The following is a 288,358-nucleotide window of genomic DNA, read 5'->3' on the forward strand; positions in this document are numbered from 1 at the left end:
GGCAATTTTCGGCTTGGTGAAAAATGAAGAGGAAGTGTGTATGTAAAGGTTTCCCGATGCTATTCTAGCCAAATCCTCCACAATTTTTCAAGATGAATGCATCTCAAGATTCCTTGAAGATTCCCATTTACTTGTGAAAGTGTAAACAGACAAGCCTAATATTAGAACAAAATTTGTAGCCACCCAAATGAAGGAAAATATTACAAAAGAATTTGTAGCTACCCAAATGATAGAAAATTTCCTTAGTGCCACGTAAAAGGGAGAAAAAAATTGGAGAAGGTGGATCTTTTCCAGCACAAAACTTTAAAAACCCAAATTGCACAATAACAGAGATAGAGAAGAATACTATATTACTGAAGCAAATCCCCACACCAACATGTTCCTATGAAGGAAGTTTCGATGGGCTAATCTCGAACTGCTAAGACGGAGGCTATATGCTAGTAGAAACTAGGGAGTAGACTCACAGTGATGCTTGATGAACTATGTAGAGAAGAGGTTGGTTGTGTATCTATATAGGCATGTATACAGGGGCGGTCCTGACATGACTAGCGCATAGGTCTGCGGTGTAGACTAGACCCATAAAGATGTATTAGACACTACATAGCAGTGTTCCCACCTCCCACATCCATCTGGTCTCATCTTGGGCCCTGTTTAGGTCTCGCAATGTCTAGACAAGGTGCCCAAGAGTAAAGTCTATCTACTCCATATGTGGATTGTTATGAGATAATAGTCCAATATAGCATGTAGCCTATTTGGCAATGCGCCAAATCTAATCCAAGCCATATTTAGAAAATCTAACCTTATATACCACCTTTCCGTGTGACTATGGGGATGCCAGGTGCCCGGGCTGCTCAACAATGACTACTCCTCACAATGGGGGCTATATAAACATGACTACTCTTCACAATATGAGGGTGGAGCATTGATATCCAATAGTCCAAATATGTAGTAAATAAAAAATTGCACAAAAATACCAAGAAAATCAGACCCCATCCGTGAGCAAGAAGGTTATTGACAACCTTGCTTAAAGAACTTCAAGATATTTTTGCCTGAAAATACAATATGAAGGAAAGTCCATCAAAAGTGAAATTCCACTGAAAGTAGAAGTAGTGAAAGACACCATCCCGCTCGATGAAGGCATAAAACCATCCAAACAAGGAGCCTACAGATAAATCCCAATATATAGATAAATGATCAAAGAAAAGATAGACAAGCTCATTAACAATGCAAGATGTGTATGAAAATGAGCACATCGAGCGGTTGTCTGCTGATTTAATGATTGTTCTCAAAAAGAACAAAAAGCTGAGAGTGTGTGTTAACCTTAAAAAGGTTAATGTTGCTACAATTTACGATCACTATCACCTACCTGAGGTATACTTTGACCCTTCCCAAAGTTCACACCCTCTCCACATGCTCATTGAAGCAAATAACAAAATAGATAATATCACATCAACCAAACAATGATTCAAAGTGGACATGCACGATAAAACTCTGTTTTTTTAGGATTTTGCTTTTCATAATATGCTCATCTTGCTTTTCATAATACGCTCATCTTGCTTGTGCTCTAGCTCTCCTACTCTTGCAAAGAATTTCACCTCTTTCAATAGGATACAAACATGGTGACAAGAAGACTCACCTTTCCTACTCTTGCAAAGGATCTCACCTCTTTCAATAGTTGCAGACATGGTGACACGAAGACTCATGGAATTTGAGGTATCAAACTCACAACTAGACCCTACCCCCTAGCTATTAGCCATGGCTAGAAGAAAAGATGAGACTCATCAACTTAGCCCATCATCTGCAAGACAATTTGAAAGTAAAATAATAGGTAGTAGAACTTGCCAAGAATAGTAAGATACAAACCACTAGCAAGAAAGCTATAGCTATGAACAAAAGAAATAGTGATGAGAGCACTCCATCTACCATCATCTGAAGGCATCACAAATGCAGATGCATCCAAAGTAGATATAGCCTTAGAATTGAAGAAGGTAGACAAAGAGATTACTCTATCTCCATAAAAGGGAGCCAAACTTAGTGAAGGCAAATGATAACATGAGCAAGTCAAACTATAACTTGTTAAAAGAAGTAGAATTGGGGCGGAAAGAGAATTGGGCAGCCATTGTATCAAGAAACACATTGTGACTCAAGCCCATAAAATAGCTAGCATGGGAGGATATTCTAAGATGGGTGGTCACCTCTAAAAGAGATTGCACAACTTGGGAGCCATAGGAGTCTGAAATGGGAGAGAAACAAAGTAAATAGGAGGATCCCAAAAAATAAGAGCAGTAGAAGCCCATAAAAGCTCAACCCTCCAATCCCCATGCATAGATAATGCATCATACTCCTCCAAATCTAACCTTGCCTGGTGGAAAAAGTTAATTTGACTTGACAAAGAATATGATCACACACAAACCCAAGAAAACTAAAATACATGTAGAAAAAGAATAGCAAAATAATAATAATCACATGTAATAGAAACAAAGGCTATAGAGGCATTAGCTCAAAAGAAGGATTTGTTACACCTACAGAAAAGAATAACATAGTTAGAAAAAACAAAAGCAAGTCATGTGACAAAATAAAATGAGTTAGAGGCTATATTCCACATGCTTAAAGATATAAATAACAAACTCCACCAACAAATAAAATAAGCTGAAATGTAAATGACAGCTTCTACAAATAGAGCAACAAGAATAGTTGGCCATGCTATCAAAATGATCTAAATTGTGGAGCAGGTAGTAGAAGTAGACAAAAGATAATTGTTCTCACCACCAAGGGAAAACTACAAATCCATGAAGCATAGGATGAAGATGAAGAAATCAATATATTACATATGCCAATAGAGATTATGCTAGTATGGGAGCAAGAGATAACAAAAACACAAAGAGCATGTTGAAAAGAGAGCATACAACTCATCAAGGAGTTCATGGTTCTACCTTCTCCCATATGAAACCATTACTCATGCCTCCATGGCAAGAAAAATATGAACATGATAGGTGATTTGCAAAACCCAAAGGATCCGATGTACAACCATTAAGCAACCAACACATCCACCAAAATTAAGCAGTAGAAATTAGGTGGTGATGAGCAACCTCAAAAGTAGCAAACCATAAGTGATACCACAAGTGAAACCCAAACACTACAAGAGCTACAAACAAATACAAGCTTAAAATAAAAAATGAGAAGAGAAATTGGCACCTAAAATTATGTTAGACAACTGGAAGAAGGTAAAGGCAAAGGGGCAAAGAACTGGTGCTCAAATCCAAAACAACATTCAACAATATAACTCTATCACAAATGAGAGATCAATATTAGGTCTTAGGGTCAAAGAGAAACATCTAGAACTAATAAGAAATGAGAACACTATGAAACAAGAGGAAAATGAAGAAATAAAGCAAGAATATGATCACCTTGAAGACGAACATCAGAAACTGTTCAAAAAAGTAGATGACCTAACTGCTTAGAATATCTAGCTATTCAACAAGGTGGAAGGGCTACAAGGAACAAAGTCACCAGAGCCACCCATGCAGAGGCAAAGGGATGAAAAGACGACAAGGTAGTATATGAAGGCAAAATAGAGATAATTATAGCCCAAAAATTGTAGGAGATTTGAACAATTAAAAAAATGCGAGCTACACAAGAAGATGCAAGACGACAATGTGGAAGCTAAAACCAAAGAAGATACTTACATATCTGTAGAGAATTGGAACATCTCAAAAAATAGCTTAAAGAAAGACCAAGATAATTGCTAGAAGCAATCCATAAGGAGCTCATAAAGCACGCCGAACAATGGAATGAAAAAGCAAGTAGCACTAATTCAAGATTGATTTTACATAGGAATAATTTAAAATATGTAGCACAATGTCTAACTATTCTAGAGTAGAAGATTATGAAGATGATTTGCCAATTCCAATCAACAAAGAGGACCTATATAAATTTATTCAAGTGCTGTGGAAATAAAGAGAAAGAAGGGAAGCCTGGGAGCTGACCATTGCAATGGCACCCCCTCCACCCCTATCAACAACCATTCCTCCATCAAGACAAAAAAGTTGTTGAAGCAAAGCTACTCGGCAAGTGCTGATCCATGAGATCCACCTTTACATTCAAAAGTGCCTCCAATACATTAAGAAGGTGGTTGAACCTTCACCCACTCCATGATAAACTTCAGCATCAGGGGGGCTACTAGTCCAACCACATGCCTAACCATAACACCAACATGAGCATCTTCCGTGTAACTACTTCTTTAAACAATATCCTATTAGAATCTTAAATGTAATTGATAGAGTATAAGAAGCAAACCCCTATTGTTGCAGAGTATAAGAAACCTTTGTAGACTAAGAGAAGAGGGTGATATTGTGGGAGAGTTGAGAATAGTGAATAGAGAGTATGATAAATATCAATTAGTGAACCATTCAAAGACACTCTCTTTCTCTCATTCACTCCATGGTGCATACTAAATGACATGCATTAGCTCTATAACTATGTCTTACATATATTAATACAGTCACCTACATATGACTTAGTGTAAGCTTCTCTTATTTCATCTGCTTAATTTTTTTCAATTGTTTTATTGTTCCCATCCAACTAGCAATCTTGCTCATTGGGCATTGAAGCATTTTCAGATCCATCTTAAACAACATACAATTATCTTGTTGTTCTGGGCAACAAGACCCTCCACAAATCCATCATCCATTCCCACATAACCTCTCTAAGACCCACTTTGGTCAACCTCCAACTATATGGCTCATCCCAATCATATCTCTATGAAACTCTTAAGGATGCCATCAGTTGGTCTCTCCTCAGTCTCGTAAACCATCTTATCCTGTAGGATGCAGCCACTAATGACCATCTAGCTCCTGTAAGAACTTACTAAAAATTGGTGGCAATTGAGAGCTTTGGCACTATGGGCGAGACATCTAAGAGCAAATTCTCAAATAATAACATGAACTCAAGTGTCGAGTCCATCTAAAAAGAGGAGCGTGGAGAGTCAATTCTCAGTCAGCCACTTAACTTCACATGCTAAGTTCACAGTGTATCTTGGACCTTCCATACCTCTCCACCCATAGAACAGCTTCACCTTAGACCTGGATGATGTGTGATCACCCATTAGGAACCATTAGGGGGGGTATGTTAACCACTTCTTTGTAGGTTAATATGTTTTCACCCATGCGACCTACTGTAAGGCCTATGGTAAAAGAAGTGTTTCCAACTTACTTGCACATGAAAAGGGTACCTAATCTTTTATAAGATAGTGCTACATTTTATAAAGCGGCATTACCATGAGCTTAATGTCAAATAGGGGAGTCTAAGAACTTCTTGTGCATACTTGCTTAAGACTAGTAATAGTGGGCTGACCATTCTTAAGTTTAATGTCAAATAGGGGCATCTAAGAACTTCTTGTGCATACTTGCTTAATACTAGTAATAATGGCTGAACATGTGAACACTAGGTCAATTTCGGCTCGCTTAAGAATTAGTCACTTGTATATAAGTCAATTTTGACAATAAGCTAGTACACATTCATTACCTTGTAATATAATATTTGTGAGCTCTTCTCTCCTCTACTCTTGCTTGCTTGTATGCTATTGAATCTTGATGTTTGTAAATAGGTTTGATTGTAGGTTTCTCTCTGAGATTATCTTTTTCCCCATTCTACATTTTATGAGAGAGGACTATGGTGAAGGACATGGTCATCTTGCCTCCATCTAGGCATAGAGATCTCTACCTTTATCGTTATAGCCATGGAGCATACCAATGTGATAATGGAGTGAGGATGTGAGAGATAAACAAGCTAGCTCACCCACATCACAGAGTTACATTGTAGCTCAAATCAACTCAAAGGTAAGACCCAATTACACATGATTTAGCAAGGCTAAGGTAAGCTCTATCTTGAACAAGCTCTATAAAGGTTAAGAAGCTTATGCAAGAAGGGCTAGAAATAGACCCTTAGTGGCTGAAGCTCTCTTGCTATGGGTGAGAAGGGCCAGAAACATATCCTTATTGAAGTTGAAAGAGATGACAAGTGAATTGTGAAAGAAAGTGTTAAGGTGGAAGACCTTAGGTAAGCTCTTGAGCATTTCACAAGGCATACAATGTGGAAGACTTCTTCCTACAATTTGAAAAGGAAACAAGAACCCTTAGGTGGGAGCCTTAGGTAGGTTCCTAAGAATTTGAGACAAGACATACAATGTGGGAGAATACTTTATACAATTTGAAAAAACACAAAAAGAACCCTTCGCGATCAGCTTGGAACATCATCATGTGAAGTTATTTAGCAGCCCCACGAACATCATATGGGCTGACAGAAGTCAATGAGGTTAATTTAGCAAGAAATGGCGAGAGGATATGGGTTGTAAAGGCCAATGCCAGAGCTGCCAAGCAACACACTTTTAATGCTTCACGTTCATTTTCCTAGAGAAGTCTGGTCTAATATTACGACCTTCTAGGTGTTGTGTTAGATTTTACTAGTCTCTATTTGGTCTCTGTAAGGTCAACTTGTGCCTGTAGCTCAATTGGATAGAGCACCAAACTTCAAATCGAAGGGTTGATAGTTCGAATCTCTAAGATTATATACATTGGAAAGGATCTAGCCAGAAAAGAATAAAGAATTCATTGAATTTCTTCTCACTACGTTCCAAGATTATTGACATAAAAGGTGTACCTGAAATAGTAATGAAAGGTTTACCTCCTAAGGCAATCTCATAAAGTACTCATACAAACAATTTCAATTGTAGAAGAAGTAAAGCCTTTGAGGAAAAGGGCATATGAGAGATAGGTTTACCTCCTGAGATAGGTCATGCACACTATTTCAATTGTGGGGAACAAGAAAAGTCTTTGAGGTAAAGGGCATATAAGAGACAAGAACTCAAAAATTGTCAGAGGAAATTTACAAGCTTGTAAGCTAGGTTCATCTAGGAGATTGGACACATTGTGTGGGTTTCACCCATCATGATGGTGCTAAGAACAATGGAAAAGTCATATTTTATGTTAACCTCCAAAATGTTAATACAACCACAATTAAAGCATCACTATCCCTTAATGTTCATTGAATATGTGCTAGAGCAAGTTGCAAGCAAGGAAGCTTATAGCTTTTTTGATGGAGTTTTAGGGTATAACCACAGACTTTAAATATTAGGACAACATGGAATTTTTCATAGAGTGAGGCATACAATGAGGCACTTATGTATATAGGGTCCTACCATTTGGCTTTTCTAATTCCTTAGAAAGTTTTTAAAGGCACATCTTATAAGGAATCTGGCCATATTTCTAATTCCCTAGAAACTTTTTTAAGGCATGTCTTATAAGGAATTTTTAGATCTTTATACATGACCTTTGTGTCAATTATTACAAGTATAAAAATTGTTGGAGATATGTAGGGATTATACCAAATCTCGCTTAACCCTCTAAAATGCTAAATTTGGGTGAGACATAGAGTGATTTTGTGAAAACATTATATTGGAACACATGATTTCTATGGATGGCAGCAAGGTGTATGGCTTATTCTTGAGCTACCACCTTGACCTAACCTCAATGTGTGTGCTTGAGTTTCCACCCCTAACTTACTTCAACAAGGGTGTTCAATGCTTTATGAGACACGTTGGCCACTATATATGATTCATCATCCTTCCATACACCATTGACAAGTCCCTTGTTAATTGTCTTCACATTGTCTTTGGGTGGACAAAGGAAGCATCGACCTTTATAATTGGTTGCATACTAGCCTAATCTGATGCCTCTACCTTTATAATTGGATCCATACTAGCCTAATCTGATGCATGTACCTTTATAATGATTGCATACTAGCCTAATCTAATAAACATAACATGGATTTTCATATCACCTTTGCTAGGTAGCCAATTTTCCCCACAGAGAAAAATTATATCACAACAAAAAAGGGGTGAGGTGTTTAGCCACTGCCAAGGTGCTCTCTCTCACACCTGAGCATTTGATGGGTCAATGCAATGCCCATGACAAGTTTCTCTCTCTCACCCAAACCCTTGAACAAATGAATGGGCTAACCTAACGAAAATGGGAGAAGAGAGGAAGAGGGTAAAAGGAAATGAGCCTAATCTAAAATGAATAGGAAAGCAAAAGCAAAACCTTACACTCGCATCAACTCACCACACTCTCTCCTCCACACAAGGTTATCCTCTACTCAAGGAATGTCACCCTCAACCTCTAGGCTCACACCACCTAAGAAAAGCAAGACCTCATAAGAAGAAGATAACGCCACAAGGGCTCAACTGCAAGTCTCTCACATAGGGGGAGCTTATGTGCAAGCAAGTCATGCCCAAAACAACACATCCTTAGTTCCATTTGGAGCAAGTAGAAGACTCAACTCAACCCTAAGAAAACCCTAAAAGGAGACATCTCAACCTCTAAAATGAGAGAGAAAAGCACAAGACATAAATTACTCAATCAAAAGAACACAAGATGACTCCATAACTTGGGCTAGAGGGAAGTTGAGAACCTTCATCCATGCTCTCTATATATAGCAAAAAGTAGGGCCATCCCATATGCACAAGTGCCACATGGTTGTTGGAATTTTTCACAATTTATGAATTTATTTTATGTGCAAGTGGGACTGATCACCTCTAACTTGTCACATATTTTGAGCTTATATTGTGAATGTCAGTGTAGATCAATGGCAAGGTTAGTGTGCATAGATCCATTGGGCTTGCTTGGACGGAAATCTATTGACGCATGGCGCGTGGTAATTATTTATTCGACAATGGCAGTGATATTTTATGTGCACATTAGTGTGCAACATTTTGATATACATCAGTTCTATTTCATAAGTGAACCTTAGAGTGTTCACATTTTTGTATTTAGGCTTATGCAAGCCCAATGTGGAGATCCATATTTTTGTCTACATGTATTTTTTACTCTTGCTTTTTGTACAAGGAAATATATTTAAATACACCATGAAGAGAATGTGAGCCACTCTGATGGTGGGGGAGATTTAACCCATTCTTGTGTCATGTGCATAGCTTTCTTCTATTTTTGAGCTTGAGTATTTCTTTCAAGTTGATTTTTAATAGAGAGTCACCAACCATGAGCTTCCAATATTGGTATCCGATCCAGAGAACCAGGGAACAAAAAGAATTGTGATGCGTACTTTTCTTGTTTTTTAAAAAAAGGTATGTATTGGGCACTTAGACGGCCTAGGATTGTTGTCCTTTGCGGCGTGTGAAGGTAAGAGCCACCGGCACAAAACCCTAGGGTGACACTAGTTTTCAGAGCGCCACCTATCTCCTTGTCTACAATGCACATTACTACGGTAGACAGAGCACCGGTCCACCGGCAAACACACCGACTATAGACCGCCAAATACAAGCAAGCATAAGGGGCATCCAATACAGAGCCAACAACGTCAACAAGCATCGGCAACACCCCAAGCACTAGAAACAACAACCCTGATAACAAGCGTCGGCAACAAGCAGTGACGCGAATCCAACCCCGAGGGACGGACAGCACCAACGCCTCCACCTCCCCACACTTCCAACGTGGGTGTCTCCCAAGACAAATACAAAAGGGTAACTCTTCTCCCCTTTATACCCAATTTGTTTCCCCTATTTGACACTATATGGGAATAATAGAAGCCTGCGTGATGCTCTCTAAGGTGAGCCCCCGTGAGTGAGGAGAAGAAGAAACTAAGAGAGTAGAAGAGAAGAAGAAGGGGGGGAAAAAAAAAAGAGAGAAGAAGAAGGAGAGAGAAAAAGTAGAGAGGGAAAAAGAAGAAGAAGGAGAGAGAGAGAGAGAGAGAGAGAGAGAGAGAGAGAGAGAGAGAGAAAAAGAAGTATTTATTTTTTTAACATATATATATATATATCTTTTGAAGGGGTATATTTTTTTCCAATCCTTATTTTCGCTCCATCCCTGATTTCTACCAAGCATCTACAGCCATGGATTCTGATGATGGCACTCAACCACCCACCATTTCGAATGTTTCACCTCTTCCCGCTCCTACCTTGGAGGAGCGCATTCTTCTACTCAAGATGCAACTTGAAGAACAACGCAAACGCCAGCGCGCATGAGGAATCTCTTGATGTCATGCCTCCCAAAGATGATCGATGAGCAAGATTATCAAATCCATTTTCGACTTGCAATGGACTCACAAGGACTCCAAGATCAATCTTCATGCATTCACGTTCTCCGAATTTGATGGTAAAAAGGATGGTCGTCTAGTTCTTTCTTGGTTGACTATTTTTGATGATTATTTTGCTAGTGAACGATTCTCTGAGGAAGATAAAGTAAAGTGTGCTACTAATCATTTGAGTGATAGAGCTTCTTTGTGGTGAAACGCACTTCGCATGGGTGCTACCAAGCCTCTCACTTGGGATTAATTCCAAGACAAATTCAAGTTTGCTTTTCTTCCTCCACAATTCCACCTTAACAATCGTTGAGCATGAAATCTTCTCTGCATTACAGATCGTGATAGAGTTTCTTAGTACACGGAGAGATTTTGGCAATCACTTCTTATGCTTCGTATGCTCGAGGATGTTCCTAAAGAGTCACTCCAACAAAATTATGAAGATGGTCTTTCTCTAGCTAGTGGAACCATGGCCATGACAACATCTTTGGAAAACTATGGCAATGTTGCCACAACTTGGCACTCTAATTACACAGGTGAAATTATTCCAATATCTACTACTTCATGTGTTGAAGCACTTGTGGTTTCAGCTACAACAGCACTAGAACCAAAAAGAAAATACATTGAACTGGTTAGCCCCTATGGGAAAGTGCTATTTAGTGCTTTGATTGATGAGAAAGCCATGCACAACTTGATCTCTTTTTCTACTTGGTGCCAACTATAGGAAAACCCGAGCTTGAACCAAGGGAAGCTAGAGTGAGGAGTATCAAGAAGAAAAATACAAAAGTACTTGGTTTGTTAAAAATTGATACCTATTGTAAATAATGAGCAACTTGTTGGTGACTTCCTAGTCTTGCCTAAAGGCAACTTCAAAGGGCCAATCACCCTTGGTTACACTTGGTTGTTGACAGAAAGTACAAAAGGTAAAAGTGACTCTGCCAAAGAGATTGAACATATGGTAGAATATCCTAACTGCAAAACTCTAATCTTTATGCAACCTTTAGTGAAGTTGCTGGCTCTCAAGGATGATCACAAGGAGGGAGCTTTGCCATCAAATGGATTTAGTTGCTCAAACCCCTCTACACCATTGTCAATGGAAGATTCTTCAACCTCAACTTCTCCATCAACTACTCAAAAAAAAAAGAATCAAAGCGCTCATAAACGAAGACAAAACGTGTTGTAGAGTCCACATATGAACCTACTAGGAAGTAGACTTCTCAAGAAGTTCCAATAGTTTGTCCAACCATTGACTTATCTCCACCAAAATCAAAGCTTATAAGAAGTGGGAGATACAACATCAACAAATGGAGGAGAACAAGGCTACAAACTACTCCTCGTTGGATCCAAAAAGAGCTTTTACAAGCACAAGGCTGTTATAAAGGAAATTCTTGGATTTGGGTCCCTAAGCAAAAGCAAACTACCATCTTACCCCAGCCCAAGTATATCAAGGTTTCTTCATCAATGACCATAGCCAATGTGCCCAAATGTCCAAATCACACTTGGAAGAGAAGGCCTATCCGAACAGAGACTATGACAACTCCACCACCAGTAGCAATTGCTTCACTGAGAGTAGACAAGAGCAAGGAACTTATGAATGTGTCTACAACATCCCCACCTCTCCAAACTTGGCTACCTAAAAAGATTTTAAGGGTACAACATAGCTCATGAAGGGGGGAGTCAATCTATGCTTCAACATAAAAAATCCATAGACCTCCTTGCCAAGAGGCTTCTTCACCCATCAAAGCATTAACTCATGCTACTAAACTCCAACTCTTTAGTGCAACAGCCCCTCAAGAGTACATAGACATGACAATACATCATGAAGAGTACCTAAGCCAAATTCACTCTTATGAAAGCACATTGCCACCTCTTCAGTTAGATGTAAGCACTTCTCAAACACTCACATGTGTACCATCACCTAGGCCTTCTCAACATAGCATTTGGAAAGGATGGTTACATTAAGATACCATACTCCCAAACATTCCACCATGTTCACATCAAGAGGGAGCTTGTTGAAAAATTTGATACCATAAAAATCGGTATTGATCCAACATGTATAGCATTAATACTTTGTACATAGCTTTATTTATTTCTTTCATAATCATTAAAATATAAAAATAAAGTTAAAAAATAAAAATAAAGTAAGAGAAGAGAGTACTAATCAATGACAAGCAGGCATGTACTTCTTCATAGTCTGGGCTAATCAACATGTGTAGAGCTTTCCTTGAGAATTTTTATAGGTATATCATGATGCAACAATGAAGTCTTCTACAACGGCAGACACCTACACAAAAATCTTCATTCTTGACGAGTAGCTACAAATTCTTTCACCAAGATCAAGAGAAGAAGGATAAGCACTGACTTCGCGAGCTTCAAATTAAGCAGGTGTATTCGAAAAACTGGCTCTTGATAAATCTCTTTGGTAATTCTATACTTCAATTTTTCCCTTGGTGGAGAGCATATTTCCATTGCACGTGACTGGTTTCCTTTTCTCTTAATAGCTTCCAAGATGAGTATTAATGCTAAGATCTTTTTTTTAATCATCCTAGTCTTACGATTTTATACCTAAAGAAAAAAGTATGCCAAGTACTCCATTTTACATTGATTAAACCATCTTTAGCTATATTCTAGCTCTCTAGATAGTATGTGAGTAAAAAATATGGTTGTTGCATTATAAAAAAGCACCCCAAAAAAATAAAAAAACAAAACAAAAATAATGACCAAGAAGATATCCATCGCTATGTGGAATCCTAGTAGGTCTTTGGAAGGTAGCAATGGTACCATAAGACCGATGCCTTGATTTCTCATAGGGTGGAACCTTGTGTCTTTGCTTCACTAAGAAACCATTGTCGTCAGAGGCTCTTAGTGGTTCTTGATATCCTTTGGGGAGGCAGGAGTCACTAGGCCATTGCTTTGGTCTCCACGAGGTAGTAGCTTATCATTCTTTATTTCACAAATAAACATTAAAAAAAATAAACACTTTTGTTATGTAAGTAATCGTCTAATCGCATGCAGATTTACTTCCAGAGAGCTAACATATAGCTTTAGATAGTCTATATCTACATCATTGTGTTTAAGATTGTGGTCATAACCATAGGCATATTTTTTTAACTCAGTTCGTGAATCATAGACTTGTACCTACTTCTAAGTTAGATCCGCATCAATCTTCATCTTTGTAGCATCTTTGGGAAGCTTAACTAGTCTTATCCCTGATTTCATAATTGCTTGTTCAGCTATTTCCTTGTCAACTTCTCCTTGTTGCTCCAAGAACATATTACTTGTTAATATTGTTGCCATGTAGATTATCCCGAGCCTTGTATTTATTTCATCCTATGACCTCAAATCTTCTTCAATGACATCTTCCAAGGACGGAATCTACATTAGGAAGAGGGACATGTTAAGCGCTGTCAAAGACTTCTATGGTGGCAGTGTAGTCGGCCACCACATATTTTTCATATTAATTGGCCTAGGCACTAGAGAATTCATATTTCTCTTGTAATGGATTACTTTACATGTGTGATCGTATATGAAAGCCGCGCCATGGGATAATAAGGTTAGAGTTACTAGCTAGGACAAAGTGTTTGCACTAGTGTAGACAGTCTTGGATGCAATAGGACCTCATTTTTAACATTGGCCGACCAAGTGTGAACACTATGAGCCAAGTATAAAGGTCAAATTGTAACTCTATGAGCCAAGTATAAAGGTCAAATTGTAAGTCTAAATCCTCATTCTTGTATGCACTCTTGTATTCTCTCAAGTGAAGATAGTGCTCTATTTTTCTCTCAAACCTTGCCTATCTCTTGGCTTCAATGTTTGTGTGAGTGTGTGTGTGTGAGAGGGAGGAAGTGAGAAAGAGCAGTCGTGGTGGCTACACTTGAGGCCTGGTGGTTGCAACTTTGTTAAACTACTTCGGCGTGCTTCCATTGACGTAGCTACCACGAGGAGTCCGTGATTCAAGCAAACGAGATAGAGGTAAGTGAGAGTTGTCTCACTAATGCATTGCATGTTTCCCATGGCATATTGGGTTCGGGTTCGAGTTTAGGCTCCCCAAGGCATGAGAGAAGAGTCCCACATTGAGTGGCTGAAAGGCCGAACATAGATGGACCTATGTACTTTTTAGGTACTGTAGGGGTATTTACGCAAGTTTATATGTTCTTACAAGAGAATTATTGACATATACCTTCACAGTCCCCAATATTTATGCCTAAGTGTATGGCAATGAAGATCATTTACCATACACAAACCTATATTAGTTATTTTTCAGACTTCGGTCACAACGATCTGGCTGCAAAGTCAATGTTCCACATTGGGACAATCTAGATCTTTAGTCGATGTTTTGAAAACTCCAAAGAACCGAATACACAATTTTTTGTAGATTTTTTTTAACAATTTGTCTTAATGTTTTTAAGTTTTATGACATGATAGGGTTTCTTGACAAAGAATGATCCCTTCTAATATTAATGCCTAGATTAATTTAATCTTGGTATATATATATATATATATAATGATAATGTACACTAATTTCCTAATTAATCTAAGGCTAATGCTTATATTCACGATGAAATCTACTAAGTGGAGGGTGGTAGCGTAATAAGCTAGCTACTTCGGGGCATTTTGGACAAAAGTGGAACATTTTCAAGCTTCTTGAATCCATGTCCAATGTATCTCAAGCGAGTTAAAGTGTACCAATCACACATTGCCACACTACCACGGCCACATATCTGACTCGAGATATGTGGCGGCCACATAGATCAGGCAAGAATTGTCACGCCATATCTCAGGCGAGATACACGACACCATGACCAAGTAATCTAGTCATCAGCATCTCAACGTATCTCGAGCGAGATAGGTGGAGTTGCTGAATAGATTGCCTAGTCATGTTGCCATGCCAACTCAGTATGTATAATTATATATGAGGCAAGATATGAAAAATGAAAAAATGTACCTCGAGCAAGATATGATAAATGAGAAAATGTTTCTCGGGCGCACCAAGAAATTGAATTAATTTTTCTCATGCGAGAGAAGAAAAATGAATTAATATATCTTGGGCAAGATACAAAAATTGAATTAATATATCTTGGGCAAGATACAGAAAATAAAATAGTATATATCTCGGACGAGATACTGAAATAAATATTATACCTCGGGCGAGATACTTAAATGAAAAATGGAAAATGTGTCTCGAAATTCGAATAGTATACATCTCGAGTAAGATACTAAAAATGAAAAATGTTTGAGAGAATATCAATATTATGTATCTCGATCAAGAAACTAGAAATGAGAAAAAAAACTCACGCAACAAATGATCAAATAGAATGTGTCCCCTGACAAGATTTATATTCAAATATTATCTCAGGTGAGATAATATTTAAATATAAAGAAAAGCAAATAAAAATTTGTCAGTGGCCACGTATCTCGCTCAAGATATCTAGGCCCTAAAATTCCCAAATATTTTCTGCTTCCTCACAACTTTCATTATCTCTGTATCTTCTTGCCCAAGTCACCCATACTTTGCCGCACTCGTCAATCTCACCGGAGCTTTCGAACAGCTACTGTCACCTTCAGTTACAGTCACCGTATTCGCCCCCCGACGTGTGGAGGATCCCCCATGTGAAAGAGCAATCTTGTTGCCCAGGTGCCCCACCCTTTTGCCTTTACTTTTTCAGATTGAGAGATTGAAATAAAGAAATGCTAGAGAGAGAGAGAGAGAGAGACGTCATACACAGAGAGACGACTCATGAAAACATTTGAAAACGCAGGCCATGATAAACCTCCTGATGCGTGTAATCGAGTAGCTATCAATTGAAGAAGAGATAATGATTAGACTCATATTGCTAGTAAACAAATAGGGGTTTAGGGTGTTGTAGGCAGCACACCCAGGCATCGTTCTATTCTGATGAATAATGTTATGGCCACCTGTCCTAGCCCTTCGTAAGGTAAATTTTTAGCCATGGGGGTGGTTTTTTTATGATAACTTTGGCTATCTTGAAACTCACTCGAGTTTGAAGTCCAAATGCGCATGGCCCTCACTTTGCTAGAAACCAACCATTGATAGATAGGTTCAAACAACACATCTAGTATTACGCAATATGTTCTCCAAAATAGAGAGATTGAAATAAAGAAATAAAGAAAGAGATTGAGAGAGAGAAAGAAATGGCATATCTCATTCATCGAAACAGAAAATAAAATAGAAACAAAATAAAGTCATCTCACTTAGTTGATACGAAACTCTCCATGGAATCCCATCACGGAATACCAAGAAACATGGAACATGAGAGGAGTGAGGGGTGAGAGAGAGATAGATAATGGGAGAGGTTTTTAAGAGAAACATTGAGAGGGAGAGAATATTAAGCATGTATCAAAGACCAATGGACTTCATCTCACTTGGGTGATACAAAACTATCCATGGAATACCAAAAAACATGGAACATGAGAGGAGTAAACTATCCATGGAACATGAGGGTGAAACTTTGCAAGTGGGGGGGGTAGCAACCCCATGGACCCACTTGCAAAGTTCCTCCCACATCAGACACCATACGAGCTTGATGTTCCACCCAAACTCGCTCTTTTTTTGCATAGGACACCCCTTATGCACTATGCAAAAAAGGGCGGGTGGCAACACACCGTCACGTCCATTTGACATTCGATGGGGGTGAAACTTTGTGAGTGGGGGGTAGAAGCCCCAAGGACCCACTTGAAAAGCTTCACCCCCATCAAATATTGTATGGGCATGATGCCCCAACCAAACCCGCTCTTTTTTGGGCACTATACAAAAAAGAGCGGGTGGCAACACACTATCATCCACATCCGGCGTTCAATAGAGGTGAAACTTTGCGAGTGACGGGGTAGCAGCCACACAGATCCACTCGAAAAGTTTCACCCCCATCAGATGCTATACATGCGTGATGTCCCACCCAAACCCGCTCTTTTTTGCATAGGAGACTCTTTGGGCACTATGCAAAAACAGCGGGTGGCAACACACCGTCACGCTTATTTGGCATCTAATAGAGGTACAACTTTATGAGTGGGGGATATCAACCTCATGGACCCACTCGTAAATTTTGACCCTTATCGAACGCCGTATGACCATGATGTCCCACCCAAATGCACTCTTTTTCGCATAGGGGACCCCTTACGCACTATGCAAAAAAGAGCAGGTGACAACACACCGTCACATCCATCCGACATCTAATGAAGGTTAAATTTTACATGTGAGGCTATAACAGCCGCATGGATCCACTCAAAAAGTTTCACCCCCATCGGACATCGGGGGTGGGCATGATGTCCTACCCAAACTCGCTCTTTTTTGCATAGAGGACTCCTTGGGTACTGTGCAAAAAAGAGCGGGTGGCAACACACTGTCATGTCCATCCGACGTCCGATGGAGGTGAAACTTTGCAAGTGGGGTGGGGTAGCAGTCCCATGGACCCATTGGCAAAGTTTGACCCCCATCGGATGTTGTATGGGCGTGATCTCCCACCCAAACCCATTCTTTTTCGCATGGGGGACTCCTTAGACACTTTGCAAAAAAGAGCGAATGGCAACACATCGTCACGTCCATCCCATGTTCGATGGGGTAAAATTTTACAAGGGGGGTGCCCATCCAGCGTCCGATGGGGGTGCAACTTTGCAAGTCGGGGGGTTGCAAACCATGGACCCACTTGCAAAGTTTCACCCCCATCGGACACTGTATGGGTGTGATGTCCCACCCAAACTGCTAAAAGAAAGATACAAAATATATGGGGACAAATGAAAAGCCAATTCATATAATATATGGGTAGAAGATACAAACTAAGAGAAAGACACAAAATGAAGGGCCGTAGTAGATACAACAAAAGAGAGAGAGGAGACTCCAATATCAATCTGTAGACTCTCTAGCTCTGAGGGTCTCCATGATACTCACGTGCTCACGTTGGGCTGAGGTCCACCATGGGAGGCCTCCCTTCTTGCTGTTAAATCGCTGAAGCGTGAGTTTCATAACAAGAACTAGATGAAAGTATATAATCACCTCCTTGCTCCACTCATACTGCACAATTTCCTTATGCATTTGACCCTGCTCATAGTATAGTGACTTGTAACTATCATGCTGTGGGCATCAAATGAGAATCCACAATCATCAGGCATATCGCACTCAAGGGTGCACTTGGGCCTAGTGCATCGTAGAATGTAGTAATCCTCCTCCTCCTTATCGCCCTCCTTGGCAATGATTGTAAAAACATCACCCATCGTCAAAATATCTGTCAAACAATCATGATCTACCCCCTCAGGTAGTGTCCGAGGATCAAAAGTGGTGGGGGGTCATGCTCCTCAATCTAGCCTCAACACCTGCTCCAACCAAGGATCAACCCGCTCTCCCATCTCGTACAGTGAGTAGTCACCATCGATGCATGTCTCGCAAAAGCATGAACGGTGCCGTGTGAAGATGGTGAAGTCATCATAAGATGTGTTCCTGATGGAGTGTAGCCTAAGTGTGCCATCCACTATCGCACAGTCTAGAAAAGCACCATCAAGGACACTACTATCAACATACCAAAAGAACCTCCGGACAATCCTAGCATCTCGCTGAGGGAAGAAAGAGGCCTTATGCTCAAAGGTGAGGTGGCAATGCCATGCATGTATATGATGTACCATGCCATGTAAGTAAAGAAAGTCAACCACGTTGACTATACTAAGGTGGCAAGATGACATGGACATTCTTGATTACGTAGGAATGATATGTATGCATGTGATGTGGCATGCCATGTAGTCTATAGGGAGTCAACCTTGTTGACTAAGTTGAGGTGGCATGATAACAAGGCATAATGAGATGGCAAGATGCTTATGTGGAATTTCCTCCATATGATTTGACATGTACATATGGGACTAAGACTATGTTACCATAGCTCATTTGCTTGACAAATGACACTCTCTCTAGAAACACCAAGCCTAATAAGCATCCTTTGTTTTAGACTTTGGCCAAATAAAGAGGAAATTTTTGATTAAAATGGCTAGAAAATGGGCTTCCCTTACTCAAATTCACTTCTTTTTTTCTCTAAATTCATCAAGATAACTACTTTAATCCACAAGAAATTAAAGTACAATGAGGTCATATTAAATTTATATAATTAAATTATTAAACTTCTACAAGCCCTCTGATAGAATGAGTGAATTTTCTACAAAAGATCGAAAATAATTCAATCGTTAAAATTGTAAATTGACCATATGGCCATATTATAGACATATTATCTAACTTCTCACCATTGGAACTTCAATGATGAGCTTCACATTTGCCTAGATCTTAAATAGAAAATCACATGTTACTTTACAATATAAAGCGGAGAAAAAAATAGTTAAACACCTTTAAAAATTCCCAATAAATCAGGTTAAGCTCTATGCAATGTGTTCTTTTCATGCACTAATTGGGATGATCAGAAGTACTAAGTATTCTATGTTTGACATATACTGCAATAAAAAAAAGTTGGACAATGCTTTGTCTTTTGTTGCTCACACCTTTGTTTGTAAACATGTGAGCACATTCAGAGGAATTGTGGACAAGTTTTCATTCTGTAAACTTAAGATATTGAGAGTTGGTTATTGCAAGGTTGCTTGCAACAAAGCATCTCTCCTAGGGTGGTCTATAAACATGTGATGGATGGCACATCAATCACACATGGGTTGTGTGGTAGTAGCAACTATAGGTGCATTCCACACTAGGCAGTCAACAATCTCATGCGGTCTCTCCATGATGGGTTGTGTGGTATTAGGAAATATAAGTACATTCCACACTCGGCAATTAGAAACCTTATGTGGTCTCCACGATAATAAAAGTATTGCACTGTTTGCCTAACTGCTTCCTTAACAGCTTCTATCTTTTACTAAAATGATTTCTAATGCAAATGATGCATTCTAATAAGTCTAGATTAACCTATGTGGATGCTAAATGAACCATTTAAATCAATCTAAACACAAAAAAATAACAAATCTCTACTAAATCAACTCTTTTTTATGGGAATCTCCTACTAAAGAGTATGGGCAATGGGTTATGCATAGAGTTAGAGAGAAAATGATGGAAAAAACCAATGAACTTCTCTTCAGTAGTGGCACCAAAAATATTATTACTCACTTTGGCCTCTCTCTCGAAACACATTCACAAGAGATAACCTTATCAAGCTACAAATGTCGTGGGGATATTTTTAATGGCTAAGCTTGTAACCCTCAAGGTTTCTAAGCTCCACACCTCCTTGGGGAGTAGTTTTCATCACTATCTCCTACGAGCATTATCATACCGTTGAGTTGGACTATGGGATCCTCATCCCTTCTCTCATCTCACAACACTCATATAAGCTCATTGGCATGCATTAGAGAAGAAGATTATAGAGAGGATTAGCATAAGATCAAGACACAATTGCACAACGGGAGAGTATATTGCATTATGACTTATACACAAGGCCAAGTGTTCACACACACTCAAATTGTGGCCGACCAGGTGTCCAAGGCTTCTATTGCCTGTACAATGCTTAGTCTCATTTTACATGCATGAAGTACACTCATAAGTACTTTATTCTAACTTATGCCACACTCTGGCCCGAATGCTGGCTCTTTACCCTTCCTCGTCGTCCATGTTCCTTGTTTGAACGGAGAAGAATTGAAACTTGGTTGTGTGGTGAAGATGCTTCTATAATTAGTTCCTTTGGAAAGTGGGACTCATACACTGACTTATTCCTAAGGGTGTAGGAAAGGAGACATGTCCTAATTATTGCCTATAGTTGTTGGGTTGCTTATTGGTCATGGTAGTTAGCTTGGGATAATGGTCATGGTAGTTAGTTTGGGATAATCCCAGCTCAGGAATGTTGTGGCATCTGCTGATATGGTTTGACCACTTCCTAAGGAAGCATCCATCTAAGTTGTAGGTTCAAACACCGTTGCTTTATACATTGATTGTACATTCTTTCGGTGTCTCCGTCTTTGCTATTTGATGTTGAATTATAGTGGAAACTTCTATTAACTCCCAAATGGGTTAACACTGGATTGTGTGATTTTCAGTGGTAGTCATCCTACATTGGCTTTGAGGCATTGGCTAAGAACATGTTATGTAAATGTCCTTTATGGATCCCTCTAGTGTGAGATAGTCCCAAATGTTGGGTCTTTACTCTCTTTACTCTTCCTCATGTTCCATGTTTCTCATTCAAACAAAGCAAAATTAGAACTTGGTTGCATGGTGAAGATGCTTCTATAATTAGTTCCTTTTGGGAAAGTGGGACTCATGCTTACACTGTGTGTGTGTGTGTGTGTGTGTGCATATGTTGTGTGTTTTGAGGAACACTTATTCCTAATGGTACAAAAAAGGAGACATGTCTCGATTGCCTACAGTTCTTGGGATGCTTATTGGTCATGTAGTTGTCTTGGGATAATCCCAGCTTAGGATCTATTTGAAATGTTGTGGCATTTGCTGCACACATGGTTTGACCACTTCCTAAGGAAGCAAACCTTGAGGTTTGCTAACACTTTTCTGTACACCCAAAATCCTTGCCTATAGCCTCAATTGTATTCACATTATGTATAGGTCATGGGCCATTGATGTATTGAAGCCCACAGCCACAAACCTTGTATATATTTAGGAATTGGGCACCCACTTAAGTTCAGTTGAACCGAGCAAAGCCCTCTTGTATATATACAACTTTTGATAATATGAATAGGGGGAATTTAATCATTTCTCAAGATCAAAGCTTTCTTCTTCTCTTGAGATCTTGCCTTCTTGCTTGGTTTATTGTAGTATGCATGCTTGTGTGTGTTGATGGATTGTATTAAGTGTGCATGCTTCCTTGCTTGAGTGAGAGTGTGATGGAGCATGATTGTCAAAGAGGATGGTTCAAGCTTTCTAGCTTACTCTTAACCTTTTGGAAGCATTACTTAGTTGATTAGAGAGTAAAGGAAGGGCTTAAACAAGAGGGATTGACACATCTCTTGGCTTCTTTACCTCTCCAAAGAAACTTCCATATGGTCTAGCTACTAGCACTATGATTCCTTGCTAGAGAGTAAGAAGGTCCTTGACATGAACAAATGGCGAAGCTACTGATGGGGATCAAACTAGCCTTGGATGTGGTAAGGAAGTAGAGCTATGTTTCTACTTAAAATTCTTTTCACTCTATCTTACCCTTGGTGGATACAAATCCTTGATTGGTAAGGAAGTAGAGCGATTTTTCTACTTAAAAATCTTTTCACTCTATCTCACCCTTGGTGGATACAAATCCTTGATTATTGAGGAAATGTGTTGTCGTGTAGAATTGAAGTTGCATTGTGTAAATATTTATGTTATTGATGTAATTAGGAGTAGATTTATGTGATCTAAACCTCTTTTATATTTTATGTTGCTTAAATTTTTCAATTCTTTGTCTCATGGGAGTGGTGCAATGAAGAGGAAGCTCTTGCAGCTTTGATTAAGGTAAGATATCTCTCCACGTGGTTAATTTCATCATGATTATGAGCATTAGTCTTATAATAATTAGGATGTTAGTGTACATTAGCAATTTTTACATCAAGATATTAACCTTAGTAGTTATTATTTTTCATTAAATTGAGTTGATCATGACATTGGGTTGTTGCTAAGCAACCCTATCATGTCAAAAAATAAAAAATCTGTAAAAAAATTATGTATTATATTTGAGACCAAGATCTGAATCGTCGACTTGACATCGAGATCGCGCTGATTGTTGAGCATAAATAAAGGGGACTATCAAGGTACCTGTCAAATATTCTCTTGTAAGGGGGAATAAACTTGAGTAAAGACTCCTCGTACCTGAAAACCGGTGATATCTACCATTATAATACTTTTTGGATCGTCGATTGCGAATCTAGATCATCGATTCAATCCACATTCAATTGAGATCATTGATATTATCTGCTCAAGAGTCCAAACCGCTCGTCCGATTTTTAAATTGTTGACATTTCGATCGTTTATTTCTTCGATTTAGCATTGGGATCACTTTGAATTTAGATCACCTAAGTTGGGATCCTCTACATTTTAGATCGTATCTATTAATTCTCATATCTAATCCTTGACATCTAGATTGTCGAAATATCAAGATCATGCTTGTTCAGATTGTTTGACTTCTAGATCGTTCATTTGTCATCTGGATCATCCATCTTGACACTAGATTCCAGAGAGTGGGAAAACAAATTCACAATTACATTCTGCATGTTTTTTCTTTCTTTTTGAGTTTATTGTTTCTTGTCAAGAACCTTGAAAAAAGACTTTAAAAAAAAGGACCCTGAAAAACCTAAAAAGCATAAAATCATCATAAAAAAGAGTCTCAGCAAGTGATTCTAGTGCTTGATCAAGTACTCATGCATTTGCGGTTAGGCTAAATCATTACCTAGTCCTACTTAAACCTGACCTTTGAATACGATACTTTGTCTCACACACCGATGTTAGAGAGTGGCACTAGACAAGGAGTAGAATTGACCTTTTCTATTGTACCAGACACTAGTTCAAAACTAGTTTGAAAGCAAACCAATCGTCCTTCACAAATGGAAGAGACTAGATCAATATAGAGCTTCCATAAGTGAGAATGGAACCAGATGAGTGTCATGTATTCATAGGTGAATCATCAAGATGTAGTTATCCTAGGATAAACCCTCTCTCATAGCCAAGAAAATATCAAAGTTTACAATACAGTTAGATAACATGTAACCTGAGATTTGAAGGTCAAGACAACAGGGCCTTAAATGTACCAATAGCTCACAGAGCAACCGATATATGGATACTTGATGACGCATTCACACTTTGTATATCCTCGAAACAACAAAGAGAAGCATATTTTAGGGGATACCAGCTTATGGATACATGGGACCAACCTATACATAGGTATCTCTAAGAATGCAATCTAAATATATGGCCAGACAGCTCTTGAGCTAGTTGTAGAACCAATAGAGATAGGATTTAGAACCCACATAATCCAAAAAACTAGAAGAAACATGAATGCCATTTTGACATTAATAAGACGAACTCGGGAATCGAGGGAGAAAACAGAATATAGTTATTCTAAGATAAGACCCTCTCTCATATCCAAGCTAATATCGAAGTTTTTCTCAAAGTTTGATGGAATGGGGATCCCTACAGCAACATAGTTGACTTCAAACAAGTCTGTACTACAAAAAGAGTGATTAATCCTCAAATAAAGATAGATGCTTCTGGCTCAAGTTTACAGAATAACACTTTACTTTGGTTTCAATTACTAGAAGATTCTCGGAGAGAAACCATGGAAGACTTAGAGCTAGCATTCACAATTGGATTCTCTAAGATAGGTGTTAGTGACATAGCTATACCGATTCAAGTAGCTTGAACACAAGACTGTGAGAGAAACTGCATCAACCATCTCAAGAACTTGCATAACATGTGTCCTATTGAGAAAAAACCAAGCCAAACTAGGCTAATATCGTTGATCTTGGAAAGGGCTGAGTAAGCAACTAATAAACACATACCCATCAGTGTAGTGGGAAAGTACTTCAAAGAGGTGATGATATGAATGCCACCATTCCAATCAAATTGGAAGGCATGACCACAGCTGTAACCCTGGATGGTGGAGTGGGAATGAGCATAGCCACCAAAAACATGTGGCAAAGATGGGGAAGCAAGCCCGTGAAACCTTTAAAGGTCCTCGAACTAGCCGATGGTAAATTAGGAATGTCTATAGGAATCCTGAAGGAAGTGGAAGCAATGTCGTGTGGCCTTGCCTATAAGCATACCTTTGCTATTATTGACTTTGGAAGGCCCACAAATTTTGATGTGATTCTTGGACACCCATTTATGCATTAAATGATGTTAATCCATGACTTGGGAAGAGATGACATCCATCTCCCACCAAGAGGGTAATACCATCAAAGTGAACCTAAAGAACCATTCCTACAAGGACGTAACCATGACACTTATCAAAATAACTTAGGGACCAAAAAGAGGACTGGAGGCAAGTCCCTTCACATTATAAGAACTTCAAGATTGAGAACATAAAGGTGTGTGCATCTACATCAAAAAGAGAAAAATTGAAAGAAACATGGGTATCTTAGATGGATCATAACAAATTGACTTAGCACTATCAAGGGACGAGTCCAAAAAGGTTTGGATATCTACTAACTTAGTCCTTGAGAAGGTGACTGAACTAACATAGTTACTCAAAGAGTACAGAGATGTATTTGCATGCAGTTACTCAGATCTTAAGGGTGCCCCTCTAGAAGTCTACCAACATACGATCCCTTTGGTGGATGGTGCAAGGTTATTAAAAGCAAAAGCCATACACGTACAAAAAAACCTATTCCAAGACTATCAAAAAAGAAATCGACATACTTATTTCCATAGATTTCATATATGAGATCGAGTATACACATTGGGTTTCACCAGCAGTGATAGTACCAAAAACGAATGGCAAGATCCACGTATATGTAAACTTGAAGAAGGTAAATGTTGCCGACAATGAGGGAGAAGATGTGCTTGAAAGAGTAGCAGAGAAATAAGCTTATAGCTTCTTAGATGGATTCTAAGGATACAACTAAGTATCCATAGATCCCAAATACCAACAAAAGACCACCATCACTATGCAGAGGATGGAACTTTTGCTTATAAAGAATGAGACCAAATATAACGCTAAATATTGATTTTCTATATGGAGGCATCGGTTATGGCTCACCCAACCCCCCATACAAAACACATCTAACAAGAAGATTACCTGGTGAACCGTAACTATCATGAGAATCTTTCCATTGACCGAGCTCGTAACCCTTGAGGTCTCCAAGCTCCACAACTCCTTGAGAAGAAATTCCACCGCACCTTCCGCCACGAGCATTGTCACACCGCGGCGTTGCACTACGTGTACTCATCCCTCCTCTCACCTGACTTCACTCACACACTCACTAGCATGGATTAGAGAGCGATTAACAAGAGGATTAGCAAGAGCAAGACTATTGCACAATGGGAGAGTGTTTTGTATTATGAGAGATATTCACTTATATACATGGCCATAAGTGTTGACACTTACTTAAACGGTGGCCGAGCGAGTATTTCAAGCTCATAAGAGGTCTAATGCTATTACAATAACTACTCTCATAATATATCCATGATGTACATCACTTGGTACTTCATTCTTACACGCTCTTGAAGTGAAAATCGCCATAAGTATTCCATAGGACCATTACAAGCGCCCGCCCGAGTTGTGGATTTGGATACCATTGCTTCATATGTTGAACGTATGACCTTTTGGTGTATCTACCTTGACTCTTTGATGTTAGTAGCTCTTGTTAACCCTAGAAATGGGTTAACATTCCCTCCTTCCTGATGCCGATCACGTCCTCGTGATCGCGTTGAAGACCTTTATGTGGGAAAAACTAACAAGCTTTGTTGATAGCCTGTGATGTTGAGTGACGTTCAATGGTCCTTGTTCCTTTGGAAGGAATAAGAAAGGCTAGTTAGTAAATGAAAAGGTTAGAGATTAGCGAGAATTCCTAACGGGGTGGGGGTTTTTTAAGTGATTGCATTTTTATATTTTTGTGAGCATGTTTTTATGTGGGTTATATTTTTTGCTCACTTTGTTTTTTGGCAATTATAAGCAGAGTTACATGTGATTTCTATTAGTTGGGAATCTAAGAGATATTAATAATGAGTGAGAAGAGAAGGAAGGATCCAAAGAAACGTAGACAAAATCATCTGAACGAGATTGTGATTCTTAGTTCCTCATCTAATTCATTGAAGTGACATTCATCATTTGAAGAAATTGGCCTTCGATGATGTCCTTTTTTGTGGCAGGATTTTTGTCAAGTGTTGTTGAGTAGAACATGTTCCTGCATGCTTCTTCCCTTGTGATTTTTATGGTTTTATGTATATTTAAGTGTTCCATGAAGTAAATATATATAAAGTACATGAAATGAGTCAAATAGACTCTTATTGAGCTGCTTCTTGTTGAAGTAGTCAGTTGTTGGCGAGGCATAAAAGAATTACGTCGACTTGTGGAGGAAAATTTAGCTATCTTCACTAAGTATTAGAGGTCAATGTGTTTCGAATACTTGTGCTGGAGAGGTTTGCAATTTAAAGAAAAAATCCAAGCGATGGGTTGTACCATTGACCAGGCTTTTTTCCACCATGTTCCTGCCATCCAGAGATATACCTGAAAAGTTATCGATGATGAGGCTTTGGTACAAATGTTCTTCATTGCATAAGTATGGATATGTACTCATGGAGCAGCTGCTACATTAGCTTAACCAAAAGAATAGTAAGCTATAAGCTTAACAAAAATGTATTGGTTATTTAAGATCGTTGGGAGTTTCTTGTGAAATTATACCATTTTTAGGTAGGTCATACTGTGACTCCCTTTCATTTTTTATTTTTTTGTTACTGCCTTGCGAGCAACAGGTTCTTGTGACTACTCTCCTTTTTAAGAGAATAGGTTATTATGTCTTGCATAGCTTCTGCAATTATGCTTCTCATCTAGAGGGGTGAAAAGAGCATTATTAGTTTGTCCTTGATGCGCTCATAAGTCTCTGTTAGACGTGGAGATTGATTCTTGAATTTGTGGCTCAATTGTTATCGAGGCAGTAGGGACAACTTCTAGTTGGTTGCCATTGGTGTTGACTGAACACACAGGCTCTTGTGTATGTGTTGTATGCATGAGATGGGTTGAGTGGTTTGCTTGGTGTTACTTGGGTCTCCATTCTTGTCAAACTTTAGGTAAAGCTATTGGGATTGAAGGTGTTGGTGAAGCGTTCTTCCTGTTGTTCGATCTTGGCCACCATATAATGGGATTACCATCATAATATCCTTATTGTTGAAGCACGTTCACAAGCACCCATCTTTGATGAACATTAGGAGTTAATGGTTGATGCCTTTGAGGCTTCTTTCTTTGAGTAGGCTTGGGGCATTTCTTGATGCGCTTGGGAATCCAAGCATTGGTATTACCTTGGTAGTACCCTTAAGCTTGCAGTAATTCTTTTGGTACCCACACTTATTGAGTGGCGAGAGTTCTTTGAGGAACTCGCATAGGCTTTTGTGGACAACATTGTGGAGTACTTTTATTCTTCCTTGGCCTTTGGGTTTTGCATTGAGGAAGATGCTTTGATGATTGAGGGACCCAAATTGGGTTGGCTCCCTCATAGTAGCCTTGAGCTACAAGTAGCTACTTCTTCACCCACATTTTGATACCATTAAGATATCTTGACTTTGGCTGTTGTGGTGGAGTTTACTTTTTGGATAAAGTGGAAGGGTTGGGACCCTCCTCCTTGACATTGGTTGGCACTGAGATTGTGCGTTTGAGACTCATCGTCGGTGTTGTTGGCAATGAGGATTAACTCTCGTGGAGTGGTGGCTGTTGATGTTGAGGCTTTTGAGCATGCAACTTTCTCCTATGGTGAGGTTTGTTGATGAAGAGACGTTGGCTCTGGGGCTTTTTCCTTGAGTTTTTTCTTATAGAGATAGATGGTTGCTCTTGGGAAATTTCTTCAGAAATAGCTATTGATTGTGAGGTTTTGACATTGGACTTTGTTGGTGAGGATGGAGTTGAAGGAGTAGATGCTGTATCAGAGAGTCGATCATTGATGCAGATGGTAGACCTTTGTATAGAGGGCCTTCTGAGAAAGAGGCTTGTAGCTTTTTACTTTCAACATCATAGAAATCCATTAGCGTTGGATCCTTTTCTGTGCAGTATGGTATTGTCAACTTTGTGTCATTAATCATTATGATGAACCTATTGCTAGCAAAAGCATAGTGGTGCTTGGACAACAGCAGTCCATTTATGCCCCAAGATCACATCTGCTTCCAACACATACTCAACCACAAAAAAACTTGCAAGTAAGGGGGTCAGATTTTATATATATTGTATGTTTAAAGTACCCCAAACATGGTATGTTTATGTCTTTTGTGAAAGGAAGGATGAGCGTTGAGTATTGGTTGACCTAACAAATCCGATAACTCGAGGGTCGTGAGATTGTGTTCTGGTTATAGATAAAGCTGTACTTGGAGTGTGGTGATATTATTGTGAATTTCAAATCCAACCATAACCCTTGGGATATTTTGAGTAAGATATGTTAAAATTTCCAGTTCCTCCAAGGTCTCTTCCTCCCGTTAAGAGCAATTTCACAATGCCTGAAGTAGTGTTCAAGGTGACTGTTTACATGGATTCATCAATTGAATACAACGAGTCACATACCCAAATTCCATCACAAGGATAACATCATACTTAAGGGGATCTAGAGTAACATGGAATCTAAATTTCACATTTTCACTGATTGTTTAAGTAGTATAGCTAAAGCAACCTGGAACTTCAATGTTTTGTCCATTGATACATTTTGCAAGACCATTGTCTTTAAGGATGATTTTAGGTCGTCCTAATGATACCCAAGTGTCTATTGTCATGATGTTATGACTAGCTCAAGGAATAACCAATGCGTGTTTGCACTTAATATCATTGTCCCCACAGGGAAATCTAACCATACCCTGATAGAATCTTCGAGAGGAACCATGGATGTTTCAGTTTTTGTTTCAGCTTCAATTCTTGTTTTGGTTTCATATTCCCATTCACTCCCATCCTCTTATTGGCTCTTAGCTTTTTCAAGAGTTCCCAATGTGTACAATGGCACACTCAGTCCTTTGACAACTTTAACTGATGTTTGTTTAGAAACTTGTGAATCCTTGCAGTCCTATTCTATGTAGCTCTTAATATCTTGGTACAACTCATGGTTAGCCTTTAAAGGTGCAAGGGCAGAAGCTATGTTGGCCTCATCACGAGAGAAGAGCACTCCTCCAAATTAGAATTTGAGAGACTACTTAACTTTTGTAACGGATTCATTGAATTCCTCATGTGCTTTGTCAGTTGCAATATTCGTGCAATCTTCATCTGATGACTCTTCTTGGCTTGATGAGTTCATAGAGAGTACGTCCTCCTCTTGGAAGGAGAAGCGATACTCCTCCGATTTTTGTATTTGGTTACTTTTTTAGGTTTAACATTATGAGGCTCAATCACAACCGGTGATCCAGTATAAAACTCATGCTTAGCATGCTCTCCTAAGCTTGGGACCTGGTTGTGGTCCACAGGGTCCTGCTTGTACCCTAGGTGTACCCCTTGAGGTGGGTACTGCTGATAGGAAAACGGGCCGTGTTAGGTGATGGGCCTTTATAGATCCATTCTCTCTGGTGTAATGCCTCAGGCCTATGGGAAGATGAACTTGGTTCTTGGTTTGGCAAGGTTTTCGGGGCTCGATATGAATGCACCACCCCGAGACGGGTATGGCTCTCCAGTCCGATAGCTGGATCTGGGTTTGATGGCTCCCACCTTGGCCGACCTCTATTCTAAGGTCTAGAGGTGGAATGGCTGTACTTCCTTGAAGTTAATCCATATTTCTCACCATGGGCTGCGGTTCTATAGCCTGTGTTTCCCAAGATAAAATTGTGAAGCCTTAATGCAAGGCTTTGCTGAGAATGAGTTGGAGAGATAGGAGCAGGTTCTTGGATAGATGGTTCGTCCATGCACTGTGGTTTAGGCTCTCTTGCCTCTGGGTCTGGGGTTCCTTGTCCACTACTGGGGAGGTCCTCACTCTTGCTGGTACTATCAAAGACAAGCACTGTTTGACTCCACACGATATTTTATCGATGGGTCCGATCCAATTTGCGAAGGTACGTCTAAAGAGCTTACTTTGTCAAAGAGAGGGTTATTTCTCACCAATCTCCCTGAGCGTAGGTGCATGGGAATATAGATTCACTACTCTAAACTCCCAAAGAAAAGAATTTTTTTTGAAGGAACAGCCGTACGCTTATGAGCGAACAGGCGTATGCTTCTCAGTGATAGAAGAAACGGATGTTCGCTTCTCAACTAGCAAGTCAGTGCCATGGGATTTCCTTTCAAGGTTGGCACGGGCGTTCGCTTCAGGTCTAGGAAGAAACGGGCATGCGAGTTTATAAACCGGATTAAACGGGAGTGGCAAGGTGGAAAAGGAAACTTGAATGAGCATTCGCTATTGGCGAGAGAAGGAACGAGCATGGGATGAGATCGATTGGAACGGGCGTGGCAAGCCGGTGCCGCAAGCATTCACTTTAAGGTTGGCACAGGCATTCACTTTCGGCTCAAGAAGGAACGAGCATGCGGGAGTAAGAACAGACATACACTTGTGAGCAAATGGGCATGGCCCAGTCAGGTAGAGATTTTTTCAAATTGACTGGCTTGTTGCAAGTCTGACAGCCAGTCTGATAGTATAAAATTATCCTTATTTAATTGCACTTTAACATACAGGAGACCTAATTAAATGCAATTAAACTAATTTTAATGCTCCTGCAAAATTTAGGCAGAAAATCTCACAGATTTGGGTTGCAGGAAGAAGGAACGGGCGTTCCCTGAAGTTGCCACGGACTTCAACTCTCAAAGATGCTTAGGCAGATTGAAATTTCGCCTGGGAACTTCTCCACTCATCAACAGTTGATTCAGGCGCCTTCCCAGGGGCTTTTGATGTTTTTGTTGTTACAAAGAGCTAGAGCTAGTCTCTAGCTACTTAATGATAATTATAATGCATGGTTTAAGCTAATGGATTGAGATTAATTGAATGATTAAACAAAAGTGAAAACATGATGAAAAATGCAAAAATTAAAAATTGCTTGAATGTTGAGGGCAAATAAGAACACTTACTTGCTTCTTCCCCGCTCTCAGTGAGGGCTTTGAATGCTCCGATGCTCCACCAACAATCCAATCTTTTAGTAATCTCCGACAAAACATAAAATGAACAATGTTAAATAACCAACCGGTGGGTTTGCATCCCCACCGAGCGAAATCAAGCTCTAGCTAAGCTAATGAATCTAGTAGAGGACCCTAAGTCAAATGCACTCCCCGACAGCGACGCCAAAGATGTTAATGGTTTAACATGTTACCTCAAACACAAGAGAGAAGAAGAAGAGTGCTTGCAAGGGTCGAATCTGGTGACTTGCACTTGGCCATCCCTATTAGGATTAACGCCTCAATGTGAGGCCATTAAGACTCACTCTACACTCGTCCTTGTGTCACCCAAAGAGAGATCCAAATAAGCTAGGTAGGAGCAAGAGGGTAGAAGCTATGGAGAGCTCAACCACTATCTCATGCCAATCATATGCGATCAAGACAAGGTGGAGAGCAATGAGAAGGGAGTGAAGGAGAGAAAGGAGAGCAACACCATTCCTAATCACATACACCATTCCTAATCACATACACCAACAATCAAAAGCAAGCAAGCATCACAAGCAAGAAAAGTACCATAAACTCAAGAGAGTGAGAGAAAGAAAAACTCAATTGAGACAAATGAAATTGTTCCTTTTCATATTCCATAAAACGTCTTATATACATGAGCTCACTTTTTACAATGGCCGACCCCGCTGGGGGCCCAAAACTAGTCTTCCTAGTTAAACTAGCTCGCATAGGACAATCACTCTCTCTCTCACTCTCTCACACAAGCATAAATCACACAAGCATGAAAGAGGCACAATGCTAGAATGCTCACTCCTTCAATCTCTCTCAAGACACAAAGGGAGAGCTCTCAATAACACAAAAGGGATTGCATCTTTACATTATGAGAAAATGCCTTATATACAATTGCCCCTTATTCACACTTGGACGCCCAAAACTCACTTACTAAGCCTTGGGTGGCCAATATCTCATACTGTACAACTTTTATAGTGTCGTTTCATGACACTTATTAATGTCCTCAATTGAGAATCATGTTTGTTAATCCAAAATGAAATTAACATTCCCCCCTTCCTGATGCAGGTTCTGTCCTCGGAACCTGTTACCTAGGTCGGAAGACCTGGTCACCGAACTCATGTCGGTAAAAATTTCTCCTGGATTGGAGCTTCTTAAGTGTACATCAGAAAGCCGAATGGGATCTCCAAAATCCAGTATCCACCATGCCTTCAAAAGTGATGTGCATGCATCTTGGAAGACATCGAAGACGGTGGTAATAGAGTATGATCCCTCTATCTGCTGGGCCTTGGTTCATGTCGAATCTCAAGTTTTTTTTTGCCTCATAGCCATCATAATGCTCCTTTGGTTTGTCTATGAGTACCACCACTAACTTCAAAAATTTGATATTGGCTACAATGGTGGGGTCGAGAATGTTGCGCCATGCCCGGATCCATGTCAATATCTGCGTTTGAGATAGTGGTGCCCAAGGATAGAGGCAAAGTGGATCAAGAGTTGATGTGATTGAAGACGAGGCCACAAAAGGTTTAGGTAGCTATCAATAACGAGGCTTAATGTAAGTGTTTGAGATAGTGGTCCTAGTCTTGGTAGATGTGTCTATTAAATGCAGAGCCTGTGTATATTGCAAGTGTCATGGACTAAAGGTGTGTCCATGTAGAAGCTCCTTTCAATGAAAACTCCAACACACTGCAGTCCTTAACTCTTGTGGTACTCCTTTCTTCAACTCTTTTTCATGCACCTCGTGTGTGCGGCATCCTCGCACAAATGTTTTTTCTTAAGGCCCATAAAGAATTGGAAAGTAGTAAACGGGCTTGGCATGGGGTGAGACTTACCAACATACATTAGTTCCTTCAGCTTCCAAAGATACTGTCAATCTCATAGAAGGATGTGATGAAGGGCTTGTAGGAAAGTTAACGACCACATGACATCAAAGGATTTCCAGAACTCGATATCTGGCATGTCTTTCAAAGTGACCACTCGGTGGTTGTGAAAGTAATATTTAATCATGTCATATTGATCTATTTGTTGATGGTAGATATTGGGACCTTCATTAAGGTTGAAGACCAACCACCCATTGGTTCCTTGGTACCTCCTCAAGGATGAGGATGATGAGCTAGAAGAACTGGCATGTGGATACTATAGTAGGATAGGGGACCTTTGTGTAGAAGAGGTCACTAAAGTTCTTCATTTAAAGCCGCATCTCAGCAGTTGTGAGTAGTGTGGGACTATCAATGCATGGGAAGTTATAAAAGAGCCCTTTTCTTTCCATGCGCAAGAACTTACACCAAGACCAATGTTAAACACTTTGTAGGTTAACATAGTTTCACCCACCTGACCTATCATAAGACGATTTTCTATCTTTACCCGTTCTTGGACGAGCACTTATCTTTTGTAAGATAACATAGGAACATATAAAGCAGCCTTACCGTGTGCATAATGTCAAATAGGAAAAGTCTAAGGAATTCGTGCATATACGTGCTTAAGACTTGTAATAGAGACTAAACCATTTTTTAGTTTGGCCAGCCTAGTGTGAAAACTAATCACTTATATATGTGTCATTTTTTACAATAAGAAAATCCCTTGCAATAGAATACTTGTGAGCTCCTCTTTTCTTTTCTTGCTTGCTTGTATGCTATTGGATTCATGCATGCTACATGGATAGTTGCTTGTGAAGAATTTCGTTGTGTGACAACAAAGTGAGGACGTGACATGAATAAACTACCACCCACATCTGGAATCTGCATTAACGGCTCAAAGGCAAGGCCTAATGACACATGCTTCGACAAGGCTAAGGTAAGCTCTTGACTTGAACATCGATGTCAAGGACTAGCCTAGGGCTTAGTTTTGTCAATTCCAAGCTATGGAGATCACCAATATAACCCATGTTGATTAGAAGATCACACTCCAAAAATCATATGGTTTTAAAACCTTGGATGTGTTAGTTTTGTTACTTAATGATTTTTATTTGAAGTTTGTTTACATTAGGACATTCTATTTTCATTTCTTGAAAGGAAAAAATCTTGGTTTCATGGTGATGCTTTGTGCATGATTTTAGAGTCCACAAGCTTAGATTTCATTACATTAAGCTAAGGAATAATTTAGCAATTGTGATTAAGAGTAGAATCCACTCCAAAAATATGAGTATTAAGCTCCATTACATGTGGATTAGAGTAAGATAGCAAATTTTAGTTTGTGTAATTTTTTTTCCTTTGCATTGTTTAAATTGATAGCTTAGAAGCATGCAAAATCAACAAAAAACAATAATAAAACACTTACTTATATAATAACCATTAACTAAGATTAAGATCCTTAATCACTCTCCACGTCTAAAAAATCTCAAAAAACTCCAAAAGCTAGGCCAAACAAGCTCTCAAGTTGGGAGACGTCAGTCCAAGTCCCGTGAAAAAAGACGTAAGTCAAACACATGGTACTGCCTTAAGGATTTGTAAGGACATACCTCTTGTCATATAATTTATACCAGCTACAATTTACAAGGAAATTTTTTGTCCTTTGTAACTATTGCAATATCAAAAGTACAACTATTGTCCATTGCACACTAATCCAGTCTCATAAGCCTAGTACATAAAATATCGTGTCCTGAGTATATCTATTTTCTTTAAAAAAGTATGTGAGCCTAGTTCATATAAAAAATATGTGAGTTTATATGAGCTTTAGAGACATGAGTCTGGAGGCATGAGTCAACAAGCGTAAGTCAACACGTGAGCCTAGTGACATGAGTCTGGAGGCGTGAGTCAATAGACACAAGCCAGCACACATGAACCTAGAGACGTGAGTCTAGAAAAATAAAGCAAAACCAAAAAACCAAAAAAGAGACGTGAACCTAGAAAAATAGAGTAAAACGAAAAAACTTCAAAAAATTAATGTGAAAAAAAAGTATTTTTATAGCTTGAAGAGAACAGACATGTTTGAAGTCAGTTTCAAATCTACTTCAGAAAGCACTAAAGATAGTTTTACCAATTTAAACCCTTCATGAAAACCCAATTGAACTAATTGTTGGAAATGATGATACAGTGTTGTTGGCTCTCCGCTCAAGTTTCTTGACATATGGTCACACCCCTTATGTACGTTGACTCTTTTCTTGCTGAGACTGTGAAATCAAACTCAAGAAGCAACAGCAAAATACTGTGTTCATTAGAGAGCGTAAAACTTGATGGTCATCAACATAGAATAAAAATTTGTTTGCCAAAAGATAACAGTGAAACTACTTCATAGCATATACAATTGACAATCCTTCTCTCTCGGTGGTCGTATAATTCTTCCCTAACATGTTCAGCTACCTACTAGCATAATAACAAACTAGGAAATCCATGTTATTTTCTCTTGGTTGAGTTAACATGCATCCAATGCCATAAGCTGATGCACCAATGTGCACATGGAAGCTCTCAGAATTGGGGCTGAGACTGCTCCACTTCCTCTCATGGACCTGGAGCTGGTTGCTCAGGTTTCCTTGGGCACTGTACTTGACAGCTTTGACTCCAACCTCCTCTCTTCTTGAGGCTGCTGTGCCAGGTCTTTGGCAAGCGAGGTGACGGAATGAGGGCAGGGGGCCTGCAGGAGGAGACGGGGGGGAGGAGGGGCCACAAAAAGAGGAAGGCAAAGATGCACGGCCAAGGGCAGGGAGGCAGAGCTGGAGGTATAGGATTGGAGGCAACCAGCATGGGCGAAGAGAGGTTTTGGGGGTGGGGGTAGGGGGGATGTACAGCTTCACAGTCAGTAGCTCCGGCTCCACTTCAATCTGTCAATCTCTTTACTCCACTACTGCACAATATATCTGTTCAATGATAGCATGTGTGACCTCACGACCCATGAGGTTCAGGGCTTGCCTGCATCCCAACCTGGATTATTGTTGAAACCTTACCACATGGTTTTGTGATCACCCACACTACACGTGATCAAAGTACAACACTAGCACTTACCCTGAAGTTGGATTTCATACACCTCACCTAAATTTTTCCCTTCCCTCTTTTAACTACCTAACATCAAGTCTGATAGTTTACAATATGTGGTAGGGACAATTCATATGGAACAGAGTATAGTCAGAAAATACAACTTGCAGATTTAGATTCCAGTGCAGCTTCATAACTCAATAAATTACATCTTTTTAAGTTTCACATTTGGCACAAAAAAGGATTCATCTCGGACCCCACCAACTCTGCAGCAATCTCAAGGAGCTAAAGTTTGCTTTGCTCCTATTGAAGGGCTTGCAAAAGTGGCAAGGACTCACTCTCCAAGCCCTGTTGCCTAGATTAATGACTACCCCTCATTTCAAAGAATACCTTCTAGGAAAGCTTTGATCTCTGGTGTGACCAAATGTGAAGCTTAAAATAGACCACTATGGCTTACAATTTGGGCACATTACAAACACTAGAGTGATTCCTCCTCTAAAAATTTAATGCCTGTTTCCAACATCCTCCCATTGTTTAAAAAATCCAGAGCTGGTGATGCTAGAGGTGGCATTGCTAAATCATCAAATTCTGCAGTTAGAAGCCTTCTAATAGTTGACACACTCTCCTGGTTTACTTCGGCCACATTTCTAACTGCGTTAATTTTACTTTGAGAAACCAATGGTTTACTTATCTCAGGAGAATGAGATACTGGTGCTGACGATTTTTCCTTTGAGGACTTCTCAACTGCAGCCAAAGCATCACTAAACACATCTGATTCTCTTAAACCCTGTACTATGACCTGCAGAATGCCCCCCAAAAAAAAAAAAACATATACAAAATGCTTCTGAGTTGACAAAGCATAACAAATTGCAGGGGAAAATAAAGCATGGTATCACCTTCCCAGTCATCAACATACTCAAATACTGGACCATCCCAATTGATGCGAGTTTCCTACTGCAATTGATTCACTATTACTTACCATAGGAGCATATATTCGAGTCAAAAGACCTTTTCTCATCAATTTCAAATTCAGCTCCTTGTCAGTCCACACTACTCTGTCCTTATACCTGCCAATCAACATTTTTGTTAGTCTATTGCAATACTTAAGACCTGGCATCCCAACACAAAAAAAAGGTAATTTGACCTCTGGTAAAAAAAAATCAATTCAAATCAATAAAAGAGACAATCCCATAAAATTGCCAACTGTTAGGCTCATTAGCAAGTCAATCCAGAAAAGTGGTTGGATTTACCAGCGTTGCATTTCTTCCTCTGTGGCAGTTGAGGCAATGATAAAAGCCTGTTTAAAAACAATTCAATGCTTGAATAACTGTCCTTAAACATGCCACACAATATAAACTGAAATGCAGAACCAACGGGTGCATAGCCTAGCAGTGAGGACTTGTGAATCAGGGAGGGGAATCCCCACAGGGCCCCATTGCTATTGCAACTAGTTAAGGATCTACTCATAAAAATATATAAAATAAACACTGAAACACTTCAATCTCTCAAGAGTCAGAATACACTTCATACCATTCGTACGCGAACAGCCAAGGCCAAATAAGCATTTACTAGGCACTTCAAACTTACGTACCTTTTTTAAAAATTCTTTTTCTGACTAGCTTTAGGCCCAAGATCCTCCCGTAGTTACCATTTTTAGGTTCTTTTTTATCCGCCCATAGGTGATGCCGCCAAGGAAGCACCTAGTGGGATTTTGAACCCAGGACCTCCTGGTTCTAGACAAATACCATCACCACTTGAGCTATCATGTCATTGGTTCACGGCTAACCAATAGGCTAACCAAAAGCTGAGTCCCTTGGGAGGCCCCTTTCCCAGCATACAGTTCCACACATGAATTCACCACAAATGAACCACAATCCCAACTATATAGCCCAATAACCAGTTCACACTGCTATAAATACCTTCTTTGATATTTTCAACTATTTCAACCTCACGAATGAAAACTTGATCATAACTAACAATTTCATTATGGTCCTCATTGAGAAGAAATCTGGTTCGGTGATAAAATTATATAACTTATAAGACTTATGTTCGAAACCATACCCAATGAATGTGCAATTACTAAGTTTGTTATCTAGCTCCTTCCTTTCAAACATGGAGTTTTTTTCTCCCGCGATAAAATTGTATAACTTATAAGACTTATGTTCGAAACCATACCCAATGAATGTACATTTACTAAGTTTGTTATCTAGCTCCTTCCTTTCAAACGTGGAGTTTTTTTCTCCCGTGATAAAGATCGTTCTATTAGTTACCAAGAAAACAGCCAAAACTGGCTACATACAAACTCGTCCTCAAATTGGAAACGAGAGTCAAGATGCATAAAAGGGGGGGAGGATACTCTTCCCCTTTGGCTGGCCGCTCTAGGAGGAGAAGGCTATCTCATACAATGGGGGGAGGGAGAAACAACCACATAGGTGGTCTATAGTGGCAGGTGGGCTCACCAACACTGTCCGTGAGAAAGGGACCCTGATGCTAGATCCTCAGGAAATCCTCTCGGCACTTCCACATGCGGTCCCACTGACCACGGAAGTTATAAATGATATCAAGCCAAATGCTCCGGATAGACTCCGCCAATAGGTTGAGGGTGCCTTCGATGGCTTCGCTCCATTGAGCTCTCCATTTTTGCCATGCATGTGCATACTTGGCTCGTACCAAGAATGCCTACGCAGAAAAGGCAATGCCTTGGTATCCCTACAGGTGCCCGAACAATAACTTATGTCTAAGAGGATGAATCCTCATGCTGTTGGAGAGGAGCTATCGACAACTTCACGCCATGCAGGAATACCTTATATAGCCCATGAAAGATACAATGTTTATGGCAATGGTCAAAATGTATGTCAAATTCCATTGCCAGCTGAAAATGTACATGAACAACACATGCAACATGGGCTGCAATTTTCTGCTGGTGCAGGTATTCTGTGTATCTCTCATGCCACTCATGCCTTCGAGTGTGCTCGTGAGGGAGAAGCTATGGGTGAAAATACATCAATGTGTGTGGAACCAGCCATGCCTCATGCTTACAGGACACACGTATCTATGCCTTTTGTTCATAAAATGATGCCAGTCACAGGGCCTATCCCAATGGACAAACATGGGAAAAAACATGTTGAGATGCAGGCTAATGAATCAAAATCTCGTGACTTCAAAGCCGGAGACAAATCTGTGAAGTTTGACGCATATCATGGGGAATATGATGCATCAAAGGCACTTGCTTTTATTGCCCAGTTTGATATTGCTTTTAGTCATGAGGATTTCACTCAGAAATCCATGATCCGGCATGTAAGCATGTTCATGAAAGGCACTGCTGCCCATTGATGACTCACGGAGAAGCTCTCACCGAATCCTGTTAAATCATGGGAAGAGTTCAAAGAGAGGTTCTATGCCCAATTCTTGCCTCCCAATGCATTGAATGACATAACAATGAAGTGGGATTGGGTGAACAGAATGAGAGGGAAACAGTGAATGCATATGTGCAAAAGTTTTGGAAAGTGCTTTTGAAGGTGTCTCCATTGATCCATTTCACCGAGGCGGAAAGAAAGAGAAGGTTTCAATCGGGATCGTAACCCGTATACAAAGCGGGACTACAAATGTATCCTGTCACACCTTACACCAACTAATCGTAGCCACCACTGCAACCAAGCAATTGGAACTCAAGTTGAGTCGATCCAATAAGGCTAAACCCTCATTTCAAGGCAAAGAGAAGGCTGTCCAAAACCTGCAAAATAATGGACAGCCACCTAAAAAGGACCAAAACCAAGACAAAAAATGGTCCAAAGGTTGAAAATAAGTCTACCAAGAAGCGTCCCTTCAAAGTGAGAGACTATGGTCTCACTCTGGAGCAGAAAAAGAAATATATGAGCGAGGAAAAATGCTTTACTTGTGGTAGCATTGAGCATATTGCAAATGCATGCCTAAACAAGAAGAAGCGTGATAATGCGAATGCATCAAAGCCCAATATGCAGATGGTTCCGGATGTGCAGGGCAACACTTTACAGGATAGCAAAGATAGGGTTGTATGTAAAGCTTGGGAACAACTTAAAGATTAGCCTGCTTTGTTCATGTTTGATGATTGTGCAACTGAGAATTTCATATCTACACAGATGGCAGCCGCTTTGGGTATTCAAGTGGAGGACATAGGTCCTCATATTGAAGAAGGGGCTGCCTTTGTTGGTAGAGAAGTGCAGGTTATGCCTATTATTGGCAAGTTGCGCATACACATTCAAGGTTGTGGATCATGAGGACTTTCTTGTAGCGCCTTTGAATGGATGTGATGTATTGCTTGATGGCCTTCGCATACACGCATTGATCCGTGCAAGGCTTACAAGACCAACAAGATCACCTTCATGCATAAAGGCCAAGAGCATGTGATTGATGCTGGTGAAGAGGGTAATACCATTCCCCTTGTATCTCATGTACAAATTAAGATAGTAATGAAAAAGAGTGTTTTTGCGTACTTGATTTTTGTACGAGATCATGTTGAAGAAAATAATGTGCATATAAACAATCTTAGTAATGATAGGCTGAAATTCTTGAAAGAGTACAATGATTGGAGTTACCAAATGAGTTGCCACTTGTACGACCGAAAGATCATCACATTGATCTTGTGCCGGGTAGCTCACCACCTAATAGACCAAAGATAAAAGTGTGGATGGATCCTGCAAACATTGATGCAATTCGGAATTGGCCTGAATTGAGATCGATGCATGAAGGCTACATTTAAATGAACTGATGGAGAGAGGGATCCATTCCTCAACTTGAAAGATACAGCTACACATGGTCCAGTGTTCATCATTCGCAAAAGTCGTTCAGTGTGGAATATGATACATCTGGAAATTACATAGGAGTTGTCCAAAACAAGAGGGACATGCCGTGGCTTATGCCGTAGATTGCATGATGCAGAGCTCTCTCTTGGCATTTATGACAAAGAGCTCCTAGCTGTAATTCATGCCCTTTACCATATGGAAACATTGCATTCTTGGGAGTGATTTCTAAGCTCCTGGCTGTAATTCATGCCCTTTACCATATGGAAACATTGCATTCTTGGGACTAATTTCTCTGTGAAAACAGATCACCAGAGTTTGAGGTATTTTCTTACCCAAACTAAATTGTCAGAGAAGCATATGAGGATGGCTCATTTCCTCTCTATGTTTCATTTGCACATCTTGCACATCCTAGGAAAGAAGAATGTAGTGGCATATGCATTGTCACGAAAGCCGTATGTAGCAGCTATCTCGGTTGCCTCTCATGGGGACTTGTCTGCCATGTGTGATTTGTATCATATGGATGCTGATTTTGCCAGTATTTGGGCTGATTTGATGGCTAGTCATGCACATGCCTCATATGTGATCAAAGAGGGTTATCTCATGAAAGATAACTACCAATGTGTGGTGTCTGACATGCACTCTGCTATGGTGTTAAACACCATCACCTTGGTTTTACCAAGATTAACAGACAATCCACTATCCTATGCAAACGTGTGCAATGCATCCAAATGACGCTGCATCCCCTCTGGAGAATCTAAGATCAGCACAATATCATCAGCATACAATAATAGCGGAATCCATGTCCCTGCTAGCTGTGCTCCTCTGTCACCCTCCCGCCCTACATAGTCCGAAACCTCATCCACATACGTCCCAAATAAGGTGGGAGAAAGAGGGCAGCCCTGTTTCACCCCAATAGTGGAGTGAACCATCTCAAATATACCCTGAGTAGTACGTATCTGTCCCACAACTGTCCTGTACAAAGCAACAATAAATCCTCCTGCCATATAATCTGCCCTCCTCAATAATAGATCTGAGTGTCAAGATATGGTCAAGAGTGGAGAAACCTCTCCTGAACCCTGCCTGGCCTGATGCACGTAAAACCCTCACACATGGCTCGGTTAAACATCATGGCAATAAGCTCTGCAAGCATACCTCTGGCATGAAGAAAGTGCTCTGCTACCAAACCATCATGATAATATGCTCTCCCAGTCCTCATCTTGTCAATAGCTTTCCTTACCATCTCAGCAGTAAAGAAAGCACATGTCTCTGGGCATGGCTCCGATGGGTCTAGCAGGGGGCGGCTGTCCTAGTGCTATGTACAGGGATGCTGCATACTCACCCCAAATCACTGTGGAGGTCATGGTTGGTGATGATGGAATAGTCTCCATGCCTCGCTTGAGTTCCTGACTCATAAATAACTGATACAAATCCCTCTCTAATTGAGCAAGATAAGCCCTCTTCTTCCGTCGCACTAGGCGCCGGAAGGTAATCCGTGACTCTCTGTGAGTGGTAACACCCATGAGCACCTCTCTCTGTAATTTGATCCTCATCTCTCTGCACTCCTCATCATACCAGCTGTTCTGGGGCATGTTCCCAGATCGTCTCCGTGTAGGCTGACTATGGGGATATGCCTCTGATGCTGCAGCATGAAGCGTCTCTATCAATATCTGAGTGAGCTCATCTAATGGCCGTCCCGGCTCCTCGGCACATAAGCGTATGTATATCTCATCCGTGTACACGGTGTCAGTCTCCCTCGTAAAGGTATAACGAGTGTGTGTGGAGACCTGTCCCAATGGAGGGGTGCTCAACTGAAATGTGAGAGTGAAGGACAAAATAGCATGATCCATTGCTACTCCAACTGACCTAGTGCCTACCATAAAATCCTGAAAAGAGGGAATGAGATTGGGCTGAGCCATAACATAGTCCACTGTACTAGCACCATGCCGGTGTGGAAAGCAAGTGAAACCGCCCGCTGTCGCGAATCTCTGTAGGCCATTCAGGATGGCCAATCCATGTGCAGTCCCCATGTCTATCAAATACCGCCCATACACTGTATGTTCCTCATCCTGTGAGAGTCTAGATAGGCCCATATCCCTAACATCAAGCTCCCTCAACATCTCCTCTGAGGTATCATAAAATACTATCTGGTTATGGGCGGTCCTAGCATTGAAGTCCCCTAGGAGAATGATGTCACCATCCCTAGAGAACTCCCAAATGTCATCATCCAAAATAGAAAAGGGAGACTGCCCGCTAGGTGATGCATACACTGATGTACTAGGAGCAAAATAACATATAGCAATGTAGAGATATCTGCCCGTCTCTGCCCTTAGTCTAACCCACATGTACCTATGCTGCTCATCTCTGCGGACTATATGTATCAGTGGCTGCAGCTCCTCTCTAAACAATATTGCCACTCCTCCTTAGCCCCGTCCTCTATGCTCTAAACGAGTCTCCTATCTACAAGCTGTCTCCCATCGGTATCCACTAACATGTGGCATGGACTGTCCAGGAGCCTGATGCGTCTCACGGTAGAAGATGATGTCCCTCCTAGTGAAACTATCCTCAAAAGCCCCTACATCAAAGTAAGGTACTAGGAGCTCCTGATGGATAACATCTGGGAAGGAAAACTCATGCAACAAAGGTAAGCATCATATACATCACTATCCAAAGATGTCTCTCATCGATCGATGGCGGATATCCTCAATGTCCTCCATGGTGAGTACTCTGACTGGACGTCTCCCATGCCGTTCTAGTATGGTCCTGATCCTCTGTTGTAGTCTCCGCCGGTGTCGGGATGGGCCTCTCATCTTGGTTGCCAGGCACAGAGAAGACTCTCATTTATATAGTATATTTTTTATGTTTTTACGTACCTTACGTATTTAACGTACCTCAAAATCTCAACGCGTACCTGAATGTGTATCTTCCGTACCTGATTCATACCGTACCTTACGTACTTTTCCACCTTGTGCTGAAGGGCTGCCTGCTAGTCAGCACATGAAGTGGAGCCTTGCGAGGAGATATACGGGTGGCAAAAGCTACATCAAAGGCGGCTGAGATGGGAGAGAAAACGCAGCATGATGGTGGTCATATGATGAGGAAAAAATGCCGGGCTGAATAGATCAACGTTGGGCTCTGATGAGGAAAAGAACTCTGAACCCCTAAAAACGCAGAAACCCTAAAGGTGCAGAAACCCTAAAGACGCAGAAATACCAACATGAGGAGGAGAAAGATTCATGGCTTGCTTGAGCTCTAATACCATACTGGATATCACAGGAGATCACACATGGAGCTATGGAGGATGAAATATCAGCATCATGGTGGAGTGTGTAGAAGAGAGAGGGATAGAGATACTCAAGTATGAGAGAGATTGCACAACTTAAATGGTACTCATTATGTATGAATGAAGGACCGAAGTACATGCTTTTATAGGCGCCAAGGCTTTATCTTTTGACCCTAAATAAGAGGGTGTTCACACCACTAAGGACACTTGACCAGACTCCAGACTTTACTCCGAAATACCCCCGAGATGATGCTCAATTTGTTCTTGACTTTGTGGTCATCCACCTTCCAGAGGTTCAAGGAGCATACTAACAGTTAATTGGCCGACCGTAGCTGCGCTGTGTGGCTGTGCTGAATGACTGGGGATCAGATAGATTGTGGATCCCTGAGGCTAATGGGCCACGTGAGCTGAAGCTGCAAGGAGGAATGGATCAAGAAGTGCATGGTGGCACAGTCACTCCCACAATGCCCACACCAACCAGCCCCCATGAAGAGGAAGGCATCAGGCCTTACACAGAATATGCCGAATTGCTGGACTGGCTCAAAGCAGTAGGCACCCTGGCTTGCCACATGGTGGACACTGGAAATCACTCCAATAGCCCCTTCCAGTTTGGAGACAGACACGGAGGCAGAAATAATCAAGGCCATAGCAGCATTGCACACAGTCTGGAAAGCTGTAAAAGCCCCCACACATGTTACACCCTGCTGCTCAAAGTCCTCACCCCAACCCCCGTGCGGTACCAATGGGAAGAGGTTTCTTGGGCAGATTATACTTTCAGCTATTGCATCAAATTTATTGTGATACTCTGAAAAAAGGAGCGCACAGTATGGTCTTATGGCCTCTTTGCGAACTGGTACCAAATCTCATGGAGGAAAAAGGGGGAGCAGACGGTAGCTCGTCAATCCAACCATGCAGCTACAAACCAGACTCTGCCCCCTGGGATCCAGCATGGGAGGCTGTTATTAGCATCCACAATCCCACACACATTATACATCGGCGTCTGCCAACACAAAGATATCAACTTCAGTCAACTCATATACCGTGCAAGTGCTAGTTCATGGCAAGGCTTTAGTCAGACTTAACACTTTCTTGGTTACTACAAGTATAGCTTGGTATTATTTCCCAAACTTAGCAAAAAGCAAAGTGCAATCTTAACTCCATGAGAGTCTACTCACCAAACTTGAAATCATCAATTTCCTCATTCATTGCATAGAGCACATGCTGTGATATCCCCACTCACGCCAATGCCCCACTAGTCACTTATATAGCTCTCATCCCTGAACTATTAAAGCACTGATGGAAAGACCTCAAATCTTACCTTCACATCTCCATAGATACTAACCTTGATTCCAAGCCGATAGTGCAATGTCTCAAACATGACAAGCTCTTACATTCACATGTCCATAAACACTGACTGAACCAAATTAGATCCCAAACCAAATAAACTCAGTTCCAAGCCACTAGGTGCAGTCTCAAACATGACCACCTCTGTTCGGAGGGTTTGATGAGAGGATCGAATAGATTGAAATCTGGTTGGAACGAGGCGTAAATGCTCATTCAAAGCAAAAGATTTTCTCTCCATATCAGACCAGGTATGAGTAGAGGACCCCTTGTCTTTTATTGGAATATGCACTTGTGCAGAGTGTGGTGAAATCATTCCTGTTATTATGATTTTTAGCTTACTCAAACCACACCTTTTCTTTACTGGAACACAACAACGTTATTTTACACATTCCTATAACTCCACAACTAACTTAAAACTAGATATGCTATGAGGAGACAAGCATGGCCATACCTCTGGGACACCTAGGATAAAATGGGAAAATTTCCTTAACAGGAAAAGCAACAAAAGCCTAATCAACAAGCAAGAAAACTTACAGCACGATCAAACTCGAGCATGAAACAACGTTTCACGTCCTCTTTGGTAGGCTTGCAACCACAACGATCACGTCTCGACGTCAAGTCAGAAAATCTTGTATAAGTGTAATGTAAAACAGCAGCCTCCTCAAATTTAATCTCCCTGGTCAAAGACATGAATGGCAAGTATAAATGCAATAATGATTGCGTCTCGACGTCAAGTCAGAAAATCTTGTATAAGTGTAATGCAAAACAGCAGCCTCCTCAAATTTTATCTCCCTGGTCAAAAACATGAATGGCAAGTATAAATGCAATGCTCTCATCCTAGATTAACTTAATCCCAATCCCCCCCCCCCCCCCCCCCCAAAAAAAAAAAAAACAAAAACAAACAAACAAACAGAAAGCAAGCTCAAAACCTGGACTTGCCCTAAAGAATCAAAATGCTAGAGTTTAATTCTTCTGACCTATATGCTTCATGAAATGCATTGTATACTACCTACTTGGCAGATATAAATCATATTTATATGGCCTCATAACCCAGTTCTTTGCATTAACCTCCCTACCAGATTAACCAACTGCTCCGAACCAACTTAGAGAAAAAGAACGCCCTTCATGAACAAGAATGGAAAACAGTTTACATGGGATGGGAAAACATTCAACTAGTAGTAAAGCCCCTTAACCATAATGGGATGGTGTGAATTGAGATGAGGCACAGCATGGGGCTTGTTATCTCTAATGGTATGCGAAAGTAGAGGAGTACTTTCTACATATGCTTGCTGCAATAACCAGCGTCACGTCGTGAGAACCCAGGTGCTTGTATGTTAAAAACATCTTTGTGGGGTCAGCGACCCACTTGGAAAGGGTTTCAACTCTCAAGACAGGTGCCCAAGTTTGAACCCCTCTGGCTGCAGCCACTGGGCGAAATGCTGCTTATCACCGATATGTATATATATCTTTATACGTGCACGTGCAGATGAGAGAGCCAAGGAACTCCCTGCTGCCGCCACGACTGCCTTCTAGGGCTTCTAGCCCTGTGTCGCCCTCACCTCAGGCCTGCAACTTCCTCGGTTGTCTGCCTCCTGGACTGAGTGTCGGCCCTGCAGCCCTCTTTGCGACCTTCTGGGGGTCCCCTTTGTGCACGCAGGTTCCCTGTTTTCTCCTCTTCTCATCGTCGATCTGCCCCTCCTACTTCTCTTCTCTTCTGCGACCTGTGAGTGTGTGTGCGCGCGCGGGGGGGGGGGGGGGGGGGGGGGGTGTGTACAGCCAACCTGTGTACAGCTGTGTGTATCTGTGTTTGCTGGTTAGAGCTTTCTTCATGGAGCCTATGAAGACTTTTCAAAGAGGCGACGTCAAGCGTTGCCAGGTTTTGATTGATCCTGCTCACTGCGTGAATCCGTAATTACAGCCTTTTGCTGACACCTTACAAGAAGGGTTTTCTGAAATTCAGCAAGCTTGGGATGAGCCGGAGCTGGCTTTTCGCGTTTCTATCCCGGGACAGATCTTGTATGCTCCAGTAATGAGTTTGGCATAGAAAGCGGTTATGCTTTTCTTTCCAGGCCGCATGCCTGATGCGGGGGATGTTGCACAATGGATTAAGTCTTTGCTTAAAGGATGCTTTGTTGTAGGCTGTTACAAAGCTACTCGTGGTTTTTATGAGGTTAATTTTACTGAGCCACAGTATAAGCAAATGCTTTTGGAGAAATCTCCCTTGTTTTATGGTTGCCAGTTGCTGCATGTTTTTTCTTCGATGCCAACCAAGAATTATCAAAATCTTATCAGGCACAAATGTCCGGTTTGGGTGGAGGTGTTGGACTTACCTCCTGCATTACCGTTCTTAGCTGAGGCACTGGGGAAAGTTGTATGTCCACCTCATTCAAATGGCAATGTCAATCGTTTTTGCGTGTTGTGGGACACAGATAAAGCCACTCCACCCCATGTGGCATTTCAGATTGATATGCCTGGTATGCCCTTAGGATGAATTTTTTAAACTCAAATGGGGAAATTTTGCAGGCTCCTGCTTTGAGTGTGGGAAGTTTGGTCACATGCAATCTGACTGTCCCCAAGTTTTGTTAAAGCCTCCACCCGCTGCCGTCCAACCGGCAGACCCTCCTCTCTCCGGGCCCTCCGGCACCTAAGTCTCATCCCTCGGGTGCCTCACCACCCACAGCAATTGAGAAAGGGAAAGCTAAATTGTCTACCCTACCAATCAAGACTTGAGACAAGGGAATGCTGCGGTTGAGGCTACCGCCTCGTCGGATTGGCAACTGCCAAAGAAACCACTTAAAGCCAGGCCAGTGGTCAATAGAAATTGGACCGAAACTACTACTACTTCCTCGGAGTCTATGCTTGATGATGGATTTGGGGTGGGGCGACTTTGGTCAGCAGTGGTTCCAGGAGCTGATTCATTACATCCATTATCGGGTACTCCTGTTCTTACTAATGCCCCTACTTCTAACCTTCTAGAGCTTACTAATGTTGATGAGCGACTCAGTCATGGCCAGCCTAGTGCAGCCATGCAGGTTGAGAGTTGAGTGGTGGGACTTTCTCGCAGTTTGTACATATGTATATACCGCTCAAATGTATTACATACAATGTTCACGGCCTCTACCATGTATAAAAATGAAGGCTAGTGTGGGACTACATTAATAGCAGTAAGCCGCATATAGTGTGTTTGAAAGAGCACAATCAACACTCCTTGGCGAGCCGTGAAGGATATTTTGCTGGGTTTCGGATTTTCTATGCTGGTTCTTCTGCTTTTTCAGGTGTTGCTTTGCTTGTACATCATGAGTTGCAGCCACATGATGTGTACAATGATCGGCAGGCCGTTTCCTTATCGTTCAATGTATGCTTAATGGGGAGATTTATGAGTTTTCCTTGGTTTATGCCTCGCAAACTTCTGCTACGCGAGCTGAAATGTGGCACCTTTTGATGGGACATGCGTTTCTTTGTCGAGATTTTAAGAATGCACTTGATCCGAGGGACAATAGTACGCATCGATCTCATATGCTCTTACGGGAACGTCACACGTGGAGTCGTATCCTTGATTCCTTGCAAGCTTGTGATTTATGGCTGCATCTTATGCCAGGTCGCACTGGCTATACTTTTCATCACAATGCTCTCACTAACTATTGGGCTCGATTGGACCAATGGTACATGCTGAATGCAGTGCAGTTTGATGCTTTTACCTCTGCAATGAGCTTGGATTTCTCGATGCGCTTGTCAGATCATTTCCCGGTCTATATGACATTGCATTTTGGTCTCCCACTTCAAGATATGCCACTGCCTTGCAAGAGGCTCTTGCTGGTTAATACTAGTTATCTCAAGCATCAGTGCTTCCAGTTCATCGTACATGGACACATTGATGCTTTTTGCCTTGTTTTGCATGTTTTTGCCGATGCCTAGTGGGCATGCAATCGTTTTTCAAGGGCATGCAGAATGTTATCCGAGACTATGGCAAATGCTACATGGAAGGCTTACGAACTTAGGTGGCAAATGCTAAGTCTCAACTACAGCAGCTTACAAATCTTACCCAACAACGTGCCCTTTCTGCTGCTGAGCAATCCTGCCTTCAATCAGCACATCATTGCTTGGCTGACAATGATAAACGTAACCTCCACAAATGGCAAGTCCGTTCTCGTCATAAAGCATTGCAAGATAAGGGCTGCTCCTGTAAGGCTTTTTTCTAAAGCCTTCACACTTCCCAACGTATGCATTCCCTTCATAGGGTGCAACAGCATGATGGGACTTGGACTGACAATAAGCAGCAGCTTGATGGTGTTGTCCAACAATATTTTGTTGATATGTTTGCTGCACCTAGACCGTCCACCTCAGATGAATTTGCAGCACGTGATGTGTTCTTACGCCGAGTGCATCCTATTCTCTCCCCAGATGATGCAAATCTGTTAGAGATGCCATTTACTGATGAGGAGTTAACAACTGCCTTGGTCCGATTGGGTCGCTCGAAATCAGCTGCCGTTTGTATAGAGATGAAGTTATCGGTTGCACAATCATCAAACATAAACAAGGCGGGCTGATCCTTGATTTGACCCCAAGCTTTGCATACCATCCGCTCTTTTGCATCATGTTTTGTGTTTCCCTGCACATCGGGAACTACATGTACATTAGCCTTGGTCTGCTTATCCTCATGCTTTGGTTTGCGGTCAGGGCATTGTCGAAACATGTGCTCTTTGCTGCCACAAGAAAAACATTTTCCCTCCTTGGCATATTGCTCTCTTTGCTCGGGGTCAAGCCAAATTTGTTCTTCTTTGGGCCCTGATCTTTAGATGAGGTATTTTCAGCTTTACTTGCCTTGTGGGTCTCCCGAAAGTTCTTTTTAGGTGGCTATCCACCTTTTTGCAGATTTGGAACAGCCTTGTCTTTGCCCTTTGAACCGCCTTGATCTTGCTTAATTTTGAGCACCAATTGCTCCGTAGCAAGAGCAGAGGCTGTAGGCTGTTGCAAAGTATGTTTCGAGTGCAATTCAATGCCCAAACGACAAGCTGGTTGCAATCCGGAGCGAAACTTCCTCTTTCTTTGATCCTCAGTGATTTGCATAAAAGGAGTTACCTCAAGCAACACTTTCCAAAACTTGTTGACATACTCTTGCACACTTTCATTATCTCTTTCCTCAAGTCTATCCCACTTTTGGGTGAGAGTTTGCTCCGCATTAGGTGGCAAGAACTGGGCATAAAATCTGTCCTTAAACTCTTTCCAGGTGCAAATGAGATCTTTGGTGATCTTTTCAGTGATCCACCAATGAGCAGCGGTCCCCTTCAAAAACATGCTAGCATGGCGTACTTTAGACTTTTCAGTGAAGTCCTCATCGCTAAAAGCAATGTCAAACTGTGCCACAAATGCTAACACTTTGGAAGCATCATGCTCTCCATAAAAAACATCAAATTTAACGAACTTCTCACCTGCTTTAAATTCCTTGAGCTTTCTGGTATGAGGCTCATGGTCCTCTCTTTTTCTTTTCCCTTTATCCAACGGGGCAGCCCTATCTGCATGGGCTCCATGGGCCATCATGGAAGTTTCATGAAGCACGGTGGCATGTGCTCCACGAACTTGAGAATCAGATGCATGTGACCTTCCTCCATAAGGCAATGTCTCTCCATGAGACAACTCAGTAGGCAAAGCTCTTCTAGTGGCAGACCTGTCACCCCTACCATGGGATACATGTCTTGAATGCATGTGACTATCATGCCCTCCATGAGCACTAGCATACATATACCTGTCAGGCTGTGCCTTGTGGAGAAGATGCATGACGAGAGGTGACTGTCACCTCTTTCTTTTGCACAAATGAACTCAACCTTTGAGATGCGGGATCTCCATGCTTCAAGCGAGGTGGATTTCTGAATTTCAGCTCTCCATCTTCCCCCTCTTTGATGTCACCTTTGCGGAGGAGGTAGATGTGTTGAAGACCGTAACCTTGGTTTTGCGCAAATTGACCGTAAGGTCTCTCTCCCTGCAAAATCTGTCCAATGCATTTGAGTGTTTATGTAAACCTTCGGCTGAATCTGAGATCAAGACAATGTCGTCAGCATATAGTAATATGGGCACTACTGTCTGAGCCAATGGTGAACCTGGGGGTCCGGAGCAGCTCGATATGGGTCCACAGGATCCCTTGTATGGGTGTCCTCCACCTCCTGGGTTTGGAAGTAGCTCATGATGGTTGGGTGAAGAGGGAGGGGTCAGAGTGGCTGGAGGCAAAGCTCTCTCAAAGAAGTGTCTATGTGTCTGTGGAGCTCAGCAAGAAGAGCCCTAGGCAACCCTGGTCCGGGAAGTCAATGATCCTGGAAAGGGGACCGAATCCCCACGGATCGTATACTGCGTAGCGACATATGTAATGCTCCTCTGTCTCAACCTCTGTGTGGCATAATTGGCAGATCCTCTCTTCCTTGGGTCTCCATCTGAGCTCCTTGGCTCTAAAGATGTGCTCAGCTCTTCCTCTCTCCACTCTAAGGCGATGGGATGAACCCTGTTTCTAGCCAATCACAATCCGCATGGCATGGGACATGTGAACACTCAGGTAGCCCAGCTGCTGGATGAATCCGTCCTCTCTGTAGAAGTGCATCTTCGTTGGGAGCTCCAAAGGTGTGATCCATGTGCAGTGAGTGTAGAGGTTGAGAAGATCTGACTAGATAATCCGGTTGGTGTCCGCATGAGAGAGCCGGAGAACACGGGAGTCCAAACTCTACTGAAGCGGCGGGAGGCAGTCCATGTGGAGCCCATATACCAAGAACCAAGTGGAAACTAAGGCATACCATACTCCAGGGTGGCCCTCGAGTGCTAGCTGTCTCAAGGACTCCAAGGCAAGCCTCAGGTATCCGCGGGGATCCATGTGACTGATGCAATGGAGGTATGTGACTGTCTGGAACAGTGCATCCACTACCATCGGGGCTGCAGCAAACTCTGCCTAGATAATCTAGTGTGGGACTACTGCTTTGCTACAAATCATACGAGAGAACATCAAAACCTGGGACATGTGAACTTGCTACCAATTATCATCAGATAAATCTTGCCCCCAGGAGGCTACTCCATACATTAAGGCTAGCGTGACGAGGGTGTCAAAAAGCCAACCCTTCCTCCTCGGCTCCTAGAAATGTGCCTGGGAGCACTGCTGCTCAAGTAAGCTCAAGGCTGCAAGTCACTCTAGCATGTCCTATGGAAAGCATGGTGAAGCATGGGCCCTAAGAGTGACACAAAGGTAGACATAGGATGAGACAATCTCCACAAGATCCCCTCTGTATGTGAAGCTCAATTTGGATATGAAGGGGCAGAAGATATTGAAGACCATTACCTTGGTTTCATCAAGGTTACCAGAGAGGTCCGGCTGAGTGCAGAAAAGTCTAAGCCCCTCAGCTGAATCTGAAAGGAGGACGATGTCACCTACATAAAGTAGGAGGGGGATCAATATCCCTGCCACCAGTGTGGGACCAGCCCTGCTTAATCCGTGAACAAAGCTCGAGATCTCATCGATGTAGAGGACAAAAATAGTGGGTGATAGAGGGCAGCCCTGTTTCACCCCAGAAGTCCTGGAAATCTCCTGCGATGTACCTCCTGGGCCTCTAACTTGTCCGGTGACAGACTCGAAATCCAGAATGAGCACAATGAAATCATGTTGCTGCATCCTAGTCGAAGCTGTTGCCTCCAAAAAAGTGAAGATGTTGTCCAGAATGCTCTGATCCTGAACAAAACCTGTTTGAGAGTCATGGATCAAGTTGGAGAGGAAAGGCTTCAGTCTCCGGCTGATGGCCTTGGCCAAAATCTTGTAGGTGGTCCCAAGGAGGGTGATGGGTCTCCCTTGCCGAATCTCCAATCTGTCACTGCCCTCCTTAGGAATCAAGTGAATCAAACCCTCTCAAAGCCTCTCTAGCATGGCGCATGTGGTCATAATCTCATTGAAGGCTGCACAAAGGCCGCCTTCCATGAGATCCCACTCATGAAGAAAAAAGGAAACTGGAAGCCCAGGCATTTGACCCTAGGAAGAGCCATCAAGACCGCCTCCAACTCCTCAGCTGTGAAGGAAGTCAATAGGAAGCTCCGCAGAGCGGGGGGGACCACCTCTCTCGTGTGCCGCCAGACACTCTCTCGCATGTCCACCTCCTATGAGGATAATGGGCACCCATGAAAAGGGATCTGAAAAAATATGTGGCTATGGCTCTCACATGGGGCGATTGGGGGGAGGGGGGATTAGAAACGATAGAAAATCTAGCCCCTCCCATATCTGCTCTATCCTGCTGCATATCTCGGAGTCTTGTATAAGGCTATCCCGGATCCTAGTGCTCAAATGCATGTATGTATATATGTATATATGTATATATGTGTATGTATATATATATGTATATATGTATGTATATATGTATATATATGTATATAAATATATATGTATATGTGTATATATGTATGTATATATGTATATATATGTATACATATGTATATATGTATATGTGTATATGTATATATATGTATAAATGTATATGTGTATATGTATATATATATATATATATATATATATATATATATATATATATATATATATATGTATATATATGTATATATATATCTGTATATATATGTATATATGTATATATATATATGTATATATGTATATATGTGTATATATACATGTATGTATATATATGTATATATGTATATATGTGTATATATGTATATATGTATGTATGTATGTATTATATATGTATATATGCATGTATATATGTATATATATATATATATATATATATATATATATATATATATGCATGTATATATGTATATATATATATATATATATATATATATATATATATATATATATATATGTATATATATATACATATATATGTACATATATATGTATATATATATACATATATATGTACATATATATGTATATATATATGTATATATCTGTATATATATGTATATATCTGTATATATGTATATATATATGTATGTATATATGTATATGTGTATGTATATATATATATATATGTATATGTGTATATATTTATATGTGTATGTATATATATATATATATATATATGTATATGTGTATATGTATATATGTATATGTATATGTATATATGTACATATATACATATACATATACATACATGTATATGTATATGTATATGTATATGTTTATATGTACATATATACATATATATGTACATATATACATATACATATACATACATGTATATGTATATGTATATGTATATGTATATGTTTATATGTACATATATACATATATATGTATATATGTACATGTATATATGTATATATGTACATGTATATATGTATATATATATATATACATACATATATATATTATATGTATATATATATACATATATATATGTATATATATATATAGTATATGTATATATAGTATTATATTAACTATTCACATTTCCTTCACCTTGTGCTGACCCTTGTGTTTGTGGCCAGATGTATTTTAAACTAAACTAAATTAATGCATTGCTAAAACTTGCAAACTCTAAGTGAATGTAATAATTTGCTTTAGAAGAATCTGACACTAAAGTGCCGAGAGAAGACAAAGAAAATATAAGTTGGCACCTAACAGAAACTTGCAAAAAATGTAAAACTTCAAAACAAAAACTATTTTCTTACTTCGGTGTTTTCATGTAGTTGTGCCACCTATGTGCACCATTCGGACGAAGGTGATCTTGGATACGTGCTGCAGACTTGCCATTACCATACGTCAAGAAGTAATTCGGATTGCCTCGTGTAGCTTCTTTGTACAACCCAAAATAAGTTTCTTTGGTCACATGATCATAATTCTTCTTAAACATTGAAACCTAAGAAACACACCAAGCACAGCACAAGCCTCTGGATGTAAACGATAGATTTCAAAATGTCCCAGCAGATTGAAAACAAGCACCCTCCAAATGTTCTGAATACACGAAAAATCAATATGCAGATGGATCCCAATGCCACGTACCAATTGACAATATAATGAAGGAATAGCAATATGAATACATTATACCCCAAAGTCAAATAACTGCCCAATAGAAACCAACGCATAAAACAAAACCCTGATAATAAGTGCACACACATTAATATGCTAGGGAATGATGAACAAGTATTGTTCGGTAATAAGTGCATATGCTAGGACAAAGGAATGATGAACAAGTAATGAGAGGTAATCCCTAGAAACATCACTCCAGAACTTTCTCTCATCTCTTCCCATCTAAGATACGGCTCTGCCTTTAAATCACCTAGTGCAATCTCCTAAAAACAAAGGTGTGCATTGACCTCAATGAGGTCAACCATGTTGATACTTTAGCTCAACATGGACATTTAGTGACTAATAGGTTGTAAAGATTAAGGGGGAACAAGCGATCTCCCAAAAATGTATGCACTTGTTTGTTCTATTTACTCAAAGGTTATTGAGGGGAGTCAGTGTAAATAACCACTCTGCCGGTTAATATTGTTACGCTTGCCCGTCCTACCATAAGGCACTTCGCCATCTTATCCACATGTGACAGGTCACAGAAGCCCATCTTTTGTAAGACGACACTAGACTTTATGAAACGGCCACAAACTGGCATTCCCACACTCTGAAATTTCTGGACAGCAGGGTTTGGGGCTAGCAAATATCTCTGGATGAGCTTGGAAATGTTGGGTGTTGGACTCACACACTCACACACACAAACCTGCACATTAGGGTTAGGTGCAAGGTTGAGAAGCTCACACACAGAAATGAGAGAGAGAGGGAGAGAGCCAAAAGTGTGGTATCCACAAAATGCAAGTCAACCCTTGCATGTGTGCCACATCCATATAATATAGAACTACAAAATATTATATGTGTCCTTTCACACTTGATGTCCAAGGGGAAAAACCACATGGGAAAAAGTGCCCTTGGTTAAGCCCTGTTCACACATAGCACTACTATAAGTGAGCATATGCCTACAAATCCCCCCTGTAGTGAAAGTGTGAACCTGTACAAGGGTAGCAGATCACTCTCTGTATGAGAGTAAGCCCAAAGCTTTGCGGAAAGCTTCAAACTTTTCTCGAGGTAAAGCCTTTGTGAATAGATCTGCAACATTATCCTGTGTAGGGCAATAAGATAAACTGATCTCCCCTGCATGTAGCCTCTCTCTGACATAGTGATAATGAATCTCTATGTGCTTGGTACGTGCATGAAATACTGGATTTCGTGCCACAGCCATAGCACTCTGGCTATCAGTGAGAATGGTGGTGGGTGTCTGCTGACACTCACGAAGATCAGCCAATAGTCTCCTCAACCATACACAATCTACTGTAGCTGTAAAGACTGCCCTGTACTCAGCCTCACAAGTAGATGTAGCAACAGTGGGTTGCTTTTTACTCAACCAAGATATGCATGAGCTGCCAAGAAAAAAACAATTCCCACTGGTGGATTGCCTGGTATCATAATCACCAGCCCAATCTGAATCACTGTATGCATAAAGCTGCAAGCTGCCCCCCCTGGGATAGAACAAACCAAGATCCAGGGTACCCTTAAGATATCGAAAAATGCGTTTGACTGCTTGCCAATGCTTTGTGCCTGGGCTGTGCATGAATTTGCTCAACAAAGACACCCCAAAAGATATGTCTGGCCTCGTGTTACACAAGTAAATGAGGCATCCCACTGCCTGGCTATAAAGGCCGGCCTCAAAAGGCTCTCCAATATCATGCATAGTAAGCCGTACACCTGGTTCTACCGGAGTAGAAATGGGCTTACATTCATCCATGTGAAACCTTTTTAGCAAACTTTTTATGTACTTAGTTTGCTGCATAACAATGCCATCATCTGTATGCATAAACTGTATGCCGAGATAGTAGTGTAAAGGCCCCAAATCTGACATATCAAATTCAGCTTTCAAATCAGCTTTGAAATCTGAAATTTGTGCTTTGCTTGTACCTGTAATGAGCATGTCATCTACATACAAGATGACTATGAGAATATCGGCATCGGTTTTCTTCACATACAATGTGCTTTCAGCTGAACTATTCTCAAAACCTTGGCTGGTTAGATGAGCATGTATCTTATCATACCAAGCTCTTGGAGCTTGTTTTAACCCATACAATGCTTTGTGCAACCTGCATACTTTATGTTCCTCACCAGGAACTACAAAACCAATGGGCTGATTTACATATACTTCCTCCTGTAAATCCCCATTTAAGAATGCAGTTTTGATATCCAACTGATGCACTTTCCATCCTTTATGGGCAGCCAATGCAATCACTGATCTTATTGTGGTCATTCTCGAAGTAGGAGCAAAAGTCTCTTCATAATCTATTCCCTTTTTCTGGGAGTAGCCTTTAGCCACAAGTCTTGCTTTGTACCTGTCAATAGTACCATCAGACTTTCTTTTGACTTTATACACCCACTTTGTGCCAATTACATGCTTGCCTTTAGGCAATTCCACAAGATCCCATGTATTATTCTTCATGATAGAAGAAATTTCAGCTTGCATAGCTTGCAACCAATGCTCATTCTCATGTGCTTCTTCATAAGAAGAAGGCTCTTCTGAATCAAAGAGACCACCCATTGCGAATGCAGACTCCCCACGATGTACATTCAAAGCATGGCTGGAACTAGCCCTTGTTCTACCTGTGAGTGGAGCTGCAAGTTTGCTTTCTTGCAAAGTTTTCAGCAACCATCTTGGCACTGACTTGGCTGTGTCTATGGCTGTTTGCTCTTCCCTGACAAGATCTTCCACTTCTTCCACAGAAGGGGGCTGAATGGCTGGCTGGTCCACATGTTCTACATGTGGATTTTCTTGTGTAGGGGCTGGCTGATCTGAATCCCCCCTAATTGCAATGGGTAAAAGTCCATCAAACATGTCCTGTATGCCTGTATCATTATTTTTATACAAGCTGACCATGGGCTGTTCTGAATTTTCAGCAAATACCACATCTCTACTTACAAAAATCCTTCGTGTAGTTGGATTATAAAGACGGTATCCTTTGCTTTCATTGCTGTAGCCCACAAAAATGCATTTAATTGCTTTGTCATCAAGCTTTGTTCGGAGTTGTTCTGGCACATGTGCATATGCCAAACACCCAAATGTACGCATATAATCCACTGTTGGCTTTCGGCTATACCAAGCCTCAAATGGTGTTATGGTTTTCAAAGCTTTTGTTGGACACCTGTTCAACACATGAGTTGCACACATTATAGCTTCCATCCAGAATTTGTGAGGCAACTTTTGTGCTTTCACCATGCATCTTGCCATCTCCATGAGAGATCTATTTTTCCTCTCAGCTACACCATTCTGCTGCGGTGTATAAGGCACAGTACATTGGTGTTTGATGCCCTTTTGAAGCATATAATCCTTGAATGCATTTGACATGTATTCTCCACCTCTATCTGAGCGGAGTGTTTGGACTTTACTCGTACACATATTTTCAGCCATTGCTACAAAGTGTCGAAAGCATGTAAACACATCTTCTTTTGCTTTCAAAGGGTAAGCCCAAGCAAACCTGGAGTAGTCATCAATGAATGTGACAAAGTAAAGATGCCCCCCTATGGATTGTGTCCGCATTGGACCACATACATCACTATGTATGAGCTGTAATTTATTTTCAGCTCTAACAGCTCCATCTTTGGGGAATGGTTTTCTTTGCATCTTTCCCAAAATACACCCCTCACATACATGTCTCGGTGGAGACTCAAGAGGCGGCATATTATCAACCATATGATGCTTCTGCAAAAGCATCAAACTCTGAAAATTTACATGCCCAAAACGAGCATGCCATAGCTCTGCATCATGCATAGCAGGAGTGTGGGCAGCCACTGTATTTGCATCATAAGTGCGCTTGTCATAGCTGTCCAGCTTATACAAGCCTTTGTATCGTGTTCCAGAAGTGACTATTTCATAACCCTTTGATGGGTCTTTTACCAAACACTTCCCATCTTCAAATTCAACCTTTAAACCTTGATCGTTTATGGCTGAGACGGAGAGCAGATTTTTCTTTATTCCTGGAACATACAATACATTTTTCATACATATATTGGCACCATTGGCTGCAATAAGTATGACATTACCAATTCCCTTTACTGGATATGTGGTATGATCTGCACATGATACAGTGCGGCCATTTGAAGCATAAACCAAGTGCTGAAATACTTCTTTGCATGAAGTGATGTGGCTCGAAGCACCACTATCAAAATACCATGATGCATTCTGTCTGTCAGATGCAATGCAAGACATATCAGTGTCTGAAGCACCTGGTGTGTCACTAGTGCATGTGACCAAAAAAGTGTACTCTTCTTGGATTACATTAGCTGATTGCTGTGCTTTGTCATCCGAAGAGTCTGTTACTGCATTGCCTGCTTCTTTCTTTTTCTCTTTTGCAATCCTTTTTCTACATTCACTGATGTAGTGTCCAGGCTTATGGCAGTAGTGACATTTGCTGTAAGATTCCTCCCCCAACCCCCCTTTTTGATGTCTAGTATCTTCCCCCGTAATCAATCCCTCTTCAGAAATATAAAGACCTTGTTTCTAACTGTTTTAACCTAGAGAGAGAAAATATTCTAGAGAGAGAATATTCAGATTATGAATATTTTTGGATAGAAAAATAACTCATCTTATTAAAATAAGTTCCCCTGAAACAGAAATTCAAAAAGAAATTTCCAATGTGCAATTGGAATTAATTGGAAATAGGTATAAAGAACCTTAGTCTAAGGGCCTAGATTTTCAGAAATCTTTAGACTATGGTCCAATTAAGGTTTCTATGGGCCAATAGCATCAATCCATGTGTAGGGAGGAGATAAATCCAAATTGTAAAAGAAGATACCCAAAAATGAGTAAATGCTCACATAAGATGAAGAGTTGAAAATGTACAAGGTTTATTAGTAAATAAACTCATATGTAAGGAAGAGGAGTTCTTTAAAGGAGGTGCATATTTCACATAAGATGAAGAGTTGAAAATGTACAAGGTTTATTAGTAAATAAACACATATGTAAGGAAGGGGAGTTCTTTAAAGGAGGTGCATATTTCACATGCTTGAATGAGTTTTAAACTCATAAAAATTGAGATATTTCATCTCTCCTCTCTCCTCATTCAAGTCTAGTTCCAGAAAGTTAGCTTAACTGACCTAAAAATGGTCAAAAAGTGACCAAACTGACTTAGAAAATTCTAGAATCAGTTTGTTTGGTTAGGAGCTCAAATTTTCCTATAAATAGAAGCCTCCCCTTGTTGAAAAAAACATAGTCTCTTATGCTTTGTTACTCTACTCCACCTAAGCCAAAATACATAGTCTATTATGCTTTGTTACTCTACTCCACCTAAGCCAAAATACATAGTCTCTTATGCTTTGTTACTCTACTCCACCTAAGCCAAAATACATAGTCTCTTATGCTTTGTTACTCTACTCCACCTAAGCCAAAATATATAGTCTCTTATGCTTTGTTACTCTACTCCACCTAAGCCAAATTAGATAGAGTCTTATGCTTTGTTACTCTACTCCACCTAAGCTAAAATATATAGTGTCTTATGCCTTGTTACTCTACTCCACCTAAGCCAAGAACTGTGAATTCTTTAATAATTCACTAGTTTTTGATACCTCTCTCTTTCTTCAATCTCCATTGGTGGCTCCATCAACATACTAAACCAATTGATTGGTTGGGGACCTCTACCGTGAATAAAGAATCAAGCAAATCATAAGGTAAGTATATTGAATTTCGATCTTTTCTATGATTTCTCAATGATTCTCTCTTCTCAACCCCTCTCAAGCTTGAGAAGTTTAATTGGTATGGTTTTTTTTAAATGCTAATGAAGTTAATTGGTGAATAGTAGTGAAGAGTTACATAATTTAATAAATGCTATAGAAGTTAATTTCCACTTATATTTAAATTCTAATGGTTTTTATAATTTCTCTCTCTCACTCAAGAAATGGTCATACTCATGACCCATTCTCAATCCAAATGAAGCTTTTCATAAAGCTTTTCCTTAATCCAAGATTAAGCTATTCTTGAGGCCAAATTAATGGCTTTTTGCTATGCTTTTAGTTTATGCACATTGATGATTCAATCCATTATGGATTGATGACCCAATTAGAGACCATTCTAATTGTTTTCTTAATGATCCAATTAGAGACCATTATGGATTGATGATCCAATTAGAGACCATTCTAATTGTTTTCTTAATGATCCAATTAGAGACCATTATGGATTGATGATCCAATTAGAGACCATTCTAATTATTTCTTTAATAATGAGCTTTATCCCTTAGAAAAAAATTGAGATTTATCAGTCATAGTAGCGGAGCTATGGCAAAATTTTTATAGAAATTACGCATAAAATAAATTCATTCAAAGCATAAAAAGAGGACTTTCTACCATATTCTAGGAACTATCATCCTAGATTAATTAAAAGAATTTTATCATGCATGGAGATGTGGATGTTTGCACGTAGATGTAGATGTATAGATGTAGATGTGGATATGGAGGTGGATGGATGCATGTAGATGTAGATGTATAGATGTAGATGTGAATGGAGATGTGGATGTATGCATGTAGATGTAGATGTATAGATGTGGATGTGGATGTATACATGTAGATGTAGATGTATAGATACGGATGTGGATGTGGAGGTGGATGTATACATGTAGATGTAGATGTATAGATGTAGATGTGGATGTGGAGGTAGATGGATGCATGTAGATGTAGATGTATAGATGTAGATGGGAATGGAGATATGGACGTATGCATGTAGATGTAGATGTATAGATGTAGATGTGGATGTGGAGGTGGATGGATGCATGTAGATGTAGATGTATAGATGTAGATGTGAATGGAGATGTGGATGTATACATGTAGATGTAGATGTATAGATATAGATGTGGAAGTGGAGGTGGATGGATGCATGTAGATGTAGATGTATAGATGTAGATGTAGATACGAATGGAGATGTGGATGTATGCATGTAGATGTAGGTGTATAGATGTAGATGTGGATGTAGAGGTGGATGTATGCATGTAGATGTAGATGTATAGATGTGGATGTGAATGTGGAGGTAGATGTATGCATATAGATGTAGATGTATGGAGGTGAATGTGAATGTGGATGTAGATGTATGCATAGAGATGTAGATGTATGTATGTAGATGTGAATGTACGCATATAGATGTAGATGTATGGATGTGAATATGCGATATGTGATGTGAGGGAATCTGAAGTGATGAGATAGAAATGATGTGATGGGATGAGTATACATCTAAATGGAATATGGAATAAGTAATGTAGATTGATGAGGGATAATGTGAAAAAATGAAAGTTAAAATAGAAATTGTATTGTAAACTGTTTGTAAATGCTGTTTGTAAATGCTGTTTGTAAATGATTGTTTTATGTCAAGAATGCTGGGGGGAGCATTTTGACCGTCTTGTGATTAAAGTCGTAATGGTAAAGTTGCAACTGCTGACGGGGAGTCAATGAAGGACGTCTCGCGTAGCAAGGTCGGCCGAGGTCTTGACCAGCCTCGGTGCGATTAAAATGGTGAGCTTCCGGTACGGTGGATGAGGGGCCAAGGAAGCGGCCTATGCGTGAAGCGCTAGGTTACCTGCGAAGGATCCTAGAGGGTGCTGACCATACGGTGCTCGGACTCTGGGTCGCCTAGGATACCCACGCGTGCGTCGAGGAAGATATTGGAACAGAGTTGGAGTTGTTTTCTGAATCGGGCATGGATCTGGTTGATTGACCTTGCTGGTCTTCAATGGATGAGTCCATGGCCCCTTATATGGATCTGTTGGTTGATCTTGCTGATCTTCAACGAGAGTCCATCTTGATAAGTGATTATATTGCCAAGTATTAAAGGCTAGGAACTATCGAAACGGCCCCTGAGCGTTCTAGTTGCCAATGATGCCATATATACTCTGATGAAGGAATGATGGAAAATTATTAAAGGCTAGGAACTATCGAAACGGCCCCTGAGCGTTCTAGTTGCCAATGATGCCATATATACTCTGATGAAGGAATGATGGAAAATTAACAATCAATGGGATAAATTGGAAGATGGTGATCAATGATACTATGGTTTTATTAAAGGATTGTTTTAAACTGGTTGAATCTGGTTGGAAAAAAGGCAATTTCATATTGGGTGTGTGAGTGGTGTGACTAGTTTTATTTTGCATGAACATCCGGCTAGGGGACCTTGGAACTCTTTTCCTTGGTACCCGGGACAAAACCTAACCAAATTTTTTTAATTGGATCCCATCACTACAGTGGTTGGGCGGTTGGCTAACCCATGGGATTGGATGGGGTTAGGCTGGACTGATGGATCCGTAAACCGAGACTCAAACTTTTGTTTTTACGATAGAAAAGAAAAAATAAATAAATCCCGGACAGTAATTGTTCTATGGATAGGAATCAACGGCTGTGCCTCTTGAATGGGGAAAAAAGCGTTGATCCCAATGATCCAAGTGCAAGTTTCTTCCTTGAACTGACTAAGTATCTTATAGATGTAATCGGATCATCTCGATCAGAAATGATCTTGACTACGTTAGAGTAAAAAGTTATCCTGGTGGAATCGCCCGTGCTTTCCGGTAAAGGAAGTTTTTCCGGGTTCGGTTTTGGAACAACCGACGGATTAGTCTCTTATCCGGATATCCGTGGACGAGGCCCCGAGTGTGGAACCCCTGTCCCACGCGAGAAGCGCTACTTCCGCTGCCAGTACCCCGAATCCGTTGCTCGGTGGGAACAGGGATCTTACAGTTGGTATCAGAGCATTTGGTTAATAAAGATCAACTGAGAAGACAAATATGTCAAAAATTTATCAAGAAACACAAAAAGGTTATAATTGTATGATATAATTCATACAATTTGATATTCAAACTGAAATTCATAATTTGGTAATTGGTTCTCCAGATAGAAGTACCGCGATTATATAGAATCCCTGACTTGCTTGAGGCGTAGACATGATATTATTTACCTTATAATTCCAAGGGCCGTGACTACGCGTATATACCGAGAGTATACTGCAGCTCTTTACTGACAGTATATACGAGTAAATCTAAGACTTGAAATTATAAGCGTTAATGCTATCTAGATGATGATTTCGAATGTGATTGATATGATTTTTAATTCTGTTTGAGAATGAATGAATTGATTTGGATTCTGATTGAAAATGCTGATTGAAAAATGTTGATTTTTAAAAATTAGTTGAAATATAATGAAACCACAATGAGGGGGAATGGGACGAGTCCTTGTGATGATATTCATAACTAGAATGATGATGACGAATTCAGCAAATCACTATGAGATTAGTGGGTTGTGCTGTCAGATTGCTACTGTTAATACTTGACCGGTAGATCAAGTTAAGGGATGTCAAATTGAGAACTTGCTTGACTGAAGTTTCCGTGGAGGAATGTTCCGAAGGAAATTTTTCGGTCTAATGGACCATTATCATGTTAAATGAATTGTTATTTAATGATGAGTTCTATATAAGGGATATTTATCCCAGTGTTCTGTTGGGTTGACCAGAATATAAGCAACCCCAGAATAAAAATTGGATCTTAAGAAAAAGAGTTATCCTCTACCTTGCGAGATGAGGACATCTCGCACTTTTTAAGTGGGGTAGAATGTAAGATTCCTCCCCAGCCTTCGAGGTATACAGGAGTAAGAATCTCCCTTTCTGATCTTATAATTATTCCCTCTCTAAAATAAAAGAAAGTTTCTGTTTAAAAAAAGGAAGACCCTTTCCCTAGAATACTCTCAGGAGTCCCACCTGTTTTAAGGATTTAGAACAATGAGTTTAGAAGTGAGAATCGGTGTTTTGGATACCAAGGTTTTGGTTTTCATTCGAGTATGGCCCAAAAGAAGTTCTTTATCTCTTGGGGAGTATAAAAAGTTATCCCCCAGATATTGTGATCCTTATATCTGAATTCAATGAAAGTAGGTGACTTAGCCTACAAGTTTCTTTTATCTCCTCATCTCAAAATTCTTAATGCCTTCTATAGAGAAATGTGTCAAACGTAAATCATGGAAAGACGGTAAAACTTCAGTGGCAAGTTACCGTTGGCTTCTAGGTTACGCTAGCTCCTTCCTTTATATAAGTCGTAACTTTTACTTGTCGCTCACAGTAATCTTACTCCCATCAATCTCCTTTCTTTCTTAATCTCCTTCATGGCTTGGCAACAGGAATTAGTTTTATCCCTGATGATTTCTCACCTTCAAGACGCAAGAGAGTCTGTGAAGAAAGACTTTATAGAACAGTATGAGCGCTCACTTTTTCCTCACCTAGGAAATTCTGTAGCGCAGACCAAATGGCGGACCTATCAAAACATAACTAGGGTAACACCCTGGGGTCAGCAACACTTTCGTAACAATGTCCGCTTGGCCATGGTTATTGAAGCTTTGGGTTTGGGTCCCCGATACTACTGTGTCATGAGATCAAGGCATCTTGGGTTTTCTGAGCGGGTCTTTTTACTGGCATGTTTTCTTCCTCATGAGAAGATATGCCTTTACCCCGTTTTTGGCTTGCCTCTCAGAGGTCCTTTTGTTAGATCACCTCATACCACTGAGATAGGTGCGGCAATAACCAGCAGAATCATTCCCATAGATGAGTTACCCTATACTTGTGCAGCTTGTGAGGACTGCTTTTGTGACCATATGATGGATGGGCTTATGGAAGTGTAAAGAGTTCTTCTATCTTTACTGTATAAGTCCCGTGAATAAGTAAAGTTTAAATCTTGTTCTTATTTTGAATCTTGCTCTCTTTAAGACTTTTCTTGGTGGTTAATCTTGATTAAAAATTTTCTCTAAGTCTCATATTCGTGCATCTTGCGAAATTATCCCAAGTTGCGAGATGAGGACATCTCGCGTTTTTTAAGTGGGGTAGAATGTAAGATTCCTCCCCCAACCCCCCTTTTTGATGTCTAGTATCTTCCCCCGTAATCAATCCCTCTTCAGAAATATAAAGACCTTGTTTCTAACTGTTTTAACCTAGAGAGAGAAAATATTCTAGAGAGAGAATATTCAGATTATGAATATTTTTGGATAGAAAAATAACTCATCTTATTAAAATAAGTTCCCCTGAAACAGAAATTCAAAAAGAAATTTCCAATGTGCAATTGGAATTAATTGGAAATAGGTATAAAGAACCTTAGTCTAAGGGCCTAGATTTTCAGAAATCTTTAGACTATGGTCCAATTAAGGTTTCTATGGGCCAATAGCATCAATCCATGTGTAGGGAGGAGATAAATCCAAATTGTAAAAGAAGATACCCAAAAATGAGTAAATGCTCACATAAGATGAAGAGTTGAAAATGTACAAGGTTTATTAGTAAATAAACTCATATGTAAGGAAGAGGAGTTCTTTAAAGGAGGTGCATATTTCACATAAGATGAAGAGTTGAAAATGTACAAGGTTTATTAGTAAATAAACACATATGTAAGGAAGGGGAGTTCTTTAAAGGAGGTGCATATTTCACATGCTTGAATGAGTTTTAAACTCATAAAAATTGAGATATTTCATCTCTCCTCTCTCCTCATTCAAGTCTAGTTCCAGAAAGTTAGCTTAACTGACCTAAAAATGGTCAAAAAGTGACCAAACTGACTTAGAAAATTCTAGAATCAGTTTGTTTGGTTAGGAGCTCAAATTTTCCTATAAATAGAAGCCTCCCCTTGTTGAAAAAAACATAGTCTCTTATGCTTTGTTACTCTACTCCACCTAAGCCAAAATACATAGTCTCTTATGCTTTGTTACTCTACTCCATCTAAGCCAAAATACATAGTCTATTATGCTTTGTTACTCTACTCCACCTAAGCCAAAATACATAGTCTCTTATGCTTTGTTACTCTACTCCACCTAAGCCAAAATACATAGTCTCTTATGCTTTGTTACTCTACTCCACCTAAGCCAAATTAGATAGAGTCTTATGCTTTGTTACTCTACTCCACCTAAGCTAAAATATATAGTGTCTTATGCCTTGTTACTCTACTCCACCTAAGCCAAGAACTGTGAATTCTTTAATAATTCACTAGTTTTTGATACCTCTCTCTTTCTTCAATCTCCATTGGTGGCTCCATCAACATACTAAACCAATTGATTGGTTGGGGGCCTCTACCGTGAATAAAGAATCAAGCAAATCATAAGGTAAGTATATTGAATTTCGATCTTTTCTATGATTTCTCAATGATTCTCTCTTCTCAACCCCTCTCAAGCTTGAGAAGTTTAATTGGTATGGTTTTTTTTAAATGCTAATGAAGTTAATTGGTGAATAGTAGTGAAGAGTTACATAATTTAATAAATGCTATAGAAGTTAATTTCCACTTATATTTAAATTCTAATGGTTTTTATAATTTCTCTCTCTCACTCAAGAAATGGTCATACTCATGACCCATTCTCAATCCAAATGAAGCTTTTCATAAAGCTTTTCCTTAATCCAAGATTAAGCTATTCTTGAGGCCAAATTAATGGCTTTTTGCTATGCTTTTAGTTTATGCACATTGATGATTCAATCCATTATGGATTGATGACCCAATTAGAGACCATTCTAATTGTTTTCTTAATGATCCAATTAGAGACCATTATGGATTGATGATCCAATTAGAGACCATTCTAATTGTTTTCTTAATGATCCAATTAGAGACCATTATGGATTGATGATCCAATTAGAGACCATTCTAATTATTTCTTTAATAATGAGCTTTATCCCTTAGAAAAAAATTGAGATTTATCAGTCATAGTAGCGGAGCTATGGCAAAATTTTTATAGAAATTACGCATAAAATAAATTCATTCAAAGCATAAAAAGAGGACTTTCTACCATATTCTAGGAACTATCATCCTAGATTAATTAAAAGAATTTTATCATGCATGGAGATGTGGATGTTTGCACGTAGATGTAGATGTATAGATGTAGATGTGGATATGGAGGTGGATGGATGCATGTAGATGTAGATGTATAGATGTAGATGTGAATGGAGATGTGGATGTATGCATGTAGATGTAGATGTATAGATGTGGATGTGGATGTATACATGTAGATGTAGATGTATAGATACGGATGTGGATGTGGAGGTGGATGTATACATGTAGATGTAGATGTATAGATGTAGATGTGGATGTGGAGGTAGATGGATGCATGTAGATGTAGATGTATAGATGTAGATGGGAATGGAGATATGGACGTATGCATGTAGATGTAGATGTATAGATGTAGATGTGGATGTGGAGGTGGATGGATGCATGTAGATGTAGATGTATAGATGTAGATGTGAATGGAGATGTGGATGTATACATGTAGATGTAGATGTATAGATATAGATGTGGAAGTGGAGGTGGATGGATGCATGTAGATGTAGATGTATAGATGTAGATGTAGATACGAATGGAGATGTGGATGTATGCATGTAGATGTAGGTGTATAGATGTAGATGTGGATGTAGAGGTGGATGTATGCATGTAGATGTAGATGTATAGATGTGGATGTGAATGTGGAGGTAGATGTATGCATATAGATATAGATGTATGGAGGTGAATGTGAATGTGGATGTAGATGTATGCATAGAGATGTAGATGTATGTATGTAGATGTGAATGTACGCATATAGATGTAGATGTATGGATGTGAATATGCGATATGTGATGTGAGGGAATCTGAAGTGATGAGATAGAAATGATGTGATGGGATGAGTATACATATAAATGGAATATGGAATAAGTAATGTAGATTGATGAGGGATAATGTGGAAAAATGAAAGTTAAAATAGAAATTGTATTGTAAACTGTTTGTAAATGCTGTTTGTAAATGATTGTTTTATGTCAAGAATGCTGGGGGGAGCATTTTGACCGTCTTGTGATTAAAGTCGTGATGGTAAAGTTGCAACTGCTGACGGGGAGTCAATGAAGGACGTCTCGCGTAGCAAGGTCGGCCGAGGTCTTGACCAGCCTCGGTGCGATTAAAATGGTGAGCTTCCGGTACGGTGGATGAGGGGCCAAGGAAGCGGCCTATGCGTGAAGCGCTAGGTTACCTGCGAAGGATCCTAGAGGGTGCTGACCATACGGTGCTCGGGCTCTGGGTCGCCTAGGATACCCACGCGTGCGTCGAGGAAGATATTGGAACAGAGTTGGAGTTGTTTTCTGAATCGGGCATGGATCTGGTTGATTGACCTTGCTGGTCTTCAATGGATGAGTCCATGGCCCCTTATATGGATCTGTTGGTTGATCTTGCTGATCTTCAACGAGAGTCCATCTTGATAAGTGATTATATTGCCAAGTATTAAAGGCTAGGAACTATCGAAACGGCCCCTGAGCGTTCTAGTTGCCAATGATGCCATATATACTCTGATGAAGGAATGATGGAAAATTATTAAAGGCTAGGAACTATCGAAACGGCCCCTGAGCGTTCTAGTTGCCAATGATGCCATATATACTCTGATGAAGGAATGATGGAAAATTAACAATCAATGGGATAAATTGGAAGATGGTGATCAATGATACTATGGTTTTATTAAAGGATTGTTTTAAACTGGTTGAATGTCACCATTGAGCTATCTAATGGTCCTCTTATCTTCTTGTGTGAGCTTTGGGCTCTGGATGAGCATACTCCGTAGTGGTGCTCCATCGCTAGGACTGGCACGGCGTGATTCGTAGTGCCAGGGACGGGTGGATTGCACACGGTGTATGTTTCTGGATTACCACCGCTAGGACTGGCACGGCGTGATTCGTAGTGCCAGGGACGGGTGGATTGTACACTGTGTGTGTACCTGGAATTGACTTTCCGGTGGGCCTGTTTGTGCCCGGAAATGTCAAGTATTGTGCAAGTACATGAACGGAGATTATCCTTTAACAATGTTGCATTGTGCACTCATGTTTGCCTGCCTTTGAAATGTTTTCGCGTGAACTGGTTTCGTTTGCATGCCTGACATGTGTGTCTAGCTCAGGGGTCGGGGACGCCCTCCCGTGAGCCGTGGAATGCCTTGTCTTCTGACAGGTTTTGTGGCGTGTGAACAGGTGGGAAATCCTTATTTAAATAAGAGTTTTAAGTTATAAGCCTTATAACTTACAGGTTTCATACTTCATTAAAAGTAGGTGGACACTTTATAAGTGTGGGCACCCTCTTTTGGCCTGGGCACCCTTTTATAGCATGTGGGGTGGGGGTTGGCCACCTACCCCACCTACCACACCCAATCTTTTGCATGGGAGGAAGGCGCCTCACTTCCAGCCCTCTCCCTTGCATTTTGGAGGAAGAAAACACAATTGTTGGCTGGGATTTAGAGAAAACAGGCTGGAGCACTCATTATTCTCATGAAACTGGTCGTACAGCAGGTACAACAGGTACAACAGCAGGTACAGCAGGTACAGCAGGTACAGTACCTTCATTAATTGCTGATTCTGGTCGTACAGCAGGTACACCAACAGGTACAGCAGGTACAGTACCTTCATTAATTGCTGATTCTGGTCGTACAGCAGGTACAGCAGGTACACCAGCAGGTACAGCAGGTACAACAGGTACAGTACCTTCATTAATTGCTGATTCTGGTCGTACAGCAGGTACAGCAGGTACAGTACCTTCATTATTTGCTGATTCTGGTCGTACAGCAGGTACAGCAGCAGGTACAGCAGGTATAGCAGGTCAAACCAGTGGGGTTATCCGCGTGGATTTAGGACATACGCATTTCCTACAAGTGGCCCAGGTTGTTTCACTCTTCCTACTGGCTGTACGGTGGCTCCAGAAGATTTTCATCGCGAAGAATGAGGAATTCTCCTGCTCTCCTATGTCTGGACTCCTCTTCCATTCACCGAGTCAACTCCGTGAGGGTGCCCCATCGCTAGGACTGGCACGGCGTGATCCGTAGTGCCAGGGACGGGTGGATTGCACGCGAAGTGTGACTCTGGAAGGTGCTATGGACGGGGCAGCCCTTGGTGACTGCAGACTCGGCATCAACAAACATGTTTGGGTTTGATACTTTGTTTTCATTGTGCATTGCTTATTGGAAATCTGGCCTTGGGCCCGTGTACTTGTAACAAATTCTCCCAAGTAATAATATCATTTCCTTGGGGGGGGGCCGGCCGTTCCGGCCTCAGTGTGGTGTCATCTATCTATGCTCAGAGTTGTTAATTACTTTTTGCTATTTTGTCTTGTGCTATTGTCTTTTAAGAGTGTATATTAAAGTGCTAACTGGAGAAGTGAGTCCAGGAAGGGGTGACCCCTGCTTGGGTCTCGTTTCAGTGGTATCAGAGCACGGATCTTCCTTTTTCTACATTGGGAGACGATCCAAAGGCTTCCTGACCACTCTCCATTAGTGACTTTACTCTTATTATGGCTAGCCAAGCAAGTAGCAGGGAAGTGCCAAATTCAAAGGGGCACTCCAGTGGAACACAAGCAAGTGGACGGATGCCTTATGCCCGTGATCATGTATGGTTGGGACAGCCGTCCCGTGGCAAGGAGAAAATGCAGGAGCAAGAGCAAGAGCCAAGTGCCATGAATGCAGAAATTCAGCGTATGCGAGAGCTTCTCCATGCCAGGGAGATGGAATTGGCCAGCCTACGTGAGGACCCACACATTCAACAAGTGCTAGATGCAAAGAAAAAGGAGGCAACCGTCTTTCAAGACTTTGAAGCTTTGGCTCGTGGATCAGGGCTGAAACCTCGTGAGCTAGCTCTTTCATTCTTAGTGGATAAGGGTGATGTATTGCAGGGCCAGGATGGGGAGCTTGTTATAAAGAGATCTCCATTGGTGGACATGCCTGGGATAGCCTCTCCAAAGCTGAAATCTGCTGTCCACAAAGAGGAGCCTTCCATTACATCCCGACGTGATTCTACCTTATATGGGAGGCATAGCCATGCCTATGAAGGTAACATTACTTCTAGAGATGATCGTTACAAGCCTCATTCTTCATCATTGCAGGTTTCTCATGGGCTTAGAGAGCACCGACATCCCCGTACTACTACTTTACCTGTTGAACTCTCCCATGAAGAGCCATTTCTTCATGCTCCCATCTCCACATCCTCTCCGGATCATGCTTATGCTGCAAGAGAAAGTGGTGGGGCTACACACATGCATGCAGGTACAGCACATGGTTCACGTCCACGTATGCCACCTAAGTATGCAGGAGCATCTATGGATGCCAGGGCTGATCCACATGAACGTGGAATCAAGAGGACGCATGGGGATTATGAGCATCATGTTCATAAGCAAAAGGAATTCAAAGCCGGGGACAAATCCGTCAAGTTCGAGACATATCATGGTGAGTTTGATGCTTCCAAGGTTATGTCATTTGTTTCCCAATTTGACATTGCTTTTAGTGATGAGGATTTTTCAGAAAAGTCCAAGGTGAGGCATGCCAGCATGTTCTTGAAGGGCACGGCCGCTCATTGGTGGCTTGCAGAAAAGCTCTCAGGCACTCCCGTGGACACTTGGGCTGAATTCAAAACTAGATTCTATGCCCAATTCTTACCCCCTAATGCCAAGAAGAACATCCGCAAGAAGTGGGATTGGGTTAAGCAGAATGAAGGTGAGTCAGTTCATGCTTATGTATCCAAGTTTTGGAAAACACTCTTGGAAGTTTCCCCTATTATGCAGGTAAATGATGAGGAACGCAAGAGAAAGTTTGAATCGGGACTCCAACCGGTTTACCAATCGGGCTTGGAGTTGTACCCAAACCACACTCTACAACAGCTCATTTCAGCTGCTTTGGCCACCGAACAATTGGAGCAAAAGCTGAAGCAAAATTATAGAGATGGACATGCTCAAAAGGGGAAGGACAAGGCTGTCCCAAATCTGCATAAGGGTGGACAGCCACCTAAAAGGGACTCCAATGAAGTTAAGGGAGCTCCAAAAGCTGAAAGTACTTCAGAGAAGAAGCGTCCCAACAAAAGGCCTAACTATGGACTTACTCCGGAACAAAGGGTGCAATATATACGTGACGGTAAGTGCTTTTCTTGTGGTAGTAAAGATCACATGGTCCGGCAATGCCCAAAGAAAGCAGGCAAAGAGGATGCAAAGGAAACCAAGGTTAATGTGCATATGGTGCCCGATGTACAAGGGGGGACAGCCCATGATGCTTTGGATAGGATGGTATGCAAGGCATGGGGACAGCTCAAAGATCAACCCGCATTATTTATGTTTGATGATTGTGCCACGGACAACTTCATATCATTGGAAATGGCTACAGCATTGGGCATTAGTGTGGATGACATGGGACCGGAGATTGAGGCCGGAAGTGCATTTGTTGGCAAGCAAGTCAAGGTCACACCCCTTATTGGCAAGCTTCGCATGCATATTCAGGGATATTTGGACCATGAGAACTTCCTCATTGCACCATTAAATGGGTGTGATGTATTGCTTGGAAAGCCTTGGCACTCCCGTCTTGATCCTCGCAAGGCTTACAAGACCAACCGGATCACATTTATGCATAGGGGCAAAGAGCATGTTATTGATGCCGGTGTGGAAGGGAATTCTATCCCTATTGTATCCCACATTCAAATAAATAAAGCCATGAGAAAGGGTCTTTGCTCGTACATGATTTTTGTTCGTGATAGAGTAGACCATGTTGATCATTCTCTTGATTCTCTCACATGTGATAGGCTGGAATTTTTGAAACAATATGAAGATTGCTTTACAGATTCACTTCCAGGGGAGCTACCACCACCACGGCCGGAGGATCATCGTATAGACCTTGTGCCTGGCAGTTCTCCACCAAATAGGCCGGCATACCGTGTGAGTGCATCACAGCAGGAGGAGATCATGAAGCAAGTCAATGAGCTCATGCAAAAAGGTTTGATCCGCCCTAGCTCTTCACCGTATTGCTCTCCCGTACTTCTAGTGCAGAAGAAGGATCTCTCTTATCGTATGTGTGTGGATTATCGGGCTCTAAATAAACTAACCATCAAGAATAGGTTTCCTATTCCTCGTATTGATGATATTTTGGATAGATTGGATGGCTCGGCATATTTCAGCCGAATTGATTTGAAGAGTGGATATCATCAAGTACGGGTAGTACCAGAGGATGTGCATAAGACCGCTTTCAGGACAGCATTTGGTTTGTACGAGTATCTTGTTATGCCTTTCGGTCTTACAAATGCTCCTGCCACTTTTAACCGTATGATGGACAGGATTTTTAGAGATCATCGATCGTTCACTGGAGTTTTCTTCGATGACATCTTGGTTTATTCCAAGAGTGAAGAAGAGCACAGAAAGCATTTGGCCATAGTCTTTGAAGAACTCCGAAAGCATAGACTTCACATCAATGCTAAGAAGAGTGAGTTCTTCCTCTCCGAAATTCATTATCTTGGGCACATTGTTTCTCAAGATGGCATACGAATGGATCCCGCCAAGATTGAGGCTATCAAGAATTGGCCTGAACTCAAGTCAGTGCATGAGGTTCGTAGTTTTCTTGGGTTATGCTCATACTATAGACGGTTCATATGGCATTTTGCTTTGATTGCTGCCCCTCTTCATCAGTTGACAAAGAAGAAAGTCTCCTTTCAGTGGACTTCATTGGAAAGCAAAGCTTTCTATTCACTAAAGGATGCAATCATATCTGGGCCCGTGTTGATCATTCCTGACTTGCACAAGCCATTCTTTGTGGAATGTGATGCATGTGGAGATTGTTTAGGTGCTATTTGCCACTTGTGGAGTTTGCATACAATAACACGGTGCATGCTTCTACTGGGAAGGCTCCCTTTGAGATAGTTTATGGCAAAGTGGTATTGCCTCCCATCCTACGTACTAAGGATGAGATTTTTGCTGCTGATGACTTTGTCAGGGACTTGGATATTGCCTTTGCACAGGTACGGACAGCCATAGCCCGTTCTCAAGAGAAGCATAAGAAGGCTGCAGACAAGCATAGAAAGCATTTGGATGTCAAGGTAAATGATTGGGTATTGCTGAAATTCGAAAAAGCTAGACTCCGTAAGAGATCTGGTAAGGAGAGGATGTTTCCCAAGCTCTCATCCAGGTATTATGGGCCTTTCAAGGTCATTGAGCAGATCAATGAAGTTGCTTTTCGTTTAGCATTGCCATCCCATTGGAAGATACATAATGCTTTCCATGTTAGCCTCTTACGAAAGTATGTGGGTCCGGAACCAAGTCTTCCTATCATTGAGGATCCACCAGAAGTGGATGAGTTGGAAGAGATTTTGCAACCAGAGCAGATTGTGTTTCATAAAGAGCGTAAGCTATCTGCAGGCAAGCTTGTAAGACGCTATTTGGTGAAGTTCAAGAACTATCTCCCCATTGATGCTAAGTGGGTTGATGAGGACTACTTCAAAGATTATCCGCAGCTTCTCCATGACTATTTGGAAGCTTTTCAGTTGCGGACAACTGTTTAGAAGACGGGGAGATGTCACCATTGAGCTATCTAATGGTCCTCTTATCTTCTTGTGTGAGCTTTGGGCTCTGGATGAGCATACTCCGTAGTGGTGCTCCATCGCTAGGACTGGCACGGCGTGATTCGTAGTGCCAGGGACGGGTGGATTGCACACGGTGTATGTTTCTGGATTACCACCGCTAGGACTGGCACGGCGTGATTCGTAGTGCCAGGGACGGGTGGATTGTACACTGTGTGTACCTGGAATTGACTTTCCGGTGGGCCTGTTTGTGCCCGGAAATGTCAAGTATTGTGCAAGTACATGAACGGAGATTATCCTTTAACAATGTTGCATTGTGCACTCATGTTTGCCTGCCTTTGAAATGTTTTCGCGTGAACTGGTTTCGTTTGCATGCCTGACATGTGTGTCTAGCTCAGGGGTCGGGGACGCCCTCCCGTGAGCCGTGGAATGCCTTGTCTTCTGACAGGTTTTGTGGCGTGTGAACAGGTGGGAAATCCTTATTTAAATAAGAGTTTTAAGTTATAAGCCTTATAACTTACAGGTTTCATACTTCATTAAAAGTAGGTGGACACTTTATAAGTGTGGGCACCCTCTTTTGGCCTGGGCACCCTTTTATAGCATGTGGGGTGGGGGTTGGCCACCTACCCCACCTACCACACCCAATCTTTTGCATGGGAGGAAGGCGCCTCACTTCCAGCCCTCTCCCTTGCATTTTGGAGGAAGAAAACACAATTGTTGGCTGGGATTTAGAGAAAACAGGCTGGAGCACTCATTATTCTCATGAAACTGGTCGTACAGCAGGTACAACAGGTACAACAGCAGGTACAGCAGGTACAGCAGGTACAGTACCTTCATTAATTGCTGATTCTGGTCGTACAGCAGGTACACCAACAGGTACAGCAGGTACAGTACCTTCATTAATTGCTGATTCTGGTCGTACAGCAGGTACAGCAGGTACACCAGCAGGTACAGCAGGTACAACAGGTACAGTACCTTCATTAATTGCTGATTCTGGTCGTACAGCAGGTACAGCAGGTACAGTACCTTCATTATTTGCTGATTCTGGTCGTACAGCAGGTACAGCAGCAGGTACAGCAGGTATAGCAGGTCAAACCAGTGGGGTTATCCGCGTGGATTTAGGACATACGCATTTCCTACAAGTGGCCCAGGTTGTTTCACTCTTCCTACTGGCTGTACGGTGGCTCCAGAAGATTTTCATCGCGAAGAATGAGGAATTCTCCTGCTCTCCTATGTCTGGACTCCTCTTCCATTCACCGAGTCAACTCCGTGAGGGTGCCCCATCGCTAGGACTGGCACGGCGTGATCCGTAGTGCCAGGGACGGGTGGATTGCACGCGAAGTGTGACTCTGGAAGGTGCTATGGACGGGGCAGCCCTTGGTGACTGCAGACTCGGCATCAACAAACATGTTTGGGTTTGATACTTTGTTTTCATTGTGCATTGCTTATTGGAAATCTGGCCTTGGGCCCGTGTACTTGTAACAAATTCTCCCAAGTAATAATATCATTTCCTTGGGGGGGGGCCGGCCGTTCCGGCCTCAGTGTGGTGTCATCTATCTATGCTCAGAGTTGTTAATTACTTTTTGCTATTTTGTCTTGTGCTATTGTCTTTTAAGAGTGTATATTAAAGTGCTAACTGGAGAAGTGAGTCCAGGAAGGGGTGACCCCTGCTTGGGTCTCGTTTCATTGAATCTGGTTGGAAAAAAGGCAATTTCATATTGGGTGTGTGAGTGGTGTGACTAGTTTTATTTTGCATGAACATCCGGCTAGGGGGCCTTGGAACTCTTTTCCTTGGTACCCGGGACAAAACCTAACCAAATTTTTTTAATTGGATCCCATCACTACAGTGGTTGGGCGGTTGGCTAACCCATGGGATTGGATGGGGTTAGGCTGGACTGATGGATCCGTAAACCGAGACTCAAACTTTTGTTTTTACGATAGAAAAGAAAAAAATAAATAAATCCCGGACAGTAACTGTTCTATGGATAAGAATCAACGGCTGTGCCTCTTGAATGGGGAAAAAAGCGTTGATCCCAATGATCCAAGTGCAAGTTTCTTCCTTGAACTGACTAAGTATCTTATAGATGTAATCGGATCATCTCGATCAGAAATGATCTTGACTACGTTAGAGTAAAAAGTTATCCTGGTGGAATCGCCCGTGCTTTCCGGTAAAGGAAGTTTTTCCGGGTTCGGTTTTGGAACAACCGACGGATTAGTCTCTTATCCGGATATCCGTGAGCGAGGCCCCGAGTGTGGGACCCCTGTCCCACGCGAGAAGCGCTACTTCCGCTGCCAGTACCCCGAATCCGTTGCTCGGTGGGAACAGGGATCTTACATTTGCCCTTCTTTTTGGGCTTGTTTGCATCCCCTTTGTCAGACTTTTCACCACTAGAAGAGAGCTGTCCATGACCAGCCTTGCTAGACTGTTGTCCCCCATGCTTAAAGCTCTTTGCTTTACCCTTATCCTTGGCTGTAAATGCCTTTTCTCCACCACGGTTGCTCGATATGTTTGCTCTTGTTTGCTCTTCCTGCAAGAGTAAACCCACGAGCTCTTCAAAAGTGACGGGATCACCACCTCCTCTCATCGAGAGGTTGAGAGAGGTGTGAAAGCCCAAGTAGGAAGGCGGTAAAGAATGAAGAGTGTTGGTGACCATCTGTCTGTCTGGGATAACCTCATCAATGTTGAGCAATTGTTCCTGCAAATCTTTCACTTTGGTGAGATGATCTGCCATAGAGTCACCCTCATCCATAGAAAGAAGATCCAATTGCCTCTTCAAGTAGGCAACTCTTGCCTCGTTGCGTACCTGATACATTGCTTCCAATGTGTCCCATGCAAGCTTCGATGTCTTGCATGAACGAATGTGCGGAATAATAGTCCTTTTCACTGAAAGGGCTATCAATGACATGGCCTGTGCATCTCTAGAGTCCCATCTCTTCTGCTCTTGTGTGGGAGCAGGATCTACATCAGGAGGTCTTTGAGCACCTCCCCTTTGAGGCGTGGCTGGCTGAATGGTATGTGGGCGTGTGTCATCACCGCACACGATGCCCCAAAGCCCTTTGGCTACCAGCAAATTACGGATCATAAAACTCCAGAGGGAGTAGTTGGATCCATCCAGCTTGTCCTCCTGGGTGAGCACACCAAATACATCCGTAGCATTCTGTGCCATGTCAACAAAGTATAACTGCAAGCAAACCAAGCACCAATGTGCACTGCCAGGCAACCAAATGTCCTGCGCAAATGTATGCCTGCAAACCAAAGCAAGTGTAAACCTGCACCAAATTGTCCAATTACACTCAATGTGTATACATACGCGACAAATCGCAGCTGTAATGCCCAATTACATGCTCCAATCAGAAAATCCCCAATTTTTATGCACTCCAATCGCTTCAATGTGCATCTAATTTGCCAATTTCCTCAAAAGCCCCAAATTTCTGCAAATGTATAAATGTATGAGCTTCAATTTGCCAATTTTGACCTCAATTTTGAAAACCCCCAAATTTCTGCAAATGAGAGAGGTTCAATTTGCTGATTTTGACCTCAATTTCGAAAACCCCCAAATTGCACCTGCAATTTTCCTTTCAATCTGACTTGCACAGCATTGTCTGCAAAATCTGCATATGGCCTGCACTGGAATGGCTGCAGATTTTGTATTTGACTTAGAAATTTTTACAGGAAAATACCTTCAGGCAAGGTGTCGTTGCAGGTGGCCAGTCGTTGCAGGTGGAGACGTTGGAGGGAGTCAAATGTTGTACGTTGCAGAGGACTGATGAGAGCAAACGTCTGACCAACCAGAGCGGGCGTGTGCTGGGTAGTCGAGCAGGCGGAATGTTGGGGAGCTGACGGGTCCCAGCCGGCGAGCAGCAGGCGTGCTGGAGTCGGCTAGGCGTTACCGATGCGAACAGGTCAGAAGCGGAAAACACAAGTGCGGGCGCCTGGAGTCGACGATGGAGCAGACGGGCGCTGGCTAGCGAAGAGGTAGGCGGACAAGCGGGAGACCTGCACTGGAGTCGCTAGTGAACGCGAATGGCCTGTAACGGGCGACAATGAGGTGAGGACGGCAGGTATCGGGCGAGCAGCACGGCGGTGGAGTCGCTTGTCAAGCAGGCGGGACAAAGGCGATGGACGAGTCAGGCGCAGGCTCCCGGTGCTTGTGCTAGGCTGGACCAGCCGGGACGGAGCAGACGGAGGCGCAGGGAGGGCGGACGTGCTGGCTCGAACGGAGCAGGTGACGTGGGCGCCGTGGGTAACGGAACACAGAGGAGTCGATGCCAAACAAGCTCTAATCAAACCGAGCATCAGGGAAATGATGTTGTCATCAACCTCCAGATCCTAAAAGCGGTACCAGACTGTAGCCTGATCTCAGACTATAGCTTGTGAAAATCATCCTCTTTGACTTCGGTGTGAGTGTGGTCCTCTTCTAATCTCGGACATGCACATAAGCTGTACAAACGAAAACACGTACGTGAGAAACAGAAGGCTTGTGTCCTGTAAAAGCCGCCTCTGGAGTCTTTCCCTCAACCGCTTTAGTGAGAGAGTGGTTGATAAGATAAACTGAGGTAGCCAAAGCTTCACCCCAGAAATCAGGAAGGGGACCTGCTTGATGCAACAAAGCACTAGCCATCTTTTTTACGTTCTGGTTCTTCCGTTCCACAACTCCATTCTGTTGAGAAGTGTAAGGAACTATGGTCTATTGGTGAATGCCCTTCGATGCAAGGAAGTCATCAAAGAAGAAGTTTCCTCTGGCCTCCACCCCGATTTGGCAGCCGATTCCCCATCGTGATTCCTCCCCCGGTTCTCAGTGTCCAGTGAGGCCGCAGACCCCATTGTGCCCCCATCGAGCCACTCCCAATAGCCTTCTACTCCGGTGGATCACTCCTAGCCACACCCTCTCCTGCAACACAACCCCCCCCCGGCCCGGGGCCCCAATTGGCCCCCTCCCGCTTCCCCTCCATCCTTGCCTCCGACTATTCCTGCACCAGTTCCTTCTACCCTGCCCTCCTCATCGGAACCCATCCTCCCCCCCCCCTCCCCTCCCCTCTTCCACCTCTCCAGAGCACTCCCATCGACCCCTAGCAGCCCCCGACCATTGCCGCTTCCCCGGTGAGGGCTCTCCCGCCAAAGTCCCCAGGTGGGCCCCCAAGATCTTGGGGCAGCCTATGGATTATAGTTTCTTCCAGTGTCTCCTGACGGAAGGGACAAATATGTTTGAGGAGACAATAGCCCCTATCCGGATTTGTGTGGTTTTCCACCACTCCAGACCCTCTACGCCAAAAAATGGTGTGATGATCTTCTCTTTCCCCTTGAGTGCAGCCCCGGGGATAGAATGGGACTCTGAGTCAGTGACTGCCACCATCCAGGGACAGGCAGTTGAGCTCTCCCACCATTTTCACAACCTTCGCATCACCGACGTACTCACCCACCTATGGCCACTCGCTAGATTGGAGACCCAGCAGTGGAGACCCATCACTCTTCTAGGGACCGCCTATAAGATCTTGGCCAAGGCCATCTCCAAGCGACTTCGGCCTTTCCTCCCCAATTTGATTCATGACACTCAGATAGGCTTTGTTTAGGATCAGAGCATTCTAGACAACATGGGAGGCGACCGCTTGGCCAGGATGTGCCAACAAGATCTCATAGTGCTTCTTCTCAAGTTTGAGAAAGCCTATGATAGGGTGGATTGGAGCTTTCTAGAGGGCACGATGATCCACATGGGATTCCCTGTGGAGTGGATTCATGGCAAAATGAAAATCGAGATTCCCAAAACGTTTGGAAACTGGAAAAAATTTGCAAACGAAAATGGATCCAAACAACATGTCACCATGCCAAGTCATAGGGTTAGTTGCACTTCATTAAAATGCAAGATCCAGTTGATGAATGCACAAGCTTGCAATGCAAGGAAGAATCCGTTGAAGGTGCAGACAACGGCAATGGCACCAATTCACCCTCATGATCTCATTATTGTTGTCTAGGTAGGCCATTAATTTCCTAAGGCTAAGCATAATGTAGCGTGACCTTCCTAACACCAGCCAATGCTTTACAACACTATTGTCAACAGTGGCCGACAAGATGCTTCCCATACAGATATAAAACCCTACACTTGAAGTAACCAAAGACACTGTACAAAGAAAAGAGAAAAGAAGTGTCCTGTTTGCTGAGCCTATTATAAATCTAAAATAGCGTGGTAGACATCAACGCAATGTCTCAGCTAAAAACCAACTAATCCTAAAATGGTGAAACTTAAAAACACTTAACTGAAGGAAGTACAAGACTCACCTCACTAAAAGGGTCACTTATGTCATCTCGTTCGATTGCGCTCTCCTGCAAAGATTCAGAAGTTTCGAAACACCACTGTTTGGATGCACAGCAAAGACGTGAAATGTAACAAAATCCAAATAATAATATTGAGCACTTACATAGTTAGGAAAGACCACCATATCAACATCCTTCTCAACATCAGCCAATAAACGCCTTAGAGAATATTCTCCAGCACCAGCAGGATGAAGCAACTCATCTGTGTCAAGATGGATAATCCAATCCATGCCAGCTTCCTGAACAAACATTGACATAAACTCACTTCATCCTTAAACGGCATGCTTAATATTCAAGCACTCAAATCCACAAATAACGACATCAAGGGTAGAAGGGGATCACCCTGAAGAAAACCACACATTCGGAAATCTAACGATATGGGGGGGTTGCACACAAATGGGTTGTTGGTGCCTCTTGAAAGCCAAATTGTAAGTGGCCTCTACTTGCAACCATATCCCAAATTGCTCTGCCTTATGAGTAGATTCACATGTAAACAGACTTCACGCAGGACTATGGCATACTTTCCTACTCAATGACCTGAAGTGGACTGAAGTTTGACCATGGTAGAGTCCAGGCATGCTCCTTTGTCTATACCACCTTGATGTCTCGTACTCTGTGAGTGAATTATAATCTGTGTCCACATCTTCTCTATGTGACAATACCCTAGTCATGCTGCTCTGCGCAGCTATGGCCACCCCCACCTTTTCCCCCTTTTCCTGCCCTCACTGTCCAGTCTGGCCCTTCTACCTCCTTTTCCTTCCCTGCTTGCACTTTGAGGCACTCACCCCCTCTCTCCATTTGTTCGCTTCCACCGCCTCTCTCTCTCTCTCTCTCTCTCTCCAGCCTCTCGCCTCGCCCTTGCTCTGCTCAGTTCGCCTCGCCTGTTCGCCTTCGCATATCTGCGCCAGCCTCCCGCCAGCCCCTCGCCACACCCGCCCTAGCTCGTTTCCCACCCGCCCTAGCTCAGGCCCCCAAGGCAGCAACATAACTCTCCCTCTCTCTCTCTCTCTTTCCCGTTGCCCATCTCTCTTGCTACTCACATACGGACCTGTGCACCTATTGCCCACCTGCTCACCCTAGTTGTAGGGTAGGGTTGTAACCCACCTCCAAGCAGGTAAGGGCTTGCACCTCATGGGGGTGGGGTTCGTGAAGAGCAACCTCTCAAACAGTCCAGCAGTTTGACATGGCCAGCAAGAAAACCTTCTCGGAAACCCTCATCTCCCCTCCTACCAAACCCAATGAAAAACCATCACCATGGGAGCGGTACCTCTTGAGCATGATTCAACATCTTCAGCAAACAAATTCAGCCTTGCAAAATGAACTACATTAGACAAAACAACATCTTTCAACCCTGGAGAAACAGATTAAGGAACAACAACACGAAAAAGAAAACAGGGAGGAAATCACACAGGTAAATTTACTTGATCCACAGCCTAAAGAAATTCTCATTAAAGAAGTAATATCACAGATTAATGAAGAGAACGAGTAGCAATGGATTGCAAAAGAAATTAGGGTGGGTGGTTTGTCAGAGGGTTGGAAACAAGTGGAGGTATTGGAGGACGAGGAGATTGCGAATGATACTTATGTCCCGGAATGCGAGATTCTACAAAGAGAGCTGTGCAAAGCTATCCCTTTCATCGACATTGGAGATCCCTCAGTGGCAATCAAAGGAAAACATGTGGTTTTGAGGTACGCAGATATGAAAGACAAAATTAAAGTCATGAAGCAAACAAGGTCACTTAAGGGAACGAAGGTGTGGATGGCGGATGAACTCACAGCCACACAACTAAAAAACAGGAAACAAGAACTCAATAAAGTATACGAAGCAAGGAAACAAGGAAAATGAGCAGTCTACCGTAGAGGTAGAGTTGTTATTGCAGATTTCAGGACAACCAAACATGGTAGTAATGAAGAGTAGCTGCTAGAGAAATCATTCATGTTATCTAGGATTCTCCTACGATCATGTAGGGAATTTGAACTATTTTTAGTTTTATCTTTATTTTCATTTTGTTGCCCCCGAAGTGGAATGTAATCACATGGATGTATCTGATTAGTCCTATAGGTCAGATGTGGCCTCTAAAGGACGTTAATATAGTTTTCTTTCTTTCTCTCTTTCTTCTTTCTTCCTTCCGCTGCACACCCCCCCCCCACGGGGCCTTTGTGCCCTTCAGCCGCCTCTACCTTGCCGCCCTCTCTTCTGCTCCTGTCCACCTGCCACGCCCTCCTCCCTAATCATGCTGCTTTACACGGCTAGGGCCGCCCCCACGTTTTCCCCCCTTTTCCTGCCCTCACTGCCCAGTCAGCCCCTTTTTCCCTCCCTGCTTGCACTTTGAGGCACTCACCCCCTCTTCCTACAGCTATCATGCGGTACATTGCTTCATGCTGGACCTTTTCCCGCTCATGCATTGAGCCAAGTTCAGAGACTTATCCACAACTTCTTGTGGTCCGGCAGCGATGTGTGTGCTGCAAGGGCCAAAGTGGCCTGGCATGTGATTGTCCAACCCCTCCATGACGCCTACCCATGAACCGTGCGATTGCCCTGTCTTCGAACGTGTTTTGTGGCCTGTGAACAGATGGTAAGTGCACTCAAAAACTCTTGCATTATTTTATTAAAATGCTTTGTAATGTTTATAACCTTTGCAGGTTCACATTCATTAAAGATGGGTGGACAATTTTTACCGAGTTCCCAAGGCCTAACCCAGAGGGCACCCTGGTAGCCTGGTAGTGTGGGTGGACACCCCACATGTGGGCGGCCCAAGTGGTTGGCCACCTACCTTGTGCATGATCATGTGATCTTCTCCCTCCCCGGAGGAAAAAACGACTAATCCCCATCTCTCCTTGCTCTTCCTCATTTCATCGTTTTTGGACACTACAGGTGCTGTACTCCAACCGATCATGATTCCGAGCACACCCTGGTGATCAGCAGACAGAAGGCGACCATCTCTAGTACTCAGCACACGAAAATTCAGCTGATGCTGATTCTGTTGTATGACCAGCCCTTCCCCAATGTAGCCTCCCTCCAAGAGCAGCCAACCGGAGTGGGAGCCCTTGCTCTTGTTTGTTTTTTCTTTTTACCTCCTTGAAGGGATGTACACAGGAGGCTCCTCGTGGGGCTGATTTTTGTTGTTCCCTTTTCTGCGGACGTTTCTCTTTTATGACTAATGTCGGATCTAATAAATATTTTTAAAACTTGAATTATTTTTGGTGAGCAGTCTACTGTTCAACACCATGCCTTACATTCACAGTCTCTTTTATCCTAACTCCTCTGCTAAACCCTACTCTAACGAGTAACCCAAGCATATCACATGCAATGCGCGTTGGAGTTGATGCATGTGACAGGTGCAGAATAACATGTCCACTTTCATAATCATGTAAGTCCAATTTCATCACATATTCATACAGAAACGCTTTTATCACTTCTCTGGATATGAAGGGCAGATTCAGCCATGGCTGAGGGTGCAAATAAAAGCAAAGGCTTAGTATTGACACACTAGAACAGGTAGCTTAAGAAAGATGTTGATATCCACCAGCTAGTGACAGCTTGGACAAAGATTGCATATGCAATCAGCTGCTCTGCTAATACAGCACAACGTAAACAAATGGGAAGTTTCCGTACTTTAAAGGACAAGAGTTGCAGTCTTGACTTCCTTCAACAATCAGCTTCACTACAAACCATGACATCTTTTTACCCACATCCATTACGAGCTCAAGGATTATGAAATATTACTTATCCACTTCTGTGGTTACATTTCCATTAGTAAGCCCATCATGCTGAGTTTCAGTCATTCCTCCAGTGGTGAAGGGCAGACTCAGCCAGTCAGCCATGATAAAGGCTAGCAAATGAGCAAAATGGAACCACATCTTGTAGCTAAAAAGATCCAAATGAAAAATTGGTGGCTGAATGGAAAAAAGAACCACTTAGGATGTGTAAGCCTTAACGTCGAATTAAACAGCTGGCCACAACTTGAACAAAGACTGCTGATACAACAGAATTATATATCAATGAGAATTCTTTATATGAATGAATCCTCTAAGCTACAGCATCAACATTCCATCACAACAAAACATCTTCAACATGCCAAACACTTTAACAAAATAGCTCACAGTGGCAATCAAAAGCTTCTGAAACTTACCTTACCCTTGACAATTGCCATCTCCATATTGAGGGATTGTTTCACAAACAGCTCATAGTTACAAGGCCGAAAGAAAAAGCTCGATAGCCAGGTTTCATTCCATATGCGACTGCAAACAATTACCAAATGTGTTAAAAATCGTTGTTGTAGTTGGAAAACAGCTAGAAAAAGAGCTCCTCTAAAGTAGAAAAAGTCAAACATCGATGCTCAACTATAGTGTAGCAAGCTGCAAAGCACTTTAAGCGATTTTATATACGTGTACCTTTTCGATTGTTTCTCTTCCAACTCTTTGGTGCGAAAAACAAGTTTGACTCCCTGCCAAAGCAAGAAATTCAGCTATTTTACCCCAATGTTAAAGAAAAATTTAATATCAGTTTGCAAGGTCAAAAACTTGATCTGCATGAAGTGTTGTGGGATTGTGCAAGCTGGAGCATGCCTGGTATTTGACTGCCGCCCCCCTTCGCCTCCTCATCCCTCCTCCCTCCTACGCATTCTGTGCATCGGGTCCTCCACCCCCCCCCCTCTTTCCCCTGCCGCCTTCGAGCTCGAGCCTGAGCCCGGCCTTCCAAACCCTTTCGCGCCGCAGCCGCCGGCCTTCTCCCCGCCCACCCTCCGTTCCGCTTGTGCCCTCCATTGCCTTTCGCCTTCCGGCTTCCCCTCTGCCCACTTTCCTTCGCCCCCTAGGCTCCTGCCTCCAATATCAGATGGAGACGACGCCCCGAGCTTGGAGATGATATTGTATGTGTTCCTCCACGTGGCAGTCAGTCCCTTTGAGACCCTTCTTAGATTTCCTTTATTGCGATGGATGGAGCACAGAGCAAGCATACCGCAGGGTAGAGTGGAGTGGATTTTTATGGAGGACAAGATCAGGGATCACCTGGTCCACATCCGGCCCCAGTCAGATTGTGATTATTTCCCCTCCAAACTGACCCCGAAGACCCTCCAAGGTGAGGGTGTCTTGAGCAGGTCTCACTCCTCCAATCCTTAGTTATGCAGATCGTCTCTTGGAATGTTCACGGGATGGGAGGGGTACTTATACACGAGAAGCAGGTCCTGCAGTGGAAGAGAAACTAGAAGTGGGGCTAAGGTAGCCTAGGAAGATACTGAGAAGAGAAACCATCCCGATAAAAGAGAGCTCCCCATCAACGTCCTAGTGACATCAGCTGCAGCATGCCAAAGAAATATGAAGATACCAAAGAACTGCTTGATAGAGCTACTACTAAGGGACAATAAAATTTTTAGTGCAGCCTGGGAGGACCTGGTCCTCTCCCTGAGGGGCTAGGATCACTTACCAGAGTTTGGCCGCGCACCGGGGAGCCTTCGCCTCTCCAAATTAGACCAGAAGATACAGGGACAGAACTTCTCGCGCGTTGACAGATTTTGTGGATGAGTGGGCGTGCAATAGAGGTGGTTTGAGTGGTATTCTCACAGGCACCACCCTGTCAGATCATTCGCCAGTTGTCCTTCTTCTGGAGGACGCATGGAGACCAGAGTTTCAGCAGAGTGTCTGCATCCCTCGCTATTTAGTCCAGGACCCAGAGATCGCCAAAAGAGTAGAGATTTAGGAGTCCCTCACTTTTAGGCTGGGAGAGGCACCCACAGCGCTGGACTCTGCACTGCAGGAGATCAACACACCCTTTTACAGAGTGCAGCTCACGACAGACTCATCCATGTTCAGATATCAGGAGAGGAGTCTCTGCAAGGGCCTAGCCTCCCTCCAGCGGCTAGAGGAGCAGACCCCAAACAGTTTGTGGGTGGAGTCTCAGTTGGAGGCAACCCACATGGAGATCCCATCGATGGAGGAGAGGAGGGTGGAATATCCGTACCATGCCAGGGCCTCCTTTGGGACTCAGGAAGGGGACAGGGTCAACCATGATTTCTTTGAGACAACAAACCCTCACCATCGCAGAGACGGGATTTGGAGGCTGAGGAGCCCTAATGGTACCATAGAGGGAGATCCCCAAAGTTCGGGCCATAGTCACAAGCTTCTTCAGAGATCTCTTTTCAGCAGATTCCCTCACCCCGCAAAAGGCGGCGGCAACGGATAGACTTTGGCAACGTACGCAGGAGGTGGTGCCCCTAGACCTCCACCTCCAAGCCCTCTCGTGCTTCCCTTTCTCTCTCATTGAGCTGCGCAATTCACTTCAAGCCCTTCCACGGGGCAAGTGTCCAAGCGAGGATGGCTTGCCGGTCACTCTCTTTCAACACCACTGGGATCTCATGGAAGGCAGTTTCATGGCCTCCTTCAATGAGGTCATGGCCTTAGGACACATGCCGGAGAGACGCTCCGAGGGGCTGATTCACTTGATTCCGAAGGAGGATGGTGATCTTCTGGAGATTCAGCAGTGGCAGCCCATCCCCTCTTAGGAAATGCCTACAAATCCTCACCAAAGCCATCAGCCGATGCCTCAGCCTCATCTCCCCAGCCTGATCTATGACACTCAAACCACCTTCATCTAGGTAGGAGCATCTAGGATAACATCTTCACCTTTTGAGAGGCGACGGCTTCAACCAAGTTTCGCAGGAAGGACACAGCAGTTGTACTTCTGGACTTTAAGAAGGCCTGATAGTCGATTGGGCTTTCTTGGAAGGCACCATGCTTAGGATGGGTTTTCCGGCTGGATGGATTAGAGGTGTCTCTACCCTGTATTCAACAAATTATAGCAAAGGCCTCATCCAGGGAGCCAAGGAGTACAAGTTTCCCCTGTCCAGATCAGTCAGATAGGGATGCCCCCTCGCCCCTTTCCTCTTCCTCTTCATGGAGGAGGTGATGAGCAATTTCTCTCTGCACCATCCTCCAATTGAGTCATTCCAATGGATCCCCAAGAGCACCCCAATCAGATACCTCCCATGTCAAGTTGGGATTCACATCTTAGCCGAGCAACAGCTAGCCCCTCTTCTTCTAAGCATTCGGAAGAAGCTTTTGTATTGGAGCACCGCCCGCCTCTCCCTCGCCGGCCACGTGATAGTGGCCAACCATGTGCTGCTGACCACCATGTGCTCCTAACCACCATGTGGTATATCACTTCTCGCTGGGCATTTTTCTGAGCATGCTTGGATCAAGTTTAGCGATTGATCCGAAACTTTCTATGGGCCAGGGTCTAGCCACCTTGGGTTAAGGTGGCTTGGAGGGTGACCACTCAGCCTTGGACACGTGGAGGATTGGGCATCATTGACCCACCTGTGCAGAGCAGAGCCCTCCTCGACAAGTTGATCGTCAGAGCCCTTCTGCCTAGTGGTGAGACCTAAAAGGCTTTTCTGATTGACAGGATCTCAGCTCGGACCCCCTCACTTGTTGGTGCCCCTCCGCTCCCAGTGTGTGATGGTGTTGGGATCAAGGTATTGCTTGGGTGGGTGGGTGGGTGGGTGGGTGGGTGTGTGTGTGTCTGCGTGCGCGCGTGCGCGTGTGTGTGAACTACCTTTTAGAGAGTGGCAATGTGTAAGTGTCTTGTCTAGGTGTGAACCACCTCTTAGAGGGGTATCAAATAATATCTAGATATTTGTGTGTGCTTGACATAACCAGTGATGTTGTTGGAGCAACCTTTGTAACCTATAAAGGTCCACATACTTCATTGAAAAAATCAAGCAAACTATCACATCATTGCATCGTGTAATATCTAGATATTTGTGTGTGCATGTACTTCATTGAAGAAATCAAGCAAACTATCACATCATTGAGTTGTGTACTCCACTCTCGAAGAGCTTTATTCTTTGTATTCTCTCTCTTATCTTTTTGAACACACACTCATATGTCATGAAGATGTTTCAGCCTCCATAGCTTAGGATATTCAGCACATGGATCTTCACGGAGGTCCGATCCCGAGGCCTCAGCACTACTTTTGAGGACAGATTTGCAGCTGGTTCGATGAGAGCTTGGGGCCACCTCAAGCTAGCCCTTCAGCAGCCCCTCCCAGCCTCGCAGACTCCACCAGCACCACCAACTGATCTGAAACCGCCTCTTCAGGATGCCTAGCGACCACCCTTTGGGCGTGCGCTCTCACATAGTTTGGGGCCCCCTCAACTCGGTCCCTGCCCAGTCTCTTGGTGAGTGGACTAGTTTCAAGCGGCTTCCTCGGGAGGTTCGAGACAAGCGTTTTGTTGAGATCTAAGGCAGAGAGAAAATCATCCTTACCATCGACTGGGCCATCCCCCCAACCGGCGAACCCCGGTACAAGACCCCTCCCCTCCCTAGTGGCTGTGAGCTTTCACACGCCACGACATCCCTCTCGCAGTTCTAGCATCAGCTTGGGGATCGGCTCTCATTTTCCGAGTCAGATGCCATGGGCACCTCACTCTCTCCCCAACAAAGGACTTTAACGGTGGCTCACTTCAGAGGGTCTAAATCATCAGCTACCATAAGCACCACTGGCACATCAAGCCCCCTCAGACAGAAATAGCCCGAGACAGCTCTCGCTCTAGCAGAGCCGACCTTTGACGCGGATCCAGTGGGACTCCAGAGAGTAGGAGTGGACAGATCGTTTTAGCCCTGAGAGCTTCACCGCCCCTTTTTAGACTACTCGGTGAGGCTATGCCACCAGATACAAATGCATGAGATTAACGGTACTCCCACTTCAGTAGACCATCGGTCCTCCCATGGCATATCACCTACCTTCCTCAGAGACTACTGAAAGCAAATGTGGAACAGCTTCCGACCTCGAAAGGTCACTCTATTCCTCTGCAGGTAGCTCACAAGAATTCAGCAGTTGGCACATACCTGGCCATTGGTGGTTGTCCAGCGCCACCCCCAAGAGTCGCAAAGCAACATTCCCTTTGGGACTGCCCCAAAGTGCAGCACATTTGCTGAGGATTCTTCGTCTATTCACCACCTCTCAGGGTTCCTCCCGCATCATCACTTGCGGGGCAGAGTCAGGTCCCACCCTCCACTATTAGGAGACAGCTGATGGCCACGCCCTCACACTCACAAATTCCAGGATAGAGTCTATCCCCACCCCCGACTCTCCAATACAGGCTTGGTCCCCCGACACTTGTCAAGTGGAAGATCATTAGCAGCATAGCGGCATGGCACATTTGGTGGGTATGATGGAGTGAGACCATTACGCCCCCCCCCCTCCCCAACAAAGGACTTTAGCGGTGGCTCACTTCAGAGTGTCTGAATCATCAGCGCTACCATAAGCACCACTCGCACATCAAGCCCCCTCCGACAGAAATAGCCCGAGACAGCTCTCACTCTGGGAGAGCCAACCTTTGACACGAATCCAGTGGGACTCCGGAGAGTAGGAGTGGACATAGCGTTTTAGCCCTGAGAGCTTCACCACCCCCTTTTTAGACTACTCGGTGAGGCTAGGCTGCCAGATACAGATGCATGAGATTGACAGTACTCCCACTTCAGCAGACCATCAGTCCTCCCACGGCAACTCACCTACCTTTCTCAGAGACTACTGAAAGCGAATGTGGAACAGCTTCCGACCTCGAAAGGTCACTCTGTTCCTCTGCAGGTAGCTCACACGAAAATAGCAGTTGGCACATACCTGGCCATTGGTGGTCGTCCAGCGCAGTAGATGAGGTGCAGCCACCCCCAAGAGTCGCAAAGCAACATTCCCTTTGGGACTGCCCCAGGGTGCAGCACGTTTGGCTGAGGATTCTTCGTCTATTCACCACCTCTCAGGGTTCCTCCCACATCGTCACTTGCGAGGCAGTCGCCTGGTTGACAAAGTCAGGTCCCGCCCTCCACTATTAGGAGACAGCTGATGGCCACACCCTCACGCTCACACATTCCAGGATAGAGTCTATCCCCAACCCCGACTCTCCAATACAGACTTGGTCCCCCGACACTTGTCAAGTGGAAGATCATTAACAGCATAGCAGCATGGCACATTTGGCGGGTATGATGGAGTGAGACGACAGCTCTCGCTCTGGGAGAGCCAACCTTTGACACAGATCCAGTGGGACTCCGGAGAGTAGGAGTGGTCATAGCGTTTTAGCCCTGAGAGCTTCACCACCCCCTTTTTAGACTACTCCGTGAGGCTAGGCTGCCAGATACAGATGCATGAGATTGATGGTACTCCCACTTCAGCAGACCATCAGTCCTCCCACGGCATCTCACCTACCTTCCTCAGAGACTACTGAAAGCGAATGTGGAACAGCTTCCGACCTCGAAAGGTCACTCTGTTCCTCTGCAGGTAGCTCACACGAATTTAGCAGTTGGCACGTACCTGGCCATTGGTGGTCGTCCAGCGCAGTAGATGAGGTGCAGCCATCCCCAAGAGTCGCAAAGCAACATTCCCTTTGGGACTGCCCCAGAGTGCAGCACGTTTGGCTGAGGATTCTTCGTCTATTCACCACCTCTCAGGGTTCCTCCCACATCATCACTTGTGAGGCAGTCGCCTGGTTGACAAAGTCAGGTCCCGCCCTCCACTATTAGGAGACCGCTGATGGCCACGCCCTCATGCTCACACATTGCAGGATGGAGTCTATCCCCACCCCCGACTCTCCAATACAGGCTTGGTCCCCCGACACTTGTCAAGTGGAAGATCATTAGCAGCATAGCGGCACGGCACATTTGGCGGGTATGATGAAGTGAGACCATTGCTGCCCCCCAAACCCCCCCGCCCCACCCCCCCCCCCCACCCCAAGCAGAATCCATCCGTGCCATATGGACAAATATCATTCATACTCTCCGTGGCCATACGGGGAGATTCGGACCGCATGCAAAAAACGTCAAGAGGCCTTCCTACGCATCTGGTAGCATGGCCCCATCCTATCAGATAATGCCAGTGATCTCAAATGGCATTTTAGGCCACTAGTTTGGGTTCCCCCAACACACCCCCCCCCCTCCCTCCACGCGACCCGTATGAGGTAGTTTCCTCTAAGGGCGGCAAGCCACGGAGGGGACTACCCTCCCCAGTGTTTTTTTTCCTCTTTTGGCGGCCTGAGCATGTAATTCAGCCTGTTCGCTGGTTTTTCATATAAAAATTTTAATACCAGTAAATGTGAAAAACAAAATCATTGGACATTTGAAGTACACCATTCTGAATTACAAGGAGTCCTGAGGAAAGCTTACAGGAACATTTGCTAGAACAGCTGAAACATTTGCAGATGCAGCCTTGCCCTCGACAAACAGGAAAAAATTGGTAACGCCAATAACTTGATGATAAAATAGCCAAGGTAATATCTGATCTAAACCAGCTGAAGTGCTTGTGGTAATGCATATCTGTCAAATCAATCGCATAAAAGTCAAGCTAGTATCATCTTCAAGAAAATCCCTCCTAGAAGTGCACCAAACAACAGTGACTAACTGAGATTAGAAGATCCAAAACATCACTTATGGTTTTTTAAAAAGCAATACCCATGAACAGACTGTAAATGTTATTATTGCATTAGTGAAGAAACCATCTTCTTGTGAGAAGCCACACAACATCTAATCCAAACCAGCAACTTTCATGTATGCATGTCATACTATTAGAGGTATGCTGGACAGCAATGCCGTAAACACAAACATTCGAATAGGCGGTCTAAGGGGAGAAACGGGAACAGGAAACAACACATCATCTTGCATATATTCACATCCAACTATCATGAAATCTAAATAAAAGAATTTAAAGTTCCGATTACATGTCTTTTTTTAGTACTAAAAATTACATGTCTTTTTTTAGTACTAAAAAAAACATTGAATACAAGTAATCAATTCAGTCCTGGCTTTTTACAGCCAGCAGTCAGTCATTGTCACGTGCATCCCGCACTTCGATGCACGTAGACATATCTAAACAAGAAGGTGCAGGACCTGGAGTGGAAATTGGTCCCATGTGAGCCCAATCTGGGACCAGTCAGCCAGGGTTCCACTCTACGTGTCCGAGGTCACGTGTGCATTGTCTTGCACATGAAGCAGTGCCAGTCCGTACTATGAGTCTCCCTCTGGAATGATGTCAGATGATCTGTGTATCTGGTTTGCAACCGGATGCCAGGCATATGTAGAAGCATGTAGGATTTGCATTTAGAAAAGGGGTCCAGCCCATAGGGCTACCCTAGAAGAGGACTTAGTGCTCTTGCATGGGCATGGGGTAGGCTTAGAGCCACCCCAAGGGGCCAGGAGGGCCCCAGGCCTTGCCCACCAGCCCTAGAGTGGGCTGGGCAGGCTGCCTAGGGGGCCTGGCCAGGCAGCCGACAGGTCCCTAGGCCTTGCCCAGCCGGTTGGCCCAAACAAGGGCGGCCTATTTAATGCTTCACGACCAGGCTTTAATGCGGGTCAAGATTCCATCTTTATTTTCAGATTTACATCATTCTAATAAAGCAAATACACCATTCGTGGTGGGGGCCCTACATAGGATATGTTACATTGGTATCAGAGCCTTCTTCAAGTGTAAAGATTCAGCCAACCCCCCCCCCCCCCCCAAAAAAAAAAAAACTCGCTTGCGTGGTTGGTTTCTAGACTCCGGTTGACCATCCCTTTCAGTATGACTCCTATCCCTAGAAGGACGGTTGGTTTTCAACTTCCGGAAGTCTCCCACACACACAGTGGATAGTCAAATTGCGCTCCAAAAAGGAAGTGTGTTTTCCTACTATGGCGAGCTAGAACTTCGAAACAAAGTGCACAAGGCTGTCCTTCGAGGGCAGTATATTTGAGTGTGCAGGATATGTTCCAGGAGATGATGCGAGCAATCGCAGAACAGAGCACCAAAATGGAAGAGCAGAAGGCGCACATCTTGGCCCTAGAAGAGCGCATCTGTTTTCCAACCCTTTTTTCTCCGTCTCCTCCTCGCTCTCCTTACGTTTCCCAAATCCCACCAGCAGATCCTCCACTGAATGACCCTTTTGAAGGGTTACAACCGCAGCCAAACGACCGCAGCCAAGTTCGACGCTCGAGTTACAAATGAGAGCGATGGAGATTCGAATGATGGAAGACCGTGTGGCAGCATCCCATGCTACTGCACAAGAAGACGCCAAGCGACGCGTGGAACACGAAAGATACCTTGCAGCTTTCAACACAAGAATGACACCAACGGCTTCCTCAAGTCATTTTCCCGAGAAAATGAACTTCAGTAAATATAATGGTAAACTCGACCCCACAACTCTTTATTCATGGTTGAATCAGTTTGAAGCTTGTTTTGTCGCAGTTACAAAAAATGATCCTGACAGAGTGATCTTGGCTAGTTGGTACTTGGAAGGTGAGGCCATTCCTTGGTAGACCCAATGGACTCATACCCACACCAGACTAGGTATGGCAGCTTATATTTGGGACAAGTTTCTCCTCAACCTTAAGCAGCGGTTTCTACCTCCCCATTACCTTGAGCGACTCAAAGACGAGTTTAGGGGGGCGCGTCAAAACGAGCAACTAGTCCTACAGTCTGCCAATAGGATTTCGAACTTATGTTTGCAATTAGGCTTATCTAACAAGGACAAGAAAGGGCAGTTCCTTTATGACCCGGATGCGCAAATCCAATGGAAGGTACGTATGTTTAGGCCAACCACCTTCAAAGACGCGTTCTCGCTTGCGTAGAATGTTGAAATGAAGCACAATGGCAAAAAGCCCAACACTTCCTAGCCTGCCACTCCCAAGGCAACCGCCTCGAGGGGAAAAGGCTGGAACCAGACGGGGTCGTCCCCAGGACAGAGTACGGAAGCCTCTAGCTCCACGAACTTGACCAATGCACCCAAGCTTACTCCAGACCAGAAAGCTCAGGCAACCAAGACCGGTGGGAAATTGAGTACTGAGGAAACAGCTCAATACAAGAAGAAGGGTAGGTGTTTCTTTTGTCACACAAACGGACACACTTCTAGGGATTGTCCAAAGAAAACTACCACTCCACAGACAACCACCCTAGCCTCCACGGCTTCCGTGGTGAGCCCATCTCCCACACAAACCCCAGCAGCTGTCCCTAGTTCTTCAGATCCTAGTACTTCGGCTAGTTATATCGTTAACTGAGAGCTCGAAGATAAGCAGAAGGGCACCCAAGATCAAGAGTCAGAGCGCAACGAATTGCTCAAGACCTTTGGCTACTTAGGTGGCCAGAGAGGAGTCGTCTTGTTTGACAGTGGCAGCACAGAGGATGTGGTCACGGAACAAGCTGCTCGGCAAGCCCGTTTCGTCTTGACTTCGATGGACAAGAAAGTTGAGGGTTTTAGCACAGGCATGACGACGAGCATCAAGTTTGAAGCTCAAGGTGCCAAATTGGTGATTCAAGGCAGAGTTTATGCGAGATTTTATGGTTTCCCCTCTTGTAGAAATTTAGTGGTTTCACAAGTTTCAGCCAAATATCGATTAGGACAGGGACACTTTTTGGATTATCCGGAATGTGTCCAAAGCCTCAGTGACCACTAAGTGTGAGCCAGGAATCCCGAACTTTCCTCTCATAAGCCATTTACAAGCTAAACGAGAAATCAGAAAAGGCGCACAGTGTGCGATTACATACATCCAGACTACCCAGACGGTGGTCAGTGCTTCAGAGAAGTACCAAGCTCTCCATGAGAAGTTCCAAAAGATTTTACTTCAAGACAATCTCCGTCCCCAGCTCCCCCCGTCTAGACCAGAGGACCCTCCTCCCAGGCTCATATCCCCTGAGCAAGTTTCCATACCGCTTGTCCAAGGCAATGGAATCGGTGTTGGACTGCCAACTCCAAGAACTGTTGCAATCTAACTTCATAAGTCCCAATGTGTTCATCAGGAAGAAGGATGGTTCTTCTCGATTGTGTGTCAATTATCGTGCACCCAATAAGCTAACTATCAAGACTAAGTTCCCAATGCCTCAAATAGATTATATTCTAGAGAAGCATAATGGAACCAAGGTGTTCTCGAAATTAAGTTCCCAATGCCTCAAATAGATTATATTCTAGAGAAGCATAATGGAACCAAGGTGTTCTCGAAATTAGATTTGAAGAGTGGTGGTACTCGAAATTAGATTTGAAGAGTGGATATAATGGAACCAAGGTGTACTCGAAATTAGATTTGATGAGGATTGTTGAGGGGGACATCCCCAAGACAGCCTTCCATACGAAACGGACTCACTATCCGAATACTCCACGAGCGTTGGAGGCATTCAAGAACCTTAAGGTGGCTTTGTTAGAAACGGAAACGACTGAAACAGGTGGGCAAGCGATGCCCAAAGTTATCATTCCGAAGCTTCACCATTTCCCATCCAAAAAAGATATACGAGGTGTCAATGAAGTTGAAGCTACCTCCAAGTTGGACTATGCATGATGTGTTCCATGTCCGTTGGCTAAAACCGTATGCAAGTCCAATCTCTTCAGAAGTGAAAGACGAAGCGGAACCAGATATAGTTGATGGAGCTGAAGTGATGGTTCCAAAACAAATCCTTTTGCACCGCTTCAAGCATGGCTCAAGCAGAAGACAAAAGACATTCCTCACAAAGTTTCAAGACCGAGGGACCCACGAAGTGGTATGGCTTGACAAAGAATTCTTCGACAACTATCCGGCTTTATTGACAGACTATTTGGAGGAGTTTAAAACGTGGTATAGAACGTTGCCGACTGATAAAGTACACGTAAAAAACGTTACATACTTTTTAATGTTAAAATCATACGTGCGTGCGTGTGTGTGTGTGTGTGTGTGTGTGTGTGATTGGTCAAGAAAGCTCAAAGTCTAGACTCTATATCTAATATCCTTTGATAGACAAGAAGTGATGTGTCAACACATATCACATTCTAGCATTTCACCCTATCTAAGAATTTCAAATTTAGCACTCACAACATAAACAATGTCCAGATATACCCAAATACACCATGATTAGAATTTGACAATTCAAGTAGATAGTACTAAGTAGAAATACATGATACATCAAAATCAAACGACAATGTCACGTGTGTTTGATGTCATGAGTGCATAAGCGCTATACAAAGCGAACATAATAAATAGAAAAAAGGACACGGCAGAAAAAGCCTCTCCTAAAGAGAGTAAAAAGTGCCCCGGTCAACCTATGCTGCAAAAGCGTGCTAATCACTCATCAGCAACTAAACCCGAGGATGAAGATGAATCAGACGGTATATCTGCATCTGTTAACACATTTCCATCCAAATCATACTTGAGCTATGCGATGGATGATACACCTGGACAAAAATCATCAGGAAGTGTAGATGTCCCAATATCTTGTGGAGGTGAAACCTCGTGGTCGATGCTATAGATACCTCTGCACGGTTGGCTATAGATCCTCGACCTCCTCGTCCTCGTCCTCGTTTAGAGGCTCGCCTGCCACGTGCGCGGGGCTGGATATGGTCGTCTCCTGTAGTAACCCCAACAAGCTCAATACCATAGGTATTAGACCGATCTCGTGTAACCCCTCGATCAATGCTCTCAAGCTCTCTATGCAGCATCCAAATGATCTCTTCCTGCTCATCTCTCATTGTCGTTTGCAACTCACCTTCTGTATCAATGTGCTCTAATAATAGGGGATCGACCTAGCAACAAGAGACAAGACAAACAGTCAATAGACAACACATGACATTTCATGACTCACAAGACTAATAGCTATAGCTCCTAACTACTTGCATGGGATGATCGAGTTTCTTGAGATTTCGCACTAGTCGAAGGTTTTCTCAACAATAAACCAAGCACTCCATTTGACGAGTACTTAACCTATTGCGTAACTTGGTGTGAATCAAGGAGTATGCACTCCAATTACGTTCGCACACACTAGTGGAGCAGTCTTGCAAGGTTTTTGATATTTAATATCAAGCATGACTCGTGACTCTAAACCGCGACATGCAACTTTGGAGGGCTACTTGTTGCAAATGGGACGTATTGTATCCATATAAGAGCCACCAATCAATTGAAGCCTTCGTCTCCTCTTCCTTCAAAGAGGATGTCCTACTAAAAGATGCACCCAAACTATGAATGTAAGAGACCATTTGCTTGTTGATAGCCACATGCTTCTCTTCAAGTGTAGGACGTCTCTAAGTAGAGGTCTCTTGGTGTTGGGACCTCTGGATTATTTGTGATATCATCTTTGCGGTACAACGGGTGCACCAAAGCTACTATCCTTTGAATTGGTTATGCCATCAATGCCCATCGCGTGTGGATTATGTGAGAGATCTACTGAATTATGACGAGACCAAGACCCCAAAAAAAAAAAAACGGAGTGACCACATTACACAAAGTAAAAGATCAATGAAAAATCTTAATGCGGGATTTAAAGTTTATGCGTGGCTGCCTCTCAGGGGAAACAACTTTGGATTGCTCTATCTCAAGCTGCATCTTCCTAAATTTATGATAAGGTAGTCCCATGGTGGATCCAAGATCTTCGCTGAATATATTTGATAGGCTCTGAAGTGACCCATGACTTTTCCGCTTTCCATGCACTATCAACCACACATGATAGAAAAGGATCCTGTAATCTTAGCAACCTATCCAAAACTATGTATGCATAAGCAAAGCGAGTCTTGGAAGGTCGCACCATGTCAAGCTGAGGGCTCTTGCTGCGGAACAGCACGAGAGCTTTGTACTTTTTACGGAAAAATGTAGTGATGCGATTTGCGTTCGCCAAGACAGGCTACACCCATGACAACTTCCCCACACTTCCATCAATAAATCAAGGCAATGCGCAACACATGGAGTCCACACTATAGTAGGGAAATCTGCCTCAACCAACTCTCCCATCCATTAGACGCATTATCTGTAACAACCTACACAACATTTTCTGGTCCCACGTCTATGATTGCCTGACATATATGCTGAAAAATAAAGTCATCTGAAATAGACTCTCCCGCCTTCCCTGCATCCACGGCACGTAGAAAGTATGTGCCAAAACAAGAAGACACCAATATGTTAATCATATGACGCCTTCTTATATCAGCCCAACCATCTGATAATATGGTGTACCCAAATTTTCTCCAGCTATCGCGTATTGGCTGCAATGCAACATCAATCATGGCCCTCTCCTTATCTAACATCCTCATTCGCATCTGGTTATAGTCGACCCCCGACTAGCCCTCACACAGACCTATAGCTGAAATTGCACAAACCATCCTCTTCCATTGGTCCGTCCTAAGCACATTAAAAGAGATGTTGCACTCAATAAGAGTGCGTGCTACTCTATCTCTGCTACTTTCTGGCACTCCTTTCAACCAAGAATTTGAAGACACGAGAACGAAGTGTACTTTGAATGCGAGGAATCTGCGAGACTGAATCGGTAGCTCCATGTATAGAAGAATCTGTGCCAACACAAGATTCACCTGTGCCTGCATGCATGCTATCATCATCTACCCGATACCTCTTTCAGCTAGGCTGAGCCTCTCCCACTCGGATAGGTGCATCCAAGAACTCCTCATCCATGGCAGTTGTTGCTGCAGCACTTGCCTCAAGTCAAGGAAGATTGTTCTCGATTATCACTTTCTCAGAAACTTCATGTAGGACTAACTTGCATGCTCCAATTCTGCACCCGCCAAGCCATGATATGTGAGCAATAAGCCGGGTACAAGTGCCTGAATACTCGCCGCCACGATAGCGGCAACGCCATTTTTCGACCTTTGGCCAACCGAAGCTATGAACCCTCTGGTACGGATTGGACTTTCTTCCCATTAATTACAATTTGAATTTCAATTGGAGATCTGTAAGCCCAAATTTCACACATTAGTGAACAATTTGGGGTTTTGCACCAAATTGGATCAAAGTTAAACATATTTGATTAAGAAAATTGGGGGTTTTCTCTAAAACCCCCAAATTTCTCGAATTGGAAAATCAATTTGGGGATTTAGTCCCAAATTGGCAACCCCCAAATTTTGGAATCAAATTTACACATAGTTGATCAAATAATTGGAATTTGGGGTTTCTGTTCGATTTTGGGCTAAACTACCAAATTGGTTCGACGATACAAGAAATTTGCCCAATTCGACTCACATTAGGTGTCCAATTTGCGGTTTTTGTCCAAAACCCCCGAAATTCCTTGGATTGGGCAATCAATTTGGGGATTTTGCCCCAAATTGAACAAAAACCCCAAAGTCAGGCATCAAATTGAATAGATGTCTCTAAAATTTCAGAATTTCGCAATGAACTTGCTACAAAAATTAATTGAGAGAGAGAGAGAGAGAGAGAGAGAGAGAGAGAGAGAGTTGTATTAACGTCTTCAAAAGGCCAAAATGACCTAGGGGACCAAAAGGTTACATCATATCCATGAGGCACATCATCCTGGGTACAAAATAGCTATAAAGAAACATAACAAAAATCTAAAACTATAAAATTTGATCTAGGTACATGAGCAGAGAACCCTCATATCACCCTAATACATCCCTCATGGGCCGCTGTGACATGGTGCTCAAGGTGGTAAAACTACGCTAGCGCGAGAGGGTCCTGCGATGATGGGAGATGATGGCCCGGATCCTCCTGTGGTGGCATAGCCGTGGGCAAGCGCCATGGGGTCTGGGGCGTCGAGCTCTGCATAACTCAGCGGCTCTATCGAGTGTCACACCTCTCGGCCGAGCTCGTGCACTAGCCTGTGGTCTGGGTATGATGCGTGGATCGGCCCTCGGAGTGCTGGTATGGAAGAAGTCGGTGAGAGCTCTCTGTGCTGGTCCGAGAGAGAAAGAAAGAAAGAAAGAAAGAAAGTTGTATTAACGTCTACTAGAGGCCGAACTCGACCTATGAGACAAATCAATGTACAACTGTCAATGTCTTCTGGATGTCCAAAAGAAAAAAAGACAAAATGAGCATGAAATAAACTATGAAAGTACTGAGCTAGTGGGGCGGTGTGATGGATGGAGCACTACTGCTAGAGGCTCAGTATGCAACCTATATGCGTAGGGTGCAATGCAGATCTGTCTAGTTGGAACCAGTACCATAATGGGGACTTAATATGTGATACATAGGCGACGGTGAGGCAAAAATACCTCGGAGCATGATCTCCAGGTGTGAGTGTAAGTGAGCTAGCCGCTCCTGGATATGGTGCTGATGTCGAGCTTGTATCTCTGTGATCTTCCTCTGATGTAGTTTGGGAGTTTGGTAGCCTGGTGCTCCCGGTCTTTGTCTGGCTCGGAGGTCCGCAACCCTGAAGTGTAACCCCCTCCTGTGTCAGGGTAGGCACTGGGATAGATCTATGGAAGAGAGAGAAAGAAAGAAAGAAAGAAACATATATTAAGCGTCTACTAAAGACCCAATGGGCCTAGGAGACCAAAGTCGTACAATCATGTCCATGGCATATCTCATCATGGAATGGAAAATAAAACAAAATGAAAACATAAATATAGCTATCTCACTGGGGTGATACAAAACTATCCATGGAAACTCGTCATCGAAAACTAAGAACATAAAAACATGGGAGCAACATCAGCTCCGACTAGATGGTATACCACTCTCCAAAATGTCAAGCATGGGGCTGACGAGTATTGCCGAGAGGTCTCCCTCATCTATGTCATGTGGAAAGGTAGCTCGATTGCGGTGGAGCATGTCCTGGATCTAAAGCTGATGAGGTGATCGTCACCAGCGGGGGGGTCGAGGGCGTCGGGTACGCTGGAGTGCAAAGGCTCGGTCCGAGGTAACTTCTCTCGGGCCAAGTAGGGCCAGAGAAACTCGTGGAGGATCCACAAGATCCACTATGTCGGTGTCCTCCACCTCCTGGGTCCGGAAGAAACCTGTGATGATTGGCTGCCGAGGGAGGGCGCGGGGTCTCTAGGGCGCAGGCTCTCTCAAGAAGGTGTCCTTGTGTCTGCGGAGATCAAGCAAGAAGAGGCCCAGGCAACGCTGGTCCTGGAAGTCAATGATCCTGGAGAGTGAACCCAATCCCTCGCGAAATAGACAGTGAAACCTCTCGCATATCTCATAGTATACTGGGCAGCAGCATATGTAATGCTCCTCCGTCTCACCCTCTGTGTGGCATAGTGGGCAGATCCTCTCCTCTCTGGGTGTCCGTATGAGCTTCCCGGCTCTGAAGATGCGCTCAGCTCTACCTGTCTCCACTCTGAGGCGGTGGGAAGAAACCGGTATGTGGCCAATCGCAATCCGCATGGCATGGGACATGTGAACACTCAAGTAGCCCAACTGATGGATGAATCCATCCTCAGTGAGTGTGAGGAAGTGGTCTCTGTAAAAGTGCATCTTCGCGGGGAGCTCCAGGGGTGTGATCCATGTGCAATGTTTGTAGAGGCTAAGAAGATCTGACCAGATAACCCGATTGGTATCCTCATGAGACAGCCGGAGAAAAGGGGAGTCCAAATTGTTCTGAAGAAGGGGTAGGCGGTCCATACAGAGCCCATATACTGAGAACCAAGTGGAAACTAGTGCATACCATACTCCAGAGTGCCCCTCAAGTGCTAGTTGTCTGGAGGACTCCACCTATGGGGATCCATGTGACTGATGCGATGGAGGTATGTGATTATCTGGAAGAGTGCATGCACTACCATCGAGGATGCAGCAAACTCTGCCTTGATAATTTGGTGTGGGATTGATGGTTTGCTGCGGATCATACAGGAGAACATCATGACTTGGGCCCTACGAACTCGCTGCCAATCCTCATCGGATAAATCTGGCCCCCATAAAGCTGCTCCATACATCAAGGCTGGTGTGACGAGGGTCTCAAAAAGCCAGCCCTTCGTCCTCGGCTCCTGGAAATGTGCCTGGATGCACTGCCGCTCAAGTAAGCTCAAGGCTGCATATCCCCGCGTCACTCTGGCATGTGCTGCGGGAAGCATGGTAAAGCGTGGGCCACTCAAAGTGACACCAAGGTAGACATAGGATGAGACAATCTCCACAGGATCCCCTATATATGTGAAGCTCAATCTGGATGTGACGGGGCGAGAGGTATTGAAGACCATTACCTTGGTTTTACCCAGGTTAACAGAAAGGTCCCGCTGAGTAGAAAAGTCATGTAAGGCATCCAACTGTCTTTGAAGCCCTTCGACTGAGTCTGAGAGGAGGACGATGTCATCTGCATAAAGTAGTATGGGGATCAATATGCCTGCCAGTGTGGGACCAGCCCCGCCTAATCAATCAATGAAGCTCGAGATCTCATCAATGTAGAGGCCGAAAAGAGTGGGTGATAGAAGGCAGCCCTGTTTCACCCCAATAGTGCTGGAAATCTCCTGTGATGTACCTCCTCGGGGTCTCTCTCGTCCGGTGAGACGGACTCATAGAGGGCGATGATGCTCCAAACCATGTCAGATGCGACTTCGATCTCCTGTAGACGGTGTAAGAGGCGGTCTCGGGCTACCGTATCAGAAGCATTCCAGAAATCCACAAACCAGCAGTAAATCCTCTGGTGTCGTGCTCTACCCTCCTCGATGATGGCACGGAGGGTGAAGATGTGGTCAAGGATAGAGTAGCTCCTCTGAAAGCCAGCCTGTCTTGAGGCTCTGCATCCCTGGCTCTCTGCAAATGAGCTGAGCTCCGCCTCTAGCACTGATCCATAGAGTTTGGCCAATGTGTGGCCAATCATGATCGTCCTGTAGTTATTAGGATCAAGTGGATCTCTGGCTTTGAGGATGGGGGTGATGGTGTTGGTGGACCAAGAGGGTGGAAATCCTTCACAAAGGGCTCTATTGAACATGTAGGCTAGTAGGGCGCTAGGGTATCATGGGCATGCGAGACGTACTCGGCGCTGAGTCATTCATGATCTTGGGCTCACCCATTACGTAGTCTACGAATGGCCTTGAGGACCATGCCCTTTGTGAAGAAGGTGGAGGTGGTGGGGCAGGGATCTGGTGGTGGGGGTAGGGGTGGCTGATGGGGGATATGATAGAGGGAGCGTGCATAGGAGTGTCATGTGTCCGCGCAGGTGATAGGTGTGGGAGGGTGATGTTCGCGGAGTTTTCTCCATGCCTCTTTACAGTTCGGCCCTAAGAAAAGTCAGTATAACTCATCCTCTTTCCGAGCGTAGAACTCCTGTTTCTTGCGTTGGGTGAGCCGTTGAGAAATCCGTTGCGCTTGGCGCTTCATGATTTGCCAAATCCGTACCTCATGCTTAAGACGAGGGCGTGTGGCCCGACATTTGTCATCGTACCAACCGTTCTGGGGCATGGAACCGCAAGGTGGCTTGGTGGTAGACCGCCGCGTGCAGATGAAAGAAGTTGTGGCGGATGTGTGGAGTATGGTGGTGAGCGGTGTTGTGAGAGTGGATAGGGGGACAGTAGCTGGAGTTGGCGGTAGATGTGGTTGGAGTAAACAAGGTCAAGCTCGTGATCAAAGAGGATCTGAGTGTAATGTGAGATGGGTGGGTGTGGTGGAGGGACGGGTGGTGTGCACGAAAGAGTGAAAGAGAGGTAGGCATGGTCATCTTCAAAAGGGGGTGGCGGAATGGAGAAGTCGGGGATAAGGTGTGCCAAAGCGGAGATCCCATAAGGTAGTCCAAAGTGCTAGTACCTCCTGAGTGAGGGAAGGAGGCGAGGGCGCTGGAGGAGGGCCATCGGGACATCCCGTTATAGATAACGAGACCATGTGCAGCTCCCAGCTCTAAGAAATATCCCCCATACACTGTGACCTCCTCACGGTTATGTGATGATCGCTACAGCCCTATATCAGTGATGTCCAACTCCTATAGTTTGATAGGGTCGTCTAGATTGAGTAGCGGGACTTGCTGACTTCCCGTCCTAGCATTGAAATCCCCGAGCAGGAGGACTTCCCCCAACTGTGAGAACTCCATGATATCCTCATATAATGGTAAGTACGGTGACTGGCCATGTTGTGCGGCGTAAGGGGAGTGGCGTGGTGCAAAATAACACACAGCAATGTGGATGACTCTGTCATTGCTAAGCTGTAGCCGCACCCAAAGATATCGTGCATCCTCGTCCTTCCGGACGATGCTGAGAATCTGTCAGAGATGGGATCTAAAAAGGACAGCTGCCCCCCCCAGAGCCACGTACTCCTGATGTGCGGGTTTCGCCTCGAAAAGATGACTCGCACACTCATACCCGGCTATGTATGGTAAGCCCCTCTCAGGGCTCTCTCGAGTCTCTGTATAAAAAATGACCTCTCTATTGGATAGAGCCAGAGACGGAGCAGCACTACATGTGTCACTGCATAGCATATTATGAGATTCGAGGGCGCTACCATTGCCTTTTCAAAGAGGGATTTGAACCACCAGCTAGAGTCATGGACTATTGCGATCAGCGATGCTTGGGTTTTTATCTCCTGGAGATCCGCAGGCTCAGAGAGTCCATTATCAGGAGCAGACGCCCGACTGGCAAGGAGTCCACATAGAGACAGATTACTGACTTCTTTAGAGGGACTACCCGGGAGGACACACAGCCGACAGCCCAGTAGTGGGCACCCCGTGGAACTCTAGTTGAGAGAGCTATCCAGTTGGGCAGATCCAGACGCCCGAGGGTTCGCGGGTCCTCACATTAGAGCCGGTGCCTACACCAGAGGATTAAGAGCATCATTGCAAGGTATCGGGCTTGTCTGACCAGGCATCACTATGGAAGATATCCAGGCCATCCCGCAGAGACCCATGCCAGAGCTCCTAGGAAGATTACCACTCCAGCCATATACTGTTGTACTCACTGTCACTTTTGTAGTCCCCCATATTCATGTATTCATGTATCCATGTACTCATGTACCCCATTTTGACTAGTAGCATTAGCTTCCCACTCTCCCTAGTTGCTGCTTCCGGATGCTCCCTACTGATGTATTATAGGGCTAGATACTTACCTTCAGTTCTTTCTTTTCTTTTCCAGACAGTGTATCAGATGTCACATGGTTGTAACTTTGGTCTCATAGGTCACTTTGGCCTTTTGAAGACGTTAATATAACATTTCATTTCTCTCTCTCTTTCTCTCTCCTACACTATTTGGGCTATACATCGATGAGGTGGCTGACTTCATTGGTCACACTGGTGGGGTAGACATCTCAGGTACCACAATCCACATTATGCTATATGCAGATGATATTATTCTGGTCTCTGAGTCGCGGATGGGACTACAGCACCACCTCCATGCACTCGATGACTTCTGCACACAGAGGGGGCTTACAGTAAACATTGGGAAAACCAAGGCCATGATTTTCCACACCTCAAGGCCGGTTCGACGACAGGCCATCTTCACACTAGCACGAGGACATGTAGAGGTGATAGACTCATAAGTGTACCTGGGGATTACATTTACGACTCCGCCAGGAAGATTTACTATGGCACAGGCAGCCAGGGATAGACTCACACGAGGGTATGCAGCTCTAGCCATGCTGGAGAGACAGTGTCACCAGGCACACTTCCAAGAGCCCCGCACAAAGGGGTGGTTGTTTGACACACTAGTCACCCCTGCTTTGATGTATGCTGCAGCAGTATGGGCACCTGGGCTCGCCACCTCCACGGTCTCAGATAGAGAGGCCTCAGATTCTCATGCTCTCACAGATGATCCGCAGCAAACCCTCCGTCCCACATGACATTGTCCGGACGGAGTTTGTTGCACCTCCTATGCTAGTAGAGGCCCTCTTCCAGACGATCTGCTTCATACAGAGGATCAGAGATATGCCAGCAGATCAACTCTCACAAAGAGCTTTTGAGGCATGCACGCAGCTCACAGAGAGTGGAGATAGGAGATCATGGTATTCACAGATGATACAGTGGCTCACTCAGCATGGTCTTGACATACACCACTTGCCACCTTTCCAATATGATATACATGCACCACACATCCAGCTCTCTCACAGTGAGAGGAACAGAGTCCTTCGGCAGGATTTATGGCAACGATACACTCAAGAGACTTGGATTACACCCAGTCAACCTCTACTGCCGAAGATGCTATACTAGAGAGATCAGTTTATGCGTATCTCACCGGATGGATTCATACAGAGACCTAGATACATGGATGTGTGCATGCCTCATAGTGCCCGAGTGACGATTGGCCAGCTCAGAGTGTCATCACACCAGCTTGAGATTGACGCAAGTAGGGCAGCACGGATCCCAAGAGCGAGTAGAGAGGATATGCAGACTATGCCAGGAGGAGGTTGAGAGTGAGGAACATTATGTATGCAGATGCACAGCATATAGTGTCATTAGAGAGAGATACACCACCATCTTCAATGGACATCCCTCACTCCGCCAGATCATGGAGTCCACAGACCAGCGCACATTTGGCCAGTTCTTGTGAGAGACAGCGCCAGAGAGAGACACTGATACGGACTCATACCACAGGGAGAGGTGGGCGACAGCTCCAGCTCACTGATTTCTTCCACAGATCTATCCCAGTGCCTACCCTGACACAGGAGGGGGGTACACTTCAGCGCGCTGCGGACCTCCGAGCCAGACAAAGACCGAGAGCACCAGGCTACCAGACTCCCAGACTACATCAGCGGGAGATCACAGAGATATAGGCTCGACATCAGCACCATATCCAACAGCAGCTAGCTCACTTACACTCACACTCGGAGATCATGCTCCGAGGTATTTTTGCCTCGCCATCGCCTATGTATCACATATTACACACCCATTATGGTACTGGTTGGAGCTAGACAGATCTGCATTGCAGTCTTGTATACCCTACGCATATAGGTTGCATACTGAGCCTCTAGCAGTAGTGCTCCATCCATCACACCCCCCCACTAGCTCAGTACTTTCATACTTTATTTCATGTTCATTTTGTCCTTTTTTTTTTGGACATCCAAAAGACATTGACAGTTGTACACTGATTTGTCTCATAGGTCGAGTTCGGCCTCTAGTAGACATTAATACAGCTTTCTTTCTTTCATTCTTTGTCTCTCTGCTTGACATTTTGGAGAGTGGTATACCATCTACTCGGACCTAATGTTGCTCCCATGCTTTTATGTTCTGAGTTTTCCATGACGAGTTTCCATGGACAGTTTTGTATCACCCCAATGAGATAGCGATATTTATGTTTTCATTCTGTTTTATTTTCCATTCCATGATGAGATATGCCATGGACATTATTGTACCACTTTGGTTTCATAGGGCCATTGGGTCTTTATTAGACGCTTAACATATCTTTCTTTCTTTCATTCTCTCTCTCTCTCTCTGTCTCTCTCTCGACGTCTATACCAGAGAGAGATGACAGAGATCAGAGCTCAGTTTCACAGAGAGGGTGCGGAGCAACTGGCTCGCTTCAGAGCACACCCAGGCATGTTCTTCAGGGAGCTGTGGACACCCCCTTCACTGATGTACACCATTTTATACCCCCAGTATAGTACAGGATGGAGCTAGCTAGGTTGCATATCATGATTGTATACACCATGCATATAGCTTTGCATTCTCCTAGTAGTAGAGCTCCATCCCCGTGCACACCCAGATTCAGCTTTTTTTGTTCAGTACTTTTTCATTTTGTTGGGATGACAGAGGATACCCCATACAGGTACTCCGATTTGTCTCATAGGCCGAGTTCGGTCTTTTGGAAGACGTTAATAAAATCTTTCTTTCTTTCTTTCTTTCTCTCTCTCTCTCAACACGCAAGCGAGCCCTCATCCTACAGCTCATCCTACAGTTTGCAAGAGAGACGGAGAGGGTCACCTTCATGAGCAAGAGGGTGATTCTACGAGGATTATAGGGAGATCCCATCTATTTGGATGACGACCTTACAAGGATGCAGATAGAACACAGGAAAACATGCATGCCGAGAGTCCTACAGGCCCGAAAAGAGGACAAGAGAGAATTCTATCGTGATGGCCGTGTCATCATCGATGGCAAGGCCACCGATTAGCGCCAGGCAGCCTATGGGACATCACCTATGGAGGATCGAGATTCACAGATGCACAGCAGTTTGGAACTGCAATGGAGCACTTTGGACACTGTTGGATAAATGTAATCCCAACTCCTTAGTCCAATTTAATATGTGGTTGATAGGCTAGTGGTCAGTGGTTGGTGTGTAAAGCCTACAAATGGTTGGTGCATGTTGTTCATGCAACTCATGCAACTAAAAATAGGGTAGAGGAGTCTCTAAATAAGGTACAAGTCGTGATCAAGTGATTATGTAAGTTTGGTTCATGTCTAATCACAGTTAGTGTCTTCTTGTGTTAATCTCATATCAATTTTCTGCATATACCAATTTTTGTCCCTCATATTTATGATGTCTTGTACAATCTTTGATCCACCTTGAATATGTTTTGATCAATCTTCATAGCTTAGTTATCATATCCAACATTTGGTATCAGAGCTTGACTCAATTAGGCTTAGTTTATTAGCAAAAACCCTAATCAATTTCTTAATCACCATAGCTAGTTTTTCTCAGTTTGAACCACATGCTGTAGTTTGCTTCCATGTGTGCACCTGAGTTGATTATACCCCAAGATTTTGATATAGGCTCTTAGCTTTGCTCCCACGCCTGCTCCAATTCGAAGCTCAACGGCCAATTTCAACGCAGTGCAGCGAATTCGTCATCGCCAGCCAGACAGTCCGTTTCCTGTTCAGCGCAACAGTCGCCTTCGTCGCTTCGAATTGGATCAATTCCTTTGAGGTGATCCAAGTCCATCAAGTGAAGATTCAGCACACAAAATTTGGAGGCATATGGTCCACTGTAGCAGCTGCACGCATCGTTTTTTCAGTCGCCGGTTTTCTGCAGTTTCTGCTCCAACTACATGGTGATACCTATTTTGATTTATTTTGATGATATTTTTACTATTTGGGCTTAAATCATCTATGTGAGCAAGTTTTCAACATTAATCATCATATTTCATCATCATAAGTTCCAAATTTCCCGACAAATTCAACGGAACTGGGTTCCATACCTGGCAAATCAAGGTGAAGGGCTACCTCATGAAGAAAAATCTATGGAGTATGGTCAAGCCACTTACTGAAGATGAAGCTGGTATTTCTGCTGCAGTTACAAGAGCTACAACGGCTGCACTTCAAGCAAAAGATGAGCAAGCACTTGGTATTATCATTACTGCTTTAGAAGATGATTTTATTCATTATATTGATGATGTTGAGTCAGCTATGGAAGCTTGGAAATTATTAGAACGTACTTTTGGTGCAAAGGCAAAGCATTCCAAGATCAGTTTGAAGATGCAACTCTTTGATCTGACCATGGATGAAAATTTAGCAGCTTTGATTAACACGTTGAAGAGCTTAATGACACAATTGGTTTATGTTAAATCTCCTGTTCCTGAAGAAGATGCTATTGCTATCCTGCTTAAAAGCTTACCTTCAAGCTTTAGACAGATTGTGACGGTACTTAAAGAGAAGGAGCCAATCCCTTCTTTGGAAAGTATCATAAATTCTTTGCACGAAGAAGACAAGAAGATTACAAAGGATGTGATAGATCCTTATGCATATACTGTTACTACGACATCGGCAAAGAAGAAGTGTACTATTTGTGGTCGTACAAATCATCTTACTAAGGATTGTTTCTCCAAACATCCTTGTGAGTATTGTGGAAAGACGAATCATCCATCCTCAAAGTGCTACCAAAAAGATCAAAAGCTAGGAAAGGCACATGTGGTTGAAGAAGTCAACCAACAGGAAGAAACAAATCTTTGTTCTAGTCTTAGTATAAAAGATGTAGATGAGGAGTATGCTTTTTAAATTATGTCATGTATGTGGTTGAGTCGAGACTTATGTTGTTCCAACTTATTATGTCACGCATCAACACATTGCCCAAAGCATCAAATGCCAGTGCCTGCATGCAAATCAACCCAATTGGCACAAAAGAACTTTGATTTGCACTCTAATTTCCTGCAATTTAGCCCCGAATGTGAGATTGCTCACATCATACAGCATGTATGAATGCCCAATGGCACAATTACATCAAAAGCCCCAAATGTTAACACCCAATTTCCTGCCAATTGACCCGGAATGTGACCAATGTCACCCAATGTTGCCAATTGTGCTCAAATCTGAGCCATTACGACCTGTACATGCTCAATTGATGATAATGGACATGCAAAATCCCAAAATTGAAGCAAATACGTCTGAAATTTTTTATTTCTGTTGCAGAAAAGGGGGGGGGCGTCGTATTTGTTGACTCGTGTGCTGATGCTGATGCTGATGCTGATGCTGATGCTGCTGTGCAGGTACGGATGTTGTATTCGTGCAGGTGGGCGGTAGCGGAGGAGCTCTGCAGCGATCACGCCATGGCGGACCTCACACAACACCTTGACCTATGCCTGGTCGCTTCTGGCCACTGCACACACAGACTGCGCCCAGCACACGAGAACCAGCACACACCTGCCCTACGCGTTGACGTCTTGCGCTTCTTCTCCAAGCTCTGCCAAAAAAATTGCAACGCCTTACACACACGTGACCTTCTCTGGACTGCAACGACTTGCTGCCCTGCGTTGCTTTCGCTTTCACCAACAGCAACGCACACACGCGACACTCAGATCACATGGCAGACTGTCCTTGCTATGGCAGCAACCTCTCTCATGGGACTACTACGCCAGACCATGCGTTGACTCTACACCTGACAACACACAAGGCTGCAAGGGTACTACTGGAAGACGCTTGTCCTACTGCCTCAAGACCACACACAGTGCTCTCTACCAGATCTGCAAATCAGCAGTTCTCTCCTCCTTGCTGAGCACCAGAAAGCTCCAAGCAATCTCCTCTGCTCATGCCAAGCTCAAGGCTCCATAGCCGAGCTTCTTCTTCGCGATGAAGACGACTCCCCACACCCGCAAGCGCACATGCGCGCACGCGGCACACCGGGCTCTAATACCAGTTGAAGGGAGCTAAAGAAGCTAAGCTGAAACAATTAGGGTTTCATGTGGGAGACACACACAGAGAAGAAGGGAGAGAGAGAGAGAGAGAGAGAGATGTGTGGGGATAAGTCAACTCACAAAGTATGAGTGCGCGACTCCCCTATCACACATGTATATTTGCTCTAGTACACATAGTGCACTTAGTACATTAAAAGTACTAAGTGTACTATGTACTATAAAACTTATGGCCTTGTACACACTATAAGGGTGGGCATAATGCCTTTACCCCAACACTTGGCATCACATTTACTAGCTCAACTGGACGCTTCTCCATGGCTCAAGCAGTCCGAGACAGAGTGACCCGGGGGTATGCAGCTCTTGCTGGCCTTGAGCGTCAGTGTCATCAGGCACATTTTCAGGAACCCTGCACGAAGGGGTGGCTCTTTGATACATTAGAGACACCGGCCTTGATGTAAGTAGCAGCGGTTTGGGCACCAGGGCTTGCAGCCTCCACATGGGTACAGCTGGAGAGACCACAGATCTTGATGCTCTCGAGGATGATACGCAGCAAACCATCCGTCCCGCACGACATTGTTCGAGCTGAGTTTGCTGCACCACCTATGGCAGTGGAGACATTGTTCCAGACAATCTCCTTTATATACAGGATAAGGGAGATGCCCACGGAGAGATTATCCCGCCGAGCTTTTGAGGCATCCAAACAGCTGGCCGAGGCTGGACACACTGGATCTTGGTATGCACAGATGCTACAGTGGTTCTCACATCATGGGATAGACATTGAGCGGTTGCCACCTTTTCAGTATGATCAGTCTGCTCCACGGGGTTACCTCTCTCTCAATGAGAGGAACAGAGTGATGAGACAAGACATATGGCAGCGCTACATACAGGAGACATGGACAGCACCAGAGAGCCCACTACCACCGAAGATGCTATATTACAGAGACCTCTTTATGAGCATCTCAGGAGATGGATTTATACAATGACCGCGGTATATGGATGTATACATGCCCCACAGCTCTCGTGTTGCTATTGGACAGCTACGAGTCTCATCACATCAGCTAGAGATAGAGGCTCGGAGAGCGGCACAAGTTCCCAGAGCCGAGCGGATATGCAAATTGTGCCGCGAGGAGGTGGAGACTGAGGATCACTTTGTATGTAGATGTAGAGCCCACCAAGGGGTCAGAGATAGATATGCAGGATTGTTTGAGGAGCACTCTTCACTACATCAGTTGATGGAGGTCTCGGACCAGAGACGACAGCTTGGCAGACTACTACTAGAGCTTCATCGTTCTCGAGAGAGACTCCTCCAGAGTCCAGACACCCGCTCCCACTAGGGGTGGGAGACAGTCCCAGCTCACAGATTTCTTCCAGAGAGCTATGCCAGTGCCAGCTGATGTACCACGTGGGTTGACCGCACCCTCTCATCTTGTGTGTTCTCTTCTAGGGGTTTGTGTGAGTGTGTGTGTGCTTGCAAGAGCTCAAGCTCTCTTCCTCCGCATGAACAACATGCACCAACCATTTGTAGGCTTTACACACCAACCACTTACCACTAGCCTATCCACCACATATTAATTTGGACTAAGGAGTTGGGGTTACATTTATCCAACAATCCCCCCTTAAGACCAACTTCTTACAAAACATGAATCAAATCTAACAAACCTCCTTGACACAATGAGTAAGAGTCCCCCCTTAATAACAACATAGGGTAGTGTACTCTCCTCTACAACTTGTCAAGTTGGAACAATATAAGTCTTGACTCAACCACATACATGACATAATCTAAAAAGCATACTCATCATCTACATCTTTTATACTAAGACTAGAACAAAGATTTGTTTCTTCTTGTTGGTTGACGTCTTCAACCACATGTGCCTTTGCTTGCTTTTGATCTTTTTTGTAGCACTTTGAGGATGGATGATTCGTCTTTCCACAATACTCACAAGGATGTTTGGAGAAACAATCCTTAGTAAGATGATTTGTATAACCACAAATAGTACACTTCTTCTTTACCGATGTCGTAGTAACAGTATATGCATAAGGATCTATCACATCCTTTGTAATCTTCTTGTCTTCTTCCTGCAAAGAATTTATGATACTTTCCAAAGAAGGGACTGGCTCCTTCTCTTTAAGTACCGTCACAATTTGTCTAAAGCTTGAAGGTAAGCTTTTGAGCAGGATAGCAATAGCATATTCTTCAGGAACAGGAGATTTAACATAAACCAATTGTGTCATTAAGCTCTTCAACCTGTTAATCAAAGCTGCTAAATTTTCATTACTCTCCATGGTTAAATCAAAGAGTTGCATCTTCAAACTAATCTTGGAATGCTTGGCCTTTGCACCAAAAGTACGTTCTAATAATTCCCAAGCTTCCATAGCTGACTCAACATCATCAATATAATGAATAAAATCATCTTCTAAAGCAGTAATGATAATACCAAGTGCTTGTTCATCTTTTGCTTGAAGTGCAGCCGTTGTAGCTCTTGTAACTGCAGCAGAAATACCAGCTTCATCTTCAGTAAGTGGCTTGACCATACTCCACATATTTTTCTTCATGAGGTAGCCCTTCACCTTGATTTGCCAAGTATGGAACCCAGTTCCGTTGAATTTGTCGGGAAATTTGGAACTCATGATGATTAATGTTGAATACTTGCTCACATAGATGATTTAAGCTCAAATAGTAAAAATATCATCAATATAAATCAAAATTGGTATCACCATGTTGGAGGAGCAAAAATTGCAGAAAAGGGGCGACTGAAAATTAGCTCCGTACAACAGCTACAGTGCACCAAATATCACAAGATTTGATATGCTCAATCTTCACTTGATAGACTTGCAACACCTCAGAGGAATTGGCGCAAACGGACGGCGACGAATGGCTGCGCTGAACAGAAATCGGCCTGCGCAGGTAGCGATGACAAATTCGTCAAGCTCCGTCGAAATTAGGCCATGAGCTTGGATTTGTAGCATGCGTGGGAGCTAAGCTAAGAGCCTATATCAAAAGATTAGAGTTTCATTCACTCAGGTGCAAGCACGGAAGCAAACTACAATAAGTGGTTCAAACAGCAAAAAACTGGCTATAGTGCTTAAGAAATTGATTAGGATTTTTGCTAATAAACTAAACCTAATTAAGTCAAGCTCTGATACCAAATGTTGGATATGATAACTAAGCTATGAAGATTGATCAAAACATACTCAAGGTGGATCAAAGATTGTACAAGACATCATGAATATAAGGGACAAAAATTGGTATATGTAGAAAATTGATATGAGATTAACACAAGAAGACACTAATTGTGATTAGACATGAACCATACTTACATAATCACTTGATCACGACTTGTACCTTATTTAGAGACTCCTCTACCCTATTTTTAGTTGCATGAGTTGCATGAACAACATGCACCAACCATTTGTAGGCTTTACACACCAACCACTGACCACTAGCCTATCCACCACATATTAATTTGGACTAAGGAGTTGGGATTACATTTATCCAACATTATCGCCCCCACCCACATACACGAGGTAGTACTAGAGGATCAAGCGGAGTGGCTGTGTTATTTAGAGAGGAGCTTCGGGATATGGTTCATGTAGTACATAGAGATGCAGATGCACGATATATGTGGATTAGAGTTCGCACAAAGAGGCTACAGGACATATACATTGCCGTATGCTATTTTCCTCCTGCCTACTCTAGATATGCACAATAAGGTGAGTCACCTTATTTGCCATTGTATGAAGACATCATACGCTTTGCTAACTTGGGAGACATCATACGCTTTGCTAACTTGGGAGACATTCTTTTGGTGGGGGACTTCAATGCTCGTACGGGCAATGAGCAATCAACACTTTATGACACAAAGGAGCCTTTATATAGAGAGCTTGAAGCCGATGAAGTGGGCATACAGAGGACCAAGGTTGGATCAAAATGTACGCACGGATCCAATCCGTACCGTACATCCATACCGTACGGGGATCCGTACGTACGGATCGATCCGTACGCGATTTTTTTTTTCTTTGCTTTGCTTGCCTGCCTGCGATAAACATTTTTTTTTTTTGGGTTTCACCTGCGATAGCATCTGGACTCTGTACGGCGCACACCTTCCGATAAGGGCCTCTACAGTCGCACACACTCTCTCTCTCTCTCTCTCTCTCTCTCTCTCTCTCTCTCTCTTCGCTACTGTCGCCGTCGCCTTCCTTTCGCTTCCCCGTTTTCCCCACCCACGCACCCACCCACCCTGCCACCCACCCTTGCTCAGGCCACCAAGGCAGCAACATAACTCTCTCTCTCTCTCTCTCTCTCTCTCTCTCTCTCTCTCTCTCTCTCATAGGCCGAGTTCGGTCTTTTGGAAGACGTTAATAAAATCTCTCTCTCTCTCTCTCTCTCTCTCTCTCTCTCTCTCTCTCTCTCTCTCTCTCTCTCTCTCTCTCTCTCTCTCTCTCTCTCTCTCTCTCTCTCTCCCTGAGCTGCCCACTAAATATTATGCATTGCATGATTGCTGAATCCTGATTGAAATTGTATGGCATTGTGCATTGAATTTGTCAGAGCAATCATGCATTGACTTGTGATTCTAATTTCTCACTTTTGAATTAGTAGGTTTTTGACCTTGTTGTGTCTCTATTTCGAAAGTTTTATATGTCAATGTGGACATGGACTGAAATTTTATGTAGGTGGCTGAAATTTTTGAGATTTTATGTATTTTTACCAATGGTACGTATTTTTACGTACCTTAAAATTTTTTTCCGTACCAAACAACGTACAGTACGTACGGATCCGTACAGTACATAACGTTTGGAACCACCTTGCAGAGGACATCACACGATATGGGTGAGATCACAGAGTATGGGACACACCTCTTGGCTTTGGGGAGTGCTCATGGGTTGCTTATTTATAATGGTTTGTCACAATGGCCCGGTTCGGGTGCTTTGACATGCTGGAATAACAAGAAGGGTGCTAGTACAGTGGACTACTTGATGGGATCCCCTACTTTGATGCCAGATATCCAAAGTTTCTATATTTCTAACAGGCCGATTGTGGATGGCGGCAGATCATGCATACTTATGCTTCACAGTGGTATGCAAGAACCAAAGACGGTTATCACCATTACCTCTCTCTCGCCACCCTAGATACCATTTTACACAAGAGACTGCTGGAGTTTATTGCAGTGCAGTCTACAATGGCCTTTTCACTCGACCCAGATAGCCCTTTAGAGGAGCTTACGAGAGGCTTTACAGAGGTACTACATACCTCGGCAGCATATGCTTTCCCATATACTATACTATAGCTGTCTCTAAGCCCTTGAGCAGTACTATCCTGCAGAATAGCTGGTATGATGACGAATGCCAAGAGACCCGAGCTCAGCTACAGAGAGATGTCGCCCTTGGGGCACGTACACACAGACCGGCCAGGACGCTCTTCCGACGCTTTGTGCGAAAGAAGAAGCGGGATTACCTGGCAAAGCTCGAGGCAGAGTTGTACCAATTATTCTTGGGTCAGGAGTCAGGACAGTTAAGAGGGCTTGGAAAATGTTCCAGGAGAGGCAGCCACCTACCCCAATCACGGCACCTGAGACTTGGCACGAGTATGCGATGTCCCTATATGATGTACTTGGACAGCCTCCCATTCCGCGCCCGCCATCACCTCGACCGGATCATTGCGTTTTCTTCACTTTGCGGATGGTGCTAGATGCGATTGATAGACTACACATAGGGAGGGCGCAAGATCATGAAGGTCTAGCAGCTGAACATTTCTCATATGCACGGGATACTCTTGCACCGATCCTTGTACACATGTTTAATAGAGCTACGTGTGAAGGTTTCCCAGCTAGTTGGACAGATAACACTATTGTGCCATTGCTTAAGAGCGAGGATCCCATGATGCCAAGTAAATATCGTATGATCATGATTGGCCATTATCTGGCTAAGATATACGGATCCACCACCTTGGAGCATGAGATGAGCCAGTGGGCAGAGAGGCAGGGACAGAGAGCAACTGGACAGGCTGGTTTTAGGAGGGGATACACCACACTGGATCATATACTCACCCTCAGAGCTCTTATTGAGGAGGGACGAGCACGAGGACGGAGGATATATTGTTGTTTTGTGGACTTCCGCAAAGCATTTGATATGGTACCACGTGCCAGGCTTATGAGGAGACTACAGGATATTGGTGTCCCTGAGGAGATGCAGTGGGGAGTATACACTTTGTATGAGTCAGATAGACAGAGTACGTGCCCCAGGGCGCTTGTCTGATGCAGTGAACAGTACTATTGGGGTCAAGCAGGGCTGCCCGCTTTCACCCACGCTCTTTGGGCTATACATTGATGAGGTCTCAGACTATGTGGATAGATTGGGTGGCCCAAGGGCGAGCCTAGCTAGGGTGTTGATACCCATCCTACTATATGCAGATGACATTGTGCTTATCTCAGACACTCCTAAAGGACTACAGAGAGATTTGGATGCATTGCAGTCTTTTTGTGTGGGCAAAGATCTCACAATGAACCTTGGTAAAACCAAGGTTATGACATTTAATACCACACAAGCATGGGTGACTAGCACACAGACGCAGTCTACGTTTAGAGGAGAGCCAGTTGAGTATGTCAGATCCTATGTGTACCTGGGGGTGACCTTCAGAGGGCCGCGGTTTTCTATGAGGGAGGCAACAGAGGCTAGACTAGTACGAGGATTTGCAGCTTTGGGGGCACTTGAGAGACAGTGCGTAGACATACAGTTTCAGGAGCCACGCACGAAACTATGGCTATTAGACACTCTGGTTACATCGACACTTCTCTATGGAGCGGAGATATGGGGGCCTAGTTTTTTCCATAAGAGGAGGGAGCCATTGGCAAGACAGGATGGACCAGAGAGAGACTATTACGATGGATGGCAGCATATGGATGATCTCAGCTCTTTTCTCATTGAGGAGGAAGCAGTGCTCATTTCCCAAGGCAAGATTCGAGTTTCGAAGGATGTAGAATCGGCACATGCTGCATCGGAATTCAATAAGAAGTCTAGGAGCTGTTGTTATAAGTGCGGAAAGCGAGGGCATTTGGCTCGGGATTGCAAATCCAAAGCTAAAGCTCAAGGCTCGACGAATGACAAAGGCAAAGGCAAAGCTAACGAGGATGACAGTGACAGTGATACTACCAGGGATGATACGGCTTCTGCCGGTGTGGCGAGGACTACACTGGCACATGCTCCAGCATTCTAGCTTGGTGGATGGATGCTACCACATGCTTCAGCCAGAGAGAGGCATGTGAGTGGCAAAGAGAGGCAGTCTGTGCTCCCGTTTTGACGACTTGGACCCATGTGTCGGAGTTCAATTTCTGGGTGTTTGGATCCGTGTGTCGAAATTCAAAGCACTAGGCATCTGGCAAGGAACCAACATGGCGTATAAAACACTATGAATGTGCTGCAATCATTCATTGTTGTTTTCGGGATTATGGACAGGGTGTGTACCAAAGTTCATTATCTTGTGGAGTTTTTAAATTTTTGGACGTGATGTGTTCACAGTTCATGAATGGGGATTCTTGGACGTAGTGTGGTCTACAGTTCAATGTTCTTTGAGGCGGTTGGTGCTCAGGATGGCATTTTTGGTGGTGACAAGCTGGTGGTTGCAAATCCGAGGTGTACCTAGTGGTTGGCCACTGCTGGGTGTCCATGGTAGCTTCTGCTGGGTGTCCATGGTAGCTTCTTCATCGACTTGGTATTGCTACTTATGTCCACTATGAGCTGCAGAGAGGGTGTTAAAAAAAATTTTATGCATCTCAAGTGAGGTCGGCCAAGTCCATTTGTGGATATATAAGCACCCTAGCTCCATTGTAAAATTCATCTAATTCATTGATGTTGTGTTGGTTCAAATACTCTCTCTCTACCTCTCTCTAGCGTTTGTGCACCCTCTCTCTCTCTTTCTCTGCCAGTGTTTTTCCGCGTTGTCAACTTTGACAGTCACCACCTCCACCTAGCGTCCTACGAGAGTGAATGTCAGCTGACTCTTGCCTGTCTCGATGTATGAAAGACCATAACCTTGGTTTTCCCAAGGTTCACAGTAAGAGCCCTCTGTGTGCAGAAATCATCGAGTGCATGTAGATGCTGCTGTAAACCTCCTGGAGACTCAGACACTAATACAATATCATCAGCATAAAGCATAATATGTACTGAGGTACCTGCTAAATCAACTCCATCTCCGCCTCCCCGTGTAATGAAGTCAGCCACCTCATCAATGTATAACCCAAATAGCATGGGGGAAAGTGGGCATCCTTGCTTCACACTAATGGTATCCATTTTATTCAGAGAGCCACATTCCCTACGCCAGCTCTTTGAGGCAGCAGACCAGCGCATACTGGGGAGATTCATTCTAGACATACAACGTCACAGAGAGACATCATTACAGGCTCAGACAGCTCCAGAGGGGGGACGACAAGGAATTCTCTCCAGAGAGCAGAGACACTCAGAGCCCGCAGGAGACAGAGGACACCTGGCTTTCGGACACCACGCCTATACCAGAGAGAGATGACAGAGATCAGAGCTCAATTCCACAGAGAGGGTGCGGAGCGACTGGCTCGCTTCAGAGCAGACCCAGGCATGTTCTTCAAGGAGCTGTGGACACCCCCTTCATTGATGTATACCATTTTATACCCCCAGTATGGTCCAGGATGGAGATAGCTAGGTTGCATATCATGATTGTATACTCCATGCATATAGCTTTGCATTCTCCTAGTGGTAGAGCTCCATCCCCTCCCCCACTCATTGTACTTATTGCACACCCAGATTCAGCTTTTTAGTTCAGTACTTTTTCATTTTGTTGGGATGACAGAGGATACCCCATACAGGTACACTGATTTCTCATAGGCCGAGTTCGGTCTTTTGGAAGACGTTAATAAAATCTTTCTTTCTTTCACTCTCTCTCTATACGGGGCAGTTTTGGAGGCAGAGCTGAGCACTCATGCAGAGGTTGGGGGATTGAGAGCAGCAGGCTTCCGTCGAGCCTTCTCGACCATCGACCACATTTTTACATTAAGGTGCCTGATTGATCAGGCCAAGGCACGGAGGCAACGGCTCTATTCTTGCTTTGTGGATTTCTGCAAGGCATTTGATACTGTGCCCAGAGAGCGCCTCTTTCGGCGACTACAGACACTAGGCATACCTTCAGACATGATGTGGGGCATATACAGGCTATATGAGCAGGTCTTTGGGAGAGTCCGATGCCCAGGAGGCTCGTCGGACACAGTTGCTAGCACCATTGGTGTGAAGCAAGGGTGCCCGCTCTCCCCCACGCTCTTTGGGCTCCATATAGATGAGGTGGTCGATTACATCACACAGGGAGGAGGCTCTGGGGTTGAGCTATCAGGTATTACTCTCCATGTTATGCTTTATGCTGATGACATCGTCTTGGTATCCGACACGCAGGTTGGGCTTCAAAGACACCTTGTGGCTCTTGATGACTTCTGCGCACAGCAGGGTCTCACAGTGAACCTTGGGAAAACCAAGGTTATGATCTTCCACACCTCACTCGTAGTCAGGAGCCACACTACTCTCACATTAGCAGGAGGGCGGGTCGAGGTGGTGAGCTCTTATGTTTACCTTGGCATCACATTTACTAGCTCAACTGGACGCTTCTCCATGGCTCAGGCAGTCCGAGACAGTGACCCAGGGGTATGCAGCTCTTGCTAGCCTTGAGCGTCAGTGTCATCAGGCACATTTTCAGGAACCCCGCACGAAGGGGTGGCTCTTTGATACATTAGTGACACCAGCCTTGATGTATGCAGCAGCGGTTTGGGCACCGGGGCTTGCAGCCTCCACATGGGTACAGCTGGAGAGACCACAGATCTTGATGCTCTCGAGGATGATACGCAGCAAACCATCCGTCCCGCACGACATTGTTCGAGCTGAGTTTGCTGCACCACCTATGGCAGTGGAGGCATTGTTCCAGACGATCTCCTTTATATACAGCATAAGGGAGATGCCCACGGAGAGATTATCCCGCCGAGCTTTTGAGGCATCCAGACAGCTGGCCGAGGCTGGACACACTGGATCTTGGTATGCACAGATGCTACAATGGTTCTCACATCATGGGATAGACATTGAGCGGTTGCCACCTTTTCAGTATGATCAGTCTGCTCCACGGGGTTACCTCTCTCTCAATGAGAGGAACAGAGTGATGAGACAAGACATATGGCAGCACTACATACAGGAGACATGGACAGCACCAGAGAGCCCACTACCACCGAAGATGCTGTATTACAGAGACCACTTTATGAGCATCTCAGGGGATGGGTTTATACATCGACCGCAGTACATGGATGTATACATGCCACACAGCTCTCGCGTTGCTATTGGACAGCTACGAGTCTCATCACATCAGCTAGAGATAGAGGCTGGGAGAGCGGCACGGGTTCCCAGAGCTGAGCAGATATGCATATTGTGCCGCGAGGAGGTGGAGACTGAGGATCACTTTGTATGTAGATGTAGAGCCCACCAGGGGGTCAGAGATAGATATGCAGGATTGTTTGAGGAGCACTCTTCACTACATCAGTTGATGGAGGCCTCGCACCAGCGACAGCTTGGCAGACTACTACTAGAGCTTCATAGTTCTCAAGAGAGACTCCTCTAGACACCCGCTCCCACTAGGGGTGGGAGACAGTCCCAGCTCACAGATTTCTTCCAGAGAGCTATGCTAGTGCCAGATGATGTACCACGTGGGGTGACCGCACAGAGAGCAGAGGAATTGAGAGCCAGGAGGAGACCTAGACAGACTGGACATAGAGCACCCCGACTCCGTCACCGAGAGATAGCAGCTATCCGAATGAGACACCGATGGAGACACAGGAGAGGCTAGCTCGCTTTCATTCAGACTCAGGGTACATGTTCACGCCATTCACAGCCTCAGCATCGGCGATGTATGATATCTTATATCCCTCTTATGGCACTGGATGGAGTTAGACATAGATCTGCATAGCATGCTTGTACTACCCCTTCAGCATATAGAGATGCATCTTGCCTTAGCACTCCATCCACATCCCCACCCCTCCTTATATTGTTTGTATATGGGCTCCACCGATCCATGATGATTCACAATTGTATCCAGACACATGCACACTTTTTCTTTTCTTTCTTTTCTTCCGATGACCGGAAGAACACAATTGTATTATTTTTTTGTCTCATAGGCCGACTTTGGCCTCTCGTAGACGTTAATATCTCTCTCTCTCTCTCTCTCTCTCTCTCTCTCTCTCTCTCTCTAGTCATCTTTGCGTTTTGCATAGTTATTAATACAAGCAATTCTTCCGCATGTGACATTGGTATCACAACCTGGTAGAAGTCCTAGAGGTGATGAATTGTTGCATAGTCGAAAAACACAAAGTACAAAGGTGGCTGTTTTTGGTCCAAACAAGAAAACGCAGCCAAGTGGTTCTTCAACATCAAGAATCCCAATCATGCCAAAATGAGAGCAGCCATGGGGTATAGAGCCCTCAAGTGGGTATCATGGGGTATGAATCCCCATGATGCTCAGCCCAGCAACCATGGTACAAGGATGAGGAGAGGAACAAGGGGTTGCAGGTTTTCAAGAAGAAATCAAGTTCTCAGGCCAAGAAAGGTACAAGTTTTCAGCTCAAGGAGGGGACATGAAGGACAGGTGCATGTTCTTCAACACAAAAAGACCAGTAGAGAGATTGGAGCAATCCAAGGTTGTTGTAGAAGGTTTTCTAGACAAGATTCAAGTGGTCAAGAGTGCCTCAAGTTTTGGAAGTAGGATGCCAAGGATGGAGTCCACATGCACTAAATGGATGATGTCAGTCATCCAAGATGAGTTGGATTCCCAACATCAAGCTCAGCAAGAGGGGATGTCCCATGCATGGCATGTGGACATGCTTAATCTTCCAAGGCATTCAGAAGGAGCTGGAGGGCAATTACAGGCAGTTTAGCATTTTAGATGTATTTACGCTTGCCCTCTGCTGGCCGAGTGCAGGTAGGGGTATTTGGGAGCCTATAAATAGGCAAGTTCATTCCCTTTTTGTAATCCGATCCCTGGTTTGTGAGACAGGTCATAGGCATAGGTGTTTCCTTTTGGAGACCTTGTTGGCTAGGATCTATGTACACATTGATACATATATACTGAAAACACTGTTACAGCAACATCTCTCTCTCTTCTCTCTAGTCATCTATTTGCACGGTTCTTAATACAGGCAGTTCTTCTGCATGTGACAGAACCCTCTATGTATTCTACCTTATGTTACATAGCGATGCTCCAATAGGCCTTTTCCATATCTTTATTCTTGTATAGGCCTTCTGCTGCTGGTTGCGTTGATCGACGTGACAAAGCAACAAAGGCAATGCGCACAATACGCTAAACGGACGGGCGTACTACGTTTTCTTTTCGAGTTTGAAAGATGGTTTATACAGAGATTTGCGAGGGTACCTTAGGATGAGCGTCCTGGAGGATGTGATACCGCCAGCCAGGGCGGTAAGGAAAGGTCTGCAAGGAGGTTCGGTGGAGAGAATCTGCACAGTTGATGGTGGCGGCGCTGGTGACGGAGTGGCTGTTGCTGGGGGAGGATCCGGGCAGCCTGGAGTCGTCGCCGCTAAAACGGCTGATGGTGGCTGGATCGTTGAGCTCGCCTCGCCATTGCAGGGCAAATGCAAACGCAGCCAGAGCAAGCGGCAGCAGGGTTAACAGGTAGAGGACGCGGTAGGGCAACGACGAAGACGCAGACGAAGATGATGATGACGACGATGAAGAAGCCGGGGGGGGAAGCCTCGATCCATAGGAGGCCGCCATGATGCAGCCAACCATATCACAAGAAGACAAGCAGGCGAACGATCGTTGCACTACTGTCGCGAACTGTAAGCGGGGCGTGCGAACTTCTTCAATTTGAAATCAATAGACACTTCCTCACACCATGGTGTTTTTAGGTGTTTTTAGGACGAGGATTCGTCACGAACGACTGCTTCGCCCACCACCAGCAACTGTACTCTTTGTTTGTTCTACCACTAAGGAATCTAGTGGTAGAAGGTCTTGTACTAGCAAGTACTAGGGAGAGAGGGAAGATAAAAGCTAGTGTGGATCTACTCCTTAGGAAAGTCCATAAGCTCCAGTGTTCACTTTAGGTTGCTGTATCTATTTTGATACTTAATATAAACTTCTTTGCATTTTAAAAAAAAACTGTACTCTTTGTTTCTTACCGGTGAAATATGTTCTCGAAATCTCAAGTAAACTCATCAACATCAGCAGCCTGGAAAGCTGATAGTAATGGATAAAAATAATCTGAATCTCAAATGGTGCACCACCGGTAGCTAAATGAGGTGAATTATTATGAACAAAGTGAAGAAGGTGAATGTATTTATCCCAATGTTTAGGTTGGGATGAAAAATAAGCTCTACATAAGTCCAAAATTGTGCTATTAGTAACTTATGATTATCCATTAGACTCTGGATGAAATGCGGTCAAGAAATCCAACTCAGTGTCTAAGTTGTCAAAGAGTGTTGCCAAAATTGACTGCAAAACTTAGAATCACAATGACCTGGGGTAAGCAACATGATATACAAAGGTTTTCTTGATAAACAAGTGTGTGGCTTGTTGGGATGTCACTGTCTTTTTGCATGGAATGATTCCACTATAGTCCAAATCATGTCAGTATGACTCTCGCAGCAATAAGAAAGCTCGTAATGAAGTCCATTGATATCTACTCCCATGGTTCCGTAGGAATGGGTAATAACATCAATAGATCTTGAGTCTTACCTTTGCAGCTCTTGATCTTTTGCTACATTGTAGATATCAGCAAAGCTTTCACTCGGGACCTAGCTGGCACTCATGCGTGCTCATTATGTTCTCTTGAAATGATTTACATCATTAGGAATCCTATTGTTGTATTTCATTGAGTTCCAAGGCTCCCAAAAATATGAATCCTACTCATAGGAATCTATCATGGCTTCATAGGGTGAAGTCTCTAGCAGAGGTATTTTTTATGCTAGGTCTTCTACTTAGAGCATCAACCACTACATTCTCCTTGCCACGTTGATACTGTATCATGGCTTCATAGGGTGAAGTCTCTAGCAGAGGTATTTTTTATGCTAGGTCTTCTACTTAGAGCATCAACCACTACATTCTCCTTGCCACGTTGATACTGTATCATTGGTTGAAAACTTTGGATAAAAGAATACTAATAGATTTAAAAAAGGTATGTTGATTATTTAGTTTGTTTCATTAACTGGGTCGGTAAGATGGATAGACAGCCACTCAGAGAGAATCAGTATTCTAACATTCATAATAGAATAAGAATATCTGCCCATTGTTAACCCCTTTTTCGTACACATGGTCACACCACATTTTGCTTTGGGCATATGCACATATGCATGCCTTATAATCTCATTTGTGCACGAGGGATTTACATTACACTCCTCTTTTTTATGTATTTTGGTGGACTCGCCTATGCTCACCAGGTGGCACATGGGATTGCCCCACTTTTACTATATATAGAGAGCATGGGCAAGGGATATCTCGTTCCCCCCTAGCACAAGTTATGGAGTACATCTTTTGTTCATTCCTCGAGTAGTTTAATTCTTGTACTCCCCTCTCTCATCTTAGAGGCTGAGGTCTCTCCTTTTAATTAAAGTCTTGTACTCCCTTCTACTCATCTTAGAGATTGAGGTATCTCCTTTTAGGGTTTACTCCCTTCTACTCATCTTAGAGATTGAGGTCTCTCCTTTTAGTTTAAGTCTTGTACTCCCTTCTACTCATCTTAGAGATTAAGGTATCTCCTTTTAGGGTTTGCTTAGGGTTGAGTTAAGGCTTCTTCTTACTTTTGAGGTGAACGTTTGGTGTGTAGTTTTGGGCATGGCTTGCTCACTCTTGAACATTCCCCATGTGTGAGAGGCTTGCAGTTGAGAGCTTTTATGAGTATGCTATCCTCTTATTGCCATGTGTTTGTCATTTACTTGAGCTTAAGCTTGTGAGTTAAAGGTGAGAATGGAGTGAGAGTGTGTTGAGAGATGGTGTGAGAGTGAGTGTGTTACTTTTTCCTTTTCCTCTTATCTTAGGTTTATTCCCTCTTTCTCTTACTCCCATTAGATTAGCTCATTCATTCGCTTTTGACCCCGGCTCGAAAAACAAAAAAATTAGCCCATTCATCTAGACTACAACCAGAGTTTCACCCATTCTTTATTCTTTAGTTTGGGTGTGAGAGTGAGAGAGGAGCTCTTGGGTGATTGTTCAAGGGTTTAGGTGAGAGTGAGAGACGAGCTCTTGGGTGGCCTCCCATGGGTATTCCATCAACTTGCGAATGCCCGGACTAGAGAGCACTCCCGATGGATTAACAATGGTTTAAGAGGCAACATTAACAAGAGGCTAGTTTGCAAGGAAGCAATGACATCCACAAACAGAACTCCATCAACTACTCTTGGCGTGGTACAATCTAATCTACTTTGGAGGCTAAGACATCAACAAACAAGTGGAGGTAATCACAAAAATGGTATCAAGTCCAAATTTTTGGCTTGACAATAACATCATTTGCAAAGATTCATATGAAGAAGGTCATGCCAAAAAACAACGAGTTAATGGTGTGAAGCATTGCAAATGGTGGAAATAATGGTGCTATAAGCATATGAATATCTTCTAAAAGTCTTTTAATTTCAAAAAAGTTCTATCTTGTGATGCTTTATCCTCATTCTAATGATGCTTTATGATTATAAGAAAATTTTAGAGAAATTATTAACACCAAAGAGGATTTGAACCCCTATCTCTCCGGTCCAAGAATGAGAGGCTCTTCCATTTGAGCTATTGGTGCTTAAAAGTAAAGAGAGCTTCTCATAGAGTGCGGCTCTTAGCCGAACGCCACCATACACAAGCAGGGATCTTGGTGGATGGACTTGACTCTTGAGGTGGGGGCACTTCCTTTTTCCACCATCATCTACACTCTAGAGGTGGGGGAGTTTCCCTCGCTTCACTTTTTGTGCATCCTACTCCACACATCTTATGTATCCTTGGGTAGGGGTCATGCTCTACATGACATATCGTTGGCATGATCCTTCTTCCCATGATCCTTTTGCGTCATCAGAATTATCTCTTTTTTGTACCTCTCCCCCTCCATTTTTTGTACTCATTGCCATCTCATCTGACCACATCCATGGGACCGGATGTGTATTAGAAGTGGGGGGATGTTAACTCCTTTTTTGTATACATGGCCACACCACATCTTGCTTTGGGCATATGCACATATGCATGCCTTGTATATATCTCATTTGTGTATGAGGGATTTGTATTACACTCCTCTTTTTTGATGTATTTTGGTGGACTCACCTAATGCTCGCCATGTGACATATGGGATTGCCCCACTTTTACTATATATAGAGAGCATGGGTGAGGGAGATCTCATTAGCCTCTAGCCCAAGTTGTGGAGCCCATATTTTGTTCATTCCTTAAGTAGTTTAAGCCTTGTACTCCCCTCTGTCATCTTAGAGGTTGAGGTATCTCCTTTTAGGGTTTGCTTATGGTAGAGTTAAGGCTTCTTCTTGATTTTGAGGTGAACCTTGGGTATGTTGTTTTGGGCATGGCTTGATCACTCTTGAACATTCCCCATGTGTGAGGCTTGTGGTTGAGAGCTTTTGTGAGTGTGCCATCTTTTCATTGCCATGTGCTTGTCATTTGCTTGAGCTTAGGCTTGTGAGTGAGAGATAATAACTTAAAGGGGTATTGAAGATAGCTCTAAGAGGGATTGGCCACCCTCATTTGCCTCCTAGATGAGAAATGGCATGGTGTGGTACCACACGACTCACGAATGCCTAGTTTTAAGAGCAAGGGAGAATCAATGGTGTGGTTATTATAGAGATATGGGAATCACGAATCGTCTAACTGCTATATCATGCCCAGAGAATGATGAGAATAGCGGGAGTGCTAGCACTACCACTACCTCCTCACCCATTAGCCTTGCCAGCACCACCTCCCAGTGGTACTAATGTAGCCTATACCAATAAAAACCCAATTGTCATTATGAATCCTTATAAGGACACGAAGAATCCACCTCCAGTGTTACTGCCCCAACTAGGAACAACTCCTACAAGGCTAGTTGAGATTTGAGCCAATCATAGATGAACCTCCTAACCCACCAAATTTCTACATAGAATACCTAGACTTAGTGGTAGGAAGTCCTCCATGGAGTGAGCACCACATGGCTCAACCAAGACATTTGATGCTCGACACATGTCAATTAAAAACATTAATGCCAATAGCATCAAGAGCCTATTGGTTCAATTTGAACATCAAAACTAAGAGGTTTAAGGAAGGGGACCTAGTCCTACTCTACAACCTCAAGAAAAAACAAAAGAAACCTCAAGCTTAGGGAAATGGGTCCTTTCAAGATTTATGAAATGACCACAGGAGGAGCTGCTCGCTTAGAAACATTGGATGGAGTCCAAATGGAAGGATTTCTTAACGGGAGCAAAGTTAGAAAGGTATATGGACCTCTTTCCTATGAACAACTTGAGGCCATCCACCACCAAGCTGAGGAAATTTGGAAAAAAGAGACGAAAATGAAGAAACAAGCTTGATGCAAAGCCAAGTCTTGCAAAGAAAAAGCAATACTACATAGAGGCATCTTACTTGTCCACATGGCTATAGTAGAGTGAAACCCATAAGGCTTTGCCTGTACTTTAAAACAAAAGAAAATAGCATAGGTAAATTTTCTTTATTAGATATAAAAGTAGGTCAAAATTTGATGTCTTATGAGACTTGCATCTCATTGGGAAAGCCATTCCTTGAGCCTACAAGACCTTAGTGCAAACCATTTTAGGATTATACAATGAATGTGAAGGATTGTGTAAGCTTGATGTCCACATAAACTCTTATCACGTGGAAGGTAGTTTCTTATCAATGGCTACAAGAACTATGCCAGACAAAATCATCCTTGAAAGAGGATGGATAGCCAAACATGACTGTAGCATTGAATGGAGACTAAGGACCACGACCATCAAAATTGAGAAGAAGATCATAAGTGTTCCTGCTTGTCTTATAGAAGGAGAATCAAGATAAATCTCCTTAGAGATCCAAAAATTGCTCACATTATTTACAAAAGGTTCTATTGAGCTTGTAAGTTCAATCATCTGCAAGCTCCAAGCCTTGTTGAACCAACCCTTCCCAAGCCTATTGAGAGCCAACGTTAACAAGCCAAATGTCGCACCTCACAAGGAGATGCCCAAGCCAAACCCAAGGAGGAACTATAGGAGAAACCAAAAAACTGCCAAAGAACTACCAAAGATATTCCAATCCCTCTATTACAAGGGTAATGTATGACAAGTGTGGGTACCAAAGCCTTAGTAAACCCAGCAAATGTACCCTTCACTTTTCCAAAAAACCAAGGTAAAAAAGCCAAAAAAGGTATGGATCCCAAAAGCCAATATTTTGAGTCTGCCCAACAAATGGCAAATGACAAGTTGGTCTGATCCCAAAGAAAGGGACAAGCCGCAAATTGAAGAATGATCGAGCGTCACAAGGATGGGTACCCGTAGAGAAAGCTCCTTCAAATCCCAAGTCTACTACCAAAGGACACGTACTAATTTGGGTACCAAAGATTATGCTAGCTCAAGGGTGCAACCAACAGAGTACGAGAACTAGAGTACACCAAAAATCATCATCATGCTCAAAGAGAACACTCCAACAAGTTGCGCCAAAGCAGGTATGGGTGCCTAAAAAGATCGACAAAGGAAAGACCAAGGTAGAGAAGTCATGGATTGCGACTCCAAAAGGAAATCCAATAACTCCCATCAACCTCTAGCTAGGAGATTCCCTTAGAACTCATCCGAACAATCCCTACTTCCACACCAATAGTGGGAGCAAAAGAGCTAGCTAGCCAACAAGAAAAACCCAACCTTAGAAATTCCCAAGATACTTAAGTCTTTGATTCTTACATGGACTAAAACTCTATTGGTAAAGAGGTTGTTGTCAACTATGCTGTTATCTAGAATCACTAGATAGAAGAAGATGTTGCTTACCCAATAGCAAAAAATAGTAAAAAGGAAAGATAGGTGTGTATTCACCCACAATGTCAAGTCACTGAAGGTCAAAAAGTGCCAAGGGCATAAGAGTCAAGAGTTGAGTCGCGAAAGGCTAAAAAGAGCCTAAGTGTAAATCATAAGCACATCACATGGTGTCATTCACAATATCTTCACAGACAAGTCACTCGTGCTAGAGAGGTAAGTATACTTGTCAAGTTAAGTCGCTTATGTGGGATGAGGTAGGTATAAGAGTCAAGTCCATGTCTAAGGCAAAGAATTGATGGAGATATATAAATGTTTATAGAAAACTTTTAAGCAAAACCTTGACTTTGAGGGCCTCTTAGGTGCATTTCTCGATTGGGGGGGCACTAGTGAGAGGATGGAAGGGAAAACTTTCTTTGATTGGCCTAGTGTACAACATCGCATGAGAATTCCTTGTTAGATCCTTTCTCACATCGCATGACTATAACATAAAATTAGCAAATCACCTAGGGTAAAAACCTTGTCTCCAATAACCTATGGAACCGCATTGACTATTCTTGCACAACATGTTTTGTGCATTCAAATGCATACTTAGGTGTGCCTATTACATACACACATGCACTAGGCACCTTCAAAGTGTCGAGGCCCACACATAAATACCCTATTCAAAATAGAAGAAAATTAGTATAGTTGTTTTTTTGGATTGCTAATGCGAAGCATGATCTCGATGATCCGACTTTCAAATAGACCCATTTTCGATCGTCCATATTCCGAGTTTTAGATCGCCAACACTTGCCAATTGCCGATCCCGAATTCGACAGTTTTGATTGCTGATCTCATTTTTCAGATTGCCATCATTTTTGGATCGCCGTTTCTAATTTCATATTATCTCATTATTTGATTATTGATGGATCACTATTAATTTGATCATCGATCCGAGAATTCTCATTTTTTTATTGCTACCATTTTGATTGTTGATCCCATCTATACAAGTATAAAGCAAGAGTCCCTACCTCTTTACGTGGAGAAAGGAGAGAGAGAATTTTTGAAAAGGAGAAAGGAGAAGAGAAGACAAGTGTTTGGGGGTTTCTTTTTCCCACACCCAGATGCATTAGGGCTCACAATTAATTGTCACCATCAAGTCATTTGCTCATTGAATGAGTTTCTTATATATATATATAATACATTAGAAAGCAAAGTGCCCACCCCTCCACATGCACATATATATATCTTCTAATATTATATTATGTGCATGTGTAAGAGCGAGAATATATATACTTATGCATACATAGATAAATAAATACACACATATTATGTATGTAGGTATGTAAGCATATATATATATGTGTGTGTGTGTGTGTGTGTGTGTGTGTGTGTGTATATGTATATGTATATGTATATGTATATGTATGTATATGTATATGTATATGTATATGTATATGTATATGTATATGTATATGTATATGTATATATTAGAAAGCAATCTCCCATCCCCCACATACACATATATATCTTCTAATATTATACTGTGCGCATGTGTAACATAAAGAATATACATACCTATACATATATAGATAAATACATACATATACACACACATATATATATTATGTATTTATGTAAGTATATATGTATGTATCTGTAGGTATGTAAGCATGTATATATAAATAGATCTATACACACACATGCTCACCACACAGACACGCACATGATATGCACGTACACACACATACACACTCGCACGCATGGACACGTGCACACACATAAAGATATGCACAATTACATGCAAGCTTGCACATACACATACATGCACACAAGCACATACATATACACACATACATACTCTCACTGACACAAGTACATGCATACACATTTACACTGCTACATGCACACATGCATGTGCATGTGCACACACATAGACATAAAGATGTACACACGGACATATTCCCATGCTCATACACGTACATGCACACACTTGCACATGGATACACACAAACATAAACATACACACCATGTATACACAATCACACCATACACACAATCAAGACACTTACATGACGCACGCATGCATGAAGTCGACACACATGTATGTATGTGCACACATGATCACACATATGTGTGCAAGTGTGTGTGTGTGGGGGGGGAGTGTGTGTGTGTGAGGGGGTGTGAGAAGAGAGAGTACATGTGCATGTGTATACATGAGAGAGAGGGGTGTTTGTGTGCATGTATGTGTGTGGGGGGGGGAGAGTGTGTATGTGTGTTTCTATGCGTGTGTGAGGGGGTGTGAGAAGAGAGAGTGCATGTGCATGTGTATGTGTATGCATGAGAGAGAGGGGTGTTTGTGTGTGTGTGTGTGAAAGAGAGAGAGAGAGAGAGAGAGAGAGAGAGAGAGAGAGAGGGTATATTACATGTGCATGTGCGTGTATGTGAGAAGAGAGGATGTTTGTGTGTGCGTGCAGCATGGGAGATTGTCTCTATGAGAGAGAGAAAGACACCCACACATATGTATACAAGCAAAAATACATGCACACACATGAACGTACATGTATACATGCACACATGATGACACATACATGCACACACACACACAAGCTTGCACACACACATACATGCATATGCACACACATAAGCACATACATATACACATACACACTCACGTATATAAGTACATGTGTACACACATGGGCATGCACACCCACACATGCACACATGTATACATAGATTCACACGCATACACATTTGCACGTGTACATGCACACACATACACATTTGCACGTGTACATGCACACACATAGATAGAAAAATGAACACACGGACACATTCACATGCTCGCATACACATATGCACACACACTCGCACATGGACACACATAAGCACAAACATACACACAGTCACACACACGTGCACATATACACACTAGCACACACACAATCAAGACACTTGCACGATGCATGCATGCATGAAGTTGACATTACACAATCACAGACACGTGTGTTTGTACACACAGTCACACTGATGAGCGTGCAAGTGTGTGTGTGTGTGTGTGTGTGTGTGTGAGAGAGAGAGAGAGAGAGAGAGAGAGAGAGAGTTTCTATGTGTGTGTGAGAGGATGTGTGAGAAGAGCGAGTGCATATGCATGTGTATGCATGAGAGAGAGAGAGAGAGTTTCTATGTGTGTGTGAGAGGATGTGTGAGAAGAGAGAGTGCATATGCATGTGTATGCATGAGAGAGAGAGAGAGAGAGAGAGAGAGAGAGACGTGCACACACATGCACACATACATGCATACACATGCATACATGCACACACACATAGAAGTAGACACACTCACTCACATGTATACACATACACTCACCTACACAAACATATGTATAGAGTTGCACGTTTGTATATGCATACACGCACATGTACACTCACCTACACAACCGCACACACACTCGCATGCATGGACACACATGCACACACAAAGATATGTACACTTACACACACACACACACACACACACACAAAGATATGTACACTTACACACACACACACACACTCAAGCTTGCACACACATACATGCATATGCACGTATATAAGCACAAACATACACACATACACACACTCACATGCACACATATGTATACATAGACGCACACGCATACACTGCATGTGTATATACACACACTCACACATGTATGCATGTACACATGCACACATCTATATCTATACACCATAAAGCAAGGGTGCCTACCCTATAGACCTAGCCTTTATGTGGAGAAAAGAGAGGGAGAACTTTTGAGAAGGAGAAATGAAAAGAGATGATAGTCTTTGGGCACACACATGCACAACACACAGACACACGCACATGATACACGCACACATGCACCCCATATAGTACTAATGCACTGAGACCCAAAGATTTGGACACCTCAATAGCCTCCGTGCATCTAGCTCTCCAGATATGCCATGTTGTAATACTGGCAACAATCTCCCAACTAGTGTCACCCCATATCACCCCATATAGTACTAATGTACTGAGACCCAAAGATTTGGACACCTCAATAGCCTCCGTGCATCTAGCTCTCCAGATATGCCATGTTGTAATACTGGCAACAATCTCCCAACTAGTGTCAATCCTTTGTCTGGGAGTGTATAATCAGAGTGAGGGACATCCTGCGAAAACAAACCATGTTGGGCAATACATCTATTAATCAAAATAGCAGAGTATGTACTATTGGCCTCGTAAAAAAGCTGCGGAGACCAAGCAACTGCCCCCCAAGTCACATGCATGGCGCAGCCACTCAATTTTCCCATGAGTTCGGCTATAGAACCCCAAATTTGTTGTGCAATGCTGCATCCCCATAAACAATGATGTACAGTCTTAGAATTTGCCGCACATCTCGAGTAGGTAGGCACATCTCGGGTAGGTAGGTGCTACACCAAAAATCGATCTCCACTGATGGGAAGACCACCATGTAAAAATAACCAAAAGAAATGAGAGATTTGACTCCTTCTGTATGAATGCCAAAGCCTATGTAAATATCTATGCTATATCGCTAGACAGATATCATAACTCTCCCAAACAATGGAAGAGGCAAACCTAAGCAATTGCACAGAAGGTGGGCCACCTAGTCTTTTTAGACTGTCGCTGTGGTGGGGAATGGACTATCTAAGATGCTTTAAGCAATGAATTCTTATGACAGGACAACAAAGGTCTTTTTAGACTATTGTCACTGTGGGGAATGGACTACCTAAGATACTTCCAAGTGATGAATTATTATGATAGGACAACAAAGGCCTTCCAGGTGGATCCCACTAGGGCCAAAGCAAATGAAGAGTCATCCTCAGGCTAACCATGGAAGCTCTACAAAAGTTCCTCAAATTGTCAAGAGTCGGCCATGCATGAGTTAAACATAATACATTTGAAGTAGAGAGATAACGATTATGTATGGCTAGAAAAAAATCATGAAGCCCCACTGTAATACCTCATCAAGCCTAGCAAGGCCATATGCACTTACTTTTCTTTCTATAAATTTGATAGGTTCACTAAAGTTGACCCTGGGGTCCTCCTAAAACTTTATAGGGCTTATAGTAGAGAGCAAGATGCTGAGGCTGCAATTTAGAACTTTGCAGAGCTCATGTACTAAGAGATTGAAGTCTCCTGACACACTGGTGAGGGTCTTCATTCACCAAAGGCCGCCAATCAAGAGGGGAAAGAGCTTGAACATTGGCATGGGGGCTAGCCATAGGCTAGCCCATTGCCCAATCCGCCAGTAGTAGCCAACACGTGTGAACATCGATCTTAAAGGCTATTTTCAACATGTCATGAGCATATTATAAATGGGCCACAGCCCCTTCTAGAAATTGAGTAAAGGCTATTTTCAACATGTCATGAGCATATTATAAATGGGCCACAACCCCTTCTAGAAATTGAGTAAAGGCTATTTTCAACATGTCATGAGCATATAAACAAGCCACAGAGTATATGGAGAGTATATATACAAGTCTTTAGTCCAATCCATAGTTCATCTTATATTTCTGCCAACAAGTGCCAAGGGTTCAAGGGCCTAGACAACCAGTAGGAGCCAAGGGCAAGGTGGAAGGTGAAGATCAAGGGTCATATTTAAGCTAAGAGTTAGCTCAACCAAGTGAACGTCTCTCTAGGCTTAATTTAGTCCTAGCTATTTATAGCCAAATAGTAATTCTACTCATTTAATAAAGCAAATACACCATAAATATGGTGGGGGGCCTTTTCAGAGGGTGTTTGGGACCCAACACTACTATGTATAATCTCTCTCTTTGCACTCTTATTCTCATTACATTGTGCTATACATCATCCAAGAACAAAGGTGTTGAATACTATTTATCAAAGTATAATCCTCGTCTGTAAGTTTCTCCATGTTACCATTGGTATTAGAGCTTTGCCTTTTGGTGAAGATATTTAGTCAAGAAAAAAAAAATCCCTTGTGTGGTTGGTTTAAAGACATCGAAAGCATTCCCCATTTTGGTGTGACTTATGCCCCTTGAAGGATGGTTGGTTTTCAGCCTCCAAAATAGGATCATGTAAGTCTCCCACACACATAGTGGCTGGTTTATTTGCAGTAAGGAAGAAGCTTGACCACTCTCACTATGGCGACTTCCGATGATAAGAGAGAACAAGAGATCCAAAAAGAGACTCACACTTCTATAGCAACAACATCAAGAAGCATAGCTCGTAGTGGGGGGGACCAGATGATAGTGATGTTCTAGAGTTTCATGAAACTCATGAAGCAACATGAAGATTAATTGCTTGAGAAGAAAGCTATGATTCAGGCCTTGGAAAATCGATTACCTCTTCCAACCTCTTCTTCCCCCATTCCTACTCCCCCTGTCAGTACTTAGCTAGATTCCTACCCCTATTACTCTCTCTACTAACTCCAATGAGGGGTTAATGCAATAGGCCCGTTCTAAACCTGAGATGCAGATACAAGAGATGGAGCTTCAGATGAAGGCAGACCATGAAGCAGTAGCTCGCATCGTGCTGAGCAAGAAGATCAAAGATTACATATGGAGGAACACAAGCAATTCCTTCTAGCTCTAGATGGAAGGGAAGTATCGGCGGTGACTTCCTTGACTCATCCTCACTCACAAGAAAGTAAACTTTAGTAAGAACAGTGGTAAACTCGATCCCACTACTTTATATTCTTGGATTCATCAATTTGAAGATTATTTTGTTGTTGGTAGAAAGTCAAATGTTGATAAGGAAGTGTTAGCTACTCACTACATTGAAGGTGAGGCCATTTTTTGGTGGACTAATTGGGCCCATGCTAGTTCCCATTTTGGAGTTGCCGACTATGTATGGGACCAATTCCTCACTAACCCTCAAGAGACCAATTCCTCATTATCTTGAGCGGCTAGAGGACGAGTTCAAGGGATTGTGCGAGAATGCATAACCAGTTCTCTAGTTTGCTAACAAAGTTTCTGATCTGGCTTTATAATTGTGAAAATCTGAGGACAAGAGAGGGCAATTGCGTTATGGTTTAGACATGCAGATCCAATGGGATGTGCATATGTTTAAACCACCAACCTTTGCGCTTGGGCAAAGTGTTGAAATGATGTACAACGGTGGAAAGCCCAAGACTTCCCAACCCGTATTGCCCAAGGGAGCTACTCCAAAGTAGCAAGGGCTAGAACTAATCAGGATCAGAACTCAACTTCCAACACACCTAAACTTACCTTAGACCAGAAAGCTCAGGTAGGTAAGACCGGTGGTGGTAAGCTCAGCCCAGGATGATCAAACCCAGTACACAAAGGAGGGGCGATTCTTCTATTTTCATACAAACAAGATGAGACATAATCCTAGAGACTCATTGGTTTCACAAATTTCACAAGTTTCACCCAAACATTGACTGGAGTGACATTCTTTGAATTCTCCGGAATGTGTCCAAGGCTCCTATGGTCATCAAGTGTGAAGGATACCTAACTTTCCTCCCACATGTAGGCTAAACGAGAAATCTAGAAAGATGCACATTATGCATTGATCTATGTTCAGAGCACCCACATAATTGCTAGTGATTCCAAGAAGTACCAAGTCCTACATGATAGGTATTAGAAGATTTTCCTTCGAGACAATCTCCATCCCAAGCTCCCCCCCATCTAGGCTAGAAGACCACAAGATAGATCTCCTCCCAGGCTTGGAACCACCGATAAAGTTTCCATATCACCTGAGCAAGGCTGTGGTATCGAAGTTGGGCCACCAACTCCAAGAATTGTTTGCAAGCAAAATTGTTGCAAGTGGATTTCACAAGTTTTCTTCCTTTACAACACTGATCCTTTTTGTTAGGAAAAGGGATGGATCTTCCAGACTATCAAGAGAAATTTCCCAATGCCTTGAATTGACTATATCTCAGAGGCTAAATGGAGCCAAAGTGTTTTTAAAGCTTGACATGAAAAGTGGATATCATCAAATACAGATTGTCAATGGGAGCATCCCCAAGACAACCCACTATGAGTTTGTGACCATGCCCTTCAGATTGAGAAAAGCCCCGTTGATATTTAATTGCATGATGATGTGTGTTTTATCAAGAATGTGGAACCATGCTAAGCTTAGTCTAATCGCATGATTGGCATATGCTTAAGGAGGCTCAAAATAATCAAGAAAATCTATATGATAATTAGCACACCAATTTAAGCGAATAGGCACACTCAACTTAATCTCTTGCAATGTGTTGCAAACCATACAATGAGAGGCTTCTAATGTAAGCAAATATGCACACTTATCTCAATCTCTATTGCAATGTGTTGTAAACCATATGATGAGAGGCTTCTAATATAGATAATCTCTAGCTCCACTTGCTTTACATGTGTCCACCCATGTGGCATCTTTATCTCTTGACCACCTTACACTCCATGTGGCAACTTGTGGCACTCTCATCCATCCAACTCACACAAGTTAATATCTAGCACACTTAAGGTGTATTCATACACAAACTTTCTCAACACCTAAGTTTACATATTTCAACACCACCTCTTAAGAAAAAGGTGTTATATCTCCACTTACACGACCACTATCCAATCAATTAACCAAACACCCACAATAATTTGGCATTGTGCCAAACTCATCTTTTAACACTCACCCATAATGCTAAATTTGAGTGTTCACAGAAACTAGGCCAACTCCTAATTTCACATGTGTGTGTCTAGCCACCTAAACACTCAATTCCTTTCGAGCACAAACTTAGCTTGAGCAAAGCACCATCCAATCATTTTTGAACACCCAACATGTTTGGGCAAGGAACCCAACACATGCACAAAATCAATGCACACCACAAATACATCCATTTGGAGCTCACTAGTCTTGGGCAGAGGACCCTCAATAAATGGGATGAGAGGTTACATTCATTTTATGCGCCAAAGCAAGGGCAAGGCCCCATCCTCCCAATAATGTGGTCAAAAAACACCATGACTTTTGCAAAGTCGATATGGAGAGAGAAAAAATTATGTGTATGAAAACATGTATGCCTTCACCAAGATATAAGCCCGTGTTAACAATGTGTGGAAGGAGAGATTTTAAATGTGATTCGACCTTTACATGTGAATGGGCGCTTATCTAATCCACTTTACAGCTTCAAAGAAGTCAAACCTTATCTTTAGGGTTAGCTCTTCCACCACAAACATTGGCCATTGTTGCCTACCATAGTGCTTCCTTGCTATGGCGATAGTGGAGCACTAGGCTCATATTTGCTACCTTTACTTGACATCATTGTGGAAAAGCACTACTGAGAGCGATGCCTTCGTTTCTCTCCCTATCTCTACATGCTGTAAAACAGCCATTGTTGTCACTTCTCTTCTTTGCTTTAGATCTTCTACGAGTAGCTACAGTGCCCAGTGTTAGCTACCTTGTCTTCATAGTCCGCTAGTGGTTGCAGCATCTAGCTCTTGTTGTCGACAGCTCCTCCTACTATTTGAATATGCTTGCTTGCCAACATCGATATTTAATGGAGCTTCATGCCGGCTCCTCTTTCTCGTGTTGGACTTAGTCTATCGGCCATGAGTGCTAACTACTCACTCTCCATGGTTGAAGCCTACTCTGAAATGCTCTCAACATTTGCATCCCTATGATTGCATCCTACTCAAGCTTGGCTATTGTGGAAGCTAGCTCCCCTTTGATTGGACTGTCTTTGCATGCTTCTGTTGCTTACTATTGGAATAGTCGATGTCTCAATGGTGTGAAAGGGATATTTAGGTCTTGTTCGGTGTAAACTCTTAGGTGTGAACGTCCCTTATTATGCATTAGGTGAAAAGAGAAGGCTCAGTGCCTATAAAATTGTGTACTTGGCTCATTCTTTCTTAAATCTAATGAGTACCTACTTGGCTCCTTCATTCTTACATCTAATGAGTCCATTCAAGTTGTACAATCTCTCTCTCACGTATTAATGCGCATATATCCCATGTATTCCCACATGATGATCATTGCAACAGCATGAGAGCTATGTGAGTTGTTTTGTTTTCCCCTTTTTCATGATGAGACATACAATGGATAGCATTGTATCACTTTGGTCTCATAAATCCATTGGGTCTTTAGACAACATTTAATATAGCTTTCTTCCTCATACTTGAAGCTCTGGTACATCTCTCTCTCTCTCTCTCTCTCTCTCTCTTTAAGCCTTATGCTTCACACTCCATGGCTTAGAGGCTTCTCCTGTCTTGTTCAAGCTTCATGTACTCACACGCATCTACATCATGAAGGTGTTTGAACCTCCATAGATCTTGGGATATCCCTGTTTTCTACATGGTATAGAGCCATGTTGTCGGAAGAAATCCCCCACCTGCTGCTTGCATCTCCACCCAGCCTTGCCGTAATCCATCGTAGTAGTAGTGTCGCCAATGACCGCCAGCTCCTGGCCTGTGCACCGCCAACATCACCACCAAAAGCTGGTGCCTGCGGGTGGACCCTCCCTAGCCAACAGGCGGAGTGGGGCCACACAGGTGACATATGGCAACAATTGGGTGCACCATTGCTTACACCACAATATGAGCCCTGCCTCGCCAGACGCCTCTGCCATCATATAAGAGCTGCATTTTCAGGCGTTTCGCCTCACCCCCTCCCTTCTGCATGCTGATGTTCTCCTTAAGAATCTATTTGGCACGATGCTGGCTAGGGTAGAGAACATGAGGAAAAGGATAACCTCCTTTTATGATTAGTTTTTACCTTGCTGGACATCTGTTGGTGACTGTTTGCAGAAGCTGGTCGAGCAGAGCAGCACATCAGCAGAGAGGTCAATGTTATGGTGCCTTTACGTATATAACATGAATTTGATGCTCCTTGTATTACTTAAATATGAAGTTTTAAAACTTAGAACACTACCAAGTTTTGAAACCTTAAAGAGTAATAAGTTTGAGCTATACGGCTGGCAAGAGAAAACACGAGGTTAGAAGGTGGAGCCCACTACATGACTAAAGGCCAAAGTGATGGTTCTAAGGGCGGGTTCACATTGGAGCGGCGGAAAACATACTCTCAAACACACTTTTCCAGGTGGAACTCTTACAAAATGCACACTTCCGCCGTCCAAGTGTTCACATAGGGAGGGGGAAGTAAAAGGGAGCTTGACTTCTTCCGCCGCCCACTGTGAACACTGGGGGGCGGCGGAAGAAAGAGTAAACACCATACCAAAAACCATAGAACAAAGCTATATTATGTAGTGTAACTACAAAAATAAAGAAGCCACACTACAAACCACAATAAGCCAGACAAAAGACTTGTATTACAAAGGCTTAATCGGAGTTGGTAGGTGAGTCCAGCTCCTCTAAAGCCGCCCTTCCAAAAACTTGTAGGACATTCATCCTTGCTTGCTCTCTATACATTGTTCGGGCAAGACTATCTCGCCGCTCCGAGCCAACTCCAAGGTCACTCGCACCCCCTTCATTGCCTCCTTGAGCGCGCTCCATTGCATCCTCTATGTCAACTTCACGTATTGCTTGAAGCTCCCTCATGGAGGTAGCTATTGCTCTTCGATCCTCTTCTACACGTCCAGAGCATGCTGACAATTGTGCTTCCGCCTCACGTACCCACTCCATATCAAAAGACTCTCCATGTTGGATACAAATGTTGTGTAGCACAAGACAAGCCGCAACAAGATCTGGGACATGACGTAGATTCATGTCACATCTTTTTAGCAAGATGCGAAACCTTGCCTTGAGCATACCAAACGCTCTCTCAACTGGCATCCTTGTGCTCGATTGAATGAAATTCCAATGGTACTTTAGACGTGTCAACCCTTCCTTGCATCCTTTGAAAGGCACTAACATGTATGGCCGTGCGGGGTAAGCACAGTCGCCAACCAAACAATAGTTACCCAGCTCGCCCCTTGCACATGCTTGCCCTATATCACTTTTGGAGAAGTTCAAGGAGTCATGCGCTGATCCGGCCCAACCGACATCATAATTCCATACCGAGCAATTGGCGGCTACTGTTAGTTGTAGCAAAATAGAGTGGAACCCTTTCCGATTGAAGTAGTCAACATGGTTGTCACGGGGTGCAATGATGGGGATGTGAGAACCATCTATCGCACCAACGACGTAGGGAATTCCCCTAAGTGCCTCAAACTCTCGTGCTAAAGTTGCAAGCCGAGATCTTGAAGGCCATCTTATGTACATATTCCGGAGACCCGATTTCACAATTGCCTTGGAAAATGCAAGGATTATTTCACAACATGTGCTCTTAGCGCAACCATAGGTGTCACCAAGGCCCAGTAGTCCATCTCCTGTAGGCAAGTCTGCTTAGAGCAATGGCTACCCTATCTTGAATAGACACAGGCACACGGAAGTTTGTGGTTTTCTTTTGCATGAATGGTGCTAGACTCCCACAAAGGTAATGAAAGGTTTCTTTGCTAACCCTAAGACGCCGCTTGAACATGGTAGCACTATAAGCACTTAGGAGATAGCATTTTACAAAGCCTTGAGGCCGTGGATATGCCCACGCTTGTCTGTGTTCATGACCCCTCCTACGGTTCGCAATCTTCCTCAACCTCACAGATCGTGCCATGCATTCGGTAACATGCAACCAAGTCTGCACTATGCACTCATCATTGTGCATGCTTGGTTCTTTAAGCAATTCATAGATCGCTATAGAACACAACCACGCACAATAGAGTGCAATGTCTTTGGACATGCCCATTGTCACCTGCAAATCCAAAAAAAGTTGATACATATTAAATTCTCAGCTTATATGGCTTCTTAGGAGCTTAGAAACATTCATAAATCCATACAACGCATAGGAACAAAGCAATGTCGAGATCCCAAACTTTATAAACTCATACAAGAATAATAACAAGAATTTCCTCCGCCAAGGCTACTTGTTGCCCCCCCTTCCTTCCTTAAGGAATTCACTCATTGTGGCATGCAATCCTGCCAATATCTTCAGTCGCTCCCTCTCCAAGGCAACATTTTGGCTAGAGGTCTCCTTGAGATGGTCCAATAGATGTTTCCCAGTATCGGCCATTGTGGCCAAAGATTCCTCATACTTGGGAGTCACTCGACGACTTGAGGACATGGGTGCTTGTGGCTTCTCGTCATCTAGTGCCATAGTTACTTCATCCTTGTCACCGCCGGGGAAAGTAGCATCATCCATTGTTGATGAAGAAGCGTGGCTAAGAGGAGTGACCGTGGCTCTATCGTGGTAATACTCATCCACCACATCGAACCATTTACATGTGTGCCTCCTGTCATTGCCAGATACCGAGTTGTGAGCTTTGTCCACTCTATATTTTGCTAGCACCGCTTGCCACTTCTTGCGACAACTTTCACTATCCTTATTGAAATCAGGGTAAATGCCGGCTAGCTTTGTGGCCACCTTTGCCCACAAGTTGACCCCTTGTTTCCCAGGATTGTTGAACTCCTCACTCATGCCCCCCCTGACATGAATGAGTTGGTCAACCCAAAAGTCTTGCCACTTGCTTTTCTTATTATCGTTGTCGTCATCTTCCCCCAAGTCCACCACCACCTTCTTTTTGGAGTTCCTGGGTTTCTTTGGCGCAGGTTGGGTCTCTGACACAATCTCCTCATCGCTAGGCTCCTTCCTCATGCCACGAACTCGCTTTGGTTGAGAAGATAAAGGGGGGTTATTGAGTGAGTTGGGTGATGGTTGGCTTCCTGGGGAATTGGGAATGGAACCCATGTTTGGGATACCTAGGGGGGATGATCGATTAGGAGGTTGCGCTACCATAGGTGAATGGGGGGGGCGAAACATGAAGGGAGAGTTTGGAGAAAAGGAAGGAGAATTGAGCATGGCTTGGAAGCCATGAGGTGGCACATGAAAAGGAGGATGGGGAAATGAATAGAAATTAGAGTGCGGGAGAGAAGTTTGGGAGAAAATAGGATCATCGACGCCTCGTTGTTGCGATGAATCAAATTCATGGCTCGTGTTGGAATCCATAGTACCTACATCAAACACATAGAGAATATTAGCACCACATAAATTAAAAACACATAGATAAGTCATGATAATGGAAATGCGGTTTGTGAGGGGTCACCTTATGCGCTCGCTTCACGTTGCCTCCCGCCCTTTTCACACACCCCTAAAAGAAAAACAAAAGCACACAATGTGGCATGGCAAGTGTACCACAAAAACATTAAAAGAAAGGTAAATGGGTGGATAGAAAGAAAGCATGATTGAAGTGCATGTAAAAGCACCTTGGAGAATGGAAATTGTGAAGCTTATTATGTTCTCTAGAAATTCTAGAGGGTACAAAATCTCACCCTAAACCCTTTAATTTATAGGAAATTGAAGGGTGTTGAGGGGGGAGGGACGTTGGAAAATGAACGTTCGAAAATGGCTGTTGGGAAAAAGGCCATTGGGAAAAACGGCCGTTGGGAAATTCGTGGGCTCCTCCTGCACGTGGAGGGTGGAATCCGTTTTGGGCGAGGGGGGGGGGGGTCGGCACAATATCAACCCCCTTCTTCCATCACGTGGCAAGGGGGGGGGTGGATTTCCACCGCCCACTGTGAACGCAGAGTGCCATGGGGCACTCTGCGATTGCATCGCAGGCTGGCGGCAGCTTGGCTGCCGCCAGCCTTATCTGAACCCGGCCTAAGACAAATCCTTTTGCAGTGGTTTTGCAGTGCTTCAACCATGGCTGAGCATGAGTTTGTCACGAAGTATAACATGCAACTGGCTAGATTGTGCAATGTACACAACAATATCTTCTTTATATCTTTATGTAGTGAGCATGAAGAAATCCAATCTTTTATACACAGGAGGTAGAGCTAAAGAGAGAGAGAGAGAGAGAGCGCAAAGACGACACTTGATTGGGTCCCAATATACCCATTTAAGGGCTATAGGAGTATTTGCTTTATTACTTTAGAAATTGTTACAATGAAGAGAACTTATCGAGAATTGACTGACGGAGACTACTAAACACAAAGACGTTGTAGACCAGACGTCTGCAATAGTAGTTTGAAGCCACTTCACATAGCCTTATGCACACCCAGATCTAATGAGGGAGATGCACTACTGAAGGTTGATTATTGAAGCACACTTTGGGTTGCCTATGGATTGAAGCACTAGGTGCTTAGCTGAGATTTATGCATGTAAAAGACTTTAAGCACTAGGTGCTTAGCTGAGATTTATGCATGTAAAAGACTTTAAGCAAACATATCTGCACTATTTTCTATGATTGAAGAATGATTTTATGAGATGGATTATGCAATGAAATGAGGGGCTACTTATATAGTGCCTTGTGCTGTTGTGGTCAATGTGGATGATAACTATTGTCAGCCTTTTTTAAATCCCCATGACTTGTTGAATTAAGCATTACTTGCTTATACTTTTCTCTTGCGTGAGGCCTAGCTAATGTGGCACCTCTTGATGCTGTGGTGGCTGACTTGTAACTACACTTGGCCAACATGGTTTCTAGGCCCTAAAGGGCTATTGACTAAGACATAGAGGCTGCTCGTTGATGGGTTGGCTCATAAATCCATACAATGCTTATCCCAAGGGCTGGCCCATGTTGAGATTCAAGCTCGATGTCAGCTTGTACTAGTTGCACTATGTGCTGGCATGTTAGGTAGTAACATGTGTGAGACATAAATGACCGCGTCCAGCTGGTCATAGTGTGTGGACACAACACATAGTGTGTGTTGTAGATTATGGATAGTGGCTTTATGCATTGTGTGAGAAGGGAGATGGCTTCCCTCTATGGTTAGGGTTTGATAATACATTAGGGTTTGCTCCTGTGTGTGTGTCTCCTCTCCCTCTACCTGTTTTTCATCATGGTATCAGAGCCTGGTGCTCTCTATTAGGGTTTATGAGTGAGTGAGAGAGAAGAGGGAGAAGAAGCTGTGAAGCTTGCCATTGGAGCTATGAAGCTTGGAGCACACCGATTTTCATTAAATCTGAGAGCTTGGCCTACCGAGTGAGGACTACTAAACATCCTTGAGCGGATTACAGGTGCAAAAATACAAACAACACCAGATTTGAGCAAAGAGAAATTTCTGTTTTGCAAGCTCTCCATTGAAGCTTGAGTGTGGTGATGATGCAAATAGTTGCAAATCTGACAAAGAATCATGTATCTGGCAAAGGGGAATATGTTGGCAACTCATGTGCAAGCCTTACATTGAATTTGGAGCAAGTTTGATGCATATTAGTGATTGGAAATTCACTATTTTGAAGCCCTCACAAAAACAGAGAAGTGATGTCCATTGTGGATGCAATTGAAGGTAGTTGTTTACAAAAATCACTACATTGATGGATTGGGCACATGCCTAGGTGTGTTGGGCATCTATATATACCTTCAATTATCACAACAAATATCTCAAATCACCTCAGGAGCAGGCAGCGCAGCCTGTAGGGAGAAAACAGAGTAGATTTCACATATTTTTAAAAAGTGGAGGCTAAATTCTACTTGGTTGATTGATTAAATTCAAAACTTGCTTAGCAATTGTGTGATACACATACTTGAGGAGGTTGCTATATGATTGGTTGAAGCAATTATGCATTATGGAGCTGATTATGAGCTGATTAAACAGGCTATCTACTGTGATTAGTGAAATAGAGGATGATTAATCAGCTAATTACTCTCTCAACTTAAACAATTGGTCTGATTCCTTTTACATGGAGTTAGTAGACATCAATGCTAAGCTAATGAATTCTTGGTCTCTCAATTTGGACAAGAATCAAAGGAATTAGAGTACTTTTACGACTAGTCTTTTTTTATTTTACTAGTTTTTCTCAAAACAGAGAAAGGGATTTGATAAATTTGGTATGTACGCACCTTGGTTGGTGTTGATATACAACATTGAGCTTGTTAAGGTGTCAACTCAAGTTATCCACACTTGATTGAACCACTACATTGCCTTGGAAAGTGCGCTAAAACAGGGTACCTTGGACTGCGCATGCCAGTTCAATTTGAATGCAATCAGTTTGATTTTCTACATCAAAAGTGAAGTTTGTTGAGTACTTTGGAGTATCTGGAACACTTATAAGAGTGTGGTTGAGCTGAGGAAGGGTCGGTTATAGATTTGGACGTGTGTGGAAGGTGCATTTGCACATTGAGCAAATATGTCAGACAATCCAGTACAGATTGTGGGTGAGAAGTTGGATAGAAGGAACTTCCAGGCATGGAAGTACAGGATTAAAAGCTTTCTGAAAGGAAAAGGGTTTTGGAATCTTGTTATAGGTACGGAGCCAGAGCAGACGGAACCACCCCGACAACCTACACAACAGGTTTAGCTCATAATAAGCAATGGTCAGAGAGAGCATACAAAGGTTTGCTTTACTTATCTATATGTATCTCGGATGCTATACTCATACATATACATGATGTTGAGAATCCCAAGGATGCATGGGATACATTGGTAAAGCTATTTGATACAGACACTAGTGCTCGTAAGTCTTAGTTGAGACAACAGATTCATAATGTGAAGTAGAAAGAAAGGAGTATCCATGATTATGTTCAAGAGATAAAGAAGTATGCAGATGTATTGGTAACTATAATGTCCCCATGCCTGATGATGATTTGGTAGACATTACCTTGCGTGGTCTTGGCAAGGAGTATAAGTTTTTTGATATATCTAACTTGGTTTAGAGTACAGGTTTACCAGATTTTGATGAGTTGGTTTCACTCTTGCTTGTTGAGGAAATCAAACTCAGTGACTCTTTTCATGATGCATCTACTAGCCATGATGATAATGGTAGAAATCAGGCTTTCTATTCATAAAGGGGATTTAGAGGCAAGGAGAGATTTGCATCACGTGGCCGTGGTAATGGTCGTGGATGGTAGGACAGGTCACCACAATAGAATTTTCAGCCTACATATGGTGCTAGAGGTGGTCGTGGATATACACCTCAGAGAGACAAAGGTAATCCTCGTGGTAGAGTGGCAAAGCCAACAAACATCTATGCAAAATGTGGAATGCCATTACTGTGGAAAATTTGGTCATATGGCACGTGATTGTTTCCGCAAACAAAATGATTTGAGAGGAGGTAGAGCACAACATGGTGGACATTATGCATATGGTGAAAATTATGTGAAAAGGTGAAAATTTTGCATCAAGCAGTAATGATGGCAGCGTAAATCACTTGTTTGCCATGAAACATGTTGTGGGATCTATGATGACAAATGGTGACAGTGATGACACTTGGTATATGGACTCTGGAGCTTCAAACCATATGACTTGTCATGGCAAATGGTTTGAGCATATGAAGCCTATGGATGTGAAAGGCTATGTGGAGATAGGAGATGATACCCAGCTTGCTATCACATGTTGGAAGTGTACCATTGGCTATGCACAATGGTGAAACAAAGTCTATGGGACATATGTCTTGTATGTTCCTTCTATTACAAAAAGTTTGACCTCAATTGGTCAAATGGTGGAACAAGGTTTGCAGGTTCGTTTCAACGAGCATGGTTGCTTCGTTGAGGATTTCAAAAATGGATGTAGAGTCATTGCCAAAGGTAAGAAAGAAGGCAGGTTATTTAAGTTGGATATTGGGATTCCTGAGTTGAAATCAGCTATGTTCTCTAAAAGCCGAAATGTGGTACAGGACATTGACATGTGGCATAAAAGGATCGGACATGTGAACATACAAAGGTTAAAGAACATGCAGACAAGAGGCATTGTTAGTGGACTGCCTAGATTTAAGTATGATGGGAATATGCATGTATGTGATGCTTGTCAGTTTGGAAAGCAAGCAAGGTTGCCATTTCCTAACGAAGGCAACATGAGTAGCAGGCCACTTGAGATAGTGCATAGTGATGTATGGGGTCCTGCACAAAACCCATCCATTAAAGGCAGCTTATATTATGTGACATTCATTGATGATTTCAGCAGAATGACTTGGATTTACTTTCTCAAAGAGAAGAGTGAAGTGTTGGGAAAGTTTATGGACTTCAAAGCTTTTGCTCAGAGAAGCAATATGGCTCTTGGATAAAATGTTTGAGGACAGATGGAGGTGGTGAATACACCTCACATGCTTTTGAGAATTTCTTGAGAAAGCATCGCATAAGAACTTGCAGGTACACACCTCAACAAAATGCGCATCATAGGCTTTTGTGGACGGTGTTGTGGAGTATTCTTCTTCCTTGGCTTTCGAGTGCTTCGTTAAGGAAGAAGTTTTGTGACTATCGAGGTACCCAAATTTGATTGGCACCTTCATAGTAGCCTTGAGCTATAAGTAGCTGCTTCTCCATCCACATTTTGATACTATTAAGATATCGTGATTGTGGGAGTCTTGGTGGAGTTTTCTTTAGAGTTGATGTGGAAGGTTTCGGGCCCTCCTTGACTTTAGTCGTTGCTGAAGCTGCAAGTTTGAGACTCATTAGCATTGTTGATGATGAGGTTAGAGTCTCTTGTGGAGTGGTTGTCTCGATGACGAGGCCTGTGGTTATCTCCACTGGTGAGATTTGTTGATGAAGATGCATAGGAGCCGGGGCCTTTCCTTTGAGTTCCCTATTAGAGTTAGATGGTTGTGGGCTCTGGGAACTTCGTTAAGAATAGCTACTGATTTTTGCAAGGTTTTGGCATCAAACTTCGTAGATGAGGATGGGGTTGAAGGAGTAGAGGCTTTATTGGAGTTGGTTGTTGACGCCGCAGATTGTAGGTCATTGTGTAGAGGGGCTTTTGTGGAAGAGGCTTGTATCCTTTTGCGTTCAGCATCATAGATATCCATTAAAGTTGGATCCTCTTCTTGGTAGTATGGTATTGTCAACTTTTTATCGTTGACCATTATGATGACTCTATCGCCTAGCAAAGCACAGTGGTGCTTGGGCAGCAACATTCCATTTATGCCCCAAGATTAAATCTGCTTCGAGCACATACTCAACCACAAAAAACTTGCAAGTGAGAGGATTAGTTTCAATATAAATTGTATGTTCAAAGTATCCCAGACATGGCATGTTCAAGTCTTGTGTAAAGGTAATCTTTTCAGGATGTGCCGTGAGTGTTGGTTGACCTAATAAATCCCATAGCTCGAGGGTTATGAGACTGTGTTCTCGTGTTGGATAAAGCTATGCTTGAGCTGCATCATGTATAGCTTTTCGCTCTTTTGTGTTTGTCCCCTTTTGGGTTTATGTCCGTCTCACAGACTCCTTTTCCCTGTCTTTTAACTCGACCTTGGTTTCGATAGTTTTTTGTCCTTTGTTTTTCTTAGTTTTAGAAGGTTTTGCTCCTTCTTTTGGGTTCTGTTTTAAAGCATGTTCTTCTACCCATGTTTAGGTATTGTCTTTTACGTTCTTTTTGACTGTTTGTTGTGCCTTGGCTTGTAAGCGTGTAAGCACATTCAAGGGTACCATGGACAATTGCCCGTTTTGTAAGCGTGTAAGCACATTCAAGGGTACCATGGACAATTGCCCGTTTTGTACACTTAAGATGTTAAGAGTTATATTTTGTGAGACAAGTTGCGTTGAAGCAACTCGTTTTGGGCAATCTTTGAACATGTGATTAATGCCACATCATTCACACAATGGTTACAAGGTGTCAGTGACTATGGACATGGAAGTATTCTAAATTGTGCAGTCTGCCACCTTGTGAGGTCCATGACAATAGAAACACTGAAGTGTCCATTTAATTGTTTCTTGAGCAGTTTCTACCCTTTGGACTGTTTCTGTTTGGTGTACGGGAGGTGGAGGTTTTGAGTCCATTGTGGATGAAGCGGAACACTTTTTAGTATCATGGTCAAAGGTTTTACAATATATGCAGTATAGAAGAACAGGTGCCTTGTATATGCACAATGAGGATTGGGATGGTTGTAGTGATTGCATTCAACACAAGGCATTTCGCTCGTCACTTTTATAGGCATTAAAGATGTTTAGTTTTGAAGGTTTACATCCTCTCTTACAGATGTTGACTGTAAGGTTTTAAACAAGGCTGCATAAAATTATGAGATCTTTCTTTTACCATTGCTTCAATTGGTTTAGATGAGGAACACCTCATAGCATGCTCATCTTCCAACATGTTGTCATCTAAACGTATTGCTTCTTTACAACATTGATCGAATGTTTTCGGATTGGATACAATGATCAAGTTATGTAAGCTATATTCTTCAAGCCCATCATCAAACATCTCCTTAATTGAATATCGTTTAATTTTTCCCATGACCCACAACGTGAGTCCAAGAGTTTTATCCGAAGGATAAAGTCTAATGGATTCATTTGGCTAATGCTCAATTGAATAGAGTTCTGTTACTGCACTCCATTGATCACCTTGTCTGGAAAAGCCATGTATAAAGGCTGATTTCAAGGTTTTGAAGTTGATCTTGATCGTCGGCATCAATACGAGAACCATCGACTAGCTTTTTCCTCTAAGCATAAGTTCAACGCATGTACCTTAGTGGAGACAATTGGGATTTCCAAAGGCTTCACATCTCTATTCAAACATTTGAATGAATTGAACAGGATCTGTTGTTTCGTCGTATTTGCCCATAATTTTAAAAATTTGTATGATCGTATTTCTGTATGAATCATTGAGACCGTATGTGAGAGCTCTTATTTGGAAGACTTAGTAAGTCCTTGGGCCACCCCCCTTTCTAGACTAGTCAGTATGTCCAAGGTGTGGGCATCCAGGAAAGGGTTGGTACTTATAGGACATGTGGGAATGTTAGGCAAGGGACCAAAGCAGCCCGGTGGTATTGAAGTCATAAGGGATGTAAAACCCAATGACACGCTTGTTATATGCATGGCCAATGGCATTGGGAGGTGAATTCGTGGCATGGATCTCAATGGCTCGAAGATGTCAGCCATTTGGTTTAGTCCTTGTGTGACCTCTGGCAATCCCTCCATCGTGGCCATGTCGGAGTGCCTAAATGCTCTTTAATAAGCAATTACAGTTTTTTTTTACTTTTTTTAAACTTTTCCTCGATTTGTTTTACAGCCTCAAGAGGCATGGTGTACTCTTCGTTGGATCAAACGGGTGTCTGTTTGCCCTAATTAGTGTTGAAATATACAAGTGAATAGGGTGTGTGCGAGAACAAGCCCTTGGCAAGAGGCTGTAAAAGAGAATGTGTAAATGTGAAAGAACCTGTGAAAAGGTGAGAAGAATCTACTAGGAGAAAATAAAGGGTAGCATGAGAAGATTTAGGAAGGGTAGAGATATTCTGGAAGAGGTGGAGAGAATCAAGCAAAAGAGGTGGAGAGAATCAAGCAAAAGAGGTGGAGTGAATCAAGGAGAAATCAGTGGGATTTGATGCTTGGATGTAAACACTATAAATTGAGGCATTGACCTAATGAGAATTTGCTGGTTTTTGATTATCCATGTCTACATTAAGCTATTTGTTAATTACTCTCACTAATCACATCTTAATTACTCACTAATCACGTCTTAATTATTTACTAATCGTCTCCAATGAGTTTCTTGGACCTCAAGTGCATGAGAATGTGTTTCAATAGGCTCAATCACTACTCCGACTGTTTCACCTAGTTTTCTGCTCTGCCGAACTATCTTTTCTAGTCGAGAAATAGTAGATCACTATGAAACAGCAAACAATGGTTCACATCGTGACGTAGCAGACTGCAGTTCACATCATGAACTTTGTTTCACACTGCCAACTTATGTTTCACGTTTTGAATTTTCACCTGAGTCGGATAGACTCCAATGGTGCAATTAGGGTACTCTCTTACCGCCAGTCTGATAACCCTTAATCTGTGAACTAGCAGATGACAGTTCATGTCGTGAAGTAGTAGGTTATGGTTCACATCGTGAAATAGACTATGCTTCACACCGTGAAACAGAGTACTGTTCACATCGTGAAGCACTTCGCTGCTATTTCATGAGATAAGATTTTTCTGTTTCATTGTGTCAGATGTGTCATGATAAGATTCCCTAATTTTAGTAAGATAACCTCGAGATTTTCGGCGCTGATTGCGAAAAGTGTTTCATGCCATGAAGTAGGAGATTGCAACTCACGTCTTGAACTATTTCCTACACTTTCACGTGTTTACCAGCCACATTGACAGAATGATGGTTAGAGGGTGATTTCCCTATCCAAATGATCCAAAAAGGTTATGCCAAGGATTAGGCCTTGTTTTTGTAATTTTCATAATTTTTAGAAAAAACAATACAATGTGTGTCATGACAATTGCTAGCTTACACTTTAGAAATTGGTAACGAAAAACATCAAAATTGAAAGTAAAACTAATTGTAGCTTTCCTCTAGGTACTACCAAGTACTCACCCACACTTCCAACACACGATTTTCCATAACTACTATAATTCCTTCTCTACCACACTCAAACCTTATCGACACAGTTTCTTCACAATGTACCTTCCAAATGCAAAGGCAATAGTAAATCTTGCAGTATGGAGCTAGAGCTCTAAGAGGATGAAAGAAACAATGGTGTTTCCATGGTAGTGGCTCCAAAAATGTTATGGGCTACCGCACCTCCCAATAGAGAACTCTACTCATTCACAATCGAAAGAAGCAAAATCGAAAGAAGCAATAGACAACAACTATCATTGGTGGGTACTTAATGCTTTGAGCTCACATCCCTTGAGGTGCTCCCCAAGCTTGATTTTGGAAGCTCCACTCCTCCAATCTCCACCTCCACGTTGTCACCGTGGAGTCACTCTCACCACAATACAAGGCAATCTACCTCTCACTCTCCCACACACATGCATAGAAGAGGAACATACACTAGAGTACACTGTCACTCTCTCTGTGTCTTACACAAGACAAAGCAAGAGCTCTCATAGCACAAAGGGGGATTGCGTTCTTTCATTTATGAGAAATTTCCTTTTATACATATGGACCTTATTCACACTTGGGCGCCCAAAACTTACTAACTAAGTCCTACAAGACAAAGCAAGAGCTCTCATAGCACAAAGGGGGATTGCGTTCTTTCATTTATGAGAAATTTCCTTTTATACATATGGACCTTATTCACACTTGGGCGCCCAAAACTTACTAACTAAGTCCTTGGGTAGCTAGTATCTCAAAATGCACAACTTTTATAGTGCCTTTACATAACACTTATTACTGTCCTCAATTGGAGGAGCATCTTTGTTAATCCAAAATGGGATTAATAGTATATATATATGTACATACATATACATATATATGTCTATGTGTGTGTGTGTGTGTGTGTGTGTGTGTGTGTGTACATATACCTATTATTTATTATATGTAAACTTCCCTTTAAGTTAAATGTTTTACACAACTAATATAAGTCATATTAATGATTGAGACACCTATTAAATATAAAATTTGTAAATAGACCCAATTAAAAAATGGTGTCTTGTGTGCTCAAGTGATGTCATAGACTTTTTAAGCGGAGTCCCTACTCTTAATGGGTGAATATTAGGATTTGTACTTTTCTCCTATACCATAGTAGTTAAGTTATAAAAGTAGAGAAGCATTATAGAGCAACAAAGACTTTCTTAATTATTGGGTCAAATAAATAATTAATAGCTCACTTGGATAGATTGTTGTGAGAAAAATCTAAGCAAATTGATCAATGAACATTCAAAGATTATGTTGCTAATAGAATCTTACATGGATAAATGTTCACATATATAGAAGTATGAATATATTTTGAGAAATATATATTTAAGACACTATGGTGAATGTTTTGAAGATATGATGAACAACTAAGAATGAAATTACTATTTGTTTAGATGAAAGTCCAATCAATTGAGTGTCTAGATTGGCTTGTATGACACCAAGTTTGTCTTGTATTTAGATGAAAGTCCAATCAATTGAGTGTCTAGATTGGCTTATATGACACTAAGTTTTCTAGATAATGCAAAAGTTAGTAAATAGGGAGAGGCATAGTTTTCACAAGGTCTAAACAAGGTTAGTAAATAGGGAGAGGCATAGTTTTCACAAGGTCTAAACACTCTTTTGTCTAGATTGGTTTGTATGACACCAAGTTTTCTAGATAATGTAAAAGTTAGTAAATTGGGAGAGGCATAGTTTTCACAAGGTCTACACACACTTTTACATTAAAAAATCACATAAAATGTGTTTAAATTTTGACTCAAAATTTTAATGGTCTTCATGCCCTATATGCTTTAGCCTACATCAAAATGTCATTAAAAAGAATGCATTGAGGTGATGATGAACTGGATTACATTGAAAAATGTTTTACAATCAAAGTCAATCGAGGTGTAGCTAGGTGGTTAGGGCTTTGGACTCACTCCCCATCATAGGGACATAAGTTTGATCCTTGTCCCTCCATAACAACTCACACTACATTTAAGGGGATAGGGGGAGGACCTACCCATGGGTATGTGTGTGTGTATCTACCCATATGTGTATTCCAAAGTGCCAACACGTGTAAATCTTCTAAAACACATTGATGGTACACTTTGCTATTATTTAAAAAAAATAGACGTGAGAGTGAAATACATAAACCCACACAAATCCATGTTTGAGCTTATTTGTGCACAAGAAAGAGGTAAGACAATTATGTATTAATGGATGTATGGAGACTCTATCCCACATGTGAAAAGGGACTTGTTTGGTTTCGCCGACAACAAGTTGTAAGCCATAAAGCATTTTGGCATGTACTTTTTATAAATGTCATGTACTTTTTATAAATGTCATGTTAAAGTGTTTTGGAAAATAATATGTATGAAAAGATTTATCATACATCATTCATGCACCCTTGTTAAGGTTTTTTGAGGCAAAGAAACTTAATTCGTTTTGTTTGTCCATGTGGGATATTATTGAAGTATAAACTTGTGCTTTTTAGTCTTTCAAGGCTCGTGGGAAATGCCAACAAGCATCTATCTCACTAAAACTTTTTAAAGATTGATAACTTCATCATGCCATCATCATCATGTTATCATCAAGATGAAGGCACTCTAAATTTTGTTGACTTTAGATGAGAGGTAAGAAAAGATGACTCATGTTAGTGTGTGGTGAACTAAAGCATGATAAGGATGGGGTCTATGATTGCAAGATCTTGTACCCTAAAAGGCTATCATGAAAGGGCTACTTACATACATAGCAAACTTGTTTAATGTGTGTAATCAGTAGTAAGCTATTGTGCTAACCAAAAAAGACACTTTATGGAATACATGCAATACAATAACGTGCAATTTTAGTGCTTTTTTAGTAGCAAATGAAGCCTTTTATGGATGAGCTTATATAAACTATGTGTCATGGGGCAAGAGAATCACAAATCGGTGAAATCAGAAAATCTAATGTGGAGTGTCTCTTCCTAGTACAAGTTTGCATGTGAGTGAATATAGTTACACTTTGTTGCTCTCATTATTGATACAAAGTTGGTCTTTGAAAGTTGTTATTAGCGTGAGCTTGGCGTAAAGGAATTTCTCCACCTTCCTAGCTAATAGCCCTCCATTTTCTACCCATTCCATATGTCTTGACTCCAAGGATGATGGTCGTTGGCGTTATGTTGTTCATGCTGTCACATTGCCATGTGTTGCTTGCCCATCCATGTTGGCTTATCAGCTCAAATGCATCTCATTGGGAACTTGCCCTTTTCACCCTTTGTTCTATCATCACTCATCAATTACACTCATCACATTGTCGACAAGGTGGGGTGTGGTATACCTCATGGCGTATGGCACCCAAAACCTATTGCTTACATCAATGCCTACATGGTGCAACTCATAGTGCACCTACAAAGGATGAGAACTTATAATGTCTATATGCCTACCCTCTACATGGTGCAATTCATAGTGCACCTACAAAGGACGAGAACTTATAATGTCTATATGCCTACCCTCTACATGGTGCAATTTTTAGTGCACCTACAAAGGCGAGAACTTACCACTCATTTGTTGAGAATGCAATAGATTGAGAGTAAGAAGTGATGGTTTTTTTGGACTTCTATTCCAATTTTTGTATGTACACCTAAGGACCAAAACATAAAAAAGAAAGGTTGAAATGTTTGTGCATTACAAATTCCTATTCACAAAATAGATTACCAATAAGAAACGATTGTCATATGGTGTACACATCTACAAAAACAAGGAAAGGCAATATCTTGGCTTTCGTCTTTCTTTAGATTCTATAATCGTGTAGTTTTAAACTTAGTGAAAAATGACAAACATACAAATTTAAGCGAATCACTTGTATTTTTCTCCACAACTTTTGAGCTACTAGAAAGGTGATAATTTACATTCTTCATGGATGTGTACACCCCTCTCTTAATTGGATGCATTATTATTCATGCACCCTTCTCTCTCTCTCTCTCTCTCTCTCTCTCTCTCCCCCCTAGATGGTCTATGCTTTATATCAATCATATAGGTCATCACATGCATTCATCATCAATCATATAGGTCATCACACTCATTTATTATCATCATCATCATCATCATCATCTCTTCATCATCATCATCATCATCTCTTCATCTCTCTCTCTCTCTCTCTCTCTCTCTCTCTCTCTCTCTCTCTCTCTCATATGGATAATATTGAGGTTGGTTGCATAACATTCTTGGCCCATGTGGACATTTTCCCATCCATGAACCGGAAAAGCAAATGCCACATATCTTTTATTTTTATTGAACAATAGGGAATAATTCAAGAGATCATGTCCTTCAGTGGCTTCAAAAGGGGAGGATGCATCTTGACCATCACCCCAATAGGACATGATTTAAGAGTCCATGTCCTATTGTGGCTTCAAAAGGGGAGGATGCATCCTGGGCATTACCCCAATATGGTAAGAGGGCCTATTTTTAAACACCTCATATAATTCCTTATTCGGCCTTTAATAATGAGGAAAGCTTCATTTCCCCCACAAGTTATTTGATTGTATGCTTTGCTGGCTAAAAGGAGGATATTCTATAAAGTATAAGGCAATTGATCCCTCAAAAGACAGAAGTCGCTCACCCAAAACAAGAGCATATGATAAGGGAATTAGAGTTTGATTAAGAAGAAGAAAGGAGGTAGAGAGTTTGAAGAGAAGGCAGGTTAAAACACAAAGAGAGATACATGTGGGGACATATAATTGAGAGAGAGAGAGAGAGAGAGAGAGAGAGAGAGAGAGAGAGAGAGAGAGAGAGAGTAATATCTACGAAAGGGCCCAAGGGTTTATGAGACCAAAAGTGATACAATGGTACCATATATATCGAGCCATAGAAAGTAGAACGAAAAAGTAAAGAGAAAACATCTAACACTAGAGTATGTACATGCAATCAATAGATGATCATGTATAGAATGAGATATGCCATGATTAGCTAAAGACAATATCGAGCCATAGAAAGTTGAACGAAAAAGTACAGAGAAAACATCTAACACTAGTGTATGTACATGTAATTGACAGACGATCATGTATAGAATGAGATATGCCATGATTAGCCAAAGATGATATCGAGCCATAGAAAGTTAAACTAAAAAGTAAAGAGAAAACATCTAACACTAGTGTATGTATAGGTAATCGGCAGATGATCATGTATAGAATGAGATATGCCATGATTACATTAGTATAGAGCCTACTTATATTTCATAATGGGCGAGTGTATTCAGAACACTACATTTAACTTTCTACAACTTTGTAGTTTAGATTCTATGTTTGCTCTTTAACATGGGTAAACCTCAGGAAGTCGACACCTATGGTAGCGTAATATACTAAAAAAAACCTTAGGAGCACTATCGCTAATTAAATGGATTATCCCATTTTTATTCACACTTACGTGTCCCTCGGGTGGTCCTTTAGATTTTGATTCCAAAGCGGCAAAGCCTCAAAGGCATTTTTCCAAGTGCGTTAACAACCGATGGAAGGGGACCAAAACTTAAAAGGGTGTCAATACTATGGTTCCAATCTACACCTGTCCGGCACGTGTGGCGTCTCTGGTACAGGAGCTGAGCAGCGCAGCAGGACACATTGCCTTCGTGCTAGACGACAGCAGCTTTTAACCTTTTCAACGCTTTTCTCCCACACGCGCGCACACACAGACAGCAAGATTTCCCTTTGATGAGTCTTTCATTTATATTTGGCTGGGACCTGCTGGCTGATGATGGCCATGGCAATGCAATGACAAGCACATGACGATGCTTCCCGGGCTGCCCTTTTTCTCTGCTGGAGTGCAGCCTGCTTTTTTGTCCACGCGGCTTTGGTGAAGTGGATGACTGGCAATGTGGCAGGGCTTGGGCAAGGACTCAAGGGCATGTGCATGTGCGCCTGCGCTGGATCGACGAGCTGTGTACTGCGAATGCGTCATAGCCATACGGCCTCTCAAAAGCCTGGCACAGCGCAGAAGAAGGAGAAGCTTCAACACCTGGCTATAGCGACGACAAACCCTAGCCTGAGCAGAAAATGCCCTCGCTTTTCGTCTGGCCATGGCTTTCGAAGTGCCGCGTAGCTTTCCATCTTTGCTTACACCCCCCACCCTCTTGGTTACTGCTGGAACCGTGAACTCGCAGAGCTTCTTTGCACGTGAGACTCTCTGGCTATGGCAGCTGAACTAACTCTGTCTTGGGTATAGCTGAAAACCTGACTCTGGCTGTGGCAGCTGACCTAACTCTGCCTGTAAACTTATTAAGAGAAATTAGTAGAATGCCGTTCAATTCACAGTACAAAGTCACTTAATGCCTTCAATTGCCCCCTGTTCTAGTAATGTATCTGGCAGAGCTTCTCCTTCACCCGTGCAGAAACGAGGTAGGAATTTGCATACATTGAACGCCAAGCTTTCTTCAAGTTCGGACCATAAATCTGCTGAGCTTTGTAGACTGTGCCCGATAGCCGAGTCGATGCAGGTCTTTCTGACAATTCAGAAGGCATCTTACTGTCCTCTCCCACAGGTGTCAGGAGATGCGCATGCAGCCTGTTGACTCAAGAGTTCCGCAGCCTGCTGTACTGTTAAAAGAAAGCAAAACGGCCTGCCTCTATGTGAGTTTCACTGCAGAGTCCAGACTACTGCGAGATACTCTCAGCGTTTCCCTTCGTTGAACTGACACAACTAACGGAGTCCCGACACCATTCCAATTTCCACTTCAAAGCGACCGTTTTCACCACTTCAACTATGGCGGGAAGCTACAAAACTTTACTGGAACTCCGTACTGCAGACTGACAAGCTTTCTCTCACACAAATCCTTGAGCAGACTTCGAACAAGAGGGCCTTTGCCTCATAAGAGGCCTTTCTCGAAGGAGGCCATCACAGAGACTCCAGCCTTCTCTCACACCAAAGGTGGGCTTACCTCTAAACGGGTGAACCGGCTTTCTCTCACACAAATCCTTGAGCAGACTTCGAACAAGAGGGCCTTTGCCTCATAAGAGGCCTTTCTCGAAGGAGGCCATCACAGAGACTCCAGCCTTCTCTCACACCAAAGGTGGGCTTACCTCTAAACGGGTGAACCGGCTTTAGCATCAGCAGAAGTTTCAGAATCTGTGCCGATTTCTGTTTGCAATGCTTCATGACAATGAGAACCATACGACCTCCCGAATGCAAACAGCCAACTACACTACAGGTGCCTTTGGGAGCTCCCTATTACACAGCACTCTTTTAACTCTTTGCTTTTCTTGTACACAAGAAGCACTTTCTGTACGACCACATCAGCTTGATGGGGGATTTTCACTGACATCAGGTAGCGCTGAGGTGTCGCCCTTTGACACCTGCAGAAAGGTCCAAATCCAAGGAAGTCATCCGCATTGAGGATGATAAGGTCGAGACACCTTGCCTTCTCTCATTTTTAAAGCCAGACTGATATCCTGTTAGACACTGTGTCTTATATCTTCTCTCTCGTTCCAGGTGGTAGTGGTGTCTGATGCCGACGGGAGCAGAAACCGAGAGAAAAGATATACGTTTGATTATGCTCTTGGTCCAGAATTCAAGAATCAGGTATCCCCCTTTTGCCTTTCCATCCCTTTTCACATGCTGGGAAAACAGCCAGAAAGTCGAATAGGCAGACCATGGCAGAGTGTTTTGGTCATTTGTGTGCAATATAGCCAGTTTACTAGGTGCACAGCCACTGTCTGATCTGGCAAGCAATTCACCAGCTTGGGACATTAATATTACGTAATAATCCATGGCTTCCCTTCCCATGTAGGTGGACAGAGTGACAATTTGAGAAGCCTTCAGAGGTGACAATTCATTTTAGCGCTAGCGGATGCCAAGCAATAGGGCATTATGTTTTCCATGGTTTGCTTGAAGTGTTGAAGATTCTTGTCGCACAATGGAAACGCACGTTAGTTTTATAAGCTCCGTTCCATTGATCTATCCAGTAACTGAATTATGTTGTCTGTCACCGTCAGGAAACTGGCACAAAGCGAAACAAGTTGGGGGCAAGAGAGGGCAGTCTTCTTTGGTTGCTCATAAGATACAGTTAACTTATGTAAGCTTGTCAAATCAAGAGGTGGTAGATACCAATCACAAATCAACTTGGCGTTGATTCATTTAGGAAAGGACTTCGTCTGATCCAGAGTTCTCTATGAGAACTCCTAGTATATTTATACAAAGGCACCATGCAAAAACTCGCTGATTTTCACCTGCTTTTGTGATCTTGTAGTTCTTGTGGTTTATGTCCGTGGAAAAAGAAACATTTTCCAAAGTGCTACTATTTCTAACAAAATGGGTGGGCGTCCATTGACCAAGGCCTCTGGTGCTAGCTCACCCATAGGTGCAAGTTTTATCAATGCAAAAGTATTCATCATAACTCAATCATTTGTGTGGATTCACAAGGACTCTTGCACTGTTATGATACTCTTTTGTAATGTGAGGCTGCTCCAAGAGAATCTCTGTTCTAAAAATGACAACTACCCTTTAAGGAATCTCCTTTTATTAAAGCTTCTCAAGTCTTCCCACAACCTCCTTGATCAAAAACTAAATTCCTCTACGTTGTTGTGCTAGTGTATGAGCCCAATAAAGAGCTGCCTACATATATATGTAGAGTGTAAACCTCGTGAATTTTAAGTCTCTTAATTACTAAATTGAGTTTTCAGGCCTCAGGTGAAATCAAATTTAAACTGCAGGGCAAGTATGGGCCATGGTTGCCTCATAAGAGGCCAGTTTCAGTTTTTGACTTTTGAGAAAATGATTCCTGTGAGTGAAAAGAAAAGTATATTAGGCTTAAAGTTTGCAACAACTAAGTAACTGCAGTGTGGAGAATTTTGAGAAAATGATTCTTCTGCGAGTGAAAAGAAAAGTATATCATGCTTAAAGTTTGCAACAATTAAGTAACTGCAGTGTGAAGAAAGTATATTGAAAAAAGAAGGGGCCTATATGAGTAGATCATGAGCTTGTTTGTGTACAATGAGAGATAATAGTAGGTAGATAATAGGTAGACATCATCATCATCCATCCAAAATGTCCAAGACGGGTGAATCTAGAACCTCAAACCCTATATCCACTGCCTGTGGGGGGGCATCCCTATGTCTGTAGAATCTCCTGGAAAGTTGCCGCATGGAGGTCCTCCTCGGGCCTGAACGCGGTGAGCATTTGGCACACTGCTATTGATGAGCTTTATCCGGGGTGACTCCTGGGAGTCGGGATGGTGCGACTGCTGGCTCTATATGTCATCTGGCCCTCCTGGAGGGTCCTTGGACTCCAGTGGCCCTTGCGGGTGACACTTGGTGCTCACCTGGAAGAAGCTTGTGAGGTGAACTGCACCTGGGATTGTCTCGTTTGTAGAAGGTCTCTATGTTTGTAGATCTCTACAAGTAGAGCCCCAGGCAGCGCCGATCTGGGGAAATCAATGATCCTAGACAGTGGGCCAAATTCCTCTCTAAAGAGGCAATGAAATCTCCTCTGGATCTCGTAATACATTGGGCGTCTACAGATATAATGTTCCTTTGCCTCGACCTCCATAGAGCAAAGTCTGCAGATCCGGTCCTACCAAGCAATGCCCTCTGCTCTACCCATCTCCTCTCTGAGGCTGTGAGGTGAGACTCGAATCTGCCCATTCGCAATCTGCATGGCATGCGACTTGTGTCTGTGCAGATATTCAGGCCTCTGGATAAATCCATCTGCTGTGAGCCGCAGGAAGTGACCTCAGTAAAACTGCATTTTCGGGTGTCTCTCTCGAGACGTGAACCATGTAGTGTGAGTATGCAGGCCAAGGAGATCAGAATGAATAAGCCAATTAACATTTTGATCAGTGAGGTGAAGGGACTCCGGAGGTTCATACTGGAAGGGTGGCAAGTGGTCCATGTGAACTTTGAAGCCCTTGTGTGAGAAACCAGCAAGTGGCTCTAGCATACACTCTGTCATGTACATGCTCTGCAGTTGTCAGGATGACTGCAGTGCAATCCTTGGGAGTCTGTGTGCTGAGTCAATATAGGTGCGTCACCACCTGGAAAAGTGCATCCTCTATCAATGGTGCTGCTCTGAACTCTGCAAGAATTATGGAATGAGGCCCTTATAGTTTGCTCCAAAATATGCAGGAAACATCATAACTTGGAGCATCTCAACCCTTTGCCAACCCTCCTCCCCAAGAACTAAAAGGAGACAAAAGTGTTGGGATTTGGGGCTCGGTAGGTGTGAACAGCCCGTATGTTTTTTTTTGTGTGTGTGTGATTTCTATGGGTCAAAAGATAAGGCTCAACACGTCCATCAAATCATCATTCAGTTGTGCAATCTAGCTCTCACTCTACACCTCACATTATGCCACGAATACAGAGGAGATAGAGGATGGAGAGGAGATATAGGAGGTGGAGGAGATAAAGGAGGTGGAGGAGAGGGAGGAGACCGGAGGAACTACATCACCATACAGTGCACTCTCAGATGAGATTACACAGTACCTCAGACTGGGAGAGGTCTTACTAGTGGGAGACTTCAATGCCAGGACGAGGAGCAGACAGTGCACTGCATATGATTTTGAGGGAGATCCCATACAGCTACCTACTCTAGAGGACGACGACTTTGGATCACGGAGGGTGTCTGCAATACTTAGCCAGGCAAATGCTATGGATGGGAGCTTCTGGAGCTAGGATCACGCCACCATCTCCTCATCTATAATGGGATGGAGAGATGGCCACAGTCAGGAGGACTTACATGCTTTCCACATGGAGGTGGAAGTAGCACAGTGGATTACATCTAGGCTCCCGGGAGACAGCTCAGCTCATACATGATTTCTCAGTACCCCCCATACCCATCGGAGCTGATCACACATACTTATCTTTCACCATGATAGCCACCCCCCCTCCCCCTGTCGGAATGCACAGGGGAAAATGAGACAACTGCTGTGAGAAAGAAAACGCAGAAGTATAGAGAGAGAGAAGCTGTATAAAACTCTGCTATATACAACAAGATCCGGTACTAATGAAGTGTGGGGGCAAGGGTGGTATTTATACCACTCTAGGCTGCCGGTCGGCCAGCCCAAAAACAGCCGACAGGCTGCAGAAATGTCCACGACTGGAATAAAACCAGTCGGCCAGCACATATGGAAGTCGGCCAAGACAGAAACAGTCGGCCAGCACAAGAAGTCCCTCACGACTAGCAAAAACTGGGAAAACAACACGGAAAATGAGGATAAATGGAGAGAACTCCTGGGCGGCGGGCACACCCACAACAGAGGCCCTCATTAAGTAATATGGTACAGACAGGAGATGACTGCTGACACCCCCTCTCAGCTCCTGGATGTGGAACCAACCCCAGTGAGCTGGAGTGCTGCCGGAGCATCGCTTGAGGTAGAGACTTCGTGAAGAGGTCTGCCACATTGTCCTCCGTTGAACAATAAACAAGCAAGATGTCACTAGCCAAAATCTTCTCACGAACAAAGTGATATTGTATCTCTATGTGCTTGGTCAGACATGGAAGACCGGGTTTCGAGCAATAGCTATACAGCTTTGGTTATCGCACTGGATGATTGTGGGTTCCTTTTGTGAAAACCCAATCTCGCCAAGTAACCTCTGCAGCCACACAACCTCGCAGGCAGCACCACAAGCAGCCCGGTACTCTGCCTTTGTAGAAGACAAGGCAATAGTTGGCTACGTCTTGCTGCTCCAAGAAATAGCTCTTGAGCCAAGGGTAAATCCGTAGCCTGATGTAGATCTCCTCGTGTCTGGATCTCTTTCCCAATCCGAGTCACTCCAACCTTGGAGTTTGACTTGTTTCTTCGTTCCCCTTCTAGTGTCATAGAAGAGTTCAAGATTCTTTGTACCCTGCAGATACTGCAAGATCCGCAATCTTGCGTCCCAATGAGTCTTCAAGGGTTTTTGCATGAATGAGCTCAACAGCCCCACTGGAAAGCTCAAGTCTTTAGCAACCAAATCAATGAATCAACAAGCTTTTGATACAAGGAGGCATCAACTTGCTCACAAGGATCATTAACTTTAAGTTTGGTATTCGGGTCCATCGGTGAAGAAATAGGCTTGTAGTTCTCCATCCCAAAGGTCTCCAGCAACTCATGAACATACGGTTGCTGTGAAACAAAGAACCCTCTCTGGGTCTACCAAATCTCTAATCCCAAAAAGAAATGGAGTAAGCCTAAGTCGGTCATCTCAAACTCCTTTGACAAGGCAGCCTTCATCACAGCTATGTGCTCCACATGACCGCCAGTGAGAATAAGATCATCCACGTAAAGGATAATCAAAGTGACCATACCGCGTTTGCGAAAGAGATACAAGTTAGGATCTCCAATTGATCTCTGAAAACCTTTCTGTAGAAAGAAGGAATCAACCTTCTGATTCCAAGCCCTTGGAGTCTGCTTAAGACCATACAAGGCCTTCCGTAACCTGTAAACCATCCCCTTTGATCTTGGAACCTCAAAGCTTAGAATTTGCTCAATATACACATCATCTTGCAAGTCACCATGAAGGAACGCAGATTTTACATCCATCTGATACACCGACCACCGTTGAGAAGAGGCAAGGGCAAGAACTGTCCGAATCGTGGTCATCCTCAGTGTCGGTGCAAAGGTATTCTCATAGTTGATGCCAGGCCGTTGAGCATAGCCCTTAGCCACAAGTCTGGCCTTGTTCTTGTCCACCGACCCATCAGATGTATACTTGGTCTTATAGACCCACTTGACACCAATGACTGACCGTTTTGACGGCCTCGGAACCAACTCCTAAGTGTTATTCTTCTCAATGGCTTCAATTTCCACTTGCATGGCTTTCCTCCAAGTCTCCTGGAAAAGAGCTTCCTTAAACGGAAGTGGGCTCTTTGTCCCGAATGATACGAGACATCCAAGCATAATTTACCTTTAAAGGCTCCTTTGACTGACGAACGCAAGAAGTGGAATGTCCCTGTCTACTGCCAACATCTGGCAAGCCATCCACCATCTGGTCTCGGAAAGCCTGCCGCAACTTATCCACATTCAAGTGGCCACGACAAAACTGCCACAAATCACCAAACTTAGAACCTGTAAGAGAGAGTGCTGAGAGTCAGTAAATCCCATTCTCCACCCCGTCTTCCCAAACAACATGGCCTGTTGCTTTGTCCCGCAGAGCAACAAAATGCCCATCAAACTCCACTCGGATGCCTATCTTGCAAACCTCATGCACTGACAAAAGAGAAAACCAAGAGATGAGACATAGGAATGCTTTCCCCCTCTGCCATTGGGAACGATCTCCAACCTTCCTTCACTGTGAATCGGAGTAGTGGATTCATCACCAATAAGGATTTGACCTGTTTGCCTGTGAAGATCCTGTAACAACTCTCGAGGAGTCATGTGCTTGGAAGCACCACTGTCTAGAATCCACTCCCGAGTATCCCTGGCGGTGAGACCAACTGCCTCCTTGCTCGAAGAAGATGAAGCATTTGTGTCCATAATCTCCAAGTGCACAAAAGCTGGAGTCTTCACAGTTACAGTGGAGGAATCTGCACCTTGCTTGGTGCTCCGCTAAGGACATTTCCTCCAATAGTGACCCTTCTCGCTACAATGCCCTTGTTGCAGCCTTTTGACCGCTGGCTAGTCAAGGCCTCAAAATCTCCGCCCTGTGGAGGGTTCGTAAATCGCTCTTCCTGGTCCAAAACCATAGGCACAAGCTCCTCCCATGTGCTGGTGCTGAGCCTCCCATTGGTGATCAAAGAAGAATAGAAAGTTGAATACTGAGAGGTCAGACGAGACAGCAAAGTGATGGCCATATCCTCTGAAGATATCTCCTTCCCAACCTGAAGAACCTCTTGCTAAAGAGCCTGAAGTTTGTTGATGTGCTCCAGCATCGTCGAAGACTTTGCAGGATTCATCACTCGCAATATGCACTTCCAAGGAAATCCGCTTCATGGGTGATACCCTGTTATACAGAGAAGCCAAGTGTTGCCGAATCCCTCGGGCCAGCGTCATGTGTTTGATATGATTCATCACTCGCATCTGCACTTCCAAGGAAATCTGCTTCATGGGTGATACCCTGTTATACAGAGAAGCCAAGTGCTGCCAAATCCCTCGGGCCAACGTCATGTGTTTGATATGATTAATCACAGAACGCATAAGGGCATTGACACGATCCCATAACTGTGCCTTTGGCTCCCGTTCTTTCCTCGTAGAAGGTAAAAGCTCCCCGTTCTCCAACTCTGGCCTTGGAACACCAACCACAATGAAATCAGCCAAGTCATAAGACTCCAAGACAGACTCCATCTTTACCTTCCAGATTCCACAGTTGGTCCCGTCCAACTGTCGATCCACCGGGAATGTGGGGAGAGTGGGGATCTTCATATGCTTCTTAGTCATCTCAAGCAAATCAACCATCTCAAGAGTTCACAAGGTCTTGTGAAGGGAGGGTGGGTGGGAAAAAAAATGAAGAAGAGGTTGCAAACACTATGCAAGGTGGCTGTCCAACAGTGATGGCCGCCTTCTACTTGTTCTCCAAGTCCCGAACAGCCCAAAATTCTCCAATCAGCACCAACTCTGCTATATACAACAAGATCCGGTACTAATGAAGTGTGGAGGGCAAGGGTGGTTGCTGGTCGGCCAGCCCAACAGCTGTAATGCCCAATTACATGCTCCAATCTGAAAATCCCCAATTTTTATGCACTCCAATCGCTTCAATGTGCATCTAATTGGCCAATTTTCACAAAAGCCTCAAATTTTTGCAAATGAAAGAGGTTCAATTTGCTTATTTTGACCTCAATTTTGAAAACCCCCAAATTGCAATTTTTCAATTTTGCCTCAAATTGAGAAATCCCCCAAATTGCAATTTTTCAATTTTGCCTCAAATTGAGAAATCCCCCAAATTGCACCTGCAATTTTCCTTTGAATCTGGCTTGCACAGAAGTGTCTTCAAAATCTGCATATGACCTGCACTGGAATGGCTGCAAAATCTGTATTTGTATTTGGAAGAAAATGTGCAAGAAGAATACCTTTGGGGGCAGCACGTGTAAATCAGGTGTTATGTGGGGAGCACACAGGTGAACAGAGCTGACGGGCCAGCAGCCTGGCTAAGGCGTGTAGAGGGGTCCAAGCAGCAGCAGCCAGGCGCGCAGGCACAGGTGGAGCGAGAGGGAGCCTCCAGAGCTGGCTGGAGCGCAGGGTCAGCCAGGCGCAGGTGACGGTGAGCTGGAGCGCAGGGTCGTCGTCAGCTAATAAAGATGACGAGGTAGGCGGAGTCAGTGCAAGCACGCGTACCAGGACCCGGCGGCGGTCGTGAGCTAGCACGACGACGGCGAGGCGTCTATCAGCGGGCCGGAATGGAGCCTTGACGGCCGGAAGGGAGTAGCGACGACTAGTCAGCCGGCCTGTCCTAAATGAGTATCCTTCTCGAGAAGACTGTTCCTTTCTCCAATGCAAAGGTCCACCCTTGAGATGCTAGATTTCCTCTATGTAGGAGGCAGGAGGATGGCTGAATTCTGACGCTGTCTATGACTGTATGCTGCCTAGGAATGATGCCCTTGCTCCTCAGGCCGGAAATGCTGAGAAGAAGAAGATGGTATGAATGAATGATGCGTTATGCCTTATATATATGAATTTGCTGCTGGTCAGCCAGAATACCAGTGTCGGCTTGCTTGTTTGGGACCTCCACTACCAATAACTGCCAAAAGGCCTCTTTATAGCTGTTGGGTGGTTCCACAAGTCCCGACCTAATGTGATGAATGTCCTAAATGCTTGGAATGCTTTATGAACTGTTGTAGGTGCTGTAACAACTCAATTAATGCTTGAATGCCATGCTTAATGCCAAGAGTGCTCTGCTTAATGCCTAGAATGCCATGTCACATGTACACCAACTGGGTGTGCACATGACAGTCCCCTCTACTAAACTGCTGCTAGGTGGTACACCTGATAACCTTTCGACTCCTCTGCTGATCTCCTCCACTGAAACCACTGCCCCACTTTGTCTTCTTCTGTCGCGATTGAGGTCGACTGTAGGAGTTGAATCCTTTAAGCCAACGACTTCACCACTGCTTGAACTGCATGGCAAAAGCTGATAAATCTGCTTGGAAAAACCTGAATCACCACTGACCTGTTAGCGGAATCCTTTCACACACCATCTCCGTCGTTCATGGACCTCTGAACCTCCGAGGCGATGTTGGAGCCACTTCCGTCTTCTTATGTGGAAGAGAACCCCCTGTTGATGCCCGTTGAAGTCCAAAACTCCATTTTCTCCTTTGATGATGGATGTCATTCTTCCTCAGAAAACACATGGGTAAATCATGTATGCCTTGCAGATGCAAGATGCTAGACTGACTATCTTTACTGGACTGCTAGGATAACTACTATGCTGATGGAAACCATGTGCAACCCTATATGCTATGCAAGAGTGCAAATGGATGGGTTACTGATGCATTCCTAAAGGGAAAACCCTAAGGATGGCTTGCAAGATCTTGAGGACTGGATTTAACTGAGCGGAAGCGACCTAACATATTGACTTACCGAATGACTTATGGAACAAACATGAACCAAGGATGGTTACCCTGTAACGCTCTGATACCAATGTGACATGCGAGGGATTGATCGTAGTAAAACAACCTTACGCTTAACTAAACTTCACTTAGAAACACTTGAGAGAGAGAGAATGGTTTCAATGCAAATGCAATGCAGCTATATTAAATGCGATGGTTACAATAAGATCTATGAATAATGTCTGTCCTAAATGAGTATCCTTCTTGGGAAGAGAGAGATCTGCTGAATGATGATGATGGCTGACTGTTCCTTTCTCCAATGCTAAGGTCCACCCTTGAGATGCTGGCTTTCCTCTATGTAGGAGGCAGGAGGATGGCTGAATGCTGACTGCTGTCTATGACTGTATGCTGCCTAGGAATGATGCCTTGATCCTCAGGCCGGAAACGCTGAGAAGAAGAAGATGGTATGAATGAATGAAGCGTTATGCCTCATATATATGAATTTGTTGCTGGTCGGCCAGAATACCACTGTCGGCCTGCTTGTCTGGGACCTCCACGACCAATAAATGCAAAAGGCCTCTTTACACGCTGTCGGCTGGTTCCACATGTCCCGACCTGATGTGATGAATGCCCTAAATGCTTGGAATGCTTTATGAACTGCTGTAGGTGCTGTAACAACTGGATTAATGCTTGAATGCCATGCTTAATGCCACGAGCGCTCTGCTTAATACTTATGAATGCCTAGAATGCCATGTCACTTGTACACCAACTGGGTGTGCACGTGACAACCTCTCTCTGGCATAATCTGCATACTCTACCGTCTCTGAGGGCCCGTGCTGCTCTCCCAGCCTCAATCTCCAGAGTGTGAGAGGAAACGCTGATCAGACCAATAGTCACCCTCATAGCGTGAGACATGTGTACATCCATGTAGCCTGGTCGTCTGATAAATCCATCCTCTGTGAATCTAAGGAAATGATCTATGTAGTAGGGGACCCGAACAAGTCTCCGTGGTGTGCATCTAGATCAAATCTTGTCTCAGAACTCTATTCCTCTCCTCTCAGGAGAGTGTAAAGTATGGGGAGTCATCCTCATACTGGAAGGGCGGTAATCTATCCATGTCCAGCCCATGTGCTGAGAACCACTCATCTACTGTAGCATACCATGATGGGTGATGGCCCTCTGTGGCAATACTATGCGAGGACACTGCAGTCGACCAAAGCAGTGAAGGGGAAGCAATAGCATGGCAATGGCACGGCATGCTTACCACAGCCACACGAAGGAAAGGAAACCACTGCTGGTATGCAGTAAAAGTTGGAATATGTGAGGCCGTGAAGGGACACGCTTTGCTAAAAAAAAAAGAGGTGGAGATCAATAACTACAGGTCGGCTGAAGCTATAAGAAGAGCACACGTGTGTTGTGAAGGAGGTGTGCCACAGAAATCCTCTTTTGTGTTTGTTTTTTTAGAGGCAACGTATGCGCTGTGATTCTAGTTGTGTGTGTGTTGAGACCGCATCAGAACTCACAGCGGCTGTTGAGGGAGGTTGGCCGCTTCAGAGCTTGCAGTGTGGTTGAGTGAATCTCTCTCATATTTGAGAGTTTCACACACATCTTAAAGAGACGAACCAGAGGGTTACGAGGCAGTTCTTCTTGTGTGTTTGTGAGTGAGGCACCGTGTGTGCTGGGTAAATTCACATTGTGGTTGAGAGGATCTCTCTTGTATCTCTGAGAGAATCTCACTCACCTTGAAGACCAGAGTAAGAAGGACGCATAATTCTTGTTTCGTATGTTTGTGAAGCTGCTTCAGGCTTTTCAGCGATCGTTGAGGAAGAGAGAGAGGAGATTGAGGTTGTGGTTGAGAGAATCTTGTTAGAAATATAAGCCCAACTTGTCCCTTAGCCATAAAACAAATGTGCATAGGATGAAGTGTTATCCTACGCTCAAATCAAAGTATGTAGCATCACTCCACATGTCCATCCACATGTGAAGGGGCATCCCTACATCAAAGGAGTCGTGGAACATATTTAGGAGAAGCATCTGGCTCATCTACATCATCAGTGATGTCATCTAGGACTGGATCCAAACGCTATATAAAGCCCATGTAGCACTCACATTGTGAATGAAGCAATGCAGTTATTTTTCATATTATGAATGGCTCAAATCTCTTCCCACCTTGATTTCTTTCAAATCCATCTCTCATCACTGAGAGACTCTCACGTATATTGAAGAGATGAATCAAAGGGCTGCTAGGATCCTCTCATGTGTGTCGTGAAGTACAAGCTATTGCTGCTCGTTAAAAAAAAAAAAAACCATTGAAATTCTGAGTTCTTTTATAAGGACGATGCTAGATGTGCTGCACCAACTCAAAGATTGCAGATACTAATGGGAGAATCTCTCTCTCACACCATTGAAGGATTCTTACATACTTTGAAGGTGGCTGTGCAATCAATGCATAACCATTTGCTAGAAGAAGGAATTCCAAAGCTGTTGAATTGTGTCATTCAAACAGATCTTTGTGTAGTTACCATCCCCCACTTGCTCCCTTGTGTGTTGTGAGTATATCATGATTTTATCCTTAGTGTTGGGTCTTGAAATCACACAAGTCATATGTCTTGGTTTCCCATTCTCGGTGGTGTTGTCATATCATACTGATTATGAGTGGTTTATCTTTATTGCATGTGCCTGATATGTTGCAAATCACCCAAATCAATTCCAACTTGCCCGAGGTCATTTACCACATAGAAATCTGCGATGAGGATGATACTATGTGAATCCCTTCCTATTGTAATAGTCTAGTTTCATAATCCGTCTATGTAATAAATTGTCCCTCTTAAATCACTCCAGTATTGTAGTGTTTTGTACATGAGTTGTGTCTTCAATACAATTGGGGTTTGGCTGAATTAACTAGTAGGTGTCTCTAATCTTGTGGATGCATTGTTGAGAGAGGAGAGGCATGCTATAGAGGATCCTAGTGTTATCCCAGTTTTTATAATAGCATGTAATGATAGGCATAACCGGACATAAGAAAAGTTCTCACGCATCAAGAGCCTCTCTTGAAAGCGGGAGAGGGGCAACAAAAATGCGAGAAAAGTAATTATGCAAGCCTCTGCAAGCTATGTTTTTGTGCATGTCTAGGTACCATCTGTTCTTTTGTCTCTTGTAATGCATTGTTTTTGCTTGGAAGCATGGAGGCATTTGAAAAAAGATTTTGACGAGCAGCCTTTATCAAGCAATGGCTTCTGCCTCGCCCTAGTTTGCCATTTATTAAGCTTACGTTCATCATCATGACGAAGACAAATTTCAGCTTGTGTTAACAGCTGCTGCTCATCATTATTCAGCTCTCTAGAATGATTGATTTCAGTGTACTCTTGTATTGCCAATTTTGCTTGATCAATTTGTCTTCTATTCTCTCCCATAGTCTTGTATCATAGCTTGCATTTGCCGTAGAAAGTTGAACCAAGCAAAATCTATATCCTCTTGCATGTGCATGAGAAGAGGATGCAGAGGAGATGTATTTACCAAATCAACAAAAAGAGTATGCGACAAATAGCTGTTATTAATCACGAGTAATCTTTTATGAGGTAAGGGACAATCACTGTCAACGATGCCAAAGTACAGTGCATGCCATACTGGCGAATGATCAGAAAGGCGCAATGTATGATCAATCCACATCTTACATGTGTATGCATCATGGGATGATCCCTTCTAGGTGATCATCGATGCTGGTAATCTTGCCATTGGAGTAGTATTGCAACAAGAAGGAAGACTTGTGGCGTATTACAACAGGAAGTTAAATGATGCAGAAAAAAACTATTCTGTCTATGACAAAGAGCTACTAGGAGTTATCACAGCCTTGAAACAGTGAAAGCCTTTTCTTTATGGAAGGGAATTTACTGTGAAGACAGACCATCAGGCCTTGAAGTGGTTACAAACTATGCCAAGTGCCCAGTGGAACACTGGTGGAGTCAGTTGTTCCAACATTTTGGTGGAATGATTGAGTATGGATAAGCACAACCTTGTAAACAGATGCCCTTAGTCGGAAAGGTAGTATTTAGACAGTACAGGAGTCCATTGTGTTGGAGATACAAGGAAAGGACTTAGATAGTATGAAGACAAAATTTGCAGATTGCCTAGAATTTGGAACTCCTTACAGTGTGGCCCTTTATTTAGAACCGGGTCATTATACCATTCAGGACGGTTGGCTCTTTTACAAGAGTTGACTATGTGTTTTCAGGGAGAAGAGACCGACACTCCTCCACGATGCCCATGATTCACTTGTTGGTGGTCATCGCAGGATCAACAATACTTTGGAGAAGTTAGAAAGATCATGTTACTGATTGAAGATGCGCATGGATGTATACAATTATGTTTCCATATGTGAAACATGTACATAAGTAGTATCTTGATAGGATATTTTGTCGTATGCCTTCATCCCTTTGTGAGCCGCAATCCAGGACATGTCAGGCATGAACTACGTAGGTCAATCTCCTAGCCATAGAGGTCTGTCAGGTCAGTCCACTTAACCCACATTGGAGAATTCAGCAAGTAGTCCTCATGTAGATGTCAGTCTTAGGTTAGAATACATTAGATCATGTAAGTTGTAGGGGCCAACCCTAAGGCCAGCCCCAAGGCCCCAACCCATGGAGGGGACAGCCTTGCAAGGGGTGTAAATACCCTTAGCCATCATCTAGGCCTAGTTGGCAACCCTAGATAGGGCCTGGGCAGCAGTTGGCCAGGTCTGATTACAATGGGACAGTAGCTAGGAAAGCCCACGACCAAATTAGCATTTAATGCTATTTGATCTAGTCATGGCACATATTAACTAGGCCGACAATAGGGAAAATAGCTGACCAGCACCCTATGGACATATAAAAGGGCAAGCCTGCCACCACAGTCCATAAATCATCGGATACAAATCCAAGTTCTCAAGCATCAGTCAAGCATGTGTGCTTAGGCAACTAGCCTTTGCATACTTTCAGCATTCTTGTGCTTTCAAGCTCAAGGCATCCGAAGCTCAGTCTCTTCCCAGAATTCTTAGCACACCAACCTATAGTCTCGGGCCGGTGTATGCTCTTCGAAGATAGCTTCACGATCGCTTACAGCTTATGCATAGTTCTGCCCAACGTTTGGTTACTTTGTCCTTGCGTTTGGCGGTCAGTCAGTCAGTTTGTCCACTCAGTCTTGTGGACACAGTTCAGCTTGTATTTAGTTCTCCAGAAGAAATAAAGCAAATACTCCTGCTTGTAGGGGGGGGGGGGGGGGGGGGGGGGGGCTTTCAGTGGGTAATTTGGGACCCCATCCGGTGTCGTCTCAACTACATCTTTCAGTTCATGTATATTGTTTAAAGGATTGCTAAAGACTCACTTAACTCGGGTTTAAAGAAGGCCTCGTTGTTTCACACGGTCCTAGATTGGCGTATGCTACAAGGTGTGCCAAAGCCACATATCTCATTAGGTAGTCCATGGTGCTGGTACCTCCTGAGTAAGGGAAGGAGGTGAGGGGCCATTGAGACATCTCGTTATAGATAAGAAGCTCCCACCTCTAAGAAGTGCCTCCCATACATCGTGACCTCCTCACGGTCCTGTGATGATCTCTGTAACCCCATGTGAGTGATGTCCAGCTTGTGTAGTTTGATAGGGTTGTCAAGATCAAGTAGTGGTACCTGGACTTGTTGAAGCACCTTTGATAGAATGTCTACGAGCTGAGATATTTTTATTGATGAAGTTTATGGGGGGAACCATCTCGTAAATTGGGACATGTGGCAAGGCAATGGATCAAAGTGAGACAAGTGTCCTCACACTTGTCACCTCAGCTCTACATTGGTCATTATAGCTTTTACTTAACATTCTAGCTCATGGGAGGTCCAAATCTATAAATTGGAGCCCTCTCTCTTCATTTAGAGGAAGCTCTCTTGCTACAAATTAGCCTCTACCATGTTGGTTGCTCGCATTCTTGTCAACTACTACTTGTGGAGAGTTCCTACACTCCTTCACTCCCCTCAGCTGAAGGTTTCTCTATTTCTATAGCCTCTTGATGGCTGTACCGAGCTGTACTGACTGATTTATGTACTAAACCGGCTGCATTAAGTGATGTACTAGTTGGTTTGAGGGATGTATGTACTGTACCGGCTGCATTAAGTGATGTACCAGTTGATTTGAGGGCTGTATCTACTGTACCACCCCATGTACTTGCTGTACCCGCTGAATGGAGGGCTGTATCTATTGTACCAGCCCAAGTACTTGTTGTACCAGTTGAATGGAGGGCTTTACCGGCTGAATGGGGGGCTGTACCGGCTGAATGGAGAGCTGTACCTGTTGTTTCAGATTTTGTACCTATTGTACCGGCCCATGTTATTGCTGTACTGGCTGAATGGAGAGCTGTATCTGCTGTGGCAGCCCATGTACTTGCTGACTGGTTGAATGGAGGGCTGAACCAGCTGTACCAGCTGAATGGAGAGCTGTGTCTACTGTACTAGCCCATGTACCGGCTGAATGGAGGCGGCTGTACTTGCTATTGTAGATTTTGTACCTATTGTACCAGCCCATGTTATTGCTGTACCGGGTGAATGAGAGCTGTATTGGTTGAATGGAGAGCTGTACCTGCTGTACCAGCTCTATTGCATGAAGACCTGTGATTTTTGGGGAAGAATCAGTACCCACATGAAGGTATATGGATTATATTGTTGGCTAGGCATTTCTATAGCCTATGTACAGACTGAATTTTATGAGTTGCCTCATGTTGGCGTGTGTTATGGCATTTTGTATATGGATAATCGGGCGTCTCCCATGGGGAGAATAAGGCCCTCAAAGCTTGTACATGATATTTTCTCCTTGAGTGATAAAACACTCCGCGCGAAAGGTAGGGGGGGAGGGGGGGGGTCGGCCCATTCCAGCCTGTATGCAGTGTCAACTAAGCACATCTCTTTTTTATAGTTTTGTGGATAAAGTGGCATATGTTTAAGGCTGTGACCAATTTCAATCTTTAGTTGCATTAATGGTCAAGTGTTTTTGAGCAACCCCTTTGGCCCACTCATGAAGCTACATTGGTATTAGGGCATTGGCCTTTTCACACTCTTTTGTGAAGACGATCTTGTTGGGGTATACACACTAGCTATTAGTGTAGTTAAATACACCCGGCCTATCCATTTATGGGAGTAGTCATGCATCAAGGCATGTGCAAAAGACAATCTGATTTATGGATTCTTAGAATCTATTTTGGAATCATGGAATTGGCTTTATTGCTTGTATTCTCTTCTATATGGAATTGGCTATTTATGTTGGATTTATGGATCTTATTATCAAGCTCAAAGGTAACCGATATGGAGAAATATCTTTTGGTTGGTTTGACCCTCACGTCACAGGATCGAACCTAGAAAAGAAAAGCTAAGTATACTTTGAGTTTGCAAAGCTAGTGCTTTTGCTACATATTATGAAGTACTTTTGATGTTCACGAACCCTTGTATGCCTGTACAAGGAGAATAGTGTGTTGTTGTTTCCCTTGAAATGGTTTCAGGGAAACATTGTTTATGGCTCCCTTCATTGGGATGGATTATGTTTTTGGCTCCCTGTATTTGGGATGCATTGGACTTATGGAACTCATGGTTATGGATCGAGGCTTTCTATTGGTGGTCGAAATGCTTGTAAAACTATTGGTGGTTGAAATGCCTACAAACTATGTGTAGCAAAAATGTTTATGAAGCACCAGGATATCTATGCGTGTGAGTGAGTCTTATCTTATGTTACACACTTGAGCCCACCTCTCCTCCAAGGTGTGTGGTCAAAGTACCAACAGAGAGTGCAAGTGGTAGAGTGGATATGACGCCTAGTTGACAGGGGACTTATGTCTATGCCAAGGGTCATGTGGACTGACACCTTGTTGGGAGGGGACTATGTCTACGCCAAGTGTCAGTAGACTGAAATCTAGTATGCTGGGTACTTGATGCCTGTGCTGAGATCCAATGGATGTTCTACATCTGCGTGCACGTTCAATTGGTCTTCTATTTTCCGGCCTGGTCTTTGCTTGTGTAAGCATGGAGGCCAATGGAGAGTAGCATGTGTTAGACGTGACACTAAGGATTAGGGAACGAGTAACTGCTTCTTGGAGTATGGACAAAGAGACATGATTATGATATCTGGACTTATGGGACTGTTTTGTCTCGTCCATTTATTTGAGACATGATTATGATATCTTGACTTATGATGGGATTGTTTTGTCTCACCCATTTATTTGGGACATGGTTATGGTATTTGAAGTTGTGAGATTGTCTCGTCTCACCTGCTTGATGGGACATGATTATATCTTGGATATGTGACTTGAAGCTTAAAGTTGCGGGCAACTTTTAAGAAGCTGGTGAGGATGTCACCAACTTGGACATTTCCCAGTATAAAAGGGGTCTGGTGGACTCCAAGACATCTAAATATTTGGAAAGTACCAGCTTTGGGAATGGGGGATTATCTTGGAATACAAAGGATCACACTCCTAAAATCTACGAGGGTTACTATTTTTGGACAACCCCGAATGGAAATTCTGTTCGCATCATTACGTCTGTAAGGTAGGCAAATGGGGGGGGGGGGGGGGGGGGGTGGGGGGGCTTGCTGAGGCACCTTTGACAGAATGTCTACGAGTTGAGATTTTGGGACATGTGGCAAGACAGTGGATCGAAGTGAGACAGGTGACCTCACAAGTGTCACCTCAGCTTTCTACTTGTGATTATAGCTTTTACTTACCATTCTAGCTCATGGGAGGCCCAAATGTATAAATTTTAAGCCCTTAGCCTCTACCATAAGTAAAGATGTTGTCAAGGATACTGCGCTCCTTGACAAATCCTGTCTGAGTAGCATGAATCAACTCCCCCAGGAAGGGCTGGATCCTCAAACTCAAGGCCTTTGCCAAGACCTTGTATACAGTATTGAGGATCGTAATAGGCCTCCAATGCCGAATGTCATCCGATACTCCCTCCCCCTTGGGGATAAGATAGATCAAGCCCTCTGAAAAGCTCTGCGGCATCACCCCAGTGTCCAAAACATGCTGAAAGCCCCTGCGGAGGCCTGGCCCCAAAAGGTCCCAATAGCGCATAAAAAAGGCCGGCGTCAGTCCGTCCTCCCCTGGGCAACTATGTCGCGGCAGGACCCTCAAGGCCTCGGCAAGCTCAATCTCTGACAGAGGCGCACCTAGAACTGTGCGCATATGGTCTGTGACCCTCCTCTGCACATGGGCCCACACAGTCTGTCTGCATACATCTCGATCCTCAGTGGCTGGCTCCGCTGAAAGCAAGTCACGATAAAAAGCAGTGGCAATGGCTCTGATCTCCCCGAGCTCAGTAGCTATCGATCCATCCGGTCTAGCAAGCTGGCGAACCCCTGCTCGCGCATGACGGGGTCCAGTGATCTCAAAAAACTCCCCACCTCAGCTCTACATTGGTCATTATAGCTTTTACTTAACATTCTAGCTCATGGGAGGTCCAAATCTATAAATTGGAGCCCTCTCTCTTCATTTAGAGGAAGCTCTCTTGCTACAAATTAGCCTCTACCATGTTGGTTGCTCGCATTCTTGTCAACTACTACTTGTGGAGAGTTCCTACACTCCTTCACTCCCCTCAGCTGAAGGTTTCTCTATTTCTATAGCCTCTTGATGGCTGTACCGAGCTGTACTGACTGATTTATGTACTAAACCGGCTGCATTAAGTGATGTACTAGTTGGTTTGAGGGATGTATGTACTGTACCGGCTGCATTAAGTGATGTACCAGTTGATTTGAGGGCTGTATCTACTGTACCACCCCATGTACTTGCTGTACCCGCTGAATGGAGGGCTGTATCTATTGTACCAGCCCAAGTACTTGTTGTACCAGTTGAATGGAGGGCTTTACCGGCTGAATGGGGGGCTGTACCGGCTGAATGGAGAGCTGTACCTGTTGTTTCAGATTTTGTACCTATTGTACCGGCCCATGTTATTGCTGTACTGGCTGAATGGAGAGCTGTATCTGCTGTGGCAGCCCATGTACTTGCTGACTGGTTGAATGGAGGGCTGAACCAGCTGTACCAGCTGAATGGAGAGCTGTGTCTACTGTACTAGCCCATGTACCGGCTGAATGGAGGCGGCTGTACTTGCTATTGTAGATTTTGTACCTATTGTACCAGCCCATGTTATTGCTGTACCGGGTGAATGAGAGCTGTATTGGTTGAATGGAGAGCTGTACCTGCTGTACCAGCTCTATTGCATGAAGACCTGTGATTTTTGGGGAAGAATCAGTACCCACATGAAGGTATATGGATTATATTGTTGGCTAGGCATTTCTATAGCCTATGTACAGACTGAATTTTATGAGTTGCCTCATGTTGGCGTGTGTTATGGCATTTTGTATATGGATAATCGGGCGTCTCCCATGGGGAGAATAAGGCCCTCAAAGCTTGTACATGATATTTTCTCCTTGAGTGATAAAACACTCCGCGCGAAAGGTAGGGGGGGAGGGGGGGGGTCGGCCCATTCCAGCCTGTATGCAGTGTCAACTAAGCACATCTCTTTTTTATAGTTTTGTGGATAAAGTGGCATATGTTTAAGGCTGTGACCAATTTCAATCTTTAGTTGCATTAATGGTCAAGTGTTTTTGAGCAACCCCTTTGGCCCACTCATGAAGCTACATTGGTATTAGGGCATTGGCCTTTTCACACTCTTTTGTGAAGACGATCTTGTTGGGGTATACACACTAGCTATTAGTGTAGTTAAATACACCCGGCCTATCCATTTATGGGAGTAGTCATGCATCAAGGCATGTGCAAAAGACAATCTGATTTATGGATTCTTAGAATCTATTTTGGAATCATGGAATTGGCTTTATTGCTTGTATTCTCTTCTATATGGAATTGGCTATTTATGTTGGATTTATGGATCTTATTATCAAGCTCAAAGGTAACCGATATGGAGAAATATCTTTTGGTTGGTTTGACCCTCACGTCACAGGATCGAACCTAGAAAAGAAAAGCTAAGTATACTTTGAGTTTGCAAAGCTAGTGCTTTTGCTACATATTATGAAGTACTTTTGATGTTCACGAACCCTTGTATGCCTGTACAAGGAGAATAGTGTGTTGTTGTTTCCCTTGAAATGGTTTCAGGGAAACATTGTTTATGGCTCCCTTCATTGGGATGGATTATGTTTTTGGCTCCCTGTATTTGGGATGCATTGGACTTATGGAACTCATGGTTATGGATCGAGGCTTTCTATTGGTGGTCGAAATGCTTGTAAAACTATTGGTGGTTGAAATGCCTACAAACTATGTGTAGCAAAAATGTTTATGAAGCACCAGGATATCTATGCGTGTGAGTGAGTCTTATCTTATGTTACACACTTGAGCCCACCTCTCCTCCAAGGTGTGTGGTCAAAGTACCAACAGAGAGTGCAAGTGGTAGAGTGGATATGACGCCTAGTTGACAGGGGACTTATGTCTATGCCAAGGGTCATGTGGACTGACACCTTGTTGGGAGGGGACTATGTCTACGCCAAGTGTCAGTAGACTGAAATCTAGTATGCTGGGTACTTGATGCCTGTGCTGAGATCCAATGGATGTTCTACATCTGCGTGCACGTTCAATTGGTCTTCTATTTTCCGGCCTGGTCTTTGCTTGTGTAAGCATGGAGGCCAATGGAGAGTAGCATGTGTTAGACGTGACACTAAGGATTAGGGAACGAGTAACTGCTTCTTGGAGTATGGACAAAGAGACATGATTATGATATCTGGACTTATGGGACTGTTTTGTCTCGTCCATTTATTTGAGACATGATTATGATATCTTGACTTATGATGGGATTGTTTTGTCTCACCCATTTATTTGGGACATGGTTATGGTATTTGAAGTTGTGAGATTGTCTCGTCTCACCTGCTTGATGGGACATGATTATATCTTGGATATGTGACTTGAAGCTTAAAGTTGCGGGCAACTTTTAAGAAGCTGGTGAGGATGTCACCAACTTGGACATTTCCCAGTATAAAAGGGGTCTGGTGGACTCCAAGACATCTAAATATTTGGAAAGTACCAGCTTTGGGAATGGGGGATTATCTTGGAATACAAAGGATCACACTCCTAAAATCTACGAGGGTTACTATTTTTGGACAACCCCGAATGGAAATTCTGTTCGCATCATTACGTCTGTAAGGTAGGCAAATGGGGGGGGGGGGGGGGGGGGGGGGGGGGGGGGGGGCTTGCTGAGGCACCTTTGACAGAATGTCTACGAGTTGAGATTTTGGGACATGTGGCAAGACAGTGGATCGAAGTGAGACAGGTGACCTCACAAGTGTCACCTCAGCTTTCTACTTGTGATTATAGCTTTTACTTACCATTCTAGCTCATGGGAGGCCCAAATGTATAAATTTTAAGCCCTTAGCCTCTACCATTCCATAGCCTCTTGATGGCTGTACCGGCTGAATAGAGGGCTGTTCCAGCTCAATGGAGAGCTGTTGTACTATCCTATGTACTTGCTGTACCAGCTGAATGGAGGGTTGTCTGAATGGAGAGCTGTATCGGCTGAACCAGCCCATGTACTTGCTGTACTGGCTGAATGGAGCGTTGTACCGGCTGAACCAGCCCATGTACTTGCTGTACCGGCTGAATGAAGGTGGCTGAATGGAGGGCTGTACCTACTGTTTCAGATTCTGTACCTTTTGCACCAGCCCATGTTATTGCTGTACCGGCTGAATGGAGAGCTGAATCTGCTGTACCAACCTATGTGCTCGCTGTACTGGCTGAATGGAGGACTGTACTGGCTGAATGGAGAGTTGTATCTACTGTACCAGTCTATGTACTTGCTGTATTGGATGAATGGAGGTGGCTGTACCTGCTGTTGTAGATTTTGTACGTACTGTGTCAGCCCATGTTATTGCTGTACCGGCTGAATGGAGAGCTGTGTTGGCTGAATGGAGAGATGTACCTGCTATCATGAAGACCTTTGGTTTTGGGAAGAATCATTACCCACACGAAGGTATATGGATTATATTGTTGGCTCGGCATTTCTGCAGTTTGTGTATCGGTTGAATTTTATGGTTGCCTCGTGTCGGGCTATGTTATGGCATTTGTATATGGATAATCTGGCATCTCCAATGGGGAGAGTAAGGCCCTCAAAGCTTGTACATGATATTTTCTCGTTGGGTAATAAGATACTCCAAAGTAAAAGAACGTGGAGTGAGGAGCACCAAGTGAACAGAGGTGCAGCATGCGGAAGACGGCCATCAACTAGCCGGGTCCCCCCACCCAAACATCCCATGAGACCACCAATAAAGGTGGGACATCAGGGTAGACCAAGGGGCATTTTGCCCTATATAGAGGGGTTAAGTTGACCCCAATCCACTATGTGGTATCGATAATAGAGTGCCACATGGTAGCGTGAGAAGGGGAGGGCAAGAATTCATTCCAACACTAGGGGGAGGGGTGGGGGGTTGGCCCATTCCGGCTTCTATGCGGTGTCAGTTGTGCACATCTCTCCTTTACAGTTTTGTGGATTAGGTGGCATATGTTTAAGGTTGTGACCAATTTCAGTGTTTAATTGCATTCATCGTCAAGTGTTTTTGAGAAACCCCTTCAGCCCACTCCGGAAGTTACATATGCCGCCAATGCTTGTGGTATAAGCGCATGTCACTGTGTGAGAGGGAGTCTCGCAATGATTACACCATCCTTGGCGAGTGCAGATGTGTGTGTGTGTGTGTGTGTGTGCATCAAAGAAAGAAAGAAAGTTATATTAAACATCCTCTAAAGACCCAATGGGTCTATAAGACCAAAGTGATACAATGCTATCCATGGTACGTCTTATCATGGAAAAAGAAAACAAAACAAGTACAGCTAACATAGCTCTCTGAAAGTAGAGGCTGATACAATTCATCATATGGGAGTACATGGGATATATAAGCACTAGTACAAGAGAATCTCATCATGGAGTGCTTGAGAATATGAAGCATCAAGGGTACGTCATCCTCTAGTAGAGGGTACACCTCTCTCAAGTATGTCGAGCATGGGGTTACTGACTATGGCTGAGAGGTCCCCTTTTGTCATGGTATGTGAGAAGGTGGTGTGGTGGTGGTGGAGCATGTCTTGGATTTGGAGCTGATGGGAGGATCATGGTTGGCATCCCGTGGGCTGGGGACACCAGATACGTTGAAGTGCGCAAGCCTGCTCCAAAGTGACTTCTCGTAGATGGGGCAGAGCTGAGGTATCTTGTGGTGGACCTGTGGGGTCCACTACGCCCCGATATCCTCTCCCTGGCCTAGAAGAAACTGGTGATGCTCGGCTCGTGAGGAAGGAGGGGTGGTGGTTGACACTCTCTTAGGAGTGTCTCTTTGTGTCTGCGAAGCTCCAATAGGAAGAGTCCTAGGCAACGCTGGTCCGGGAAGTTCACTATCCTGGATAATGGGCCAAAACCCTCACGGAAGAGACAGTGGTACCTCCCTAGATCTCATAGTACACTGGGTAGTGGTAGGTATAGTGCTCTTATGTCTTGACCCTTGTGTGGCATAATCTTGAGATCCTCTCCTCTTGAGGTCTCTGAATGATCTGTCCATGATCCTTCTATAAATATGTGCTCTACCTGGCATGTCTCCACCCGTAGGTGGTGGTCTTGGTATTGGGAGTGGATTAACAAAACTAAGGAGGATCAAACATGGTTATAGTCATGGTTAGGTCATGATTATAAACATGATTAAGAGTGGATTAGGAGATACTAATGAGACATAGCTTGGGCATAATCATGGAAATACACGAGTTACTTCTTCATTAGCAAAAGCCTCTTATATAGGCAAGTAGTACATGACCACATGACATCACCTATGATGTCTTACAAGCATAAGAGGCCATCTCCCCCATGTGGGTATGCCATCTCCCCCATGTGGGTATGCCATAAATGAGCAATATTCCCTCTAGGCTATATTTGAAGTAGGCGCCCTTTTGAGGATGTGGCTTGAGTAAAGAAATCAAGGTTATATAGCCCCTTTCAACCTTTGAATGGATTTGGGTGATATATCCAACAAACCCTCCTTCAACCAAATCCATGACAATGCTACCTTTATGATGGCAATTCTAGGTTCTAGTTACAACATACAAAAACTAGTTATGATGACCATGCTGGTGCCCGTAGGTCTTATTCCAGTTAGGTTTACAATGCTAGCAATGATGGATGATGCTAGAATACCATAGTAAAGCTTACAATGAGATAGTTATGTTTAGGATGGAGAGGTTTTTAAACATGGTATGGGCTATCCCTTGATTTTACTCAAAAGGCCCATTCTTCTTCGATAAAATTGGCCTCTTCGGAGGCCTCTTCTTGCAGCTCTTCTTTGTCTTGACTTGCGAGAAATGCCTTTTGTGCCTTTTGTTTGAAGAAACAATTTTCTTCAATATGATTGTCCTTGCCGCAGAATCCACAAGTCTTCTTCTTTCCTTTTGTGTCGATGAAGTTCTTCTTCTTGAAGTGTGACTTGTTGTTGGAGAAGTATGCCCCTTCCATTATCCCTATATTCTCTTGCTTCTTCTTGTACTCCTCAAGGAGTGCAGCTTCAATGGCCTCTAAAGTAGGATCCGGAAGATTCATGAGAGTTGACACTAAGTGCCCATATTCATCATAAGGCATGCTTTTCAATAAAACTGCGATGGCATCTTCCTCATCTATTGGTGCTCCTATTGTTGCAAGTTGTGACATTAGGCTTTTCATATAATTAAGATGAGTAGGTAAAGACTCAGAAGCTTTCTTTTCAAGTTTAAAGAATTGGATTTTCAGCCCTATCTTGGAATGCTTCCCTTTTGCCCCAAATAATTTCTCTAAGATTTCCCATGCTTCAGCTGAGTTGTTTGCATTAGAGATATGATGTATGTAGTTGTCACTTAGACCTAATGCAATTATGGCAAAAGCTTTCTCATCCCTAGGTAACCATCCTTGTTCACCATCTCTAGTGGTAGGTTTTTTCTCCTTTCCACTAGCAACTCCCCACAGACCTTTCTTCATGAGAATAAATCTTACTCTAACTTGCCAGGTATGAAAGCCTATCCCATTAAACTTATCAACATGAAATGAGGATGTAGACATGATGATAAAGCAAGGTCTTACCACTTGAGTATCCCTCAAGGGCAGTGTCTAATGCTTTTACAAGATTAGATACCTTCACCAAATAGATGAAGGTTATTTATGAAAAATTCAGACCAATCATGCCCTCCTAAAACATTGTTTGCTCTTGAGTTGTAGACATTGTTTCTTACCCGTCTTCTTGGCTTTTTGCTTTTCTTCTTAGGCCTCAAATGTTGAATATTTGATGATTCAGCATCAGATGGTTCAGTCATTGATTAAACAATGATGTAAATTACAACATCATCAACATATAGAAATATCACCACATACATGAAGCTCAACAATTTCTGAAAAATTGTATCACTAGATGTCCTTGAATGAGATAGAAGCCTAAGTCTAAACACCAAATGCCTTTAGCACCTTCAATAGCAATGACTTGAGGCCAGATTAAGCACTAATTACTAGTGATTAAGTGAGTTAATCATTCATGCTTTAACTGTTATCAAATGAGCTTTCTGAGATTATGTCAGACCTGAAGCCACCAAACCACTAATCCATTCAAGAAAATGACTGCACAGGCGTGTTTGCAGCTATTGAAAACCCCCAAAGCCAAGGCGAATTAGTGAATCTTGCACTGGTTCAATCGGTGGACTGATTTTCCCCAAAAAAATTGGCGCCGGTTTCGTCTGCAATGCTAGCGTCTCTGCGCAAAATCCGCCTAATTCCACCAAGCTGCAGCTTCTTTATGATGTTGAGAATGCACAGCTTGAATCCCGTACGAGTTCGTGGAGGCGAGTGTGAGCTGTGGATGCTCCAAGGCAACCCTATATTTCAGGCTATGAAATAGGAAGGGATAAGCTTATGATTAAGCTAATTAAACACTAATGATGAGGCAAATGAGAGGGATGAGGTTGTATTAACGTGGCTCTGATACCAAATCTTGGTATTGGGAGTGGATTAACAAAACTAAGGAGGATCAAACATGGTTATAGTCATGGTTAGGTCATGATTATAAACATGATTAAGAGTGGATTAGGAGATACTAATGAGACATAGCTTGGGCATAATCATGGAAATACACGAGTTACTTCTTCATTAGCAAAAGCCTCTTATATAGGCAAGTAGTACATGACCACATGACATCACCTATGATGTCTTACAAGCATAAGAGGCCATCTCCCCCATGTGGGTATGCCATCTCCCCCATGTGGGTATGCCATAAATGAGCAATATTCCCTCTAGGCTATATTTGAAGTAGGCGCCCTTTTGAGGATGTGGCTTGAGTAAAGAAATCAAGGTTATATAGCCCCTTTCAACCTTTGAATGGATTTGGGTGATATATCCAACAGGTGGGAGGATACCCGTAACTATAGCAGGGCTGGTTGCGAGGTACACTATGTGGTGGCTCTCCTTTGGACAGTATGTATGGAGTCCTCGTTGCTCACGGCACAACCCAGAAGACTCTACGTGGCGGGACACAACACAAGAAGAGACGAGATTGTGGAAAGCATGAAAACACTTGCACAAGTCACAGAACACTGATACATGTCCTTCACTGTACCGTGCACACTCAACAGAGGTCATAGTGAAGAGGACGACACAACACAAGCTGATGATAGAACAAGCGGTACGAAGTGAGGTGGTGTGAAGACTACAAGATGAGGATATCCTCCAATGAGAGAAGGCTGCAGGGGATGTCCTCTAAGGTGGGACGAGGGCCATATATGCTGAGGTTGAGACGGTGGCGTCTTCTATCCTTAGTGGATGCCTTGGGTGGCAGTGTAGCCTCTGGTGGAATCTCCTATCTCTGGAGATGCGGTGGAGTGTCAGTCGGTGCTGTTGGAGCCTTCAATGCACCTCCTTGTGTGGTGGTGTGTCTCCACTTGACGATCCATGCTTGGCGCCTCCGTTGACTCACTAGTCCCCTTTGCGGTGGACAGTCCAAGGTTTGCTGACCTCACTGGGCACTGAGGGCCGGGGGAGGAATCATGACGAGGGATCAGCCGCCAAACCGGGGGGGGGGGGGGGGGGGGGGGGGGGGGGGGGCGCTCACTCTATGATTGTAGGGGGCCGTCGCCAATAGGTATGTGCTGAGATAAATGCTCAAAACGGTTCTTTGACAGAACCGAATCCTCCTAAGCTCTGCCAGCCTGGCGCGTGTGGCGGCGGTGGTTGGCTGACAGCCCGGGCGCGCGGGCCAACTGTCCGCCACTCTTCGGCAGCTGAGTCGTCTGCAGTCGGGGCCTTATGTTCCGTTGCTTGGGAACCTGCGTCTCTCTCTGCCCCCTGGGGAGGATCTGAACATGAAAGGGGGAAGGGAACCACCGGAGGCAGTCTCCTGGACTGCCGCCGAGGGCAAGCTCTGGCTAAATGTCCCATCTGCTTGCAAATCAAGCATTGACCTGGAAGGCCTGGATACTCCACGCGCTATTGGATGTGGTCGCCCCGGAGGCATATACAATGAGGCACTGAATCCGGCGAGGCCACACAAATGCAGAGGGATGGAATCCTGCCTGCCCGTGCGAGAGCCAAGGCAATAGTGGGGGGGGGATTCCGTCACACTCCTGATGGCACCACTAATCACCGAGAGAAGAGGAAGGTATTCCTTCCTAAGGCCTGGGAAGCCTGACACGCCAACCAGAGGGTCAGATGTAGGATTGAAGCCATGTTTCCACCGCATAAAAAAGGCCTGCGCTGTACGCAATGCAAGGGGGCTCAACTGCATGACTCGGTTTGACGCCGTTGGTGAGTCGAACTCCACTTGGTAGTATCCACGCCCCAGAGGGTGAATGTCTGTGTTCTTTACAGGCTCACCAATGAGGCTCACTTCTTGTAAAAGATCCTTGAGTTATCCGCGCGTAGGGTGGCTACCAACAATTTTGCAAATTAGTGTGGAAGCCTCTAATGTTGCAATAGTCGTGGGGCAAGAACCTAAAGGTCCGCTTCCAAAAAGGATATGCAAGCAATACAGGCCTTGGTCGGGAATGATGGAGCGGTTGCCATGGAGTCCTCCTGAGGGTGAAGACTAGAAAATGCCAAAGCTTGCCGAAATGAGAGACTCCTTGAAGAACCTGAAAATCAACTTGCGAGGAAGGGGAAACAAGGAATTGGGAAGGAAAAGGGGAGGGGGGGGGGGGGGGGGGGGGGGGGGGGGGGGGGGAAGGTGGAGAAGAGGGAAGGTTGCAGCAAGGCACGGGAGGGGTGGGGGTAGGCGTAGGAGAAAAGGGGGCGAAGGAGGGGGTGGGGCAAGTGCAGGAGAAAAGGGCGGGGCAGGGCGGGGCTAAGAAAGGGGTGAAGGGGGAGGGAAGGGTGGGCGAAGGAGAGGGAGGGGGGGGGGCGTAGGAAAAATTCAGACCGGGGGAAGGGGGGGGGGGGAGCGGCACGACGATGATTATATCCTCGTTGGTTTATCTTCAATCCTATCCTTTTGCCTATTCCCTTATGGCCATGGGAAAGTGTTGCAATGGATTTTATCATGGATTTGCCTCGCACTCAGCAAGGCAATGATGCTATTTGGACCATTGTTGATGGGTTTAGCAAGCAAGTACACTTCTTGCCGGTCAGGAAGACCGTTAAGCCTCAGCATATATGGTCAATATATTTGTGGCACAAGTGTTCAAACACCATGGTATGCCTAAATCCATTGTGGGGGATAGAGATCCCCGGACTACAAACCTTTCTTGGAGAGCTCTGTTTGACAATATGGACACTAAGCTGGACTTCTCGTTGGCTTCTCACTCCCAAACGGATGGGCAAAGTGAGGCTACAAATTCAGCTATCAAATGCTATGTTGCAGATTAGAAAATAGCTTGGGAAAAGTATCTACTGCTGGTAGAGTTTGCATACAACACAGTGTATGCCTCCATGGGAAAGGCCTCGTTTGAAATTGTTTATGGCAAAGCGATATTGCCCCCATCCTACGCACTAAGGATGAGATCTTTGCAGCTGATGAGTATGTTAGAGATCTTGATGTTGCCTTTGCAGAAGTGGGACAGCCATTGCTGGTTGACAAGATAAGCATAAGAGGGCTATCGACAAGCATAGAAGAGTGGTGGACATCAAAAAGAATGATTGTTGGGTATTACTAAAACAAGGTAGTTTCAAATGTACGAAACGACACGAGTTTAGTACGTGGTATAGAACGTTGCCGACCGATAAAGTACGTCAAAAACGTTATGTACTTTACAATGTTAAAATCATATATATGTGTGTGTTTGTGTGTGAGAGATTGGTCAAGAAAGCTCGAAGTCTATATCTAATATCCTTTGATAGACAAAGAGTGATGTGTCAACACATGTCACATTCTAGCATTTCAGAATAACTAAGAATTTCAAAATTAGCACTCACAACATAAATAATGTCTAGACATACCCGATACACCATGATTGGAATTTGACAATTCAAGTAGATAGTAGAAACAAATGATAAATCAATTTGTGCTAAGGTACGGGAGGCCAAGGAGCTTCATGTCGCCTGTTTTGAGGCCAGGACTCACGTCACCTACAGGAGCCCAGGCCTCGTGTCACTCGTAGTGCGGCTAGGGACATGGAACCCACTGTTAGGGATTCCCTAAACTTCCCATTGAGCCAATTCCGTGCTTGGGGAGACTTGCTATTTATAGGTTCCAGGAACGGGAGATATATCCATTGCATAATGCACGTGCACGCATCTTTGCTTGCTTGAAACCAATTTCGCGCGACTTGTTTTTGTGTGATCGCCTGTTATGACTTGTCCAGTTCACGAGCAGGGGATGCCCACCCGTGAACCGTGCGAATGCCCTGTCTTATAACTGAGTTTGTGGCATGTGAACAAGTGGTAAGTATCATTTCTAACCTTATTTATAGACCTAGTTCCATAACTATTGTCCAGCCAGCCTGGTGGGCACCCTCACCTTCTTTCTCATCCATGTGAGGCCATTTAATGGCTTGGGAAGTGTCCGCTCTATACTTGGGGCACTGCCACGTGGCGAACCCTTTCCACCTCCTCTACATGAAGTCCTACAGGCCCGGAAAGAGGGCAAGAGAGCATTCTATCGCGATGGCCGTGTCATCATCGATGGCAAGGCCACCGATTAGCGCCAAGCAGCCTATGGGACATCGGCTATGGAGGATCCAGATTCACAGATAGCAGTTTGGAACTGCAATGGAGCACTTTGGACACATCCTGGGAGGATGGAGGAGGTCATGGAGGGACGGGACATCATACTACTTACAGAGACGCACCAGAGCCCAAAGAGGGGGCTACCCAAAGTAGAGGGCTATCAGTGGGAGTTTACATATAGGGGAACCACACGACAGAGTACATCGAGAGGATTTGGAGGTATAGTGGTACTCTTCAAGCGAGAGCTACAGGAGCGCCTACAGGTGGTAGCACGTGACCAAGAGGCTAGATACATGTGGATTGGACTGCAGCTCTCCGCCGCAGACAGGGTGTTATACATTGCTCTATGCTACTTCTCAGATGTAGCCACTACATGGCGTAGGATGAGAGAGCCTCGCCCTCGTACCTCGATTGAGGATCCACACACATGGCACACATATGCAAAGAGCCTCTACCATATCCCTCAGCAGCCGTCCATACCATAGCCACAGGAATCCTGCCCTACCACCTCTACTTTCTTTACCGCCTCGATGGTAGAGAGAGCTATCTGCCGGTTACAGCATGGGAGATCGGCTGACCACACAGGTATACAGAGTGAGCATCTTATTTATGCAGCTGACACACTGGGACCCTTTGTTGCTCACCTCTTTAATAGGGCACTAGTGGAGGGCCTACTAGCTGAGTGGACTATGCACACCATCGTGCCTCTCCACAAAGCGGGAGACATGCTAGACCCCAGCAACTACAGGACTATCGTGATTGGTCATACATTGGCCAAACTTTATGGCGCAATGCTCGAGGCAGAGTTGAGCTCATATGCAGAGAAGGAGGGACTGCGAGGAGCAGGGCAAGTTGGATTCCGATGAGCTTTCTCCACTATTGGCCATATATTCACTCTGAGATGTGTGATTGACCAGGCTAGGGGGCGAGAGAAGAGATTATACTGCTGCTTTGTGGATTTCCGCAAAGCATTTGACACGGTGCCACGAGAGAGACTCTTCCAGCGCCTACAGTCATCGGGGATCCCATTAGAGATGGTTTAGGGCATCTATGCTTTATATGAGCAGGTCTTCGGGGGCATACGATGCCCTGGGGGGCTATCTGATGTTATTGCTAGCACCATAGGTGTGAAGCAAGGATGCCCACTCTCTCCTACACTATTTGGGCTATACATCGATGAGGTGGCTGACTTCATTGGTCACGGTGGTGGGGACGGGGTAGACATCTCAGGTACCAGAGTCCACATTATGCTATATGCAGATGATATTATTCCGGTCTCTGAGTCGCGGATGGGACTACAGCACCATCTCCATGCACTCGATGACTTCTGCACATAGAGGGGGCTTACAGTGAACCTTGGGAAAACCAAGGCCATGATTTTCCACACCTCAGGGCCGGTTTGATGTGACAGGCCATCTTCACACTAGTAGGAGGACAGGTAGAGGTGGTAGACTCATATGTGTACGTGGGGATTACATTTACGACTCCGCCAGGAAGATTTACTATGGCACAGGCAGCCAGGGATAGACTCACACGAGGGTATGCGGGGACGAAGATGGCTTTCTACAGAGATCACCTCCTATGCCTGATAGAGGATGGGTTCATCATCCGCCACGCTACATGGACATACACCTATCCTTTGGGGTGTGATGTGCGATCGGCCAGATCCGCACCTCTCCCACCAGCTGAGAGTGGAGATTGCTAGATATGGGCCGAGGGCGGCCACACCAGAGGACAGGATATGCCAGCTCTGTCACACAGAGCCTGAGACAAAGGATCATTACATATGCTGATGCCCTGTATACTATGAGATTCGGGGGAGGTTCCACTGCCTCTTCCAAGCTGGGTTCGGACCACTTTCTAGGATCATGGACTTCCTGGATCAGAGATGCTTTGGACTTTTTCTTCTAGAGCTCCGTAGACACAGGGAGTCCTTAGTGAGATCTAGATCAGCTCTACTTGCTCGAGGATTAGCACAGAGAGCTCTCACCGACTTCTTCTATACGAGCACTCCAAGGGCCGATCCACCCATCATACCCAGACCACAGGCTAGTGCAGGAGCTCGGCCGAGAGGTGTGACACTTGACAGAGCCACATGACAGAGACACATGAGAGCCCGGAGAGGGGCTTACCACGGGTTGAGGGTTATCAGTGGGAGTCAGCTCACCGACAGGGGATGAGACAGGCCACCTCCCAAGGTTCAGGAGGTATTGCACTGCTTTTCAGACATGGGTTACATGAGCATGTTCGAGTCGTAGCACGAGACTTGGAGGCGAGCTACATGTGGATTAGCTTACGCCTCTCGGAGACTAGATGGATTTATATCGCCCTTTGCTACTTTCCTCCGAAGGGGTCGCGGTTTGCCACCACCGAGGAGCCAGGTGGAGGAGAGGCTAGTGAGTCTCCATACTCTGTCTTATCTGAGGAGATCTCACACTATTCGACACTGGGAGAAGTCTTCTTGATGGGGGACTTCAATGCACGGACTCAGAGCAGACAGTGTGAGATCTATGACTTTGAGGATCCCTTGAGACTAGAGCTGCTAGCTACAGAGGATACAGGGACCACTCGGATCTCCGCTGACGGAGGAGCTGACAGCACTGGATATGGGCAACATTTGCTGGAGCTTGGGGCCCGACACCATCTCGTTATTTATAACGGGATGACTCAGTGGCCAGATTCAGGTGGGTTGACTTGCTTTCCAGTGGGAGGCGGCAATAGTACAGTGGACTATGTGATGGGATCCTGGGAGGCAGTAGATATGGTGTCTCACTTCACCGTACCACCATGCCCCATTGGGGCGGATCATACATACCTATCCCTCACTTTCAGGAGCTTACTGGAGACCCACCCACCCATCATACAACCACCACGCACTATTTTCCACTTCACTGAGGACCTAGCCGATGTGTACGACTATCATGTTCATGATCAGCTATTTGCCTTAGATCCATCGGCACCCATGGCTATGCTCACCTCCCAGCTCTCACATGTACTGCACTCCGCAGCCCCGAGGAGTTTCCCATACCACATACAGACAGGACAGCCACCTACATCTGGGAGCATGCCCCTGAACCGATGGTATGATAATGAGTGCAGAAACCTTTACCGCAGTCTCCGAGTGTAGAGGGCTCGCAGGGAGATCACCCAGAGGCAGGCAGGCAGGAGGATGCATACTCTCACGCGTCGTAAGCGGCGAGCTTATGAGGAGGCTCAGTACTGGGACACATCACATGCTCATGAGCAGAGATGCTGCTGCTGCTTGGAGGAGACTCAGAGAGCCCCGTCCTCCCACACCTATTACTAATCCTCAGACCTGGCAGACATATGCAGAGAGACTTTATGATGTGCCTGCATAGCCCCCTATACCATAGCCCACAGAGCCATGCTCCACAGTCTCCACCTTCTTCACCCCACCCATGGTTAGGAGGGCCATATGCCGACTCCAACATGGACGGGCGACAGATCATATAGGATTACAGGGAGAGCATCTCATCTATGCTATGGATACATTGGCACCATTTCTTGCTCATCTCTTCAACAGAGCTTTGTCAGAGGGGTTTCCGGCTGAGTGGACGATGCACACTATTGTGCCGATCCATAAAGCGGGAGATGTACTAGACCCCGGGAACTACAAGACCATCATGATTGGCCATATATTGGCCAAACTATACGGGGCAGTTTTGGAAGCAGAGCTGAGCACTCATGCAGAGGTTGGGGGATTGAGAGCAGCAGGCCAGGCAGGCTTCCGTCGAGCCTTCTCGACCATCGACCACATTTTTTGAGGTGCCTGATTGATTAGGCCAAGGCACAGAGGGAACGGCTCTATTGTTGCTTTGTGGATTTCCGCAAGGCATTTGATACTGTGCCCAGAGAGCACCTCTTTCGGCGACTACAGACACTAGGCATACCTTCAGACATGATGTGGGGCATATACAGGCTATATGAGCAGGTCTTTGGGAGAGTCCGATGCCCAGGAGGCTTGTCCGACACAGTTGCTAGCACTATTGGTGTGAAGTAGGGGTGCCTGCTCTCCCCCACGCTCTTTGGGCTCTATATTGATGAGGTGGTCGATTACATCACACAGGGAGGAGGCTCTGGGGTTGAGCTATCAGGTATTACTGTCCATGTTATGCTTTATGCTGATGACATCGTCTTGGTATCCGACACGCAGGTTGGGCTTCAAAGACACCTTGTGGCTCTTGATGACTTCTGCGCACAGCAGGGTCTCACAGTGAACCTTGGGAAAACCAAGGTTATGATCTTCCACACCTCACCTGCAGTCAGGAGCCACACTACTCTCACATTAGCAGGAGGGCGGGTCGAGGTGGTGAGCTCTTATGTTTACCTTGGCATCACATTTACTAGCTCAGCTGGACGCTTCTCCATGGCTCACGCAGTCCGAGACAGAGTGACTATGCAGCTCTTGCTGGCCTTGAGCGTTAGTGTCATCAGGCACATTTTTAGGAACCCCGCACGAAGGGGTGGCTCTTTGATACATTAGTGACACCAGCCTTGATGTATGCAGCAGTGGTTTGGGCACCAGGGCTTGCAGCCTCTACATGGGTACAGCTGGAGAGACCACAGATCTTGATGCTCTCGAGGATGATACGCAGCAAACCATCCGTCCCGCACGACATTGTTCGAGCTGAGTTTGCTGCACCACCTATGGCAGTGGAGGCATTGTTCCATACGATCTCCTTTATATACAGGATGACGGAGATTCCCACGGAGAGATTATCCCGCCGAGCTTTTGAGACATCCAGACAGTTGGCTGAGGCTGGACACACTGGATCTTGGTATGCACAGATGCTACAGTGGTTCTCACATCATGGGATAGACATTGAGCCGTTGCCACCTTTTCAGTATGACCAGTCTTCTTCACGGGGTTACCTCTCTCTCAATGAGAGGAACAGAGTGATGAGACAGGACATATGGCAGCACTACATACAGGAGACATGGACAGCACCAGAGAGCCCACTACCACCGAAGATGCTGTATTACAGAGACCACTTTATCTCAGGGGATGGGTTTATACATCGACCGCGGTACATGGATGTATACATGCCACAGCGCTCTCGCGTTGCTATTGGACAGCTATGAGTCTCATCACATCAGCTAGAGATAGAGGCTGGGAGAGCGGCACGGGTTTCCAGAGCTGAGCGGATATGCAGATTGTGCCGCGAGGAGGTGGAGACTGAGGATCACTTTGTATGTAGATGTAGAGCCCACCAGGGGGTCAGAGATAGATATGCAGGATTGTTTGAGGAGCACTCTTCACTACATCAGTTGATGGAGGCCTCGGACCAGCAACAGCTTGGCAGACTACTACTAGAGCTTCATAGTTCTCGAGAGAGACTCCTCCAGACACCCACTCCCACTAGGGGTGGGAGATAGTCCCAGCTCACAGATTTCTTCCAGAGAGCTATGCCAGTGCCAGCTGATGTACCACGTGGGGTGACCGCAGAGAGAGCAGAGGAATTGAGAGCCAGGAGGAGACCTAGACAGACTGGACATAGAGCACCCCGACTCCGTCACCGAGAGATAGCAGCTATCCGAATGAGACACTAGATGGAGACACAGGAGAGGGTAGCTCGCTTTCATTCAGACTCAGGGTACATGTTCACGCCATTCACAGCCTCAGCATCGGCGATGTATGATATCGGATATCCCTCTTATGGCACTGGATGGAGTTAGACATAGATCTGCATAGCATGCTTGTACTACCCCTTCAGCATATAGAGATGCATCTTGCCTTAGCACTTCATCCACATCCCCACCCCCCCTTATATTGTTTGTATATGGGCTCCACCGATCCATGATGATTCACAGTTGTATCCAAACACACGCACACTTTTTCTTTTCTTTGTTTTCTTCCGATGACCGGAAGAACACAGTTGTATTATTTTTTTTGTCTCATAGGCCGACTTTGGCCTCTCGTAGACGTTAATATATATTTCTTTCTTTCTTTCTTTCTCTCTCTCTCTCTCTCTCTCTCTCTCTCTCTCAGGATAGGAGGAGTGTGTGCTAGGGGATTTATCAAAGGACGGGTCGAAAGTGATCAAGGACATACTGGTATGGCAAGAAGACACGTATTTAGGTGAAATCAAAGAATTACGAGAGAAACGGTCAACGATGCAAACGGAGATATCTCAGCTGAAGGAGAAGGTGCAAGGGATTAAAGAACGGGAAGATGGAGAGATCAGCCCCGACATCGAAGAAATCAAGGCCGAGCTCAAGAAGGGGCTTGCTGAGGTGGTGAAGGTGGAGAGAGCTAAGGTGAAACAGGAAATTCAGCAAGAGGCTGAAAAGGATTGGGTGGTGGTGCAAACGAAAGGGTGAACGGCTTTGATGAATGCCACCCTTGAGGAGGAGAGAATGCGTCAGGTACGCCGATTGAACATACGGGTGACAGGCATGCCCGAAGGGAAGGCTCTACTCCGGAAGAGGATGGGAAAATTCTATGCAAGAAATTGGGATACGACGAAGGTGAGACACCCTTCAAGAAAGCTTGGAGAGCAGGCAGAGACACTTCTAGTCCACGTCCTCTCATATTACAGTTTGAGGATGACACAGGCAGGGTTACATTCTCGAAAAAAAGGGTAGTAGCTAGGGGTTTACCTGGGGACAGAATTTACTTGGATGATGACCTTACCAAGGCACAAGTGGCACATCGCAAACAAGAGATGCCCAAAGTGAAGGCTGCACGAATGGTGGGAAAAAAAAGCCTTCTATCGCGATGGTCATGTCATCATTGATGGCAAGATCGTCGAATAGGGACTCACGGCCTATGAGACAAAGGTATAGATGGCAGTGTGGAACTGCAATGGGTCACTGTGGTCAGATCTAGGGCGTTTTGAGGAGGTGCTGGCAGATCCGGACATTATTTTTCTCACAGAGACACACCAGAGTGGAGAGGAGTTTGCTGAGGGTGTCAGGCTATACATGGGCGTCTGCCTTTAGATGAGAGACTAGGTGGGCAGGAGGTGTTCGAGGATCAGGGGGAGTGGCTGTACTTTTTAGGAGGAGCTCCGGTCACGTGTTACAGTGATGAGCCGAGATGAGGAGGCTAGGTTCATGTGGGTCAGAGTGCAGCTCATGGATACGAGGGCGGTATATATTGCTGTGTGCTATTTCTCACCAGATGGCTCACTCTTTGCTCAGGGGAAGCATCATAGAGATCAGATGGAGGATGCAGAGGAGCATGAGGATGCTATAGCAGAGGAGGGGGAGATATTCATAGCATTGTTGGAGGGGATCACGGAGCATAGGAGGAGTGGGAGACCTTAATTCCAGGACCCATAGTAGACAGTGTGAGGTGTATGACATGAGGATCCACATTTGAGGGGGCTGGATGAGGAGGACCTTGGGATATAGAGATCTTCGGAGGATCGAGGGGAGATCAAAAAACATGGGAGACAACTATTGGTGTTTGGTGTGCATCATCGGCTCATTATTTATAATGGGCTCAAGAGGTGGCCAGGCTTAGGAGCCTACACTTGTTTTCCATATGGAGGAGGGAGGAGCGCTGTTGACTACATTCTTGGTCCCATAGAGACCATGAGTCTCGTGGACTCTTTTTCCATCCCTACTTGTCCTATTGGGGCGGATCATACATACCTACTACTATCTTTACGAGCACATCCTTCTAGTTCTACCACTTTACCTACTACTAGTACATCACTTCGCCCTACTATATATTTCACACATGATTGTGATCATCTATATAGTACTTCTATCTACCGAGGCTGCCTTCATCTAGACCCACACTCACCTCTTGACACACTTACTACACAGCTTACAGATTTATTACATACATCCGCCCTATTGAGCTTCTTACATTCCTGTAGGAGTACCGCCAAGAATAACACTGGGAAGATGCCCCAAAATAGTTGGTATGATGAGGAGTGTTGGGCTACTCGTTCACGTCTCAAACGGGAGGTAGAGAGGTGAAATCTCAGGCCGCAAGGCACAGAGACTTAACCAATGTTTAACTCGCCGTAAGAAACGCATGTTCGAAGAAACCAAACACTGGAACATGTACCACTTATTTTTGAGCAACGATTCAGCTGAGGCTACAGGAACACCGTTCACACACCCTTATCTCTGACCCCGAGATATGGCATATGTATGCTCCGTCACTATATGATGTGCCAGATCAGCCGCCTATACCCTATCCTTCAGAGCCTCGGCCCACTCACTCTACTTTCTTTATAGCAGATATGGTGGAGAGTGCTATATGCCGACTCCAACACAGACGCGTGGAGGACCACATAGGCCTTAGAGGTGAGCATTTTTCATATGCAGCTGACACGGTGGCGCCATTTATAGCACCTCTCTTAAACAGGGCTATCGTAGAGTGGTTCCCGCCCGCATGGACTTTACATACTATTTCCCCCATCCATAAGGCTAGCGACCCTATGGATCCGGGTTTAACTACAAGACTGTGATGGTAGGCCACACATTGGCCAAACTTTATGGGTCAGTCATTGAGCATGAGCTTAGTAAATTGGCAGAGATCTTTGGATTCAGAGCTATTGGGCAGGCTGGTTTCCGCTGAAACCACTCCACTCTTGATCATATCTTCACACTCAGGAGCCTTAGAAGAAGAGGCGAAGGCACGAGACGTAGATTTTATTGTTGCTTTGTGGATTTCCCCTAGGCATTTGACATTGTGCTTCGCAATAGACTTATGCAGAGATTGCAGACACTTGGGGTACCATCAGAGATGATATGGGGGATTATTGCTTTGTATGAGAGAGTTGTGGGCCATGTGTGATGCCTGGGCGGATTATCAAAGGAGCTTGCTAGCACTATTGGTGTTAACCAAGGATGTCCACTATCTCCCGCCCTATTTGGATTATGCATTGATGAGCTAGCAGATTTTGTGGACAGAGGGGGGGGGGGGGGTAGTGGATCATCTTTGGCAGATCTAATGTAGCTTTGATGCTTTACGTAGACGATGTAGTACTTGTCTCACAGCAGGGTTACAGTGGCACATGGATACCTTGGGAGAGTTCTGTAATCAGAGGGGCCTGGCGGTCAATCTTGGTAAAACCAAGGTTATGATTTTCAATACCATGAAGCAGGGGCGAGAGACCACCCATATCATATACCACTACAGACGTGTGGATGTAGTGGCTTCATATGTATATTTGGGTGTCACCTTTACTAGCCTGGTGGGGAGGTTCTCCACCATGAGACAGGTAGTTCAGGATAGGGTAGCCAAAGGGTATGCAGCTTTAGCTTTACTTGAGAGGCAATGTCACCAAGCGCATTTTCAGGAACCAGGCCTGTACAAAGGAATGGCTTTTTGATACCATGGTCACACTAGCCTTGATGTTTGCATCCCCCATCTGGGCTCCCCAGAGATACTTATGTTCTCGACTCAACCTGAGATCAGTTTGCATCTTAGCCTATGCTAGTGGAGGCGCTCTTTCAGATAGTGACATTTATTTAGCGGGTTAGGCACATGTCCCCAGATAGATTAGTGAGACAGGTCCTAGAGTCATCAGAGCGAGTAGCAGCATCAAGGCAACAGTCATGGTATGCAGAGGTTTTACAGTGGTTTTCACTACATGGGATGAGTATGGACAGGCTCCCTCCGTTTCAGTATGATGAGGACCATTCGACCATGAGACTCTCCCGTGTGGAGAGGAACCGATTGATACGTTAGGATTTGATACAGCTATACACATGTCATACATGGATTGATCCTCCACAGCCTTTTCCTGTGAAGAGGTAGCACTACCAGGATCGTTTCTTACAGCTCACAGAGGATGGGTTTGTGTAGAGACCGGGTTACATGGATGTATATATGTCTCATGCCATGCGCACTACTATTGGGCAGCTTCGGGTATCTTCACACACTCTAGAGACAGGGAGAGCTATAGGAGCCTCGAGGGAGACACGTATCTGCAGATTGTGCCACATAGAGGTGGAGACAGAGGAGCATTATGTTTGCCATTGCCCAGTATACTATGAGATTCGGGGGAGATACCACTGTCTCTTCAGGGAGGGATTTGGTCCACTTAGCAGAGTTATGCAGTTTCATGATCAGAGATGCTTGGGGGGATTTTTGATGGAGTTACGATGTCATAGAGAGCGGCTATTACAGCAGCTCCCAAAGCAGAGGGATACTACATGTTAGACATGGATCACAACCTTCTTCCAGCCACTCAGTGGTGGGACATCCTCCACAGCTCCTTCGGTCCAAACCCGGGTCACTTGGAGACGCACTATATCTACATCTACTACCAGAGGAGTGACATCAGCCCGAGCAAGAGAGCTACGATCCAGGCGACGCCCCTGCCCACCTGGCCCTCGCCCACCCAAGTCTCCACCAGACACAGATTGATGAGATCTTGAGGAGACATAGCAGAGAGGACAGACCCCAGATTGATCTAGCACAAATTGGGGGATATCTTGCCCCTAACCCGATGTATGACATCCTTCACCTAGTCATTGGCACCGGTTGGAGCTAGATGCTTTATTGGATGTATTTACCCCCCCTCCCTCCCAGCCAGCCACCCACCCCACAGTTAACCAAAGCCTTGTATGAGATTTATCTCCACATTATAGAGTACGTTGTACTTTTTTTTTCTTTTGTATCCATTTGATGTCCATTGAGACATGATGATGATGTACATAGGTTTTGTCTCATAGGCCGTTTTTTGGCCTTTAGAAGACGTTAATAAAATCTCTCTCTTTTTTTTTTTCGTGAAATGGTGTTTTATATTATATGTAAAAATGTGCATCAGCCACATGGCTCACACAGAACCTATGGCCCCAAAAAAACCCCCACAAAAGATCCTCTAAAGGATCATGACCATGCAAACCTGTACACTAATAAGAAAGCCTCCTAGCCAAATAAGCATCCCAGATAAAAGCATCAAAGATGAGCCAGCCGAGCCGCCGTAGACCATAACGAAATAATATCTGCATCCAGTAGTAGCTGAACTAAAAGAAGAGAAGAAAACTGCCAAAGCAACAAACCGCGGATACGTAGAATGTGCCCATGTATTCCAAACAAGGAATCAAAGATGAACCCATTCCATGTAGTCCAAATATGCCAAAGTCCTGTCCATCTAAGGAAATGGAATATCACAAGGTGACTGTCTGAAGTAATGACTTGAGGACAAATCCCAAATATCCACTGATGAGCCGAAACAATAGGCCTCTCTACTGCCTCCCAAACGCGAGAAACAAAAAACCAAATCTGACGGGCCACTGGACAACTCATGAACAGATGCATAACTGTTTCAGTGCATGTCGTGCAGAAGAAGCAAGAGGCCAATGTAATTTTACGACGGCTGAGCTGATCCCGTGTAGGTAACCCTCCCACCAACATCCTCCAAATGAAAACCTTACCTTGGTAAGGGAGTTTAGACTGCCAACCACGCATAAGAGTTTTCTGCCACCATGATTTAGACTTGTGCAATCCCCACACCTTATTGGCCTTGGCTGAAACCCAATCTTTCTCTGATACGAGCTTATGATAGACCTGGTTAGCTGAAAGTGATATCAAGTCACCAGATTTACATAGTGCCCAATCAAGCCAAGGCTGATCTGCAGATGGCCGAGGCAATGGAGTAAAAGGCTCAACTGCATGCATGATGTCAACCCATAGTGGTTGAAATGTCCAAGGAACCCTAAAGTGTTGCTGAATACGACGAAACGAATATGGCCTGTCACGACCAGGTATCACAGCATCTCAGATTCTAACCAAGCCTAACCTGACCATGCGGTTGAGTCGTATGCGTGAAGCATCTCTGTCTGGCAAAAAATGACACGCAACTCCACAAATGTTTCGAACTGCAAAGAGTTCAAAAGTAGTCTTTCATGACCAGGATCCCACCGAGCCAATAGTAGAACTTCATGCCAAGAAAGGAGAATATGTGATAAAATGTGAGATGAGCGAATACGGACAGGATGAGCCGCATTCACAATGTCCCACCATGAAGCCTGCACACGTGTCCATCCATGTGACAATCCCTCCAACTCAATCAAGTCACAAGCCATGAATACCCAAGGCTGCTGCTGCAAACACATATCCTGAAAAAGCGCCCACCTACGCACCACCAGCAAGCGGACATCCGGTAATAAAATCTCTCTCTCTCTCTCTCTCTCTTTTTTTCGTGAAATGGTGTTTTATATTATATGTAAAAATGTACATCAGCCACATGGCTCACACAGAACCTATGGCCCCAAAAAAACCTCCACAAAAGATCCTCTAAAGGATCATGACCATGCAAACCTGTACACTAGTAAGAAAGCCTCCTAGCCAAATAAGCATCCCAGATAAAAGCATCAAAGATGAGCCAGCCGAGCCGCCGTAGACCATAGCGAAATAACATCTGCATCCAGTAGCTGAGCTGAGAGAAGAGAAGAAAACTGCCAGAGCAGCAAACCGCGGATACGTAGAATGTGCCCATGTATTCCAGACAAGGAATCAAAGATGAACCCATTCCGTGTAGTCCAAATATGCCAAAGTCATGTCCATCTAAGGAAATGGAATATCACAAGGTGACTGTCCGAAGTAATGACTTGAGGACAAATCCCAAATATCCACTGATGAGCCGAAACAGTAGACCTCTCTACTGCCTCCCAAACGCGAGAGACAAAAGACCAAATCTAACGGGCCAATGGACAACTCATGAATAGATGCATAACTGTTTCAGTGCATGTCGTGCAGAAGAAGTAAGAGGCCAATGTAATTTTACGACGGCTGAGCTGATCCCGTGTAGGTAACCCTCCCACCAACATCCTCCAAATGAAAACCTTACCTTGGTAAGGGAGTTTAGACTGCCAACCACGCATAAGAGTTTTCTGCCACCATGATTTAGACTTGTGCAATCCCCACACCTTATTGGCCTTGGCTGAAACCCAATCTTTCTCTGATACGAGCTTATGATAGACCTGGTTAGCTGAAAGTGATATCAAGTCACCAGATTTACATAGTGCCCAATCAAGCCAAGGCTGATCTGCAGATGGCCGAGGCAATGGAGTAAAAGGCTCAACTGCATGCATGATGTCAACCCATAGTGGCTGAAATGTCCAAGGAACCCTAAAGTGCTGCCGAATACGACGAAACGAATATGGCCTGTCAACGACCAAGTATCACAGCATCTCGGATTCTTACCAAGCCTAACCTGAACATGCGGTTGAGTCGTATGCGTGAAGCATCTCTGTCTGGCCAAACAATGACACGCGACTCCACAAATGTTTCAAACTGCAAAGAGTTCAAAAGTAGTCTTTCATGACCAGGATCCCACTGAGCCAATAGTAGAACTTCATGCCAAGAAAGGAGAATATGCGATAAAATGTGACATGAGCGAATACGGACAGGATGAGCCGCATTCACAATGTCCCACCATGAAGCCTGCACACGTGTCCATCCATGTGACAATCCCTCCAACTCAATCAAGTCACGAGCCATGAATACCCAAGGCTGTTGCTGCAAACACATATCCTGAAAAAGCGCCCACCTACGCGCCACCATATGCAAGCGGACATCCAGTAAAGCAGCCCCACCCATTCTTTTGGGCGTCGTAATGTGATTCCAAGCTATCCATGTTTGACCCATAATATTTCCTTGCCTCTTCCACAGCATAAACCGAATGGGAGCAACCAAACGGAGAAGAGATTTGTGCGTCCAAGGTAGCAAAGGCAAAAAATAGGAAATCATGCTAAGCATAATAACCTGAGCTACCTTAACCCTCACGTGCATAGGCCACCCTTGAGCTTTCCAATACACAAATTTATCCGAGATCCGAGCAGAAATCCAAGCAAGAAGCGCTTGGGGGTCCACATCCACACCCACCGGATACCCAAGATGACGAACAATGTCTCTTGTATGCACCACATGGCCTTGCCACCCTAATGCCTCAAGATCAAATTCCGTGCATACAATGAGGGCTGATTTTGTTGAATTTATTTTCAGCCCAGAAGCCAATGCAAAATTATTCCAAGCTTCCATTGCTCGATCTATATTGGCTTTTTCGGCCCTGAGAAACATAAAAGTGTCATCCGCAAGGGCTTGAGCAACCAATTGCTTGCCATGAGGGAGATGCAAACCAGCCACTTCACCATGCGATGCCATAGCATCTAGGCAAGATAACGTAGGATGACTGGCAATGGCAAAGAAAAGAGGGCTAAGAGGACAGCCCTGCCGGAGAGAACGGGTGAGAGAAGTACCATCCGAAAGTCCTCCATTGAGCATAATCCGCGTGATAGAGCCAGAGCCAAGTAAATGCACCAAATTAGCCATTTTTGGACCAAAGCCCATGGCTGTCGTTAACTGAGAAAGGAAAGACCAGCTAACATGATCAAAAGCTTTTTCAAGATCCAGCTGCACCATCACAATCTCTTGCTTCTTTGCCTTGGCATAATCCACTCCAATTTGAACATTAAGAATATTATGCAAAATATTCCTGCCATGCACAAATCCATATTGATATGGATGAATAAGAGTAGGAAGCACCTTCTGCAAGCGATTGGCAAAAATCTTTGTAAAGATTTTATACATAATACCCATAAGTGAGATCGGGCGCCATTGAGCCAAAGAAGTAGGGGAAGGGACTTTGGGCAACAAACGAAGTATACCCAACTTCTAATCGGCAGGCATATATCCCTCATCCCAAACCCTTTGACAAATAAGCGTCAATGGATCAGCATATTTTCGAAAAAACTCATTTGTCAAACCATCCCAACCAGGGCTCTTTCCCATGGGAAGTTTCGAGAGAACAGCTTCCACTTCCCTTTGAGTAACAGGAGCATCAAGCTGAACCGCCACATCAGGGTCAACTTGATATCGTACTTTAGCAAACAATGACTCCCTTGCAGCCAGGACAGCCGGCAAGACATCCTCTCGAGGGGCAAGCAAATCTTCATAAAACCTGATGCAATGCTGAATAACCTCAGAAGGTTGAGTAACAAGGTTGCCTTGGGTATCCATCAGCCTAACAATATTCTCACGCATATGTTTTTGATGCAACTTATCATAGAAGCGATGAGATTGACAGTTAGCATCCCGCAAAGCATCAAGACGTGCAAGTAGTTTAAAGCGAACATATTGTGCTTCCTGCACCCTAGATAGCTCCTTTTTTCAGCCATTCTATGGCATCCACAACTTCAGCATCCATAGAGTCAGTAAACATGAACGACTGCAAGCCCTTTAAAAGCGACTCAAGAAGAGCCACATGCTGTTTTTGTATAGAGGCATTAGTAAGACCATAATGCCGCGCTAATTTCCGAGTGTTGGTAAGAAACACTGGCCAAGCATGATAATCAGCCATGGACACTCTTGTGGAGAAATGTAGTATCAACTGACGCATATAAACATCAAAAACTTCATGCTCCAAAAAAGTGTGATTTAAGTGCAAAGACAAGCGTCCCAACAAGCCTTTATATGCATCCACAGGATGATAGACCATTTCAAACACAAGCGGCCAATGATCCGAGAAAACCTGTTGCTGATCAACCATCATAGTAAGAACCTCTGGCAAAAAGAGATCTTGATGTAAAATATACATCCTATCCAATCTAGCATAAGTGCCCCGAAACTGTTGTGAGGCATAAGTGTAACCCCTTTCATCTGGATGCAACCAAGACCACATGTCTTGTTTTAGCGACCTTGCTGCAAAAGCTTCCCACGCCATTCTCTCCGGGCCATCCATTACAGAATAAGGCGACGTGGCTTGCTCCCTGGAGACACACATATTAAAGTCTCCCATCACAAAGCCAGGATGAGAGATTGAAAGAGCACACAAGTCATTCCACAGCAAATGGTGTGCACGAGCATTATTTGGAGCATACACCCCTAACAACCATAAAGGCGTATCATCCCAAACAATCTGTATCACTAGAAATCTTCCATGAACATCTTGAATCACAAGAGAAGGCTGAAACTGCGAACGAACAGCAAACATAATACCTGATTGCGAAGCAAGATGTCCGCTGTAGAAAACATGAAACCCCTTATATACATAGGCTTTGCCAGCCAACTTATGCTGCTTATGTTCAACTGCACACAAAACATCCCAACCATGACAAAAAGTTGTACGCCAAAGCTTGAACTGCTTTTGGCGCGAAGAAATACTCTTTACATTCCATTGTACAATTTTCATAAGCCTTCCCAGAAAAGGAATCAACAAGGCCGTGTACTAGGCCCACGACAATCTGCCAAATCACGAACCTTTTGAAGCATTGCATTTTTGGACATGGTATTCGTGATCTCAGACTGCCCTTGGAGTTCCCGAGCACACGCCGAAGGGTAATGACCATCCCATGGCGAGATGACCTCACCCTTCGAACCAAACACAAGAGGCAATTGTTGTTGTGCTTCTTTTGTTAGGCGACTTCTAATAGGATAGCGTTCTACTCTATCCACCCCAAGAGCCCCTGTACCCTGAGAAAGTTGGCCTCCCGGCCTCTCAATCCTGGTCTGTTGCTGTGCACCTGAATCCAAAGGGCGACGAGCATATGTATGTAAGGGCCCCTGATGAGTATGCAAAGGCCCCCGCCAAACAGCATCTGAGAAATCCCCCCGCGGGGCAACAAATCGTGTCTTTTTACCACGTACTTCCACCCATGGCTGCTCAACCTCATTCTGAACATCCACATGTACATCCATGTGCTGGGCATCATGTAAAGGAGCATCATGCTCATCTTCCACGGGCAACTGCCCATCAACGATATCCTTGGTAGCAACAACTTGTTCTTTCTTAGGACATTTGGAGACAAAGTGGCCCATCTCACCACATTTGAAACAGTGGCCAGCAAATGTATCCCACCTCAATTCATACATTAAAGGTTGCAGTCCAGCCATATTGACACGCAAATGTGTTGGCCTAGGTCTCCCAGTATCCCACAACATGCATAGACGATTTCGGTTTCTAGATGTCATTCGAGGCACCACCAAGACATCACCGATACCTCGCATGAGACCCGGTAAAACACGCCAAAACATTGGTGGGAATTGTTTCACTTCAACCCAAACTGGGCAAGCCTGGCGCAACATATCTTGGTACTCTGCCATAGGCTTCCACGGAACCACATGAACCAACTGCCCATCCAAAAAGAGTGGCACCTGCTCCAAGACTGCCCTACGGGCTTCCGAAGTGCGAAAAAGTATTTCATAAAAGCCTCTCGGACCATCATAAATCTCCTCAAGTGCCTCAGGCGACACCAAGCGGCCCAACCATGCTCTAAGACGAGGCAACAATGGAATACACCCAGTAAAGAAGAAGATAGCAGCACGATCATGAAAATCTGCTAGCTGTTGTAGCAACAAAGGAGTCTCCATGCATACATCAGCCACACCACCATTATCTACTGCAGCCATTTGCACGCTATTTGCCTTCACATATTCTTGCAGAAGCTCACCAGTGATCTGCAGCAAACGTGCAAACTCTGGAGAAGGTACCTGAGAACTTTCCTCTGCATTCTCTCCAACATTCACCGGAGTGTAGCTTGCATCAACATCAAGCCTTTGACGTTTTTGTTGCTCTGAGGCATCTGAAGCATAACCCACATCCTTCTCGATCATCTCCTCAATAAGATCCATGTTAAGGCTATTGGCAGCCATGCCACCAACAGCAGCAGCCGGGTCATCCAAATCCATGTACAAAAGCAAAGAAAACCCGTTCTCTTAAACCCTAATTTAGCACCCGAAAACCCATGGAGGCTTGGCACTTGATGATGCGAGGCGACTGGAGATTGTTGGAGAAGTGAAACTCTTCTGCAGAAGGTGATGTCGATGATATGATGATGAAGAAGAAGAGTGTGTGTATTGCAGTAGAGGCTAAAAGGCCACAGGGTGAAATGGTTAGCACTCGACGTCCAATTCCATTTCCCCTGTGGTGAATGGATATCATATGTTGTGGTGAATGGATCTCTCTCTCTCTCTCTCTCTTTCTCTCTCATTTTCTCTCTCTCTCTCTCTCTCTCTCTTTCTCTCTCATTTTTATCACATTTTAGTGGCTGGCGTGAGAGGAGGTGGAAGGGATTGAATCAGTTTTCCGCCCTCAGCCCCACACAGTGGGAGGTACCAGAGGAGCTGGAGGAGTGGCAATACTTTACAGGGAGGAGCTTCGTGACAAAATACATGTGGTACATAGAGATGCAGATGCAAGGTACATGTGGGTCCGAATATGCAGAGAGGGGCTCTGCGAGCTATATGTGGCGGTATGCTACTTTCCCCCAGCCCACTCCAGGTTTGCACCATCAGGAGAGTTGCCCTATATACCACTATTTGATGATATCATGAGGTTTGCCAGCATGACATATTACTATTGGGAGACTTTAATGCACGTACAGGCACAGAGCAGACAGAGTTGTATGATACTCAAGAGGCTATGTACCGGGAGATCACGGCAGAGGATGTAAGGTTGCAGAGATCAGCACAGGATGAGGGGGAGATTACAGATTATGGCAGGCATTTTCTCACACGCGGGAGTGCACATGGGTTGGTCATATACAATGGCTTATCGAGATGGCAAGGATCAGATGCTCTCACACACTGGAACTCTAAAGGGGGAGTGAGCACAATGGACTACTTGATGGGATCTCCTTCATTGATACCTGATGTGCAGGGTTTCACGATTTCCAGTAGGCCCATTGGCATAGCAGCCGATCATGCATACCTGAGTTTCACACTAGTAGGTAGATCCCAGAGAGATGGGCCAGCCACTCATCTACCTAGGTACCCGAGATATCAGTTTACACGTTAGACGGTTGGGGTTTATCGAGATGCAGTATCTGATGGCTTGTTCGCTTTAGACCCGCACAGCCCTTTGGACGAGATCACGAGAGGATTGGCAGGTGTACTACATGCATCCGCCTCATATGCGTTTCCCTGCACTATTATCCCTTCCACCCACCCTCGCAGCACTGCCCCACAGAACAGTTGGTATGATGATGAGTGTCGTGAGACACGAGCACAGCTACAGCATGAGATTACCATTGGGTCTCACACGCATAGACAGGCTAGGATGATCTTTCGGCGCCTTGTGCGGAGGAAGAAATGAGCCTATCTGGCTAAGCTAGAGGAGGAGATCTAGCAACTCTTCCTGGGGAAGGACAGCAAGAGAGCACCCCCCTTCGAATAAAACAATCCAAAATATTGAGTGCCCTGTAAATAGTGAAAAACCCGCTTAACATCTTGCCAATGCTTCGTACACCTGGGCTATGCATAAATCTGCTCAACTGTGAGACCACATACTGTATATCTGGCCTCATGTTGCACACATAAAGAAGGGATCCAATAACTTGCTGATACAAACTAGCATCAAAAGAGTCTCCTGCATCTTGAAGACTAAGTCGAGTACCAGTCTCCATAGGTGTAGCCACAGGTTTACAGTCTTCAAGATTAAACCGCTTCAACAGCTTCTGTATATATTTAGACTGTACCGTAATAATACCATCATTACGCTGCATAAAATGAATCCCCAAATAGTAATGCAAGGGCCCCAAATGCACAGATTGCATGACATTGAGGTACCCGAGGATATGCAGTGGGGGATATATGCTTTGTATGAGTCTGACAGGCAGAGTCCGACTATCTGATAGGGTGACCAGCACGATAGGGGTGAAGCAAGGATGCCCGCTATCGCCCACCCTCTCTGGACTGTGCATTGATGCGGTCTTTGATTATGTAGACAGATTGGGAGGCCCAGGGGCATGCCTGGGAGAGGTGTTGATACCCATCTTGTTATATGGTGATGATATTGTTCTAATCTCAGACTCTCCGAAGGGGTTACAGAGACACGTGGATGCATTACAAGCTTTCTGTGCAGATAGAGATCTGACAGTGAACCTTGGGAAAACCAAGGTTATGGTGTTTAACACCACACAGGCATGGGTGACCAGATTAGAGCCTCAGTTCACTTTCCGAGGGCAGCCGGTAGAGTACATCAGGTCATATGTCTACTTGGGAGTTACTTTCACAGGACCACGTTTCTCCCTGAAGGAGACAGCAGTAGCTAGATTAGCTCGAGGGCATGCAACCTTGGGGGCACTTGAGAGGCAGTGTGCACACATACAGTTCCAGGAGCCACGTGGCTATTTGATACGCTTGTCACACCGACCCTCCTGTACGGAGCTCCAATTTGGGGACCCAGTATACATCACAGATCTCAGAGAGGGACAGATGAGGGATGGAGGCAAATGGAGAGACCACTGATTATGATGATTGCCCGCATGATTCGGAGCAAATCATCAGTACCACATGAGATTGTTCGGGCTGAGCTGGGTGCCTCATCAGTAGTAACCGAGGCCCTATTCCAGGCAGTTACCTTTTTACAGCGGCTATGGGAGCTCCCTCAGCAGAGGTACTCCCGATTGGCATTGACCTCATCCATACAGTTGGCAGAGGATGGAGATACTCATTGTTGGTACGCTCAGATGAGATCATGGTTTGACCTACATGGTTTGCGGATAGAGGCACTACCACCCTTTCAGTACAGTCTGGATTGTCCATTTTTGGATCTCACCCGCTCAGAGCAAAACTGCTGTTGGAGTAAAGGCATAATGCCCACCCTTATAGTGTGTACAAGCCCATAAGTTATAGTACATAGTACACTTAGTACTTTTAATGTACTAAGTGCACTATGTGTACTAGTGCAATATACATGTGTGATAGGGGAGTCACACACTCATATGATGAGTTGACTTATCCCCACAACTCTCTCTCTCTCTCTCCCTTGTTGTTTCTCTGTGTATGTCTCCCACATGAATTACTCTTAACCCTAAATCTCTTCTCCCATTCAACTGGTATCAGAGCTTGTAGAAGAGCTTGACCGATGCAGGGAGAGGGGTGGCAATGCCTTTTTCAACCCAAGCCTCAAATGAGGTATCATTGAAGGCTTCAGCTCCGAAACTGTGCTGGGCGTAATAGGCGACAGTGGAGAGGCTGGTGTCGTCGATATCAAAGACCCAAATGTATTTGCCACCATCGCTCGTCTTGTTGTAGGGTTTGGCGTAAGCTATGGCCTGCTGTGTGGCACCTTCAGAGTTGTCAAGGTAGGCGGAGCCCGTCATGTAGGCTGGCGCTGGGTGTAGACTGGCGCTAGGCGAGCGAAGAAGCAGACGGGCGAAGAAGCAGGCGAGCGAAGAAGTTGACGGGGCGCCCTTCGCCACCACAGGTTGCTGTAGGCGCCTGACTACGTGTCCGCCTGCCTGCGACTGCTATGAAGCGCTGGCTTGAAGGTCGATTTCTCTCTCCCGCACAGCATTGAATTACTAGGGGGAGCCCAAGATTAGGTCGGCTCATGGTCGTACCCTAGGTAACAGCTCTGCAATCGATTCAAGAGCACATTCAACAGAAGCCCGTGCATCAGCTACAGCTGCTGCTGCAGGAGCATCAGCATCAGCATCAGCATCAATAGCAGCACCAAATTCATCAACCTTTTTTTTTCCTGCAACGAAAAGAAAAATAAAAAATTACAAGGTATTCTGCTTCAATTTTTTTTTTTGGATTTGCAATTGAGCAAGTACAGTAATCAATTGAGCAGGTACAGGTGCCCAATTGCTCAATTTTTGAGCAAAATTGGCAAAATTGGGTGACATTGGTCACAATAAGGATCAATTTGCAGGAAATTGGATGTCGAAATTTGGGGCTTTTGATGTAATTGTGCAATTAAGCACTCATACATGCTGTATAATGTGAGAAATCGCACATTTGGGCAAAATTGCAGCAAATTGCAGTGCAAATCAAGGGGCTTTTGTGCCGATTGGATTGATTTGCATGCAGGCAATCGCATTTGATGCTGTGGATAATGTGTTGATACCTTACAAGCACTCAATGTGCCTGTAAATCAAGGGGCTTTCATTATTTGGATGTATATGTGGCCAAGGGGAAGCATCGTGAACACTCTGGATGCCTTCATGTGCGTCAATGTATCATGTATGATCAGCAATTGATCTTAAATCAAGGGGCTTTTCAAGATTTTATGCTTGTTGAGCTTGGCAAAGCAGCAGGCAAGACATTTATGCCTTGAATCCTCAGAAATCAGCTTGCAGTCAAGGGGCTTTTGCCCAATTTCTGTTCAGGACTGTTGTATGCAGTGTTCGGGACTGTAAAAGTCTGATTTTCACTCATTTGGACAGCCAGGATAGCATTTATTGCTACTGTACCTGCTGGTACAGATTTGGCACAGCTTTGTGCAAGTTTTGGCATGGCTGTACACTGATTTGAGTGAGGAAAAGGTTCAATTTCAGCTGTTGTACTTGCCGGTACAGGTTTGGTACATCATTGGTGAGCACTTGGTACTGCTGTACAGTACTTTGGAAGGGCAACAGAGCACATTTAAGGTGCTGTCCAAAATCTGCAGCAACCAGATTTTGGTGATTTCATCACATAAAGTGGGAGAAAAGTTGCATTTGTGCTTCCACAGTGGGAGATAAAGCTTGGGAAAACAACTGTGAGCACTTTGTGTGCTTTTGGTGCAGTGTTTGCACATTTTGCAGGGAGTCAGGCATTGACAGGTTGCATTTTGCTATGGCAACCACAGGTGAGAGCTCTTCATTGGTTCACATCAAGAAGCTTGAAGGCTCGCATAATTATGATATTTGGCAAACCCAGTGCTACAATGTGTTGCTCCAGAAAAAGCAGCACAAGCCTATCAAAGAAAGGGGTGTAATGCCCGCTTCTCTTACTGCTGAAGAGTGGGAAGATATGGATGAGCTGGCAAGATCTACTATCATGTTGTCTGTGTCAGACTCGTTACTTTTCAGCATTCGTGAAGAGAAGACAGCTTGGGGAATGTGGCAGAGATTGCAGGACTTGTATGCCCAACAAAGTGCCTCAAGCAAAGTGTATTGGTTGAAGAAACTCATAGGTCTTCAGATGAAGGAAGGGGCGTCTATGACAGCCCATTTAAATGAGTTTAATGGTATTGTCAGCCAGGTCATTAATCAAAAGTTAGCAATGGACGATGAGTTCAAAGCCACTTTTCTCTTATGCACTTTTCCAGAGAGTTGGGACACATTCAGGACAGCCACTAGCAATTCACATGCTATGCTGTCATATGCAGATGTTGAGGGTGCTCTTCTTCAAGAAGAGATGAACAGGAAAAACAACTTTGTTGGAAAGTCCAATGCAATAAATGCACGTGGGAGATCCCAGCAAAGGGGAAAAAGCCAAGAACGGGGAAGGAGCAAGTCTCGCTCCAAAAAGGATTTGGAATGCCATTATTGTGGCAAGAAGGGACACATTAAAAAGCAATGCTACAAATGGAAAAATGATCAAAAGGAAAAGGGAAAAGGCAAAGACAAAGAGAAAGATGAAGCCAAAGATGTAAAGCCAAAGGGCAAAAGCCAAAGGGCAAAAGTGGAGTCAAGATTGAAGAAATCAATGTGTCACATGCAGGTGGCAGTGAGGATGAGGTCCTATTTACGTCTTCACTTGATGCCCATTCACTTCTTACAGGTGGTCATGGTATGCACTCATGGATCATTGATTCAGGTGCCTCCTTTCATGTCACAGGTTGCAGAGACTTGTTTGTCAGGTATACTGCTGGCAATGAAGGAGTGGTTTATTTGGGTGATAACCATGCATGCAAGATTCTTGGCAGAGGTGATGTGAGGCTTGTGTTTTCAGATGGCTCACAGCTTATGCTCCATGATGTCAGGCATGTGCCTGAGATCAAGAAGAACCTGCTTTCTACTGGACAGCTTGATGATGCTGATTATGTTACCACATTTGGTCGTGGAAAGTGGAAGATTTGTAAGGGCTCACTGGTTGTTGCCAGAGGCTCTAAGGTGGACACTCTTTACTTTATGCATGCAGGTGTTTGTCACCATGCTAATGTAAATGCAACCGAGCTGCCGGAAATCTCTATGTGGCATAGCCGGTTGGGACACATGAGTGTCAAAGGAATGGAGCAATTGTCTCGTTTGGGTTACTTGCCTTCTCTAAAGTTTTCAAGTTTTCAGTTTTGTGAGCATTGTATATATGGCAGGCAACTCCAGTGCCCCCACAAGAAAGCTCTTGGACAGAAAGATGCTCAGTTAGAGCTTGTGCATACAGATGTATGTGAGATGCCTCAGCTTTCTTTGGGAGGGGCACAATACTTTGTGTCTTTTATAGATGATGCCACACGCAAGGTGTGGGTTTATCCTCTTCGTTTGAAGAGTGATACATTCTCAGTGTTTCAGAAGTTTGTTGCTCATGTTGAGAATCAAACTGGCAAAACACTGAAGGCTTTGCGTTCCGACAATGGTGGAGAGTATATGTCCAAACAGTTTCAGGACTTTTGTGATGCTAAAGGCATGAAGAGGGAGCTCTTTACTCCTTATGATCCTCCACAAAACGGGACAGCAGAGAGGATGAACAGGACCATTCAGGAGAAGGTCCGTTCTATGTTGTCACATGCTGCGTTACCTCATGGTTTTTGGGCTGAAGCTGTTATGACAGCCGTTCACCTTATAAACAGGTCACCTAACACGAGGCTTGGTGGGAAAGTGCCAGAAGAAGTATGGACAGGGAAGCCTCCGTCATACAAGCACTTGAGAGTGTTTGGTTGCGTTGCGTACGTGCACATACTCAGGGAAATGCGCACCAAACTTGATCCTAAGTCTCACAAATGCATATTCCTAGGATATGGTGACAGAGGTGAAATGGGGTATAGACTTTGGGATCCCGTGAATAGAAAGATTATACGCAGCAATGATGTTATTTTTGATGAAACATGCATGTATAAGGAGCCTGCAAGGCAACAGGAGCCTGGCAGAGTCATCTTTGATGGACATCATGGACAACAACCAAGGGCTGTAAATCAGCCATTACAGCAGGAAAACCAGCCCTTAAATGGTGCTGAAAATGGTCCAAATGGACAGCCAGAGATGGCAGAAGATATCCCTATGGATATACCATAGTTAGAGGAGATACCGGGCATGATTTTTCAGCCTTGTGGCATGGAACAGGAGCCACCAATGGGTGATATGCAGGCTGGACAGCAACCTGCAAATGATGGTCATTGGGTACGGAGGTCCACAAGACCCTCCAGAGCCCCTGACAGGTTTGTTCCAGGGGTTGACTACTTGATGCTCACTGACTGTGGGGAGCCCTCATGTTATAAGGAGGCTTTACAGAGGGCAGACAAGGCTCTATGGGAGCGTGCCATGAAGTCAGAGATGGATTCTCTGCACAAAAATGGAACATGGAAGTTGGTGCATTTGCCTGCAGGCCAGAAGGTTTTGCCATGCAAGTGGGTTTACAGGCTCAAAGTTGCACCCAAGGTACAAAGCCAGGTTAGTGGCTAAGGGCTTCAAGCAGGAATATGGTGTGGACTTTGAGATCTTCTCTCCAGTGGTCAAAATGACCACACTTAGAGTTGTGTTAGCTTTGGTTGCGCATGATGATCTGGACTTGATTCAGATGGATGTGAAGACTGCTTTTCTTCACGGTGATCTCCATGAGGAGATATATATGCAGCAGCCAGAGGGTTATGCAGTGAGTGGAAAGGAGAAGCTTGTATGCAAGCTGAAAAAGAGTCTTTATGGGCTCAAACAGGCACCAAGGGAATGGTATCACAAATTTGATACATTCATGAAATCTCAGAAATTCAGGAGAAGTGACATAGATCACTGCTTGTACACCAAGAAAGCTTTGGATGGCAGTCTATTGATTCTCATCTTGTATGTTGATGATATGTTGATTGCCGGGAAATCTCGTAAAGAGATGGATGCCTTGAAGCAGAGGCTGCATCAAACCTTTGATATGAAGGATTTGGGTGATGCAGATCACGTTTTGGGTATGCGGATACTTCGGGACAGAAATCAGCATGTGTTGTATTTGTCTCAGAAGGAATACATCTTGCAGAGATTCAATATGAACGGGGGGAAGAAGACTAGTACTCCTTTGCCTCCATATGTGAAACTCAGTGCTATGGACAGCCCACAGTCGGATAGAGACAGGGTTGATATGGCCAAGGTTCCGTATGCTTCAGCTTGTGGCAGTCTCATGTATGCCATGGTTGCTACTAGGCCGGACATTGCATTTGCAGTGGGAGTGGTTTCTAGATACATGGCCAACCTTGGCAAGAAGCATTGGGAAGCAGTGAAAGGTGTCATGAGATACCTGAAGGGCACACAGGATATGTGCATTTGTTTTGGCAAACAGGATGCATTAGTACATGGTTACACGGATTCAGATTATGCCGGTCATCCAGATAACCGAAAGTCTACTACCGGTTATGTGTTTACATTCACAGGAGGTGCTGTGTCATGGATATCCAGGATGCAGAAGTGCACTGCCTTATCTACTACAGAGGCCGAGTATATTGCAGCCACAGAGGCTTGCAAGGAGGCATTATGGCTATCTCGGTTAGTGGTTGATTTGGGTTATACAGGGGATATTCCATTGTTGCATTGTGACAGTCAGAGTGCCATCCAGTTGGCAAAGAACCCTGTCTTTCATACAAAGACGAAGCGTGTGGATGTGAAGTATCACTTCATCAGGGAGGTGATAGAGAACAAGCAAATTCAGCTTGTTAAAATTCATACGGATGACAACCCGGCTGATCTGTTGACAAAGAGTTTGCCTTCGGAGCGGTTTGCTCATTGCAGACACTTGATGGGCATTGGATGAGGCCAGTTTCAGCCTTGATATGGCCTTGTATATTATCATATACATGCTGATTTTTTCTTTTCCTTTACTTAAGGGCACTTTGCCTTTAAGTGGGAGGTTGTTGGGGTAAAGGCATAATGCCCACCCTTATAGTGTGTACAAGCCCATAAGTTATAGTACATAGTACACTTAGTACTTTTAATGTACTAAGTGCACTATGTGTACTAGTGCAATATACATGTGTGATAGGGGAGTCACACACTCATATCATGAGTTGACTTATCCCCACAACTCTCTCTCTCTCTCTCTCTCCCCCTTGTTGTTTCTCTGTGTATATCTCCCACATGAATTACTCTTAACCCTAAATCTCTTCTCCCATTCAACTGCGTGATCAGGATGGATATTATCAGAGTGGACACAGAGAGGACATGGACTAGCCCCCTTGAGCCCTTGGGCACGAAAATGGCTCATTACAAGAGCCATTTTCTACACCTCTCACCGGATGATTTAATCACCCGCCCGACGTACATGGATGTGTGAAACCCTGCAAGTCCATGCTGACTATCATCCTACAACTACAGTACTAGATGTACGTGCTGTGAACCGGCACTAAGTGTACTTGTTTGAGTACGTAATATTGACAGCATGTACCAGTACCTATTTGTGTACTCGTACCAGGGAGGCTTGAACCACGGGCTCTGCGAGGGTGTGAGCTAGGCTCTAGTATGAGAGCACCTGTTTGTGCGTGGTCTTGGAATGACAGTTTCGCATTCACTTCCCTCCAGTTGTATGAGACTAGTGGCCAGGCTATTTAGACTCATTTGACAAGTCTGGTATTGACAAACTACTCCGACACACTTCTGTTTGGGTAACTTGTCTTCATACCTACATTGCATTGGATTATCTGACTAGCAAGCCCTTGGAACTTTGTACAGATTTAAATACTCCAATAATATACTTCAATATTGAGGGGGGGTCGGCCCATTCGCGGCCCTAGTGATATGTACTGTGCAGTGCTTGTCTCTTTTGCAAATTATCTTGTGCAATGATGTTTCATTCAGTTGTTAGGTGCAATGTGGCTTTTACATATTAAGTGTGACATGCGTATTGTTCACAAGACAGTGCCCAAGGATGTTCACACCTAGCTGGTGTAGTTTTAGAGGATGGGGGTGATGGTGTTAGCGGAACAAGAGTGTGGAAATCCTTGACAAAGGGCTATAATATCTATTGAACATGTAGGCTAGTAGGGGCGCTAGGGTATCATCGGCATGTGAGATGTACTCAGCAATGAGTACCTCGTGATCTTGGGCCCGCCCATACGTAGTCTACGGATGGCCTTGAGGACCATGCCCTTTGTGAAGAAGGTGGAGGTGGTGGGGCGGGGATTTGGTGGTGGCGATGGAGTTGGCCTATGGGGGATATGATAGAGGGAGTGTGCATAGGAATGCCATGTGTCTGGGCAGGTGATAGGTGGGGGGGGCGATGTTCTCGAGGCATCTTCCAGGCCTTTTTGCAGTTCGGCCTTAAGAAGAGTCCGTATAACTCATCCTCATTCCGAGTGTAGAACTCCTGTTTCTTGTGTTGGGTGGGGCGTTGAGAAATCCATTGCGCTTGGTGCTTCGTGATTTGCCCAATCTGTTGATTGATTGATTGATTGATTGATTGATTGAGAGAGAGAGAGAGAGAGAGAGAGAGAGAGAGAGAGAGAGAGAGAGCCAAATTTCTTGTGTATTTTTCACATATGTTTTCTTAAAGGATGTTTACAACCGGGCTGTTGCATCCATGATAAAAGGTCTTGCTCATGGCTTAAATGCTACAGTTTTTGCTTATGGAGCAACAGGGAGGTATGTACCAGGTTCTTTTCTTGAGTGATTATACTTAGGAAGCTCAAGCGATTTAAATCATTTTCAAAGTTTGGTTTGGGGAGTTGCTTGCTCCATCACGTAGTAGTGGTACTAACTAATAGCCACTGTGATGTCTAGTGGGAAAACTTATACCATGGCAGGAACAGCAGAGGACCCAGGGCTCATGGTTCTGAGTCTGCAAGAAATTTTCCGTTGGGTTTCTAAGGAAGAAAAGGAGCATAAATTTGAGGTCACATGCTCTTACTTGGAAGTTTACAATGAGGTACAAGGCAGTGTCTGCTGATAGAAAGAAGATGATGTCTGAGCACTATCTTTGTTCCCATAACAAATTTCTTTACAGGTTATATATGACTTACTGGAAAAATCGTCGGGTCACTTGGATTTACGGGAAGACCCTGACCAAGGCATTGTTGTGCCGGGCTTAAAACGCATTCAAGTAAGCTAGACATTTTCTAGTTTATTTGTAAATAGTTCAAGGCATGATCGGTGGTTCCGAGTTGCATTTGTGGCTAGCTAAAATGTTAAAGCTGGTTTGTGCTTGTAAATTTGATAAGTAAGGTTTTTTTGGCAATGCATGTACCATTTCTGTTATGGGACATGTGGTCATTAGGCAGTTCTAGCACAGGGCCGTCCACAAGAACAACAGTCCTGATTGCATATGCATTCAAAAGATTTGCTGAGTGTTTCTCAGAACATTGTTGAGTGTTTCTGAGAGGTATCTACTATATGTTTACCATTTTGTCTTCATTTATTTCTCCTGTCTTTTGACCATTTTGTTCTTGACTTTTATCACAAGTGTTTGGTGAAACCTCATGAGAATAATTATTGGCATCTTTATGCTTGTGGTGTTCGTGTACGTGTGTGCGCACTTGTGAATGTAAATGAGTGTGTGTGTGTTTTAACTCTGGTTTTTTATTGCACACACCTTGAGTTGCTGTCTGACTTTAAGATTCACTATCTGGTCTTAAATTTTTGAAGTTGATTGTATTAGATGCTATGAACACTCAAATACTTTGTGTTATTCACGTTATCTCTTAACAGGTAAATTCTGCTGCCAAGATCTTAGAATTGCTACACGTCGGGAACAGTAGAAGAAAGACTGAGAAAACTGACGCAAATGCCATCTCTTCTCGGTATGTTTTTTGTGAGTGCTGGATGATACTTGAAAGTAGGAACACACTAAGAAGGCAGGAGCAAAAAGTATGTCTCTATATCCTAACCATCTAATGCGATTTTCAGTTCTCATGCTGTTCTAGAAATCATCGTTAAAAAATATTGCCGAAATCATCTTGGATCACAAGTGTTGCAGGGAAAGGTGGCTTTGGTTGACCTTGCAGGCAGGTTGGTACAAAAGGAATGCTCCATCTGAACCTATATTCTGCTGGTTGTCTCTGATGCCAATTTTATCAACCCATTATCCTATTTGATTGGAAATCTTATCTACAGCGAAAGAGCATCCGAGACAAATAATGCTGGGCAGAAATTGAGAGATGGTGCAAATATCAACAAATCATTATTAGCTTTGGCAAACTGTATAAACGCTTTAGGCAAGCAACAGAAAAAAGGTCTTGCGTATGTCCCCTACCGTAACAGGTATATTCGAAGCCATGAAAGAAGCTGTGATACATTTCTTTGAACATGAATGCATTGACCATTTTTCCAGCTAATACCCAGTTAATAATTCATGGGTAAGCCTTATAGCTACTTTACGTGGATGATTTGCAGTAAGTTGACAAGGATACTAAAAGATGGTCTCAGTGGAAACTCTCGAACATGCATGGTTGCGACTGTCTCTTTCGCTGATCATCAGTATCATCACACTATTAACACACTTAAGTATGCTGATAGAGCGAAGGAAATAAGGACACATGTCCAGGTTCTCTTCCCTTTCCATCTTCTTGAATCACATAGTAATATTTGGAGTTTGGCCATGCTAGTTGTTACTGGAGCTGTCCGTTTTTCCTCTCGCTTACTGCTTCTATGTCAGCAGAAAAATATTGGTACTGTAAACTCCCATGTTGCAGATTACCAGCGAATGATAAATCACCTTCAGGTAACTTCTGCAAAGCATGCAATCTTCTATGGTTTACCTAGAGAATGAAGGTAATCTTTAATGGTTTTTTTTTATAATCATACTTTTTGAATCACTAGTTATATGGCTACTTAGACCCCTGCTTTCCTTCTGCAGGCTGAAGTTAGTCTGTTGAGGAAGGAGTTGGAAGAAAAGGAAGTTCAGTTGAATGGGCTGTCCACAGGGAAAATTCAAGACGATGGACTCTCATGGTTGGATACCCTTAGTTGTGATATCAATGAAAACGTGGAAGATAGGATCAATCTACAGAAAGCACTTTTTGAATTAGAAGATAAAAATTCACATAACCATTGTGAGCTACAACAACTGGATAACGAGATTGCAAAGCATCAGGTAATTGATTGTTTGTCTTACGCATGGACGTGCTGTCTATCTTTTTATCATGTCCCATGCCCAGGCTTACGCCCATGCCCAAAACCATGCCTTGTGCACATATGCCTACTTAGAGAAGTTGATGTTCGAGTAGACCAATGTTAGATATAGAATTTTAGTAAGAGTTATCTACTTATGAGATTTTCAAAATTTAAGTTCTTTGATATTGTAAGAGACAAACCTTAATAATACATTTTGTCAAGATTTGTGACTAATATCTCTTAATCTCTTTATACTACACCTTAATCATTTATTATTAGTGAAAGGGTGTCTTGATAGGACACAACGGGATACAAGGGTTACTATGTAGGGACATGGCTCATCAAGAGACACAGCTATTTGTTTAAAAGACAACTATTTGTTTAAGAGTCACAACCCTACATTGGGGATGTGCCTCTTCACTTGTACCTTTTCAAGCCCTATTTAAGGTGGTCTTGACTATCAATGCAAAACACACACAAAAAAAAAAAAAACGGGAAAAAGATCCTTCTATTAGTTGAAAAAACCACCCCCGAAGGGCTAAACACAACCACAAAGGGCTAGATACACACTCGCCTCCATGTACGGGGCGGGGATCAAAGAATCAAAAGGTGGAGGAAGATGCACTTCCCTCTGGCTGGCTGCTCTATGAGGAGAAGGCTATCTCATACAGGGGGAGGGGAGGGAATAACTACACAGGTGGTTTGTAGTGCCAGGTGGGATCACCACTTCTATCTATGAGAAAAAGGCCATGCCGCTAGAGCCTCAAGAAGGCTTCCCTCCGCTTCCGCATGGAAAAACACACAATTTTTTGCCAGACTTGTCTTTTTTTTTCAGTATAAGTCTTCATTCATGCTTAACTAGCTAGGCATAGTCCTTACAATGGTATCATAGTAAATTAATTTCCGACCTACACATCCAGATTGCGTTTCACATATGGGGGAGCCCCGGTGGAGATTGTCCAATCATAAGTGTACCTTGGAGCTACTTTTAGTGGCCCTGCTCTACCATGACCACAACAGCACACACTAGAGTTTAATAAAGCACAATATCCATCTTCTAGTAACCTCTTCTCATGCAATTGGCCAGTTCTGCAGGGGTTACCTGGTCCCTTGAAGCTCTAAGCATTTCCATTATACCCAAATAACCCTGAAGCCCTAGTTGAAAGCTGGAAGTGTATCATAGTACTTTGTGTGTGTGTAGTTTATCTAAGTCGTCTAGGAAACAAATTTTTTTATCTGATTTATAAATAAAGTAACCAAAAAATGTTCACTAAAGTTTTGTTCTTGCAGAGAGATGAAGATACCAAGATAGTCGAGGCTCTCACTGAGAGGAGGAAATTAGTCCTTGACAACATTAGAGATAATGATGAGGCTGGAGCACTCTATCGACAGGTAAGATTGCTGTAGTAGCCCATAAATGTACATGGAAGCAGCTTGCTGCTCTATGTGCAAACTCATGCATTTTCAAAAATATGTAACTCATGTTATCTTTTTTTGCGGCATGTAAATAAATTTTCAACCATCTTTCTAGTTAAATTTAACATGAAATCAGGAGATTGAGCAAAATGAAGCGCAGCGGAAGGACTTGCAAGACGTAATTGAGAAAGCCATAAGCAGTAATAGCAACACCACATATTTGAGGATCTTAAGCCAGTATAGGCTTTTGGTAAGCTATCAAAATAACTACCAACTTATACTTGATGACCTGAATGCATTAGAGTAGGGAATCATAATGCTCTACTTTTGCAGGGAATGACAAACACGGAGCTTCAGTTTCAAATTGCAGTTAGGGATCAAATTATTGACAATCAAAGGGAAGTCCTAGGCAATTTATGGGCTGTGTTGAAAGGCTCTGGCCTGCAGCAGACACAAATTTTGGAGCTGGCATCAAGGCAAGGCATTACTATAGAAGGCTGGGGAATGCCTTCTTCTGTAACCTGCAAATCTCATAGAGCAGGAAGCCCTTTCTCAAAAGATCTTCCCAAGTTAGGTTCTTGTGAAACATGCACAACCTTAGGGCTTTTACAATTTACGTCAGTTACCTCACGGTATCTGGAATGCACCAACAGCAGCATGTGCCATACCAGTTTCAGAAATTCTGGCGTCCAGATGGCTTCTTCAAATTTTGAACATAAGGGTTTTTACTCAGCTGGAAGTAAGAACAATGATCTTGCTAGCACTTTGCTCCATGCTCCCAATGGAAAGTTATGTTTTCCTGGCTGTCAACGTACCTTGAGTGAGGGTATAGCTCCCTCTGACGCATGCATGTCTTTCTGCGACCAAGATTTTTTGGCAAGAACATTAAAAACATGCTCGAAGGCAGAGGGAAGTGCCCATATATACCATGTACCTTCAAAGTTCATATTTTCTGAAACAATGCAAGGGTCAAAGTTGGAGCACCATATGGATGAAATGAGACGAATGCGGTCAGATTGCCCCCAGTTCTGCTGCTCTAGTGTCAGTAACATTCGTGAAAGTCAAATAAAGCCTGCTGGTTTCTATGAACTGAGAGAAATGGACTGTTGCAATAAGAACTGCAGCCCAAGTAATTTTTGTGAATCCCAGAAACCTCACGTGGAGAATTATGAAATACAAAGGGTACTTAGTCAGCAGAGAAACTTAACAGGAAACATAGAACATTGCTGTGGATGTAAAAGAAATCATTGAGTGATTCTCAATGGCAAACATATGTGTGCTGTCTCCAATTTTTTTCTTGTAAAAATTCATTCTTCCGGATTCCAAGTAGCATGCCTTGGACCAAATGTGAAGGAAACTAATGCGATTTCTTTGATGTATGGGCATTTTTAGTTGCTAAGCATGTTTCTATACAAGTGTACCATAGGCTTGCATGAAAATCTGTCTCCTGCTGTGTAGTTGAGTGGTTAGGGGGTTGAAGTTCCAATGTGGAGGTTGTGGGTTCAGCCCTCACTTGCCGCAGCTGGGTGCAACATGATGGCCGGCTTTTTTCTTCAGTTTGACATATCCAAAGAAATCTCTCAAAGAAAAAAAAAAGGCTTACATGAAAATCAGTGAAATAATTGCCTCGTATGATATTTGAGTGGAAGTTTTTGATGTCATGACCCATTATTGCAGGTTTGATGATAGAATGGAGGTTTTTAAGGTTTACAAAGGTCCTTTTGTTAGTCAAAAGGAAATAACATCTGCAAAAGTGGACTACAAAGCTGCTTTCGAGAGGAGCAATATGTACATTCCTCAAGCAAGGTATAATACAAAAGGTATGAGGGCTACCTGCTATCCCCCACCCTCTTCAGGCTGTACATTGACAAGATCTTAGACTTTATTGACAGAGCGGGAGGTGGAGGGGCATCCCTAGCAGGCATACTTGTGTCTGTTCTCTTATATGCTGATGATATAGTGCTTATTGCAGACTCGCAAGAGGGACTCTAGAAGAAAATGGATGCCCTACATGACTTCTATTTGCAGAGAAGCTTGTCAGTTAACCTTGGGAAGACCAAGGTCATGGTCTTCTATACTTCCCCTAGTGTGAGGAAACATACAAAGATCACCTACATGGGCAGCCAGGTGGAGGTAGCAAACTCATATGTCTACTTGGGGGTCACTTTCACAAGTTCTGGCAGACGCTTCAGCGGCAGATTGGCAGTGTATTGAGCATCCACAAATTTTGATGCTATCCACATTGATATGCAGCAAACCATATGTCCCTCACCATATCATTTGAGCAGAGTTTGCTACAGAACCTATGGTGGTGGAGGCCTTATTCCAGACTGTCACGTACATACAGAGGATACTAGCGATGGATTCATCACAGTTACCATACCTGGCACTATAGTCTTCTCGGACGATAGCAGGGAGAGGGCTGGTGCATCCATCCTGGTATGCTTCTGTCCTCACATGGTTCACCATACACAGACTACAGATGATCCGACCACCCATTTCAGTATGACCCAGACTCCCCCTACACCAGGCTCACACGTGTGGATATGAACCAGGTAATTCGATATGACTTGCGATAGTTACACATTCGAGATACATGGATTACCCTAATAGTGGAGCCCCTACCACCCTAGACGCAGGACTACAGGGACCATTTTCTGAGGCTTACAGAGGATGGATTCATACAGAGGCCAAGGTACCTGGATGTTTTCATGTCACATGCCATGAGGATAGCACTTGGTCAGCTTAGGGTCTCATCGCATTGGTTCGAGATTGAGGTTGGAAGAGCAGCAAGAGAGCAAGAGCACTTGGTCAGCTTAGGGTCTCATCCCATAGGTTCGAGATTGAGGTTGGAAGAGCAGCAAGAGAGCAAACTCTGTAAATTGTGCCATGGAGGATTAGAGTCTGATGAGCATTATATTTGTGAGTGCCCGCTGTATTATGAGATCAGGGGAGATTCCACTGCCTATTCAGAGAGGGATTTGGGCCATTATCTTGGGTTATGAAGTATCCAAATCAGCATTGTCTTAGACTCTTTCTATTGGAGATCTGACAGCATAGAGAGTTACTATTCAGAGATCCTCGATCCCGGCACCCATCTCAGTCTACCATCACCAGTTTTTTCAGCCCACAAGAGCAGCACAATTGGACGGATGAGGCCACCATAGTAGCGATGAAGGGCCCACCATCTCGCCTCGACTGGTGTTACCTTACCTTGTGCCACTGCACCTCTGAGAGCTAGACGGCCTCACCCTCCTCGACCTTGAGCACCCCAAGCTCACCAGCCCTAGATTGATGAGATTCTCGTCCGTCATCAAGCATCTGTAGTTGCTACCTTGTCCCAGCTTCTCCTCGGCCCTACAAATCTAGGGGCCCTCCTCACCCCCTTGCCGATGTTGGACATCCTTTTTGGACCCCTACCACACATCGATGTATAGCTTCCTCTCCACACTCAACCCTCTATCCTTTATACTCACTTTGTATCCACGATGATGAGGATGGTGATCCTCCATGATGAGGATGACGATGATGATCCATACATATCTACATTTACCTAGGGATTAGTGTTAGTTTTTTTTGTTATGTTGTCTTTTTTTTCCATGATGAGATTCCATGGGCACATTGTACACCTTTTGTCTCATGGACATGTTGGGTCTTTTGCAAGACGCTAATGTCTTCTTCTTTGGTGGGCTGCAGTTGGAGTCTCCATTGGGGAAGTGTTATGTCCCAAGGCTAACCAGGGTTAAGATCTTCAGGTTAGGTTAACCTTAGCCTAGGGGTAAGGCATCTTAAATGGGGTTGGTAGCTTTTATGAGACAAGTGCTATATTTGGCTCCTAGTTTATAGGAGGCCCATATAAGTGACTTTATGAGTTAGTTTCAAGGAGAGCTCCTCAGACATGGACTCAAGGCCTTGAGACTACTCTGTGCTTACATCCGATGGGTGTGTACTTGTGGTATGGGACAATATAGACTTTGCACATGGAGCTGTCTCTGATGCTACTATCCCCTTGTGCTCGGGGGGTGAGCCTAAATGGCTCTATGGTTGAGCGGTGAGCTAGATGCCTGAGTCTGTGTGTTTTTCTTTTTGTTTATACTTAATCATAGGGTTTGTTAGCTTGGGGGCTTTACATTGGTATCAGAGTCAGACCTGCCGGAATTAAGTGGGGGAATCTTCCAGCTTCTAATCTGTGGGCTGCTTTTTGTCTTCCAAGGCTCGGTGGTATGGGACACTTAGGGTGGAGGTTGGAGTGGAATCAGAGGTAAACGGGGAGGACGCCATGGTTAGATGTGCGTAGACGCTTTTTGCAATCCTTGCATATCTATGGAAAAAGCAGAAGCTTTTGTCGTGTTTGTCTGTGTGCTGCTTGTTCTCTGACAATTGCCATATCAACATGTTCATGGGTGAAACCCTAGATCTTAGTCACCTTGGTGCTCATGAGGTTTTGTGGCTGCTCGCTGTATGATTTAGAGAGCTGGTTGAGTTCTGCAGAAGGCTATAACCTGTGCGCTTTTCGTTGTGCGCAAGGGTTTGTGCCTTTTGGGACTCTTTTGCATGCTTTCCGTGTGTACAGCTGTGAACAACACTACCTTAGGGGCTGCTGACTGAGGGGAGCGGAGGAAACCCTAACATGGGACTGGTTTACAGAAGATGCAGGGAGGGCTGAGAACTGTAGCGTGCCAATAAGCTGCGATACAACGTTGACTGCTGAGACACATGGTATGGAGGCCCGTCACACATGGGTACACAGTCCAGGCCCACACATGTGAGTTTACAGGGCGGACAGCATAGCTGGGACAGGCTGCAAGCATGGGTGCAGTACAGGGGTGACTCGCCATCTGAAAAAGCATGCGTATGGGGTATTTTGGGCAACTTTGGCCATAAGGAGCCTTTACGCTAAAAAAAGGGAGAAGAAAGGTGAAAAGCTGGTGCCTTGTTATTTTGGGACTATACTTGTTATTTTGGGTGTTTGCTTGCTTTTTTTGGGGGTACAAGCTCATAAAAGCCTACATTCTTGAAGCGTGGGCTGTAAGTTCTACTCTAAAAGCTGGAGTACTGTAAGTGGTGAAGGCAGGGAAGGACAACCTATGCTTCGAGTGCAACAAGCCTGGCCATCACTATAGGGATTGTCCGAAGAAGACTTCGGGGGGGTAGGACCTTGTTACACATTACAGAACTACAAGGTAACTCTTTGATCTCTTGTGTTGAAATTCACCATTTGGATAGTAGTAGTTGCGAGGGTGTCAGACCACTGAGTTTTCCTTTGGTCCGCATGATCTCCTCCGAGCTGAGGAATCTATAGGCTTGTTTGAGAATGGTGCCTACATAAGTGACTTTATGAGTCAGTTTGAGGGAGAGCTCCTCTGACCTGCATTGGAGGCCTTGAGACTACTCGGTGCTTACATCCAATAGGTGTGCATTGGTGGTATGGGACGCCAGGGACTTTGCACATGGATCTATGTCTTTGATTCTTCTCTACCCCTATGCTCGGGGGTGAGCCTGAATGGGTCTATAGTTGGTTGCTGAGCTAGTGCCATGAGTCTATGTGTGTTTTCCTTTTTTGTTTATACTTAATTGCAAGGTCTTTTAGCTTGGCAACTTTCCAGGAAGGGGGAGGAAAAAGCCATATTGGGGACATGTAGTGCCATGTCGAGTCCATGGTGAGGAATGGGCCTCGGTTCCATGTGTGAAGAAAAGTTACATGTTGTTGCTACATCCTGTTGGAGTTGCCAATGAGGTGCTCCCATCTCCCTTGAAGGGAGTGAATGATCTGTCGAGATATGGTTGTTAGTCTCCGTTGGGGAATATGAAACCGTGATAGCCTCGCAGCATCTGGCATGCCAAATGTGCCACGTTGAGATGCCAATGATGAGCTTGTTGCATGCATGGAAACCTTGCTTACTTGATCCTCGACCCTAAGCCTGATGAAGAACAATGATGTAGACTTTAATGATGATTAGACAGAGAGAGAAGTGAGAGAGATGAGCTATGTGTTCAATGTATTATATGGTACAAAAAAATGATGATGTCTTTACATTTTCTGAGGTCTTTGGCTTGACCAAAAAGTTGACTTCAGACCTACTGATTGCCCATAACTGGATCCTGAGTGTGCATGCTCTTTTACCAATGTTGCATACGCAGAGGCTTGCTTACATGATCCTCAGTCCTAAGCTTGATAAAGAACAATGATGTAGACTTTAATGATGATTAGACAGAGAGACAAGAGAAAGAATCAAAGAAAGAGAAAGTTATATTAAACGTCTTCTCAAAAGACCCAATGGGTCTGAGACCAAAAGTGATACAATAGTGTCCATGTAATCTCATCATGGTACAAAAGAAAACAAAGATGAGGTTATGAGCTGGGAATGTCAAATACAAGCCATATGATACAAAATGTGATGATCATCATCATACAATCACCATTGATTTGAGAAGAGTTTAGGGAAAGGGGGGGGGGGGGGGTTGATGGGGTCTAGTAGGAAATTATTGTTCCACCTATTTAACCGAGTCCTTCCCGCATTGAGAACTCTCCCCTCTCTATTTACCAACTAAACATCCCATAAGTTTTTAACATATATTGGGCTGCAAAATCGGCTCTAAATCTGCCCCAAAATCTCCCCTAAAACGTTGCCGAATCTGGGACTAATGATGAGGTTATCCATGTCCACGGCTATGCACGTGACAGAGCTCCCAGCGTTGACACACCCAAGTCTCAGGAGTACAATGTGGTGCTGGCACTACTGAGGTTGCCATACCTAAAATCCGAAAAATGAGAGCTGTTGTGCGAGGTTAGTACCATCCTCATAGTGCAGCACTGCTCCCGCCTCAATCACCCAGGACACTGCAAAGGCAATGTTGCTGAGTCTATGGGACTCCACAATGAGTGCACAATGCAGGCTGTCTTGCATTAGCCATCAAGTGTTGGCTATGAGGCTGTGGTGGGCCCATTTCCAAACAGTCCTAGTGGACTGCGCATGCCGTTGGCCAGCCCTAAGGGGACATGGACAGCAAGGCGGCCAGTCTGTCGGCCAGCATATGTGGCCTGGGCAGCCAGTCGGCCAGCCACATGGCATGGCCAGATTGTGGGCTAGCCCATGGGCAGCCAGCCCAACAAAGAGGGCCAGCATGCGCAGGTGGCCAGGTCTAGGTGTGAAAAGCGCATCTTAAAAAGGCATGATTTCTGGTCGTGGGAGACTTTTCAGCAGGCCAACTCCTGTAATAAGAGCAAAGCAACTAGCATAGAAGCACTATAAATAGCATAGGCTATTTATTCATTTGTCATCTTACCACTTACAAGCGGTTGAAGGATTCCAAGGGTCAAGACAACCAAGGGGAGCTCTACAGCCATGGTGAAAGGTCAAGAGTCAGAAAATTTTTACAGATATGCATCATTCTAATAAAGCAAATACACCATTCGTGGTGGGGGCGCTACAGAGGGTATTCGGGACCCAATACTGTGTATACCATTTTATACCCCCAGTATGGTACATGATGGAGTTAGCTAGGTTGCATATCATGATTGTATACTCCATGCATATAGCTTTGCATTCTCCTAGTAGTAGAGCTCCACCCCCTTCACCACTCATTGTACTTATTGCACACCCAGATTCAGCTTTTTAGTTCAGTACTTTTTCATGTTCGGATGACAGAGGATACCCCATACAGGTACTCCTATTTGTCTCATAGACCGAGTTCGGTCTTTTGGAAGACGTTAATAAAATCTTTCTTTCTTTCTTTCTTTCTCTCTCTCTCTCTCTCTCTCTCTCAGAGGGGATGGAGCTCTACTACTAGGAGAATGCAAAGCTATATGCATGGAGTATACGATCATGATATGCAACCTAGCTAGCTCCATCCTGTACCATACTAGGGGTATAAAATGGTATACATCAATGAAGGCGGTGTCCACAGCTCCCTAAAGAACATGCTTGGGTCTACTCTGAAGCGAGCCAGTTGCTTCGCACCCTCTCTGTGAAACTGAGCTTTGATCTCTGTCATCTCTCTCTGGTATAGGGGTGGCGTCCGAAAGCCAGGTGTCCTCTGTCTCCTGCGGGCTTTGGGTGTCTCTGCTCTCTGGAGAGTAATTCCCTGCTGTGTAGGGACTGGGAGTGGGGTGGATCTCTGAAAAAATGTAGTAATCTGTCCGTCTTTCTTTCTTTCTCTCTTATAGGTCATTTTGGTCTTTTGAAGACGTTAATATATCATTTCATTTTCATTTTCATTTCTCTCGGCCATACTCGTCAGCCCCATGCTTGACATTTTGGAGAGTGGTATACCATCTACTCGGAGCTGATGTTGCTCCCATGTTTTTATGTTCTTAGTATTCCATGATGAGTTTCCATGGACAGTTTTGTATCACCCCAGTGAGAGAGCTATATTTATGTTTTATTTTCCATTCCATGATGAGATATGCCATGGACATTATTGTTTCACTTTGGTCTCATAGGCCCATTGGGTCTTTAGTAGACGCTTAATATATCTTTCTTTCTTTCTTTTCTTTCTCTCTGTGCGATGTTGTGAGCCTGGCCTGTGCACCCTTGCTCGCGCTTTGCGTCGCAAGGTTGCATAAGTACGACGTACCTTATTATAAGGTACGTCGTAGTGTACAGTACGGTATTGTACTGTACTGTATAGATCTGTATGTGGCAAGTTCCCCCTCCCCCCCCCAATTGACCTTTGGCCCAAGATCCTCCCATAGTTATTGATTTTTCACCGCCCATAGTTGAATGTTCAGAAATGAATTGTTTTTTTCATTCATTTTTTTGTATATACATGTAAACTAAATAGTATATTTTTTATGTTTTGGTGGACCTTGTGTATTTAACGTACCTCAAAATCTCAATCCGTACTTGAATGCGTACCTACTGTACCGTACCTTACGTACTTTTCCAGCTTGTCGCGCCGCTGGTGTTAGCATTTCGCTGCCCTCTGCTTGTGCACCCTCTGCCCGTTTTGCACCTGTGCTCGGCGCTGCGCGGACCTAGCTTCGCTGCCGACACCCTGCGCGCCCTTTGCTTGTTTTGCACCTGCGCGCCCTCTGCCCATTTCGTACCTGCGTAACCCCCCCGCCTCCCCTTTTGCTGCTGTGCGCTGCTTTGCATTTCGCTTTCCTCTACCCGTTTCGCACTTGTGCCTGGAGCTGTGTGCACCGCCCACACTTGTGCGCCCTTTGCCCGTTTTGCACATGTGCCCCGCGTTGAGCGCTCTCTGCCCATTTCGTACCTGCGAAACCCCCATGCCTACCCTTTTGCTGCAAACCGACTAGCATAGGAGCACTATAAATAGCATAGGCTATTTATTCATTGTCATCTTACCACTTACAAACGGTTGAAGGACTCCAAGGGTCAAGACAGCAAGGGGAGCTCTACAGCCAAGGTGAAGGTGAAAGGTCAAGAGTCAGAATATTTTTACAGATTTGCATCATTCTAATAAAGCAAATACACCATTCGTGGTGGTGGGGGCCCTACAGAGGGTATTCGGGACCCAATACTGTGTCTGACTCCCTCTCTCAGGCCTAGGGAAGGATCACTGAAGGAGCATAGAGAGGCTACAGCCTACAGGTGCTGATGTTGTCACGCATGATCAAGAGTAAGCCATCTGTACCACATGACATTCTACATGTAGAGTTTGGTGTGGCCCCACTGGTTACAGATGCCCTTTTTGAAACTATCAGTTATATTCAGCATGTATACATGCTTGACAGAGATTGCCTCCTATGACTAGCACTAGAGTCCAGCTAGCTAGGTTGCATATCATGATTGTATACTCCATGCATATAGCTTTGCATTCTCCTAGTAGTAGAGCTCCAATCACCTCCCCCACTCATTGTACTTATTGCACACCCAGATTTAGCTTTTTTAGTTCAGTACTTTTTCTTTTTGTTGGGATGACAGAGGATACCCCACACACGTACACTGATTTGTCTCATAGGCCGAGTTCGGTCTTTTGGAAGACGTTAATAAAATCTTTCTTTCTTTCTCTCTCTCTCTCTATGAGGAGGCTCAATATTGGGACATCTACCACATGCTCATGAGCAAAGATGCAGCCACTGCTTGGCGAGACGACTCAGAGAGCCACGCCCCCCCCACCTCGATTACTGATCGTCAACGCTGGCATAGTTATGCAGAAGGGCTTTATGATGTTCCGCACCAGCCACTCATCCCTCGCCCCACCGAGACTCCACCGACCTCATCGGTTTTCTTTACTACCGATATGGTATCTCAAGCTGTACATAGATTCCAACATGGGAGAGCTGAGGATCATACCGGCTTACAAGGTGAGCATTTCATTTATGCAACCGACACTCTCTCTCCCTTTATTGCTTACCTCTTTAACAGGGCTCTGGTAGAAAGTTTCCCGGGCTGAGTGGACGATGCACACTATTGTACCGATCCACAAAGCTGGGGACATGTTGGACCCCGGTAATTACAGGACTATCATGATTGGTCATACCTTGGCCAAACTCTATGGAGCTATCCTGGAGGCAGAATTGAGCACACACGCTGAGAGGGAGGGGCTTCGTGCCCCTGGTCAGGCAGGTTTTCGGCGAGCCTTCTCTACTATTGATCACATTTTCACCCTGAGATGCCTGATTGACCAAACTCGGCCACGGAGACAGAGACTCTATTGCTGTTTTGTGGACTTCTGCAAAGCCTTCGACACAGTCCCGAGAGAGCGCCTCTTCCACCGCTTACAGACACTGGGCATACCCCCGGACATGATGTGGGGGGTTTACAGATTATATGAGCAAGTGTTTGGACGAGTTAGATGCCCAAGGGGACTATCAGATATGATTGCCAGCACCATTGGTGTGAAGCAGGGCTGCCCTCTCTCCCCGACACTCTTTGGCTTATACATCGACGAGGTAGCAGACTACATCATACACGGAGGAGGCTCTAGGATTGACATCTTAGGTATGACTGTACACATTCTATTATATGCTGATAATATCATTCTTGTGTCGGATACTCGGACAGGGCTACAAAGGCATCTACAGGCCGTGGATACTTACTGTGCGGAGTGAGGACTCACAGTGAACCTTGCCCGCACATCAGGAGGAGTACGTGGCTCTAGGGGGGTAGATGTCCTTTTTAGATCCCATCTCTGACAGATTCTCAGCATCGTCCGGAAGGACGAGGATGCACGATATCTTTGGGTGCGGCTACAGCTTAGCAGTGATAGAGTCATCCACATTGCTGTGTGTTATTTTGCACCACGCCACTCCCCTTACGCCGCACAGCATGGCCAGTCACCGTACTTACCATTATATGAGGATATCATGGAGTTCTCATAGTTGGGGGAAAGTTCTCCTACTCAGGGATTTCAACGCCAGGACGGGAAGTCAGGAGGTCCCACCACTCGATCTAGACAATCCTATCAGACTACAGGAGATGGACATCATTGACACAGGGCTGCAATGATCATCACAGGAACGTGAGGAGGTCACAGTGTCCGGGAGATATTTCTTAGAGCTGGCAGCTGCACATGGTCTCGTTATCTATAACGGGATGTCCCGATGGCCCTCCTCCGGCGCCCTCACCTCCTTCCCTCGCTCAGGAGGTACTAGCACTGTGGACTACCTTATGGGATCTCCGGCTTTGGCACACCTTATCCCCGACGTCTCCATTCCGCCAACCCCTTTTGAAGTTGACCATGCCTACCTCTCTTTCACTCTTACCTGCACACCACCCATCCCTCCACCACCTCCCCCCATCTCACATTACACTCAGGTCCTCTTTGATCACGAGCTTGACCTTGTTTACTCCAACCACATCTACCGCCAACTCGAGGATGTGGAACCTACTGTCCCCCTATCCACCCTCACAACACAACTCACCACCATACTCCACACATCTGCCACAGCTTCTTTCATATGCGTGCGGCAGTCTACTGCCAAGCCACCTTGCGGTTCCATGCCCCAGAACTGTTGGTATGATGACGAATGTCAAGCCACACGCTCCCGTCTTAAGCATGAGGTACGGATTGGGCAAATCACGAAGCGCCAAGCGCAACGGATTTCTCAACGGCTCACTTGACGCAAGAAACGAGAGTTCTATGCTCGGAAAGAGGATGAGTTATACCGACTTTTCTTAGGGCCGAACTGCAAAGAGGCATGGAGGAAACTCCGAGAACATCGCCCTCCCACACCTATCACCTGCCCAGACACATGGCACTCCTATGCACGCTCCCTCTATCATATTCCCCATCAGCCACCCCTTCCCCCACCACCAGACCCCCGTCCCACCACCTCCACCTTCTTCACAAAGGGCATGGTCCTCAAGGCCATTCGTAGACTACGCAATAGGCGAGCCCAAGAGCACGCTCCCTCTATCATGCCCCCCCCCCCCCTATCCCCACCACCAGATCCCCGTCCCACCACCTCCACCTTCTTCACAAATAATGGTCGTCAAGGCCAGTTGTAGACTACGGAATGGGCGAGCCCAGGATCATGAGGGACTCATTGCCGAGTACATCTCGCATGCCTATGATACCTTGGCACCCCTACTAGCCTACATGTTCGATAGAGCCCTTTGTGAAGGATTTCCTCCCTCTTGGTCTACCAACGCCATCACCTCCATCCTCAAAGACCGAGGTCCACTTGATCCTAATAATTATAGGACGATCATGATTGGCTACACATTGACCAAACTCTATGAATCAGTGCTAGAGGTGGAGTTCCGTTCATTTGCAGAGCGCCAGGGATGCAGAGCCTCAGGACAGGCTGGCTTTCGGAGGAGCTACTCTACGCTTGACCACATCTTGACCCTTCGTGCCACCATCGAGGAGAGTAGAGCACAACATCAGAGGATTTATTGCTGCTTTGTGAATTTCCGCAAAGCTTTTGATATTGTCCCCCAAGCCCGCCGCTGTGAGGGCAAAAAGACGGAAGGACCAGATATACAAGAGATTAGAGTAAAACCACACAGCATGAAATATGTGAGTGAATATATATAAAAGGGTGAGTGCAGATATGTACAAGTGCCCTCATATGAGAGGTGACTCTAAGCAGAAAGCAGACTAGTGCTGAAGCAAAGAAGATGTCAGAGCTGAAGCATGGTTGATGACGAAGGCTCGCGTCGATGTGAGGCAAAGCACTCCGAGGTGATAGTGCAGTGGAAAAAGGTAACGTTGATGACGATGATGGTGGTGCAGTCTCTGATGACACGGGTGCTGCGTACCTGAAGCAGAGAGGGCTATCATCCCGAGTGGTGCAAGCTCTGATGACACGGGTGCTGCGTACCTGAAGTAGAGAGGGCTGCCGTGCCGATGTAGCAAAGAGGGCTGCTGTCCCGATGTGTAGCAGAGAGGGCTGTTGTCCCAAGGGCTGTGCCAAAAAGCACAAGATATGCTGAAGGTAAGCACGGATGTGAGCCCTGATGTATGCGCTGAAGGAGGCTGAGATAAACGCTGATATAAGCCCTGATGTAAGCCTGATGTAAGCGCAGATGTGGGCTGATGTATAGCGCTGATGTATGCGGCAGAAAAACGCAGATGATTGCTGAAGCAAAGCGCTGATGTATGCTCTGATGTAGGTGCTGACATATGCTGAAGTAAAACGCAGAAGTGGAGCAGAAGAAGGCCTGATGTAAGCACCACGAAACAGCCTGATGTAAGGCTGATGTGAGCCCTGCAGAAGGCGGCCTGGACCAGCAGAGGAAAACATAGATATGAGCCCCTGCTGTAGGCAGCCAGATGGTACCTGATATGGCGATGAAGTGGTACACGAATGATGAGGTATGGGCAATGCTATATATAGTGAAGGGGGGGTGCTGGTCGGTCACCATAAAGGTGTAGGCCAGCAGCCAAGACAAAAAACCCAAAAATATAAAATATAAAATACCTAGAAAGTCCTTTTTTAGGGCTGGAAAAAGTGCTGTTTCTTCACAGCCTCCTACACCATCTACAAGAGATAGGAGTCCCATCTGACATGGTTTGGAGCATCATTGCCCTCTATGAGTCTGTCACCGGATGAGTGAGAGCCCCAGGAGGTACAGCACAAGAGATTTCCAGCACTATTGGGGTGAAACAGGGCTGCCCTCTATCACCCACTCTTTTCGGCCTCTACATTGATGAGATCTCGAGCTTCATTGACGGATTAGGCGGGGCTGGTCCCACACTGGCAGGCATATTGATTCCCATACTACTTTATGTAGATGACATTGTCCTCCTCTCAGACTCAGGCGAGGCGCTTCAGAGATAGTTGGATGCCTTATAGGACCTTTGCACTCAGCGGGACCTCTCTGTTAACCTTGGTAAAACCAAGGTAATGGTCTTTAATACCTCTCGCCCCTTCACATCCAGATTGAGCTCACATATAGAGGGGATCTTGTGGAGATTGTCTCATCCTATGTCTACCTTGGTTTCACATTCAGTGGCCCACGCTTCACCAGAGTGACACGGGGATATGCAACCTTGAGCTTACTTGAGCAGTAGTGCTTCCAGGCACATTTACAGGAGCCCAAGACGAAGGCCCGGCTTTTTCACACCCTCGTCGCACCAGCCTTGATGTATGGAGCGGCCTTCTGGGGGCAGATTTATCCGATTAGGATTGGCAGCAAGTTGAGAGGCCCCAGGTCATGTTCTCCCGTATGATCCGCATCAAACCATCAATCCCACACTAGATTATCCAGGGAGAGTTTGCTGCAGCCTCGATGGTAGTGGATGCACTCTCCCAGACAGTCACATATCGCCATTGCATCAGTCACATGGATCCCCACAGGTACCCGAGGCTTGCCCTAGACAACTAGCAATTGAGGGCCACTTTGGAGTATGGTATGCACTAGTTTCCACTTGGTTCTCAATATATGGGCTCTGCGTGGACCACCTACCCCCCCTTCGGTACAGTTTGGACTCCCCTTTTCTCCGGCTCTCTCACGAGGATGCCAACCGGGTTATCGGATTAGACCTTCTCAGCCTCTACACCCATTGCACATGGATCACACCTCCGGAGCTCCCCACAAAGATGCATTTTTACAGAGATCACTTTCTCACACTCATTGAGGATGGATTCATCCAGGAGTCGGGCTACTTGAGTGTTCACATGTCCCATGCCATGCAGATTGCGATCAGCCAAATACAGGTTTCATCCCACCGCCTCAGTGTGGAGATAAGTAGAGTTGAGCGCATCTTCAGAGCCGGGAAGCTCATACGGAGAACCAGAGAGTAGAGGATCTGCCGATTATGCCACACAGAGGTTGAGATGGAGGAGCATTACATATGCCGCTGCCGAGTATACTATGAGATCTTCGGGAGGTTTCACTGTCTATTTCGTGAGGGATTTGGTCCACTCTCCAGGGTCATTGACTTCTAGGACGAGTGTTGCCTAGGCCTTTTTCTGCTTGAGCTCCGCAGACACAGGGACATCTTCTTGAGAGAGCTTTGGTCCCAGCCACCGCGCCTCCTCCCTCGCTAGCCAACCATCACCAGTTTCTTCTGGACCGAAGAGGTGGAGGCACTCTAGCATGCCCGACGCCCCGGTCCCCCCGGCCGTAGGCCACGATCACCTCATCAGCTCCAGATCCACGAGATGCTTCACTGCCATCGAGCTACCTTTCCACGTGACATGCTCAGGGAGACCTCAGGGCCTATGAGACCAAAGTGATACAATAATGTCCATGGCATATCTCATCATGGAATGGAAAATAAAACAGAAGGAAAACATAAACATAGCTATCTCACTAGGGTGATATAAAACTGTCCATGGAAACTCATCATGGAATACTAAGAACATAGAAACATGAGAGCAACATCAGTTTCGAGTAGATGGTATACCACTCTCCAAAATATCAAGCATGGGGCTAATGAGTATGGCCGAGAGGTCTCCCTCAGCTATGTCACGTGGAAAGGTAGCTTGATGGCGGTGGAGCATGTCCTGGACTTAGAGCTGATGAGGTGATCGTGGCCGACGAGGGGGCCGAGGGTGTCAGGCATGCTGGAGTGCAGAGGCTCGGTCCGAGGTAACTCCTCTCGGGCGAGGTAGGTCAAGAGCAGCTCGTGGAGGGTCCACAAGATCCACTATGTCGGTGTCCTACACTTCCTGGGTCCGGAAGAAAGTGGTGATGGTTGGCTGGCAAGGGAGGGGGCGGGGTGGTTGCTGGGGCCGAGGCTCTCTCAAGAAGATGTCCCTGTGTCTAGACTCTATGGAGCTCAAGCAGGAAGAGGCCCAGGCAATGCTGGTCCTGGAAGTCAATGATCCTAGAGAGTGGACCGAATCCCTCACAAAATAGATAGTGAAACCTCCCGCGGATCTCATAGTATACTGGGCTCCTCCGTGTCAACCTCTGTGTGGCATAGTCAGCAGATCCTCTCCTCTGGGTCTTCGTATGAGCTTCCCGGCTTTGAAGATGCGCTTAGCTCTACCTGTCTCCACTCTGAGGTGGTGGGATGAAACCCGTATCTGGCCAATCGCAATCCACATGGCATGGGACATGTGAACACTCAAGTAGCCCGGCTGCTGGATGAATCCATCCTCAGTGAATGTGAGGAACTTGGAAGTGATCTTTGTAGAAGTGCATCTTCGTTGGGGAGCTCTGGAGGTGTGATCCATGTGCAATGTATGTAGAGACTGAGAAGATCTAACCGGATAACCCGGTTGGTATCCTCGTGAGATAGCCGGAGAAAAGGGGAGTCCAAACTGTATCGAAGGGGGGGTAAGCAGTCCATGGGGAGCCCATATACTGAGAACCAAGTGGAAACTAGTGCATACCATACTCCAAAGTGGCCCTCAAGTGCTAGTTGTCTACGGCAAGCCTCGGGTACCTGTGGGGATCCATGTGACTGATGCAATGGAGGTATGTGACTGTTTGGAAGAGTGTATCCACTACCATCGGGGCTGCAGCAAACTCTGTCTGGATAATTTGGTGTGGGACTGATGGTTTGTTGCGGATCATACGGGAGGACATCATGACCTCGGGCCTCTCAACTCGCTGCCAATCCTCATTGGATAAATCTGGTCCCCATAAGGCTGCTCCATACATCAAGGCTGGTGTGACGAGGGTGTCAAAAAGCCAGCCCTTCGTCCTGGGCTCTTGAAAATGTGCCTGGAAGCATTGTCGCTCAAGTAAGCTCAAGGCTGCATATCCCCGCGTCACTCTGGCATGTGTTGCGGGAACCATGGTAGAGCGTGGGCCACTGAAAGTGACACCAAGGTAGACATAGGATGATACAATCTCCACAGGATCCCCTCTATATGTGAAGCTCAATCTGGATGTGAAGGGGCGAGAGGTATTGAAGACCATTACCTTGGTTTTACCAAGGTTAACAGAGAGGTCTGCTGAGTGCAAAAGTCGTGTAAGGCATCCAACTGTCTTTGAAGCCCTTAGGCTGAGTTTGAGAGGAGGACGATGTCATCTGCATAAAGTAGTATGGGGATCAATATGCCTACCAGTGTGGGACCAGCCCTGCCTAATCCATCAATGAAGCACGAGATCTCATCAATGTAGAGGCCGAAAAGAGTGGGTTATAGAGGGCAGCCTTGTTTCACCCCAATAGTGCTGGAAATCTCCTACGATGTACCTGCTGGGGCTCTCACTCGTCCGGTGACAGATTCATAGAGGGCGATGATGCTCCAAACCATGTCAGATGGGACTACGATCTACTGTAGACGGTGTAGGAGGCGGGCACGAGGTACAATATCAAAAGCTTTGCGGAAATCCACAAAGTAGCAGTAAATCCTCTGATGCCGTGCTCTACCCTCCTCGATGATGGCAGGGAGGGTGAAGATGTGGTCAAGGGTAGAGTAGCTCCTCCGAAAGCCAACATGTCCTGAGGCTCTGCATCCCTGGCTCTCTGCAAATGAACTGAGCTTCACCTCTAGCACTGATCCATAGAGTTTGGCCAATGTGTGGCCTATCATGATCATCCTGTAGTTATAAGGATCAAGTGGATCTCCGGCTTTGAGGATGGGGGTGATGGTGTTGGTGGACCAAGAGTGTGGAAATCCTTCACAAAGGGCTCTATTGAACATGTAGGCTAGTAGGGGCACCAAGGTATCAACGGCATGCGAGATGTACTCGGCAGTGAGTTCCTCATGATCCTAGGCTCGCCCATTGTGTAGCTACAAATGGCCTTGAGGACCATGCCCTTTGTGAAGAAGGTGGAGGTGGTGGGAATCCAGAACAAGGAGCACCTGGTAGTCCTTCGTGGGGATGGTAGACATGAATGTGCACGACATGTTCCAGACTATGTTGTGAGCATTCGCAATCCAGAACACCTCTTAGCCCTTGAAGAAAGAACATGTACTCCAGCCTCTTTTTCTTTGTTTGCTCCTCTCTCTCCTTCTCTTTCTCAAAACCCGGTAGCAGATCCTCTTCCGGATAACCCTTCTAGAGGGTTACCATTGCAGCCGAGGTCGCCACTCGAGTTGCAGATACGAGCATTGGAGATTCAATTGATGGAAGACCGTGAGGCAGCATCTCGTGGTGCCACACAAGAAGACACCAGATGACTCGTGGAGCATGAAAGATTTCTTGCTGTGTTAGATGAAATAACAACACCAGCTTCTTCCTCGAGTCATTCTCCCGAGAGCATGAACTCACTAAGTATAATGGTAAACTCGACCCCGTGACCCTTTATTCTTGGCTGCATCAATTCGAAGCTTATTTTGCTGCTATAAGAAAAAATGATAGTGACAGAGTGATTTTGGCAAGTTGGTATTTAGAGGGCGAGCCCATCCCATGGTGGACTAGGTGGGCTCATGCCCACACCAAGCTCGGTGTGGCAGCTTATGTCTGGGACAAATTCATCTTAGATCTTAAGTGGCGGTTTCTACCGCCCCACTACCTTGAGCGACTCGAAGATAAGTTCAGGGGGCACGTCAAAACGCACAACCAGTCTTGCAATTTTCCAACAAAATTCAAACTAATGTTTGCAATTGGGCGTTTCTTATAAGGACAAGAAAGAGCTATGGCCTTGACACGCAAATCTAGTGGGAAGTATGTATGTTTTGGCCAGCCACTTTGGAGGATGCACTCTCGCTTGCGCTGAGTGCTGAGATGAAGTACAATGGTTGAAAGCCCAAGACTTTCCAGCCTCGGGGAGAAAAGGCCAAAACAAGACAGGGTCTTCCCCAGGACAGAGCACAGGAGCCCTTGGCTTCAAGAACTTGACTAATGCGCCCACGCTTACTGCTAACGAGAAAGCTTAGGCAAGCAAGACCGGTGGTAAGGTGAGTCTAGAAGAAACAGCCCAATACAAGAAGGGTAGGTGTTTTTTTCCTTCATACAAAAAGGATACACTTCTAAGGATTGTCGCAAGAAGACTACCGCTCCTCAGACGACCACCCCAGCCTGCATGGCTTCCGTGGTGAGCCCCGCTCTCACACAGACCCCAGCAGTCATCCCTAGTTTTTTGGACCCCAGTTCTTCGGTTGGTGCAATCGTTAGCTAGGAGCTCGAAGATAAGCAGAAGGGAGACCAAGACTAGGAGTATGAGCGCGATGAACTGCACAAGACGTTTGGCTACATAGGTGGCCAAAGAGTTGTTGTCTTGTTTGACAGTGACAGCACAGAGAATGTGGTCACGGAATAGGCCGCTCGGTGAGCCTGGTTCTTGTTGACTTAGGTAGACAAGAAGAGGGATTTAGCATAGGCATGACAACGAGCATCAAGTTTGAAGCTCAAGGTGCTAAACTAGTGATTTAGGGCATAGAGTTTGTGCAAGATTTTATGGTTGTCTCTCTTGTAGGAGCATACATTATTTTGGGACAAGTTCCAAAATATTTTTCTTTGGGACAATCTCCCTCCCCAGCTCCCTCTCGTCTAGATCGGAGGACCACTAGATAGACCTCCTAGGCTCGGATCTCCCGAGCAAGTTTCCATACCGCCTGTCCAAGGCAATGGAAACGGAGTTGGACCGCCCACTCCATATCTGCAAGTTCTGTGACCCCTCGACGGATTTTACAAATGTGCTTAAGGGTGTCACGACTAGAAGGCAAGGGATCCGAATGACTCCACGAGCTTTGGAGGCCTTCAAGAACCTCAAGGTGGTCTTGTCGGAGACTCCTTGTCTAGCACTGGCCTCGTGGGATGAGCCGTTTTAGGTAATCACCAATGCAAGTAACATCGCGAGTGGAGCTGTTTTACAGTAGAATGGCCATCCAATAGCTTACATGTCTCATAGGTTGCTACCCACATAAAAGAATTACTCGGTATTTGATCGGGAACTCCTCGCAGTGATTTAGGCCCTAAAACATTGGAAGCATTTCCTTTATGGGTAAGACTTTGAGGTTCGCACTGACCATCAAGCATTGCACTGGATTGAGACAGTGCCAAGTGCACAGTGGAGTGACCGTCAGCACAGCTAGAGCCAAATCTTTTAGCAATTTGGTGGCATGATTGACTACCTTCTTCCAAGAAAAGCCAATTCAGTGGCCAATGCTTTGAGTAGGAAGGGAACAATGACTATGATTCAGACCACTAGACTAGACCTTGTTGGTACTGGACTGGAAGACATGAAGCACACGTACACGGATTTTTAGAAATTCTATACACAGTCGGAATAGGCATTGGATGCCACAGGACCATGCCACTTTTTGATATGGGATGGTTGGCTTTTCTATAAAGGCCTCCTTTGTGTCATGAAATCGTTTAGGGTAGCTCTTCTCCATGACGCCATCACCGATGGTGCAGGGGCATGAACTCGACTTTGGAGAAGATAGAAAGGCAATACTATTGGCCAAGAATGAGGTGAGATGTGTTCAATCATGTGCAACACCGTGAAATTTGTGAGAAAGTAAAAGCATCTCATGGGAAGAAAGCAGGGTTGCTTCAACCATTGCCTATTCTTGAAGGATCTTTCCAAGATATATCTTTGGATTTTGTGACAAATTTGCCTCCCAGTCTGGGTAAGCGTAACACGCAATGTTTAACTTTTGTTGATAGATTTAGTAAATTTGTTATGCTTATTCCATGTAGGGCCAATGTGACCGCCGAGGACGTTGCCCACTTGTTCATTCGGCATTGGTACCCGATTGGCAAAGATTACCCATGAGATTAGCCATGTCCACGTGTGTGCATGTGACATCACTTGTGGCTTCTTCATTGGTATCCAAGATTCTTCGGAGCCATCCAATAGGTGAATCGACATGGGACTTATACTATGTAGTCCTCATTGGCGAGCTTGGAAAAATCATCGACATGCATTTTCTTGGGCATGGCTACTCCTAGGTAGAGTTTGATTTACCGGAGGCGCTGATAGTGTGAACAACAGAGTTCCATTGCGATATGCAGCGCGCATCTGTTTTTTGTTTGATGGGGCATCATGGTTTCGACCCTACATGTTACAGTCTGCTTCTTCCTTGGTCTCTGAAAGAAGTATCACCCCCTCATTTGATCGATTCTATAGGTTTTGGAGACCCCCTAGATTGCCGCTTCCGTGGTAGCCGGGGCAGCTGGATCCCACTATTCGGGTTTGCATAGCCTCTCCAAAGGCTCTATCCCAGTTCATTGTGCTCCCCAACCTTGAGGAAGACCCTATTCTGTAGGGGGATGAGTATTCGAACCTCTCCAAATAGTACTTCATTTGCAGAAAGATGGAACACCTGGCTAGAGCTTGTTGTCCTCGACAAGAGGGCCGCAGAGGACACCCTCTTGCTCTACACCCGGATCAGCCCTAGGATACTCCTAAAGAGCAAGAGATAGGGGGTCAAGCCCATCCCTCTACCCAACCAGGAGCGCAAGAGACTGGCGGGACTTGACCATGCGCTCGACCGTCTGGTGCCACGCCATGGATCTTTCTTTTGTAACCTTCTTATCGACCTTGTTGAGTTTTACGACAAACACCCTTTGATTTTTCCTAAGATCTTTTTGTAATTTGTTTGCCTTCACTAACTGTAAGTTAGGCTTACCAGTTCTCCTTGAGACCGCTACTTCTTGATTCTCAAAATTCTTGAAGTAGCAGACTTAGCACAGCGAGGGTGCTAGCCACATTGGCAGCCACTTTATCGGCCACATCGGCAGTGCCATCCTCTCATGCAAGAGCGTTGTTAGACAAAGAGTCAAGTAGGTGGGCCTCTCTTACGTACCTAGTGCTAATCCTCGAAATTAGTGATCTAATCTGGCAGGGTTAGAGGAGCCCTAGGATTAGGAGAAAGCAGGCTAATATGGGCAGCTAAGGCTATTGTTTATAAATTGTTTGGTAATCTTTCTAAAGACTTGCAAGCTGAGTAGTTATGGACTTGTAAGATGCATATGGGGTATGTTCTAGTGGTATGGGATTCTAGGATGTATCACGTGTGCGGATTTACAGGGTTCCTTGAGACACATGTTTTAGCTTTTGATGGGATAGTTATCCAGAACTCCGGATTGTTGGATACCGGCTTCATGGGTGAGTGCACTAGCCTCTGATATGGCAGTTTTCCAGTTCATAAGCCACACTTTTGATGTGGCAGATGTATGGTTTATGGACCATGCCTCTAACAAGATTATTAGTTTTTTATATGGCAGATATCCAAGGATGTGTAGTAGGATCTTGACTGGTGGGGTTATTCTAGAATGACCTGTTTCCAGAGAGTGTTGATGCTGGCAGATTTCGCTTGCATCTTGGTTACCTTGACACAGTAGGTTGAGTTGGGACTTAAAGTTTCTCGATACTTCAGGCAATCAGAGGCTGATCGAGATAGGCTCCTACTCATGATAATTGTTCTCAGTCTGTCAGAAGAGGGTGATAAAATCAGTTCTGATGGAACATTGCACATGTTCAACACCAAGAGATCATTTGTTTGATCAGGATCTACCTATGATAATACGGAACATGTTATGTTTGGTATGGGTGTCAACCCAAGTTTCCCTTGAGAATTAGAACTTGAAGATGTGGTTCTAGATGCAAATAGCTATCGTAAGAATTAACCTGCTGAACAACGAATTCCATAGTTGTGGACCTACCTCGCCCGAGAGGAGTTACCTCGGACCGAGCCTCTGCACTCCAGTGTGCCCCCCCCCCCCCCCCCCCCCCCCCCCCCCCCCCCCCCCGCGGCGTTGGCCACGATCACCTCATCAGCTCCAGATCCAGGACATGCTCCACCACCATCGAGCTACCTTTCCACATGACAGCTGAGGGAGACCTCTCGGCCATACTCGTCAACCCCATGCTTGACATTTTGGAGAGTGGTATACCATCTACTCGGAGCTGATGTTGCTCCCATGTTTTTATGTTCTTAGTATTCCATGATGAGTTTCCATGGACAGTATTGTATCACCCCAGTGAGATAGCTATATGTATGTTTTCTTTCTGTTTTATTTTCCATTCCATGATGAGATATGCCATGGACATTATTGTATCACTTTGGTCTCATAGGCCCATTGGGTCTTTAGTAGACCCTTAATATATCTTTCTTTCTTTCTTTCTGAGCTCTTCTTCTTATCAACCCCCTCTCAATCTTTATCCTTCTTCTTATCAAGATCGTTATGCTCATTAAGCTCTAGATGGTTGGGGTATGCGACGTGCTCTATGTCGAATAAGTAGGCATTCTGTTCTCTTTGCTTCTCCATATGTTTGCAAATTTTGAGATACAACACTAGGAATAGCTCTAGAGGATAGGTTGGGTACTTGCTTTTGGTACCCTGTGACTGTCAGCCTTTTGTCCCTATTTGCCAGCCACTCCATATCTTTGTTACACTGCTTTGCTTGGAAGGGTGCGCTTTGTCTGTATACCTCTGCTTCCAGCTCTATCCTCTACTCTTGATCCAGCTTCTCTGAGGTGGCATTATCAAATAGGCAAGACCAAGCTACGTAGTTGGTTAGGATAGGGTGTTGGTCAGCAATATAGATGTCCATGGGATCCTGCAGTGAGATTGACCTTGAAACACCAGCATGGTGATGTAACTGTCCATCAACACATGCACCTGCTCGATTATGATTTCCAAGCTGAGATACTTTGTTGAGCGGTGGTTTTGGTGAACCAGCTCCAGGAGCTCAGTGGCTATTTGGCTTAGGAGCTTAGGAAAGTCTCTTTGTCAGCGTCTCACTTTGAGGATGGAGAGGAGGGTGTTGAGGGGCTTTCGACTTCTCTTTGCTTCAGCATTGCTACCTATGTCTCTATCCTTCTGATGTGTTCATCCTTTGCATCCAAATGAGCCTTCATGCTCAAGATCCCTTTGCATAGTTTCCAAAAAAAAGAGTGACCGGCTCTTAGGTGTAGGAGTTCAAAAGATGTTCATACTCTGTCTCTAGCATGTTCTCTGAGTGATGAATGTGTTGATTCTCCATATCTAGCTTTCTTATTGTTGCTTGGACTTCTTGGAGCTATACTTCATACTGTTCTGTTTTGGAGGTGTGGGCTTGCAACAACTTGAGAGTGCTAAAGATGGATTCGTCATATTTCTGCAACTTTTGGCTTTGAAGTCGAGGGGCCATTGTGGCTTCTTCTGCCTCCTTTGTTAAGACCTTTGCCTCTTTGGAAAGCCCATTAAATTGGCTAGACCATTGAGATGAGATCATAGCCCTATCCCCTTCTTGGATAATGTCTTCTTGCTTTTTCTCCCAGGCCTTTTAGGTATTATTTATGGGCTATGTTTTAACTTCCTCTTTCTTTGTGTTCTCCCCCTTCTTATCTATCTTGGCCTCCTGTATTTGTATATGTCTCTAAGCCTGATTGTTCCAACATTTGGCCGTGCTCATTGATGGTCACAAGCAATTTTCTCTTTTTCTTTGGTCTCTTTGATTCTTGCTGGCTATCAATTTCTCTCTTTTGGCTAAGCTTCTTCTCATCAGAGGGCGATTGCGGAGGCTTCTATTCTTCCTTTGGAGTCAAAGCGGTCAGCCTTTGCAACCCAGAGGGGGGCAACCTCTTTGTGGCCTACATGCTGTGATAGAGAATTCTGATTAGTAAATCCAAGGTATGGCTCTTTGGGGTTCTTTAATTTGTATATCCTGACTACCTCATAATGAATGAGCCCCACAAAGTTTTCCTTTGCCTATTGGGGCTTTGGCATTTGTATATCCTCACTACCTCCTTGGGGTTCTTTAATTTGTATATCCTCACTACCTCATAATGATTGAGCCCCGCAAAGTTTTCCTTTGCCTGTTGGGGCTTTGGCATTTCAAAGCCTTGTTGAATCTAGTCAATATGCTTACATCTGCTTGCGTGGTTTTATATGGTTTGTAGACTGACAAATCTACATAATATAACCTGCAGGGCATCACCAGTTGTGGCAAGATAATCTCGTTCCAGTAGGGCTTTTGCTAAGTGGTCTTGAAGCACTCACTTTTCTTGGCCGGGGTGCTAATCTTTTTGTCCCAATCTTGTTTCACTGTTGGCAGATTCAGCGCATGCTCGATTAGGTTTGGTGTGATCTTGATAAGGTGTTTTTTTGCTTCATATTCAAAAGAGCTTATGGCCACACACACTGTCTTCTAGTTGTAGGTGGAAATGGCCTTGCAGCACCTTGGGAGGTCCATGTCCCATGATGGCAACTCTAAGATAGGTTGCAATTCAAAGTTTGCCTTGTTTGCTGGTTCTCAAGTGCATGTTCCTACACTCTAGTGCAGGCAAACAACATACATAGTTGAGCTAGGTGAGGGGATCCTCGAAGTGGAATTTGAGGATGCTAGCAACCTACTTGTAAGCTCTGTTTGCCTATGTAGATCTCTTTGGTTTCACTGAGGTCCCTAATGGTGTGGACCTTTTTCCCCATGGGGTGTAGGGTGGATCCTAAGGCCCTTGTGTGGGATTTGCAATCCTCAATCAATACAATGTAATCTTGTTTGATTCACCTGCGAGTTCATTACTGATAATATGCCAAGGCATGCCACCTGCAATGCAATGTAAAATTTTGACAGTGATGCAATATATTCCCCTTTCTCTCTGACATATTTGTATTTACTTATCACAATTCCCCTTCCTCTCTGATAATTGTATTTACTTTTCACAATTCCTTTACTACACTCTACACAATAACCTAGAAAATTGTATTGCCAACAAAAAACGATGAAAAACTTCTCCCCTCACTCTGGCAGCAACAACTGAACTATCCAATCCCTCAATCAGAGTGTAGTACACACCCTGAGCAAACAATACCTGCAAAGGAATCTGTACCTAATTGCCCCCGTGTTTTGACACAGCACACAGTCTGGAGACTGATTCAATCACGAGACGATCCGATGGATACGGAATCAAAAAATTCGGAGACTGATTCAATCACGAGACGATCCGATGGATACGGAATCAAAAAATACCTGGCCTGTCATTTCGACAGGCCAAAAAATACCTGGCCTGTCATTTCGACAGGCCAGGTGAAGGTCGAGAGACAGTCGATTGGGAAGATCGATGCTCTGCACGCTCTAATCATTTTGATTGCAAAAACGGTTATGGAATCAAGGGTTAGGGTATTTATACTCGGTTGATGCTGTAGCATAAGTTATCGTACAATGATGATTAAAAGATAATAAGCCGATTGGACCCTTGGATCACTCGTCTTGACAAGAGATTACACGATTGTATGTTGGATCAGACGATCACACTTGAGACACTTACAGACAAGGATCGGCCGATTGAAGGTTCAATGATTTAAGTGGCCACTGATCAATGTAATTGGTCTTGTCGACAATCAGGCTGTGCTGACAATTGAAGGACATGCGATCCATTTTGGAGATTGGAGGAGTAGAATCGTCGATTTAAGAGTAGGATCAGCCCCAATTCGAGAGTCGGATCGACCTTTCGATCGATGATCAAATCTTTTTTTTAAAGTGTATTTTTTTTTGGGTTTTCCCAAGTGCTTCTTAGTGCAAGGGTCCCAAGAGTTGATTAGTGTCTAGATGTATATGTTCTTACTGTGAACACCCCTAGATGCATGAAACATGCTATGTAAGAACACGCAGTGGGGGTGGGGTCTATGAGGTGAGGTTCATGTCTGATCCCTTTGTGTATTTTAAAGGTTTAGCTCTGTTGCTGTTCTTGACTCATTCGGACTTAACTCTTATGCCTATTGCATCCTGCAGAGGCGACTCAGCTGAACCCTTATGCTTGTCTCTCCAGTACAAGTGACTAGATCCTGAGGAATTGTGCATCGTGAGGGCAGAAGGACGAAAGGACCATATGTGCGAGAGTTCAAAGCAAAATCAACACAACATGAAATGGATGAATGAATGTATGTATAACGATGAAGTAATATAGTACAAGAGGCCCTCTGATGTGAGGTGACTCTTGAGTAGTGTAGACCGGTGAAGAAACAAAGACAAAGTCGAAGCAAGAGGCTCGGTTGATGAGACGAAGGCTCGCATTAAGGACAGTGGTGGCACTCCGTGTAAAGTTGAGCTGTTGTGAGCAGGGGGTAGAGCCGACGATGAAGATGATGTATTAGTATTGGTTGTCGGGCTACTGTAGACGTAGGGGGTAGAGCACCTGCTGGATGGTGTGGGCAGAAAACACTCTTGGATGAGTTGATGATGAAGGCTCAGGCGGATGCTACTGTCAAATGATGTGCTGGAAGCCTAGCGTTGATATCCAGGAGCTAGTATGCAGCACTGGAGGTAGAATGATGACGAAGATCAAAGGGTATGCAAGATGGTAAATGCCATGCAGCGGGTTTTCACATGAGCAGTGCCCTCATGGGGTTTTCATTGACTCATGCACCCTTTACAACAATGATAAATAATCCAAATGGTGAGGATGGTCCCCTCTCTCAAGATGCAATGTGATGGTGGAGGATTGATGCCAATCCGCTCGCAAAGACGCTCGAGGATGGGCTGGTTGACGGGCTTTGTAAGAATATTAGCATGGTTGTCCGCTCTAGGAATGTACTGGAGCCTAATGGTACTAAGCTCAACGTGTTCCCTAGTAAAATGAAAATGGACACCAACATGCTTGGAACGGTTAGAAAAAATAGGATTTCCGGTGAGGGCAATTGCAATAGCTATGTCCATAGGAAGGAGCTGACGGAGATACAAAGCCTCAGTGGTGGCACCATAGAGGGCCCAGTACTTAGCCTTAGCGGAAGAACTTGCAACGTTGTCCTGCTTCTTGCTAGACCAAGAGATAAAGCCAGATGCAAGTGAGCACAAATAACCACCATGAGAATGCTAAGAATTGACATCACTGGCCCAATCGGAGTTCGTGTAACCACGCAGGGTGAACCAACAGTTGAAGTCCAAACATATAGGTACCCACTAGATAGCAAACAACCCTCACCAATGTGGCTCCTTCGGAGCATTGAAATATTGACTTAAAATGGATGTGCAATAGGAAATGTTAGGTCTAGAGTTAGTGAGCCATATAAGTTTCCCAACCACTCTGTAGGCTCGCTCTCCATGTGGCGGTAAATCCTCTTCCTTTGTAAGTTTGATGTTTGGATCCAGTGGGGTGGCCACATGGATAACACAATCACGAAAATAGGAAGTCATAAGTTGAAGATAGTACTTTTGTTGTGACACAAAGATACCATCAGGATGTTGGACCACTTCCATGCCAAGGAAATCTGAGAGAAGACCAAGATCAATCATCTAAAACATTCGTCTTAGCTGTGCCATGATATCAGCCAAGATTAGGATGCTGGATCACTTCCATGCCAAGGAAATCTGAGAGAAGACCAAGATCAATCATCTAAAACATTCGTCTTAGCTGTGCCATGATATCAGCCACTTTGGCTTGATTTGAACCAGAGATGATAAGATCATCGACATACAACACTAGGTAGAACACCATCCCCTGATCTACGTGGATATAGATATTGGGATCACAGTGGGATGGTTGAAAACCTTGGCTACATAGAAATTTGTCGATGCGATGATACCATGCTCGGGGAGCTTGCTTAAGCTCGTCAGGAGCTTTATGCAAGCGGAAGACTTTGTTCTCATGCCTGGGGAGCGACAAGCCGTGGTCAACATAGACTCCCTCCTTGAGAATGCCATTCAGGAAGGCACTCTTGACATCCATCTGGTAGATTGGCCATTTGTGGTGTGTGGCCAAACTAAGAGACGGGTCGTCATTCGAGCTGTAGGTGCGAAGGTCTCATCAAAGTCAATGCTTGGAGACTCTCTTGAAGGCCGATACACTATCAGTCAATGCTTGGAGACTCTCTTGAAGGCCGATACACTATCAGTGAACCTCCGTGATCTTCTTCAACTTAGCCCTAGAATTCGACAGTGTCTCAATACATTGCTAGAGCAGCTCCATGATATGCCAACAAATCATAGTGGTGGGTAGTCTAGGGGGTTCCCACTTCCTGCAGGTGTTTCCTGGCTGCATGCCCACAGCCACCGTCGACTATTGCCTCGGAAAGTGGGGTACCCTGAATCTCCAAAGAGAGTGTGGGGCTCCGATAGTCAATAAGGGACGGACTGGTGCGCCTGATACCGGGGTGAACCTCATTCCAAAATTCACTCCATGCTTTCGGTCTCAAGGTGACACGACCCACCAACTTCTGTGTTTAGATGGCAGACCAACAGGAGGTGACCCCCATCAGCCACTCCATGCTTTCGGTCTCAAGGTGACACAACCCACCAACTTCTGTGTTCAGATGGCAGACCAACAGGAGGTGACCCCCATCAGCCGGGTGGAAAATGTTACTGCCGTTCTCTAGGGGATTGTGTTCCTCCTTGACTTTGTGGTGATTCGGCTTCCTGCAGTCAGAGGGGCTTACTCACTACACATTGGTCATCCCTGGCTCCCAAATGCAAGTGTTCTGCACAATTGGGGTTCCGATCGACTATGGATTCCTCAAGAGCATGGTCCACAAGAACTCAAACTGGAGGAAGGTTTGGATCAAGGAATCCGTGGTGCCATGATATCCGCCACATCTTCCGTGATCTCTTCACCCGCTGACATCCTGGCTCAACCATGAGGAAGGTATCATCTCTCACACCGATGAGTCGAAACTCCTCGATTGGCTTTAAGCAGTGAAAGGTCTATCACCTTACATGGTGGATATCACAGAGGAACCAATTGGCTCTGCCAACCCTTCCTCTGAGCACTACGAGGCTGCAGGCTCGGAGAACCAGTCAAGGGTTACCACAGAGGACACAAAATGACCATATCTCTCTCCCACAAGGCTGACCAGCCTCCAATGGCCATTCTGACTACTACCCTGCTGACTCAGCAACAAGTACAACCCCATGTGTCTGAAGCCGGCAACCTTTCCAGAGGGGAGTGCCCTAAATCTTGGACTGAGGACCCTTACGGCACCTTCCCCATTTACCACCCGCCGGCCCACAACCCCACCCTTCTCTCCAAAGCAGCTGAATCAGACGTCCCACTTAACCTTCCGTCTTGCCACGATCCAGTATAGGAATTCAATCTCGGTACTTCAGAAACGAGCCTCGTCCAAATCCTATTAGCCTCTTGGCTGTGGGATCACCCCATCCTCCTTGAGAAAGCTGCTATCTTTTTCAAATCTTATAAGGATGTCTTTGCCTGGATGTATAAAGACTTAGAAGGTGTTCTAGATGACATCGATGTCCGCACCATACCCCTCCAAGAGGGCACCCGACCTATCCGAGGAAGGGCTTATAAGCTCAACCCAAGTATGTGGAAGCTGCCAAGGTAGAGCTGGAAAGGATGGAGGAAGCCAAAATCATCTCCCCTGTGGAACCCTGACTGGCTTTCCCCCATGGTCATCTTGCCCAAGAAGAAGACCAACAAGATCTGCGTCTGTGTGGACTTCAGGTCTCTCAACAAAGCAACCATCAAAGATGTATTTCCCTTCCCTTCATGGATCGGGTTTTAGAGGATGTAGCCAAGCATGTCTTGTACAGTTTTATGGACGGATTCGGCAGATACAACCACGTCGCCATCCATCTGGCTGACCGTGCCAAGACAGCATTCGTCACCCAATGGGGTACCTATGTCTACAATCAGATGCCCTTTGGACTGTGTAACGCCCTGGCCACCTTCCGACGGCTCGTCACTAACATCTTTTGGGAGTACCACCTCAGCTTCCTCCACACTTTCATTGATGACTTTTCTACTTTCACAATGACCCACCTTGTCTCTAGGATAGAGGTCTTTTCCGAACATCTCTTTCAATTAGCTCTGGTTTTTGTCAAATGTCGCTCTTCTAAGCTACGCCTGAATCCTTTCAAGTGTCATTTCTTAGTCGTCCAAGGCACCCTCCTAGGTCACATCATTTCTTCCGATGGATTGGCTCCCGACCCTGATAAGATCGTCGTAATCCTCTGCCTTCCTCCTCCAATCAACCCCAAGGGAACTCAAGTTTTTTTCAGACACACCGGCTATCATCGTCATTTTATTAACATGTATGCCGATGTGGCCCTTCCACTGACCTGCTTCGTTAAGCCTTCCCCCATCTTCCAGTGGTCTGACAGCCTCATCTGCTTTCTCCTACCTCAAAAAGCGCCTCACCGAAGCCCCCATCCTCATTCCCCCTGACTAGTCGATCATCTTCCATGTCCATGCCGAGCTAGCCTTACTAAGGTGGGCGCAGTTCTGACTTAGCCCAGTGCAAAATATAAGATGGACAGACCCACCTATTATGCCAACTGCCTCCTCACATCTACTGAACAAAACTATTCCACAACTGAGCAGGAAGGCTTGGCTATCATCTATGCCTGCAAAAAGTTCCGACACTATCTCTTGGGCTCCCACTTCATTATCTCGGACCACCATGCTCTCAAGTATATTCTCAATAAACCACAGGTGGGTGGTCGTGTCTGGCAGTGGTTACTGCTCTTCCAAGAGTTTGGCTTTGAGATCCTCCTCTAGCTGGGCAAACAACATGTCATGGTGGACCACCTCTCGAGAATCGACATCGGGGAACTTGCCAACAGGTACTGATGATGACCTTCCTAATGGTGTCCTTTTCAAAGTTGATTTTGCCCCAGACTGGTATGGGAATATTCTTGACTTGCTTTCCACAAGATAGTTGCAAGTCCAAGGACAAGCGTGGGCTTCTAATTAAGAGCCGACCGTTCCAACTCATCGCTAGCCAACTGTACAAGGCTGGTCGTGGCGGTGTCTTATGTCAGTGCGTTAGTCCGCATGAAGTGCCCGACCTCGTCGAAGATGCTCACTTAGGTCTTGGTGGTAGTCACTATCCTGGCCACATCTTGGGCACTATTCTGTTTCAACATGACTTGTGGTGGCCCACTATGCTCAAAGGTTCCATTTAGTTTGCCAAATCCTGTGATACCTGCCAACGATGTAGACCCAAACCCACCCGTCAGAATCAACGACCCCTCCAAATCTCCCTTGCTTGGTCACCATTTGAGAAATGGGGTCTTGATTTCGTGGGGCCCATTGACCCAGTGGCACACCGAGCTAATACAGATACATTCTAGTCGCCATTGATTATGCGACCAAGTGGGCGGAAGCCCAGGCCACCAAAGACTGCACCACAAACACGGTGGCCCGGTTCCTCTACGACCACATCCTTATCCCCTTTGGCTGCCCCTTAGAAATCACTAGTGGACAGAGGCTCCCATTTCATGAATGAAGTCATCACCACCTTACTTACAGCAGCAGGCAGCTGTAAGATCTTCCTCCGCAAACTATGTGCTTACTACCCTCAGGCCAATGGATAGGCGACAAGCACTAACAAAGTTCTCTGCTGCTTACTCCACAAGATGTGTCATCAACACCCCAGTCATTGGTCAGCAGCTCTCCTTGGCACTTTGTGGGCGTATCGTACGCCACAACACACCACAATCCTTTCCAGCTGATCCACGGTAAAGGGGCTGTTCTACCCTTCAAATTCAACCAAGGGTCCTTCCGTGTCGGAACTGCCCGTCAAGAAGACCCTTACCACAGTGCTTCAGTACTCCGTCTGACCATATTGGACAAAACCAAGGCGCTGGCAAATCAGCCTTTGCAGGTGGAACAAAACAAACGGAAAGCCTGGCATGATTGACATTTGAGGAAAGCCCCGCTTCTAGGATGGACAGCTTGTCCTGGTGTACCAAGCTTGCTATCTGAAACTGGCCAAGAAGCTTGTCCCTACTTGGGAAGGTCCATTCCTCATCTAGCAAATCCTTCCACACGGCACCGTACAACTCCGCACTCCAGATGGCCTACTGCTTCCAGTGTTTAATGAATCCAAGATCAAGGCTTATCATCTAGAGGCTGCCCCTATCAAATCCACTTTCTCATAGCTTCCCCCTTCCGATCCTTATTTTTTTAATAAAAAGAACAAAGGGGTTTTCGGTTTCCTTCCATTTGCAACAATCTCCTTCCTTTGCTCATAAACTATTTTCCCCTGATTTTCGTCCCTATCCTTCCACTCCTTAACATTTCATCAGATACAGATCTCCTTTGCCCACCCTCTCTTCCGACAGCCAGTCTTCTTCGACACCCACCCTTTCACACAGTCTGATTCACATTCTGTGCCATCTTTAGCTTTGAGATCTCGGTCCTCACTTGCCACCTCTCCTTGTTCCACTCACCAATACCATCCTCCTCTTCCACCAGCCATCAACCTTTAGCACCTCCATGTCATTCACTCCTGGTTGCGCCTGCTGACCACACAAATATCCTTCCAAACACCAATCTGGCTTCCTTCTATTCATCCTCATAATTTTCCAGTTAAGTCATGTTGGTGTCTGTAATGTCTTGCACAGAGGCACCCTTCACAATTGTTTGCCGACCAAATCACACTTTTCTGTGGAAGTGGTGTTTTGGGATGTGGAATGGAAGGAGTAGGTGGTTGGTCTGAAACAAAATGAAGTTATGGAGATCCTGGAAATCTTCCAAGGAGGACTGACTGATGATTGAGCAGGGAAGTGGAAGAGGGTTATCATCAAGCTCGTTCCCTTGTTGTTCTTAAGGCATGGCCTTCCATTGTGATCGGGTGACCACGATGGCAACACACCAAGGGTGGGAGAAGGAAGAGGGCAAACGGATGGAGGGTGTTTGACAGAGACCAAGTGGGTAGTCGAAACTGGAAAGTTGAATTCGGAAGAAGTGGAGGCCCTTTGCTGTGGGCAGTGCCGAGTATAATGATCTTTGGAATCAGGGCAATGTGTGCAGGATAGAGCACCTTCAGGAAGGGTGCAACAACGGCTTTGGTAATGACAATATTCCCCACATCTATAGTAGAGGATAGGGTGATTGCAGGGTTGGGGAGGATGAGGAGGATGAGGAGGGTCATGGGGGCTGCTGCCATAGTAGCTTTGTGCAGGAGGATTAGGGATGAGGGGTGGGAGGTAGGTCACTTGAGGGGTAGGGTGGCAAGCCGGAGGGGTAGTAGCGTGGAAGGTTTAGGGAGCAGCTAAAGCATATTGGGCAAGGTTGGGGGCTGTCGAGGCAGAATGAGGCGTTTGTTGATGTAGCTGACGGAACCCTTTGAGGTAGTAGCAGTATTTGTCATCATGGCCTCCCTTCTAACAGAAGTAGTACATGTCCAAGGGACTAACATAGAGCACACCACAGGCCCTTCTTGCCTCTTGTTGACTCTTCAGTTCTTCAATCTCCCTCATGAGCTGAAGTAGTGCACTTTCCTCACTCAGGGGTTTTTGGCTCACCTTGAGAGCCTCCAGCTCTCGCTTCAGTTAAGACACCACGTCGTCCAATTGCGTCACTGTTGGATGGATAGAGTTGACATCATCCTCAAACATAAGTCGCGCATTCTCAAGTTGATAAGCGGGCTCCTGAAATTCCAACAGTGTGGTTGGAGTGGACCGACTGTCTTAGATCTTCTGTTGGGTGGACCTTGGTAAGGCCTATGTCACCCAGTGATGCATCATAAAGTTCTCAAATCTCAAAACCCCTCCTTGATGGTGACGTGACCTATCTTTGAGGCCTAGTGGTCATCACTAAGAGTGAGGTCCCCCCTTGATAGCGACTTGACCTATCTTTGAAGTCTATAGGTCTCTTCTAAGAGTAGGGTTACAAATTTTGGATATTTCTTCTACCTTGGCTACATCATCGGTGGTAGAGGTAGGGCATACAATGTTTTAAGAGGATAGTTTTGGAGCTAGAGGCATGCTTATGCTAGATGTGTATGCACCTTTGCTTTGATTATACACACATATGCCCGTATAGTCATTTGGTTGTGACGTTTTTACAAGAGTTATTTTCTTCTCTTTCACACAAACACATGTTAGTGTGCTCATTTGGCCACATGCAAGAGTTACATATTCTTGGTGGATTTGTTTTTTAATCAATGAAGATTGCATTGGTGATGCTTATGTCGTCATACATATTGATGGTGATAGTACCCATGTGAATAGGCAAATTATGCTTTCCAAAATGTGTGATGATTTTCTAATGAATATACTTATTCCTGCATTGCTTTTGTCATGCTGAGAAGGGTCTTACCAATTGAGCTTTTAGCTTTAATAGCAGTGTCTACTTCCCTTACAAAATATGGCTCTCTTTGCCTCATAATGAAAGCTTTGATGCAATGATGCAATGCAAGAGGTGAATTTGATCTTTAATGCATGCGAAGATTCTCTTATCAGGGTACAAGTGTGAAGCCTTCATAAGATTGATTTGTTTTAAAATAGAAAAATGTTATCCTCTAATGTGGCATTTGTGTGGAGATCATTTTACGGACGTTTGGGAAATGCTGGCCATGGCAGCTGAGAACACATCCTCGTTACTTTGATGATGGACACACAGTCGCACATGAGGGTGTGGCTGTAGGCAGAGGAAGCTCTTCTTTGGTTGTTTTTGCCGACTATACAGCACATTCTTGAGCACATGTGAGTGTGTGGAAGAAAGGCTACTTTTGGCTGACAAGAGCATACGGTGAGAGAAGTTTGGCAGGAGAGGAGGTAGCCACTTGGTGCTACTACAGGCCGCTTGGTTCAGGTGCGAGGCTTGTTGCAGGTACTGGAGGCCACCTATCTGAAGGGGGAACACGTGGAGGCTTAGTCTCTTTTTGACTACGGGGCCATTGGCATGCTTTTTTGTGATGTTTGTTTTCAAGCAGCAGAGTATCGTGGCGGCCTTTGCTTATGCTAATCTCTACTCACTCTTTGCTTGTTGTTGTGAAAATTTCTTCCTTCTTTTGTCTCTGTTCCCAACATGTTTGCTTGTGATTTTTCTTATAGTCGCTGACAGTAGCAAAGGTATGTTTTCAAGTGCTTTCCCTTCTCTTGTTGTGAGGAGCTTTCTACTAATGTGGATTCGAGCACTGAAACAGTCAAATGGCTGTGCTACTTAAAGCTTTATTTCTCTCTATGACTTCAAAAATCCCCCTCTCTCTCTCTCTCTCAAAGGCACATATGCTAACCCTAAAAGATAGAATACTAAGTTAAAAATAAAAAAATCATCTAGTTGCTCTGATACCATGTTGAGAATCATGGATTAAGTTGTCCTAATGATAAAACATCTATCTAATGATAAACTAATCCTACATTGATCATAACACTAATCTAAGATGGATAGAGATGAAGAAAACTCATAATGTATGTGCTAATTAAGATGCACTCAAGTACAATTAGACACCAGCTTGGATACATAAAGAGACTTGAGATAAGTGTAAGCGATATATTTGCATTGTTTAAAATGTCCCCCTTTTATACGAGAAGTGTACAATTTAGTTTTTCTATTGCATGTGGGATAATTCTCATTCTCTCTACCTCTTATGTCACCTCTAATCTCAACACCCAACTCTTGGAGGATGACATCCTCGTAGTTGCTAGGTCGAAAGGTGCGGAGAAAAGTGTCCTTCAAAGTGGTCAGTTGGAAATTGGTTGAACCATTTATCCACATAGCCTTGTAGAGTGGACGGAAAGTATACCAAGAAGGTATCCTCTCACTCAAGGCCTCAGCTCTTGTAGATGGAAATGAACCCATCCACATCCTTAGTTGATGCTCCTTTGAATGTGGGAAGCCTAACATTGACCCAACCCAGCATTATGGGAAGGGGTTCTACACCAAGAGGAATGATTGGAGCAGGAGGGTTGGCTTGGCCTCCAATATTATTGCAGAGGGTGGGGTTACCAAGATTGGCTACCATTGAAAGAGGTGGAAGGAGTGCCCTTGGTGGTATGCACCTGAACTTCTGTCAACTATGACTGCGTATGGAGAAGGAACTCTTAGATGGGTTGATAGGACTACCTCGGGAGCGTGTATTGGGTATATAGAGATTGCACAGAAAATGAGGGTGAGCTAAGCATACAAAGAGAACACAAAATACGGTTGAGCTAATGAGAACTCCAAGTTTTGAGAGTCCCATCCGACATGCCAAATTTTAATGTACCTGTAGCAAGGTTGGTTGCACGGTACACTAAGTGATGGGCTCTCTCTGTGGAAAGTATGTCCGGAATCCTCATTGCTCATGACAGATACAAAAGATAGACAGAAGAAAACACAACACAACAAGGCAAGACCACAAAGAGGAGCAAGACACTTGCACTACTATGAGAACATTGATACAAGCCCACTGTAAAATGCACACTCAGCAATGGTCACAGTGAAGAGAGAGAGAGAGAGACGATGCACAACTCAGTCAAATACAAAACGAATGTAGAAGAGACTACAAGGTGTGAGAAGAGGTGTGCAGGAACATCATCTGAGAGAAAGAAACCCAGAGACCAGCGTTGCACATAGGAGAAGACTCACGCACAAGCTCGGTCCTGTGCTCATATAGGCCTACGGTGTACCTTCTTTTGTGGAACTGAAGGTTTGGTACCTTTCTTAGCATTAGCATGCAAAGGGATAGTTATATTTTTTGGTTTTGGCAGCATTGATGATGATGCTTGGGTCTTCAAGTGAGCGATTGCCGATGGTGAGATCACTTTAGATGGATTTATCTTTGTCAGCTACTATAGTGATGACCTTTGGTGTTATCACCATTGATATTTTATGATTGCTTTGTTAGCTATGCAGGATGACCTTTGTTAGCTATGCAGGATGACCTTTGGTGTTGGACATTGACTTAGTTCTAGGGCGGGAATGGATTATTGCTACCAATACAAAACCATGCTATTGTTGATGACCTTTGTCAAGAGGGATTGTCAACGAAGAAGTTTTTGTGATAGAAGCCTTTGACTCCTTTGGCAACGAGGGTCAAAGAGGGGCTGTCACCATCAATAATAGAAGTTTTTGTGACAAAAAGCCTTTGACTCCTTTGACGAGAAAGGCTGAAGAGGGGGCTCTTGTAGTAGAAGGTACGACCGATATACATGGTAGGTATTTATTATTGGTGGCAGTTCATTGGAGAGGCTATTTACTCGGACAAATGGTCTATTAATATTGCAGGTTGTAGAGGGTTGCACTTGCCAAAGTAAGATCCAATGGTACAAGAATTCAGAGTGACCTCTATCGACTGTGAGGTTGTGATAGAAGCTTATTTTTTATGGTGAGGATGGAGTAGAAGGAATAGAGGTTTTATCAAAAAGGGCCTTTGATGGAGGAGGTAGGTTTCCAAGTTGAGCAGGTTTTTGGGAGGAGCCTTCTAGCATGTTACCTGCACCATCATACAAAACCTCTAGTGTCAGATTCTCTCTATCATAACCATCTCAAAGTTATTGATTTAAGCATGTCTTTGCTTTGGTAGCAATAATCCATTCCCATCCTAGAACTAAGTCTGTAAACTAAGTCCGTTGTTAGCCTAAGCATGGTTTTGCAATGGTAGCAATAATCCATTCTCATCCTAGAACTAAGTCTGTGTCCCAACAAAAACTCAACCATAAAGAACTTACAGTAAAGAAGTTTAGTTTGCATGTAGATTGTATGTTCAAAGTATCCCACATGGTAAATTCATATCACGCGTGAAAGAAATTTACTAGGATGAGCTTGTAGTGCAAGTTGACCTAAGAATATCCATAGTTCAAGGGTCAAGAGATTGTGTTCATGCCATGGATAAATTAGGGCTTGAATTGTGTTTATATTTTCAAAGGCTTTAAATCTTTGTTAATCTAATTCTAGGATTAATAAGAGCTATCACCATTATCTTGCATCAAGGAGTCATGGTAGATACACCAAAGGGTCATACATTCAAGATATGAAGCAATAGTGTTTAAAGCTACAACTTGGGCGAGCGCCCGTAAATGGTGTGCCAGAGTATTTATAGCGATGTTCGCTTCAAGAGCATGTGGTAGTTAGTTAGGATGAAGTCCTAAGTGATGTACTTCATGGATATATTATGAGAGTAGTCATTGTAATAGCATTAGGCCTCTTATGAGCCTAAGTGCTCGGTCGGCCATAGTTTAAGTGTGAACACTTATGGCCATGTATATAAGTGAATTTTTCTCATAATACATCAATTTCTCTCATTGTGTAATTAAGTCTTGCTCTTGCTAATCTCTCTCCCTAATGCATGCTAGTGAGTGTGTGTGTGTGTGAGTGAAGTGAGATGAGAGGAGGGACGAGGACCCGTAGTGTAACGCGGTGGTGTGACGACGCTCGCGGGAGACGCGGTGGAATTGCTTCTCAGGGAGTTGTAGAGCTTGGAGACCTCAAAGAGGTTACGAGCTCGGCCATTGGAAAGATCCTCATGACAGTTGCGGTTCACCAGGTAATCTCTTTTTGGATGTGTTTCAAGGAGGGCTAGGATGAGCCATAACATTTTTGGCGCCGCTGTCGGGAAGCCATTCCTTGGCTTTTTCCATCGTTTCTGTCTCTAATCTACGTATAACCTATTGTCTATTATCTTGATTAGTGGTTTTCCATGAAAAAGATGTGGATTTGATGGTGATTTGTGTAAGATTTGATGTAGAATAGCTCTCTTTTTTGTTTTTGAAAAGTGCTTTTTGCTTAATTTTTAGATTAATATGTTATTTTTGTTATTTTTCATATTCTTAGGACTTACACATAGTTTGTTATTTTTCATATTCTTAAGGCTTAGTTTGCATCCATTGCATCAAACAATGCAATAGAATGTAATTTTTAGTGAATGTTAGCTCTCTTTAGTTTAAACATAGATTTAAGATCATTAATTTTAGTTTAATTATGTTGTTTGTTGAAATTGTTTGGATTAGAGTGTTAACAAGCATTAGGAGTAGCTTAATCTTTCAAAAATAAAATTAAAACCATCAAAAAATCTTTGAATTTGATTAATTTTATTTAAGAGGTCAAAAAATTAAAAAATATGTTAATTAGGATCTAAATCGATCATATGAGTAGTTCGAAATTAGAGTTTTTGAGTGTTTTGAGAGCATCTAGATGCATCAAAACACCTAATTACATCAATCTTTTGATCAATTGAAAATATTTGACTCTTTGCTTAATTTTACCTTAAAGAGGAGATTATAATCAAGAGTCTAATTAATCTCTTAATTTAAATTAATTTATATAATTGTTGATGCAAATCGAAATTTAATTTTCATGTAAAATCTGGTTCACGCGTGAAAATCGTTTCACGGCGTGAAACAACAGTTCAAGTGAAAAAAAATAAATAAAAATAAATCGATTTAATTTTCACGTGAAGTCCGGTTTACGCGTGAAAACTCCTTCACGGTGTGAAACAACGGCTCACACGCAAGGGAAAAAAAAATTTTCACGTAAAGTCCAGTTCACGCGTAAAAATCGTTTCACGACGTGAAACAACAGTTCATGCGGGGGGAGAAAAATCAAATTTAATTTTTCGTGAAGCTTGGCGTGAAACACCAGTTTTACGTGTGGAGGGGACTCAACATGGCTACACCAACTTGTTGATGATCAGTTGACACCAAGCTCTCGCAAATATTCACGTGAGGTATTCTTAAATTAGTGGTATTGAAAAAAATTATGGCTTTGTGAGAAAATCTCCTTTGTAATAGTCCTATCACTATAAAGGACTCATTCGTCGATGCCTAGTTCTTGTGGATCAAGTAACCGCAAAAGTAAAAAGATAAAAATAAAAAAATCAAAAGTCAAAAATTAAACAAAACTCACTACTACCATGTAGTAAAAAGTTTGGGGTTTTCAAATTTCCTTTTGGAACACCCTAAAAAACGTGTTACGAAATAGGAAAAAAATTCTCGAATTTGTTTTTCGTCTCGAGACGGTGATGGAAAATAGGTTTTAGGACCTCATCTTCTATCTGCTGGGAAGTTCCTAGCATACGTTTTTTTTTTAAAATATCTCTAAGGTCATTCACGTGCGTATAGTACCTAAGCTAATTGTTAAAATTACAGTAATGTGATGAGCTATAGTGGATCAAATGCTAGAATCAACATCATTAACAAAGTGATTAGTAAATAATTAAGACGTGATTAGTGATTAGTGAGTAATTAACAAATAGCTTAATGTAGGTATGGATAATCAAAAACCAGCAAATTCTCATAAGGCCAATGCCTCAATTTATAGTGTTTACATCCAAGCATCAAATCCCACTGATTTCTCCTTGATTCACTTCACCTCTTTTGCTTGATTCTCTCCATCTCTCCCAGAATATCTCCACACTTCCTAAATCTTCTCATGTTACCCTTTATTCTCTCCCAGTAGATTCTTCTCACCTTTTCACAAGTTCTTTCATATTTACACATTCTCTTTTACAACCTCTTGCCAAGGGCTTGTTCCCGCACACACCCTATTCACTTGTATATTTCAATACCTCCCCTCAAGTGAATACTCCTAGTACACTTGATCCTATACCAAGTTTTCCTCTTACTTGATAGTCCACGACCAGTGCCTAGCACACCTCCCGTCAAGTGAACTTAGCACACCTGGACCCTGTACCAAGTTTCTCTCTTACTTGATAGTCCGCGACCAGTGCCTCAAGTCCCTAAACTCGTAGTCCTTGACACTCTCTCTCTATGTGTCCAAGGCTACTACAAGTGCCCGCGACCTTGACTAAAGTGCTCACACATACATCTACCACGTGGCCTACATCATCGGTGGCTCAGAGGTGGTTTTACTTTGTTGGGACAGGTTACATTGGGTTGTGGGGTCTCTCTCTCTCTCTCTCTCTCTCAAAGATTTTCACATGGCTCCTCACTCTTTGGAGCCTCACATCTTCTCTTGTCTTCAGTCTTCTTGTCGTGTGGCAACTTCTCTCCACGCGTCCATATCTTCCTCTTCTTTCAGTCTTCTTGTTGTGGCAGCTTCTCTTCTCGTGTCCATGTCTTCCTTCAATGCTTCCTTTAGCTTTTCTTCTTGGTGTGGATCTTCCTCTTGGAAAGAGATGTTCTTCTTCTTTCATGGCTGGGGCCATGAGCTTGTTTGTCAGTTCTTCTTGCTCCATGTGAGCAACATGTTTAAATGTTTTGTTGACAGTTCTTTTGGGCTTTTGATGTTTATCTTGTACCATTATGCAATGCAAACCCAAATCTATGCGGGAGGTCTTACCTCTTGCCTTATTCTGGACAAGGACAGTATTTGATTCCATTTTTACACTGATGTAATATGTCCAATACATAATGCATATAGCATTCATTCTTATGCACATTCCCAAATGTAACTCTGGCTGTGAATAATCTTGAATTTGAGTGTGATTTGTAGGCATTAATCAAGGATTAAATACAAAATAATGATTATCATAAATTTATCAGCATAATTTTACTAGAAATTACACTAAATCAAGGGTAACCAATTTGTACGGAATGATTGGAGTATCAAACCAAGTCCGAGTTGCAATATGAAGTTATAGCAATCTGTATCAGATACCTAATGGTTAATTTGAACCCTCAATTGTATCAAAATATAGTGATTAGTATTGATTAATCATTAATAAGTAAATTAATCCTCTGTTTTGTGTACAGAAAACAGAGTATGCGGGGAGCCCAGATCTGAGGCCTTAGAGTTCAAATGAGCTCAAGTGCTTTCAAGGCCACCAATAACAATTAGTCTAGTAGAGGATTAAGCCAAGAAACACAAGATTTGACCAAACATTGAATGCTTAATCTCTGTTTTATCAAAGTCACCTGCAGATTTGATGAAGAGCTTGGATCTCACTGTAGACTTGATCAAATCAAATTTTGACTTCACCAACTTGTAGAGCATGCTTGAAAATCCCTAGAGCTATGAGGAATTAGGCCAATTTGATTTCATGAAGTAGAAAACTCGGATTTTCTCCAAAAAAATGGTGCCTACAAATCGTGCTGCCGCCGGCGTTCTGCGCTGAGATTCTTCAAATGCTTTGGGCTGTGTGTAGGTCCTTGAGTCTAGTATGAGTACCTAAAAAGGCTTGGGCAATGGTTGAGCCTACAAAGAGAGAGAGCTCCTCCACTGGCTAGGGGTACAGAAAGCTTCTTGAAAATAATCTTAAAAAATTGATTATTTTTTAATTATCTATTAATCTTAATTAACTAGATAATGGGCTCATAAACTTGATGGATTCTAGGCTTGGCTCTGATACCATGTTAAAATTACAGCAATGTGATGAGCTATGGTGGATCAAATGCTAGAATCAACATCATTAATAAAGGACGATCTTACCCTCAATGACAGTGCATCAAATCACCCAGGTTCTTCCTACCAAAAAAGTGTTGGCTCAGGTTGCTCAGCGAGCACTCAATTGAGTGTTTCCGCTTGGAGGAATCTGACCACCATAGAAACAAGTAGCGAAGAATCCATGGAAGAAGGGCTAAGATTATATGAGTTTGAAGAGGAAGAAAAACCCTGTTCTCTTGCAAGATCCAGTGGAATCTTTGATATGGCCAAGGGAGTTTTTAGTCTATAGCACAACATGGAAGATGAAGTGCAAGTTGCGAGCATGGGCCTATCAATAAGAAGAAAGTGGACCAAAGTGAGACAAGTGGCCTGACACTTGTTAGAAAGTGGATCACGTGGCCTCACACTTGTCACTTCAACACGGTCTAAGATTGGATTTACCAACCCAACCTTTTGGCCCTAGGAATGCTAACACAATGAGGATTTTGGGATGACCCCCTAGGGTTAGAAGGGATAAGGAAAGTGCCGCCAGGATAGGTGGTCTTCTTCCCCACACTGGAGGAAATGGAAACGGACTTAAAGAGGGCTGAGGCAGAGTGACAATTGTGGCTATTGACCTTAAGAAAACAAGAGCTCGATACGTGAAGAATGAGGGCGGAACAGAGGAAAATGGATAATTTGAGTCCGTTTCGACTAATGGTAAAGAACCAAAAACATTTAGAAATGCCACTAATAGCATGTGGATGGGAATAACAGAAGGAGGGATACCAACTCTAGAACCCATCAATGAGGAACCAAAGGCTAACAAAAGCTTTGAAACACGAGAAGAGGAGGACAATCTACCTAGGGCACCTGGAGGAGGTGAGGATCGTCTCTATACAAGAGAAGATATACAAGCAATGATCAATGAACCCACGTTCTTGTAGAGCATGAAACTCATAATCTAACAAAGGCGGCGGGGCTGAGGTCGCTAACAACAATGAGACATGCAATGAGGAACCCGAACCCATCCATAGATCCAAATTGAATAGAAAAACCTATCTAGGAAGAAGATGTGGTCTAGGTAAGGGGGGTAGCTCCTTAGAGGCCAATCGTAGATCCCAATGCAGATCTAAATGCGGTCACAAGGGTGGATCTGCTCAATATGGCCGTGAAAATGGGCTGAGGTATGGTTATTAGGGAACTAGGCATTGCCCTGGAATCCAGACCATCCTATATGAAGCCACATATCATTTCAAAGCTTGTGCAAAAAGTCTCAGGAGCTAGAGACCCGATCCAACATATAGAGGTCTTTGAGTCTACTTGTGAAACTTGTGGGCCAGTGAGCGATGTAACCATGATACATGCTTTTTCTCAAGAGATGGGGACACAATCCAACATTTTGAGGTATTTGAGTCTACCTATGAAACTTTTGGGCTAGTGAGCAATGTAACCATGATACTTGCTTTTTCTCTGACCCTAGAAGGGAAGGCTCACCAATGGTATCAAACCATAAAGCCAGAGGATAAAGTCAACTTCACTCGGCTTAAAATGTCTTCATACCGAGCTTCAATCCAAGTGGTGACAATTGGAGTCCTATGGCTTAGCTCCACAATATCAAGCAAAAGGAAAATGAGTCCATGCAGGATTATGTTTCTTGGCTCAAGCACTTGAATTCAAGATGCAAGTTGAGGGAAATGTAGCCCCACTGGCTACTCTAGATACTTGTTGTAAGCTAGCAATTGAATATGAGGACAATATGCTTGAGTTGCCGTAACCGAAAGATGCAAGGGTAGCTTTAGTAGTGGCAACATCGCGAGTCTCCAGTCATCACAGGACACAGGAACCAAGAGCAACCAAGTTGGCAATATGATAATGGAAGAACTTAGTAATGCCATCTTGGAGAAATTAAAGGTCAAGGATGGGATAGAAGCATTAGGGAATGCTCATCTCTACCCTTAGAGAGAATTGATTTGGTGCTCAATTTGTAGACAAAATCATAGGAGCATTGAATGCTCTCACTTAAGACCAAGGCAATTACTCTATTGTGCTCACTGTCAGAGATTGGGGAATCATGACACTGCTATGTGTAGATATTCAAGAGACCAGCCCTTAGCACAATTGCCAACACCCAAAGTGTCGCTAGCCTTACCAGTACCACCAGTGCAAACCAATGCAACAGTAGGGCAGCCAAATACCTACCTACAAAGAGAGATGTTTCGAATGTAGGACATGCCACCTTTGCCACCACTTGTTCTACCACCACACAGCCACCACAGGCCAAAATCAACTAGGTGTTGATTGAGGAGCCCTTGGATGAGGGAGAAATCATGCATAAAGTAGAAGTTAATAACAGCTACTATGAGGGGCCCTGGAGATCACACTAGAGTATTATATCTTACAGAACAGCACGCAAGTACCAATGTTTCAAACCACGATACAATGGAAAGGAAAACACATAAAATCAACTATGAGAAGGAGACCCATACAGTGTTTTCATTGTAATGGACCTCATTGAGTGGTGGAGTGTCCTCTTAAGAGTGTGGCTAATGCTAGCCAAGCTCAGCCAATGGGGCAGCATAGACCAACGCCATGCCAACACTTTCATGTGTGAAGTGTGGTATCGATCATTTGATCAAAGACTACCCATATCATGCCAGTTGTTCTGCTTCTACTTCTAACCATGCCACTATCAGGACTATAAGTGTGCAGCCTGGAAATATCACGCCACTGAATGTCCTGACACGCGTGTAAGCGAAACAAGTGGACAAAGGGAAAACCCAGGAGGTGTTGCAACCTCCAAGACTGGGAGAAGCAGAAGAGTGAAAAAAGTGGGCAAGGGAGATACCGTGTTGCAACCTCCAAGACTGGGAGAAGCAGAAGCGTGAAAAAAGTGGGCAAGGGTGATACCATGTTCATAATTTAGCATGGATCCGAAGAAGATACCATTGACACCGGATCCACCCAATCAAAGGAAGAAGGTGACCAAGTGCCAAAATAGGATGGGCATGCCCAAGAAACTACAAGGGAGAGACCAGCAACCCCTAAGGGGATTGAAGAATGGATCCGAAGAAGGTACCATTGACACCGGATCCACCCAATCAAAGGAAGAAGGTGACCAAGTACCAAAATAGGATAGGCATGCCCAAGAAACTACAAGGGAGAGACCAGCAACCCCTAAGGGGATTGGAGAATATCCAAATAATGAAGAAATAAGGAAGCTTGAAGAAGTTAAGGCCCTAGTTGAGGAGTGTCAACATAATCACGAAGCCAAAGAGGGCTAACCAGACTAGGGATACACTGTATCCAAGAAATGAGCTGTTAAAGGAAAGGAAATTGGACGTGCCTACTCCAATTCTAGAAAAGTCTGAGGAAGGGACTCAAAGTGACCTCATGGCAATAATGTTTAAGGAAGCAGATCAAGATTTTTTAATCCATTCATTTCTTAGGATTGAATATGTGATATGTAAGGAGCCCTTAGTTATCAGGGAACCTAGAGACATAGGTAGTCTCGCAGCCATACTATCCACAAATGTCAAAATGCCGCTAGAACCATTGCTAAGCAACACGCCAACATTGTGGGCAGATGTCAAGGACTGGGTAGAGGGAAGATTGAATCCAACGTCCACTACAGAGGAGAGCCAGTCACCTCTGGTAGAGAAAAACCAAGTGCATGAGGAAGAAGGAACACCTAGATTTGTCAAAATACTTGTGAACCAATTGGACTGGTATTGTAAGAGTGATGATATGAATGCCACAATTCCAATCCACCATAATGGGTACCCAGCACTGGCGGAGGTGCATGTGTGAGAATTATTACCAAACGATGTTGGGAAAACTGGGGAAAACCAGAATTGGAAAGAGTAGATCTGATCATCAAGATGGTAGATGGAACATCCTCAAGACCAATGGGGCTATTGAAAAACACCAGCCAGATTCATATAACATTATATTAGGCAGACTCTTCATGTGAGGGAAGCAAAATTGGTGCATGATTGGGCATTAGATCGAGTGTGTGTTTGAAAGGATTTGCAGATTCTAAAAATTGATCTACATACGTGGAATGCACACCCCATGGAAGAGAAATTGTTTGGAAATGATTTGGTCACCATAGAAAGAACAACATCCTTACAAGTATTTTAACGAGTTGAGGAGAATTTTAACCAGTTGAGGAGAATTCACGGGAAGAGGAAGAGGCCGAAATGTATGCGTCACTTCCACCTCCAGATTTTAGTGAAAATTGGATGCACGTGCCACTATATATGTGTTGCCCCCTAGAGGAATCTAGTACCTTGAATCGAGAAATATTTCTACCACCTCAGTGCGCATGGTAGATGTGCAACCAAGAGAAGAGGAAACAGAGGATGAAGCCTCCAGCGCAGAAGGGTCTAGATTGCAAGGCTACAGCACCCAACGCCTTAGGAGATGGCGTAAACAAAAGAGGCATATCACTCGACAAAATGCCCTATTATGAAGTAAACCCATGGATGCCCAGTCGCTAAGATATCTCGAGGTTAATAAGGTGCACGAAGAGTTTTCTAAGAACTAGGGTGAGGAGTTGAGTAATGTTGAGATATCGAGCTCATCTAGTGAGGCGGTGGACACTGATGACCCGCCTGGGGAATAGGCCCCACACTTACACCATTGGCATGGTTGGTGAGATTATGGGTGATATGCGGCCAGTGGGATGACAAGCTGTGTGACAGCCATTCTAGAGACTGGCATAGTTATAGCGCCAGCTCATTTAGTTGGGTTCACACTATAGAGAACCCTAGTATGTATTTGGTTTACCTTTCATATTGTGTGTACTCTTATATTTGCATATGGTGTGTTGAGTGTTGTGTGAAGAAGAAGAAGATTTTCAGCCTCACCTTGTGTGTGCTCTTTTAGGGTTTTGTAAGTGTGTGTGTGCTTGCAAGAGCTCAAACTCTCTTCTTCCCTGCATCTTTTCATGGGATCAGAGTGTGGTTCATGCTAAGGGGCTGAGCTACAAGCAAGAGAAGCACAGGAAGCGGTACGAGGGTAAGAGCTTAATCTACTCTTCCCTATTTGTGTTGGCGAGACTACACCCTTGTCGGGAGCTCTACGGGAGGCACTAGCAAACGATCTTTGATTGAGGAGCTTTCTTCGCGGGAGTAAAGCTATAGGGCAACTATACTATCTTATTGGACGATATTTTTCGGGCCGAAAACGCGTTTCGGGCGCGTTAGGACCTCCGTTTTTCAGAAAGTAGGCGATTTTGAGCACTGTGCGGGTAAGTCATCGATTCTATGCAGAACTTTGTTTAAGAACTGCAGGAAGACAGATTGGTTGTGTAGACATTGTGTATGCCGCAAGGAGGTCAAACAGTTGCCATTGGGTGTATGTATGCACATTGAGGTCACTGGTTGTGACATTTGAGTGTAGTACAGTACCGCTGCAAAAATATAGCAGTTTGTGCAGGACAACAAACCAGAGTGTTGTTTCTGGTAAATTTGTGTGTCTGGCAAGATGTCAAATGATGGCATAAACCAGATTGTTGCTGAGAAGCTTGACAAGAACAACTTCCATGCTTGGAGGTTTAGGTTGACAAATTTTCTGATGGGAAAGGTTTACTGCTAGGACTACATAGAAGGTGAGCATGAAGAGGCATCGGAGATACCGGAGATCAAGCCGACTGCTGCACATGTGAAAGAGTTCAAGGATTGGAACCAAAGAGCCAGAAAAGTTATGTATTGGCTCTCTATCAGTATATAGGACACCAGGATTGGGCACATACAAGATGCCAAGTTTCCCAAGGAGGCGTGGGACACCTTGGTAAAACTCTATGAAATGAATACCAAGGCACGAAAGATAGAGTTGAAGAATGAACTTCATACTGTGGAGAAAAAGAGTATATCTGTGAATGACTATGCATTGAAGATCAAGGGTATTGTGGAATCCCTTGCATCTATTGGTGTTTCAGTAGATGATGACGATAAGGTGGAAGCCTGTCTACGTGGTCTCAGGCCACAATACAAGGCATTCAAGACGTCTATTCAGACTCGGAAAAACATTCCCAATTTCATAGATTTGGTGTCTATGTTGATTATAGAAGAGAAGAGCTTGGGTAAAGACCAACAGTCTTCACAAAACAAAAACAGTTCAGAGCAACAGGCTTTCTACACAAGTTCAGGAAGAGGACAAGGTAGAGGAGGTCGTTGACGCGGCCAAGGAGATGGCCGAACAGGTAATCAAAATTATGGCCAGCAGCAGCAACAACAATCTCAAAATTCACAACAACAACAACACACAGGTGAAAGAGGCCAATTCAGAGACAGGGGGAGTCAAAGAGGTCGTGGAAATTGGCAAAGGCAATATAATGATACACGTGGATGCTTTTATTGTGATAAGCTTGGACATGTGCATGCAGATTGTTATAAGAAGCATGCTGACATGTGCATGCAGATTGTTATAAGAAGCATGCTGACATGCAAAATGAAAAATTGTAGTAAAATAACTATGCATCCTCGAGCAGAAACAATGAGGATAATGAAAGGTTTGTTTGTTGTTATGCAACATGTCGTTAATGCCATGTCTGAAAATATTGAAGCAGCACCACATAAAGATGATGTATGGTATGTTGATTCAGGTGCTTCGAACCACATGACAAGTCATGGGGAGTAGTTGAAGAAGATGAAAAACCTTGAAAGACCAGGTTTTGTGGAAATAGGGGATAACACTCCTCATCCAATTGCCCATGTTGGAGATGTGCCATTGTCTATGCAGGATGGCAAAGTGAAGTACCTTGCAGATGTACTTCATGTTCCAAACATAGTAAAGAATCTGGTTTCAGTTGGCTAGATGATTGAGCAAGGTTTGCAGGTTCGGTTTAACCCTGATGGTTATTATGTTGAAGACTTTAAAGACAAGTGCAGGTTGGTAGTAAAAGGCAATAGAGTGGGCATAATGTTTACATTGAATGTAAACATGCCTAAAGTGAGTGCTGCGATGTTTGCAAATGGTTCAGGAATTGTTGCAGACACAGACATTTGGCATAAAAGAATTGGACATGTGAATGTGCAGAGAATGAAGTCTATGCAGACTAAAGGAATTGTGACAAGGCTGCCAAAGTTTAAAGTTGAAGACTAAAGGAATTATATAGGGCTGCCAAAGTTTAAAGTTAAAGTCTATGTAGACTAAAGGAATTATGACAGGGCTGCCAAAGTTTAAAGTTGAAGGTATGTAGAAAATATGTAAAGCATGCCAATTTGGAAAGCAAACAAAGCATGTATTTCCACGTGATAGAAATGTGAGCAGAAATGCACTAGATGTTGTGTATTCAGATATATGGGGTCCTACGAAGACCATGTCTATGGGAGGCTATAGGTATTATGTGACATTTATTGATGACCACACAAGGAAAGTGTGGGTATACTTCATGAAGGAGAAGGGTGAGGTGTTTACTCATTTTTAAAATTTCAGAGTTATGGTTGAAAAGCAAACAAGGAAACATGTAAAGTGCCTAAGGTCAGATGGAGGAGGAGATTACTTCTCCAATGAGTTCTTTGAATTTTTGAAGAAGAATGGTATTCAGAGATAGTTTACATGCAGATACACTCCGTAGCAAAATGGAGTTGCTGAGCAAAAAAATAGGCACATTGCCGCGATCATTGATGGGAGAGAAGAATATGCCGCATAGCTATTGGGCTGAGGCTGTTTCTATAGCAGTTTACATCATGAACATGACTCCAACTGTAGCCATACATGATGTAACTCCAGAGGAGAGGTTTACTGGTAGAAAACCTGATTTGTCTCATCTGAAAGTCTTTGGATGCATTGCATATGTGCATGTGCTAGATGAGCTAAGAACTAAGCTGGATCCAAAAGCTGAAAAATGTGTATTTATTGGGTATTCCCTTGAGCAAAAGGGATACATGTGTTATAACCCTGCTACACGTGAGTTGAGGGTAAGCAGGGATGTTGTTTTTGATGAGATGAGCAGCTGGTATGCTACTGAAAAAGAAGCTGTTGGTACTGATGTGAGTGGAAATGTGGATGCACAGAAAGCAAGTCAGCAATCACAGTCTTTGAGTGGACCAGGAGAGTCCTCATCTAGTGGTTCAATTAATAGACCATGGAGTGGTAGGCTATGTCATAATACCAGTCCCGCAAATGTTATAAAGGCAAAGAGAAAGTGATTGAGCCCCTTAGTTTGCATGACATTTCTGCAGGGCATTCTCATGTTGATGGAGAGTTTAGTGGCTCAGAGATGAGCCTTGATGAGGACCTTGGGATACCAGCTATGAGAACACCTGGTGTAAAGAAGGCTATGGAAGCCATGAATGCAAAGCTGCGAAGATCTGGAAGAATGAAGAATCCTGTGTAGAGGTTTACCTATGATGGTTATGTGGCACATCACTATGCATACATGGCAAAAGTTGTGCAGGTTGTAGAGCCCACATGCATTGATGAGGTTGCTGGAAATGTGTGTTGGGAGAAAGCTATGGATGAGGAGATGGATGCACTATATGGAAATGAGACTTGGGATTTAGTGCAATTTCTTGCCTGAAGGCAAGAAAGCCATTGGATGCAAGTGGGTGTACAAAGTAAAACATAACAGTGATGGAAGTATAAGCAGGTACAAGGCTAGATTGTTAGCCAAAGGATATGCGCAGACATATGGCATTGATTATGAGGAAACTTTCAGCCCAGTTGCCAAGATGGTAACAGTGAGAGTTGTGATATATGTTGCAGCCACCTGGTTATGAGGATTTGAGTCACCCCAAGCATGTTTGTAGGTTGAAGAAAGCCTTGTATGGCTTAAAACAAGTACCAAGAGCATGGTCTGATAAGATTTCTGAATATCTTCTCACTATTGGCTTTCATGTAGCCAATGCAGATTTCTCACTGTATGTGAGACAAGAGTGATAGAGAGGTTGTGCTTGTTGTCATCTATGTAGATGACCTGATCATTACGGGGGGGGGACCATGATGCAGAGATCTTTGATGTAAACATCTTGCTTAGACAGAAGTTTGAGATGAAGGATCTGGGGGAGCTCAGATATTTCTTGGGCATTGAGATGATTAGGTCACCACATGGTATTGGATTACTGCAAAGACAGTATGGCTTGGACATGTTGTCCAAGTATGGTATGACGACGACAGGCTGTAAGCTATCTCAGTGCCATTGGATCAGAATGTCAAGTTGAGTGCAGATTCAGGAGAGATTTTGGAGGATCCTACTATGTATAGGTGCATAGCAAGAAGCTTGATGACGATCACCAGGCCAGATTTGAGCTATGCTGTTGGGTTGGTGAGTCAGTTTATGCAGGTTCCTCGGAAGCCGTATTTGGATGCATTGAGATGCATACTGAGGTATGTGAGGTCTACTTTGCATTGTGGACTATTTTATGAAACTAGGATAGAGATATGTGTACATGGGTACACAGATGCTGATTGGGTTGGTAGTATCTCAGATAGAAGATCTACTAGTGGCTTCATGTTTTCTTTGGGGAGTGCTGTTGTGACTTGGAGTAGCAAGTAGCAGCCTACGGTTGCTCTATGGAGTACAGAGGCCGAGTACAGAGGTGCTACTATGGCAGCATGTGAGGTAGCTTGGTTGAGAAAGCTACTTGCAAATTTGGGTCTATCAGTGGGGATAGACAAGTTGTCATTTTTTGTGACAACATTAACATTAGCAGTATACAGTTGGCCAGGAACCCAGTTTTTCATGCTCGCATGAAGCATATAGAGGTCCACTACCATTTTGTCAAGGAGAAGGTTTTGGCAGGAGACGTTGACCTTGTTTATGTCAGCACACAGGATCAGGTCAGTGACATCTTCACCAAAGCATTGGGCACAGAGAACCTCCGCATATTCAGGGCTTCGCTTGATGTACATGAGATGGAGTTGAGCTCGAGGGAGAGTGTTGAGATATCGAGCTCATCTAGTGAGGCGGTGGAGACTAATGACCCGTGCCTGGGAGATAGGCCCCACACTTACACCACTGGCATGGTTGGTGAGATCATGGGTGATATGCGGCTAGTGGGATGACAGGCTATGTGACAGCCATTCTAGAAATTGACATAGTTATAGCGCCAGCTCATTTAGTTGGGTTCACGCTATAGAGAACCCTAGTATGTATTTGGTTGAGTACCTTTCATATTGTGTGTACTCTTATCTTTGTATATGGTGTGTTGAGTGTTGTGTGAAGAAGAAGAAGATTTTCAGCCTCTCATCTTGTGTGTTCTCTTTTAGGGTTTTGTGAGTGTGTGTGTGCTTGCAAGAGCTCAAGCTCTCTTCTCCCCTGCATCTTTTCAAGTAAGATAACCCTCAAAGGAAAACGAGAGGAGAAGTCTAAACAACAAGAGCTGGAAACATTAAAACTCTCTAAGGTAGAATGTAAAAAATGAAATAAGGCTCTGGCTGAAGCCGAGCATGAGGCAAAGAAGGCGATGGCTCGGACAAAAGATTAGGAGGATGATAAGCCACGCCTGCTCTCATTGCCGGATCATTTCAAAACATACACCATTGATGAACGAAAGGTGGTCCAATTGACGGCTAAAAGAGTAAAGGAAAATGGCCAATCCACGTCTTACGAAGATGGACCAACGAAAGTTAAGGAGGTAGACATTGTAGAGCTAGGAGAGGATACCAAACGTGTCTACATTGTTAAAGACTTAACTGCTGTGAAGAAGAAGAGCTCATTGCTCTCTTAAAAGAATTTAAAGATTGTTTTGCTTGGAAATACACGAAAATCAAGGGTGTACCACACCGGAGGTGGTTCAACACACTATTCCAATCATGGATGGGGATCGAGACCATCTAGGCAAAAATCGTATCAGATGAATCTGAAATATGCAGCTGCACCTACTCCATCTATTACCGATAGATTTGGATAGTTCAAAGGACAGACCTACCTTAGGGAGCGGGGTATGTTAACCACTCCGGTTAACATTACCTTTCGCACGGCTACTACGCCCCTTTTGTAACCTATCTTTTTGTAACTGTGCAATGCACTGATTGTATATGAGACATGGATGACCAAGCTTACGGCTTGTGTAACATCAGTCAATCATGAGAAATAGATGTACATAGAGCTAGTGAAACTAGGAAGACTAGTTTTGGCCCCCACTTGTAAATGGGCGGCCGAACATTGTAAATATGAGCTCATGTATATAAGACATTTTTATGAAATATGAAAAGGGACAATCCCATTTGTCTCACTTGAGTTTGCCTTCTCTCTCTCTCTCTCTCTCTCTCTCTCTCTCTCTCATTTGAGCTTATGGTTGCATGCTTGTTTGCTTGTATGCTTAGATTGTTGGTGTATGTGAGTAGGAATGGTAATGCTCTCCCTTCTCTTCTCGTCTACCCTCTCCTTGCTACCTACCATGTCCCATTTAGATACTAGTGCATGCGATAGAGGTTGAGCTCTCCATGTTCCTTCCCTCTTGCTCTCTACGTAGCATTGCATCTCTTCTCGGCGGGTAACACAAGGAGAGTGTGGAGTGAGCCCCTAGCGGCTTCACATCAAGGAGTTAACCCTCATAGGGTTGGCCAAGTGCTATTCTGTGGATTCGACTCTTGCATGCATCCTTCTCTTCTTCTTTCTCTCTTGTGTGCAAGGTAGTGTGTTATTCCTTAACAGTGGTGTCTCAAATATATTCATATTGGATTTTTTTTGCTTTTGGTGCTCTTTCTCCTCTTCAGTGGCCTTCCTGGTTGCTTCTATGCACAGCAACTATCAACTCTTCTTGTGTTGGGCTGGGTGGCTGAGGGGCATGTTTAGATGATGGCAGGCTCTTGGTGTTGCCTCTTTGTTGGTGGGGGATTTGGAGAAGTTGCTGGAGAGGGCAGAGAAGTGACTACTACATTTGGCCGCTAAGCTGGATCACGCGGGGCAACTCTTCCCACCCGGTGGTGTAATAAAGTACTCAGGTTAGCAAACTAGCAAAACTGCTAGCTTCCCTTGTGGGTTGGAGAAGACTGCATGTAGCTCCCTAAAAAGATAATCTGCCTAGTTGACCATTTGACGTTGGTGCACCCGAGCCAAGGTGGTCATGCTACATCTACTAAAGTGGTTAGTACACCTGGTGGTGAGTAAGAATTGCAGAGCTCTGGCCGGCATGATAAGATCCTTTTGAGTAATATTGGCCCATTCTATGCCATCCTTGTTGGGGCTACCCTGTATAAGCCCCTGGTCAGCTTGGGTGCATTGGTAAGACTGACATACATCTGGTCCATGTGGGGGAGGGCTAAAGCATCTCTGATCAATTCGATGGGCTGAGTTGAACCTAGTGTCTCTGGCTCTCGTTATCCAAGACTTCACCAGTATGCTGATTAGTGTCATAAGTTTTTGTGAAGTACAAGCTGTTATATAGGTCAGCTCCCCATGGCTTTAAAGTTTGCAGTCTGCTAAGCCAACCTGCTCCAGCTTCTGAAAGCAGGATCTGAGGTTGTGGCCCTGTGACACGGCCCGGTGAAATACAGGAGCTTGTGCTCCACCTTGTGGTTGTTCTTCATGAGGGAATGGACCGTATGGCCATTGATTGACCTGCTTCATGAAAACCTCTCCTAGATGAGAAAGCTGAGTGGGGTGCTTGGCGTACTCCTCAAAGCAGCCACCTACTACAGGTCACTTTCTCCTGATGGAGGTATGATGGAGAACCTTCACGAAAGAGTCAGAAGTGTTAGACATGGTGCAGGCTGTGGTGGATGGGTGTGAGAGCTAAAGAGAAAAATTAGCAAGAGTTTGGCTAGGGTAGGAGCTGAAAGTGAGGAAATGAGGGGGTGAGACCCTTATTTATAGGTTTGGTAGAAGGGTACGGTCGTGGCAAATCCAAGGAACAACCCTGGTATTGGCAGGGAATGGACGTGGCAGTTGGAATGAACGGCCATGGTTGGTAAATGGTCAGTGGAAGCAAATAGGCATGGTAAGGCCAGCAAATGGGTGTAGGCTTAGCAAATCAGGAGAGCGAATGGGCGCGAGCTTCCAAATTGGAAAAGGAAACACACGTTTGCTCATGCAATTAGAAAGAAACGGCCGCGGCAAGGCCAGCGAACAACCGTGGCACCAAAAAATCAAGAACGAATGGGCGGGGGCTTCTAAATTGGAGAAGGGAATGGGCGTTTGCTCATGCAATCATAAAGGAACAGCTGTTGCGACAAGGCCAACAAACGATCGCAACACTAGAAAATCAAGAACGAATGAGCGAGGGCTTCCAAATTGGAGAAGGGAATAGGCGTTCACTCATGCAATCAGAAAGGAATAGCCGTGGCATACTTTGAATGGGCATGGGCTTTGAGGAGTAAGATTTGGAACGGTCGTGGGAAACTTCAAACGGGCGTTGAACTGAGAAAGAAACATCCGAGGCATTCCTCTGGGCAGGTTGGAATGGCTAAGGCAAACTTGGAATGCCGTGGCACTTCAAAACCTGTAAAGAGTACGACCGTGGCTTTTTTTTTTTTGGGCATCCTAAAGCAGGTTTTGTACCCAGAGGCTATACTACCAGCACCCCATTATGGATTTTGTACTGACCGCATGCCCAATTTGCCAAAATAAGGAGTCAATTCCGATTAGGTGATGGTGAGGTAGTGGGTATCACTTCCTTGAGGGATTCTCGGAAGTACCTGAGACAGAAAGGCCCTGAGCTGATGATGGCATTGTGGTACTCTGTTGTTGCCGCCTCACAATGATAGGTGGGGGGGTTACTAACGTTGAAGGTATATCAGTAATTAACTCTGTTAGTGGCAGCATGGATGTTGTAGTGTCATTGTGAAGCTTCTGCTTTCCTTTTTCCTAGGAAGTCATTATAATGGGTTTCCATTGAAGGGTAGGGGACTACTGAGTGACACGGGGTGGAAGTTGAAGTTGGGGAGATTTGGGGATCTAAATATGATGATTGCCCTCGTAGAAGTGTTGGGCTCATAGGAGAGGTTTGGGGATCTAGTGTTTTGGGTACAACTGAGGGTTCGATTGAGGGTTGGAACTCTGTGGGGAGCGCTTGGGCATGTGTTTGTCCTGTACCCTATAGGCTTGTGGGGCTGGCGAATGTGTTGTCGACATGGGGGGGGACGAGGAGCTTTAGTTGCTTGTGGATGAAGGGGATGGTTGGATCTTTTGGGGGGATCTATAATTTAGATTCACCTTCATAATAACCTTGTGCTAGGAGAAGATTTTTAGGTACCCACAGGCGAGCTGGTAAGCCCTATGGAGTTTGTTAGTAGTGTTAGCTGTGTTAGTTTGGTTAGTTTGGTTTGGTGGGGCAGTAGCTGGTGAGGTGACCATGTGAGAGTGGGCCATTACCGAGCGTGGTGGTGGGGGGGGTGTGAGAGGCATTGATGTGGTTAGAATCAGAAGCAGCCTCTTTTTTTGGGGGATGGATTAATAGGGGTGAGGTGATGTAATGGTGGGTGGTGAAATGGGAAGTGCTTGGCATGGGGAAGTTGCGGTATGGGCTCTTCATCCGTCATGAGGACAATAACTTGGCCAGAAGCTAGCTATAGGGTCACCATCCATGCATCCCAATCAATGTTGCACTGGTTATGTCCCATCCAAACCCTTCCAAGGAGTATCTCTTCACGCATGGTTCCTACAAGCATGACGTAGAACATCCCTTCCAAGGGACGTCCCTTCCAAGGGATTATTTCCTATGTGGAACAAAAGCATGACCGTGCCTACGTAATGAACATGTTGTGAAGCCACTATTGTAATGGCAGGGGTCTCTTTGAGTGAGGGTTCCCCAAGGGAATGCCAAGTTCATAGGACATCAAGTTGTAACTAGCCCCTATATCAATGAGAGGTAATTTTTGGACAAATCTTATGAGGGTGGTCATTCCTAACAACAACCAAGCAGGCTTCACCTTCTAGTCTTCTTCTTCAAGGTCAACCACTTGAGCCATATTCACCATGATATGTCTCTACCTAAGCTTAGCTTGCCTTGCTTTGGCTTCTTCTTGTGTAGCTTGCCTTGCTTTGGCTTCTTCTTGTGTAGCTTGTTTCATATCCTCATGGTCTTTCTTTTGCTATTTTTTATTGTGGTTGGCTTTCAAGGTGGCCTCCGTGAGAGGGCCATAGTAGCGTTTAAGTTTGCTACCATTGAAGTAACCAGCCATTTCCACACCATCTAGTGTTTCGATGCGCACTACACCTTGTGGTGTTATTTCAGTGACTAGGAAAGATCCTAAGCCTTTGAGCTTGAGCTTCTTTTTGTGTGTCTTGGTAAGAGGACCATATCGTCCTCATTCATTTGTTTATCCTTAAGTTGGTTGTCAAACCATTTTTTGCACCTTAGCTCCTCAACAATCATGCTGTATACTGCTAAAAGGCATGTTTCATCGAGCTTTTTGAGCTCAAAAAGGCGACAGCCTAAGATGTTTCCAGTGAGCTTTTCTTGCACTACGACACGTAAGCTAGGGACTAAGAACTCCACCATAGGTTAAACTGAAAGGGGTAGCATTGGTCTTGCTGCCTTGTGAGAAGTTCCAACAATGTTTGTTCCCAATCATTACCACTGGCCTCCACAGTTTTAGTTAGAATGGCACACAAGATTTTGTTCATGCTTTTTGCTTGGCCATTTGCTTGTGGGTAATATGGGGAGGACTTTCTGTGGGTGACAAGGAACTCTTGCACGAGGAATTGGATTACCTCATTAATGAAATGTGTCCCATTGTCGCTGACAAGCTCGAGGGGGCAGTCGAAGCGGGTGATAAGACTGATTCATAGAGAAATTTAGGAGTCGATCTAGCATCGGCCTTACTGGTTGCACGAGCTTCTACCTGCTTGGTGCAATAGTCCGTAGAAGCTATTATGTATTGAGCTTGAGTGTATTTGGCTACTAGACTGATGGGTCCGATGAAATCTATGCCCCATTTCTCAAATGATTGTAAGGACACGATGGGGTTTAGGGGCATGTGGTCCTTGAAGCGAGGAATTTCTATACGCACTGGCAATCATCACACCGTTTGATGTTCCATGTCAGCCATTAGAGTGGGCCACCATAAAACCCAGTTGTGAGGACCGTACGAGCAGTGATATCTGCTGCAAAGCGCCCCCCACCAGCACCGGTAGAGTGAGCCTGTTCAAGGAGGAAGACATACTCGTCTTCCCAGACACAACGTCGTAGGACTTTATCTTTCCCCTGCTTATCAATCGCTTGTTTGATTAAGCGGTGATGGGCACGGCCTTTGTTGAGGAGGGGATCTATAGGCAAGCCATTGGCTAAGAAGTGAGCCACTTCCTTGCCTCATTCAGGAATCAAACATAGTTGGAATATGGTGGCGTCTGGTGAATCATCATCTACTCTCATCGGCTGTTCATCATAGGAATCCTTGACATGTGGTCTATGAGGACATGTTGAGATCCTTTCTTCAGTGTAACGGTGGAGTCAAACTGGAGTAATATAAGCATTCATCAGGTGATTCTGCCTGTCATACAGGGCTTGTTTACTAGGTACAAAAGGGCTTGGTGATCTACAAAGAAAACAAACTTAGTTGCCATAAGGTAATAGCGAAACTTCTTGACGGTGTAGACCATAGCTAATCCCTCTCTCTCGATCTTAGTGTAGTTTTGCTCAGCTTCGTTAAGTTGGCGACTAGAAAAATTGATGGGAAAATCCATCTTGTGTTCCTCTGGTTGGTGGGCCAGCACGCATCCTTTAGCAATGGGGCTGAGGCATTAATGTGGACATGGAAGATGATGTCCCAATTGGGGGATGTGAGAATTGGAGCACTTGCCAAGGATTTTTTGAGCATAGTGTAGGCCCATTGTTGGCATTCATTAGTCACTCGAAGACAATGAGGAGTCCATAAAGAGGTTGAGTGATATCAGCGTACATAAAAATGAATCGCCGATAGTAGCTGACATGTCCCATAAAGCACTCGTGTCACGTAGGCTGCTCTAACGCCTGTGATGACCGATGGTAGACCGGATGGCCAGATGGGGACTTTAGCATCAACGCCTCGGTCGGAGCACCGAGGACGTGGCCATCTGCCGGGCTTCAGTGTGGGAGAGGACGCCCATGCGGAGTCATGGGCGGCCAGGCTAGTGTGGACGGTAGGCCACACACACACTATATAGCTTGGGGGATGAGGGGCAATCCTCATTCTTCCTCTATGGCTGGGTGGTGAGCCAGAGGCCATCCCCTCCTGTGGTAGTGCCCGTAGTGGTGTTATGATGATCTAACATTGGTATCAAAGCTAGATGACCCCTTTTTGGCCGATGAGCCAGATGACATGAACACCGATGTCGCCGAGGGGACCGAGGAGAACCTCTTGGAATATGACGACGACGATTATGACCTATTGGACCCTGTCAACATCCTGACAAAGACGAAGCTCTCTAGTGGACTTTTTTAATATCTTAATGCAAAACTGAACAATATGGGTAAAGTCCAGGCTGACTTAGTCACGATGCTACAGAGCATCTCCACATGGTTAGATGCACTGACAACTGCCTCAGCTAGTACTCCGACTCCTCGTGATAGACGAGCTCCTGCGGCACGGGTGAGCATAGCCTCGCTAGTGGTTTGCAGGAGGACAGGCCCCGATGCGCCTGCAAGGCCGTCCGTAGAGACAGCTTTGTCGTTATTAAAAGACTTGAAGCTGCCTAGTTTTGGTGGCGAAGAGAAGGAGAGAAACAAGGACTCAATCAACATGTTTCTAGCGAAGTGGTCAGACTTACACGCACTACGACAGCAGCCTAGCCGGGTGCAGCCCGTAGATGCTAGCCTCTCATTAACTAGCAAAGTGTACAAGTGGTGGATGAGTTTGACAACTATGGGACAAGTGCTCGATGGTGGAGAACAAATCCCTGACTCAGTACATCTCAGATTATAGGGAGATAGTACTCAAGATAAAGGGGATCGATGAATTCTAGACATTGCAAGGCTTTAAAAGAGGCCTCAAAGATGATTACCTTGAGTATGTAGATCCCTTACAGCCTAAAGACCTAGCAGAGGCAATTAAGTATGCATAGATATTCGATGAATTACTTATAGATTAAGCCACTCCGAGGCACAAGAGGTGGAAAAACAATTGACGGAATATTTGAACAAAGGCTTCATTCGGCTTAATTCAAGTCCGTGGGCATCGCCTATTCTTCTGGTAAAGAAGAAAGAAGGATCTATGCGGATGTGCATAGACTATAGGGCTTTTAAAGCCACTCCGAGGCACAAGAGGTGGAAAAACAATTGACGGAATATTTGAACAAAGGCTTCATTCGGCTTAATTCAAGTCCGTGGGCATCGCCTATTCTTCTGGTAAAGAAGAAAGAAGGATCTATGCGGATGTGCATAGACTATAGGGCTTTTAAATCAGATAATGATTAAGAACAAGTATCAGATGCCATGCATGGATGAGTTGTTTGATCAACTCTATGGATCGAGATACTTTACAAAAGTAGACCTGAGATCAGGGTATCATCAGGTTAGAATTAAAGTAGAAGATGTTGCGAAGACAGCATTTAGGACCCGTTTCGGGCATTTTGAGTTTTTGGTTATGCCTTTTGGGCTAACCAATACTCCAGTGACATTTATGATGCTGATGGACATCATTTTACGTCCATATCTGGGAAAATTTGTAGTAGTTTTTCTAGATGATATTCTTGTGTACAGACACAGAAAGAACACATAGAACATTTGCGTCTAGTATGTTGCGAGAGCACAAACTATTTGCGAAGAAGAGCAAATGTGAATTTTTTGAAACAGAAATTCACTACCTTGGCCATATTATATCCGCCGATGGTACGCAGATGGAGCCAGAAAAAGTAGAGGCTATTCTTTAATGGCCAGCGCCGAAGAATCTCGAGGAACTGCAGATTTTTCTTGGCATGTCGGGGTTCTACCGACAGTATGTGAAGGACTACGTGAAGATTGCAGTCTCGTTGATGACTGACCAGTTACGATTAAAAACTAAAAACATTAGTTGGGGGGAAGCCCAACAGAAGAGCTTTGATAAGCTCAAGGTGACCGTAGCAGCTGCACTTGTTTTGACTATTGTCGATCCAAATGAGCTGTTTGTCTTGACTATTGTCGATCCAAATGAGCTGTTTGTCTTGAAAACAGACGCTAGTAATGAGGCCATCGGGGTCGTACTTATGCAAAGGGGACGCCCAATTGCATTTGAGAGTAAAAAGTTAGATCGTGCGTAGCATAACTACTCGGCTTACGAGCGAGAGTTACTAGCGATAGTTCATGCATTGAAAAAGTGGAGACACTATTTATATGGTGCTTCTTTTGAGGTATGGACAGACCATGAAAGTTTGAAATGGCTTTCAAGTCAAAATGAACTAGGGTAGAAAAGCTCGATGGGTGAAGATTCTATAGGAGTTTGACCTACAGATACGTTACCAAAAAGGTAAGTATAATGTGGTGGCAGATGCACTTAGTCACATGCCACAGATTAATGAACTTAGTTTCACAGTCTTCAAGAATGATTTCTTAGAGTCACTACGTGGTTTATGTGAGCACGATCCATCATTTATAGAGGTTTGGCGCGCTGTACGTGTACGCACTTCTTCACAGATGCAACCACCTCCCTCCTTGGCACGGATTGCTAGTCTGGAGAGACTGGCCGAATGTGCAATGAAAAGGGAAGTGAGAGTTAGTCCGGAGAGACTAGCTGTGTCTTCCGGGTATAGTTTGGAGCCAGAGAGTATAGTTTGGAGCCAGAGAGCTCTGACGTAGGCCCTTCATCACCTTTGACTATCACGGCTTCAAAGGGGGGTGATAAACTTTGTCGGGGGGAGAAATATGCTAATTACTCCATGAGACGAGTACTTACTCTACAAGGGCAGAGTATGTGTACCAACAACTATTGGTGACTTTCGGGCCTAAATTCTTAAAGAAAGTCATGATAGCCCAGGTGCGAGTCATCTCGAGATTCAGAAGACCTATGCACTAGTAAAAAGATAGTTTTATTGGCCTAGTTTGTTTAAGGACATCCAGACTTATGTGCTGAAATGCAGTAAATGCCAGGTCAATAAACACGAACGTCTTAAGGATGGAGGACTAC

The 288,358-nt window shown here is 44.2% G+C and overlaps 4 protein-coding genes across 7 annotated transcripts; 3 read left to right on the top strand and 1 right to left on the bottom strand.

The window, feature by feature from the left end:
- Positions 1-36,813: 36,813 nt before the first annotated feature.
- On the bottom strand, positions 36,814-126,332 carry LOC147639580 (glycosyltransferase-like At2g41451). Its single transcript, XM_086825603.1, has 11 exons — positions 125,718-126,332; positions 93,836-93,985; positions 87,077-87,129; positions 86,815-86,923; positions 82,786-82,920; positions 82,646-82,690; positions 55,721-55,908; positions 46,604-46,745; positions 37,915-37,961; positions 37,644-37,731; positions 36,814-37,463 (listed from the first exon to the last, which is right to left on the bottom strand). The coding sequence occupies exons 1-11, from the start codon at positions 126,090-126,092 to the stop codon at positions 37,143-37,145; spliced, it is 1,653 nt and encodes a 550-aa protein (XP_086681729.1). The 5' UTR covers positions 126,093-126,332; the 3' UTR covers positions 36,814-37,142.
- On the top strand, positions 70,565-72,077 carry LOC147639581 (uncharacterized). Its single transcript, XM_086825564.1, has 3 exons — positions 70,565-71,376; positions 71,440-71,511; positions 71,572-72,077. The coding sequence occupies exons 1-3, from the start codon at positions 71,217-71,219 to the stop codon at positions 71,874-71,876; spliced, it is 537 nt and encodes a 178-aa protein (XP_086681690.1). The 5' UTR covers positions 70,565-71,216; the 3' UTR covers positions 71,877-72,077.
- On the top strand, positions 76,599-77,885 carry LOC147639582 (uncharacterized). 3 transcript variants are annotated; one of them, XM_086825576.1, is made up of 3 exons: positions 76,599-77,184; positions 77,248-77,388; positions 77,431-77,885. In XM_086825576.1, the coding sequence occupies exons 1-3, from the start codon at positions 77,025-77,027 to the stop codon at positions 77,682-77,684; spliced, it is 555 nt and encodes a 184-aa protein (XP_086681702.1). In that variant the 5' UTR covers positions 76,599-77,024; the 3' UTR covers positions 77,685-77,885. The 3 variants fall into 3 exon arrangements, with proteins under 3 accessions (XP_086681702.1, XP_086681718.1, XP_086681710.1); XM_086825592.1 differs by having other exon boundaries at positions 77,248-77,319; positions 77,380-77,885; XM_086825584.1 differs by having other exon boundaries at positions 76,599-77,175.
- A 34,616-nt stretch (positions 126,333-160,948) lies between the features above and the next one.
- Positions 160,949-226,636, top strand: LOC147639583 (kinesin-like protein KIN-8B). 2 transcript variants are annotated; one of them, XM_086825616.1, is made up of 15 exons: positions 160,949-162,591; positions 162,709-162,786; positions 162,873-162,962; positions 221,294-221,382; positions 221,521-221,665; positions 221,744-221,839; positions 222,445-222,536; positions 222,643-222,744; positions 222,850-222,996; positions 223,129-223,279; positions 223,394-223,456; positions 223,592-223,828; positions 225,139-225,240; positions 225,401-225,514; positions 225,598-226,636. In XM_086825616.1, the coding sequence occupies exons 1-15, from the start codon at positions 162,538-162,540 to the stop codon at positions 226,513-226,515; spliced, it is 2,478 nt and encodes an 825-aa protein (XP_086681742.1). In that variant the 5' UTR covers positions 160,949-162,537; the 3' UTR covers positions 226,516-226,636. The 2 variants fall into 2 exon arrangements, with proteins under 2 accessions (XP_086681742.1, XP_086681751.1); XM_086825625.1 differs by lacking the exons at positions 160,949-162,591; positions 162,709-162,786 and adding an exon at positions 163,171-163,204.
- The last annotated feature ends 61,722 nt before the right edge of the window (positions 226,637-288,358 follow it).

This window comes from Cibotium barometz, chromosome 3, assembly GCF_041138505.1.
Source record: "Cibotium barometz isolate CiBa-2024 chromosome 3, ASM4113850v1, whole genome shotgun sequence".
Classification (NCBI taxonomy): Eukaryota; Viridiplantae; Streptophyta; class Polypodiopsida; order Cyatheales; family Cibotiaceae; genus Cibotium; species Cibotium barometz.

What these genes read in the sequence shown, in the direction of transcription:
- LOC147639581 (XM_086825564.1), top strand. Translation starts at nt 71,217, where the DNA reads ATGGGAGGAAGGCGCCTCACTTCCAGCCCTCTCCCTTGCATTTTGGAG. An exon ending in TACAACAGCAGGTACAGCAG is followed by an intron (nt 71,377 to 71,439) that starts GTACAGCAGGTA and finishes GTACACCAACAG; the next exon opens with GTACAGCAGGTACAGTACCT. An exon ending in TACAGCAGGTACACCAGCAG is followed by an intron (nt 71,512 to 71,571) that starts GTACAGCAGGTA and finishes GTCGTACAGCAG; the next exon opens with GTACAGCAGGTACAGTACCT.
- LOC147639580 (XM_086825603.1), bottom strand. Translation starts at nt 126,092, where the DNA reads ATGGTTGGCTGCATCATGGCGGCCTCCTATGGATCGAGGCTTCCCCCC. An exon ending in GAAGAGAAACAATCGAAAAG is followed by an intron (nt 86,924 to 87,076) that starts GTACACGTATAT and finishes AATTGTTTGCAG; the next exon opens with TCGCATATGGAATGAAACCT. An exon ending in GAGGAAGAAATGCAACGCTG is followed by an intron (nt 37,732 to 37,914) that starts GTAAATCCAACC and finishes GTTGATTGGCAG; the next exon opens with GTATAAGGACAGAGTAGTGT.
- LOC147639583 (XM_086825616.1), top strand. Translation starts at nt 162,538, where the DNA reads ATGACAATGAGAACCATACGACCTCCCGAATGCAAACAGCCAACTACA. An exon ending in CGGGCTTAAAACGCATTCAA is followed by an intron (nt 221,840 to 222,444) that starts GTAAGCTAGACA and finishes ATCTCTTAACAG; the next exon opens with GTAAATTCTGCTGCCAAGAT. An exon ending in GCAAATGCCATCTCTTCTCG is followed by an intron (nt 222,537 to 222,642) that starts GTATGTTTTTTG and finishes TGCGATTTTCAG; the next exon opens with TTCTCATGCTGTTCTAGAAA.
- LOC147639582 (XM_086825576.1), top strand. Translation starts at nt 77,025, where the DNA reads ATGGGAGGAAGGCGCCTCACTTCCAGCCCTCTCCCTTGCATTTTGGAG. An exon ending in TACAACAGCAGGTACAGCAG is followed by an intron (nt 77,185 to 77,247) that starts GTACAGCAGGTA and finishes GTACACCAACAG; the next exon opens with GTACAGCAGGTACAGTACCT. An exon ending in TCGTACAGCAGGTACAGCAG is followed by an intron (nt 77,389 to 77,430) that starts GTACAGTACCTT and finishes GTCGTACAGCAG; the next exon opens with GTACAGCAGCAGGTACAGCA.